Source organism: Rhinatrema bivittatum, chromosome 8, assembly GCF_901001135.1.
Source record: "Rhinatrema bivittatum chromosome 8, aRhiBiv1.1, whole genome shotgun sequence".
NCBI classification, from domain to species: domain Eukaryota; kingdom Metazoa; phylum Chordata; class Amphibia; order Gymnophiona; family Rhinatrematidae; genus Rhinatrema; species Rhinatrema bivittatum.
In genome coordinates, this window is record NC_042622.1 from 206,263,702 (window position 1) to 206,538,889 (window position 275,188).

A 275,188-nucleotide genomic window follows, 5' to 3' on the forward strand; every position below is an offset into this window, starting at 1 on the left:
CATGCACAGTAAACTTAGCACACGAATCCCTATTTTTGGCTCTTGTGCTAAGCCTAAAAGCCTAGCCACAAGGCCCTTATAGAAAGGGAAGTATTTATCGCTGTATAGGAGGGCCATCTGAGGGGGTGGTTTAGAGGCCAGTTTCGCATAGAGAGTAAGATATACAAACAGCACAGTACACCTTGGTGAAGATTTGACGTCATTTGGAGTGAGTAAAAATGTCATGGCTGTGAGACTTTCCTCACTCGCAAGTGACATCAGATTTTCACCAGGGTGTACTGTGCTGTTTGTTCATCCCACTCTACATGCAAAACTGGTCCCTAAACCATCACCTCACCTCGACCTAGTAGAGGGCCCTCCTATAGCAATATAAATAGGTGCACACAGGGAGGCCCTCCCCAGAAGCTCCCTCACTCCACTCCACTCCTTCTCTCCCTCTGGCTGCCCAAGCCCAGAAATGGCCAAAATGCAATTCCAAAAATTTATCATAACTTGCATTATGGCCATTTCAGGCATAGGACACAGGCTAATGCTAGGGAAAAAAAAGTGTAGTTATTTCTGGCGTTAAAACCATGCAATAGCATCCCTCATTTAACTAAATCCCACCCCTCCAACATTTTTTTATTCACACCATATGTTATGAACAACACGTGCATTAACACCATAACACATTTTGATGAATGACCAGGTATGTGAAAGTAAGGCCAAAGCATGAGGTGTTTTTTGGGTTTTTTTGTTTTTAGAATAGGCAAGTAGCAGAGGATATGGAATATATTAAAAACAGTAACTCAATCATGAATTACTAATCAAAACATTTTTTTATGGGTGTAAACAAATATGTGGACAAAGGTGAGCTGTTTGATATGGTGTATTGTCAGAAGGCACAACTTTGTTGTCATGGGATCAGAGGCAGTGTCCTATTGATTAGTGGAAATAGATAGGACTAAATGATGGATTTTCCAAATGGAGAAAGGCATTAGTGAAATGCATAGGAGTCTGTATTGGGACCCAAGTTTTTTTTAGCATATTATAAATAATTTGGAGAAAGGAACTACTTAGGTGACCAAATTTGCACAGGACACAAAATTAGTTTAGGTTGTTAAAAGCAGCAGATTGTGAAGAACTACTGAAGGACCTTGTGAGACTAGAAGACTGGCAAATACAATTTAATGTGGACAAGGGCTGCCCATAGGGAAACATAATCCCAACTACAGGTACATGCTTCTGGGTTCCATGGTAGCAGTCACCACCCTGGAAAAGGACCTTGGACTTTTTATGGACAACACTTTGAAATCATCAGCTCAGTATGTGACGGAGCTCCTAAAGGCAAATAGAACTTATTTATTTTAAATCATTTATCGTCTAACACATTAAAAAATCTTCCTAAGCAATTTACAACACAACTAAACAATTAGTTACACAATTTCTTCCTGAATAACAAATAAACATCCTTTAACACACAGATCCATTAACCTTGCTGAATATCATCATTCATTGAGCAAGTTTTTACAGCCATCCAGAATTTTAGTAAATCCACCTCCTCTCTCATACAGGATGGCAACCTGTTCCAAAGTTGTGGGATCATCCCTGAAAAAGATCTAGCTTTCAGACAGGAATGACTGTACATTTTAAATACTTGATGAAAGGGCATTTTTTGATCTCAGACTTGTACTTAAACGATTTCCCAACTGCTTTGAGCCTATTCCTTTCAATAATTTAAAAGCCAAAGAGATTCTTAAATTTACATCTGGCACTCAATTGGAGCCAATGCAGATCTAATAGCAATGGCTCCACTGGGGTTCTCCTGATACTTCTGGTCACAATAGAAGCTGCCGTATTTTGTATTACCTGCAATTTTCGTGTAGATTTTGCGGTAAGTCCCAGAAAAAGCATTGCAGTAGTTGATATATGAAAGAACAAGAGCATAAACCACCGATCTTAAGATAGAGAAATCCAAATATGGTCTGATTTGCATATACAATTTAATCCTCAGATAACTATTTCTCCCCAGAGCATAACATTTATTATTTATTTTTATATAAAAATATTTGATCTGAGCTATTACATTGGTTTACATTCAGGTACTGTAGGTATTTCCCTATCCCCAGAGGGCTTACAATCTAAGTTTGTACCTGAAGCAATGGAAGGTAAGACAGCAGGACTTGAACCCTGGTCTCCTGGTTCATAGTCCACGGATCTAACCACTAGGCTACTCCTCCTCTAACCTGAAAGAGGAATCTAATTGGGTCCCTAGTGATCTAACCTCTTCTTTAGCCAAGACCTCCACCCCCATCAATTTCAGAGGAACTTCAATTTTACTATATCCGAAATACAAAATCTGTTTTCTTAGACTTTAGAACCAGCTTATTCCTATTCAACCAACTCTTCATGAATCCAAGAAAATTCCTAACTGCAGAAAACATTCCTCCCTATTCGTTCTCAAAGGGACCAACATTTGCTTCTGAGACGACATGAAGCTTTAGCTATAAGAGGGGAGGCTTTGAAATGGTTAGTGTGTTTGACTGGGAGAAAACAGATGGTGTTTTTCCAAGGTAATTGTTGTGCTGCTGTTGAGGTGGGTTGCAGGGTGCCGCAGGGGTTGTCTATTTCTCTGATCCTGTTCAATATTTTTATGAGCAGAGTTGGTGAAATTATTCGGAAGGCTGGTATCTAGAGATGTGAATCGTGTCCTTGATCGTCTTAACGATCGATTTCGGCTGGAAGGGGGAGGGAATCGTATTGTTGCCGTTTGGGTGTGTAAACTATCGTGAAAAATCGTTAAAATCATGAGCCGGCACACTAAACCCCCCTAAAACCCACCCCGACCCTTTAAATTAAATCCCCCACCCTCCCGAACCCCCCCCCATGCTTTAAATTACCTGGGGATCCGGCGGTGGTCCAGAACGGCCCCCTCAATAGAATCGTGTTGTCTTCAGCCGGTGCCGGCAGCAGATTTAAATTTTTAGCTATAGTGTCCAGAAACATCGTTCTTTCACATATGGAGCTAGACTTTTTAGCCTAAGGGCAGACTCAACTACTACTAAGCCATGATGTATCTGTGGTTTGGAGTAACATGGACCTTGCTGAATGCTAAATTAATTCAGCAGATCCTGTTGTAGGCTGAATCTAGTGAAGATTGTGCCAGTTTTACATTTAAAGATCTTGAAATTTAGTGAATGGGTATGGGTGAATATATTGTTATAGGCCAGTTAGATGTTCATGGATTAAATCACTCGAGCTCAAAGGGTACTCCTTCAGACATTTTTCTAAGAAATATCAGGATGTGTTCTTGGTACTTCTGGTGATTTTTATTTTATTTAGATTGTTTATAAATCATTGCTGGAATCATGTAATGCTTTACAAAATATTTCCCTAGGGTTTTTTTTTTCTTTTTTAATATAAGATTCTGGCAGGGGTGGGTAACAGGAGATGGAGGGGTATCCCTTTGTTACGCTAGTTAGTTCTGGGCTTAGATGTGGAAGTGATGGATTTGAACATTGTGGATCCTTGCTTAAACATGGTCAAGGTGAATGCTGCTCCTCATCAGGAGGACATATGGCTGCTGCTTTAATCAAGTAAGCCTGCGATACGTAATGTGGGTAATTGGGGCATTTGTCTTATTGCCCTCGATTTTTTTTACTGTCCAATTGTTACACCTTTTTCGAATGTTTGCTGCAGCAAATTTAGATTAAAAAAATGTAATTACCTTAAGGGACTTCAATGTTCATGCTGATGCCACCCACCTCCTCAGAGTATGATTGTTTTCTTTCATTGATGCAATCTTTAGGCTGGTCACACTTAATTCACATATGAATGTACAGTAGGACAAACGTTAGACCTTTTTACTCAGGAAGGCCACAATACAAGCAGCCCTTACAAATCTCATCCAGCCATGTGACCCAATTCCTTGGTCAGATCCCTATTTGATTTTTTTGTGGTTTTTGTTCCAAGCCAGGACTTGCACACATGAGCCTGAACTTTAAGCATTTAATATGCCACCATTCCAAAAGAAGATCACAACTGTTTACAAAAGTGACATTCATATAAGTGTTACTTTCCATCAACATATTGAAGCTGACCATTTACGTAAACGGTGGATTCCACTGCTTGATGTATGAGCCGATGCACAGAGATTAGTAGATAATTGGTAATCCTCTTTGCACTCAGTTCGTGACATACTTGCTCCAAAGAAACTGTATAATTTTTCTGGTAGGAACCAAGCTCCTTGATATTCTCTTGAGTTGACGTTTAAAAAGAGAGGTAGGGCATGCAGAACATATCTGGAGGAAAAACCCCACCCCTAACTTTGGACCTTTACCAGTCTAAACTGGCTGCCTCTAGAACTACCATTGATTATGCTATTTCATGTAAAATCCTGGCTTCTGTTCCTCACCCTCATGAATTGTTCCAAGTGGTTCACTCTTAAGTGCAACCACCAAAAGGGGGACGGGGGGGACGACGACACACGACTTGTTCTAAGCTCTCAAGTTTGAGGACCTTCCACTTTTTTTTTTACATCAAAAAATACAGCTGATAGGAAGCTTTTCTAGTAATTCCACTATACCTGTATCACTATCTCCACTGGATTTCTGGTTGGACTGAGTTTTCCCTTCCTCCCACAGCAGAAATCTGTTCTATTCTGGCCTCACTGAAGGATAACCTATGCCTCTTTAATACATGTTCAACTGCTCTAATTAAGGTATTGAGACCAACTCTAGGGGACTATATTAATTCTATAGTACATGCTTCTTTTTGTGAAGACTTCTTACCAGCAGAATTAGTCTGCAGTTGTACATCAAGAAATCAGGCACTGATCCTTCAGACTTTAATCATCCCAGCTCTTTACTTCCAATGTTAACAAAGGTCATTGATAAGGTAGTCCACACCCAACTAAGGAATTCTTAGATGACAACATTCTGAGGCTCAATATGGTTTTTGCCCCCACCATACAATAGAAGGATTGTGTGGACAGGATTTGATTCCAGAACCACTAAAAGGGGAATATGACCTACTACATTTTAGAAAGAAGTTAAAAACTTCTTTTCTGCAAAGCTTTTCCCACTTAGTTATCTCAAGGGATTATAGTATGCCTTACTATGGTTGATAAACACAACAGCAAAAATTTCTAGTTAAGATTTTAATGTTCAATTCTAGTCCCGGCATTGTATTCATTTTTGTACCGTTTGTAACTTACTGTGTTTTTATTAGTCCTGGGGGAATTCTGCACTACTGTGGAGCACATAATTTACGGAGAATTGACATTTTCTGCACAGAAATGCCAAATTCTGCACAGAAAATGGCAGAGACCCCGGCATGCCGCAAACAGAGCACGCAAAGATGAAGGCCCCAGCGTGCCATTTGCGGCAAGGATGAAGGCCCCCCCATGGACCATGAATGGAGTGTGCTCTGCTCAAGGCGAAGATGAAGGCCCTGGTGAGAGTGAAAGTGTGTGTGAGAGGGGAGGGATGCTTGAGTGTGGGTGCCAGAGAGAGGGAGCCTATATGAGGAGATTGTGAAGGAGTGTGTATGTGAGAAATTGGTAGTGTGTATGAAAAAGGGATCATGTGTATGCGAGAGTGCTGGCCCGTGTGAAGGGATTGTGTATGTGTGAGATAGAGCCTGTGTGATGGGATGCATGAGAGAGAGACATAGGTAGCCTGTGTGAGGATGTATGAGAAAGGGAGCTTGTGTGGGGGTGTGTATATGTATTAGAGAGAGGGAGCATGTGTGAGAGAGGAAGGGTCAGAGGGAGACTGTGTGAGGGGCAGTACTGAGAACAAGGTCAAACTTTGGGACTGGCAATAGAGTGATAGGGGTTGAGTCTAGAGGTGGAGGGGAGAGATACTGGTAGGTGGAGGAGTTGGGGGCCTGAGAGGACAAAGTAGTCAGGGGAGTAGGGAGAGCGAGTGGAAGGGACACTGTTACAGTGAATTTCTAGGGAAATTCTGCTCAAAATATTTAAAATTCTGCATCTAACTTTTTTGTATTAATTTAAAATGTAATTACTTAAGACTGTCATGTAAATTGTGTTATTTTGACCAGTATAAAAGTTTGCTGAATTTTAAGTTTTTTTTGCACAGAATTCCCCCAGGAGTATTTTATGTAGGTAATTCTGGTTACCCATTAAAAACTGTGGATTAGCTATACATTTGTAAAATAAATAAATAGGTTGTGGCGTTTGCACTAATCAGTGCTGGTAAGAACTTGCTTTGGAACTGCTAGGATTGTTTTCTTTCTAGCCATGACAGTGGCTTTGTTTTGTATTGATATGGAAGGCTTTGGCACAGAGGGGGATGCTTTCGGCACCAATCTATTAGCCTTCAACACCAAGGACTTTTTTTTTTTTTTTCTTTTTTGCACTGCAAGATTGCTTTTATTTGGCACCAAGGCCCCATGTTTTCGTGGGGACCATAGTTTTGCTCTGTGCCAATGCTTCAGAATAAGCTTTATGAGAGGCAGCTTGGTCTTTTGGTGCCAGAATTTTAATCATTTTATCCTGCCTGTTTAATTTTGGCAGTTTCACAGCTTCCTGAAAATGTGAATGTCACCGCTTGCAGTCTTTTTCCACTTTGTTGGAGAAGTGATTGCTACTAAAAGATAGAGAGTTTTAATTTCATTTTCTGCAAGGTCCTTTTGAACAGATACATTACAATTCAGCAGATCATCCTTATCCACATACTAATTTACACCTTCAAATAATTATTTTTTGTTTTAATCTTTATTAAAGCATAAAGTCTGTTACAAAAACAAATGTCAGCTTATCGTATCCATTACACTGTCAACAAATAGTGAGACATATAGCAAAGAATAGAACAGAAACAATGCTTCAGTTATCATGTATAACATGCATTATATAATGATCCTCATGTAAACATTGTACAAGCAACATAAAACATTATATAAACATTAGCCCTTCCCCCACCCACCCCTTTTTGGCAAGGAAGCAAGCAACAGTAATCCTGTGAGGTTGAAGATCTAGCTATATCATTGAGCGAGGAGTACTACAAAGACAGAAACCATATCCCATGTGAATCACCCATGGCCCATGTATGTTCATAATTAGCTGGTGTCCAATTAACCTGCTGAGAAGAAGTAAGGAAATTGGAAGGTGAGAGTTAACCCTCGCCGCTTTGTGCTTTTAGCCAGGTGACCTATGGGCCCCATATCCAAAGAAAAGACGTCTCTGTCTTTATGTACTGCTATGAGACGTGCAAGCTGATTTGTATTATGAAGTCTATTTTGTACTTTGGCAAGACTGGGTCTAATATGGTAATACTCCCAGTGTCTCTCCAACACACTTCAGGGATTGAATGAGCGAATTTATGGACAATGGCAGGTGCATAATGCCAGCGATATAGCTTTTTGTAACAATTTTCTTGTAAGCTGGCTGAGATAGAGCATTTGTGATGCAGCGAATACAAGATCCTACTCCTCTATTTCCAGCTGATGATTAAAATTGGTATGCCATGCTTTTTGCTGTTGGAAAAGACCTTGAGGCCTATTTAATAAAGTGTAAATTTTTGAAATGAGACCTCGCATGATGTGTGCATTAAGGCAGTAGTTTTCAAAGATCGGGAAGTGCGTATTATGCCATTGCATTTTGCTTTAGCGATGGCGAAATAAAGTTTAGCGTATAGCAAAAAATGGTACATCTTCCAAGTGATAATAATTACGCAGTTCCTCCTTAGTCATAATTTTGCCCTGCACCAGCATGTGGTCTAAGCGAGTTATGCCAGCCTCCACCCATTTAGCCGAGCCCTCTATCAGGGTACTCAAGATAAATGTATTGCTGAAGAGGCGAGTCTGCAGTGTATACGGTTCCACTCCAACCAGAGTAGGTCTCCACTGGGCCCAAACTCTGAACATAGTCAACAGTGCGTATGGCGTGTACGTGAGGCCCTGCTAAGTAGACTTATGTTGCCACGGTAGCGCAGATAATGGGATAGTTTCAGAGAATGAATGTTCTAGCAAAACCCATTGAGGGACCGCAGTGGACTTGTGGAGGGCTACCAAGGCATGCAGCTGGACTTCACAGTAGTACCAAGTGAGGTTTGGGATGCTTAAACCTCCTCTGTTTTTAGGTAAGTATAAGGTAGCTCTGTTAACCCTGGGTGGTCTCTTACACCAAATGAATTTACATAAAATTTGTTGCCACTTCTTCAGCAGAATAGTGTCAATAAAAATCGGTATCGTCATAAAAAAGTATAGGAGCTGGGGTAGAATGTTCATCTTAATGATGGCGATGTGGCCAAACCACGAGTGAGGGACCCTTGGCCACCTATCTAAATCTTTGTATTGACGTTATGAGGGGGGTATAATTAAGAGAGAACAATTGACTGGTATGACTTCCAATACGGACCCCTAAGTACTTTAAGGCCTGCTTAGCCCATTTGAAAGGGAGGTTCTGTATAAGGCGGTGAGATTTAAGATTTCAGACTTGTCAAAATTGACTAAGTCCAGAAACATTGCTGAAGGCCTTAAGTTTTTTGTTCTTTTTTTAAGTTCTTTGTAAGACATTTACTTGTCAATGTTATTGTTCTGTTAAAATGTAAACCGAATTGATCAGTAATTCTGTTATTGGAAAGTCGGTATATAAAAATGCTAAATAAATAAATAAATAAGTTGTGTCAGGACACCTGTTAGAGAAAGAAAGGGATCTGTCAGGGTGAACATATCATCTGCATGGGATCTTCTAGGTGTTTGGGTAATTGCCAGGTTCTTATGGCCTGGATTGACCACTGTTGGAAACAGGATGCTGGGCTTGATGGACCCTTGGTCTGACCCAGCATGCCAATTTCTTATGTTATAATGAAATCTTAAAGTGATGAGTACCCCACTTTATACCCAATATATGGGGTGAAGATTGAACCCTGGTCGTAAATGGCTCCAGAAACAGAGCAAATAATACAGGAGAAAGGGGACAACCTTGCCTCTTTTCCCTGCCTATTTTAAACACTTCCCCGTACCTTCCATTGAATGCGACTCTAGCCTGGGGATTATCATAGAGCTTCATGACCCAATTAATAAAAAGTGCCGAATCCCATATGTTTTAAGGTTGTGAATAAAAAGGGCCAGTGCACTAAATCAAATGCTTTCTCAGCATCTAGCGATAGTAAAACTGCCGGTATGTGGTCATGTTGTACCAGGTCTATAATATCTACTATTCGACGAACATTATCAGCAGCTAGGCAACCGGGGACAAAGCCCACCTGATCAGGGTGGACTAAGCCAGGGAGCACCCTGTTTAGTCGCTCAGCTAAGACCAGAGCCAAGAGTTTCAGATCGATATTAATCAATGAGATAGGTCGATATGATCCGCAAACTTCAGGGTCTCTACCAGGTTTGGCGATAACAGATGCCCGCCGTGTTAGCCCCAACCGCTAAACCATCATTACCCCTTAATGCATTGAACATTTCCACAAGTGGGCTAACTATGGTAGGGGCAATTTTTTTTAATAAAACGCTCCAGTAAAGCCATAGAGGCCAGGCACTTTTCCCCATTTTTAAATTGTTAACTGCCTCTAGTACTTCTGACGTGGCGATTGGACTGTCTAGAGACATAAGTTGTTCTGGTAACAATGTAGGTAAGGAGACTGAATCGAGATACTCCTGAATAGAAGGGAGGGGGATGACTGAGTCTGGTTGATACAGAGTGGCATAAAAATCTGTAAAAGACTGCTGAATTCCCTCTGATCTAGTCTCAGTATCCCCTTGCTGGTTAACAATTTTAGCAATCACTGTCTGTGCTATGGAGGCTTTTAGTCTCTGTGCTAAGTATCGCCCTGCTTTGTTACCACCCTCGTAAAACTGCTGTTTAAGCATATTGAGTTTATGACTGATAGCAGCATCATCTATCGCCCGCAGGGAGTCCCTCACTCTTAGCAGCTTCTGATATAGATGCGGTGATGGATTTTCTATGTGTTGCTTTGCCAATTTATCCACTTCCATCAAAACCTTACAGGAAGCCTCCCGTTCCTTATTGCAAAAAGCTGCTCGGGCTATGACTAATCCTCGCACCACTGCCTTAAGAGCATTCCCAAACAATTGTAGGGGATAAACCTTCTGTACTGTTTTCTTGGAAATAGGCTTGTATGACAGTCTAACTGGTTAGTAAAACTAGAGTCTTTTAGTAAGCTATCATTGAGGCGCCAGGTGCGCAAACCTGTATCTGAGGCCTGTAGGTGAATTTCCAGCCAGATAGTGGCATGGTCCAACCAAAGGATATTGTCAATGTCCACCTTGCGAACTGTGGATTGGAGGGTGCCCATAACAAAAAAATAATCAATGAGAGTACGTTTGGTGGGGGGCAGAGTAAGGAGTATAGGAGCGGGAATGTGGGTGTCTTTCGCCATATATCTACTAGACCCCATCTCTCTAGGAAGTCATACCAGTCATAGCTCACCTTTTTAGAAGAGCTTTTGTGAGGAGCTGTCAACTTTAGAATCCTTGGTTGCATTGAAGTCACCTCCAATAATCAGCTCTCCCTCATTATGTTGCACTAGTACTTGGTCAAGAGATTTGAAAAATGAGGATTGGTTAGTGTTGGGGAAATAAACATTAAGTAGCATATAGATATACCCACTAATTTTAAGCAAAATAAATCTGCCCATAGGGTCAAGAACTCTGTGCAAAACTTCATGTACCAGTGAGTCTGCGATTCAAATGCCCACGCCTGCATATCTAGAATTTTTGTGCTAGCTGCCCATTGAGAGCTAGTATAGTGGGTTATAGCGAAGTAGACACTCATAGCGTTTTCTGACGCGAGTTTCCTGCACAAAAGCTACTGTGGCTTTTTGGGTTTGTAATTCTTTCTTTAATAAAAGCCTCTTACGTGGAGTGTTCAATCCATTTACGTTAAGGGAGATAAATCATGTGGTAGTCATCTATTTAGTCAAGTATAGAGAGCCACATTTGGGCACCTGATGGTCTATGCACTGCAACTTGCTTTCCCCTGATGACTTGTTCACCATTTTCACAATATGTCGCCTGCGCTGTAACCATATTCCTTCCCTTCCCAGGTTATATGAAAAGATAATTCAGTGTTGCCAACCCCAAATTCCTGATATATTCCGCCTAGTACCTACGGAATAAAATATGCCGGGGGGGTGGATCGGCTGGCCCAAGAATCCAAACGTCCCGTCCCCCAGCCCCCTCCCCCACAGACCCTATTTGATAATAAACTTAAAAATGTGTACATTTTACCCCCATTTATAAGTAAGAATGAATCTGAATAAGTCCATTTTAATAGCCCTTTGAAAACAATCTGAAAGTATTGAAATAGAGGACATTAAAAGTTGTTTTCAGTGATTACTATCACAGATTCTGTAAAATACCTGATTTCCTGTGCAATTTTTCAACCTTGATATGCGTTTGAAGCGTGCAGGGTGCTCGATTGTCGGCATAGTCTTTTGCCTCCCTTCCCTGCTGTCAGTGCGGGAACGTGTCCATCTTGTTAGTAGCTGGCGCCATCTTAGGTGTCTGAAAGTTAGCATGAAGCCCCGCTTGTTGAAAAGCTTGTCTCGCTTTGATGCGGTAAATGGTGCCTTACGCTTGAAATTGTAGACCAAAGGGATATGTCCACTGGTACTTAACTGAGCAACTTCTCAGGCTCGCGGTGACCTCCCGAAGTTCATATCGGCACCGCAGAGTAAGAGGCGCCAGATCTTGGAAAATTTCTAGTTTATTATTCTGCCAGTGCAGTTCTTTAATTGTGCGCCACTTCATAGACCTGGGTTTTAATGGTAAAGTCACTGAAATAAATGATAATAGTGCGGGGTCGCATCTCATTGTTACACCCCAGCGCTCTGTCTAGCTTAATATCCACGAGGGAAAGATTTGGTTCCCCTTGTCCCTTCACACCAGTAGTTAAAATATGGAGGCATATTTTTTAAGTGGTTTCACGCACGTTTAGAAAGTCCGCGTTTTCCGGCACTCCCCGGATGTGCAAATTGCTCCTTCGGCTTTAATTTTCGAGGTCTTCAATCTTGTCAGTGAGGGTTGCTATCTCGGAGCTGTGAGTTGCGGTTTGAGTTTGTAAGTTAAGTCCTCACCCTGGGCATCTGCCCTATTATCCAGCTCATCTACTCTGTTGCCAAAGGCCGCAAGGTCCTCCTGGCTATTCGTTATAGAGGTCATGAGTTCAGATCTGTGCTGGCACAAGTCTGTTCTCAATTCTATAAACCAACCTCAAATTTTGTCCCTTGTTAATTCAGGGGACGTGGTGAATTCGGTGGTGGTGGTGGTTTCACAGAGCCCTACCTGTATCGCTCACGTGAGGTATTTCCTCTGGCTGCTCTTCATCAGGCCCAGAGCTCATGGCTAGATTCTCATATGAAAATTGTTTAAGGTCAGCTGGCTTGCGTTTTGTTGCCATATTTAAGTGCCAATGCGGCACATGTATTGAGTGCTTTTATCAGTATTAATTCAGGTTTTCAGAAAGTTATAAGGGTATTTAAGTCTGCAAGGGACGGAGTTCATGCCTCAGAAGTCTGTCTCCATCGGCAGCCGAACAGTGCCCCCTACACCTTCAAAGAATTCTAATAGATGAGTAATGCAACTTCCTTTTGCTAAATCCATGTTGGCTCACTCATTAAACTATGTCTAGCCATTAGGCCAGTAATTTTTATTTTTAGTAATAGCTTCCATCATTTTATCCTACCCCAAATACCAGGCTCAATAGTGGCTATCCTCCAATAGTCAGGGACAGTGGCAGATTTTAACGGTAAGTTACAAATATCTTGGAGCCATTGCTCTTTGGGAACTTAAAATGGTAGACCTGGGATATATCATTGCATTTTGTTTTGATAGTTTTGTTTCTGATTTTCATTTTTCTAATGGAATTAGTGTAGGATTTGATTTTTAAATTTAAACACAAAATTCACATAGGTAAAGATCATTTTTAACATCACTTTTTTAGTCCTCTGTCTCATGGGTTACAGCTTGCATGCAAACATGTACATTATAATTAAAGTAAAATCAGTGTGCTAATTTTTCTGAAACAATTTCACTACCTAGATTGCAAAACTTAATAGTGAGCATGGAAATGAAGCTGGCTTTCCTCAGGCATGTTCTTTTTATTCTGGCCCTTGATAAAGCATCTATCACCACACTTTCTTTCCAAGAGAATATGAAGATACAAGTTTTCCCAGAAGTTAATTTCCAGACTCAAGGTTACATCTATTATCCACTTAATTTTTCCTTTTGGTTCCAATAGGAAACAGTATTGGATGAAATAAACTAGAGCACGTGTGTTCTGGAAAATTAACAGTTGATAGTGCTCCTTAATTGCAATATGTTTATACTTATAAACATCTGTTCTCCAAAACCACTTTTTATTCCTACTGTCGCAGCACAAGCTGGTATTCACACGTCCTCCCCACTACTGTAGGTAGTTACCGTATATATAGCTCAATTACAGGGTTAACTGAATCACTCGAGCTATTTTTAATGCACCCTGCTAAAGCACCAAGACAATCAGTACATTTAGATTGTGATAAATTTGCTGATTTTTGTGAAAATAAAATAAAAAAAATTTACAGGCTGGTCTGGGTTCACATGCACCAGACAATGATGCTGTAATAGCCAACCGTGAGGTGAAACAGGCCTTGTGGGATAAGTTTGAGTATGTGACATCCACTGAAGTAGATAGGTTGCTGTCAACTTTTAAAATGGAAAATTGGTTCTTACCTGCAAATTTTTGTTCAGAGTCTCACAGATTAGTCCAGACAAATGGCTTTTTCTCCCCTAACAGATAGAGAAGTACAGCTTTACTGCAAGATAGGGTCTTCTCTGCCTCCAGATATAACCCTTTTTTTTTTTTTTTTTTAGCTCTGCAAGAGCCTAAAAAGAAAAAAGTTATATAGGGCATCTCCTCTATAATAAAATGGACCACTTTAGGGACTTATCCCTTTGCCATAGGGCTCTCTCCCTCCTCCAGAGGCTCTCCTTCCTCATCAATGGATCCTCTGGCATCTCCTCCTATGGCAAAGGGATAAGTCCCTAAAGTGGTCCATTTTATTATAGAGATGCCCTATATAACTTTTTTCTTTTTAGGCTCTTGCAGAGCTAAAAAAAAAAAAAAAAAAGGCTTATATCTGGAGGCAGAGAAGACCCTATCTTGCAGAGTCTTACATGTCCTGTTAAAGTTTTCCCTTTTGTGTTGGATGGTTACAGCCCTGGTGCAAGCGGAGTGAGAATTTTGAGAGTCTGCTAGGGAAGTTGGTGGGACCATGGCTAACATATCTTCTTCTGGAGGATGCCTTGGGATAGCTGGAAAATCAGCTTTGAGGCTTGGAGGTGTCTGCCTTAGCCCTCAAGGCAGTGGGTCTAGTTAACATGCCAAGGTGTGTGTATAGTGCCAGTCTGTGGCTCTGGGTAATAAAGCAGCCCCCCCCCCCCAACTAAGCAGACCCTGGTTCAAAGCTAGCAGCAACACATCTACTGGGCTCAGCAGGTTCTAGTGGGATGCTCTGAAAAGGTTGTCAGAGAAGGCGGTGGAAGGATGAGTTCATGAATGCTTCTAAGTTTTCATTTGGACGTCTGCAGCAGAACTGCAGGTAGACTCTGTTGTGACTTCATATGTAGCCAGTGGATATCTAATCAAAGCCTCAGCTGGATAACTTACCATTTCATGGCAGGCTCCTCTTTGGAGATTTGGACTCAAACTCACAAGTTGCTAAAGAATAAGCCTTTGAGTCATAGAAGTTGACTGGTTGGCCAAGGTTTTGAGAGGTAAAATGCTTTTGGCCTGGAAAAAGGGTCTTCAGACAAGTGGTTTCATAGCAGCTCAGTCTTTTTTGGATGGAATGTCAGTTACTATTGCCAAGGAGAACTATTGAGCAGCGACTTGGTCTTCGATACACACTCAAGCATTACAGACTGGACTCAGCTTGGTTTGGGGAGAGTGTGTTGTGAGTGTGTCTTCCAGCTTCTTGCCCAGTTTAGGGAAGTTCTAATCTGGGGGGTGAACAGGGAAGAATTTTTTTTTCTTCTGCTAATTTTCATTCCTTAAGTCCCACAAATTAGTCCAGAGATCCATCCTGAAGTTCAGAAAACCGCTCTTTTCTGTGTGTGTTATTTCCTCATTTGGCATTCAGAGGTCTCAATCTGGTTGGTGTTTTCCAGTTTGGCATTACCTTTCCCCTGCTTGATCGGGAGTGGGTGGTGGTTTGAATTGGTTTCTTTTTATCTTGGGTAAGTGCATACTGAGTGACTACAGATGGCACACTATGTACCAGCAGTACAGTAAAGCTGTACTTCTCTATCTGTTAGGGGAGAAAAAGCCATTTGTCTGGACTAATCTGTGAGACTCTGAACAAAAATTTGCAGGTAAGTGGGTTATAAGAAATTTTAAATTAAATGCAATGGCCATTTGCTCTCAGTGCCCATTATATCAATTTATATTAAAATAAAGCAGCAGCATTACAATGAACCAGCTTATTTTAATCTTGACTGGGGGTGAAGAGGTGTCTTCCCATATCCACACTTTAGAACTTCTAGAAATTGCTTACTTTGTAATAGGTGTTATCCCAGGACAGCAGGATGTAGTCCTCACATATGGGTGACATCAGTAATGGAGCCCTAAATGGAAAAACTTCTGTCAAAGTTTCTAGAAACATTTGACTGGCACTGTGAGGCCACTGAGCATGCTCAGCATGCCATGATATTCCTGGCCACAGGGGTCTCCCTTCAGTCTCGTTTGTAGCAATGAGCATTAGCCAAAAATAAAACAAAATGTATCTGACCCAACTCCGCGGGGTGGCAGGTGGGTTTTGTGAGGACTACATCCTGCTGTCCTGGGATAACACCTATTACAAGGTAAGCAATTTTGCTTTATCCAGGACAAGCAGGATGCTAGTCCTCACATATGGGTGATTAGCAAGCTACAGGCTGAGTCATCTTTGATTTGGACCAACAGTGTACAACTTGTGCAACAGGCAGAACAACTGGTGTACTGTTGGGAAAATGAGGCAGGCTGAAATCACGAAAGGTTGGATGTGGTAGGAGTTGGATTATGCTGGAAACAAGTTCTTTAAGACAGATTGGCCCATAGGCTGAATCTTGTCGTCCTTCCTTGTCGAGACAGTAGTGGGCCACAAAGGTGTGAAGAGAACTCCATGTTGCGGCACAAATGTCAGCTATCGGTACTGAACAATAGCGTGCTACTGAGGTTGACATTGCCCTTACTGAATGAGCCTTTACTCGACCTTGGAGAGGAAGGCCTGCTTTTTCATAGCAAAACTGTATGCAATCTGCTATTAAAGTTTGTTTACCCACTGCTTTACCTGGTTTGTTTGGATTGTAAGATACAAAAAGTTGAGTGGATTTCCTGTGGACTGCAGTGCGGTTTATATAAAATGCTAGTGCACGTTTACAGTCCAAGGTATGTAAGGCTGTTTCTCCTGGATGGGAATGAGGCCTTGGAAAGAATGTGGGTAAAACTATGGATTGGTTTAAGTGGAATTCCATAACTACCTTAGGAAGGAATTTTGGATGTGTACGGAAAACCACTCTGTTATGTAGGAATTTCGTGTAGGGTGAGTACGTGCCAAGTGCTTGCAACTCACTAACCCTTCTAGCCGATGTAATGGCTATGAGAAAGATAGTTTTCCATGTGAGAAATTTGAGATCACAGGAATCTATGGGTTCAAAAGGAGAACGCATGAGTCTTGTTAAAACCAGGTTTAGGTCCCATTCTGTGACTGGTGGCCGAATTGGTGGTTTTATGTGCGTTAAACCTCTCATAAATCTGATGAGAGTTTGCGTGGAAATTGGTGCATCTCCCATCTTATTATGGTAAGCTGAGATTGCACTTAAGTGAATTCTTATGGATGAAGTCTGTAGGCCAGAGTCTGAAAGATGGTATAAGTATTCTAGTAGAGAAGTTATGGAGCAGGAGAAAGGATCAATACTTTTTTGCCTGCACCAGAAGGTAAACCTTTTCCATTTGGAAGAATAGTTCTTACGTGTTGAAGGTTTACGTGAAGCTAAAAGCACTTGAGATATTTGGTGGAAAGATTGAGTGGTTGTAAAATCAAGCTTTCAACATCCATGCTGTCAGGGATAGGGATTGAAGGTTGGGGTGGTGCAACCGACCCTGATCCTGAGTTATGAGAGTGGGAGCTACTCCCAGGCGAATGGGATCCCTGATCAAGAGGTCTAGAAGTGTGGGAAACCATACTTATTGAGGCCAATATGGGGCTATGAGGATCATGGACCCCTTGTCCTGTTGTAGCTTCACTAGAGTTTTGGTTATGAGCGGTATCTGAGGATTCGCATATAGTAGGCCTGAGTTCCAAGGGCAAGCGAAGACGTCCTTGGCTGGTTGATTTCTCTGTTTGTGTAGAGTGCAGAATTTGTCCACTTTGTGATTCAGGTGTGACGCAAAGAGGTCTATTGTTGGTTGTCCCCAACGTTGAAATATCCTGGTCGCTACTGAGGGATCCAGGGACCATTCATATGGTTGGAATTGACGGCTGAGTGGATCTGCTATCACATTTTGAATGCCTGCCAGATAAGTGGCCTGGAGTGTGTTAAGGCCCAGTCCCAAATCTGTGCCGCTTCCTGACATAGGAGATACAAGCCCATACCTCCTTGTCTGTTGATGTACCACATGGCAACTGTGTTGTCTGTTTGTATGAGGACAGTCTTGTGTGAAAGGCAGTCTGAACGCATGTAGCGCATAACGTATAGCTCGAAGCTCTAGGAAGTTTATCTGAAAAGTTGCTTCGAGTTTTGTCCAAGTACCTCGAGTCTGCAGATGGCCAATGTGTGCTCCCCTAGCCTGAGGTGGATGCATCTGTAGTCAATGTTACTTGCACGATTGATTGTTGAAAAGGTAGGCCCTTGAGCAAGTTGTCCATATTTTTCCACCAGAGAAGTGAGGAGTGTAGTTCTTGAGTTACTTGGATAGGAAAAGACATTGGCTGAATGGCTTGTATCCATTGACGTTTGAGCATCCATTGAGTGAGTCTCATAGCTAATTTGGCCATAGGAGTGATGTGGACTGTGGAGGCCATGTGACCCAAGAGGGTGAGACATTGTTGCGCTGTTATTTGTGTGCATGCTCGAAGAGAGCCGGATAACGAGGCTAGTGTCTGTGCATGGTCCCTTGGTAGGAAGGCTTTTGCTGTTATGGTGTTTAACTCTGCTCCGATGAACTGTAACCTGTGAGATGGTGTGAGGTGGGATTTTTGGTAGTTGATGAGGAATCCCAAGGAATGGAGAAGATTTATTGTGAGCTGGAGAGAATTGAGAGCTCCTTGCTGTGTTTGACTCCTGATGAGCCAATCGTCTAGATAGGGAAACACGTGCACACCTTGCTTGTGTAGATGAGCCGCTGCCACTGCTAGACACTTTGTGAATACTCAAGGTGCTGAGGCAAGGCCGAATGGTAGTACCCTGTATTGGTAATGTTGAGTACCCACGAGGAATCGTAGATACTTGCGATGAGGCGGGAATATGGGAATGTGAGCGTAAGCATCTTGAAGATGCAGAGAACAGAGCCAATCTCCCTTTTGAAGCAGTGGTAGCATGGTGCCTAGAGAAACCCATCCTGAATTTTTCTTCTCAGTAATTTGTTGAGATTTCTGAGGTCTAGGATTGGACGTAGGCCTCTGGTTTTCTTTGGAATAAGGAAATAGCGGGAGTAGAATCCTCTGCCCTGCTGAGGTCGGGGAACTGGTTCCACGGCCCTGGCTCTCAGAAGGGTGGATAATTCTGTTTGTAGAATTGTGGATTGGTCTTTTATTGTCCAAAACGAAGTGGGAGGAGTGTCGTTTGGTATGGTAAGAAAATCCAAGTGGTATCCCTGAGATGTGATGGAAAGTACTCACTGGTCTGTGGTTATGAATTCCCAATTGTGATGGAAGAATGTGATCTGACCACCCACTGGTATGTGTTGTGCCGGATTGGGAGAGTGGCTGCTGTTCCCTGGAAACACTTCAAAACCCTGACGTGGACGCTGTCTGTGGAGGGGGTTGAGGTCTGGTTGACCTGGATTGTCTAGGTTGTGAGCATGTAGGAGGAGGATATCATCTTCGCAGCCTGTAATAAGGACGCTTAGATTCCTTCCGTGGAAGTCTCTCTGATGATTGAGCCTCTTGAGGTATAGCTGACAATTGTTTTAGAGTTTCGGAATGTTCCTTCAGAGAAACTGCTTCCTTAACTTTACCACCAAATAAGTTCTCCCCTACACAAGGGAGATCTGCTAGTTTGTCTTGTATTTTGGGCCTTACGTCAGACGCCTTAAGCCAGGCCCATCGTCTAGCATTGATCCCAGTTGTCGACATCCTGGATGCAGTTTCAAATGAGTCGTACGCTGCACGAACCTCATGTTTGCCTGCTTCAAGGCCTTTATGAATAATAGTTGAGAAGGATTCCTGAAGTTGCTGTGGGAGATCCTCAGAGTTCCTGGATCTTTCCATAAGTTACGCTGGTATTGAGTCATAATTTGTAGGCAGCAATCCTGGATACCAACATAGAATCTTGAAACATTTTCCTACCAAGGTTGTCTAGGAGCCTATTATCTTTGCCTGGTGGGGTTGAAGAATGAGTTTTTACTCTTTTCGACTTTTTCTGTGCTGACTCAACTACCACTGAATGGTGAGGTAATTGAGTTTTTTGAAACCCTGGGATGTGTTGGACCAAGTATGTTGCGTCCACACTCTTGTTGACCGGGGGTATGGAGCAGGGATGATCCCATAATCTGTGCAATAACTTTACCAGGACTTCATGGACTGGAACTGCCAAAACCTCCTCGGGTGGGTCCACAAATTGTAGTACTTCTAGTGTCTTGTGTCTGGAATCATCCTCAGTGTGTGATTGGAAAGGGATGGTGTCTGCCATCTCTGACAAAGTTGGAGAATGAAAGGTCCTCCGGAGGAGAACGTCTTCTCTCTTCTGGAGGTGATGGTTCAGAGAGGACTTCTCCTCTGAGGATGTGTCTGTATCTGTATCTTGCCAAGTGTCTGGTGTATGAGGATGAAGTGGAGTAGAAGGTGTGTACTCCTTTGGCCTGGATGGGTGTTCCAGCAGCTTAGATGGAAGCAATGGTGATATTGGTGGATGAGGGCATGGAACCCCTGATGGACCGGGAATTGGCTCTGAAGGTGGAAGGTCCTTCGGGATATTCTCTTCAGTGGGTGGTGGCATTGTTGGTTCTGGAGATATTATTGGAATGGCACCGATAGTGTCTAGTTTGGCCAAAATCGGTGCAAAGAGACAAATCTGGTATTGGCATAGATGGCGATGACGCTATTGGATTAGACCGTGGTATGGGCAAGGTTATGGGTTCTGGCATTGATGGAATCTATGGTAATCGGCAAAGATATAGGTACCGGCATCGGTGATGGCGGTATCAGCAGGTTCATGGGAACCTGAGTCGACTGCATCGGTGGTGTCGATGGTTTTGGCAGTGGCCTTGATGGCTGAGGTGGCACTGCAGCTAGGAGTGCATCCTTTACTGCCTGGTGAATATATTCGTCCAGTTCCGCCCGCATAGCTAGTGAGACCAGAGCAGCTATGGGGGGAGGCAGTGAGGGCGATTCCGGTACTTCCCCAGGGCCCTGAGGAAGTACGGTTCCCAGCACAGATGGCGGTGGGGATCGCCGTGGTTTAGAAGGCATCGGTGATGTTTCGGTCCTGCGAGGTTTCTTAGATTGGGACCCAGGAACCCTCGATGGATCACCGGGTATCGGGTTGATGTCCGGGTCGTGCGGCCTCCGATGCAGATGTTTCTGCTTACTTTCGGCGGTCTTTTCAATGATCGATACAGACCTGAACGACGATGTAGATGGGGTTGGCGATGCCCTATCCCCTGCCTCATCGGGTGTTCACTTTAACATGACCTTGCGGATCACTCCAGCTGGAGACGATTGGGTGGATGTTGACGAAGGCATCAATTGTAATTGGAACAAGTGTTCCATTTTCTCCATCCGGAGTTTTCTCCCTTTCGGCGTCATTTCAGCACATTTTACACAAGTTAACACGTCGTGCTTTTCTCCCAGCCACAACACACATTCTAAGTGCGGGTCTGTGATGGACATATTCCGGCAACAGATCAGGCATTTTTTGAAACCTGAGGCCATAATTAAGTCGGACAGTCGTCGACGACTTGAAGGCAAAAAACAGTACAGAACCGGCAAAAAGGTGATAGAAAAACTTACCGCGATGTTAACACGGGAGATTCCCTGCGGTTTTAATGTTTTTCCTAAGTTTTTTTCAAACTTTTTTATGAGGTAAATTTTACCTCAGAGGACTCCTAATACCCGCGAGGCTAATGGCTCCGTGGAAAAAAGAAGACTGAAGGGAGACCCCTGTGGCCAGGAATATCATGGCATGCTGAGCATGCTCAGTGGGCACACAGTGCCAGTCAAAAGTTTCTAGAAACTGATTACTGATGTCACCCATATGTGAGGACTAGCATCCTGCTTGTCCTGGGATAATGCAGTTTATCCCATACTTTAATGAATCATAAATTTGCCATTACATAGTGTGTAAACCCAAAGGGCATTTCACAATCAAAACATTTTTTGTCAGGGCAAAAAGGCAAGTCTGAATAGAAACAATCTGCAACAAGGTGACCTGTTGAGCTTCTACACAAGCAGCAGTGCTGCTCCTGTTATCACCGCAATGCTTTGGAAGAGGTATGGGTGTAGTGGCAGGTACTTGAAAGGTAGTGACATGAGAGGTACACAGTGGTGGATAGCTGGGGAGAAGGGAGGCACTGTCATCTAAGGTGGAAAAATTATTTGCACCAGCCCTGACTGAAGAGGATAAGAAGGGGATAACATTTACTGTAACAAATACATTAATCAAACCAATATATGTAGAGTTTCTCCTTACCCTTGTGGAAGGCGAATGTTCATGATGAAAGGGGTGTTCAACAAGCTGGATCCAAGGTTCATTTTCAATTTAGAGCATACAAGTTGAACTATAAGCTACTGATCATGTACTGGGTGTTTGTGGTATAAATTGGATAGTTGTAGTACTGCCTAGGAGTGATCTAAAAGCTTGGGGTGGTCAAGAGTTTGATATGAAAATTTAATGAAACAAGTACACAGTCAGGCATTCGAGCCACAAATCTAAGTGTTATTAATTATATGATATAGAGTGAGAAATGAGGGGCATGCCAGAGAACTGGGATCCATTATTGTACCAGGAATGAAAATGGGTTGACTAGGTAGGCCTAATAGTTCTTATCCATCACTAAATTCTAGGTTTATATTGATATTATATAGTGAAAACAGAAGCTCAAGCTTTTTTCCCACTAAACACTGTATTCCTTTTAGGATATTTTATTGCATTCCCTTCAAGATAAGGGTCATACCAAAGAGTCAGGAGAATGCACATTTTTCCAATGTTTGCCCAAAGTTTTGACATTGTTTCCCTCAGTGCCAGCCTCTGGCTCAGAGGCATTTAACTCTGCCTTTTTTCATAACAGTTACTTATATAACCAAAGTTAAAAGCTGACTTTATGGGACTAATCATTGGTATGGTATCCTAGAATCAAATCAAGCAAAGTATACTTATACACTGACTGAATTACTAGAAGATGGGATTTGTGATCATTTTGACTGAGCAAATTTGCTGAATTTGAATGTCTACCACACATCTGACAAAGTGGACTCTGAGATGTGAGCTTTCGAAGACCAAACTGGTTAGTCTATAAGATGCCATTCACCTCAGTATATTTTGTTACACCAGATTAATACAGCTACCTCTCTAAAGACTGTCTACTATACAAATCCACGAGAGAGCATAGTCAAAAAGCAGAGTGAGACAGACATGTTTTCACAAATAAAAACAATCAGGCTTTATTGTTCTATTAGAAAACATTTGTAGAATTTGGCGGTACTTGTAGTTCCAGTTCTGTTGCTTTTTATAGCCTTTTGAGCGGAGGAAATGTTAGAAATTAAAATGAAATTATGTAACTTTTGAAGAGAAATAAAAACAAACAATCCACCCCCTCAATGTTTCCACCCTCCCACCAGAAAACAAAAAAAATCCTCACATAATTCCACTACCCAAGAGGAGACCACAAGTAAAAGCAGCAGGTGAAACTTGCAATTTCATGGATCAAAATGCATCAAAAATGTCGATGTTCCCAGTGGTCTTCAATATGGTCTATTGCGCTGATCACTTCTGAAGTCACTCCTACAAGAAACAGGTTTTTGTTTTTTTTTTTAAATTACAAAGAAAACCATAATTCATATTCAGCTTTATGCAACTCTTGGAAAACGTCACCTCCCTCATATCTATTTCCTGATATTTGTAATCTGGATTCTCCACTATAAGAGCTTCTTCCCAGAATACCTAGGCCACGTGGCTCTGGCAAGAGGAATGCAGGATCAAGAACTTTTCTACTGATCCTTCTAGCAGACTACCTGGATCTGATCTTTATAGGTTCTCCTGCATCATTTTAACTGCCTTTGAACTGGGCCTTCTTGCTTCTGTGCCAGAATATTTCAGATGGGCCTGTCTTCCACCTCCATCTGTGAAATGTGGTGCACCAGATTGTAAACCTTTGTTACAAAATGCCCTACATTTCACTGCCCCGGCAAGCTGTATTCCCCCTTGCACTCCTCTGCCGCCTATCGCTTCCCTCATCCCCTCCTCCTCCACCTCCCCTTGCGCTTCACCCCCCACCCCCTATCCCTCGCACTATCTCCCCCTTGTACATAATTAATTTTGTCTAATATGGTTTATTATATGTAATCTCGTTTTAACTGTGACGCACGTTGACTCCACAGTAAAGTTAACTTACCTTTTAACTATCTTTCCTCCACCTATCATTGTAATTTCCTCTCAGTTAAATGTAAACCGACATGATGTTTTTTACGAATGCCGGTATATAAAAGTTATAAATAAATAAATAAATAAATATTCCACGCCTCTGAAAGAGTTTTTACTTTGTGATATAGGCCTTCAGTATTTGTCACATGAATCACCTGAGGGCACAAACAGCTCAGCAATGAAGACTTAACAGATCTGTTCAGAAATGATCCTTACCTTCCTCCCATTTTGCCCCCATATCCACCACCTCTGTCTCCACCTCTACCACCACGGCCTCTAAAACCTCTGTCGCCGCCATATCCTCCTCTGCCACGGTCTGCAATGCATAAAAGAAAGTTAGAAATACCAGATTAAGCTCAAGATCCTGAACTGTTTGTCATACAGGAACAGTCACACAACCATTATTTTCCCACCTGACTGTGCATCTTCTGGTCTGGGCTCATTACACTGATTGCAGGAATTTCTTCGTGCAAAATTCATATTTCCACATGATCTATAAGGGAAAATTGTATTCAGTAAGTTTTCAGTCATATAAAAGGTACCAGCAATCCTGCATTCAGAGATATATGTCTGCAATAGTTTTAAAATGAGAATTATAAAAACCAAATGTGAGACCATATTAAGGTTTCACAGCATGTGATAAATTATGTAATTTATAGATTTCTCCAAAAGTTAAAATTTACAGGATTTTAAAAAAATAGTCAGATTTTCGGCAAGCAAAAGAGAAACCCTGACAACTTGTTTGACTAGTAAAAATCATCAACAGTAATGCAAACAATCTTGCCACAGGAAGAGCACATTGCACCCATTATAAAAGACTTACAGAAGCCATTGTGGCATAATTTTAAAATTTAAAAAGTCTCTTTGCTATGCATCAGGTGTTCACAAAATTTATTGTCTTAGGCCTATGCATTAATGCTCCAAAAATAAACATGAGCAGAGCAGTTATAGCATGCCTACCTACTCTGATACACTTTAGGAATTTACAGCCAAAATAAATGGAAACTGCCTTAAAACCAAAATATCATGGGAGGAATGCTAGAGAAAGTTACTAATATTAAATTACTAATATTTAATTAGAAATGAATTAAACACTTGCATCTGGGCTAAGCGCTAGGAATTCACAGAATCCAGATTCTGAAGTTTCTACGGTCCAGGCTTAAAACTCCTGTATAGTTTGCAATTATAGAATATCTAAAGCATAAACTACCAATTTAAGAAAATATAAATATGTAAGCACACAGGATCAATCTGAAGATACTATGCAGGACCATTTTGAATGTGCTGCCATATCTAATCATCTTTATTTTGTCAGCCAGTTAGAAATTATACTGCATAAAACCTAGGAAATGGACATCATCCTAAGTCTTTATATGAAGGAATTAAATTTGGGAATCTTGAGCTATTTAGGTTTGTTATCACTTGTTCAAAATCCACCATTAATATAAAATTTAGCTATTTTAGATTTGTCTACAAATACCTCTATTAGGTCTTTTTTGAAAACAACAATGAGACGACAACCATTAAGATTCATAAACAATGCTACACGAATCTATGTAAAGCATATCTGATGTGTACAAAACAAAGCAATAAATGTGCTACTTACTGGAAAAATGTCAATAAAACTTAAATTGACAACAATGTTGTTGCCAGCTAACACTAAACTCTCATCTTTTTTTTCTATTATTTTTCTGCCAGGATGGAATGAGTGTTTAAGTCAGAGCTACATGACTTCATATCTACAACAAGCAGCACAGTCCCAAAGGCCACAAATACCCACTTTTTAAATATGTTAAGCTGCATTTTCTCCTGTGCCACATTAAAGAGCCTCAATTATTTTTCCATCTGCAGTCAGAAGTACAGAACACATTTCATGGTGAAAAATAAAGATTTTGGCTTACGGGTTAGGGCAAACCCAGTCCCCATTCTTTGGTGCTCCACCACCTTGATATCCCCCTCGACCACCATAGCCACCACCACCTCCCCTGTAACCTGTAGGAACAATTACAAGAGATCAGCATAGTCAGAACAAGGAATGCAGTCATTACTTTAGGGACATGTCTTAGATCAGTACACGTTACATACATTGTTTGTTTTTTTTTTACTTATAATTTTTATTAATTTGTCCAACAGGGAACAAGATAAACAATGCAACATTTAGCATCAGTACTACATGTGTGACAAAATTCCCGTATCACAAGTACCCCCCCTCCCCATATCCATGTGCTCAGCAGCCAAAAAAAAAAAAAAATAAAAAAAAATCAGGGGCCTAACAATAGTGTTAAAATAAGAATTTTCGACCAACCTAACAGGCCTATCCAGTACCGAGCGGTAGGAAGAGCTGCGTTAGTGCCTGCGGCACCCGCGGTTACCGCCCGCACAGTGCAGCTCACCTACCGCTCGATCCTGAACTCTAATTGCATGCAAATGCATGCCGCGGCTAATAAATGCCCGTGAAGCGTTAGGCCCGCGCAACCCATTTTACTGGATAGAGCGCCTATACAGTATCCTGGGTGCGCGGGCCTAAGGCTTCACGCCACGCTGGTATCTGTCATTTCAAATGTCATTTGAAATGACAGATACCAGGAAGCGAAAAAACCAAAAGCAAAAAGTAAGTCGCTTCGCCGCTTCACTCTTCCCTCCTCCCAGAGCAGGGCACGAAAAGCAGCCTTGCTCCGGGAGGAGGGAAGCGGCGAAGAGACTTACTTCTTTGCTTTTGGTTTTTTTTGCTTCCCCGCTGTCAGTGTCCCCCCTCCTCTCGGAGTAGGGTGCAAAAAGCAGCCTTGCTCCAGGAGGAGGGGGAGACACTGACAGCGGCGAAGCGACTTTTCGGTTTTTTTTTTGCTTCGCCGCTGTCAGTGTCCCCCCTCCTCTCGGAGCAGGGCGCGAAAGGCAGCCTTGCTCCGGGAGGAGGGGGAGACACTGACAGCGGCGAAGCAAAAAAAACCCGAAAAGTCGCTTTGCCGTTGCAGTCTCCGTGGCAGCCCCAGTCCGGACATCGGAGGGGGGCTGCAACGTTTTTTTCGCTTTTTTTTTTTTTGGCTTCGGGAGCAGGGGAGAGGACTGGGGCTGCCACAGAGACCGGCACCCATGATCGCGGCCGGGGCAGGTGAGCGGGGGCTGGGGGAAAGCTTTCCACCTACCATTACCCATGCCTCTACCGCCTGGGTCAGGGTAGGCGGTAAGTTTGCAGGTTAATCGCGCGACAAAACGGCAGGGAAAGATAGCGATAGTCGGGGTGCGGGTTACGGGATGCTAGGGAATAGCTAATTGGCTTGTTTGCATGCAATATCGAGCTAATTCGCTCGTTTGCATGCAATATACATGCCGCGGGCGGAAGGGGTTGCCCGGGGAATTTAGGACGCGGTAGGAGTAGGTTAAAGGGGATTCGGGATCGCAGGAAGGGCTAACGCGGCCGGAACGCGAGTTAAAAGCGGCTTAGGAGCAGGGTAAACGCGGCCGCACTTTACAGGATAGGCCTGTAAGTGAGGAAACAAACCTGCATGTCCGGGCAGGCAAAGGTACCTAAACATTGTGTACAAGGTATATAACTCTAAGCATTAGTCAACGTGGCTTGATGTTTTTCCCATTCCAAGTAAGGTAACCAGACTGCTTGAAATTTGGTGGTGTCCGCATGAAGTTCCGCTGTTATCGCAGCCATCTTACACGCAAGGTGTACTTTGTGCTGGACCATTTTCAACGAGGGCACTCCAGATTGTTTCCATAAGCTGGCTATTGTCAGACGGGTTGCAATAAAGATTTGATGACAGAAGTATCTGTGTCTTTCCTAGAGTGAGGGGTGGGTGATGAAGAAGCATAAAGCTGGCCTTCAAAACACCTGAAGCACCTATTAAATTCTCCAGCCAGTGCGCTACCTCAGACCATAATTGCTGAACTTTTGGACAAACCCAAACATGATAGAATGTCCCCAATTGTCCACACCCTCTCCAACAGTGGGCATCCAGGTGCGGGTAGCTGCGCTGTAAGGTTTGAGGTGTAAGATACCAACGGGTTATCATTTTATAACAATTTTCCTGGTAGGCTGCTGACACAGAGCACTGGCGTGCCTGCCGGTAGATATGTAACCAGTCTTTTCGAGTGAGGGGCAATTCCAAATCTTTCTCCCAGTTGTCCATATGTGGAAAAGGCCCTTCATCAGTGGTAGCCAAGAGATTGTAAATTTTAGATATCATCCCCCGGGTTTTATCTGCCGCCACACAAAGATTTTCAAAAGAGGACTTTCCACGTTTTAGGGAGTCCAAGACGCAAGGCGAATGGAGAAAGTGCAGGATTTGACTCCCCGCTAAGAAGTCTGTGGAAGGCAATTTATAAAGTCTGTAACTCCCTCCAAGACATTAAGGTCTCACCCTTGAGTAGATGTTCAATGCGGCTGATCCCCTTTAACCTCCATGTCCGGAATATGCCATGTTGACGGCCCGCTGGAAAGTGCGAGTGGTGATAAAGGCCAGTTGAGTGATAATAACTACGGTCGCCAACTAGTTTCACCTTCCAGTTATCCCAAATACGCAGCATAGTATCCAGGGCCATCGTCTGCGACCCCGTCGTTATCCAAGTATGTCGCGGTTGCCAGATTAATTCTGTCAGTGGCATGCCACCCAAAATCCGTTCCTCAAAAATGGCCCATTGTTTTAGAGATTTACGCCCGTGGGCGTCAGGGATGGCTTTCAATTGAGCGGCCACATACAGCCAGGTTAAATTCGGAACACCCAGTCCTCCATGGTCGCGCGGTTGAAACAGTAGACGCTGGGACACCCTCGGCGGACGCCTGCGCCAGATGAAGTCGAAAAGAATCTTCTGCCAGGAGCGAAGTATCGCCGTAGAGATGAAAATGGGAATGGTATGAAAGAAATATAAAAAACGAGGGATGACATTCATTTTGACAATGGCTACCCTGCCCAGCCATGAATATTGTCCTCTATCCCAGACATGGAGATCATGTTTAATATTTTTCAACAGTGGTAAATAATTGAGGCGAAATAACTCGCTAAGATCAGCCCCAATGTGCACTCCCAAATATTTCAACACCTTAGCGGCAATTTTGAAGGAGTAATGTGTGGCCAATTCTCCCATGACCTCAGCTGAGGCAGTGACATTTAGAATCTCTGTCTTATCCATATTTACCTTGAAGCCTGACACCGCACTAAACTCCAGCAATTCCTCCGTGACCCCCCGGATAGAGGTCAGGGGACGAGTGAGTGTTAAGAGGATATCGTCGGCAAAGAGCGATATCTTCATGGGGAAGGGCTCCATAGGTACACCAAATATAAAATCGGACCCACGTATCCGGGTTGCCAAAGGTTCCAAAAACAGGGCAAGCAACAATGGCGACAAGGGGCATCCCTGCCGCGTCCCTCGTCTAACTGAGAAAAGGTCCCCATATCGCCCATTGACCTTGATTCGTGCACTGGGATCCTGATATAAGCACTGGATCCACCGCAGGAAATGTGGGCCGAAGGACATTTTCTCCAATGTGGCAAACAGAAAGTCCCAGTGCACTAAATCAAAGGCCTTCTCCACATCAATGGCCATTAGTACCAGGGGGACCTTAGTCGTGTTGGCCCACCATAACGCATCCGTGACCTTACGGACATTGTCAGCTGCCATCCTGTGTGGGATGAAGCCGACCTGGCCACTGTGAACTAAGAGAGGGAGGAAGGAATTAAGTCTAGCCGCCAACACTTTAGCCAGGATTTTTAAATCAACGTTTATCAGGGATATGGGACGGTACGACCCGCATTGGGTGGGGTCCTTCCCTGGTTTCGGCAAGACAGTTATGCCCGCCACATTAGAATGTAAAGGTAGAGATGCACCATCCCGCAGGCCATTAAAAAACTCAGTCAGGGGATCGACTAAATGGGTGCTAAACGTTTTATAGTAACCTCTGGAGAAGCCATCCAGTCCCGGCGATTTGCCAGCTTTAAGGTCCTTGATAGCCTCCTGTACCTCATAGCATGTATGGGCGCATCTAAATAACTTTGTTGCGACTTAGTGAGTGAGGAGAGCGGCACAGAGTCTAAATAACAATCCACCTGCGCTGCGGTGATGGACTGATCCGCGGCATATAACTGTGTATAAAATTTAGTGAAGCATTGTCGGATATCCCGAGTCGCAGTTAAAATCGTACCCTGTCTGTCCCGCACCTTAGCTATAGTTGTCAAATAGGTACGCTGCTTTAATAAGCACGCTAAATGTCTCCCTGCCTTATTATGTCCTTCAAAATAACGTTGTTTAACCCTTAGCATGGCATGAGCAACCTGTTCTGCGTCCAGCATATGTAGTGCAGTGCGCTTGGCCTGGAGCTGTGCGAGAGTGTCACGGGCGGGATGTCTGGAGTGTGCTTGTGTTAACAAGGTTATGTCACGTAATAGCGCAGTCTGTTGAGAGTCTCTCTGCTTACGACATACATTGTTTTTAAACCTTAAAATGGTAGCAATAGCTAGATTTATCAAAATATCAATTCAGGTGGCTCGATTGAATATTTTGGTCTTATTCCAATTCATTTTTGTCAGTATTAATTTTATACTTTTGTAATAAAATGTGGCCATACCCAACTCTAACATTACTCTTCAGCTGTGCATGCTGTATTCCTGCCTTTAACGTGTAGGGGTGATACCTGCTTCCCGTTCTCAGAAGCCTCGGCCATACTCCAATTTAAAATTCATAAAAGTGGGAATGACAAAATAGGATAACTTCCTAGAGGAGTGTTGGAGTTTTTTTTTTAGCAAGGGGGAAAAAAAAAAAGGGAGGAAACTTTTTTGTGACCTGGCAGTTTCCCCTGTTCCTTTATTTATTTTTAATTTTTCTATACCGATGTTCCTGTATACAATACATATTGCACCTTCTGCTTCCAGCTCAACTGGGTTGGGATCTGGTGTCATAAGCCTTCATTCACAACTATACTGGGATTTTTTTTGCCTAGTTATATCCCCTGCCAACTTATTTAGCCCAGTCACTACACCAATAGTCCTCAGCAAAGGGCCACAAACTGGAACTCATTCTGAACTCTTTAATAGGCAAAAAAATATCTGGCCACTAGGAACCGCAGTTGTAGGATGACAGATCCCATTTCCTGCCTCCCTCCCCCAAAGCTGTAAGTGTTGCCACCACATCATTCTCAGCCTATGTCAGGAATGAGAAACCTGACCTAAGAATTTATTTATTTATTATTATTATATACCAACATTCGATCTCAATCGGGATATCACATCGGTTTACATTCAGGTACTGTAGGTATTTCTCTATCCCCAGAGGGCTTACAGTCTAAATTTTTTGTACCTGAGGCAATTGAGGGTAAAGTGACTTGCCCAAGGTCACAAGGAGCAACAGCAGGACTCGAACCCTGGTCTCCTGGTTCATAGGCCACTGCTCTGATTGAATCCAGGTCATCTGTATGGCAGTATGCAGCATAGTTATGCTTTTTTTTTCTCTCTAATAGGGAATGGAAAGGCCATATCCTAACACCCCCTTTTGAACTTACATTTTCAGTTTGTGTCATATTGCCAGTGTTCCTAGGCTGGCCTCAAAATTGGCTATGAACACAAGCTCTGCTTAAGTCACAGTATTTCAGAAATCCAACGAACTATGGATTTTACATACAAATCAGTTAAGATCAAGTTTAATTTTTAAATCTGGAGAACCCATATCACATGTTTAAATGTTTGTCAGCAATTCTATACTAAGTATTCCTTCCATCAGCTAACTGCTGCTGCATTTTTATCATCTTCTAGAATTTACATTAAGTGTTGCACGTTCACTTTAGGACAGCGGGGACTAGGTAAGAGTATCTCTATTTGAGGACAGTATCACATAAAAATAGTTGCCATGGAGTGCATGCCCCCCTTCATTACTAAAAACACTTTACCAATAATTATTCAAAATACAGAAGTTTGCAGGTAGTGCAGCAAATTAGGGTTAAACTGGCAGAAATACTTAAAGATCAACTTTTATATGTAAAAGAAATGTTAATTCATGGGAGTTAGCAATTTGTTTTCAGCATCCTTTCCAATAAATGGAAATGTTACTGTAGTTAGTCAAAATCCAGGAAAACCAGGATTCAAATCTCACTTCCCACAGACACTTTAACCTTGGGTGAATCACTATTTCCCCCAATTGCCTTGGGTACCCACTTGGGAAAGGGATTTGTGGTACCCCAATGTGGAAAAAATGCTGTAAGCTACCTTGAACATTTATAAGAGGCATGCTACAAATCCACATTTAAAAAGCCAAAATTAAACTGCAAAAAGATTGAAATGCACATAAGAAAACAGCTTGGGCTGTAGACTTGACATGAATTATGTATAGAAAATACTATGCAGGAGCAGCAGCTTCAATGCTTCTTGGACTCGGCAATCTTCTAAACTGCTAATAGAAGGATAAAGCACTTGTAGCATATAAAAAAGTTTTATAAAAACTTCTGCTCTCCCTTTCCCAAGTTTAACCACACCAATCATGGTAATCATCTTTTATAGCCCAACTACACTTAAGTTGTTCCATATATCCCTTGCTCCAGTCAAGATAAGGAAAAGGATGGACACACCTAGATCAGTTCTGAGAGAGAGTGTCAACCTATTCCCTCTTCTCTGAAAGATCTACCAGCTCAGAATATGTTTAAGGGCTCTGTTTGCTAATATTACAAATGTATTAAACAAAACTGTACCCTTTGAATTTTCTTGTGCACAGTATGAATATTGAAAGGGAAAATCCATTTAGAAGTTGAGCTTTTTCATAAATAGGCAAAAATTCAATTTTTGGAAAAAATCTGTACCTCCACCCCGTCGTCCCCCGCCGCCGCCACCACCACTTCCTCCTCCTCGCATGAACTCGGGTCTCCTTGTTGCAAATGAAACTTTAATTACATTACCAAGGAATTCCTTTCCTGAAAAATTAAAATTAAGCTCCAGTACAATTAAAGGACAAGTCAACAGTGACAGAAAGGAAGATTCATTTCACATTTTTGACAAGGTACTTTCCTGTCATAAGTACAGGGGAAACAGAACAAATTAAAAGTAACCCATATTTTGAAGAGGAAAGGTCAGGCCTTAGAAGTGTCTGTACATTTACATTAGGGGTCTATTTACCATTAGTCTGTCTCAGATCAACATGGGTGTAGACTGCAATTAAACTAAAATGAGGATGCCCTTAAATGACCATGTACTATGGCAAATTTCAAAAGTGATGTGTAATCTTGATCACTTAAATTAAATCCAAGTTAAGCATCTATTTATTCCCAATACACCTGAGCTGTCATACACAGAACCATGTCAGGTGACATCATTGATCATACCAGATTACTGGGTCATACTGGCTATGTCCCATTCAGATCCAGTTGGGCGTGTGTTCCAAAAAGATCAGTGCACAGCATTTTTTGGAACTGCACCTTATTGTACTTCAGCATATATTTTCTATTCTCTCTACCAAAAGTGGAAAAGAAAAGCTGAATCATGGTATAGAACAAATGGGTTATGTTTTAATAAAGGAAATGAAATATTTAAAAAAGTTATCAGCTTTTGACACTTGTTCTTTTGTAATTTTTTTATTTACTACTTTCAAAATTAAAGTTGTATGATGTATAAGTAAACATTGCTGAAAAATACACACAATAGCTCCATTATATCTCCAGACCACCAAGTCAAACATTCACTGTGTTGAAATATACTGCAGGACTGCTCAGATTAACTGTACCATTGTGAAAGTACATCCAGAAGTTGCTCTCAAAACATATCTCTTACCATCAAACCAGTCAATAGCTGCTTTTGCTGATGGAGGATCATCAAAAGATACTGTTGCTTCTCCCTTTGGCTTGCCAGTCTCTTTGTCTGTGTAGAGATTTATCATGAGCTTACCAGTTTTTTTGTTAGTCTGAAACATGAGAAGAAAACACAGTGTTCCTCTTCATTTGACAACTTCAATGACCAGATTTAAAGAGTACAAAAGATTTGATTTCTGAGCCTAGCTCATACTCCGGCTGGCTAAGGATGCTGTGAAAGCAGTTCTCACAGCCTCTGGAAGGGTCTCCATCATACAACCAGCACTTACAGGTCAGGCATGGGGCACACATTTCCCAGCCAATTGAGGGCACCACAGCCTGACTCTTACCCAAGGCCTGTGGCAGCAATGGCTGGGCAGGAAAGGAGGTTAAAAACCCCACTTGGCTATTGAAGGACCAGAGCCCCAAGGGTGGCTCCAAATCAACTAAAAGCTACAAGAATAAAGTATTCCATATGGAATCTTAAGCTCAGGAAATTTCAAAGTAAAATGCTGCAAGTTCTTTTCACCTAAAATTAATTTCAGGAATGGAGCGAGTGATAACAGTCCCCCGCCTTAAGCAGCATCAGAGTAGAGCTTTACTGACAATCTTCCTAGAAAAATATATATTTACCGTATTTCTTCAATTCTAAGAGGCACCTTTTTTCCGCCCACATAAACATCTCTAAAAACAGGGTGCATCTTAGAATCACAAGTTTTTCTGAATTTTCCCACACTTTGCAAACGGCATCACACATTTGTTTTTACGCAGAAATTTCACCTCCAAGCTTTACTATTACTCCACTTTGCTCTATTGTTGAATAAAGTGGCACGCTTTCCAAGTGTGGAGCTACCATTATTTCATTATAGTGAAGCTCGCTCAACAACAACTACCGGTAGGACATTTCGGTTGTTTGAAACCACTTACATAAAAAGTTGAGTACCGGTAATTGAATTTCTTTCATTTTGATCCCTCATTTCACATCAAATGTTGGCAAAACGATTGCACAACGAAGCCGTATTGAAACGAAAAGTTATTGTGTATGCAGAAGAACATGGAAACTGAGCTGAGAGTAGACATTTTGACATTAGTGAAGCAAATGTTCGTAATTCCGTATTCTCGTGCAAAGCAACCAAATGCTTTACAGGGCCTAAGAAAGGAAGATTTCCAGAAGCTGATGAAGCTGCGTTTTATGACGCAGACATGCGCAAAAGGATTACCCATCACTCAACAAGTTATGCAATTGAAAGCCATAGAAATTGCCAAGAGCACCGTGGAGCAAGATGGACGCATGAATCAGAGCTCCTGAAATCCCCGAGCCATCAGCAGGGAAATCGCAAGTTAATAAGCAACTTTGGGCTTGATTAACAATCTCCACACAGTAGCTGTACGATTGAAGATGACCCAGAAGAAAAAAGGCCCTGACTAAGCATTCTAAAAATACTGTAAGTATTCTAAAAATGTGAACACTGACGATGGACCTGGTGGGGAAAGAGAAGCAGCGAGCCTAATCTCTACAAAAGAGGAGGAAGATCCCCACTTCAGTGCTGCTGAGGCGAGCCCAACGGAACTTCCCATCAGGGATGAATGTCTGCAATGGTTCAGTGAGCTCAGGAAAGACATGAAAGCTAATAAAAAAAAGAGCTGATTACCATGATGGCGGATATGTGCGAGGAAATGCTGGAGATCGGGAGATGAGTTGACGATTGAGACATGAGAATAGATGCTCAAGCAGCTGAAGTAGATACATTGCAAATGCAATGTACTTAACTGACTCTTGAGAATGCAAGACACAGGAAAGGGGTGAAGAAAAACCTGTTGCTTTCTGAGGAGTCCTTTCTCTTATGGCATGTGAGAATCTCACGCTGAGTTCATGGGCAAGTTCCAGTAGTTACATATATATTGTATAATTTATATTTTGGTTGATTTCTGCACAGATAAGTAAATTTATTGGCCTATTCGGCAATTCCGGTTCGGGGAGAGTGGGAGCATGCGCCTTCATCTGCGACTGCAGATCTGCTATGGATGAATGGCAGCGATGTTTGGGTACGGGGGGAGGAGGGAATTACATTGTATAATCGTTATTTCTAACAGGCTAGTCTGCGATTATACTTTAATATACACAAACACTTCCTTAGAAGCAATAATATTTGGGGGTAAAAAATGGAACATGAGTAGTTTACAAGGCATGGGTGGTAATGGGATTAGATGATAGGGGCCTAAATAGCCCATGCAAATGGCAATTGTTTTGGGCAGAGGCTCAGGGCAAGAAACACATTTAAAGCGTCATTATGAGCGCCTATTGAAGTGGCCATTATTTCCTCAACAATGTTTTGCAGCGGCCTCAAAATCAGTTAAGTATGCTGGGGTGTGAATTTTGTTGCATAAAGATTTCTGGTGTCATGTCCGAAAGATCCAAGAGGATCCTGGAGGGCATTTTTTATTATTGCAAATGGAAGTGAGAAAGGAGATTTATTCCTTATTGAATATTTATGCCCCAAATGTTGAGCACCCCGCCTTTGTAGATGTCCTAGATAACATTTTGAGTGCAGAAGGTGAGAGCCATTTTGTGATCGTCAGATTTTAATCTAATGGTACAACCCCACTTGGATAACTCCATGGGTGGTGGTCTGGGAGCAAAATCAGGGAGGAACACCTTAAGCCCTTTATCCAGAAATGGGAATTATTGGACATATGGAGGCATAGACATCCATATGATAGAAATTATACCTTTTATTCCAACCCTCATAGAGCCTATTCGCGGATAGATTTCTTCCTAGTGGATAAAGTTCTTAGAAGATTACTAGGATGGATATAGGCCAGATAACATGGACAAGTCACACCCTTGTGTGGATAGAATTACAGATGACAGACTCCAGGAAGAGATTTTGGAAATTAAACTATACCCTATTGGAGGATGAGGCCTTTTGTACTACAATACAAGATGCTATTGCTGAATACAAGAAATTTAATGGGGCCACTATGCAAAACCCTCCATTATATTGGGAATGTCTAAAAGCTGTGCTTAGAGGTAGATTCATATCTCAGGCAACTTTCCTAAAAGAGAAATTAGCTCAAAAAACAAAATTGATAGAGATAGCCTTGCTGGAAAGCAATGTATAAGCACAATCCTTCCCATTCTATTTACCTAAAGCTGCAACAAGCTTGAAATTCCTTTTGCTCCTTAAATTTGGACACTATTTCCCTTCAGTTGAATTTTTTAAAACAGGAACACTTTGAATGGAGGAATAAGGTCAGTAGGCTCCTAGCTAAATGGTTGAAGCAGGTAGCCCAAAATCAAATTTCTAGGATTCATGATGTAAATAGGTCTTTGACATCCCCCAAGGAAATTCAACAATGCTTCCAGCAGTTTTACAGTGACTTGTTATAAGAGGGACGCAGGCATCCAGGAGGAAAGGATAGACTCATACTTACAGTAGGTTAATATCCCTAGTATATCAGAAGAGGAAAACATTTTTTAGAAAAAGAAATAAGATTGAAGTACTACAAGCGATCAAGGACCTTAAATCTAATAAAGCCCCAGGTTTGGATAGTTTCACTGCTCAATTTTATAAAAACTTTACACACGAAGTGACCTCCCCTCTTAGCTCTGTTTAATTCCTTATGCTCAGGAACATCATTGTTTTTGGGATCCAATGTAGCCAGGATTACTATCCTGGCTAAAACTGGCCGTGACACTTTGGAATGTGGGTCTTATCAACCCATCTCCTTAATATTGATTTGAAGATATTAGCCAAAATATTGACCAATCATTTAAATAGTCATGGCAAAATTAGTACATCCTGATCAGGCAGATTTTATTCCGGGTAGGATGGTGGCTGACAATATCCTGAAGATTATTGACCTTATCTGGTGGGTACAACAGGGACATACCCCCGCAGTTCTACTCTCCGCAGATGTGGAAAAAGTGTTTGATATGGTCCACTGGCCATATTTGTTTTATACTCTGGAGAGGATGAATTTCAGACCCTTCTTCCTGAGGTGGATGCGGAATCCATCTGTCTACACTAAGGAAAATGAAATCAGGCAAGTAATTTCTCCATTTCCTAGCGTGTAGCAGATGGACTCAGGACAAATGGGATGTATAAAAGCTACTCCCGAACCGGGTGGGAGACTGCCCGTGACCCACTTAGTACTGCCCTTGCAAATGCTGTGTCCTCCCAAGCCTGAACATCCAGGCAGTAAAACCAGGAGGTGGTGTGGATGGAGGACCAGGTCGCCGCCCTGCAGATCTCGGCGGGTGACAGCATCTTGGTTTCCACCCAGGACACTGCCTGGGCTCTAGTAGAATGGGCCTTGACTTGTAAAGGCAGTGGCTTGCCTGCTTCTACATAGGCTGCCTTGATGACTTCTTTGATCCAGCGGGCTATGGTTGCTCACGAGGCCGCTTCCCCTTGCTTCTTCCCGCTGTGAAGGACGAATAGATGGTCCGTCTTTCGTATGGATTCCGACCTTGCCAGGTATCGGACTAGGAGCCTGCAGACGTTGAGATGGCGTAGACTTCGAGCCTCTTCCAAATTCTTATGCTCATCTGGTGATGGTTTGGTTGAGATGGAAGTGAGACACCACTTTGGGGAGGAACGACAGAACTGTGTATAACTGGATGGTTCCCGGGTGAGTCTGAGGAACGGGCTCTCGGCAGGACAGTGCTTGTAGCTCGGATATATGACGAACTGAACAGACTGCCAGCAGGAAGGCTGTCTTCAGTGTTAATAGTCGGAGAGACAGGCCACGGAGAGGTCTGAAGGAGGTTCCTGCTAGGAAATCTAGGACCAGGTTGAAACTCCAAAGAGGCACAGGCCATTTCAGGGGTGGTTGGATCTGCTTGACTCCTTTTAGAAAGCGGGAGACATCCGGGTGAGACTATGCTGCCGCTCTCGATTCCGTAGCATGACAATGCGGCCACCTGTACCTTGATGGAGTTGAGAGACAATCCCTTCTGTAGGCCGTTCTGCAGGAATTCCAAAATCGCAGGAATTTTTATCGAGTGTGATATGATGTCGTGGCCCTCGCACCAGGCTTCGAATACTCTCCAAATCCTTATGTTAGAGATGTGGAGAACTTGCGTGCTCGGAGTAGGGTGTCAATTACTGCCCCCGAGTATCCGCTCTTCCTTAGGCAAGTCCTCTCAATGGCCAGACCGTAAGAGAGAATAGAGCTGGATCCTCGTGGAGGATCGGTCCCTGTTTGAGCAGGTCTGTGTGGAGGTAGCGGCAGGGGGCTTCCTGTCACCAGTCTTCGCACCACGGTCTTCTTGGCCAGTTCGGGGCCATTAGAAGTACTGGCCCCCTGTGGTGTTCTATCTAGTGGATGACTGCGCCCAATAGGGGCCACGGCGGGAAGGCGTATAACAGTCTCCTGTGGCCAGGTCTGTACCAGGGTATCGATTCCCTGGGACTGGGGTTCCCGCCTGCGGCTGAAGAAACTGGGTACTTGGGCGTTGGACTGGTTTGCCAGGAGGTCCATGGTTGGTGTTCCAACTGTTTACTATCAGTTGAAATGCTGTGGTCGACAGCCTCCATTCTCCTGGATCTAGACTTTCTCTGCTGAGGTAGTCCGCAGCGACGTTGTCTTTCCCGGCAATGTGGACGGCCGAGATCTCTTGAAGATTCACTTCCGAAGACTTTAGGAGGTCTATTTCCAGAGACACCTGTTGGCTTCTGGTTCCTCCCTGACGGTTGATGTAGGCCACTGTTGTGGCGTTGTCCAACATTACTCTGACCGCTTTGTGTCTGAGGCTAGTCTGACTGCCTGGGCTTCTAGGCAATTGATGTTCCACCCTGACTTTTTCGATCCATTGCCCATGGGCAGTTAGCTCCTGGCAGTGTGCTCCCCATCCTTGTAGGCTGGCATCCGTGGTGAGTAGGATCCAGGTTGGTGAGGATAGTCTCATTCCCTGGCTCAGATGGGCTTCTTGTTAGCCACCATCGTAGTTGGGCCTGAACTCTGTCCGGGAGCTGAAGCCGTACGGTGTAGTTCTGGGACAGTGGATTCCATCGTGATAGTAGAGAGCGTTGTAGGCGGTCTCATGTGAGCTCGTGCCCATGGCACTACTTCCAGTGTGGATGCCATGAGGCCGAGAACTTGTAGGTAATCCCATGCTGTGGGGCGAAGTTCGCTCAACAGGATTTGTAACTGGGTCATCAGTTTTGATCTCCTTGTCTGTGTCTAACTGGACTCCCAAGTATTCTAGAGATTGGGAAGGCTGCAGGCAGCTGTTTGTGTTGACCACCCACCCGAGGCTCTCCAGTAGAGTTTTGACTGTTGGTTGCCTGGTGGCTTTCCTCTGGGGATTTCGCTCTGATCAGCCAATCATCTAGATAAGGGTGCACACGGATTCCTTCCTTCCTCAGCGTTGCTGCCATTACCACTATGATCTTGGTGAACATCTGGGGTGCAGTGGCTAACCCGAAAGGTAATGCCGGAACTGGTAGTGACTGTCCAGGATTGAGAAGCGTAGAAAATGCTGATGCTCTTGATGGATCGGAATGTGTAGGTAGGCTTCAGACAGATACAGGGATGTAAGGAACTCTCCCCCGGTTGTATCGCCCTTATTACCGAGCATAGGGTTTCCATGCGAAGCGAGGAATCTTCAGGTGACAGTTGACCGCCTTGAGGTCCAGGATGGGTCTGAACGTTCCTTCTTTCTTGGGGACGATAAAATAGATGGAATAATGTCCAGTATTTATTTGTTGTGGAGGCACCGGTGTTATAGCCTCTAAGTCTAGCAATCTGGTCAGTGTAGCTTCCACTGCCATCCTCTTGGAAGGGTCGTGGCAGGGAGATTCCACCAACTTGTCCGGAGGGAGGTGGTGGAAATCCAGGTAATATCCCTCTCTAATGATGGATAGGACCCACTTGTCCGAAGTTATCTCGACCCATCTTTGGTAAAATAGGGCAAGTCTGCCCCCTATGGCTTCTTCCTTTGGATGGGTCGGCTGATTTTCATTGCAGAATGCAGCTGGGGCCGGAGCCCGAGCTGGCTCCCCTTTTGTTGTGCTTGTTCCAAAAGGACTGGCTCCGGCCTGCAGGGCGGGCCGCTTGATATGTTCTTCTATATGGGTTGAAGCACTGTGATCCTCTGCCCCTGGAGGTTCGGGGGAAGGATCGCTGGTTTCTCTTATTCCTGTCCTCCAGTAGCCGCGGCAGTGGGGACTCGCCCCATTTGTTGGCTAGTTTCTCTAGTTCGCTTCCGAACAGGAGTGTTCTCTTGAAAGGCATCCTTGTGAGTTTCGTTTTGGAGGATGCGCTGGCTGACCAGTTTCGGAGCCAGATTTGTCTTCTGGCTGCCACGGCAGATGACACTCCTCTAGCTGCTGTGCGTACCAGATCAGAAGCAGCGTCCACGAGGAATGATACAGCTGTTTCCAGGGCCTCCCCAGGAGTGTTGTTCCTGGTCTGTGCTAAGCAGGTGCGTGTCACCACGGCACAGCAGGCCGCGATCTGTAAAGACATAGCGGAGACGTCAAAGGACTGTTTGAGGATAGATTCCAGACGTCTGTCTTGAGCATCCTTGAGTGCTGCTCCTCCCTCCACCGGAATAGTAGTGCGCTCCAAGACCGCGCAGACCATGGCATCCACTTTCGGACAAGCCAGGAGACCTTTGGCGGCTGGGTCCAGAGGGTACATGGCTGTCAGAGCCCGACCCCCTTTGAATGTAGTTTCTGGGGCATTCCATTCCAGGTCAATTAGTTACTGGACAGCTTGTAATAGTGGAAAATGGTGGGAGGTCTGACGGAGTCCCTCTAATAGTGGGTTCGTCTTAGGTTTTCCTGAGGCACTTCTGCCTGAGATAGCAATCTCTTTTAAGCTGTGTGTAACCAGGTCTGCAAGCTCATCCTTGGTGAAGAAGCGTCTCATGGTTCGGTGGGGCTCTGTCCCCGGGAGTTCTCCTTCCTCCAGGGGTTCTAAATCCTCATCTGAGGTGTCTGTGTCCCCGAAGGTGGGGCCCAGCATGTTGAGGTTCTCTGGTGGAGCCCCCGGTTGCATGTGGACGAAGGTATGCAGACCTTTGAAGAATTCCATCCAGGAAATAGATGGTGGGAATAGACTAAGGGGTGCCATGTCCCTGGGGAACCCCGTTTGAGGGGGGCTCCCGCTGTGCAATGCTAGGTCCGGTGTACTGCTCGAGAGGCTGGAGCCTGGTACCGGCTGAGGAGGGCCATGAGTTGGATCCCCTAGGGCCTCTTCGCACTGTATACACAGGGCCGTGGCCTCCTCATGCTGTGCAGCTCTAATGTGGCATGCTGGGCAAAGGCCCTGAGCTTTGAGTTTATTTTCCGGTGGTGTCATGGCTTGTGCGTGTAAAATAGAGTTGTGCGCTCCTGTGTGCGAAGTTGTGCGCATAGGTTTGGTGTGCGCTCAGGGAGATGTGCGCACAGGTCGAAGTTATGCGCCCGGCACAGTAAGCGCGTGGCTTGTGCGCCCGGTACTTGGGCATGTGACATTATGTGCACAAGGTATTTGTGCGCACGGCTCGCCTCTGTGCGCACAGATCGAAACGGAGGACAGGGCGGCGAACAGAGCAAAATGGTAACTGCGACCATGCGGACAATATGGCGACCACCTCAGAGGGTCTCCACGTGGGAGGACCCTTGGATCTGACCGGGGTCTAGCCCTGCTAGGGCAGATCAACCCGGTGGCACTGGTCCCGGCTGGTGACCTGTGTTGCTCCTCGAGCTTCGGAGACTGGAGACTTTTAAATAGATTTCTACCTTACCTTGTCTCGGCGCTTCCCAGTCTCGTTCCGGGTGGTCTCCGGCTGCGGGGGGGGGGGGGGGGGGGGGGGGGGGGGGGAGAGATGGAAAATACCACGTTCAAGATTGCACCCACTGCCTCTCAGCCTCATCCGATGTCGGGGGCTAGGTCCTCGCCGAGGGTCGGCCGCCGGGCCGAGGCTTACCTCCGAGGGATCGCGGAAATCCCGGAAAATCTCAACTGGGGGAGGGACCCAATGGGTGTCACCGTAGGAAAGCAGGTCTCGTCTGTAGAGGTAAGATTTCTTATTTTGGTTTTCTTTGTTAAAATTACTCTAACGCTGTGTGAGCGTGCATAGAGTCCCTAACTGCTATGGAGACGGAAAATACGGAAGAGCTGCACTTCCTGCAGGGGTATATGTACTAGGGCTGACGTCAGATTGAAATCTGATCCGTCTCCAACTGCTGTCAGGAGTACACTATACACATTGGTCCTGAGTCCATCTGCTACACGCTAGGAAATATTTGCTTTATTCTTAGAACCACTAGCTATAAAGGTTAGGTCGTTGACATCAATATCAGGGATCGATGTAGGTGGCAGACTATAAGATGTCTCTCTTTGCTGATGACATTCTGTTTACCTTGTCCAGGCCACTAAACTCCCTGAAGCAGGTTGTAGAAGCGGTATTTGAGTTTAGCTCTGTTTCAGGCTTTAGATTAAATTTTGACACGTCAAGAGGATCTAAATATTTATGGCCCATTGGAACAAATTCCGACCCATTTGTTTTCTTTTAAATGGGTTAACCAGAAAATAAAATATTTAGGTATCTTAATTAGCAATAAGGTTGTGGACTTATTTAGATTGAATTATACACCTATGGTCTCCAAGGTCTTTAAGGATTTAGATAATTGGTCCAGAGTTCCACTAACATGGATGGGTAGAATAGCATCAATAAAAATTAATGTTCTCCCAAAGTTTATCTATCTTTTTCAAACATTACAGATACAATTCTGCCAGCATTTGAGAGCAGCAGTAGAAATGTGTGTATGCCTTTATATGGAAAAGGAAACTGGCCAGGGTGGCCAGTAGTGTAATGTATAGACATAAATTGAGAGGTGGGCTGGGTGTACCCCACTTGAGGTGGTATTTTGTAGCTGCCCAAACAAGAGTATTCATAGATTGGCAGCACAAATTGGTGGGAAGGAGGAAGTATTTTTTTTAGCTCCTCGCTGTTCCATAATAGCCTATTTACTCCAGGATAGAACTCACCCTTTTTATTTTAAGAGATTGGAAAAGCAAAATTGCTTACCTTGTAATAGGTGTTATCCCAGGACAGCAGGATGTAGTCCTCACATATGGGTGACATCACTCACGGAGCCCTAATGCGGGAAAACTTCTGGCAAAGTTTCTAGAAGCTTTTAACTGGCAACCTGGGGCTACTGAGCATGCCCGGCATGCCATGATATTCTCTGCCACAGGGGTCTCACTTCAGTCTCGTATGTAGCAATAAGCGTTAGCAAAAATAAAATAATAAAAATCTAAAGGCCCAACTCCGCGGGGTAGCGGGTGGGTTCTGTGAGGACTACATCCTGCTGTCCTGGGATAACACCTATTACAAGGTAAGCAATTTTGCTTTATCCCAGGACAAGCAGGATGCTAGTCCTCACATATGGGTGATTAGCAAGCTAGAGGCTGAGTCATTGTCCATGTAGTTAGCAGTAATGTGTTGTTGAGGAAATGAGGCGGCCGAAGATCCCAGCAGGCTGGTTGTGGAAGGAGTTGGGATCAAATTGGAAACAAGTTCTTTAAGACAGATTGTCCATAGGCTGAATCTTGTCGTCCTTGTTTAGCCAGACAGTAATGAGCTGCAAAGGTGTGAAGAGAACTCCATGTTGCTGCTTTACATATGTCAATGATTGGCACTGAACGAAAGTGTGCTACTGAGGTTGACATTGCTCGAAAGTGTGCTACTGAGGTTGACATTGCTCGTACTGAATGTGCTTTTACTCGCCCTTGAAGAAGAAGGCCTGCTTTTTCATAGCAAAACTGTATGCAATCTGCTAACCAGTTTGATAGAGTATGTTTGCCCACTGCTTTACCTGGCTTATTTGGATCATAAGAGACAAAAAGCTGATTGGATTTTCTGAGGCCCGTAGTGCGGTTTAAATAAAAAGACAATGCACGTTTACAGTCCAAAGTGTGTAAAGCTCTTTCCCCTTGGTGAGAGTGAGGCCTTGGAAAGAATGTGGGTAGAACTATGGTTTGATTTAAGTGGAATTCCGTAACTACCTTAGGTAGGAATTTTGGGTGTGTACAGAGAACTACTCTCATGTAGAAACTTTGTATAAGGGTCATATGTGACAAATGCTTGTAATTCACTAACTCTTCTCGCCGATGTAATGGCTATGAGGAAGATAGTCTTCCAGGTGAGAAATTTGAGATCACAAGAATGTATGGGTTCGAAAGGAGAATGCATGAGAGCTTGTAAAACCAGATTCAGATCCCATTCGGTGACTGGAGGCCGAATTGGTGGTTTAAGGTGAGTTAAACCTCTCATAAATCTACTGACAAGAGGTTGTGTGGATATAGGTGCATCTCCCAGTTTGTTATGATAAGCTGAGATAGCACTTAAATGTACTCTGATAGATGAAGTTTGAAGACCAGAGTTTGAAAGATGGTACAAATAGTCTAAAAGAGAAGTAGTGGGGCACATGAACGGATCAATATTGTTCTGGGTGCACCACAGAGTGAACCTTTTCCATTTGAACGAATAATTTTTCCTGGTGGAAGGTTTACGTGAGGCTATAAGCACCTGAGAGACATTAGTTGAAAGATTGAGTGGTTGTAAGATTAAGCTTTCAACATCCATGCCGTCAAGCGATAGGGATTGAAGGTTGGGATGTCGCAATCTGCCCTGATCCTGAGTGATGAGATTGGGAGCTACTCCCAGGCGTATTGGATCCCTGACTGAGAGGTCAAGCAGTGTGGGAAACCATACTTGCCGAGGCCAATATGGGCTATGAGTATCATGGACCCCTTTGTCCTGCTGTAGCTTCACCAGCGTTTTGGTGATAAGCGGTATTGGAGGATATGCATATAGTAGGCCAGAGTTCCAAGGGCGAGCAAAAGCGTCCTTGGCTGGCTGTTTTCTGTTTGTGTAGAGAACAGAAGTTGTCTACTTTGTGATTCAGATGAGACGCAAAGAGGTCTGTTGTTGGTTGTCCCCAACATTGGAATATCTTGGTCGCTACTGAGGGATTCAGGGACCATTCATGTGGTTGGAACTGACAACTGAGTCGATCTGCTAGGACATTCTGAATCCCTGCTAGATAAGTGGCCTGTAAGAACATTTGGGGCTGGTTCAAGGCCCAGCCCCAAATTTGTGCAGCTTCTTGACAAAGGAGATACGAGCCCGTACCCCCCTGTTTGTTGATGTACCACATAGCTACTGTGTTGTCTGTTTGGATCAGAACAGTCTTGTGTGAAAGGCAGTCCTTGAACACATGAAGCGCATAACGTATAGCTCGAAGTTCCAGAAAATTGATTTGATATGTGGCTTCGAGTTTTGTCCAAGTTCCTTGAGTTTGAAGAGAATTTATATGAGCTCCCCACCCCAAGGTGGATGCATCTGTAGTTAATGTTATCAGAGGGGCTGGTTTTTGGAAGGGTAGGCCCTTGCGTAAATTTCTCTTGGTTGTCCACTAACAGTGATGAGCGTAGTTGGTGGGTTACTTGGATTGGATAGTGTAAGGGTTGAATGGCTTGTATCCATTGGGTTACTCTCATGGCGAGTCGAGCCATAGGAGTGACTTGGACTGTGGAGGCCATGTGGCCTAGTAAGGTGAGGAACTGATGGGCTTTCGCTTGTTGTTGTAAGGAAATTGAGTGTGCCAACAGGGACAGTGTGTCTGCACGATCTTCTGGTAGAAAAGCATGTGCAATGTCTGTGTTTAATTCTGCTCCTATGAATTGGAGAAGATGAGAAGGATTCATGTGAGATTTCTGATAATTGATGAGGAATCCCAGTCTGTGAAGTTATTGCTCCTTGCTGAGATTGACTTTTGATGAGCCAATCGTTGAGATAAGGAAAGACATGAACACCTTGTTTGTGCAAGTGTGCTGCTATCACTGCCAGGCATTTGGTGAATACCCTGGGACCTGAAGCCAGGCCGAATGGCAACACTCGGTATTGGAAATGCTGATGTCCTACTGTGAATCGCAGATACTTGCGATGAGGCGGGAATATAGGAATGTGCGTATAAGCATCTTGAAGATCCAGAGAACAAAGCCAATCTCCCTTTTGTAGAAGTGGAAGCATGGTGCCTAGAGAAACCATCCTGAACTTTTTTTAAGAATTTGTTGAGATTTCTGAGATCTAGAATGGGACGTAGGCCTCCGGTTTTCTTTGGAATGAGGAAATACCGGGAATAGAATCCTCTGCCCTTCTGACTGTGTGGTACTGGTTCCACAGCTCTTGATTGCAGAAGAGTGGATAATTCTGTTTGTAATTGAAGGATGCGAGTGTGATCGAGATGGGAATTTTGTGGTGGAAACTCCTGAGGGAGCGATGTGAAGTCGAGGCGGTAGCCTTGATGGATTATCGAAAGGACCCAATGATCGGATGTTATTGCTGTCCACTCCTTGTAGAAATGGGATATTCTTCCTCCAACTGGCAAGGTGGTTTGGGGATTGGAATATAGGCCTTGTTCTCTGAAGTTTGTTTCAAAAGCCCAAGGCAGGCCCAGTTTGAGGAGCTGGTTGGGGCCTCGCAGACCGCTGCTGTATTTGTTGAGGTCTTTGTTGAGACCTTGGAGGTCTTGGCCTAGAAGCAGGAGGATAGTACCTCTTTGGACGGTAGAAGGGACATTTTGGTTCCCTACGCGGTGGTCTGCAACTTGTGTGGGTTTGCAGGGTCATGAGGCAGCATGGAGAGTTGTTTTAGTGTCTCTGAGTGCTTTCGAAGTTGAGCGACCACATCTTGCACTTTAGTGCCAAACAAATTATCTCCCTGACAGGGAAGGTCTACTAGTTTGTCCTGGAATTCTGGGCGTAAATCAGAAGCCTTTAGCCAGGCCCATCTTCTGGCACTAATGCCCGATGCTGCTGTTCGAGGATGTTCCAAAAGCATCATAGGCTGCTCTGACCTTGTGCTTCCCTGCATCCAAGCCCTTTTGGATTATGATTTGTGCTGCCTCCTGGTGTTGTTGAGGCAGAGAGGGTAGAAATTCCTCAATCTGTTTCCAGATATTTCTCTGGTGTTGGGTCATGTAAAGTTGGCATGCTGCAATTTTGGAGTTGAGCATGGCTCCCTGGCAGATTTTTCTTCTCATCTGATCTAAAAACCTATTGTCCTTCCCTGGAGGGATTGAAGCATGAGTTCTGGTTCTGCGAGATTTTTTCTGAGCAGATTCAACCACAAGGGAATTGTGAGGAAGTTGAGGTTTCTCAAATCCTGGGGCAGCTTGAACTAGATAGGTAGAATCTACCCTTTTATTAACAGCAAGAGTTGTACATGGGTGTTCCCAAATCCTCTGCTGAAGCTGCAGTAGCACTTCGTGGACAGGGATGGCCAGATTGTGCTTAGGAGGATCCACAAACTGTAATATCTCTAGTGTCTGTTGCCTCTCATCCTATTCAGCCTGTAGTTGGAAGGGTATGGACTCGGACATTTCCTGAATAAAAGATGAAAATGAGAGGTCCTCTGGAGGCGACTTTCTTGGATTGAGGTGGAGAGGGATCAGACATGAAATCTTCTGAAGAGGGCTCAGATTCTGTATCTGACCAGGTATCAGAAGTTGGTGTTGGATATTGAGGAGGCTCAGGCCTCTGAGGTGGAGGTATCCCAGAAGGGCCCTGCAAAGGATCTTGTGGATCAGGTGAAGTTTGTTGCTCCTCCTCTTCTTGCCCAGGCATAATGGGCAATGAAGCTAGAAGATCCTGATATCTTAGTGAGAAGGCTGTGTAATTGTGCTTCAGAATTGGAAGTGTCTGGAACTGTGAGAGAAGGATTTGGCAAAGAATGCTTGAATTTCCCCGATGACTTTTGCTTAGAAAATGTTTTTCTTTGCAAAGGGGGTTTGGATGGTGCCATGTTGTAGAGAGACATTGATTGTGTAACCGATGGCATCGATGATGTGGTAAAGGAAAACATCGAGATAGGAATCATCGATGGTATAGGTCGGGCTGGCATCGAAGGCATCGAGAATGGTAAAGGCACCGATGGTATGAACGCCTGAACCAGGTCCCGTCATTGATGTAGCCCTCAGCAAAATCGAGGAAGACACTGCTGGCATCGGTATCTGAGTTGCCGGCATCGGCTGTGAAGCCGGTATCGAAAGGACTGCTGACATCGGCGATCCCGCTGGCATAGACATGGTTGTCGGCATCGGTGATGACACCGGAATTTGATGCTGTAAGGCATCAGTGACTATTTGATTAACACAGTCAAGTCAGGAATCAAAGTTGATACTTGCTGTGATGTCGATGGTATCGATACTGGAACCGATGGAACCGTAGTCATCGAGGTTGAGGAAGACTTTTGCTTTTTAGCTATCGGTTCGTCCGGCGGTGGAAGCGGCAGGATAGATCGATGCCGGTGCTTGTGCTTCGATCTTGGTTCCGATACCGACCTTGTCGATGAAGTGGAGGGTGTTGGAGAAGAGGCATCGCCCGAACCCTCCAGAAGCCTTTTCTTGATGAGAATCTTTTTAGTGAGGCCTACCGGTGATGATTTTGTAGAAGTTGTCAGTGAAGGCCCCGATTGGATTTGAAAAATCTGTGCCATTTTTTCTTGGCGGAGTTTTCTGCCCTTTGCAGTCATCTCCTGGCATTCTGGACAGGCAGCGATGTCGTGCTGTCCTCCAAGGCACCGAATGCATTCAGTATCCGGGTCCGTTATGGACATTGTTCGGTTGCAGGCTGGGCACTTTTTGAAGCCTGACTACATGTTGACTCGACGTCCGATGGAAAACAGCTGAATTTATTAGCGAAAGCTAATTTGTTTGTCACCGTCCGGTGACAAACAGTATGAGACCCGAAATGGGGCAAATTATTTAAACAAATTATTGACTTTTCTGTCAAGTTGTGAGGAAAACCTCACAGGGCTCCTGTGACCGCGATGTAGATGGCAGTGTGGAAAAAAAAAAGACTGAAGTGAGACCCCTGTGGCAGGGAATATCCTGGCATGCTGGGCATGCTCAGTAGCCCCAGGCTGCCAGTTAAAAGCTTCTAGAAACTTTGCCAGAAGTTTTCCCGCATTAGGGCTCCTTGAGTGACATCACCCATATGTGAGGACTAGCATCCTGCTTGTCCTGGGATAATAAAGATTGTATTGGGAAACATTTAGGGTTCAGCAGGGTTGTTAACATATCTTAAAGAAAAATATCAACTCCTGGATAAGGATATATTTTCCATATGTCCAATTGTGTCACTTCCTCCACTTGGGAAAATAGAAGATTTATCTATGGGGAAAACCAATTTGAACACTGGGGTGAACAGGCAGATAAGATCAAAGGAGGAAATCACTAAGATATACAGCCTTCTTAATGATCCAAGCCAGAAGCCAACCTATATAAAAGGTGTGGGAAACTGATCTAGGGAAAGAACTCTAGGATGAATCATGGGATATGATCTTTCTTAATACTAAAAGGAGTTCTATATCTGTACTGCTTTCTGGAAACAGTTACAAAGTTTTATTGAGGTGGCATTTTACACCTGTCAGGTTATTTAAAGCCAATATATCAAAAGGAGACCTATGCTGGAGGGGATGTGGTCAAAAAGGTTCCTTTTTCAACATGTGGTGGAAGTGTCCTAAAATAGTAAAATTCTGGGGGACAGTTTCTCTTATAATTCAGCAAATTTTAAAAATTAACATCCACCTATCCCCCGATAATGCTTTATTAAATGCAGTCATAGAAAGCTCCAGGAAGGATTGGTTAATGGCACATCAAATAATAAAGCTGCCAGATGTGTTATAGCAGCGGCCTGGAAACTAGCCAATCCTCCATATTCAAATTTGATTATCCTAAAGATAGACAAGATGTGTGAGCTTTATAAGTTGACAGCCCATAAGCATCATACGTTACCTAGGTTTTCCTTGATGTGGTCCCCATATCTAAAATGGCGAACTGGACATCCATAAGTATTAGAATATAGGTGGCAGGATATGCCTATCTGTACCTCCCATAATAGCAAATAATATTTGGTGTTATAATTCAGATGCTAGCCTAAATCTGTAATCGAATAAGATGTAATTTGATACAAACATGATATCATGAAACAGTATATAATGTATTATGTATTACTAGATGTTTGTACAAGTTCAAATGTTTCAATAAAATATCATTAAAAAGAAAAGTCACCAAGTCCCTCAGAATAGAGGAAACAATTTTTAAAGGCAGTCGGGGCTGGTGTGAGACTCATGCATTGTAGTGGGTTATTAAGACGCTGAACATCTGTCAAAACATTCCTGCAGACTTTGAACAGAATCTGATTAACTTTCAGCGAACATGATCAAACTAAGGGGAAAAAAAATGAGTTCAGTCAAAATGGAAATGCTGATGAAACACCAGTCTTCTTTGATATGCCTCAAAATTATACTGTCAACGCTAAAGGTGCTAAAGAAGTCAAGATTATAAGTACTGGCTACGAAAAACAGCATCTCTGTGATATTATGCATCACCGCTGATGGTCATAAGTTGCCACCATACTTAATTTAAATCGAAAAAGCATGCCAAAAAAAATGGATGGATGACGGCAGAGCTCATGGAAGACTAAGTGTTGTGTGGAATGGACGTCCTGGACGTCTTTTTAACCCACCTAACATGATGCATTTAGGGGTCATTTGTCTGACCAGGTGAAAAATAAAATTGTGCAAAAACGTGGTGACTTGGTTGGCATGACTAACTATAGCCACTCGACGTTTCAGTCAAACCATTTAAGAAAGGAATATGAATCCTGGCTGTTAACTGACAATCTTCTGCTGACACCTTCCGGAAAAATTAAGAAAGCACCGGCATCAAAATTGGCAGAATGCTTTCAACAGCTTGGAAGCTAATCCCAGAAAGAATAGTGCAGCACTCATTTTTTAAATATTGCATCACCAACGCTCTTGATGATTCTGAAGACTATATATTATGGGATAATGAAGATAAAGAGGTCTCCGAAGAATCCGACTCTGATGAATCTGTCTCATATGGATTTGGAAGGATGAAATTACTACAGTAATACCGTAAAATACCTGTGGTAGAATTTTGTACCATTGCTTATGGTAGTGTTTCACTATTTAACAGTTTTATATACCGACCTTCATAGTAAATAACCATATCGTTTGCAACCTTGAGTGCTGCACTATTCTTTCTGGGATTAGCTTCCAAGCTGTTGAAAGCATTCTGCCAATTTTGATGCCGGTGCTTTCTTAATTTTTCCGGAAGGTGTCAGCAGAAGATTGTCAGTTATTGTTTTTGTATTGAATTCTATTACTGTATATTAAAAATATTCGATATACTGTTATTTGTGAGTTTCATTTTACTCTTAGAATCATTCATAGAAATATCACTCAAAATTCTACAAAATTCCTAAAAATATTTTTTAAAGATATTCTGTGAAATGTATTTTTTCTTTAAGCAAAGCTTTTTACATTTCTGGTGGTACTGAAACTAGTGTGTGTCTTACAATTGTGACGTCTCAGAATCGAAGAAATACGGTAACTATGCCCTGAACATGAAGAAAAGGTAAGTTAACGTAAAAGGGAAGAGGAGGGCCAATTATACCAGCATCTTTTAATCTACTTTACTACCAGATCATTTTTACCCTCTCGCTATTATTATGGAAACATTTTATGAAAATAACATTTTCTCTGACACCACTGAAAACAGATTACAAATAATTTACATAGATTAAACTGTTTTCTACTACTTTGTTTTATGGACTTCCTACAGCAAAAACTGTTTAAACATGCACGGTTCAGCTGCATACAGGAGAAATTAGATATTTAAAAAGGATAAGACCAGCCCAGAAGTACAGTATCTGCTTAAAAGTAGTGGTGCGGAGGAGCACCACCAAGGTTGCAAAACTCTGTTGCTTTTCTATATGCTCCTGGATCTCCCTGGAAGGGTGAGATAGTAGGACAAAGACTTTAAACACATATGACAGAAGTCAGACAAGGTATGTGTAATCTGAAGTTGGCAATTTAAATTTAGAATTGAGTGGTGGTGGGAAGAGGGGAGGGTTTTAAAAGCTCCCTTTTCCCCAGCTATAAAAGCATTTTAGGTTTGGTAAAAAAAAAAAACCCCCAAAAAAACCCGACTTACAGTATTTAAGAGTTTAAGAAACAAAAAAATAAAAACCCGCAGCACATATATTCTCAGTTATACTAATGTTTCATGTAGGAATAAAAAGGTCTTGTTATATCATTGAATATCTTAATTACAGCTAACCACACACCTTTATGATGCCAATCTGCTTGAAATAATCTGCTACTTGGTCAGCTGAAACATCATCACCCAAACCTTGGACAAATATTGTGTTATTATCAGAGTTGTCTTGGTCAGAGTCTAGGAGAAGCAAAAATTTCACACCATCAATGTAAAGCTTAACAAACATAGTGGATTCTGAGAAGACATGCCTTCTATTGGTCAAAATTCAGATTATATAATCGGACACAGTAAGTCTAAAGCACTAACCACAAGTACCTGTATTAAATATTCTCTCAAACTAGCAATCTCTTAAAAGTACTGCAGACTTGATATTTTCTAAGACTTTCTAACCCAAATGGAAGCTAACCTTGCTCCACAATCATTGCCTCCCTTCCCAGGCACCCATGTTAGCAATACTGATTATGTCAAGACATGTATAAATCACATTAGTGCTCTAAGAGAACAGTCCTATAGAAATGATAAACCATAAACTCTACTAGAAAAAAAAATGGCTGACCTGGTAAAGATATAATAAAACTAAACATTTATCGAAATATGACAGCCTTTATAGTTGGCATAACCCATAAAATACTTGAATACTGTGTATAATTCTGGTCGCCGCATCTCAAAAAAAGATAATTGATGGAGAAGGTACAGAGAAGGGCAACCAAAATGATAAAGGAGATGGAACAGCTCCCCTATAAGGGAAGGCTGAAGAAGTTAGGGCTGTTCAGCTTGGAGAAGGGATATGATAGAGGTCTTTAAAATCAAGAGAGGTCTTGAACTAGTAGATGTGAATCAGTTATTTACACTTTCGGATAATAGAAGGACTAGCGGGCATTCCATGAAGTTAGCAAGTAGCACATTTAAGACTAAATCAGAGAAAATTCTTTCACTCAACGCACAATTAAGCTCTGGAATTTGTTGCCGGAGGATGTGGTTAGTGCAGTTAGTGTAGCTGGGTTTAAAAAAAGGTTTGGATAAGTTCTTGGATGAGAAGTCCATTAACTGCTATTAATCAAGTTGACTTAGAGAATGGTCTCTGCTATTAATGGCATCAGTAACATGGGATGATGTTAGTGTTTGGGTACTTGCCAGGTTCTTGTGACCTGGTTTGCCCTCTGTTGGAAACAGGATGCTGGGCTTGATGGACCCTTGGTCTGACCCAGCATGGGAATTTCTTATGTTCTTATCAGTAAAATAACAAAAGGAGAGAGTGTTGAAAGATTAGGAAATTAAAGATTGATATGAGAAAGAGGTGCGGGAGATGAAAGAAAGGAGACAAGCACAGAAGAGACAATGGATAAGAGAACTAGGAAATGAAGTTGAGACAAGACTGAGTCCAGAAAGAATCACCGAGGGGGGGGGGAAAAAAAGAAGAGTATTTGCTGTAAATGTTTGTAAACCTGGGTGTAGTTAAGATCTCCAACTCTTGAAAAGAGTACATTAGTCATGAGAGATTGAGAATCACTGACTTAGTAGATACAAACGTTTGCGTAACTTCAGGATCTAAAGCTGGACTTGTCATGAGGCCCAAGAAGTTCATGAAAGGTAACTAGATTCTGTGAAATTTCTAATGCAACAAGTGTGTAAACAGTCTTGAAAACAGGAATTCGAGCATGGAGGGGAAAAGATTACAAGGGCTAGCTGATTTTACTTGCAGGACCCACTGCTTTTGATAACTGTTGAAAGAGACACCTAATAGCAGAAGGATGGCTGGGGAACACTAATCACCACTGTTACTACTACTGAAACTGTCCAGATAGATACCCTGATCCACCGTGAAGAACCTGCATGTTGACTCTCAGGGAACAGAGGAAGTTGGAAGGCTAAGAAGCATCTGGAAGAATGAAAACTATAGCTGATGAAATGCTTGAGAAAAAAATGGAAAATAAGCAGTGGGACCGGGTGAGGAGGTGAAACTAGACTACAAGGTGACAGCTAGACCAAGACTACTGAAGCCACTAGATCCTACACCTACAACTCCAATTTACTTTGAACTGAAGAACTGATATGCAGCTCTGCAAGAGGAACTGAAATTGAAGCTCCAAAGCTGAAATTGGATCTTCCACTGTACCTTGGAAGCAGAGAGTAGTGATAGTTGGTGACTTGCTTCTGAGTGACATGGAAGCATTAATCTGTTGACCAGACACTGTCTTGGGAGGCCAAGCTATAGCAATAAAGATAAGATGTGACTAGTCCTTTCAGTACCTTCTGCACTGTTCTCACCAACGGAATTGAAGGAAAGACATACAGTAGATCTATATCCCACATCCTGTTTTCTAAAGGAAACAAAGTTTAAGGTTCTTTGGTTCCTTAGCCACAGACTGCCCCAAATAAAAACAAGAGACAGCAGAACAAGGAACACAGGCAACTATCTGGAAAAGCAAAGAGAAGCTGAGAAAATCAGAAGCATGAAGACAAAATGAAAAGGCATGAGCTAAATTGAAAGAAAAAAATAGCTAATATAGTAAGAGGGCGATGAGACTAGATATTAGTGACAAAGGAGGTACAAAAGTAGGGTTTTAGATTCAAAGGCAAGTAGGAGGGAATATGAAGAGGCTAACAGAAAAACTGCTTGCTATTTCTGGTCAGTATTCACTGAGGGAGGGATTCGGGCAGGACTAGATAACAAAACCTGCCGCACAAAGATCTGTAAGTGAGGTAGAGAGTTTTCAGAAGACTGTTCATAAGATAGCAAAACTAGATAAAACAATGGGAATGGACAGGATACATCTTTGGGTCATAAGGCAATGTAGGAAGTTCTGGAAATATTGAAAAAGTCAGACTGGGACACATGGTTCCTCTTGACAAAAGTAGTAAGGAGTCTGAGAACTACAGACTGGACAGTATGACCTTCATGGTTAGTAGAATAGAATCACTAGTAAAATAAAAGAGAGTGCAGTTCCTGAAACCCAATGGATTACATGATTTGAGGCAGCACAGCTCTATCAGAGATAAGTTTTGACAAATTAATCAATTTCTTTGATTGGGTGACCACAGTAAGATCAGAAAGAGCACACTAGATGTAGTGTACTTTGATTTCAGAAAGGCTTTTGACAGTTATGCACAAATGACTTATCTGGTGTATTTGTATGGGCCCTAAAAGTGATTGAGTTAAACTGGATGAATGTAAGGCAAAGGATAGTACTAGGAGTTCACTTGTGGAAAAGGAGGCTACTAGCAGCATGCCACAGGATCGGTCCTTGGTCCAGTTCTGTTTAACATTTGTTAGTGATTCTGTAGAAGGGCTATTGGGAAAGGTTTGCCTTTTTATGGATGATACCAAAATTTGCAACAGGGAAGACACCCTGGAATGAGTGGAAAGATGAGGAATCTAGTGAAGATTGAGAAATGGTCTACAGCAGTGGTATTCACTTTATTCACTTCCAGACCGAGAGCCACAAACTTTGGATTTTCAGAATATCCTTAATATATGTGAGAAATTGTACACAACTGAGGCAGTGTGAATCCAAATCTCTCATATGCATATTCATTAGGCATATCCCAAAAACCTCACTTATTTGCAGCCCTCAAGGACTGGAAATAAATACCACTGATCTAGACTAACAGCTAAAATTTAATGCTAAAAATGCAGTCACGAATTTAGGTTGCAAAAACTTGAGAAAAGTACAGTACACAGGGCAAAGTTGTTCTGTGCACAAAAGCAAAATCTGGGGGTGATATCTGATTATCTTAAGGTGGCCAGAGATCTCAGTCTATCTCTCACAAGTCAGAGATAGAGCGATTTCCCTAACCGGCCCAAACATTTGGAATACATTACTTGAAAAGTTACGACTCCAGCAGAATTTTATATCATTCAAGAAGGATGTAAAAACTTGGCTATTTTGCAAGGCCTTTGATGGAGAAACTCCATGATTAGATTGAATACAGATGCAGGACAGATTAGGCAAAATCAAGTTTTAAAATTACTTGATTTTATTGTTTTGTTATGATTGACATTTTGATTTTATTGATTATTGTATTTTGTTTTATTTTGTTTTGATATTATTGATTAAGATTGTATTTTGTTTTTATTTCATTTAACTGTTTTATTTTAAATTATTTATGTAAACTGTTATGATGGTATATTCCGAATAACGGTCTATAAAACTTATAAATAAATAGTAGACAAGGCAACAGCAAAAGCCAGAAGGATGCGAGGATGCACAGGAATAACCATTAGGAAAAAGGATACAATATTGCCTCTATACAAGTCTGAGCTATGTATGATTCTGGAGACCACACTTTCAAAAGGATAGAAATTGAATAGAATCCAGAAGGCAGTTACTAAAATGGTCAAATGTCTTTATCATAAAGTATACCCTGGAGGAAAGGGAAGATGATAGAGACATTTAAATACTTCTAAGGAATAAATGCACAGGAGGCAGATCTCTTTCAACAGAAAGGAAGCTCTGGAATGAGAGAGCATGGTATGAATTACAGTGTTGACTTGGGAGTAATCCAAGGAAATATTTCTTTACAGAAAGGGTAGTGAATGCATGAACAGCCTACCTGTGTCAAGGGCAGCATTAGAATTTAAGAAAACATGGGGCAAGCACAAAGGATCTCTGAGGGAGAGAAACTATAAAGCTTAGAAGGAGATGTAGATGAATAAACTAGATGGGCCATAGTGTCTTTATCTGCCATCATGTTTTGTTGATAGGTCTTTGCAATGGAGAAACTGACCTCTTAGAGCCCAGTAAACCTAACACCCTATCAAGCCAACTGCTTTTGCCTGGGACAGTGTTTTCTAACTAGCAGCTACAAAATATCTTGCTATGGTTAGTAACTAATCAGTTTTGTTTTTAAAGTGAATATGCTCAACTGCAAGCTTATTATCCAATTATAAAATCTTATCAGATAAACTTGGAAGTATAAATTCTTCTAATTTGACTGCACAGCAAGTTACTGGATATGACAATATATGGACATGAGTGATCTGACAAACGAGACCTGCAGCAGTAAAACTACTATGACCAACTCTTAAATGGTTCTTTGTATACCTACATGCACATTCTTTCACACCAATATGCATTTTTTAGAATGTTTCCATGGGAATTCTCTTCATATAATTTAAATCTAGTTGCATTTCAGTGAAAAGATTTTTAAAGTGTCACCTAAACAGAGTTCCTTACTTGTGACAGGTGCTCTGAGGACAGCAGGATGTTAGTCCTTGCACATGGACAAACACATATGGAGCCTGGCACAGAAATTTGATTTCAAAGTTCCTAGAAAATTTCAGTATAACCTATTGAGTCAGTTTACACTTGAAATGTAGGGTTAGTCTGCTGGTTAAAGCAGCAAGCTATGACACTCCTTGTTACCAGGGCCGGTGCAAGGGGATTAGGCACCCTAGGCGAACCTTCTGCCTTGTGCCTCCACACCCCCTCCCGGTCACGCCACCACCCCACAGTCTCTGCCCTGACTCCTACCTAATTCTCGATTGTTCCTGCCAAGTGTGTGGTTTTCTGGGCCACGAGTAGGTTGGGTGCTGCTCATAGCCCGCCAAATCACTCCTCTTTGCCACTGCTTGTGGCCCCATATGGCTCACGACCAGTGGCGCACCAAGGGTCTCTGGTGCCCAGGGGCCAATGAATTTGTGTGCCTCTCCAGCACCCCCCCCCCCCCCAATCCTTCTTGTACTATTGCTTAAGGCCACAGAAAATCAATGGCGTCTAGACAGAAGAATTTTGGGGGGGGGAGCCAAAATGACATTTCCTCATCACACCCACCGCCATAGCATAGCCCCCTGCTTTAAAATTGGCAATAAAAAAAAAGTCTTAATAAGAAAGACCAAAGGGTCTTCTGCGTAATTCTAAAAAGCTGGCCAGTTTCACACCTCTAGTAAAACTATTATTACAATTATTTTATAACTTTATTCAACTAATTCTATATGGCTATGAAAGTGAAGTCTGGAAAGTATACAGGAAGGAAAAGAATGTCAATATAAATCTTGCACCTCCATTTCTGTAACATACTGTGCATCCATGGAAATTCACCCAACAATGGAACTTGGTGTTTCCCTTACAACTCAAACAAAAAAATATTTTTAAATTCTGGTATCACCTCACAGTAATAGCAAACACCTTCCACTGCCAGACACATTGTGAACAGAAAACCCCGCCAAAAAGACACTCAAAATCTATACAGCAAGCCTATCATAACATAACAGTAATAACACCAAGGACTCAAACAACAATAACCCTACCTGTGAAAAAGCAGCACCGTAAATATTACACTGGGTCCCAGAATACCAATGCACCACCAACAGAGGAAACAAAACAACCCTGATTGCTATAGATCTACACAGACACGCTAGCAGAATCTCTCATTTTATTTTATTTATTTTTAGTTTTTATATACGATCTTCTTGCATTAGATACAAATCAAACTGGTTTACATGCACAGAGCAGAGACCGACCCTCACCAAATACAGAATAAAGGATCACAAATTAGACAAACTGAAATGGAAATCCCAAAAAGCCAGATTCTGAGTGTAACAATGGAAAACCAGAACCACCATTCCTCATAAAGCAAATAAAATCAAGAAACAAAGTATCAATTATAATAGTAAAACCATTCTAATAAAATATTTTAAAATTACTGATAAATAGAATAATTATTAAAATCAAATACATTTTTAAAACATTTCTCAAGCACCAATAATATATTTCAAAACAGCATACATAACAAACACCCAGTAATTAAAACTAATAAGGATTTTAAAAAGCCCTGCTGTCCAAACCTGGGAACTCTTGATTTCCAATCACTCTGAAATTGTTGAGGATTAGGTTAGGGGAGCGCACAAACTTTATCTCCTCTCTCACACACACTCATCACATGTTCATTCTTTCTCACACATACACACACACATACATGCTCTTATACCGACCATAAACTCCCTCTCTCTCACAGACAGACACACTTCAGGCTCTAAGGCCCTCTCTTCCCCTACACCACCCACACACAAGTTCTCACTTCCCTGGATTCTCACACATACTCTCACTCTCACTGGCTCCTTCACATACACACACACCCAGGCAAGCTCCCAGTCAGTCATTCTCACACCATTCCCTCCCCACCCCCCAGGCATGCACACATTCATTCTCACACACACAACAAACCCCCAAGCAGGCACCAATTCATTCTCACACATACACCACACACAGGCAGACCCCAGGAAGACTCCCATTTTTTCTCATACACAGATACAGCCTCAGGCAGGCACCCATACACTCCCAGGTAGACACCTATTCATTCTTACACCGCTCCCCTCCCCACCCCCCCAAGCATGCACACATTCATTCTCACACACACAGACCCCCAAGCAGGCACCAATTCATTCTCACACACATACACCACACACAGGCCGGCACCTATTCTCACACAGACAGACCCCAGGAAGACACCCATTTTTTCTCATATACAGATATAGCCTCAGGCAGGCACCCATACATTCACACATATATACCCCCAGGCAGACTCCCATTCATACACATGCACACACTAAAGGCAGACCCCCTCTCTTTCTTTTGCCAGCAATCTCGGAGCCTCTCATTTCTCTGCTGCCACTGTCACTGCTGCCGCGTGGCTATTGGGGAGGCGCCGATTGCTGCTCCTGACACTGAAGCCCATTCTGCTGCCTCCTCTGTGCAGGCCCTGCAGATTAGAAAACTAAGATCTGAAATATATATATATATATATATATATATATATATATAGGCTTCCACTTCCTCCATGCCAATCTCGTACATTGTGAGATCGGCATAAATTGCTACTCTTGCTCATTCCCAAAGATAAACGTGCCAATCACTAAAAATAATTTTTTGATTTTTTACCTTTGCTGTCTGATCTTAGTTTTCTAAGTCACAGGCTTTTTTTTTTCCCCACCTCCCTTTCTTGTTTTTTTGCTAATTCCTTTTACAAGGTCTTTTTTTTCTATTTCTTTTCTCTCCATCTGTCTTCTTCCCTCACTCCCCCAGTCTCTCAACTCACTCCCCCCCCCACCCCACACACACACACTCTAGAGGCCCTCAGCCTCTCTCTCATCTCTAGGCCTCCTCTGCGTGGGTTGCCGCAAGATGGGCTCTGCGGTGGCCCTGATCTTCTCTGGCCGCCTGCGACGTGGGATCTGCAGCGGCCTGGCTACCAGACCTCTTTTCGAGCCGCTGCGATGTGGAATCTGTGGTGGTCCTGCTACCGGGTTTCCTCCTCTTCTCGAGCCACCGCGACACGGGATACGCAGCAGCCCATTAATGCTGCTGCTCTTCTGTACGCGGCCGATGCTCCTCCTTCCTGACCACGCGGTTCTGGCAATGTTTTTCTTTCGGGGCCGTGCAGGAAGGAGGAGGAGCACATGCATGTTTGAACGGGACCTTTTTCTTCGGGCCGTGGTGAGATCAGCTCCACCATGGCCCCGCCGATCTTCCTGCTGTGTGCATCCAGCACACAGCACAGCAGTAGTTCCCCACTCACCCGCCAGTGAGATGAGGTCCACTGGCTGCGGCATGGGCCTCCAAGTCAGCCATCATCGCCCCCCTATGGCCCTGCACCTGGGGGCACTGACCCCCCTTGTTACACCACTGCTCACGTCCCAGGCCTAGTGCTTCTGCTGGTCCTGCTTGTGACCTTGAGCAAGTCACTTCACTCTCCATGCCCTCAGGTACAAACATAGGGACTGAGACTCAGAATAGGAGAAAAGCCTTTGTGAATCAGGCCCTCAGATTGTAAACCTGACAAGGAAATACCTACCTTACCTGAATGTAACCTAAGTGTCATGAAAGGTGGAATATTAAACTCCAAGGGAAATAGGGCACTGTGTTCAGTGCTAAGGGGGCTTGATGCCCTCCTGATGGCCGATACAGCTCCCAGGTCCTTCAATGTTCATGCCTCAGATGTCAATGGGTTGGACTTGTGTATCCTGAAGTGCTTTTCCTCCAATGATGCCCCCAGTGAAACCGGAAAAGGCCATGCCTCGAACTAATGGTGCAGGGAGGTCACAGACCCTGAAAATCCCCACAACAGACTGCAAAGAAGGTATAACTTACCGCACCGCCTCAATGACTAGGGGGGGAACCGAGGAAAGGGGACCCCATGCAAAAGCGGCTAAAAAAAAATCGTAAGAAAACAATGAAGAGAGCAGAACTCCAACACCGCGAAGCAACAGCACTGCGGAAAGACAGACTGAAGGGGGAGACCCCACGTGGCTGTGCGGATAGTGGCATGCTGGAAATGCTCCATGTGCCAGTCAAAGTTCTAGAAACTGAGATGTTTTCCATGCCGGGCTCCATCTGATGTCACCCCCATGTCTGCCATCCTGTTTGTCCTGGGAGAATTCCACAATTAGCTTATTTCTTTTACAGCACTTGAAATGTAAACTTTTGCCATGTCACTTTGGAGGAAAATTATTAGTCTCGCACTTAGCACTCTGGAACTTATTAACATGGAAGACAACCTGCTCTTTTCAGAAAGACTCAGGCACAAGCTTTAAAATTAGGAACGTCTCTTACCGGCATGGGATTTTTCTCCATAATCTCTCTGACCTGTAAAGATGGGAAGGATGAGGGAGTGAGGTAGATGGTCAACAGAAAAAAACCAAAACATAAGTCTTGTCAAGGAATATCGAGTTTAAAATAAAATGCTTAGTTTATGCTCATTTACCCCCAAAGTTACAGAAGCATGTCTGAACCTGGGACACTGGAAATTTTCAAAAACAAGTCTAAAAAATTCAAACACGTTTCTACTTTATGAAAAACCTGAAGAATCAATAGGCAAAATTTATTCAAGACCAAGCCATGTTTACTGTTAAATTCTCCATGTACAGGCTGTTTATAAGGCAGCTTATGGCCACCTTCTTTAGAGAGGAGATTCATTCATTTACCCCAAACTTCCATAGATACCAAAAAGACATCAAGAAAAAAAATTGAAATATGTTTGCATTTAACTAAATCTGCACACAATGAAAGTGGACATCAGCTTCTGGTTATACAGTGAACAGATTCTTGAAAGAGTTTCCTTTAATTGCCCTAGCCTTAATGGGGAAAATGAGGAACTAAGGAACAGAGTATCAGTTATAAAGTCCCAAGCTGATTTACAATCTGCCAATAAACCTACACAACCTCAAAGGATTAAGGGATGATTTTCAATAATTAAAGTTACCCTAATACAATGGGATAGATGACCCCATTACACTGTAAACAAATGGGCCAACATAGGGCACAGGAAAGCTTCTTAGAAAGCACCACTTCAGTTATTTTTAGGAAAATAGATCCAGTTAAGACAAAGAAAAATTTTGCTCCAAGTCTAGAATAGATTAAATTCAGTTTTCACATTTCTATTTTCTCTGTATCCCCATTTCTCTTTTGATGCATACCATACTTTCTCCCATCCAATCTTCCTCTTGTTCCCACTGCCTGCTCATGCCAGATGACCTAAACTTCTCAAACTATTCACTTAGGGCTTTTCCTCAGGGAAACAATGGGGCACACTTTACATTTAAGTCTGATTCAAAATGCCAAACTAGAGCAAGAAGTCAAAGTCGGGGGAGGGAGAACAGGGGTCCAAGTTAAAACAGCACAATTAGCCTTCAATTTTCCAGTGTCCCTGTTTATGGAATATTAAGCTAAGCCAGACATTTAATTCTACATGTGTTAAGTTTAAGAACTAGTCACAGTTATGGCAGGTTTACACTGGGAGAACATTCAGACTTGTTCAACAGCCTTTGCCAAACTGGTTTTTTGCTGGTGTTCCTTTTAAAGTGCTGATTCAAAACTCTCCAAGCAGAATTCCACAAGTTCTTAGTTTTTTTAAAAATAAAAAAGCCAATAAAATACCCAGTTAATATAGCTTACCAGTGTCTCTCATGCAATCCCATGGAAAAATTCACTTTGTTAAAACACCCCTTTGAGCACATGAACACACCAGCGTTAGATCTGCAATATTGCTTCTACTGGATTGAAACCAGGAATGGGTGGCTTATTTATACAGAATTTCCACTGAAAGTTTGGATACTCAGCACTTACCACCAAAATTTTTGAAGCCACCACGGTCACCACCACTGCAGAGGAAAAATTGAAGAAATGATTTCTTCCTTATCTCTTATGCGTTGAGCTCAAGGCTCAGCATTACGCTTTAACTGATCGCCAGCTTAAGGGTGGGAAGGGTGAGGAAGCGGCAGGGAGAGGAGTTATCTAGTTTGCAAAAACTATCGCCAGATGCCCTATTTCTAGCTTACAAGGGTGTCTGGCACAGCATTGGTTATTTCTAATCAAATTAGTTTACAATAATTAAAAAAAAAAAAAAAAAGTCTTGTCAAAGTACTGTTTCCTTAAACAAAAAAGGTATAGAAAACCAGAATGGGCATCTGGTTTATTTAGATAGCATGTTAACTGCAGGCATGGCTAATGAGATGAACTACCACTATAAGTTCTGTAGTAATTTATATGGTGCATTAACTACAAAGATGCTCAGGTGATTTGTTTGGAAAACACTACAAGCACTAATGAGGAACTGTGCGTGCGCTTTTACATGACAGCAAGCTTCAATAGCAGAGGTTGTGAAGTTACAATTCATTCTGAAACCTGTAGCACAAAATGTAGACCAAGTTAAGTTAAACAATCTAATAGGACACTAGCCAGATCGCCTGTGCTTTTAGACAACTTAAAAAAAAAATTGATCAACATTAATAAATGCAATCTTCGTACTACCCTTTTCTCAATTATGCTCCCAGCAATAGACTGATTTCTCCTCCCCTGTAGTTTTGCTAACATTCAATCCCTTTCCCTAGCAGATACCCTGTAAACACCTAATCATGAGCAAAGAGCATGTGCAGTACAGAAAAAACTACTAGCTCCTTCCCTTCAGATTTGACAAGAATGTTTAACTGCAAAGTTGTGAACAAAGTTAGCATTTGACAGCGTGTAACTTTTGTTGGAGGTTTCTTCCATTTTTAAATATGGGCAGAACTGCTCTGAAGAGAGGGAGAGTGGGGACTGCTATGCTAATGTGAGAATGGTGGGGGCATGGAGGGACACAATGTGGTGAAAGAGCAAAATGTCAGTTTTGGAAATGTGCATTTCTTCTATCTTTGTACTTTGCTTAGTATAGATGTATAGATAAATACATTTCTCTAGTTTTGCACTGCGTACACAGTGGCTTTTAGGAGTTTCCACTCTAGTTTTGTCTCCACGTTTGTAATTTGTGGCCTTTTATTGAGAAAGTCCTACATACCTGATAAATCCAGAACAAGTGGATTATGCAACGCTACCAGCAGATGGAGCAAATTGTTATCACAGTACATATACCCCTGCAGTGACAGCCTGCCAGTATTCTCTTCAAAAGCAACTGTGGACAGACTAGCAAAAAACACTTTATTAAAAACAGATAATCATGTTCATACTCAGCCAAGAATGTAATAACAGTAGTCTAGGGACTGGAGTAACACCAGTAATCCCTACCATAGTTACACAGGACCACCACACTACAATCATTCAGCAGTCAAGGGAGGGAAGCTAGATTCATCTGACTCTCCTAAAGAAAAGGAAATTATCAGGTATGTAATAATTTCTCATTTCTTAGCATCCAGATTAATCCAGAACAAGTGGGATGTACCCAAGCTTCTCCTGAATAGGGCAGGAGGCCGCCCATAGGCCTGTCAAAACTGCTCATGCAAAGGCTGTGTCCTCCTGGGCCTGCAGATCCTGATGATAATGCCTGGAAGAGGTGTATAAAGGAGGACCATGTCACAGCTCGGCAAATGTTGGGAGACAGCAACCTAACTTCTGCCCGAGTCCTAACTTGACTAGGTAACAGTTTCTCAGCAACCATGTATGCAGCCATGAGTACCTCCTTAATCCAGTGAGCTATTTTAGCCTGCGAAGCTGGCTCTCCCTTTCTAGTACTGCCGTGAAGGACAAACAGGCGATTCAACTTCCACATAGTCTCAGTAACCTCCAAATACATAATATATCTCATGACATCAAAGCATCGCAACAGACAATACTCCTCTACATCTCTCTGTCCAGAGATGGCAGGGAGATAGACTGATTCAAGTGAAACTCAGTGACTACCTTTGGTAAAAGAGGAAAGAACAGTTCGCAGTTGTACCGCCCTTGGCGTCACCTGGAGGAATGGCTCCTGGCAAGACAAGGCCTGCAGTTCGGAAACCGTATGCGCAGAATAAATTGCCACAAGAAACACTGTAAGCACAAGGACAGTGTACGCAGCAGTCTAAATGTAGGGTCTGCCAAGAAATCCAATACCATATTAAGACTCCATAGGGGCACTGGAAAATGCAAAAGAGGACAAAGATGTTTCAATCCTTTCAGGAAATGGGCCACATCAGGATGGGCCGACAGGGAACCACCATTCACCTAACCCCTGAAACAGGCGAGAGCCGCTACTTGTACCTTTAAGAACGGAGGGCAAAGTCTTTATTCAAGCCATCCTGCAGAAATTCCAAAATGAATGGGATCTTAACTGAAGGAAGAGTACCTCTATGCTCACACCAGGCCTCAAAACACTCAAACCCACTCATAGGCCAAGGAACTGGAGAACTTTCTAGCTCTTAGCAAGGTGGAAATCACTGCCACAGAGTGTCCTCGTTTCAGCAAGCGAGCCCTTTTAGGGGCCATACTGCACGACAAAACAGAGTTGGATCTTCATAAAGAACAAGTCTTTGCCGCAGCAGGTCCCTGTGTGCTGGAAGACGAAGAGGCGAGTCCACCAGGAGCCTCTGCAGATCCACACCCCATGGTCTCCTGAGCCAAATCTGGAGCAATCAAGAGCACCATCCCTCTATGCTGCTCGATCCTTCAAACCAATCTGTCCAACGTGGGCCATGGAGGAAAGGCATACAGCAACTTATATTCCGGCCACTCCTGCACTATGGCATCGATTCCCAATGACTTCAGATCTCTCCTGTGGCTGAAGAACCATGGAGCTTTTGCATTGCGTGAAGTCACCAGCAGGTCTAAGAACGGGAGACCCCAGCAATCCAGAATTAGCTGAAACACCATGTCTGACAATGCAGACTCTCCTGGGTCCAGACTCTCCCTGCTGAGAGTCTGTTCTTATATTGTCTGTTCCTTCTATATGTGAGGCTGAGATCATCTGAGATGCACTTCCACCCATTCCATCAGGTGATCTACTTCCTGCGACACTTGTTAGCTCTTATTACCTCCCTGCCGATTGATGTACATCACAGTCGTTGCATTGTCTGACATAACCTGGACAGACTGACCTTGCAGCCTGTTGCCAAACTGTAAACATACCAACCAAACCGCCCTGGCTTCCAAGCAATTAATGTTCCAGAGAGACTTCTGCATTCCAGCATCCTTGCGCTGTCGGCTCCTGACAGTGAGCTCCCCAACCAAGGAGGCTTGCATCTGTTGTCAGAACTAGCCAGTCCGGTGGTGTTAGGGAAAACTCCCTTCCTTAGCTGGTCTGCCTGCAGCCACCACTGCAGTTGGGAGGAGACCTCCATCAGCAGGTGGAGCTGAATTGAATAGTCCTGAAACTGAGTAACTGAGTTCCACAGAGACAGCAGGGTGCACCGAAGAGAATGGATATGCACCCTCACCCACGGTACCACTTCCAGGGTCGCCACCATTAATTCAAACACTTGCAGATAGGACCATACAGTCGGGTGCAGCGTGTTAATCATCAGTAAGCTGTGCTAGCAACTTCTGAATTTGAGCTTCCAGCAGGAAAACCTCACCCTGCTTTGTGTTGAACCGGACCCAGAAGTATTCCAATGACTGAGCAGGCTGAAGTACCTGCTCTTAGCCAGGTTCACCACCCAGCTAAGCTCCTGCAATTGGGCAATCATTTTGCGAGTCACTAGGCGGCTCCCTTCCAGCAACTTGGCTTGAATCAGCCAGTTATCCAAATATGGGTGTACTAGGATCCTATCCTCTCTCAACTCTGCTGCATCGACCATTATCTTGGGAAAAGGTCCTGGGAATGGTGGCCAGACCAAAGGGCAATGCCCAAAACAAAGTGGCTTCCCAGAACTGTGAACCACAGAAAGCAATGTTCTAGTCTGATGTGAAGAGACACCTTGGACAGATCCAGAGAGGTTAGAAAGTCCCCCGACTGCACGGCCATTATCAATGAGCGTAAGGTTTCCATGCGAAAATGTTTCACTCACAGACGGTTGACATAGTTGAGATCCAGAACGGGACAAAAAGAGCCTCCTTCTTGGGCACCACAAAACAAATGAAATATCACCCTGTATTTTCTTGAGACATAGGGACTGGAACCACAGCCCTCAGTCTGAGGAGCCTTGCTAATGTACCCTCCCTTGCCTGCTTCTTCTGCGGGGAGTGACAGGGAGACTCCATGAACATGGCCCTAGGAACACTGTGAAACTCCATCCCATATCCTTCTCGTACCACCTCCAGGACCCTTTGATCTGATGCGATTTCAACCCACTGCTGATAAGAGGTGTCCCCCTATCTCCTACTCCCAGGGGTGGGTTTGCAAACCTTCATTAGGAGGCTCAGGAGGTCCCACCACCCTAGCCTGTGCCCCTTCTGGGTTGTCTAGGATAAAATGACTGAGGCCTATCGAAGGGTGGAGTCCCCTGAAAGGTCACTTCTCTATAGGGTCAAAAACACTTGGATCCTCTAGCACAACCTCATGTTAAAGGAGCGCAGCATCTGGTTCTTTTCCTCTGGCAAACAAGGAACTGGTGAGTCACCCCACTTACTAGCCAGTTTCTCCAACTCACTCCCAAATAAGAGTGAGCCTTTAAAGGGCAATTTGGAGAGGTTAACTTTGGAGGTCACATCGGCTAATTTCTCAGCCATCACTGACACCTGGCTGTTACTATCAAAGCCACCCCTCTGGCTGACGTGCATACCAAATAACAGCCTGCATATGCCAAGGCGGCAATGGCTTTTTCCAAAACTGCCCTGGAGTTTACCCCAGTCATCGACCTCCTGGGAGAGAAGCAAACAAGAATGAGCCACCAAGGAACAACAAGAAGCGATCTGCAAGGTCACTGCCACTGCTTCAAATGCTTGCTTAAAGATAGTCTCAATCGTTCTATCATGGCCATCCTTCAAGGCCACTCCTTCCAAAAGAATAGTGGTCTGCTTGGAGACTGCACAAACAAATGCATCTAACTTCAGAAAACGTGATTGCTCTCTTACCACTGGATCCAGAGGGCACAGGTCTTCCAAAATTTGACCCCGTTTGAAGTTAGCCTCTGGGGCACACAACTCAAAATCAAGCAATTCTTGAATGGCCTCCATCACGGGGGAAAAAAAAACCAAGAGACTTTACGTAAGGAAACCAAAATGGGATTTCTCTTCGGCTCAGCACGGAATCTGCCTCAGGAACCCTGAGCATTTTCAAGGTCTGGGAAACCAGAGCTGGCAGTTCATCTCCAATTCTGACCCTGGAGGAATTTCACCATCCTCAAGAGTCAGGATCAGCATTGTCATCCTTGCCATCCGGATCTCTATCGGGCAGTCCTGCTGCCGCTCTAGAAGTACTCCGGTGCTTAACAGTAGGTCCATGCAAGTTTCCTACCTTGTCTCTGCTCTGGGAGCAGTGACAGGGTTGAGGACTGTGCCTGAAGAAAGGATTGCAATCCATGGAAAAATTCTGCCCAGGAAAAAGTAGAAGTATCCATACCAGGAGGTCCTGGAGACATACTGAGCTACCTTCCCCTGCTGAAGAACCAGTTAGGGGAGTTTCAAATTCAGGTGCCCCACCTGACACGTCTTTATTCAGGCCTACATCCAGCTGGGAAGAACCAGGCTTAGCGAAATCAGAGGAAGATAATTCTCTGAGCCTCCAAACAGCACTGGCACAAGTTAAAAGGCACTCCTGGATGAGATGCCCGAATATGACAGGCAGCGCAAAGAGAAGGGCGCTTAGGTTTCTTAGGTATAGGCGCCATTATGGTCAACAGTGTGCTAAGCAGCAATCGAGGTATGTGTCTGTGGGGGGTTTTTTTTTTATGTTTAAACGTTTTTTATTGTTTTGAATAAACAGATCATAACACTGAGTCGGGCTGTTTTCTGAACCCTCCTCAGGATAATGCTTACTTTTTTTTAAAAGACGTCCAAAGATTCTAGGTGTTCAAGACCTAGGCATCCCTAGGATAAGTGCTGCAAAACTTAAGCGCACAGGTAAGCATGTGGCCACTAAAGATGCCGCTTAACTTGGATGCACAGACTACAAGGCCCAACTAAGCGTCCAAAAACTGGACGCACAACCTGGATGCCCAGCTAGACACACCAAATTGACAATCCTATAGAGAGCAGCCCTTAGAAAGCACATGAAACGCCATTGAGGCCTACCACGCGGTGTGCAGCAAAAAAGCCTCAAAGTGGGGCTTAGTCTACAGAGACTGCTCAACACACAGGCTGCCCACTTCCCTCAACCTCCCACAGAGCGGGACTAATGTCGGAACAGTGTGCCGAGCACAGGTACCTGGGGGGGAGGGAGGAAGCCCTACACTAAAAAAAATCATCCTCCCATTCTGTAATTTTTTTAATTTTAACTTAAAGACTTACCTGAGCTCAGCCTTACCTGGCTTTCTCCACTTGTGGGGGGGAGAATTCTCAACTGGGGGAGGGACCATTTGGTATTACCGCAGGGGCGAATTTTCCTTATTTCACCTTTTTCAAAATGAAGCAATCCCCAGTAGGGAGATGTACATACTCCATCTGCTGGAGACTGAGAATACTGGCAGGCTGATGTCACTGCAGGGGTATATATACACTATGACATCAGTTTGCTACATCTCTATCTGCTGGTAGAGGTGCATAACCCACTTGTTCTGGCTTCATCTGATTGGACACTAAGAAATCTGTATTTGGTGAAGGTTGGTTCTGTGTATGACAGACAAGAGGTATTTTACAAGCATGCAGGCATTTGTATCAGGCTTTGTTGTATTTTCTCAATAGGACATGCATGGGTGGTGCACTGCTGTCTTTTCAAAGTTAGGGCTACTGCTGTGGGTCCACAGTTTCTGCTATTACGATAAGGCAGGTTTGCTACATGTGCTTTTTTTCATGCTTTGCATTTTGCAATGTACCTGGTGAAGGGAGTTTGTGTTGCTATTACTCAGATAACACCAGAATCAAAATAGCTGTATGCAAGCTGTACAGGAAATATCCTAATTCTGCTCTGTATCCATTGTTGGGGGTCAGGGGGGTTCCTGTGGATGCTAAGTGTTCACTATGTCACATATGAGCATTATCTGTGTAGGTGTTCCCCCAACAGAAAAGTTGAGAACCACTGGTTTACAAAATACCATACACTTTACTGACGTTTGTTTTTTCACAAATAAAAAAAGAGAAGCCACCTACTGTACACTTTGTGAACTATCACCCCCTATCTATGCACAATAGGAATAATTTGGATGTCCACTATTGACCTTGTCCCATGGACTCAAGGGTTATCATGGGAAAGTTGAAGAGATGGAACCAACCATGAGAGCAGTTGGGCCTCATAATCCAGCTACATTTAGAAAAAGTGCACAAAGACTTTCAAAAAGGTGTAGAAACACAAAGCCCTAGTATATCAGGTTCTTATTTTAAGCAAAAGCTGCAACACATCTTTTATAACTCTCCAGTACCAAATCATCTATACTTAAGTAAAATGTACTAAATTCTTTTGAAATCAGAATAAATAAAAGTTTTCCTTTCCTTTAGTTTTCATTCCCAAGACATCTTTATTTGCAGCTATTCCATCTCTCCCATCATTGGCACAAGCACAGTTACCCAGCTCTCTCAACATTGTTACCAGGGACGCTTTATGCCTGTTCTCGTTTCTAAACACCCTTCTGGTAGTGTCCTAGAACTTTTTATCCTGTTTTGTCCACAGAAAATTTGGGAGGGTAATTATATGTATGCTTGAATTGGCACAAAGCTTTTCTGATGGATTGCGTTAGGGGTGGAATAATTTTTTTTTTAAACTGATTTCTATACATGTAACAGACACGTATAGAATAATTAAAATAACTTCCTGGGAGAATAAAAAGTTGTACATCTATTCCAAAATGTTAAATATAAAAAGATCATTAACAGAGCCAGTAGTAAGTAGAAGCATAAGAAAACAAGTTCTGTTGCAGTGAGACTCAATTAAACAATTGCTGATCATCTCTTACCCGTGCTTCTAGAGCAACTCAAATTAAAAAGAAAAAAAAAAGTGGATGTAAGGAAAATCGTAGCTGGCTAGCATTCTATATTTGCTTTTGACAAAGTCCAAAGAATACCTGCAACAGAAGCAGCAGCAGGGTAAGATCTGAAGAGTTAACTGTGCACAGCACAAACACCATCTTAAAAAAGGTCTGTTACATGACCAATATTATGAACCTCTTCTGCACTAAACATTTCTAAGCTGAGTTAGCATAAAAAAAAAAAAAAGAAAGCCAAGCATCTCCAAAGGGAGTATAGGAAAACTGGTTCTTACCTGTTAATTTTCGTTCCTGTAGTGCCACAGATCAGTCCAGACTCCTGGGTTTTGCCTCCCCTCCAGCAGATGGAGACAGAGAAAGTTTTACTGACACTGCCACATAACACGAGGTGCCACCTGCAGTCCCTCAGTATTGATATGTACCAAGCCAAAATAGAAACAAATACCAATACAATGAAATAACATCCTCTGAATGAGCAGTAGGAAATGGAAACCTGGAACAGATAACCTTGCCTACACCAACACATGTAAGACTAATAAAACTTGTCCCATTCTTCCACGTAATCACAATGACAGATCGAGCAATCTCTTCAATTCTCCCTTTCCTCCAATGGGCAGGACTCTGGACTGATCTGTGGTACAAAGGAATGAAAATTAGCAGTTAAGAACCAATTTTCCACTCCCTGACGTACCAAGATCAGTCCAGACTGCTGGGATGTACCAAAGTTTCCCTAAATGGGGTGGGACTGCAAGAGTCACGCTCAAAGTACACTCACCAAAACCCATGGCCTCTGGGGCCTGGACATCAAAACAGTAGTGTCTGGCGAAAGTGTGCAAATATTTCCAAGTAGCTGCCCTGTAGACCTCTTGCCGTGAAAATTCCTGACACTCTGCCCAGGAGGCCTCCTGAACAGGTAGAAAGAGCCCTTGACCCCTCTGGGACAGGGCGACCCTGTCAGACATATAGAGCCAATACCTTGATTCAACCACCCTGCAATTGTGGCTTTTGATATCTTATGACCCTTTTTTGCACCACTAAGTAGCACAAAAAGATGATCGGACAATCGGAAGCTGTTAGTGACCTTAAGGTACTGCAACAATGCACGCTTTACATCCAAAAATCGCAACTCTTTGGCCTGAGGCACCCTAGGATCCAAACTCGGGAAGGATGGGAACTCCACTGACTGATTTAAGTGGAATGACGACAACACATCTTTGGCAGAAAAGACGGTACCATTCTCAAGGAGACCCCCGAATCTGAAAACCTCAAAAAAGGCACCCTACATGACAAGGCCTGAAGCTCCAAAAACCGCCAAGCCGAACAAATTGCCACCAAGAAAACCACCTTCAAAATGAGATCTTTCATAGTAGCCCATTTCAGAGGTTCAAATGGAATTGCGCACATACGCTTAAGACCTACGTTAATGCTAGAGGAGGGACAAGGTTTCCGAACCGGAGGACGCAAATGCTTTGCTCCCTGGAGAAAGCGCACCACATCCAGATGTGCATAGCTAGAGACGCTCCTCAAACCTTACCTCGAAGACAGCCCAAAGCCGTCACCTGAACCTTGAGGGAATTAAACCATTTTGCAGAAAAGCCAGAATGTGTGCCATAGAGGCACACAGAACAACCCTTTGCTCCATACACCAGGCCTCAAACTCTCCATATTATCCTCACATGCGCCAAGGAGGTGGAAGTCTTCCTAGACTGCAAAAGAGTAGCAATGACCCCTTCAGAATAACCCTTATTCCTCAATCATTCCCTCTTAAAAGCCAAGCCGCTAGACAAAAGCGAGCCACTTGATCTGAAAATATGGGGCCTTGATGCAGAAGATTTGGCAGATGAGCTAGCTAGCCTCGATGGACTGTCAACTGCTGGGTTGATCAAGTCTGCAAACCAAGGACACCTCGGCCACTCCGGCACTACTAGAATCATGTTGCCTGGATGGACCTCTGAGCCATGAGTCTTTGCTTACTAGTAGCCAAGGTGGAAACACATACAGAAGGATATCCTTCGGCCAAGGGAAACTAGGGCATCTACTCCCTGTGCTCCTCGTTCCCTTCTTCGACTGAAGAACCACGGGACCTTGGCATTGCAGTAAGTCGCCATTAGATCCATGTTCAGCCTGCCCCATTTGCGAATGATGAGGGTCCAGTTGTCTGCTTCGGAAATCTGCTTGCACATTGGCCGTGCCTGCTATGTGAGGCCGCCAACAGTGCCAGATACTGCTCTGCCCAGCTGATTCATTCCTGGACTTCCTGAGCTACTGCCTGACTCCTGGTGCCACCCTGTCGGTTGATGTAAGCCATCGATGCATTGAAAGGCTTCCCCCTCAACAGGGGCAGAAACGCCTACAGTGCCAAACACACCACCCTCGTCTCTAAGCAATTGATGGACAACAATGCTTCCTCTGCTGACTACTGCCATTGTATGGATTGGTCCAGACACAACGTTCCCCATCCAGAGAGACTGGCAACAATCGTCCAGACTGGGGCTTCCAGGTCCACTTGTCCAGAATGAGCTGTCATGAGAGACTGGACCTGACAAATGCTATAAGAGGAAGCGGCAACTGAAACTGCTTCGACAATGGGTCCCAGTTGGATAGTAAAGCTGACTGAAGAGGCTGCATATGAGCAAGTGTCCATGGAACCAACTCAAAGATGAAAGCCATAGACCCGAGAACCTGCAAGAAATCCCCAACCTTGGGCACCTGCTTCTCCCAACAATCCGGACTTGAACTTGCAATTTGTAAATCCGTTCTTCGGTGAACAAAACCTTCCCCCACCTTGGTATCGAAACGCACCCCCAGAAATTCCAAAACCTGAGAAGGGGAAAGACGACTCTTGGACTGATTGACTATCCATCCCAATGATCTCAGGCACCAGAGAACTATGTCCATTGCCTCCTGGCAAAGGACCTCTGACTTTGCTTGAATCAGTCAGTCATCCAGATATGGGTGAACCAAGACCCTCATCCCTCCGGAGAGCCGCTACTCCGACTATCACTTTGTTGAAAGTCCTAGGCACCGTTGCCAGACTGAAGGGCAGGGCGCAAAACAAAAAATGCTCTCTCAGAACCATGAATATTACCTCTTTGATGATCAGGCCGGATTCCTATTTGCAGGTATGTTTCGGTCAAATCTAGACACACAAAGTACTTCCCTCACTTGTGCACCGCCACAAATCACCAAATGCAGTTTTTCCATCCAAAAGAGAGGAACCTTGAGAGCCACAGTTACAGTTTTTAAATCCAAGATTGGGTAAAATGTGCTCTCCCTTCTTGGGAATTATGAAATAAATGATAGTGGCCTGTCCCCTTTTCCTCCAGGGGAACAGGAACAATGGCTCCCAGCATGCAAATGTGAGATTGTTTCCTGCGCTGGTAACTTCTTTTCCTCGTAAATAAACGGGGAGACCATGAACAAGTCTCTTAGGGGCCGTGCAAATTCTAAAGGGTAACTTTGTCTTATCACAAGACCCACTGGTCTGACATGATCTTGACCCACTTCTCGTAAAAGAGAGCTAACCAACCCCCTATAACTGGAACCAATAACTGGACCGACCTGGCTCCACTGCTACCCTGGGAGGAGCCATCTCTACCCAGCTTTCATCCTCGAAAGGACTGGTTCCAGGACTGCTGCCTTACCAAGGACTGTCTCTGGGCACCACCTGAAGCCCTGATAGGCCAAACCACTTATTACCTCTGAAACATGAGCACGAAGGAAAAAACCCTTTCACTTTCTGCTTTTCAGTCAATTTATGACCCATATTCTCCCTGAGAAGTTTGATCTCTCTTCCAAGTCCTGACCAAAGAGCACCTTTTAAAGGAAAGTTAACACTCCCAACTGAGACTGTCCTGGATGAATTCCTGATGAGATCATATAAATGTATCAGCTCCATAGGTCACCACAGCTTCCAGCTGCTCCACCTCAGAGTCAGACAAGGGCTTATTTATTTATTTAAGGTTTTTTTATACCGGCATTCATGAACTCGTTCACATCATGTCGGTTTACAGAAAACAGGGGTGCGGATAATACAACCAAAAAAAACCATAAATAACGTGATGAAGAGAAGCAGTTACAATTAACAAGGGCTAATGAACTGGGAATGTGAGAAATAGAAAGAGATAGAGGAGAATAAATTATATACAATTATATACAAAAGTTCAATATAAATATGGTGTCTCATATGTACAGTCTCTGAGTAGAGAGTTTGTTTATGGTGCATATTAGGTAGAGTTCGAGAAGGCTTGCCTGAAAAGCCATGTCTTGAGTCTTTTCCTAAAGGTTAGGAGACATGGTTCGTTTCTGAGTTCTGGAGGGATGGAGTTCCATAACTGTGGGCCTGCGGTGGAAAGGGCTCGGTCTCTTAAGGTGCTGTGATTAGTGGTTTTCGTGGGTGGAACAATGAGGCATCCTCTGTAGGCTTCCCTGGTCGGTCTTGTGGATTTGTGGAAGCGGGGAGGAATTTGTAGATCGATTGTGGTATGTTGGTGAATGATTTTGTATATCAAGGTGATGGATTTATAAATGACTCTGAAATGAATTGGTAACCAGTGGAGGTCTTGTAGCACTGGGGAGATATGGTCTCTTTTCTTAGTGTTTGTCAGTAGACGGGCTGCTGCGTTTTGGACCATTTGGAGCGGTTTTGTGTATGAGGAGGGGAGGCCAAGTAAAGTGGAGCAGCAGTAGTCCAATTTTGAGAAAATGAGGGCTTGGAGGATGGTTCTGAAGTCTTTGGCATGGAAGAGTGGTCTTATCCTTTTTAAAACTTGCAGTTTATAGAAACAGTCTTTGGTGGTTTTATTGATGTGGGCTTTGAAGTTTAGTTTATTGTCGATTAGCACACCTAGATCTCTTACATGAGTGGTTTGTAGGTTGTTTGGCAGAGAGGTTGTGAGATTGTTATCAGGAGTTATGAGTAATACTTCAGTTTTGGCGGAGTTTAGTACCAGATTGAGGCTGTTGAGGAGGTTTTTGATTTCTAGGTGACAGGATTCCCAGTATTCAAGGGTTTTTGAGTATGATTCTTTGATGGGGGATCAGGATCTGGATGTCATCTGCATAGAGAAAGTGTATTAACTTGAGGTTGATGAGGAGTTGACATAGTGGTAGGAGGTAAATATTAAAGAGTGTAGGGGATAAAGAGGAACCTTGTGGGACTCCGATGGTCGAGTCGTGGCGTGATGATTCTTTATTCTGGATTTTTACCTTGTAGCCTCTGTTGGTTAGGAACGATTTGAACCAGGAGAGCGCTAAACCAGAGATTCCTATCGCAGCTAGCAGTTTGATGAGGATAGTGTGATTTACGGTATCGAAAGCTGCTGAGAGGTCCAAAAGGATCAATAGAAAGGATTGACCTTTGTCTGTACCTAAGATGAGTAGGTCTGTTAGGGAGGTAAGTAGGGATTCTGTGCCCCTATTTTTGCGGAATCCATGCTGTGAGGCGGATAGAATTTTGTTGTCTTCGATGAAGTCCGATAGTTGGGCGTTCACAAGCCTTTCCATAATCTTAGCTATGATAGGGAGATTAGCTATTGGACGGTAGTTGTTGGGGTCTTTTAGGTCCAGGTTGGGTTTTTTTAAAAGAGGTTTGAGTGAGGCTTGTTTGAGGTCTTCTGGGAAGGAAGCTTGCATGTGCTTGCATGTGCTCCACCCAGCACAGGCCCACCCTCAACATAAAACTGCTGCACACCGCTGCTCGAATGCCAAGAGCAGACATCTCAAAAATCCTCTTGAGATGAAGAACTTCCAGCTTATCATCTTGAAGGTCCTTCAGAGCTGTAGAATCAGCCACCAGAACTGTCTTTTTTTTTTTTTTTTTTTTAGTAACAGCAGAGACCGTTGCATCCACTTTTGGGACCTTCAGGAGCTCAAGCATATCCTCTGGCAAAGGATACAACTTATTCATGGCTCTGCTAACCTTCAAGTCTGTCTCGGAGTATCCCACTCCCTAAATATCAACTTTCTGATCAACCTGTGGAAGGAAAAAGGCCTGGTCTGATCTCAGAGGCCATCCATGACCCGGTCCACTTCTTCCTAATCTGATTCCTCTCATGGGATCTTTTATACCCAATTTTTCCAGAACAGCGGGTTATCAGGGGACCCAGCTCCTCCTTGTGGAAGAGCTGTACCACACCTTGAGATCATCCCCTTCCACAGCTAGGTTCTTCGCCTGCACCTGATCCAGATCTACCAAAGCTGAACCTGTCTCCGGTGGGTCCTGCGACTGCAGATCCTTGCCTTCTAAATGTTCAGAGGAGCTCTCCGCAGCAGTCGTCTGTGCTAGGGCCCCTGGGACTTGCCAAACCCTCGTAGCCCCCACAGCCTGATAAGGTGAAGCCCTCTCTGCCAGCCTTGGTTGTATCGAAGCACCCTGCTCAGCTCTAAGCCACCCCATGGTTTTCCTGGCCTTGTAAGCTCTGTGTAGTAACAGGACAGAATCGGAATAAAAAGTAGAAGAGTATTCTGACTCCTCCAGGAGATACTGACTGAGGCCCCTCCACATCATGACCTCCCCCGGAGGTCTTAACCACTAGGGATAAAGGAGGAAAATCCCCCTCCCCCTCCACAGTCCTTGAAGTAGCCGCGAATGTGGACAAAATGTCTGCCGTTCCCATGCTTATCGGGAAGGAGGTTGAACACAGGCTGCATCGCTGGAGAGAACCTCCCAGGCTCTTGGCGCCTGGCCGAAGTTGTTGCGACTATCAACGAGATGCCCTCTCCCCGGAAAGACCCTGGGAGCATTGACCTTCACACATCCCCACAAACTGCACAGCTCAATCCATGTGGCCTTAAAACAAGGCACCAAGCAGTGACAATTGAACAGCCGCTGGAGGAACTGGGGAATAAAGGCAGAGCAGACTGATCGCCTATAAGGAATCGTCCGACTAAGCGTTTGCCAACCCACAGCAATACCCCGACTCTTTATCCTTTTTTTTTTGCAAACTTTAATCAGGCAGAAGCTGGCCAGAGAAAAGGCAACAAAAGCACTTCCCTGTAAAAACAGAAGACTGGCATCAGGCTCTGTCCGTCTTCCAGGGCGAGGGAACTGGGACCACCAATTTTCTGCCCTTTCTAGCTATGAAGGTCCCAGCAATAAAGGGTCCCTAACCACCTGCTCATCTGCCTCAGACTGGGGGATGGACCCACCAGGACCTAGCAACCCTGAGAGGCAGATTTGGGTTTTTTGTTTTTTTATTAATATCAGACTGCAGGCTTTGCTAGAGACAGAAATACAATACGGAGGGTAGCACTTGTTATATGGCAGTGTCAGTAAAACTGTCTCCATCTGCTGGAGGGGAGGCAAACCCAGGCATCTGGACTGATCTGGGTACATACAGGGAACACCATTTTCAGAAATGGGATATGGGTGAGCAGACTATATTCCCCATTTACAGAGAATAGAGTTACTAAGATGTTCCGAAAGCAATAACTATCACCCTGTATCATAAGATTGTCAAAAGTTATTTCAGAACTGTCTCATGTATAGGATTGATCACAACATTTCTGGAGGACACTTCAATAGTGAGGGGGGGAGGGGGAACAAGTAATGTGTCAGTTATGAAAAGTAATCTTACATGAAGATTTTATGCTACAGAGTAAAAAATAGATTTGCCATACCAACAGCTTAGCAGAGAATGAGGCAACAATTCTTGGAGAAGTGCTTAAGGAGCACGTCTTAAAGGGGAACTGTACATTTAAGACTTACTAAACACAAACCTAATGCTCACCACAGGAGTTTGTGATTTTTCAAGTCAGTCCTCAACATAACTAATGGATTCCAGGATTCCAACAGTAATATAATAGTGGAATCTGACATTCGACGTCACTGCAGTAACAAAAACCAGGTTTACACTATTCCAGTACTGTACTTATGTATAAAGGAGGGTGGATTAAAAAACAAACTGCACAAAATCCCGGATTTAAACACTTCTGAAGACAGAGCCTCATGTAGTAAGTCATTATACAGTATTCATCTATAGTTGTATTCTTTACAAGTCTACAGTGGAAGTCCTTATCTATTCAAGGGCAGAACTAGTCAACCGATCTTATCTAGGAAATATAATCCCTTTAACAGATCCTATTCACAGACAAACAACAAATTTCTCCCATTAGCACAGTGTGGGAAGTATTTTACAAAGCCACTCTACTGAACAGGTTCAATAAAGCTCTGGTGAACTACTGCACTGCATAATAAGAAAAAGCTGTCTAAACAGGGATACAAACTAAATGCAATCTCAGTTAAAAATATATTCATCCCGGAACTGCAAAAAATAGTAAAGTGTTACAGAATCATGTAAGGGAGGTATTATCAGAACAATTTTTTTTTTTTTTTTAGAATTGAATGTGCACATTGTTTTGTATTACATAAGCTTATGATGCATTATACATACTTCTCTTTCTGGGATAAAAATTGACATTCCACCCTATTTTGTATACTGTTTTCCTATACTGGAGAAATTACTTTCCTGATAATTTTGTTTTCCTTAGCGTAGACAGATGGACTCTGGACCAGTGGGTTATGTGCTCTTCTGCTAGCAGATGGGAGACAGATTTCAAAGCTGATGTCACTCTAGATATACCCCTGCAGTAACCTCAGCTCTTCAGTATTCTCTTTGAAAAGCCATTGTGGATATATCTTTGCTTAATTAACTTGATTAAACTTGAACTGATTCAACTGATTTCAAGACTGGAGACCTCCAGTGCACTCAACCAATTAACGCCGACACCGGACAAACTGTGGGTGTCTTGAACTAAGGGTAGGCAGCGGCTTACCCGTATTTGCTTAGTCTCTAGGTTCGCTTTCAGAGGTTCTCCTTCTCTGGGGCAGCCGTGGGCGGGATGCTGAGTCCATCTGTCTACACTAAGGAAAACGAAATCATCAGGTAAGTAATTTCTCCATTTCCTAGCGGGTAGCCAGATGGATTCAGGACCAGTGGGATGTACAAAAGCTACTCCTGGACAGGGCGTGAGGCTGCCCGTGGCCCACTTAGTACTGCCCTTGCGAAGGCTGCGTCCTCTCGGGCCTGAACATCCAGGTGGTAAAACCTGCAGAAGGTGTGCATGGAGGACCATGTTGCTGCCAGACAGATCTCGGCGGGCGACAGCAGCTTGGCTTCTGCCCAAGAGTCTGCCTGGGTCCTGTAGTGGGAAGGGCTTTCCTGCCTCTATGTAGGCTGCCTAGATTACGTCTTTGATCCAGCGGGCTATGGTCACCCTTGAGGCCACTTCTCCTTGCTTCTTCCCGCTGTGAAGACGAACAAGTGATCCGTTTTGCTTACCGGTTCCGATCTTTCCAGGTATTGCACCAGGAACCTGCCGACATTTAGGTGGCAAAGAAGGCGTGAGTCTTCAGAGTCCTTAAGTTCATCCAGAGATGGCAGGGAGATGGCCTAGGTCAAGTGAAACTTGGAGACAATTTTCGGTAGGAAGGAGGGAACTGTGTGCAGCTGTATGGTTCCAGGAGTGAACCTAAGGAATGGTTCCCGACAGGATAGTGCCTGTAGTTCAGAGATGTGACAAGCTGAACATATTGCCACCAGGAACACAGTCTTCAATGTTAAGAGGCATAGTGACAGACCGCACATTGGTCTGAAGGAAGGAAGTCCCTTATAGGAAGTCTAATACTAGACAGATTCCATAGGGGCACCGGCCACTTTAGGGGTGGCCGGAGCTGTTTAACTCCTTTCAGGAAGCGAGATGAGTTGATAGTCTGATACCTTCCACTTCGGCTCTGAAGCAGGACAGTGCGGCTACTTGGACCTTGAGGGAGATGAGTGACAACCCCTTCTTCACACCGTCCTGTAGGATGTCCAGAATCATGGGAATCTTGGCCGTCCGTGGGAGCATCCCACGGTCCTCGCACCAGGCTTCGAATATTCTCCAGATCTGTATGTATGACAGGTATGTGGAGAACAGACACCCTGCTCCGAGCACGCAAAGCATGACCTTTGAGTAACCTCGTTTCTTCAGGCGAGTCCTCAAGGGCCAGACCGTAAGAGAGAAGAGAGATAGATCTTCGTGAAGAATCGGGCCCTGCCGGAGCAGGAACCTGTGTGGAGGTAGGCACAGAGGGTTCTCTGCTAGGAGTTTTTGCATGTCTGCGTACCATGGTCGCCTTGGCCATTCCGAGGCCACTGTGATGCTCTATCTTGCGGATGTTTTTGCCCAGTAGCGACCATAGGGGGAAGGCATACACTAAGTCTTCCTCTGGTCAAGTCTGGACGAGAACGTCGATCCCTTGGGAGTGTGGCTCTCATCTGCGGCTGAAGAACATGGGTATTTGGGCACTGAGATAGGTGGCCAGTAGATCCATGGCTGGGAGGCCCCGGTGATTTACTATCAGCTGGAAAACTGGTCGACAGCGTCCATTCCCCTGGGTCCAGGCTCTCTGCTGAGGAAGTCTGCTGAGACATTGTCTTTTCCTGCGATGTGGGAGGCTGAGATCTCTTGTAGGTTTATCTTTGCCCATGCCATGAGAGGGTCTATCTCCAGCGACACCGGCTGGCTTCTGGTTCCTCCCTGGCGGTTGATGTAAGCTACCACTGTAGTGTTGTTCAACATTACTCGAATCGCTTTGCCTCCGAGTCTGTGGCTGAATCGCAGGCACACTAGTCTGCTTGAGCTGCCAGGCAGTTTGTTCCATTCTGCCTCTTCCTTGATCCATTGCCCCTGGGCCGTCAGCTGCCGACAGTGGGCTCCCCACCCTTGCAGGCTAGCATCCATAGTGAGCAAGATTCAGTTCGGTGGGGATAGGCTTACTCCTCTGCTTAGGTGGTCTTCCTGTAGTCATCACTGAAGCTGAGAACGTACCTCTGCTGGTATAGTTGGAGGTGAATTGAGTAGTCCAGGGACAGTGGGTTCCATAGTGTCAGTAAGGAGCGTTGGAGCGGTCGCATATGGGACTTGCCCATGGGACGACCTCCAGGGTTGATGCCATGAGGCCGAGGCCTTGAAGATAGTCCCATACCTTGGGGTGTGCATTGGTCATCAATTGTTGTAATTGTTCCATCAGTTTCTTTCTCCGAGGAAGAGAGAAAGACTTTGTTCTGTTTGGTATTGAAATGGGCCCCCAGGTACTCTAGGGATTAAGAGGGCTGCAGACTGCTCTTGCCCGTGTTCACGACCAGAGTTCCTGCAGTAGGCTCTTGACTCTGCTGGTCACATGCCGGCTCTCTTCCGAAGACTTTGCCCTGATCAGCCAGTCGTCCAGGTAAGGGTGTACCAAGATTCCTTCCTTCCTCAGTGTTACTGCCACAACCACCATAAATTTTGGAGAATGTTCTGGGGGCGGTTGCTAGGCCGAAAGGTAGCACTCTGAACTGGTAATGGTGACCCAGTATCGCAAAGCGTAGAAAACGCTGGTGATCTTGATGGACTGGAATTTGAAGGTAGGCTTCGGAGAGGACCAGGGAGGTTAGAAACTCTCCTGGTCATATTGCCATTATGACAGAAAGAAGGGTCTCCATGCGGAAGTGTAGTATCCACAGATAACAGTTGACGTTCTTGAGATCCAAGATGGGTCGGAATGATCCTTCCTTCTTGGCAACGAAAAAATAGATGGAATAGCGCCCCGTATTTTGTTGGGGCGTGGGAACCGGAGTTATTGCCTTCAGACTGAGTAGTCTTGTCAGGGTGGTTTCTACTGCCAATCTCTTGGTGTGGGAGTGGCAGGGTGACATGATAAAATTTGTCTTGAGGGATGCTGTGGAATTCCAGAGAGTAGCCTTCTCGAATGATGTTCAGTACCCATGTCTTGGATGTGATCTCGACCCATCTTTGGTAGAAGAGGGCAAGTCGACCCCCTATTTCCTCTTCCTGTGGATTGGTCGGCCCATTTTCTTTGTGGAGCATGGCTGGATCCTGCCCCTGGGGCCTGCTCCTCTCTTGGTCTGTTGGCTCCGAAGGGGCTGTGACCTTCCGGAGGGACGTGATGCCTGGAACAGCGAGTTCCTGTAGGGTCTAAAGAATTGTGAGCCTCTGCCCTTGGTTCTTCTGGGTGAGGGATGCTGAGATCTTTTATTCCTATCTTCCAGTAACCAAGGTACTGGGGATTCGCCCCATTTGCTGGTTAACTTCTCCAATTCGCTTCTGAACAAGAGACATCCTTTAAAGGGCATTCTTGTGAGAATTGCTTTAGATGTCACGTCAGCATACCAATTCCATAGACCGTTCTCTTCTGGCTGCTACTACCGAGGCTATGCCTCTGGCTGAGGTACGCACCAGGTCTGAGCTTGCATCCGTTAGGAAGGCTGCTGCAGGTTCCATCGTTTCACCGGTATACGTTCTGGAGTTAGGAACATGCCACCAGTGTGCAGCAGGAGGCAATCTGCAGTGTCTTTGCTGTTGTATCGAAGGCCTGCTTAAGGATGGATTCCAATCATCCATCCTGAGTATCCTTCAACGCAGCCCCTCCCTCCATGGGAATGGTTGTTCGCTTTGAGACTGCACAGACCATGGCGTCCACTTTCAGGAAATGCAGGTGTTGCTTGGTCACTGGTTCTAGGGGGTATAGGGCTTCCAAGGCCCGACCCCCTTTGAAGCTGGCCTTCAGGGCATCCCACTCCAGGTCTATCAGTTCCTGGATGGCTTCCATCATTGGGAAGTAGCATGAGGCTTTACGAAGGGACACCAGGATGGGGTTCTTTTTTGGTTCTGCCATCAGATCCGTGCCTGGAATACCCAGAGTCTTTAGAGTCTGGGAAACCAGGGCAAGTAGTTCATCCTTGAGGAAGAAGCGAAGCATGGTTCGGTATGGTTCCAGGCCTGGAGGGATTTCTCCTTCTTCCTGGGATTCGCCACCATCGGAGGTGTCTGGGTCCCCTGTCAGGGAAATTCTTGGTTAGGCGAGGCATGTCTCGAGGCATCCGAGCAGGGCCGGGAGTATTTTGTGCTTCTGGCAGGGGTTGAGCCCGGGGTGCAGCCAGGGCTGATTGTGCCTGAACGAAGGCTTGTAGCCCTTGGAAAAATTCTAACCAGGAGAAGGTCCCTGGGTCCATGTTAATCCCAGGGTGAGTCGGCGTAGGAGCCCCTGGGGTGCTCTCTTGTGGAGAAGTCATCTCAGAGATGCATAGATCCGGGGAACTATATAGTCTGTAGTAGTTCCGGACCCATCCCCGGACAGTGAGGGGCCAAGCTTTGGTTCCCCCTGGGCTTCCTCGCAATGCTGACAAGCAAGACTCCAGTTCAGGCTGCGCGGCTCTTATGGGGCAGGCTGTGCAGAGTGCGCCTTCTGGCCTTCTTGGGTGCCGGTGCCATTGCCTCTAGCTTCAATGCAGCTGTGCATGTAGTTGTGTGCGCGGGGTGCGCTCAGTTGTGCACGCGGTTATGCACACAGTTATGTGCGCTGCTGTACGCACCACTGCATGCAGGTCTGAATTGGATCGGCGCAAGTTAGGCGCATCAGCTGCCTGGCCTGCCCCGTGAGCACCGCTGGTCAAGAAGGGAAGATGGTGCCCCCGAGGGTCTCTACGTGGACCCCTGCACTGGATCGGGGCCTAGCCCAACCAGGGCTGCTCAACCTGATCGGCGCTCCCTTTTACCTCGCCGGAAGTAATTCAAATCGGTACAGCAATCCGAGCCTCAGAGACCTGATTTAAAGTTTTCTGCTTACCTGGTCTCTATGCTTACCGATCGAATGCCGGGACAGTCTCCAGCTGCGGGGAGAGAGGGCTTTACCTTCACCGCTGTGCTCTGTTTTGCACCTGCTGCTTTTCAGCCATTTTGAGGGCTAAGTCCACGCCAGGAACCGGCTACCGGACCAAGGCACACCTCTGAGGAATATCGGAAATCACCTCAGGAATTCTCAACTGGGGGAGGGATCCTTAGGTTTCACCACAGGAGAGCAGGGCTCGATCTTCTTTAAGGTAAATTTTTTTTTTCTTTCTTCTTTGCTGTATTTGCTAACACTATTCCTGTGTGTGGGATAGTGTCTGCATCTACTAGGAGACAGATACTGGAGAGCTGAGGTTACTGCAGGGGTATATCTAGAGTGATGTCAGCTTTGAAATCTGACTCAGTCTCCCATCTGCTAGCAGAAGAGCACATAACCCACTGGTCCTGAGTCCATCTGGCTACACGCTAGGAAATACCAGGTTTTCTACAGCCAATTTTAAACTGCCATACATCCTCCACTTGCTCAAGTTTTACTGACTGAAGAACTACAATTGGCACAATTTTACTAAAGTGGTCCTACATCAGGCAAGAGACACCCACTCAAAGATACCTGATTTCAATTGAATTGGGTACCAAGAAACCAGTGATGAGTAGTCCAACATTCTAAAAGCTCTCGAAGGAGAGGATGTGTCATATGTACTATGGGGTTGATTTTAAGACCTGCAGGCACAGTTCCTGGCGCACATACATGGACGTGGCTATTTTACGGCATGCGCATGTTATAAAATACAATATCCATGTGCACAGCGGATTTTAACATCCGTACGTGCGGGTGAATAGCCTCCTCCGCATGTGGGTGGGGGAAATTTTAAAAGGCCTTGCTTGGCGACAGAAATAGGGCTTCCCCAGTTCCCTCCCAGTCAGTTCCAATTAAGGAGCGGACTGGGAGGGAACTTCCCTATACCCATACCTAACCTTCCTACCCTTTCCCTTCTCCTCCCCATCCCATAACCCCCTTCCTAGCTACTTACATTTTTTTTGGGTTCAATTATTTACTGCTCCTTGGGAGCAGAAGTAATCTTCGTGCACCAGCTGGCTGCCAGCGCGGGCTTCCCTGGGACAGCACTGTCGTGGTTTACACACGTGGCTGGGCCCTTCAGAAAATGCGCACTCAAGGCCCAGCCACGCACATAATCCCCCGTTTTTAGGCGTGTGGCCTTTTAAAATGGGGCCATATGTTTCAATGCATGGACACACAGAATGGACTGATTTGCATTTCTCATTTATCCATGTAGAGAGTGTATGAAACAAAAAACCAAAAACATCTTGACAGAGCAAAAGTGACCTTACAGTGCTATAAAGCAGCAAAGTAAAGCTGCAAGGGTCTTTGAGGGCACAAAAACTTAAGTGACAATATAACTAGCCAATTCACTACCTATGGGCACACAATATATTACTCCTGGGTGAATTCTGCGCAAAAAAATTTAAAATTCTGTGCACAAAAACTTTAAAATTCTGCAAGGTCAAAATAATACAATTCTGTTGGTCAAAATAATACAATTTACATAACAATCTAAGTAATTACATTTTAAATTAATACAGAAAAATGTTATTAAAGATGCAGGATTTTAAATATTTTGAGCAGAATTTCCCTAGAAATTCACTGTAAGATTGTCCCTTCCACTTGCTCTACCTACTCCCTTAGCCACTTTGCCCTCTCAGGCCCCAACTCCTCCACCTGCCAGTATCTCTCCCCTCCACCTCTAGGCTCACCCCCTTCCACTATCACCAGTCCCAGAATTTGACCCCGTTCTCAGTACTGCCCCTCACACAGGCTCCCTCTCTGTCCTTCCTTCTCTCACACACATGCTCCCTCTCCCTAGTACACATACACACCCCCTCATACAGACTCCCCCTGACTCGCACACACACAACCCCTCATACAGGGCCCTCTCTCTTGCAATACACACATCCCCAGGATTAATAAATCTAATATTTAATGCACACTACCTTCTTTAAGAAGTATTCACCTGGCCCATACCTCCAGTACAATTTAGTTTTGTTACTAGACCAATATACAAGTATGTAAGGTGTATCACCTTATAAAAAGGGAACATCTCAGTTGCCGTTTTGTTTGGAGAACTAAGCAACACAAATTGTTATTCACCTAAACATTTTGCTGGGCAGACTAGATGGACCATTTGGGTCTTTACCTGCTGTCATTTACTGTGTTACTATGTGAGCAACAGACTTCCAAGGTGATATTGTAAATGCAAATTTAATCATGGCGGTTTGAATTATACCAAGCAAAAAAATATGAACTAGGAAATCTTAAAACGCATTTGAGATACACAAAAGCACCATTACTGAAGCTATACTTTGGAACTTGCTAACTTTGGCGCAGTTAATTATCTAATGACAATGTATTTAGGAAACAGGTGAAAATTTTTTTTTTCATTTGCAGATATTCTATCCTAAATTTATGTGCCTATGTTTTAGGCCAAATTTTTTTTCTGTATTGGGATCTGCTGGATTCTTATTGTAGGATTATATTTATATATTGTAATATGATTTTAATTTACTGTATGATTGTTTTAATTTGTTTTGATCCCCTTGGAACAATTTTATTGAATGATAGAATATAAGAACTTTTTTTAAGCAAACAAATATGCTCCAAGGACAGCCCTTACTAATATAAACAGGAAGTAGTGCCCAGGATTTTCTTTAAAAACATCTTTTCTGAAAGCAGGAAAATTAAAGAATTAAGAGGACTGATAAACCCAATCTCCCTCACACCCAGCATCATCAATGATCTTATGGCTCCAAAACAGGATTGGTGAGAAGGATTTGGCAACAGAGCTCAACTTGGGATCCAAGCTGCCTGCCGAGGCAACTTTCTTTTGCTGCCAGTAGCTTGGGCAGAGTCTATGGAAGCTTGGAGACCCTGTCTGATTCGGAACACTGCCAAATAATGCCAGATTTTTATAGACATTGCCAGACAGCAGTCTGAAGCACAATACATTTCCTTGGCTCTCAGTAAGGTGGGGCAAGGAGTAATTCTTTTCAACAGAGAAAATGACTGCAGATAAAAACCACACTACCCATTCTAGTATACCTCTTCCTGATGCAATATCATGAGGCTTGTCCAGTCTCTCTGGCTTTACTTTCATATCCTTGTATCTAAAGATCCTTTGCACTCATCCCATTCTTTTTTGAATTCTATTACAATTTAGCCTCCTCCATATCTCTTGAGAGTTCTAAACAAGCACAGTCTCCATGAAAAAACATTTTCTGATGTTATTCCTTGGTCTGCGCCCTGAGCCTCCTATCCTGATTGCTTGTACTATAATTACTTTTCTTCCAAAAAATGTCTATTTTATAGTCAGGGGAAAGTGTGGGTCATACTATAGTGAGGGCTATTCTTACTCCTGGGGGAATTCTGCACACAAACTTAAAATTCTGCAAACTTTATATTGGTCAAAATAATACAATTTACGACCGAAGACCTGCGCGACCGGCGCCGGAGCCCCACCGGGGGAAGGTCAGGTCAGTGCTCGGCCTCCCCACCCGGGGGACCCCGACGCCAGCCGCGCTCGCCGAGGCCCAAATCCGGCGACAGCAACGAAAACAGCAAAAAAACCAGCGAATCGCGCCAAGGCCCGCCCAAAACTCAGAAGGCAGCCAACCAGAGAGAGCCCGGCAGGGCTTTAAACCCCGACTGCAGGCGCCATTTCCTCCCTCTTCACGCGGCGACCGAAGACCTGCGCGACCGGCGGAAGGTCAGGTCAGTGCTCGGCCTCCCCACCCGGGGGACCCCGACGCCAGCCGCGCTCACCGAGGCCCAAATCCGGCGACAGCAACGAAAACAGCAAAAAAAACCAGCGAATCGCGCCAAGGCCCGCCCAAAACTCAGAAGGCAGCCAACCAGAGAGAGCCCGGCAGGGCTTTAAACCCCACCCTGCTAGGCGCCGCGCGCCGAAGGAGCGCGACAAAGGGGCCTGCCCCTTTGTGTCGCCCCTTCGGTTCGCCCCTCGCATCCCCGAGCAGCATCACACCAATACCGAGCTCAGCCAGCGTCCATATTGATTCACGTTCTTCCAGCTCTCACCCAGCAAGCACCATACTGCACCCAGCCAGTACCATCTCAGCAAGCTTTCAATAAGCATCCATCCTACATGCTTACCACAAGTGCTCAGCAAACAACCATCCTGCAAGCATACAACAAGTGCTCAGCAAACAACCATCCTGCAAGCATACAACAAGTGCTCAGCAAACAACCATCCTGCAAGCATACAACAAGTGCTCAGCAAACAACCATCCTGCAAACATCCTCCCTGCAAACATTCAGCAAGTTTACAGCAAACAACCATACGCTCATCCAGAGCCCTAACCAACTAATTATTTCTCCTAATTATTTCTCCTAATCTCAGCCTTTCCTCCCATTAGTCATCCGCCTACCCACTGCACCAGCCAGCTAACCATCCACAATGTCTCTAGTACTCCCAATACCAACATTACAACACCGCCTCCCACCTAAAAGAATATCTGCCAGACGAGCCCTTCACAAGAACTTAAAAACCCTCACCCCCACCTTGATTACACCAATCACCCAGCTTCTAGGCTTCTCCCTCTTCTCAATCTCACTCCTCAATGCACAATCCCTAACAAAAAAATCCCTAATTTTCAATGATTATCTCACAGACGCCAAGCCAGATATTTGTGCAGTAACCGAAACATGGCTTAAGCCCTCAGACACAGCTTTAATAAACCAACTACCTACACATACCTATGACGTCTTCTCACTCCCGAGACTGAAAAAAAGAGGAGGTGGAATCCTTCTGGCTACGAAAAAAAGCCTGAACTTCTCCCAACATCCATTCAGCTCTAACTCAAAATTGGAAGTCGGCTTCTTTACCTCACAACATCTTCAAATCCTTCTTGTCTACGCCCCCCCAGGGTTCCTAGAATCTAATGTCTCCCCTATCCTTGAAATCACCACCATGCTCATCAACCTGGATTCTCCAGCAATCATCTTAGGAGACTTCAATCTTCACATAGACAATCCCTCTCCATCTAACAGCTGCGTAACCCTCCTTACAGCCCTATCTGCTATGGGATTCCAACAAATAGTCAATGAACCCACACACAAAGCGGGTCACACCCTGGACTTGATTTTCGTCAACAAAGGCATTACGAATATTTCCAACTTGAAGAACAAAAAGATCCCTTGGTCAGACCACACTCATTTCCACCTCTTTCGCACTGAAAGAAACCAACACTCCCAACATCCCTTCACCTTCATTCCACTACAAAAAGCGATGCTCTCCAGAAGACCTTAACACCCAATTAGTCTCCCAGCTCCCCCTATTAGACCTCACCGACCCGAACACTGCCATTCGTTCATGGAACAATATAACAGAAAATATAGCCAACAAGCTCTGTCCGTCTATTACAAAAAAATCTCACACCAATGCAGCCAACAGACAACCTTGGTTCACCAACGAACTCAGAAAACTTAAACAAAGTTTAAGAAAAAAAGAAGCGACCTGGCGTAAAACCCCTTGCGACACCACCATCTCTTCATACAAATCTACACTATACCAGTACAATTCTCTCACCTCAAAATCAAAAAAAGACTTTTATGCATCTAAGATTCACAACCTGGTCTTTGACGCCAAAGCCCTCTTCGCCTATGTCTCCAGCCTCACTCAAACCATACCGCGAGAGATCCCCGGCAACATGGCTCAATCCAAAGCTGATGAACTCGCTCAGTTTTTCCAAAATAAAATTTCCAATCTCTTAATACAACTGCCTCCCGACACCGCCGCTCTCCAGACATATCAACAACCTGCTCACAAAAACGTCAGCTTAAACACCTTCGAACCTGTAGCTTCTACTGAGATACTAGCCATCTTGAGAAAAATGAAACCTTCATCTCATACTGCAGACCACATCCCTTCCAAACTACTTCTATCTATTCCAGACACAATAGCAACATCTTTGACAAACATCATCAACTGCTCTCTAGCCCAAGGAACCTTCCCTGATGACCTCAAAATGGCCTCAATCTCACCGCTCCTAAAGAAACCCAACCTTGACCCGAAGGACCCCAACAACTTCCGTCCCATAGCTAACCTCCCATTCATCGCCAAGATCATGGAAAAACTAGTGAACTCTCAACTCTCAGATTTCATCGAAGACAACAATCTTCTCTTCACCCCACAACACGGCTTCCGAAAAAATCGAGGCACAGAATCCCTCCTCTCCTCGTTGACAGATTATATCTTAATGGGCCTGGACAAAGGAAACTCTTTCCTAATGATCTTGTTAGACCTTTCAGCAGCGTTTGACACTGTCAACCACGCCATCCTCCTAAACCAGCTTTCGTCTATAGGAATCAGCGGTACCGCCCTATCCTGGTTCAAAACGTTTCTCAATAACAGAGGTTACAAAGTTAAAATCCAAAACAAGGAATCCTCAAGATTTGACTCTGTCATAGGAGTCCCTCAAGGTTCTTCATTATCTCCAACCCTATTTAATATCTATCTTCTTCCTCTCTGCCAACTTCTTACCGACCTCAATCTAAAGTACTTCCTTTACGCAGACGATATCCAAATCATCATCCCCATCAAAGACACATACTCTAAAACTATTGACTACTGGGAATCATGCCACCTGAAAATCAAACTACTAAACAACTTACACCTCATATTAAACTCTTCCAAGACAGAAATCCTACTCATCTCTCCCGAAAACAATATCTCCAACACTACTCTTCCCACCAACCTACCTACCACACAAGTTAGAGACTTAGGAGTGTTAATAGACAATCGGCTAAACTTCAAGGCACATATCAACAAAACAACCAAAGACTGCTTCTATAAACTCCAGGTTCTGAAGAGGATAAGACCTCTCTTCCATGCTCAAGACTTCAGAACGATCATCCAAGCAGTCATTTTTGCAAAATTAGACTACTGCAATTCCCTATTGCTAGGTCTGCCCTCATCCTATTCCAAACCACTACAGATGGTTCAAAATTCAGCAGCCCGATTACTAACAGGCGCAAGAAAAAGAGACCACATATCACCCATTCTGAAAGAGTTACATTGGCTACCCGTCCACTTCCGTATCATGTATAAAGCCATATGTGTCATCTTCAAAACTATTCATCAACGCATCTCCCTCGATCTACAAATCCCCCTCCAAGTACACAACTCGACAAGACCTACCAGAAATGTTTACCGAGGCGCCCTCAAAGTTCCTCCTGCGAAAATGACCAGACACATCACTCTAAGAGATCGTGCCACCTCCACAGCTGGCCCTTCCCTGTGGAATTCCATTCCTACAGATCTCAGACTGGAACCCTGCCTCTTAACTTTTAGGAAAAGACTTCAGACTTGGTTATTCAAGCAAGCTTTCCCAGACACAATCTAATGTCACAAGTCACGGACTCAAACCAAGGACTTCAAAATATTCAACCATTAATCATGCCATCTATACATAGCATTTAATTTATTTATATACCGTTTAACCGTTTATTCTTTCCTATCTCTTCCTTCTTATCCAAGTTCTGCTACCCCTGTTATTTGTAACTGCTCCTTCGATCACCACAGTTCTAGTTGATTTATCTAATGCACTCCCGTTTCATGTAAACCAGCAAGATATGTGCTCATGATTGCCGGTATATAAAAACCTTAAATAAATAAATAAATTACATTTTAAATTAATACAGATAAACATTATTAAATATGTAGAATTTTAAATATTTTGAGCAGAATTTCCCTAGAAATTCACTGTAAGTGTCGCTTCCACTTGCTCTACCTACTCCCTTGGCCACTTTGCTCTCTCAGGCCCCAACTCCTACTCCTGCCAGTATCTCTCCCCTCCACCTCTAGACTCAACCCTTTCCACTCTATTGCCAGTCCCAGAGTTTGACCTGATTGTCAGTACTGCCCCTCACACAGGCTCCCTCTGTCCCTCCCTCTCTCACACACATGCTCCCTCTCTCTAGTACACATACATACACCCTCATACAGGCTCCCTCACTCTCACACATCCCCTCATACAGGGCCCTCTCTGTTGCATACACACCCACACAAATTCCCTCTCTCACACAGGCTACCTAGGTCTCTCTCTCACATACACAATCCCTTCACACAGGCTAGCACCATCACATACAAACAATCCCTTTTTCATACACGAGCTCCCAATCTCTCTCTCACACACTCCTTCTCAATCTCCTCATATAGGCTCCCTTTCTCTGGCATCCATACTCAAGCATTCCCCCCCCACCTCACCAACACCCTCCTGCTCTCTCCCCCTCCCTCCTCTCTCACACATATGTTCGCAGCACACAGGGGCCTTCATCTTCGCCGCGAGCGGAGCACTGGCGCCTTCATCTTCACACGCTACGTTTGCGGCATGCCAGGGTCTCCTCTGCCATTTTATTCACAGAATTTGGAAACTCTGCACAGGGGGGAAATTCTGCACAAGTTCTGCGCTCCGCAGTAGTGCAGAATTCCCCCAGGACTAGCTATTCTCCAACATATGGAGAAATCTAATCATGGCTGTAGCTGTATAATGAATCTTTCTTTAAAGGACAGACTGAATAAGTTATATACAACACTGAAGTCTACCGGATCTATTTAGTTATATAAAATGTAAGCTTATAAATTATGTACAGGTAATTAATTTTCAATAAAAGTAATAAAAGTAATAAAAGTCCAGAGGTGGAACCAGGTATTGAGTTGTTGCTTTGTTCAATCTAATATCCCCAACAGTAAAAGGCTCCTGAAGCATACTACCACAAGATACAAAGGCAACCACACAATCCACCCCTGCTTTAACTAATAGAACAAGAATAATGCAGCCCAGGAACTATCAAGGGATAGTAACTAGCTGCTTTGGAGCAGTGACAGAAGACTATAGATCTGTGTTGTCCTCCCAATCAAGCTTGAAGAGATATCCACCCAGGAAGAGGAAGTCAAACAAAGGCTTCCCATATTCTTACTAGTTTTCCTAGGAGGTAGGATAAAGGCAAAAATGGACAGGAGCTATGTAGGATCCTCCATCTACTCTGAATTTAGATTTCTGTGTACTGTGTTAAGTGTAAAAATCAACTAGTCAATGCATCTAATTTATGACAAAAAGCGGAATATCCCTCAGCTTTATCTCTTACCTCATTCCTCCTATAGGACCTCTTCTATTGTCGTCAAATCCCCCATGCCCTCTATTGCCTCCCTGTCCAAATGAGTCACCATATTTTCTATCATCTTCTCCATACCTGTTGATATTACAATCTTCAGCTGGGAAAAAAAAAAAAAGGTTGCATATGGTATGTATCAACTTTTAAATTAAGCATATGAATGTTTTAATGAACTAAAAAACCCATTAAAAAAATCCATCTCTCTTTGTATCTGAAAAAACTGCAGCACGACAGTAACAAGCAGATTTATAAAATTTGAAAAATGATTAATTTAATTCTGAACTTTGGTTGCCACAAAGCAGGCACCATTTAGGAGAAGCTTTAGGTACTCATTTAAAAGATAAGTTTTCAAATGTGGATACATGCGTGGCTGAATAACTTGTATAACTTGGTTAACTTGATTAACTTGAACTGATTAAATTGGCTATAGCTGGAGACCGCCAGTGCCCTCAACCAGGAAACGTCGACACCCAGTAGGATGGGTGTCCTAATTGGAGGGAAAGCTTGGCTTACCCTTGAATAACTTGCTCTCGGGAATGTCGCCCGAGGATTCCATGAATGACTGCAGCTGTGGGTGGGATGCTGAGTCCATCTGTCTACACTAAGGAAAATGAAATTCAGGTAAGTAATTTCTCCATTTCCTAGCGTGTAGCAGATGGACTCAGGACCAATGGGATGTATAAAAGCTACTCCTGAACCGGGTGGGAGGCTGCCCGAGGTGCACTCTGTACTGCCCTTGCAAATGCTGTGTCCTCTCTCACCTGAACATCCAGGTGGCAGAACCTGGAGAAGGCGTGGATGGATGACCATATCGCCGCCCGACATATCTCGGCGGGTGACAGCATCAGCATCTTGGTTTCCACCCAGGACACTGCCTGGGCTCTAGTGGAATGGGCCTTGACTTGCAAAGGCAGCAGTTTGCCTGCTTCTACATAGGCCGCCTTGATAACTTCTTTGATCCAGCGGGCTATGGTTGCTCGTGAGGCCGCTTCCCTTTGCTTCTTCCCATTGTGAAGTACGAATAGATGGTCCGTCTTTCGTACGGATTCTGACCTTTCCAGGTATCGGACTAGGAGTCTGCCTATGTTGAGGTGGTGCAGGCAGCGAGGTTCTTCCGAATCCTTATGCTCATTTGGCGATGGTAGCAAGATGGAAGTGAGAGACTACTTTGGGGAGGAAGGATGGGACCGTGCGTAACTGGATGGTTCCCGGAGTGAGTCTGAGGAACCGTTCCTGGCAGGACAGTGCTTGTAGCTTGGAGATACGACGGGCCGAACAGACTGCCACCAGGAAGGCTGTTTTCAATGTTAATAGTCAGAAGGACAGGCAGCGGAGAGGTCTGAAGGAGGCTCCTTCTAAGAAGTCTAGGACCAGGTTGAGGTTCCATACAGGCACTGGCCACTTTAGGGGTGGTCGGATCTGCTTGACTCCCTTCAGGAAGCGGGAGACATCCGGGGTGAGAGGCTAGACTACCGTCCTCACTCTTGGTTCCGTCGCATGACAATGCGGCCACCTGTACCTTGGAGTTGAGAGACAATTCCTTCTGTAGACCGTTTTGTAGGAATTCCAAAATCGTGGGAATTTTGACTAAGCCTGGGATGATGTCGCAGTCCTCACACTAGGCTTCGAATACTCTCCAAATCCTTATGTATGTTAGGGATGTGGTGTGGAGAACTTGCGTGCTCTGAGCAGGGTGTCAATTACTGCCTCCGAGTATCTGCTCTTCCTCAGGCGAGTCCTCTCAATGGCCAGGCCATAAGAGAATCGAGATGGGTCCTCGTGGAGGATCGGCCCTTGCTGGAGCAGATCCCTGTGTGGCGGTAGCGGAAGAGGGCGCCCTGTTAGTAGCCTTCGCATGTCTGTGTACCACGGCCTTCTTGGCCAGTCCGGGGCCACCAGAAGTACTGGTCCCTTGTGGTGTTCTATTTTGTGGATGATTGCACCCAATAGGGGCCATGGTGGGAAGACAAGAGTTTCCTGTGGTCAGGTCTGTACCAGGGCATCGATTCCCTGGGACTGAGGTTCCCGTCTGCGGCTGAAGAAGCTGGGCACTTGGGCGTTGGACCGGTTTGCCAAGGGATCCATGTTCCCAACAGCTTACTATCAACTGGACTGCTGTGGTCGACCGTCTCCATTCTCCTGGGTCTAGACTTTCTCTGCTGAGGTAATCCGCAGCGACGTTGTCTTTCCCTATCGTCCAGATAGGGGTGTACGAGGATTCCTTCCTTCCTCAGTGTTGCTTCCACTACCACCATGATTTTGGTGAACGTCTGGGGTGCTGTGGCTAACCCGAATGGTAGTGCCCGGAACTGGTAGTGATGATCCAGGATCGTGAAGTGTAGAAAACGCTGATGCTCTTGATGGACCGGAATGTGCAGGTAGGCTTCCGACAGATCCAGGGATGTAAGGAATTCTCTTGGTTGTATCGCCCTTAAGACAGAGCGTAGGGTTTCCATGTGGAAGCGAGGAATCTTCAGGTGGCAGTTGACAGACTTGAGGTCCAGGATGGGTCGGAATGTCCCTTCTTTCTTGGGAATGATAAAATAGATGGAATAGTGTCCAGTACTTATTTGTTGTGAGGGCACCAGTGTTATAGCTTCTAAGGCCAGTAATCTGGTCAGTGTAGCTTCCACTGCTGTCCTCTTGGAGGGGTCGTGGCAGGGGGATTCCACAAATTTGTCTGGAGGGATTTGCTGGAAATCCAGATAATATCCTGCTCGAATGATGGCTAGGACCCACTTGCCTGAGGTTCTCTCGACCCATCTTTGGTAGAATAGGGCACATCTGCCCCCTATGGCTTCTTCCCTTGGACGGGTTGGCTGATTTTCATTGTGGGGTGTGGCTGGGACCTGGCCCTGAGCCAGCCCCCCTTTTATTGTGCTTGTTCCGAAAGGAGTGGCTTCTGCCTGCAGGGCGAGTCGCCCGATATGTGCTTCTCTATGGGTTAAAGCGCTGTAATCCTCTGCCCCTAGAGGTTCGGGGGAAGGGTCGCTGGTTTCTCTTATTCCTGACCTCTGGTAGCCATGGCAGTGGGGATTCACCCCATTTGTTGGCTAGCTTTTCTAGTTTGCTTCCGAACAGGAGGGCTCCCTTGAATGGCATCCTTGTGAGTCTCATTTTGGAGAATGCGTCGGCCGACCAGCTTCAGAGCCAGAGTTGTCTTCTGGCCGCCACGGCAGATGATACGTCTCTAGCTGTGGTGCACACTAGATCAGAAGCAGCATCCGTGAACAATGATACTGCTGGTTCCAGGGCTTCCCCGGGAGTAGTGTTCCTTGTCTGTAATAAGTAGGTGCATGTCCCACAGCACAGCAGGCCGCGATCTGCAGAGACACAGCGGATACATCAAGACTGCTTGGATTCCAGACGTCTGTCTTGGGCATTCTTGAGTGCTGCTCCTCCCTCGACTGGGATAGTAGTGCGCTTCGAGACCGCGCAGACCATGGCATCCACTTTCGGACATGCCAGAAGATCTTTGGCAGCGGGATCCAGAGGGTACATGGCTGCCAGGGTACGTCCCCCTTTGAACGTGGTCTACGGGGATTCCCATTCCAAGTCAATTAGCTGCTGGACAGCTTGTAATAGTGGGAAATGACGGGAGGTCTGACAGAGTCCCTTCTAGGAGGGGGTTCATCTTAGGTTCCCCCAAGGTACTTGTGTCCGGGATAGCGAGCTCTTTCAGGCTGTGTGTGACTAGGTCTGGAAGCTCGTCTTTGGTGAAGAAACGCCTCATGGTTCGGTCCCGGGGAGGAGGAGGAGGGGGGGGGGGGGGGGGGGGGAGTTCCCCTTCCTCCATGGGATCTGAATCACCGTCTGAGTCCCCGAGGGTGGGGCTTCTGGGCGGTGGAGGCACATCTCTGGGCATAGAGGGTCCCGAGATGTTGAGGTCCTCTGGCGGAGGCTGTGGTCGTGTTATAGGAGGCCCCTGCTGCATGTGGACGAAGGTATGCAGACTTTTGAAGAATTCCACCCAGGAGATAGTTGCTGGGTCTAAATTAAGAGGCGCTGTGTCCATGGGGAGCCCCGTTTGAGGGAGGCTCCCACTGAGGAAGGGGGGGAGGGTGCGAGGTCCGGCGCATTGTTCGAGGAGCTGGATCCCGGCACCAGCTGGGAAGGGCCATGGGCTGAATCCCCCAGGGCCTCCTCGCACTGTATATACAGGACTGTGGCTTCCTCATGCTGCGCAGCTCTGATGTGGCATGCTGGGCAAAGGCCTTGAGCTTCTTCTCCGTGGTGCCATGACTTGTGAGTGTAAAAAATACAGGGACCGGGCGGCCTAGTTATGCGCTCCGGTGTGTCGAGGTTGTGCGTAAGTTGGATGTGCGCTCAATAAGATGCGCGCCGCTGTGCGCACGGGACAAACTTATGCACCTGGCACAATATGCATGTGGTTGTGCACGTCGCTATGCACACTGCAATTATGCGCGTGCTGATGTGCGCACAAGAGATTTGTGCATGGCTCGCCTCTGTGTGCACTGGTCAGGACAGCGGACAGGGCGGCGAATAGGTCAAAATGGCGATGGCGAGACCGGAGACTAAAGAAGTTTTCTACCTCAACTTGTCTCGGCGTTTCCCGGTCTCGTTCCGGGCTGTCTCCTGCTGCGGGGGAGAGGGAAAATACCTTCACCACCGCGCTCGAAGTTGCACCCACTGCTTTTCAGCCTCATCCGTTGCCAGGGGTTAAGTCTACGCCGAGGATCGGCTGCTGGACCGAGGCCAACCTCCGAGGGATCGCGGAAATCACCTCGGGAATTCTCAACTGGGGGAGGGACCCAAGGGGTGTCACCGCAGGAGAGCGGGGCTCGTCTGTAGAGGTAAGATTTCTTCTTGTTTTGGGTTTCTTTGGTAAAATTACTCTAACACTGTGCAAGCATGCATAGAGCCCCTAACTGCTATGGAGATGGAAAATACTGAAGAGCTACTCTTCCTGCAGGGTATATGTACTAGGGCTGACGTCAGATTGAAATCTGATCCATCTCCAACTGCTATCAGGAGTACACTATACCCACTGGTCCTGAGTCCATCTGCTACACGCTAGGAAATCAGCATTTAGCTGGATAAGTCTGAACTTGCCAGGCTTGGGGTTTTTACATATGTGAACATTTGTGTGATCATGTACTTATTTTGTAACCTACACATATTGTTTCCATGCAGGTTATAAGATACAGTACCAAGTTTGTATGTGGCCATATATATATGTATATATATATGTAAATGGACACATACGAACCATTTTGAAAGTTATCCTCCCTAACTGTTGCATCTTGTGTTTCACTTATGGGCTTGCCTGAAGATTCTGAGTTTTGGGCAGAATGTAATACATGCTTTAGCAGTGGCGACAAATAAAATACCATATTTTGCTGAATTTTGTTTTTCTGGTTAGATAAGAATACATTTATACATCAATACCATAAAGTGGAATTGCTTACCTGCAACAAGTGATCTCAGAGGACAGCAAGATGCAAGTCCTCATACACGGGTGACATCAATGGATGCAGCCCAACACGGAAAACTTAAGTCAAAGTTTCTAGAACTTTGACTGAGCCTCACTGAGCATGTAATATACCATGCATCCATGCAGGGTCCCCTCAGTCTTATATCATAGAATTCACAACAACAAAATAATGAAAAAAATCCACATTGGAAACCTAACTACAGGGTGGCAGGCAGGTTTTGTGAGGACCAACATCCTGCTGTTCTCTAAGATCTGTTACAGGTAAGCAACTCTTTCTTCGAAGATAGGCAGGATGGTAGTCCTCACCCATGGGTTTTATCCCTAGCTATAGGCTGCCCCCTCCCCCCCCACTATAAAAGGGGGCCAACAACACAAACAAGTGCTAACAGATAATAACCCATATTGTTGGTACTGGTGAGGGGGGGTAGCTTGAACAAAAGCAACAGGCCCTAGGCAGGAACATAATTGGGTTCTAAACTTCAAACAGGTTCCAAAGGACAGATTGGCCAAACCTGTTGAGTCAGCCATCCCTATCCAAACAATGCGATGTGAATGTTTGGAGAGAACTCCAGGTCTCAGCTCTGCAGATCTCCATGGGAACTGCTGCAAATGGGCCACAGTCGTTATGACTTGAAAAAAGCAAGTATTGACATGTCCCGTCCCCCCCCCAAAATGCGGTCCTGCCTGGGAATAAAAAAAAGAGGGAAATGCAGTCTGCTACCCAATTAGAAAGCATCTGCTTGGCAACTGTGATACCCAACATTCCTATCAAAAGAAATAAAGTTGGGTGGACTGTCAGTGGGCTTCTGTCCATTCCAGATAGAAGGCTGAGACTTTTGCAGTCCAAACTGTGCAGGGCTTGTTCACTCTGGTGTGAATGGGGCCTGGGAAAGAATGTTGGAAGTCAGACACCACCTTAGGATGCATACGTAACACCACTGTCATAAAAAACAAACAAAAAAAAAAGACAAAAAAAACTGTGTAAGGTGGATAGGTCACTAAGGCCTGGCGCTTGCTGACCCTGCACACTTGACGTGACTTCCAGGTCAAGTACTTCAGATCACAGTTGTACAGTGGCTCAAAGGGAGCTTTCATCAGTTGAGCTAACATGCTGAGATCCCAAGACACAGCAGGAGGTCTTAGGGGAGGCTCCAACTGAAGCAGGCCCTGCATGAAACATACAAGTAGATGCTTTATAGAGATACAAAATTATTCAGAGTAGTTAAATCACAAGCAGATTGTGATAAATTGCAGGAAGACCTTGTGAGGCTGGAAAATTGGGCATCTAAATGGCAGATGAAATTTAATGTGGACAAGTGCAAGGTGATGCATATAGGGAAAAATAACCCATGCTTTAGTTACACAATGTTAGGTTCCATATTAGGTGCTACAACCCAAGAAAGATCTAGGCATCATAGTGGATAACACATTGAAATCGTCGGTGCAGTGTGCTGCGGCAGTCAAAAAAGCAAACAGAATGTTGGGAATTCTTAGAAAGGGAATGGTGAATAAAACAGAAAATGTCATAATGCCTCTGAATCGCTCCATGGTGAGACTGCACCTTGAATATTGTGTACAATTCTGGTCGCCGCATCTCAAAAAAGATATAATTGCGATGGAGAAGGTACAGAGAAGGGCTACCAAAATGATAAAGGGAATGGAACAGCTCCTCTATGAGGAAAGACTAAAGAGGTTAGGACTTTTCAGCTTGGAGAAGAGATGGCTGAAGGGGATATGATAGAGGTGTTTAAAATCATGAGAGGTCTAGAACGGGTAGATGTGAATCGTTTTTTTACTCTTTCGGGTAATAGAAGGACTAGGGGGCACTCCATGAAGTTAGCATATGGCACATTTAAAACTAATCTGAGAAAGTTCTTTTTCACTCAACGCAAAATTAAACTCTGGAATTTGTTGCCAGAAGATGTGGTTAGTGCAGTTAGTATAGCTGTGTTTAAAAAAGGATTGGATAAGTTCTTGGAGAAGTCCATTACCTGCTATTAATTAAGTTGACTTAGATAATAACCACCGCTATTACTAGCGACAGTAACATGGAATAGATTTAGTTTTTGGGTACTTGCCAGGTTCTTATGGCCTGGATTGGCCACTGTTGGAAACAGGATGCTGTGCTTGATGGACCCTTGGTCTGACCCAGTATGGCATGTTCTTATGGAATACCATCGACACCACAGTAATGTGAGTCACTCGCACTCAGATGAACCCTAATGAATTGGTCTTCAAACCAGCTTCTGATAGATGTAGAAGGTAGTCAAGCAGTTTTTATGGGGAGCAGGAGAAAGGATCTAAGGCCTTCTGTTTACATCATGCAGTAAACTTTTCCACTTTCAGTCTATAGGACTTTCTAGTGGAAGGCTTTTGGAGGCACCAAGGAATAGGATTGAGTGCACTTGGCCTTTCTAAGAGCAGATTCAACTACCACAGATTGGTGCAGTAGCTGACACTTGTCAAATCCAAGAGCTTTCTGGACAAGATACAATGCATCTGCCATCCTGACAGGAGGAACAGAGGGAGTGTGTGTTCCCCATCCTCATCCGCTGGTCCACAAGATCTTGTGTAATGGGACTGCCATGATCTCCTTGGGAGGCTCCACATACTGGAGAATATCCAGCATCTTGTGTCTGGTATTTTCCTCAGTCTGTAACTGAAATAGCTTCTGCCATCCCCTGACAGATTCTGTGAAAGAGGACTTCCAGAGGAGACTTCCTTCTGTCAGAAGGGAGACCATTCAACATGTCCTCAGAAAACAGAGTCATCATTGCCACAGGGGTCACAGGGATTCTCATCCTCACTGAAGGCAGGGACAGGGCCCTAGCCACTAGGCCACCAGTAGGAGTACTGAGCCAACTGGCTGTAGGAGCATAGTCCCCAGTGTTGTTCCAGTCCCCTGAGGAGCTTCCTCCTCTGAGGAACCGTGAACCTGCACTGGCTCAGCTGGTGGTGCCACCGATGCATCAATGCCTTGGCTGTATCTAACACTGATGCGAAACGTGCTGATTCCAAGTTCCTCCTCAATGATTTATATAGGCTACTGCCATAGCATTGTCTGACACCACCCTCACAGCTTTCCACAAACTGCTGTAATGCTAGCTGAATCAATCACTCGAGCCACCAATCAGTTGATGGACCAACCCATATCTTCTGGAGTCCTCTGCCCTACCAGCAATGAGCTCCCCATCTATGCAGTCTTCCATCTGTGGTGACCACTATACAAATTGGGGAGCTCCAGATCAGTTCCTGTGGTGAGATCATCCCTCTGCAGCTACCAGAGGGACTCCTGCTTCACCGCAAACAGGAGGGCTAGCCTTTTTGCACATTCATGTGATTGATGGCTCTATCATAACAGCAACATTCTGTGAGGTGATCGCACGTGGGCTTGTCCTACAGAACTAAACTTCAAGGTTACTGCCATAGAACCCTCAATGTCTGCAAGTTTGCCTCCAAAGCTTTTGGATACACTGTTGCAGTAGAAACTCTTTGTCCTGGGCTATATCAAACCAGGTGCCCAGGTAATCTAGAGTTTGCGAGGGCTGTAAGCTGCTCTTGGCCAGATTGACTACCCATCCAAGCTCCTGCAGCAACTGAACCACCCTGCAAGACACAGTCTGACTCTACTCTGCCGACTTGGCTCTGATCACTCAGTCTAGATACAGATGGACCAAACTGCCTTCCTTGCAGAGTTCAGTTGCTGCCACCATTATTGTCGAGAAAGGTCCTGAGTGTTGTGGCCAATCCAAACAGCAATGCCTGAAACTGGTAATGATCGCCAAGCACCATGAAGTACAAAACCTGCTGATGCTCCTTTCGGACATGAGAAAAACTCCCTTTTGCACTGCCATGATCATTGACTGCACAGTTTCCATCCTGAAGTGGAAGATGCATAAAAGCTGACCCTTTTTATATCAAGAATGAAAAAAAAAAAAAAGACCCCTCCTTTTTAGGAACCAAGAAATAGATGAATAATGACCGCTCCTTCCTGGTCTTTTGGAACAAGAACCATAGCTCTTAACATAATCAGCCGCCATAAACGTGTAACGGGTTGGCTAAATTCTAGAGCGTAGCTGTTCTTATTCACATCTAGAACCCACTGATTGGAAGTGGTATGGGTCCATCTCTAATAAAAATGCAAAAGGCATGTGCCCATCTCTGATACCAGAGGATGGACCCACAAAACTTCACTGGGAGGAACCAGAGGCTCCATCCTAGAATCTAGGCTTCTTTGGCCGAAAGGAGCAAGAGCTGCCGAAGGGAACAAGACCTCAGACTCAATGACCTCCCTGCTCAACCAAAACCGCCGGGATTCATGAAAGTACTCTCTAGAGAAGGATGACCTTGAAGCTGGTTTCTTATTTTCTAGCAACCAAGGGAACTTGGAATCACCCCACCTATTTGCCATCTTCTTCAACTCCTCCCCGAACAAAAAGGACAACTTAAGTTAGACTTAAGAGATAGGATCAGCTGATCAACTGTGCAGCCAGAGAAAACCTCCAGCCAACACCAAGGCCACCCCCTGAGCAGCCATGCACATCAGATCATAGCCCACATCCACTAAGGCAGCAACTCCCAGAAGGCATACTGTCGTCCAAGCCCTCCGGATCATCCTGAGTCAATCACAACCCCACATGTGCCACAATGCAACACGCAGCAACCTGTAAATTCATGACATTGCTTTGTAGGCCTGTTTCAGGATAACCTCTATGCATAGGTCCCTAAGCATCCTTTAATGCTGTTACGCCTTCCACTAGAACAATGGTTCTCAGTCACGAAGCACACCAGTGCATCCACAGTAGGAAAACAGAACTGTTTGTGCACCTGAGAGTCTAAAGGGTAGATCCCCACCTAAGGACCATCCCCTCTTTAAAATTTGCCTCTGGTAATCCCCATTCCAGATCAATCAGTTTCTGTACCTCCTTCATAGAAGGGGAAAAAAAAGCATGTTGCCTTCTGACAAACTTACCATAATCTGATCCTTCTTCTCAAGCTGAGGGGCTTATCTTACTTATCCAGCTCAATGTCCTCAGTGTACTGAGCTACTAACCCACACAACTCATCCTGATGGAAAAGTCTCAGCATTGTCCAGTGAGCCTCCACAGCTGATGGAATCTCCCCTTCCTCCAAGGAGGGCTCTCCTGAGCCTGCAGGATCGGGCTGGAAATCATCCAGTTAGTCCTATGGCACATGAAGCTCCTCCTCAGCTACCTCTCAGTCCTCCCTTCCGTACACTGTGCTGCAGCAGGGGGGGGAGTGGAGCTGAATGCTTGTGGCTCTGAGGACTGTTCTGGTTGGAGGTGGGTTTCTTGGGAGGGCACCCCCCCCCCCCCCCCAGTATCTCCTGGGTTCTACAAAAAGTCTGTAAAACATTTTTAAAAATTCCACCCAAGAAAGGGCAGCTAAGTCCTTGCAGGGGGGTAGGTAAGGCCAGTTCTGAACCAGATTTTGATGCTTCCCTATGTCCAGATAAAGGAGGCGGGCTGAGATCTTCTCTCCCAGAGACATCAGGTGACTGAGTCTCCCTATGGGGGTCTCTCTCTGTGGCCTCCAATTGAGTCCCCACTACTGGAGCAAAGTCTGTCAGGGCCAACTCCTCCCTTGCCAAGGAGGATTTGGCACAAGCTGAGGGAAAGATTATGCTGCACAGTTCACATGTGGCAGGCCGTGCAAAGTGGGAACCTCTTCCCACAGAGTCCTCCCAGCACCATGTGGTTGCAGCTGCATGCGGTTCTCTCTTTAGCAGCCTAGCTTCCACCTCGCACATACTGCAAAAGGAAGATTAACTCCCCCAATATCAGTGGAACAAGCACCACTCTCCAGGACGAGAACCTGCACTCCTGTGTCTGCTCAGCCACACAAGCGCAACCAGCCACACTTAAATTTTTTTATTTTTTAAAAAGTGAAAGTCCCTGTTTGAGCCCAAGGGACTCCTGCTTACATAAGTTTGCTGATGTCCTTGGCCTGTCAGAAGCCAATGGAGCCCAGCCACAAAGGTAACTCAGATAACATCTTCAGAAGGGACAAGCAGGCAAAAGAAGGTAAGAGAGGGAGAAAACCACACTGAGCCCAAGGCTTCCTTACCTACCCTAGAAGCAAAGCTACTACCAACCTGAGGGAGGGAGCAGACTACCTTCACCTATGGGCTCCCCTTAAGACAATGAATTGTCTTCACTGGGGCATTCTATTGAGGGAGACCAGCTATTACCTCAGGATTCCGCCTCCAGCCAGTCTGACTTACTTCTAACAGGTCTATATCCACAAACAAGTATGCATGTCCACCATCTACTGGAGATGGAGAATGGAGAATACTGGCAGGCTGTCAGTGCAGTGCTATATGAGTATGACAGTGAGGCAGGTGATCTCAGCCTCCATTTGTTGGTTGGTATGCATAATCCACTTGTGTGGACTGCTCTGCCTAATTGCAGAGGAAGCATGGTTTGAACACATTGTTGCACTGGCCCTGGCTGTCGGAATACCCATGCATGCTATGAAAGACCACCTCTGTGCCGTCAGATGTCACCCACTTGTCCAAAACAGAATCAATTCATGATGTAACTGCACCTCAAGTACTGTGTGTAGTTCTGGTCGCTCCATCTCAAAAGAGTGAAACTAGAAAGGTACAGAAGACAAAAATGATAAAGGAAATTGAACTGCTCATTAAAGTCAGGCTAAACAGGTCAGGGCTCTTCAGTTTGAAGAAGAGATGACAGAGGGAATATGACAGATTTATAAAATCATGAGAGGAAAGGAACAGGTAAATAGGGAATGGTTATTTACCATCTTCAAGTATGAAGACTAAAGGACACTATGAAAGTGGCAGATTTAGAAATCGGGAAAGTATTTTCACAATGTACAACCAAGCTGCAGAATTTGTTGCTGGAGGATGTGGTTAAGGCATCCAGTATAGCTGGATTAAAAGAGGTTTTGACAAGTTAAGGACATAAGAAATTGCCATTCTGGGTCAGACCAAGGGTCCATCAAGCCCAGCATCCTGTTTCCAACAGAGGCCAAAACCAGGCCACAAGAACCTGGCAATTACCCAAACACTAAGAAGATCCCATGCTACTGATGCAATTAATAGCAGTGGCTATTCCCTAAGTAAAATTGATTAATAGCCATTAATGGACTTCTCCTCCAAGAACTTATCCAAACCTTTTTTGAACCCAGCTACACTAACCACATCCTCTGGCAACAAATTCCAGAGCTTTATTGTGCGTTGAGTGAAAAAGAATTTTCTCCGATTAGTCTTAAATGTGCTACATGCTAACTTCATGGAATGCCCCCTAGTCCTCCTATTATTCGAAAGTGAAAATAACCGAGTCACATCTACTCGTTCAAGACCTCTCATGATCTTAAAGACCTCTATCATATCCCCCCTCAGCCGTCTCTTCTCCAAGCTGAACAGCCCTAATCTCTTCAGCCTTTCCTCATAGGGAAGCTGTTCCATCCCCTTTATCATTTTGGTTGCCCTTCTCATTACCTTCTCCATTGCAACTATATCTTTTTTGAGATGCGGCGACCAGAATTGTACACAGTATTCAAGGTGTGGTCTCACCATGGAGCGATAGAGGCATTATGACATTTTCCGTTCTATTAACCATTCCCTTCCTAATAATTCCTAACATTCTATTTGCTTTTTTGACTGCTGCAGCACACTGAGCTATTTTAAAGTATTATCCACTATGATATTCCTAACACCATTAAAGTATTATCCACTATGATATTCCTAACACCATTGCTAAACCTCTGGCTGACATCATAAATTGCTCCCTAAATCAAGGATCTGTACCTGACTCGTTAAAAATGGCTTCCCTAAAACCCTTACTAAAAAAAAAAAAAAACCCAATTCGGACCCAGCCAATCCTGTAAACTTCCGCCCCATTGCAAACTTACCTTTTATAGCCAAACTAATGGAAAGGCTCGTCAACATCCGACTTACAGACTTCCTCGACTCTCACAACATTCTCTACCCATCTCAATTCGGATTCAGGAAACGCCTAAACACAGAATCCCTCCTTTCTTTAACAGACAACATCCTGTTGGGCCTTGACAAGGGACAATCCTACCTTCTAGCCCTTCTCGATATTTCAGCGGCGTTAGACACGGTAAACCATACTATCCTCATCAAACGTCTAATGGAAATAGGCATCTCCGGCTCTGCACTGCTATGGTTCAAATCCTTTCTGAACAACAGGCACTACAAAGTTAAAATAAATGACAAAGAATCCCAACCCATTCCTGCTAAACAAGGAGTACCACAGGGTTCTTCTCTATCCCCTACCCTGTTTAATATCTATCTACTCCCTTTATGCCAGCTACTCAACAGCCTCAACCTCACCCATTTTGTATATGCGGATGATGTGCAGATCCTAATCCCCATCTCGGACCACATCTCCACCACTCTAAATTTTTGGAACAGCTGCTTACACTCCATCAACATCCTTCTCTCGAGTCTCAACCTGGTCCTCAATACATCCAAAACTGAACTCATGGTTATCTCCCCCAGCGATAACAACCTCTTCGCCAACAATGCAACTACTCCACTAGCAAGCCAGGTTAGAGACCTTGGGGCCACCCTTGACTCTAGATTAAACTTCAAAAACTTCATTAACACCACAACTAAAGAATACTTCTTTAAGCTACAGGTCCTGAAGCAGCCAAGACCACTTCTACACTTTCAGGATTTCCGTTCAGTACTTCAAGCCATCCTGTTTTCAAAGATCGACTATTGCAACGCACTACTACTCGTTCTCCCCGCCTCTTCTACTAAACCCCTACAGATGCTGCAAAACGCAGCAGCCAGGATCCTTACAAACACACGTTGTAAGGACCATATCACTCCTATTCTAAAAATCTTACACTGGCTACCTATCCAATATAGAATTCTCTTCAAGACACTCACCATCATCCACAAATCTGTCTTCCAGCAAACCACACTCCAACTAGCCATCCCTCTGGAATTACATACTTCAGCAAGGCAGATTAGATCTGCCTACAAAGGCTCTCTCAAGGCCCCACCCAACAAATCCTCGGTCCACAACTCCATCCATAAGCGAGCATTTTCGACAGCGGGCCCGCTACATTGGAATTCGCTTCCACCAGATATACGCCAGGAACAATCCCATCTCACCTTCAGAAAGAAACTGAAAACCTGGCTGTTCACACAAGCTTACCGCTGAATGAACCTCGATCGACTAACATTGACTCTCTCGTTCCTACCCTCTACCCTCCCTCCCCCCTCCCAGTCCCTACCATCCCTTCTCCCCCCCCCTTGCTTACCTCCCCGTGATCCCTGCTTCCTCAGGAATTATGTTAATTGCCTACGATTTATCTACAGCCGATCTCAGCTACCTTTATATGACTCGCAATTATTTTGTTTTATCTAACTGTTTTTAATACTCTAGTTGTATTCGTTTATATATCTTTCCTGTCTTCCAACTCCCATGTTCTTGCTCCCTGTTTAATGTAACTTTACCTTCTGTACATTTGTTAATTGATTTCCCCCAGTTACACTGTAAACCGGTACGATAAGACCTGGTCTTGAGCATCGGTATATTAAAAGAATTTAAATAAAATAAATAAATATGATGCCTAGATCTTTTTCCTGGGTAGTAGCTCCTAATATGGAACCTAACATCGTGTAACTACAGCAACGGTTATTTTTCCCTATATACAACACCTTGCACTTGTCCACATTAAATTTCATCTGCCATTTGGATGCCCAATCTTCAAGTCTTGCAAGGTCCTCCTGCAATGTATCACAGTCTGCTTGTGATTTAACTACTCTGAATAATTTTGTATCATCTGCAAATTTGATAACCTCACTCCTCGTATTCCTTTCCAGATCATTTATATATATATATTGAAAAGCACCGGTCCAAGTACAGATCCCTGAGGCACTCCACTGTTTACCCTTTTCCACTGAGAAAATTGACCATTTAATCCTACTCTGTTTCCTGTCTTTTAACCAGCTTGTAATCCACGAAAGGACATCGCCTCCTATCCCATGACTTTTTAGTTTTCGTAGAAGCCTCTCATGAGGGACTTTGTCAAACGCCTTCTGAAAATCCAAATACACTACATCTACCGGTTCACCTTTATCCACATGTTTATTAACCCCTTCAAAAAAATGAAGCAGATTTGTTAGGCAAGACTTCCCTTGGGTAAATCCATGTTGACTATGTTCCATTAAATCATGTCTTTCTATATGCTTTACAATTTTGTTCTTGAGAATAGTTTCCACTATTTTTCCTGGCACTGACGTCAGGCTCACTGGTCTATAGTTACCTGGATCACCCCTGGAGCCTTTTTTAAATATTGGGGTTACATTGGCCACCCTCCAGTCTTCAGGTACAATGGATGATTTTAATGATAGGTTACAAATTTTAACTAATAGATCAGAAATTTCATTTTTGAGTTTCTTCAGGACCCTAGGATGCATACCATCCTGTCCTGACTTTTTCCTGAGAAAAAGTCTATAAAAAATTTTCCAGGTGGACTTGGGGAAAACCACTGCTTCTCTTTCGATATGAGCAACATGTCCCAGTGACATGGAATGGCTGCTGTCTGAGACAAGATGACGGGCACAATGGACATTCATTCTGACAAAGTTTGGTACATCTTATATTCTCAATCCTTTTTAAAATGTATTCCTTAGTCCTATTTCATATTACAGCAAATTGAGAAAAGCATGCACTACTTCCCATACCATTCCTAAGCCTGGCAAAAGGAGAACTGTCTCAAAGCAAATTTTGGTCTTGGTGAAGACCAATGTACAATTATCTTAACCTTTAAATATCTATCTAGTATATAGCCCACCTCAACTGCTATAAATTTTGAGGCAGTATTTAAAAAAGTAATCTCTGGTACCTAGTTCCCTCCCCTATCTTTTGCTCTTTTTATATAGAATGGGTAAATAAGTTCAATATGTGCCCAAACAAAAAAACAAACACCTCACACAAGTAATTTGATCCCTGTCTTCATTTAAATTCCAATCTATTAGCCTTGCTTTGAGACAAAATCTTATAGCTGCTGCTTCCAAATGCTTATTTGTCTTGGGCCAGGTCCTTACTAGAATCTAAACTTCACAAAATGAAGTATGTATTCTGTTATCTGTACAATTCTGCTTATGGTTTTTAGTGCTACACATGTTTATTAGCAGTAAATACGCCAACTTGCCTGCTACACAGAACTTGTCAGTTGCTTGTAAATTAGCAGCCTTGACAATTCCAGGAGCAGGCCTTAAGCCAAGCAGAAAAAAATAAAGCCAGCTGTCTTTGCTGACTAGCTCCGTATTGCAAGTTAACCAGACCCAGACTTACCTTGTGAGGTGTGGCTATAACTATCTTTCTGTGACTGATATGAGGATGACTGCTGATTGTACGATCCTTGTTGCTGACCATAGCTTGATTGTTGGCCACCATGACCAGACTGTTGATCATAAGATGGAACTCTTCCACTATAGCTGAAACAAAAAACTCATGGAAATTACTACAAGTTAAAAACAAGTTTCTGCATGGGACTCGATGGTGTCCAATAACTAATTATTTCTAAACATCTCAAAGGTTTTTTGCCTATAAGTTTCAATGGCAGCATTTTTTTTTTAATTGCTAACATTTCAGAAATTCAGGAAAGTCAGATGCAAACTGATCACAAAAAATATTATGCCTATCATATTGTGGGACTTCAGAGGGGTGGGGGTAAAGTATTTTCAGAAAACACTTTGACCAAACAATTAGTGAATTACAGACTTAAGATCGCTTCAGAAACAAGCTATTTATAGAAAACACCCACCATATGCTTTTTACCCTTTTAATGTGTCTCAGATCAAGAGTCAGGAGAGCATGAATACAGTTTGTTTTACTCACTTCAAAATGGTTCTCTTAGTACTCAATTCCAAGTCTTTCAGACACTAATATCAAAATATAAAGCAGAGTTGCTTACTTGTAACAGGTGTTCTAGGACAGCAGGATGCTGGTCCTCATACACGGATGACATCGGATGGAGCCTGGCACGGAAAACTTATGTCAAAGTTCCTAGAAACTTTGGCTTGCACATTAAGCATGTCACTATCCACGAGTCCACAGGGGGTCCCTCTTCAGTCTTGTAACAGAATTACAAAAAAATAAACACAAGAGAAACCCAACTCTGTGGAGTGGTGGGCAGGTTTCATGAGTACTAACATCTTGCTGTCCTAGGAGAACACTTGTTACAGGTAAGCAATTCTGCTTTCTCCTAGAACAAGCAGCATGGGTGAATCCCTAGCTACAGGCTGTTCATGAACAAGCAGCAAACCCAAAAGGCACCCAACCAGGTGCCAACAGGCACAACACCACTGGTGCCGTTGGTAACAGAGGGAGACAGCCCGAACCCGAAAAATGGGCCCCAGGCAGAAAGAGTTGGGTTCTACATCTGAAAGATTCCGGAGGACAGACTGGATGAAGCTGCTATTGCTTCAGCCATCCCTGTCCAGACAGTAGTGAGAGGCAAAGTATGGAGGGAATTCCATATCACAGCCTTGCAGATCTCATCCAAGGGGACTGCTATCAAGTGGGCCACTGAAGCCGCCATGGCTGACAGAATGCACATTGTCATGGCTCCCAAGCTGCAGTCCCACCTGAGTATAGCAGAAGGAAATACAATCTGCCAGCCAGTTGGACAGAGTCTGCTTAGCAACCACAACTCCTAATCTATTTATGTCAAAAGAGATGGAATAGTTGCGCAGACTGCCTTAGGCCTGCTGTTCGTTCCAAGAAGGCGGCTAAGGCTTTCTTGCGAATGAGGCTTGGGGAAAAAAAGGTGAGCAGGACGATTGACTGGTTAAGATGGAAATCTATCACCATCTTCGGCAGAAACTTAGGGTGCATGCGCAGAACCACCCTATCATGGAAGAACTTTGTGTAAGGTGGATCTGTCACTAGGACCTGAAGCTCGCTGACACTGTGCGCTGAAGTGACCACGACCAAAAGGTTGACCCTTCCAGGTTAGGTACTTCAGGTCACAGGTGTGCAGCAGCTTGAAAAGGGCTTTCATGAGCTGAGCCAACACCACATTGAGGCCCCAGGACACAGCAGGAGGCTTCATCTGCAGTCATTCCTGCATAAAAGTGACCCATTATGGATTGCACAGAGATGGGGCGAACCATCCACACCCTGGGTGGTAGGCACCAATAGCACTCAGGTGCACTCTAACGAAGCTGGTCTTTAAGCCAGCGTTCAAAGGGTGCAGGAGATAGTCAAGCAGTTTCAATGTGGAGGAGAACCGGTCCAAGTTGTGGTGCTCACACTACACAGAAAACCTCCTCTACTTCAGGCCATAAGACTTCCTAGTGGAAGGCTTCCTGGAAGCCACCAGGACCAGAGACATCATCCGACATGTCAAGGTGCTGAAGAATTAACCTTTCAATATCCAGGCCATCAGGGACATGGACCTGAGGTTGGGATAGCGCAGCCTGCCCTGATCCTGCATGATGAGGTCTGAAGTCGTCCCCAGACTGATCGGCTCCTGGAAGGAAAGATCCTGCAGAAGTGGGAACCAGATCTGCCTTGGCCAATGAGGGGCTTTGAGGTTCATGGTCCCCTCGTCCTGTTGAAGCTTCAGGAGAGTCTGTTACCAGAGGAAGCAGAGGATATGCGTATAAAAGGCTCTTGCCCCAATGGCAGGCAAAGGCATCCAAGGCTGGCTTGCCATCCCTCCTGTACAGGGAGCAGAATCTGTCCACTTTGTTGTAGGAGGATGCGAAGAGATCCACGTCCAGGGTACCCCAGAGATGGAAGATCCGATCTGCCACCATTTGTGGGGTCAGAAGGTCCGATTCAGCCCATCCACCACCACATTCTCTGTCCTGCCTAGATACATGGCTCGGAGCACCATACCCTGGGGCAGAGCCGAGTGATGCAAGTGCCAACAAGAAACATACAGTACTCCACATCATAACCAGGGTTTCGGATCAGTAAACCCCGACAGTAGGTCTAGAACCTCCTGGATACAGGAAAAGTCTAGAGATGTAAACAAGAGAAGAACTCTGGGATGAAGACTGCATAGTTTCCTTCAGTGTTACAAGAAAACTGAAACAACAACTAGGGCCCAAGAGCTTTCCAGAAAAACTGTGGTCCACTGGCAACTGCAGAAGTGTGCCCCATGTTTGGCTGATAGGGACAATGGGCAGAAAAACCCAAGCAATGCGTGGAAGAATAATCAGCAATGGCAGGGCCTGTGACAGAACCTATGTGCCAAAGCACCAGACAAAGCTGACCAGGACAGCATCAAGATTTTCAGGGGTAAAAGGCAATCTCTGAATGGGATCACTAGCCTAAACCCCAGAGCAGGGAGATTAGTTAGGCCTGAAGCTCACCCACACTGCACCCTGTCAAGGGCAGTGTTTTCCATCCTGTCTATAGGATAGTTCAGGTGAGCAACACGACACTTGACAACCCAGTGAAGTGAGAAAAGCTAAAGGCAGTATTGGCCAGAAATTGGCAAAAGTATAGGGAAAAAGTGGTGTATTTTTCCCTGCAGGTATACACCAAGATACCACGATTGCCCTAGCTTTTCTTCCCTTTTCCTCAACATTCCAACTGGAAGTCTGAAGGAGCGAAGAGCACAAGGAGGCAGACCGTTGGACTGTAGGAGTAAGAACAAGTCGCTAGGCTGTATAACAACCCCAAGCGAACTACTGACTGCAGTCTCCAGTAGGGAGTTACCCACTGTTTCAGCCTACTTGAAATAGCTGAAACAGAGTGAATCCTCCAGGGAAAAAAACCCAAAACACTAGAAACACTGCATAAAAAGACAGGAAGCCAAGGTGCCACAAAAGCACAAACCCCTGTAGTATAGGATTTCTTCACCAGCCAAGAAACCCCAAGGTTTTGGAACAGACTGTCCACAAATCTGGCTTAGGTATCAATACTCAGCCATGATTACATATACTTCCCCTAAGAAAGCACACAGTCCAGTAAATGAAACAGCCATTGCATGAACCAGGACTCTCTTGTCCTCAGAGAAGCTGTCTATCCAGCCAAGCATTTTCATTTTGTTTTCCTAAGTCTTTGCCAGTTTAACCAATTGATAGTTAAAGCTCCTATAAAAAAAAATATTTAAGTATAAACCAAAGGCCTTAGTGCTTAATGTCAGGCATTACGAGGCATCTCTGTGCATTGAAAAGTAAGGTTAATGCTGAAGCTGGGACTATGAATATCTATAGCCAGTCTTGACTTGACTAACTTTGTTCATCAGGCAAGCCGCTTGTGTTCTTTTCCTTTTTTTTTTTTTTTATTTTGATTTTTACAATTATACAAAGTAAAAAAAAAAACCCCAAAACTTTGCTCAGTAATGAGAGAATAAACAACAAATGAAAAAGAAAAACCAAAATATCAAGATACGATTAATCATTTCTCAAGTTTGAAACAAAAAAGGGAGGAATGAAAAACAGGAGAAAATTAAATATGCATAATTCATGCTAGACTAACTATTGCAGTATAGTATCAACCCCTTTAAAATATATCGGATAAACCTTAGGAAGTCTGAATTAGATGCCCGATTAAGTGCTTTGGCATTTAGGTAGTCCCGCAATTGGTCTGGACAGAAAAAAAATAAATGTATTAGCATTCAACTTGATTATATACAGTGGGCCCTTGACTTACGAACTCAATTGGTTCCAGAGGGCTGGTTGTAACTCAAGACTGTTTTCCATAGGAAATAATGGAAAAACCCATAATACGTTCCAGACCTCTGAAAAGCACCCCTTACCTAACCATTTCTATAATAAAAAATGGTTGTATGAAGTCTGTAATTACCAGAAACACCTATACTTCCCTAGTGTACTCACCAAAAAGTTATAAAATGTGTTTAGCCTACCAGAAAAAAAGTTTATTTTTCATTTATTTATTTAAAAGTTGACATCTTTGGTTTGCAGGAAGGGGGGAGGGGGGAGGGGGAAGCAAACAGCATCGGGGGACGAAATGGAAGGTGGTTATTATTCAGAAGGAGAGTCCCATTCCATAAGAACACCTGGAATCTGGCTCTCTGGTGTCCTCTCTCTCCTTGGGGGAGTCTATAGCTCACTAGGACCTGCTTCTGGCTCACTTGGTTTCAACCTTTTCGCAACTAATAACTGGTCGAAGGTTGCCTGTTTCTGTCTTTTCAACACTGTTTTGTAGTATGACAATTTCATTAAGCAAGTGAATGCAATGATTGGCTTTTCCTCTGTCTGGGTGGGTCTTCTCTACAAATGTTTGTAGCTCTGTCCATTTTTTCAGGATTTCCTCAATTCCAGAAGAGGAAGTTTGCTGCACTGATTGTTGATCCTCCTCTTCAGTAAGCTCCTCGGCTGCCATTCTCTGTTGCTCAGCCAGAAGTTGCTGAAGTTCCTCTGTAGACAATTCCTCTGAGTGTTCCTCTACCAGTTCCTCAACATCAGCATTGTCTACCTGCAAGCCTATGGACTCTGCTATAGTGACAATGTCATAAACCACATGGTCAGTTGCAGGGTCCGGCTCCTCTTCTATAATTTTAGGCCACACTTTCTTCCAGGCAGATCTTAATGTCCTTTGAGAGACATTGGCCCAGGATTTCTCTATTAACCCCACACATGAAAGGATGCTGTAATGTTCTTTCCAGAATTATTTAAGGGTTAAATCCGTATCTGAAACTTTTTCTGTGTCATTGTTTTGAAGTGGGGTATGTAATTTTCAGCAGCCTATCACAACTGGCAGCTTCACCATGCCTAGCTACGCTATGAACCCCAGTTCTTGCTTTAAAATTGTGAAACCACCCCTTACTGGCACGAAATATTTCACCATTTTCACTTGTTGATGGCTTATCCTTTACGATATCTGCATTTATAGCCCTAGCTTTTTCGCAAATTAGACACTCAGATAGGCAGTCACCTACCATCTGCCTTTCATTTATCCACACTAGCATTAGGCTTTCTACCTCTATCACTGTTTATCGTGACTTACAAATTTGAGTGACACCTCTAGCCACACTAACTTCCTTGTACAAATCTTTTCTTTGTAAGATTGTCAAAATGGTGGATTTTGACATGCTGTATATGAGAACGAGATCGGTCACTCGAACGCCACTCAAATTTCTGCACAATTTCCTTCTAGATTGTGATTGCTTTCTTTATCTCTGGGGCCATTTTGAACACCACTTTGATAAAAGTGCTGTTCTGCAGGGAGAAAAAAAAAAAAAGAAATCTAACAGAAAAAACACCAACCCCAGACACTCTTTTCTTCCTACCAACCACTTCTGAGCACATCCCTTGTCCTCCAGAAACTATTTTCCCCCTCCCAAACACTTCTGAGCACATTACTGTACCTTGCCAGCTGAGTAATATCCCTCGATGTCCCCAGATGCTGTTTGCTGCAATTGCGTGCCAGGTCTGCCCACGTGCGCCTGGGATGGACTGGTCCCATTAATAGATGCAACAGTAGCCAGCCAATCTCTGTAGAAGTCCCGCCCTCCAAGACCAAAAAAATGCAATACACAACCAATCCGCAAAATCCCCCAAAAAAACAAAAAACCAAATGCACGCACACGGCAGGGGTTGTAACTCGAAACCGAAAATTATGGTCATAATTCTAATTTTATTCATAAGTCAAACCCTGACATGTTGGCTCATGTGAAGATGTGTATTGGACACTGCATGGATCGAAGCCGCCATTTGTCCGAGGACTGTAAACACCTGCTGAGCGGATGGAGATTGAGTGAGCTGGAGATGGCGAAACAATTGACGCATGGTGGATAGTCTGTCCTGTGGCAGAAAAACTGTGTTTGACCGTGTCTAGGCAGGCTCCTATGAATTGAAGCCATTGGGACGGCTGTAGGTGGGATTTTTGGTAATTGACCACTAGACCCAATTGGTTGAGGCAAGTGATCATGTCGTGAAGGTGTTGGCGCCACAATCAGCCAATCGTCGAGATAAGGGAATATCATGATATATTTCTGTCTGAGATGCGCCACCACCACTGCCATGCACTTGGTGAACATCCGAGGTGCAGTCGAGAGACCAAAGGGGAGTACCTTGTATTGGAAGTGTTGGCTGTTAACTTGAAAAGACAGGTATTGCCAGGAGGAAGGGTACATTGGAATACGAGTATAAGCATCCTTGAGGTCTATAGAGCACATCCAAGCATTGGGTTGGATCAGAGGTAAGATGGCCTTGAGTGATATCATCTTGAACTTTTCTGTGACTATATATTTGTTGAGGTCCAGGATGGGACGTAGAGCCCCCAACTTCTTGTGTATGAGGAAGTAAGGGGATTAGAACCCCGTATGTTGTTGGAAAGGTGGAAGTCTGAATCGCCTTTTGTTGTAATAGGAAGGAGACTTCTCTTTCCAAAAGAGAGAGGTTGGATTTGGTCCCTCTGGACGTTAAGTGTGGGAGCGGAGGTAGGGATGGAAAAGGAATCCGGTAGCCGAGGCGGACTATGTCCAGTACCCACTGATCCGTGGTGATGGCTTGCCAGTGTTGAATGTGTGCCTGGATGCCTCCTGCGAATACCTTTGATGGTGGCGTGGTTAAGACTGTGCCGGCTTGTTGGAGGTGGCCGGCTGTTGAGGTTGGGGCCGCTGTGCTCTAGGACGACCTCTTCTATTTTATTTATTTATTATTTATTTATTTTATTTTTTGGCTTTTATATACCGGAAGTTCCTGTATAAAATACATATCACTCTGGTTTACAAGGAAATGATTAACTATCGCCAGGGTGGCGGTTTACATGGAACATATAGATCAATTAAAACCATTAGAGAACAACTTAAAACAAAATAAAACAATTAGTAATTACATTATTGCTGTAAACAGAACAGCATGAAGGCGCAAAGGGGGCGTTCGTGCAACTCCAGTGAACAGAATATATATGATAAGTTAAATTTCAGTAAATGATTTCTTCAGGAACTTGTATGCAGGGGTGGGGGGCAGTGGGGACAGTGACTGATTTGAGATTGTCGTTCTTCCTGCTCTTAGCTCTCTGGGAATGCTTGTATGAAAAGCCAAGTCTTAAGTTTGTTTTTAAAAGTAGTGTGGCAAGGTTCAAGGCGCTGGTCTGGTGGTAGCAAGTTCCAGAGTGACGGGCCCGCTGTGGATAGTGCGCGTTTCCTCAGGGAGGATTTTGCAGGTTGGGTGATCAGTCTGTTCTGGTAAGCCCTTCTAGTCTGTTTTTTGGAAGTGTGTAGCTGGAGATGGAAGGTTAAGGTGAGAGGAGAGATGCTATGTAGGGAGTTATGTATCATCATGCTGGTTTTGAACTGAATCCTGTATTTAATAGGAAGCCAATGGAGATGCTGGAGGATAGGGGTGATATGATCCTTTTTTTTGGCGTTTGTGAGAATTCTTGCCGTGGCATTCAGGACCATCTGGAGAGGTTTGGTGGTGCAGGCGGGAAGGCCCAGAAGGAGTGAATTACAGTAGTGCAGTTTCGGGAGTATGATGGCTTGGAGTACCGTGCGGAAGTCTCTGTAGAGTAGAAGTGGCTTTAGTTTCTTTAAAACTTGTAATTTAAAGAAACATTCTTTTGTGGTGTTATTTACGAATTTGTTGAGGCTGAGTCGGTTGTCTAGAAGGATTGATTGTTGCCTCTTAAGTTTTGATATGGAACCGGCCGGTATGCTACATATGGGCGATATGCTTGTCCCTGTAACAGCTGTCTCCTGGGAGGGGCGTAGCATCTGCGTGCCGAAGGGTACGGTTGCAGTGTGGTAAGTGACTGAACTGCCAACTGTTCCTTAAGTTGGGCTACGGTCTCCTGGAACCAAACAAGTTGTCCCCTTTACATGGTAAGTTAGCTAACTTGTCGTGGACGTTCCCCTGATGGAACTTGCTCTAAGCCAGGCTAGGTGACGTGCTGCAATTGCTGCTGCTGATGTGACGAGGGTTCAAATCCTTCATAAACTGTTCGACAGATGACGGGTGGCTTCCTCTAGATCTCTGGTGAGGTCAGAGGTATTGGAAGCGGGTTCTGTAGGCTGGGAGGTGTCTTTCACCCGCTGAATCAACTCATAGATGTATTGTACAATATAAAATTGATGATGGTTGATCCTGGTCGCTAGCATGGAAGATTTGGAAGGCCCTTCTTGCAAACTCATCTAATGCGTGCAGGTCTCTTCCTGGGGGGGGGGGGGGGGGGGGGGAAGACGACTGCAGAATGGAGTTTGGATTTTTTGGCTTTAGCCATCGCCGATTCTACCACAATGGATGCATGAGGTAATTGTGGTGAAGCATAGTAAGGGGACTGTTGCATTTTGTATTTGAGATCAGTTTTTCTAGACACTGCAGGTAGCGTGAAGGGTGTCTCCCAAGACTTGTCCAGAACTGTATTTAGTACGTCATGTGCTGGAAGGGCGGTGGGCTCCACTGGGAGGTCAAAGATTAAGAGGCCTAGAGTGTCTGCTCTCTGATCTGGCACCTTCTGGAGTTGTATGTTTACCGTTTTTCCCACCTTATCCAAAAACTTGGGATAAGGGGAGTAGGGTTCCGCTGGCCCTTCTCCCGGGTCGGACGGGTATCCTGTGGAGGAATCAGGCGATGTAGTTGGGTCCACCAGAAAGACTGGCCGTGCAATGTGGTCCAGCGTGGGTGGTAACCTAGGCAGTGTCAGCGATTTGGCCCTTGGAGATGGTGATCTGGACCGTGTGGGTGACTTGTGAGCCGAGGACAGTGGGGATCGTTCACCGCTGTCCAGGGAAGAAGCTGGCATAGTAAAGGAAGCCTGCATGACTTCATAAAACTCCACGAGGGCCAAGGATAGACTCAAAGGCCTCCTTTGTTTGAGGAGGCATCGTAGGGCGAGGTGAGGCTGAGGACCGCCGTGGTGGTAAAGCCGCTGCGAGGATATCTGAGTCCGGCGGCAGTGTATGGTGACGGGGCACTTGAGATTCCATAGCCAATCTTGGTTTCTTCGATAGGGTTCATCTGGTGGATCTGTGTGACACCGAGGAGAGGTCCGAGAATACCTGTAGGGATGGCGAAGAGGATCCCGAGGATATGGGTGTGATAGGTGGGGGGACCATCGCCCTTGGATGGTGAAGAGGAACCCGAGAAGCCCTGTTCACTGGTGGATGTCCCTTGTGATTTGGTTGCCGCATCCATTGATCTGTAGGCAACTTTCAGCCCCGATGTTGAAGGCTGCGAAGGCGCCGCGATGAGACGTACCGGGGACGGTCTGTGTGGCCTCTCCCATGATTGCATCGATGTGCGCTGCAGGTGCGTGGATAGCTGCTTCCCGTGCGATGGTGGTTGGGTCTGACTGGTCTTCGGCTCCCAAGTAGGCACTGTCTTGGAGCTGTGCTTCTGCGCAGTGAGCGTTACAGGAGGTGCGCCGTGCGCCTGTGTCAAGGATGTGCCACGCGATGGCGATGAGGTTGCGCCCTTCGCCGCCGTCGCACCGTGCGTCCTGACCGAAGCCTCAGTCTCCAGTGCCGGCTTCCGAATCTTTCGTCCTTCTGATGCCGATGGAGCGTCTCGACCATGCCGGTCGGCGCGTTTCGGGTCTCTGCCTCGAGGCACGTTGTGCTTGGGCTTCAGCCTTTGTCTTCACCCCGTTTGGAGGTCGCTGGTTCTAGCGACGATGCTCGACGCATCTGCGGGGGTGGTCGGCCCCGGTGACGATCGGGCCTCCGAGGGTGGGGCATAGGAGCCCTGTGTCTCTGTCCGACAAGCGCCATCTTTTTTTGTGCCGTTGTCGGCGCGCTCTGGGGGACATCTTGCCACAACTTTGGCAGGCCTGCATCGGGTGGGTCTGGACCCAGACACCGATAGCAGCGGTCATGTCCATTCATGATAGATATGACCTTGCCGCAGGGGCACGGCTTGAATCCCGAAGGTCATCCCCCTTCCTTCTTACCATGTTCTTTCATTCTAATTTTTACTTTTTTTTTTTGAAGTTTTTTCCCCTCAGGGAGAAGTGATGCTGAGGAGATCTGAAGCTCCGCATGTGATCCCACGCGCGGAAAAACAGACTGAGGCGAGTCGATTCCAGCACGGGAACTCACACGCAGCCTCAGAGAAAAGCTGACATCACTTAGAAGCTCCGCCTCCCGGGCCTGATTGACAGTTCCCATGACAGTATGGCTAATTCAGTCCTGCTATCGACGGGAAAGTATCAGATTAGGATTTTGCTTATCAGGAACAAACATAGAAATGACGGCAGAAGACCGAACGGCCCATCCAGTCTGTCCAGCAAGCTTTCACACTTATCTGTTACTCTGACCGCTGAGGTTAGGGCCCTTATTGGTAACTTTCTGGTTCTAATTTCCTCCCCCCGCCTGCCATTGATTTAGCAAATGTTGCTTACCTGTAAACAGGTGTTCTCACAGGACAGCAGGATGTTAGTCCTCACATATGGGTGACATCATCAGGATGGAGCCCAATCACGGAAAACTTCTGTCAAAGTTTCCAGAACTTTGACTGGCCCCTACTGGGCATGCCCAGCATGGCACTAACCCTGCAGCCAGCAGGGGTCCCCCTTCAGTCTTATTTGAAAACTACAGGCAGTGCCAAAAATAAAACAAAACGTTACGAACCCAACACCACGGGGCGGCAGGCGGGTTTTGTGAGGACTAACAACCTGCTGTCCCTGTGAGAACACCTGTTACAGGTAAGCAACATTTGCTTTCTCACAGGACAAGCAGGATGGTAGTCCTCACATATGGGTGAGTACCGAGCTGAGGATGTCCGAACATCCACCAAATGTACCCAACGCGTGCAACAGGCACAACAACTGGGGTAGAATTTTGTAGAGGGCATCCTGAACCCCACTGGGCAGGCGGAAGGGTGTAGGTACGTCACATTGGAAATAAGTTACGCAGGACAGACTGGCTGAAGATGGAATCTTGTCTTCCGGCTTTGTCCAAGCAATAGTGGGCTGCGAAAGTGTGGAGAGAACTCCAGATGGCAGCCCTGCAAATGTCAGGAAGCGGCACCGATCTTAAGTGTGCTACTGAAGTCGCCATGGCCCTCACAGAGTGTGCTTTGACACGGTCTTGAAAAGGAATGCCTGCTTGCTGATAGCAAAGATATGCAGTCCGCCAACCAGGAGGAGAGAGTCTGCTTACCCACAGGTTGCCCTAATTTATTGGGATGGAAATAGACGAATAACTGAGTACTCTTCCTGTGGGCAACTGTATGGTCTAGGTAGAACGCTAGAGCCCGTTTACAGTCAAGGGTATGCAGAGCCTGTTCCCCTGGATTGGAATGGGGCCTGGGAAAGAAGGTAGGTAGTATGATGGATTGATTAATGTGAAACTCCGAAACTACCTTAGGTAAAAATTTAGGGTGAGTGCGGAGTACCACCCGGTCCTGCAGGAGTTTAGTGTAAGGCGGATAGGTAACTAGGCCTGTAACTCACTAACCCTGCAAGCTGAAGTGAAAGCCAAAAGGAAAATCACTTTCCACGTGAGATATTTTAGGTCACAGGAGGGAAGAGGCTCGAATGGTAGTTTCATGAGCTGACAAAGAACCAGGTTAATGTCTCAAGAAGGGGCCGGAGGACGTAAGGGTGGCTTAATATGGAGCAAGCCCTTTAAAAATTGTGTTAAGAGGGGTTGTACTGATGTAGGAACATCCGACATCTTTATGGAAGGCGGCTACCACACTGACATGCATTCTGATTGAAGAGGTATTTAAACCTGACTGACAAATACCAGAGATAGTCCAAAAACCTTGGGATTGGACAGGAAAAGGGATCAAGGGACTGCGAAGTGCACCATGATGTGTACCTTTTCCATTTATAGGAATAAGATTTCCTTGTGGAAGGCTTTCGCGAAGCAATCAGGACACGAGAAACCAAATATGAAAGGTTAAGTGGTTGAAGGATTAACCTTTCAACATCCATGCTGTCAGGGACAAGGCCCGAAGGTTTGGATGGCATAGGCATTTTGAGTGATCAGATGCGGGTCCCCTCGACGGTCCGAGACGTACGATGCCGATGTTTCTCCCTACGATCCCCTCGATCTTGAAGGGGAGTAACGGGAGTCGATGGCCATGAAGACATTGATGGCGGATGGTCACCGGACGGAGGTCGATGCTGGTGCGACTTCGACAGTGCCGGTTCCGATGACGTCGATGCGATGGACGGCGTCATGGTGTGAACACATCTTCTCCATTCTGGCTTTGCGACCTTTTGGTGGCATGAGGGCACATTTGGTGCAAGTCAGGACATCATGCTCACGGCCTAAACACATTACATAGACTCCATGAGGGTCTGTGATAGACATGGTACGAGTACAGTCTGGGCACCGAAACCCCGAAGCCATGGCCATAGAAAAAAATTGAGCTGCGGTACGGTCGACGGCCAGTAGGCCGTGAGGGCCAAACTAGACAGTAATCGACGAAAGACGGTCAAAAACTTACCGGAGTACCGCGGCCTGAGAAAAGTTAGAGGAGGGACCCCTGTGGGGCAATTTAAGTTTAATTAATTAACTGTGAGGAAAATTCCTGTCAGGAATCTCTTCAGAGCTCCTAAACCGCGAGGCTACTGCTGTGCGGAAAAAAGACTGAAGGGGGACCCCTGCTGGCTGCAGGGTTAGTGCCATGCTGGGCATGCCCAGTAGGGGCCAGTCAAAGTTCTGGAAACTTTGACAGATGTTTTCCGTGATTGGGCTCCATCCTGATATCACCCATATGTGAGGACTACCATCCTGCTTGTCCTGTGAGAAATTTATTTATTAAGTGCTGGAATTTTGTCAGATGGAATTTAAGATTTCAAGGAAATCTCTTAAAGGGTAACAAAATGGCAATTTACCCAAAATTTTCAAATTTAAATGCCTCGAGTCATTTTCCAAGGAGTCCAACCTTCTAAAAGAAGAAAGATGCTCACGAACCATAGAAGTATTCACAGTCTAATCTTTTAATATCATTCCCCATGGCTTGAATAGATGTTGAATGCTCCTGGAGAATTTGCTGGTGATCATGAGTGACCAAATCCAATTTCAAGAAAACATACTCCAATCGCTGGGACTGATCTTGAAATGTCTGAGATAATCTGGCAATCAAATCCTACAGAGAATCCAAGGTGACTACTTCTGGCTTAGAAATCACAAAAGAGGGCAGAAGAGCAAAACACTTACCTTGTACGATGGATCCAGACTCAGGTGTATTCCCGCCCCCCGCGCGCGGACGTTCTGAGGGTTAAATACCAGATAGCACCTTCCTCCACGAGTTGTCAGTCACTCAGAGTTTCAAGGAAAAATGGCCCCCTACCCAGCAGGATGCAGGCATCTCCCCATGTGGGGCTGTACGATAGAATCCTCATCAAGTGCACTTATGGTGGCAATGCCACACTAGGAAGAAGCAAGCAGCAGAGTTTTGAAATCCAGTGAGCTAATAGAAATCTCCCCAGGCGAAAAAACAGCTCTTCTGTTTCCTGCAGATCAGGGGTGGAGATAGTAAACTTAGTTATTGAATGCTGATCTGACGAGAGTGAGGATTCAGAAGGAAAAATCCTCACTTTCCCTTTCCTCTTATGCTGTATATTTGAAGAAAATAAATCAAAATCCTTCTGCTCCAACACTTGGAGCAGAAGGAAAAGCTTGCCTGCTTAAGTGCTATCTTGAATTCCCCTAAAAGACTTCTGGCATGTGTGTTCTTTTCCAATACAGAATCAAGATTCTGCGCTTTTTACTTTGCTGCATCAAATGTCTACGATAACATTTCTGAATGTGTGCCATACTCCTCAGATTCAAATCATTCTTAACTCACCTCAGAGGCTGCTTTTATAATTTAAAACCTTTTTTCTTCCACTCATGCCCTTTGACTTTTAACCATTTTCTAGGAATATCTCCTAGTCTTATGTGTTGACTAGATTATAAAATCTGTGGAGCAAGGACTTTTGAGTCTGTACAACGTTACACATGCCTTGTAGCACTACACAGATGAAAATATTTTATCTTCAAAAGATGTTACCAGATCTATGCTTCTTGTGACCTTTATTTGGGAGCCAAATGAATGCTGCATTTGTTTTTTTCATAATAAAATCAATTTTATCTAAAGACCACTTATCCTGATTCTGGCTACCTGACCAAATGTTTATGGGGTGGATTTCTTTTTTTTTTTTAATTTCTTGTCAAATGTTTTGGAAGTATTATGGGTTGTAATGTGTTTATTCACTCTCAACTGAAGTATTATCAAATATTCTGTAGACTCCAAAGTCATTGCAAGTAGCTAAGAATGCATTTAAAATACATATTGATATAAAATGCTTATATATCCAACAGACTTCTGCATACAATATTTTTCCTTTATTTAAATTTATGAATCATCTATCATGTGGGACTACAGTAGTGAGTGAATATATTTCTATTTGTTCCTATTTGATTGTGATGCTCTTAATTTCTATATAAAGTGAAAACTCACCGGCTCCCTACTTTTTTTTTTTTTAATTAAAAACTATAGCAATTAGGATTTCCATATATAAGGCTCATCCAAAACTTAGTCCAATAAGATCTCCAATTATATTTCAGAAGCATGCAAATGTATGGCATAAAAGGAATAAAATTGTATTCATCCAAAAGGAATAAAATTAAACATTCAAATATAGTTACATAAACATGTCATATAACTATGCTTTTGTAAGAGTTTTACCTGCTAGATGATTCTAGACCCTGTTGTCCATAGCTGCTGTAAGACTGTTGGCCTTGTGTGCTCTGATTTTCAAAGTTTGAACCACTTTGTCCTTGAGGGGTTTGCCCATAATCTAAAGGGAAAAGAAAAAAAAACCTGATGAAAATGGAAAGTGATGAGGACAGTTAATTTAAATTCTCATTTATACATCACTATAATCTCAAGCAATATTGATACAGAACTAGGATAAGCATTAACAAGAATTATCATGCACATCCCTATCAGAACCAAAAAAGGAAGATATCAAAAATAGAATTCCCCTGGAGGTAGGGTATACAGGTAAACAATGAAAGGAACCAATTACACAGGCTTAACGCCTGCTCATTTACAACTGGAAATATGCAGACTGCCAGTAATGGAGAGCTCCTGAGAAATATTAGCTGCAAACTTTCCTTAGAGACTATCTTTGAACTTCAGAACTTTTAAAACATACTGCTCTTGAATTTTGAGCTCTGTAGTTTCTGGCATGTCAACAAAATCTACTCAATCCCTAACAGTCAGAGGATGCAATGGAGATTGAAATGGAATGGGTACTTGCAGTCCTAAGACGACCTAATGGAGGAAATAAAGTGTTTTGGCAACCTTAGGAGATCGCTTATCCAAATTGCAGGTGGTTAAAGACGAAATTAAGAAAGACATGGCGAAACATATAGAAAAATTATTGGACCTGAACACCGGGTGGCAGGACAAGATTTCCTCGGGCCAATTCACAATGCAATTGGCTGTGCTTAGGAAAGAAAAGAAGCATTTGATGGGATGAGGAAAATAGGGCCAGACAGAGCAACTTACAAATAGGCCTCCCAGAAGGAGTTAAGGATAGCAAATTCATGCAGTTCTCACAGGACTGGCTTCCCCAAAGCTCTGGGTTTGGTCCCTGGAAATCAAGCTAGTGATTGTTGAATACATTCACTGCACCTAAGCAGAGACCAGTAATTGTCACGCTGATTAATTTTGATATTAAATGTTAAAATAAAGTTTACAGGAAACAAACCATTCTGTATAATGAAGGACAAATTACTTAATGATTTTTTTTTCCAAAAGGTTCTGCAGCACACAGGAATCTCTCTCCAATGTGCTCCGAACTACAGTCGTAGTGTGAAGCTCTCTGTGTTGTCTGCCACCATTAAGGTAGTCACCTCCCCTTATCACTCATCCCAACTCACTGCTTAACACACCCCGTCATACCCTCCCATGAATCATGTCCCATATCTTTTTACTTCTTTCCAGGCAGATACATAACCCAAGAGTTTCAGCTCTGTTTTTTCAATGTGGTATTATATCAAACACTGTCAAGTCTTCATATACTCCTTAGATACCCTGTGTGTAACATACATCATATCTTTCCATTTGCACAATTGCCTTCATTTGTTGCTGCAAAGTATCTATAGAAGGAGATACCTCCCCTATCCATTCCTGTAAAATACAGTGCCTTGCCACCAGCAGGGCTATGATAAGAAACCAATATTGCCTCTTAGACAAGTGAGGAAATAAATCCTTTACTTGAACATCTCCCAGTACTAACATTTCAACCTGTACTGGCATCACCACCTGCCATGTATATAAAGAAGAGAGAATAGCACACCAAAATTTAAGAATGTTGGGAATTTTAAAAAGATGCAAAAAAGAACACATCTAGCTTACATTTGTGACATGTTATCGTATCTACAAATCCTATTCTATGTAACCAAAAACAGTCTGCCTGGAAATATAGAATTTTATATTGCATTTCTCAATAATTCACTGCTACTGGGATCTTATGAATCACTCCAAACAATGCAGTAATCTTGAGAGTGATGGGTGAAACATTTTACCTTTGCCAGTATTCTGCCACTTCTCCTAATTTAGAAGAATCTAATTTAGTTTTACAAATCCATACCAGTTTGATTCAGAGTTTTTGCCTAGTGCTATTTGTTCCATCGCAGGGATTAACAGTTGATCAGATTTAATAATCGTGATAGGGATAAGAAAATTATTCCTTACCTGCTAATTTTTGTTCCTGTTCTACCACAGATGAGTCCAGACAGTGAGTTATGTCCCCTTCCAGCAGGTGGAGTCAGAGCAAAACTCAAAAGCTGTCCTCATAAGCTGGAGCGCCCTCTCTGTCCCTTCAATATTAAGAATATCAAAGCAAGAGAAAACGTTTGGATGGATCAAGGAATCGATATAAAAGACTCAACTTATGAACCGCAACAAAATTTGGAAGAAACATTCCAACAGGCAAAAAACTTGCAACGAACCAACTGGTAAGAACAGTAACAGCAGAGGGCATATAGGAAAACAGGTGCTGGTAAGGAGAGCTGCTATCCCAAACACATGAATCTGAGGATGGGAGTCTGAACTGATCTGTGATACTACAGGAACGAAAATTAGCAGATAAGGAATAATTTTCTTTTCCCTGTACGTACCCGGATCAGTCCAGACAGTGGGATGTACCAAAGCTTCCCTAGGGTGGGCCCCTGGATAGCTTGGCTCTAAGGACCTGGTCTCCAAAGGAGCCAAACCCAGGAGGTTGCGGATTCAAGCGATAGTGTCGTGCAAAGGTATGCAACGATTTCCATGTAGCAGCTCTACATATCTCCTGCAGCGAGACAGATAAGACTCTCAGCCCAGGAGGTTGCTTGAGCACGGAGCGAATGAGCCTTGATGCCTTCCGGAGGGCGACAGCAGACACCAATGTACGCTGAGGCAATGGCATCTTTCAACCAGCACGTGACCATGGTTTTGGACACCTGATGGCCGCGCCTGGGACCGCTCCAGAGAACAAACAGGTGGTCCGATAAGCAAAACTCATTGGTGACCTCCAGATAATGAACAAGAACCCGTTTGACATCCAGTCTCCGAAGGTCCAGCCGATCCTCGGTGGCGAAGGAAGGAAGGTCCACTGTGATTCAGATGAAAAGGCGAAACCACCTTAGACAAGGACGACACAGTGGACAGGGACACCCCGGAGTCCATAAAATGGAGAAAAGGTTCTCTGCAGAATAGAGCCTGTAACTTCGAGATCCGGCGTGCACAAGGACACATGGAGGGCTGCTTTGAGGGTGAGATCCTTGAGAGATGTGCTCAGCAAAGGCTCAAATGGCTGGCCGTGAAGTCTCAACTTGGTACTTCGGGTGCTCACCGAAGGACAAAGGAGGTGAATCTGTGGCTTGACATGCTTTACTCCTTAAAAAAACAAACAAAAAAAACAAAAAAAACCCGGACAATATCTGGATGTGCAGAAAGAGGCGCTGTCTCCTGATGACGAACCAGTCGTGAACCCGGCTCTCCACAGGCGCAGCGAGACGGGTGCGGCATGGCTGCTCGGCAGAGCCGCCGACTGCAGGCTGGCTGGAGCGGGAAGCAGGCATCCGCTAGCAGAGCAACGACAAGGCTTAGAAGCCTGAAAAAAACCAGAGGAATAACGCTTCCCTGGAAACATTGCCCCAAGGCAATGACCTCTCAGGGCAGAGCACTAAGTCATTGGGTGGGGAAGGGGGGGAAGGGGAAGAGGCTGGCCTACCAGCGTGCACCCCTGAGCCCTTGAACTTACTCCAGAAGAAAAAGCTGGACCTGAAAGTAATTTAAAAAAAAACAACAAAATGCAACAGCACTTACCCCCAGAAAGAAAAGAAAAGAACCACTGGCTCCGCTTGCAAGGTGGAGCCTAGAACTGAGGGAGTGAATCCTTGAAAATTTGCTGAGAGTAAAATTTGTTATAAAGTTCGCTCTCTCTTTTTTTTTTTTTTTAATTAAAGCAATTCATCCAAGAAAAATACTTAGAGAAATAAGAAGGAAAAAGAAAAGTTCTCCTTTGTAAGCTAAATGGAGGACCTAAGGGACTGCTACCTTTCACCTGCTGGAGTCTGAGAAATACTGAAAGGACAGAGAGGTCGCTCCAGCTTATAAGAGGTCAGCCTTTGAGTTTTACTCTGACTCCACCTGCTGGAAGAGGGACATAACCCACTGTCTGGACTGAACCGGACAGGGAAATCTAAAATAAGAAAATAGTGTCTCACCTGCAAAAAAGCATGAAAGTGCTGATTGGGAATAGGAAAGATAAACTGGATTTGCTGAAACTCAAAACAGCTCCCTTCATCTATCAGTTGATATTATACTATGTAACCCCAAAGTTTCCAATCCTTAAAAAACACGATTCTCTTTGCCAAGGGAGAAAATAATTTTGAATAGGTAGTAGGAGTGAGGCTCCTGGCTTCCCACCCACTTTTACACGCAGATATTTCCATGCTGTCAGAAGTGGTTTCAGCAACACATTGCCTTTCAGGTGATAAATGCACAAGCCCTACCAGGGAATAAGGAAGTGAGCTCCTCCACCAATCGAAATGCATCATATTTATAATTTTGCCTGTAATGTATTCACCAAGAAATCTTCCTTGACATGTCCAATTGTAATAATGGAAATAAGGAGCACCTATAACCACCCCCGGTTCTTTGCTTTTTATTAATTTGTCATATCCAATTTTTCCACGGCACAAGAAGCGAATAAACAGATGTTAAAAAGGCCAAGTCAGCTGGTAACAGCAAGTATGGTAGCATTTGAAGGCAATACAACTGCTTTGGTAGTAGGATCATTTTATATACTCTTCTACCGTGATTATAGAACCATTCTTCAATCTTTAGTATTTTCCGGACTAGACTATTGCAATGTACTCTATTTAGGTCTGCCAGATTCCTCACTACATCCCCTTCAACTGATTCAAAATAGTGCTGCCCGAATATTAACCAGGACCCCTCTACACAACCATATCACCCCAATCCTTCAATCATTACATTGGCTCCCAGTAAAGTTTAGGATACAATTTAAAATTTTGTCTATTATTCATGGCTTAATTCATAACCCAACCTCCACCTGGCTCTGGTTCTTTACTGCGGATTTACAAACCTACCCGCCATCTACGTTCACTTACCCAAAATTTCCTAGATATCCCATCTCCTAAACAAGCGAGGCTAGATGTCACCCGAAAACGAGCTCTCTCGGTAGCGGGACCCATTCTGTGGAACTCCCTCCCCAAACCTCTTCGCTCAATTTCAAATTCTTCTCATTTCAAAAAAATCACTCAAAACTCATCTGTTTCAATTAGCATTTAAAACATCTACACAAGACCAAACAAACTCTTTTCCACCATCTCATTTACAGTCCCCATCACATCTCCTCCCTCCTTCCCTATTTTTTCTCCCCTTTTCCCCATTTTTTTATATAACCATTTTTTCTTCCATTCACCTTATTTTTACTATTGTACTTTTCCTCTTTTTCCTCTCCGTCCCATAACAATAGCATGTCCCACGGCAACAATTTTTATTCTATTATTTACTTTAGTAGATATTTTATTTATTTCTAGCTGGAATTTGTTCCAGCTATTAATTAATTTTATGTATTTTTAATTTTAATTTTTATCGTTTCTTTATAATTTATATTTCTATTTTTATTTTTATCTTTTCCAATGTAAACCACTTTGACAAAACCGATTTTATAAAGTGGTAAATAAATACTTTTAAATAAATAAAATAAATATAAGCACTCCTACCGAAGAAGGAAACAGGCAAGTCCCTCTACATTTGTAGTGTGCAAACCCCTCCAATAAGTCTAGGAAATTGATCTCAAAGAGATGTGATATCAGTAATCACAACATCCAAGTATTTGATTTTCTGCGTTGCCCATTTAAAAGAGAAAGGACCTTGTCATCTTTGGATTTATAAAAGTTTATAGTAATTCCCGCAAAAGATTTAAAAGCAGCAAAAAGATTAATGATGGGTCCCAGTGCCTGCATGGCATTTTCCAAACACAATGGCATCTGTAAACAGGCATCTTAAGTTCTTGTCTACCAAAGACCATACCTTTAATACTTGCCATCTATCATATCCCTATTGCCAACAGCTTTAAAGTCAGAACAAAAAGCAACGGAGACAGAGGGCACCTTACCTTGTTCCCCCTTCCAAGTTAAAGTCTCTAGAAAATAACCCATTGGCCACTTTGTTGAAGTTTCTCTCTACATCAAGACTCAGGGCACACTCAGAGATAGCGCAGACCATGGCGTCCACTTTTGGGAACCCTAGGAGTTATTTGGCTGTGGGTTCCAGGGGGTATAGTGCTTCCAGGGCCCGTCCTTTTAAGCTGGCCTCCGGGGCATTCCATTCCAGTTCAATCAGTTGTTGTACGGCTTATAGCATTGGGAAATAGCATGAGGCCTAACAGAGACCGATGAAAACTGGGTTTGTCTTTGGCTCTGCTGTGGTTCTTGTGCCAGGAATGGCCAGAGTCTTCAGGCTCAGACACGAGATGTGGTAACTCGTCTTTGGAGAAGAATCACATCATGGTTCAGTATAGTTCCATCCCTGGAGGGATTTCCCCTTCCTCCAGGGAGTCGGACTCTTCCCCTGAGGTGTCTGTGTCCCCTAGGGGGAGGCTTTTGCCGGCTGGGGCACATCTCGGGGGTCCGAGAAGGGCTTGGAAGGTCCTGCGCTTCTGGTGGAGATTGTGGCTGTGTCTCAGGCGGTATCAATTGCGCCTGGACAAAGGTTTGCAGCCCTATGAAGAATTCCACCCAGGAAAAAGGTCCCTGGGTCCATATTGAATCCAGTGGAGTTCCCAGAGGTGCCCATCTGAAGGGCAGAATTGGAGATAGAGGTCCGGGGTACTATCATTGGTGGAGCCAGATTCCTCTACTGGCTGAGGGGGGCCTTGCTTCGGTCCCCCCCCCCCCCAGAGTCTCTTCGCACTGTAGGCATAGGGCAGAGGTCACTTCGGGTTGCACAGCTCTCATGTGGCAGGCTGGGCAGAGGGCTTGTCCCTTGGCTTTCTTGGCCGCGGTGCCATGATGTGTGTGTGTGGAGTGGCTCAAAACTCGTCTGTGTGCGTAGGTGCGCGCGCCGGTAGATTTGGTTGTGCGCTCCAAGTGCGCCGATGTGCGTGCAGGCTGCTATTTGTGCGCTTAGCGGGGGATGCACACGCCGCATAGATGTGCGCGCCGCGGCGCACATTTGTGCTGGGCGCACCGCGGCACGCATATACCCGCTAAGCGCACAAATAGCGGCCTGCACACACGTCTTCCGCATCCTGCATGCACATAGTTGGTACACCCGGAGCGCACAACCAAGTCTCCTGGTGCGTGCACCTACGCGCACAGACTAGTTTTGAGCCACTCCACGTGCACAAATCATGGCACCGCCAGCCAAGAGACAAGCAAGATGGCAACCCCCCTGGAGGGTCTCCACGTGTGAGGACCCTTGCACTGGATCGGGGTCTAGCTTGGATGGGGCTGCTCAACCTGATTAAACAGACGCCGGAAGGACGATCCGTGAGGCTAACTGAGCCTCTGAGACCAGAGGCTTTAAGAAAGTTTTCTACCTTACCTTGTCTCGTGCCAGGTGGTCTCCAGTTTGGGGGGGGGGGGGGGGGGGGGGGGGGGGGGAGAGGGAAAATACCTTCACTGGGAACCGGCTAGTGGACCGCAGCTTGCCTCTGTGGGATCTCTGAAATCACCTCAGGAATTCGCCTGGGGGGGATGGACCCTTAGGTATCATTGAAGGAAAGCGGGGCTCATCTTGTAGAAGTAAGATTTCTCTTCTTTGGTTTGGATTTTCTAACACTGTGCAAGTGTGTATAGTGTCCCTAACTGCTTAGGTGACTGAGAAATACTGAAGAGCTAAGCTTCCTGCTGCATGGGCATATGTGCTGACGTCAGCTTGAAATCTGACTCAGTCTCCCAACTGCTATCAGGAGTACACTACACCCATTGGTCCTGAGTCCATCTACTACACGCTAGGAAAACCTGGATTTGCTCCTTCTCCGTTAAGCTCAGCATTTTACCAGCATGTTGAATTCTCAGCTAATAGGATACTGCACTGTGAAACATATCCCCCATTTTTGCTGTTCAGTGCACACAAGCGATAATTCCCTCCTCTGAGCTGCGACACGTGCTGAATAATTAAAGAGTATGATCCGGGTGCCCTCATATTCCAATGTTCCTTTGGCTCGGTAGGCTGTAAAAATGTGCACTTTAATCTGTCCAGTTTAGTAAGTGCGCCACAACCAGTCTGGGACGATTTTTGTCTGACTCCCTCAGCTGGCCCACTTACACATAATAGGTCTCACTCCTATATCTAGACCCAGCGTCTCCGGTAGCCACTTTTCAAAGAAGGAGATCAGTTCTTTATCTTTCATAGTCTCAGGAATCCCAATAATTCTTAGGCTATTACGCCTGTTCCCGTTTTCTTGATAGAGAAATTGCAGCTTTAATACAAAAAGTTGACTAACACTGCAATTTGCATATCAACCCAAAGTGTATGTGTTCTTGTTTAGCGACTGTTCCACCTCTGTCAGACATAGTGTGTGTGTCTCCAAGTCCTCTTTAATCTCAATCGTCGACTGAATTTTAGATAAGTCTGTCCTCCAAAGTTGCAGAAACGTTCTTAAGAGAGCAAATGCACCTTTTCATCCGACATAACTGTGATGACTTTTTCTGTCTCGGCTTTAAGTGTGTCAGGTGCCATTTTGGAGTCTGCCTTCCTTTCTCCTGTGTGGAATGGACTGCTTTTATGCTCATCACTTTTTAATGACAAATTGTCCCTCCAATCAAAATGGAAGCACTAGAGGAGCAAACCCAATAAATATTTCTAAGTAAGCCAAGGTAAGTGCAATTCAGATGGGGACCAACAGAAATCACCCTCCACACGTTCTTTCAGTCAGCAACCATAACCGGAAGTCCCCAAAACCACTTTAACAACCAGGGAGCGGACGCAAGTGTCAAACGGCAGGTAACTTGTTTTCTGTTAATGGACTCCCAACATGATTCAATATCTTACAGCTATGTATATTCGATTTTAATTTCTTTTTTTTTTTTTTTTTAACTTTCTATAATTGTGTTAGGCGATGCATTTATTTTATTTAAAATGGTACCAATCTGACTGTTTAAGAAACCAATTAACACAAGACAGTGATGTGTTTGAGTTGGCAGGGACTCTTGCCTTGGGAAAGGGTGCTAAAATTTACTTTGCTGAAAGGCATCAATATGGAACTCATCCGTACAAGACTGTTTTTGAATACAAGTATAGATGTTTCTATTAACTGAAATTTTGGAGACTTCTCTTCCAAGTTTCCTTCCCCCTCCCCCTTTCTTTTTTGATCCTTAATTCTGTGGACTAATGCTGGGAGATTACCAGTGTTTTTGATTAGAAAATGGAATTCAGCTGTTCTTGTTATTTTTGGATTTTCTGTATTAGCCTTTTTTGGATTTTCTGTATTAGTTAGCCTCACAGGTGGAGGCCCGCCTGCAGCCTGGCCAGATTCAGCTCCAGCGGTGTGTTGGGGCCTCCTACCCAATTCACTCCTCCTCCACCAGCCCGTGCATGTTTCCTTTGTGTATCAATGACATTCCAGGCAGGATGAGAAGGAGCGGTCTCGCCTGGATGACTATCACGAACCTGTTAAAGACTACGATCTGGGCACAGTCAACCGCTGTTTCTGGACAGCCTACCCACTCCCCACCCTAATTACCGGAATGTAGGGAGAACGTTTCATTATTAATATGGAATGTCCAGTGCATTGTGTGGGATGAGCATTTTTTTGCATATCTTAGGTACCTGCCAATGTTAGTTAGCGATGCTGTTGTCTGTGGATGTAACTTATGAGTAGTGCAATTAGCAACACATTAGACAATGAATGTACCTAAGTTAATTTTATGTAGCAGAAAGGGGAGGGAGGTGGGTACCCGAGCCTGTGCAGGGCATTTTGGACGTGGTGCAGGTGTGCTATGGTCTAGGTCAGCAGTGGACTGGAACCTTAAGCAGCTTGGTGAGGCATCCATTCATGTCAGGTTGCCCTCTTGCTGGGTATTACGGTGGGCAGCAGAACTGGGGGTGTAGCCTGTTTTGGCAATTGTCATATTGGCTTGGGTACAGGTTAAGGGGTATATATATTGTTGAATAAAGCTACAGCCTTTATATCCAATTGTTATGCTTTTGTCATTTTGTTGTAAAGAGTACACTACCAATGTACTTCAGGTTATTAGATATATGGGTTGGAGTAATGGATTTCAGAGAGGGAGGGACATAGCAGGGCCAACACTTATCGCAGCTGTTAGAATTAAAGATAAACCACAGGATAATCTTTTCTCTCTAGGGGAATAGTCACTCTGTTACTTGCATTCATCTTTACCACTCTAGAAGCACCAAAGAGCTTCAACAAGCAGAGGACCTGACCTCTAAGTCCTCTATCTCCTTCCTGGCTCTTTTCTGCCCAGATCCTAGAGTCCCACTCCCCTGAAAAAAATCTGTGAAGAGGAAGAAAACACCTGGGGTTTCTGCCTACCCCATAGAAAAAGCTTGATACAAGCTATTTAAAAATTCAAAGACCAGGTAGAAGCAGGCATTGACTCCTGCCTCAAAAAAGACCTCCTGACCTCCCCACAGAAGGCCCCGGGAGTCCTAAAACAGTTTCCAAAGACATAGGAATCAAAGGAGGTGGCTCCCTCTAACTCTTGCCTTCCTGCAGCTCCAAAATGGCTACCAACCCAAACAGCAGAAAAACCACTGTAAGGAACAGGCTGGCCCGGTGACCGTGCAGCAGTAAAGCTACCAGCCCTCCCCCGAAGATAGCCACGCACAGCTCTTTCCTTTTCCTCCTGGCAAATTTTGCAGAACAATATTCGCCCCAGGCAGACATGTGCCACACACTTCTTCCCACACCCCTGACATTTCATGAAGCTGCCCTTACCTCCCTGCCCCAGATCTACTGCACACAGTGGAATCTTGCTCAGGACTAGCCCAGCCCCTGCAGCCATTCCAGGCAAAGAGTCACTGGCTAAGAAACAGAAGGCAAAACTAGACAGAAACCCTGAAAGGGAGAGAAAAAAAAAAATAACCTACACGACTGGGGGGGGGGGGGGGGGCTGTATTCATAGTCCAACTGGCCACGATCCATTTCCCAAAGGAAGCTCCCTGGTTACAAGACTATCACTCCAGGAGCAGCTCAACCAGGGGAGGGAGTCCAGAGACTAATCATCCCAGGAGCAAGTCCAGTCCAAATTTCTTCACCTGGCCTATACACCAGGATTCAGACAGCATGGTATGCTTGCCTCCCATCAGCTGTAGACAGAAAATACTGGCAGGCTGAGTGCAGCATGGGATCCTATAAGAGGTGATGTCAGTGAGCCTCTTGTTCTAACTGCTAGCTGAAAAGCATCACCCATACACCCTAACTGGTCTGGCTGGGTGAAAGGAAAATTGGTTCTAACCTGCTAATTTTCATTCCTGTAGTATCAAGGATCAGTCCAGACAGTGGATTGAGCCTCCTTTCCAGCAGATGGAGACAGAGAAAAACTCAAAAGGTATCCTATATATCTGGACAGTGCTCCCCCATGTATCCCTTTAGTATAATAGTTATCAAAGCAGAAAAAAATTGTAAACTATAATCTTAACTAGAGAAAGATCAAGTAAAACCTGTAACCTCCAAATTGGAACTGGAAATTTGAAGCAATGCAAAAAAGCACTCATATAATGGTCAGATACTTCCGGTACCTTATAGATCAGATATGCGTTGCTCTGATAAGCTTATGAGATACTCCCAAAATCTGTAAATGAAAGAAACGAGCAGTCGTTTCCAAGAAAAGTCAGAATGCAAGAAGGGCGGGCGTCTGGATTGATCCGTGGTACTACAGGAACGAAAATTAGCAGGTAAGAACCAATTTTCCTTTCCCTCTATGTACCCGGATCAGTCCAGACAGTGGGATATACCAAAGCTTCCCTAAGAAGGATGGGACCAAGATAGTCCCGCTCGAAGCACCTGTCTGCCGAACACTGGCGCCTGTACATCGAGGCGATAATGACAAGACCTGCCAGGACAGGGTCCATGTTACTGGAAACTGGGGTACTAGCGGTATCCTCCAGAGGGGCATCTATGCCCAACTCAGCTAGAACAAAAGGGATAAGCGGGTCCAGCTCCTCCCATTGGAACAAGAGTAAGACCTACGGGTCATCCCCTTTGACCGGTGGATTCTGAATTAAAGATCCGCATCCGGATCAGGATCCAGGAGCTGAGGTAGGAGGATCCGGAGGGTTTTGCGCCCCTGGTATGGTCCGAACCCCATTAGTCCCCTGGGAATCTGGGAGCTTGGGTCCCTGGTCTGTAGATACCCTAGGTACCTTTGCACGTGGAGGGTCTATAGGAACCTTCACAGGTGGGGGGTCTTTGGGGGGGGATCCTCCTGCTGCAGCAAGCTAGCGACATAAGCTCTGTGTAATAAAAGTACAAAATCAGTAGTAAAATGAGAAGGGGCTTTCCCTGGAATTGGAGGAAGGGGGATATTGTCCTGATAGTCCAGGATCAAATCCTGAGAGTCCACGGGGCTTAAATCCAGAGGAGATTGAGGAGCTTCAGAATCCCTTCCCCCCCGTCCAGCAAAGAAACAGGCTCGATATGTGCAGCAGGAGGCCGGCTCTCCACATGCGATACAAAATGGCCATCGAGGCATTGGTTGGGGTGGGGGTGTATGTGAGGAGTTGCCACAGGAATGGCAAAGTCCTTCTGTGCTTAGCTGCTGCGAGCGAGAGAGATAACTGCTCTCCACTCCTTCCCCCGTAAGCTGCTGGTCCTCCTGCAAGGTACTGATTAATAAAAAGTTAAAAAAAAAACCAAAAACACAAAAAAAACCCTCTTTCCCCCCCAGACAGCTTAAAGTGACAGGCATTTTACTTCTCCGACAGACCCGAGGCATGAAATTTCTCAGGGGGTCTCAATAGGGGAGGACTGGACCACCAGCATCATCCCAGAGCCAGGCAAGAGGCCACCGGGAAAAGGGTACTAGGCTGAATAAATCAAGGGGACAGGACCCCCCCTAGGCCCAAGTCAGAACAAAACTTTTTTTTTTTTTACTTCTTAAACACTGGGTATTAAACCAATACTTGCTTGATCCTTTATAACTAGAGAAGGAGGAAGAAGAATTTCCGCAAACCAAAAACTGCTACAAAGAAAGGGAACCACAGGTTCTGCTATCTGCATCAGCTGGAGACAGATGAATACTGAACAGTCACAGGGGGCACACTGTCCTGATATAGGATACCTTTTGAATTTTTCCTCTGTCTCCATCTGCTGGAAAGGAGGCTCAACCCACTGTCTGGACTGATCCGGATACGTACAAGGAAAGAGGAAAGCAATATGACTGCATCCAGCTTCTAATGTGGCACTGGAGTAAAAAGTGTACTGAGCAGCAGTGGTATGGCTACATAAAGCTTTTAAGGAAGCGTGATAACCTGTATGGTGTGATTGTTAAAGCCCATGGAGGGGGACCTGAGTGTTGGATTAAGCTAAGAAAACTAAACAGTTCCATTTTTCTGTTAAGGAAATAAAAACAATGTTGAAACCTTTAGCTGATATCTTGTCTGTCAAATATATGATGATGTTTGCCTGTGGATGAGGCAAGGAGATAGAAATTAGAAGCACAAAGCTAGTCTATTTCATCCATGGCAAGTAAGTGCTAGAGAAGAATCTCTGGCTATATCTGCAACTTCACTAAGCCAATCAATTGGGGGACAGATTTCCAAAAGCATGCAATTGTAAACCTGGCAACATTAAGTAAAATATTTCCTGGAATTGGTCATTGCCTGCCAACATTTGTGGTGTTAGAGAGAGGGAAATACCAATATGAGAAATGTCATCCTTTTACCAAGGACCAGAACTATAGCTACATGATCACCACATGCGTAGATGGAAAAACCCCATGACAAAAGGTTAGCAAGAACTTGCAGTCCTGCACACCTGGGAGAAAAAACAAACAAGTCTGTGTATATTGGGTATGTGAAGCAGATAAACCCAAACATTTACATGCATAAAATCAATTTTTGTGCACATGTGAATGCATGCAAAAGGAAAATTAGTTCTTACCTGTTAATTTTTGTTCCTGTAGTACCACAGATCAGTCCAGACAGTGGGTTGAGCCTCCTTTCCAGCTGGTGGAAACAGACTAAAACTTGCAGGATGCCCTATATCAGGACAGAGCCTATCCTCTCACCCTTCAGTATAACGTATGTCAAAGCATAAAACAATAAACCCAAGAATAGGATCAAGCAAGTAACCGAAAAGCTCAACGGAGCAACCATAGATTAATGTAGAAGCATGGTATACCTATACGCTCTTGCATAAACTTGGTATAAAATAACCAAGGCTTCCAGTGTAAATGCTCAGTAATCTTGCACCAAGGAAAATATGAAAATCTGCAGACCTGCAAGAAAACAAGCTTCGAGAGGACAGAAGACAGACAGGGAAGGGTGTCTGGACTATCAGTGGTACTACAGGAACGAAAATTAACAGGTAAGAACTAATTTTCCTTTCCTGTACGTACCCAGATCAGTCCAGACAGTGGGATGTACCAAAGCTTCCCTAAACTGGGTGGGACCGAGACAGTCTCGCTCGAAGCACTTGCCGCCCAAAGGAACCGAACACTGGGGCATGGATATCCAGACGGTAGTGCCGAGCAAAAGTTTGCAAAGACATCCAAGTGGCAGCCCTGCAAATCTCCTGCAGGGAGACTGACTCTCCGCCCACGAAGTAGCCTGAGAATGGAGAGAATGGGCTTTCAGACCCTCAGGAAGCGGACGACCTTGACAAAGATATGCCGAGGAAATGGCTTCGTTCAACCACTGCGCAATGGTGGTCTTAGAAGCCTGCTTACCCCGGTTGGGACCACTCCAAAGGACGAAGAGATGGTGCGATACGCGGAAGTCATTGGTGACTTGAACGAAGCAAGACTCGCTTGACATCCAGTTGGAGTTCGCCCCCAGCCGTACCCGCAATCTCCTACGGAGAGAACGCGGGGAGTTCTACCGACTGGTTGACGTGAAAGACGGAGACAACCTTAGGCAAGAAGGAAGGAACCGTCCTGAGAGAGACCCCGGAATCAGAAAAACGCAAGGGCTCCCGACAGGACAGCACCTGAAGCTTGGAAATACAACGAGCAGAGGAAATAGAGACTAGAAAGACAGTCTTGAGTAAGATCCTTGAGCGTAGCGTGGCGAAGAGGCTCAAAGGAAGCCGCACAGAGAGCACGAAGGACCGGGTTAAGACTCCAAGATGGACACGTGGCCCGGGAGGGGGGGGGGGGGGGGGGGCGGAGGTGTCTAACACCCCTCAGGAAACGAATCACGTCAGGGTGAGCAGCTAAGGCATGACCATCCACCCGACCCAGGAGAGAGCCGAGTGCAGAGACTTGAACGCGTAAGGAAATGAAGGAGACACCCTTAGAGAGACCCTTCTGAAGAAAAGAAAGAACCAAAGGGATCGAGGCGGAGCGCGCCGGGACACCCGCCTCCGTACATGCGGTCTCAAAGACCTTCCAGATGCGCACATAGGCCAGAGAAGTCTACTGCTGCCGGGCTCGCAGCAGGGTGGAGACGACCTCCTCCCTATAACCTTTGCGCCTCTGTCAAAAAATACAGGCCCCTGCCGGAGAAGACGAGGGAGATGATTGAGGCGCAGGGGCCCGTCCACCGCTAGATTGATGAGATCCGCGAACCACGGCCTTCACAGCCACTCGGGAGTGACGAGAATCACCGGACCCCGGTGGAGTTAGATTCTCCTGAGAATTTTTCCTACCAGAGGCCACGGGGGAAACACGTGCCAGAGCATCCACGCCCTCTGCACCGTGCTCCCTCCGGCGGCTGAAGAACCGATTGGCCTTTGCATTGCGCAGTCACCATGAGGTCGAGGTGAGGAGGACCCCCACCTGTCCACTATCAGAGCCATGGCCGCGTCTGAGAGCTCCCACTCTCCCGGATCGAGCGACTGCCGGCTGAGGAAGTCTGCTTGAACATTGTCTTTTCCGGCGATGTGAGAGGCCGCAAGGCACTGTAGGTGATGCTCCGCCCAGGCGAAGAGGCGGCTGGTTTCTAAGGCTACCAGGGGACTGCGAGTGCCCCCTTGGTGATTGATGTAGGCGACTGTGGTGGCGTTGGACAGGATTCGTACCGCCTTGCCGCGGATCAGGGGAAGGAACTCCTGAAGGGCCAGGCGGACCGCCAAAGTTTCCAGTCGATTGATGTGCTAGCGCGACTGAGTCTGGGACCATGTCCCCTGGGTGGACTGAGAAAGGCAGACCGCACCCCAGCCCAACAAGGCTGGCGTCCGTGGTTACTATCGTCCAATGTGGAGCTTGAAGAGGTATCCCTTGCAGGAGATGAGGAAGAGACAGCCACCACTGTAATTCGTCTGTAGTAGACCCCAAGAATGGAAGGACTACGTGGAACTGCTCAGACACTGGTTGCCAACGAGACAGCAAAGCTTTCTGTAACGGGCGCATATGAGCAAAGGCCCAGGGGACCAGATCGATGGTAGAAGCCATGGAGCCCAGGACTTGGAGATAATCCCAGGCTGTTGAGGAAGATAGCGCAATCAGATTCTGGACCTGATCGATCAACTTGAGTGCTCGTGCCCGAGGTAAGAATACCTTGCCTACTCGGGTGTCGAAGTGTGCTTCCAGAAATTCCAACTCCTGGGAGGGCTGAAGCTTGCTCTTGGAAAAGTTCACTATCCACCCGAGAGAGGCAAGGAGCTCTAAGACGCGATCCACCGCCCGCTGGCAAGAGGTCTCAGACTTGGCCCTGATGAGCCAATTGTCCAGATAGGGATGGACGAGAATCCCCTCCCGGCGCAAGGCTGCTGCCACTACTACCATGACCTTCGTGAAGGTGCGAGGAGCGGTCGCGAGGCCGAAGGGGAGAGCTCGAAACTGGAAGTCCTGGTTGAGAATGTGGAATTGGAGATACTTCTGGTAGTTGCGGTGGATGGGAATATGAAAATATGCTTCTGCGAGATCGAGGGAAGCAAGGAACTCTCCGGGACAGACCACCGCAATGACCGCCCGCAGGGTTTCCATGCAGAAGTGGGGGATCTTGAGGGCCCGATTGACCCTCTTGAGGTCCAGGATTGGGTGGAAGGACCCATCCTTTTTGGGCACGGTGAAGTAAATAGAATACTGGCCGGCGACAATTTCCCCTTTTGGGACTGGGACCACCGCCCCCAGATCCAGAAGCTTGGAGAGAGTCTGGAACACTGCATCCCTCTTGGCCCGGCCGCAAGGTGAGAAAGATCTGGAAGTTCCCTGATGAGGTCGAAAGCGTACCCATCTCTGATAATGTCGAGGACCCACTGATCTGACGTGATTTTGACCCATTCCTCTAAAAACAGGGAGAGGCGTCCGCCGAGGTAAGGAACAGAGGAATGGGTCGGCTGAACTTCATTGCGTGGCAGGTTTAGCGGTGGTACGCACGAGCTGGCCCTCACGAAAGGGCCGCCTGCCACGAAAGGTCTGCGACCAGGACTGCGCACAAGACGACCCCCTCGCAGCACCGCCCCGCCCACGAGAGGCGGAGCGACACTGACCCCTGAAGCGAAAGCGAGAGGTCGTGAAGGACCGAGACGACTTAGGGCGGTCTTCTGGAAGCTTATGGACCTTGTTGTCAGCCAAGGAGTCCATAAGCTTGTCGAGGTCCTCGCCAAAGAGCATCTTACCTTTGAAGGGAAGCGTGCCCAGCCGGGTCTTCGAGGACTGATCAGCCGACCAGAGGTGTAGCCAAAGGAGCCTCCGGGCAGCCACTGCCGAAACCATCGCCTTCGCCTGCACACGGACCAAATCGTAAAGGGAGTCTGACACGTAAGCGATTACCGCCTCCAGACTTTCGGCTTGTTCTGCCTCACCTGGCGGAAGCTCCCGGGTGCAGAGTAACTGTTGGACCCACTGGAGGCCCGCCCGCATCATGAGACTGCTACAGCAAGACGCCCGAACCCAGAGGGCTAGGACGAAGATGCGCTTCAGGTGAGCCTCCAGCTTACGATCTTGTGAATCCTTCAAGGCCGTGGAACCTTCCACCAGAATCGTGGTGTGCTTGGCCACTGCAGAAACATAAGAATCCACCAATGGCTACTGCAACAGCTCCAAGTCCTCTTCCAGGAGGGGATAGAGCTTATCCATCGCACGCCCCACCCGGAGCGCACTCTCAGGAGCCTCCCATTCCCGCAGGATAAGGAGCTTAAGCATGGGGTGGAAGGGAAAGGCTGGAGCCCTCCCAAAACCGGGTTCATATCCTTAGGGAGTGAGGCCATGAGATTATCCATGGAGGGACTTTCCAAACCCAGCTCCTCCAAAACAAAAGGGAGGAGGGGCTCTAACTCCTCCTTACGAAAAAGACGAAGGGCTCTGGGGTCATCCCCCTCTAGAGGGGGGCATCCGCCGAATCCGAGGAAGCAGAAGGGTCAGATAACCCGGGAGACACCGGGGGGGGGGGCACCCCCGGGACCACCCGCACTGGTCCCTGAGGCTCCGCGGCCGGTCCAGTGGTCAATGGCGCTGAACGAGCGATTTTTGGTGGGGGGGGGGCTTTCATCCAGCTCATATAGGCTAGCTAGATAAGATTTGTGCATGAGGACGACGAAATCCGCGGAAAAAAGGAACCCTGGATTTGCCGGGGGGGGGGGGGGGGGGAAGGAAGGTCAGGACCCCCCGGGGGCCAAATCGGGGGTTAAATCAAAAAAAAAAATCTGGCCCCCCCAGCCCCAGGGAGCACTGAAATCGGCCCCGATGAAAAATCCAAGATGGCGGCCGTTCCCGGGCTCTGCCGACCTGGGAAAGGCCTAGCCATGCCGGGAGGAGTGGAGCCCCGGGCTAAATTTGCTTGTCCTGAGGAGGAGGGACCTTCCCCATCCGGCAGGCAAGCAGTGCAGAGGCCCTGCCGCGAAAAACGCGAAGAGGACAGCCCACAAGAAAGACAGGCTGTCAGCCGGGCCATAGCTAAACCTCGGCTGAAGAAAAAAAAGTTGAAAAAAAGCTTGACAGCCTGCACAGCAGGAGAGAGCAGGCAGGAAACCTGCTGCCTTCTGCTTCTGACTGCCGGTTCTAGCCCTACTCTGACCAGAAAAAAATAAAAAAGCTGGTCAACTGCTGCAAATAAGTTAGAGGTAGGTGAGTACCTGCAACTTATTGAAAGTTTAACACCTTTTAACTCCCCTTTTTTTTTTTTTTTTTTTACTGAGCACAGCAGCGGGTTCAAAACCCTCTCGGCAGCCAGAGGGGGAACAAGGCCCAGAGCGTCGGTCCCCACACCTGGAAGCGTCCACGGACTCAGGACTATGCAGGGAACCCCCCTTCTGCAAAAATGGGACAAGCCCCCCTGAACCGGGCAAGAGCTGGGAGACTGACGTCTCCCACACAAAAAACAGAAAAGCACTAAAGAAGGCAGAAATTTCCTTCAGAGATCCTTTTTTTTTTTTTTTTTTTTTTAAACAAGAACCAAAAGAAGTACTTGCTTGAGCCTAAAGAGAAAGAAGAGGCTAACTAGCCTACAGCAGAGAACCGAAGGGGAGATGCTGCACCTGCTGGAGACAGATGAATACTGAAGGGTTAGAGGATAGGCTCTGTCCTGATATAGGGCATCCTGCAAGTTTTAGTCTGTCTCCACCTGCTGGAAAGGAGGCTCAACCCACTGTCTGGACTGATCCGGGTACGTACAAGGAAATGCCTTTTACGTGCAAAAAAATGAAATATAAATTTCTTGTGCATATTACTAATCTATATTTAAAGGGTGGTGAGAAAAACATGAGTTGTCACCTGTTTGAGTTTGCCCAAAGTTTGCATTATAACTTCCATAGTTTTGTCCATATGAGGTCTCTGTAGCCTGTCCAAAACCAGAGTAACCCTGCAACAAAAAGGAAATGAAGTTCAGTCCTGGACTGCCTTAATGGAAGGACTGTCATCTTAACCTAGAATCAGTGAACAATTTTCAATAAGGTAGAAATACAAATATGAAGGAAATGCTACATACCCTATGAGGCAATTTTTTTTTTTAATTGCAAATGATTTTATGCTTCATACTTTAATAAGTTGGTAGACCTGAATACGTATTCCAAAGTTTCTATGGCAACATAAAAAAGGGCCAGATTACAGTTAAGGTTCCTATAGGAACTTCAAAGATTAATATCAGATACCCTGATCATTTGCAGCAAAAACTGGCACTGTTGGAACTCAAATGAAAACAGGAGTGTCTTCCATACCAGCAGTATTGTCCTTTAGGTTCAATTTAAAAAGTCATTCACTAGTGGATTTTACTTTCTGCACACATCTGTGGCTCTCTCTAGATAACCATGTTGCCCTCATTATATGCAGACACTAAAATCCCCAAAAGGCCACATAGGTTTGCATCATGGACTCTGCCTATCCACTATGTCAAATTATTGATAAACAGTGTAGATATATAGATTTATAAAGTTAGGCCATCATATATAAAGCTTGTGTAGCAATAAGATACCTTTGTAACAGCATCACGGAGTATAATCAGACGTAATATCCACTTTTTAAAAATAATTTTAATAGGTAAAGTTATTGCAATTCAAAACTAAGAAAAACACACCAACATCCAACACCCCAATAAGGTAGAATTGTCAGGTACTTATCTAAGAATACTGGCTTATGCAGAAATAAAATCAAAATAGAGTATCCTCTTGATTTTCAGATAAATTTCTACATAAGCCAGTATTCTGAGATAAATACCTGCAGTATTTTAATAGTCCTCTTTCTGCCTCGGTGGTTGACGTGAACTGCTTTCAATCAAGTGGATCTGCACAAGACAAATCTTTTAAACAATGCTCCTCATCCCCATTGGTCCAATAACTACTCCAACCCTTATAGGATCCTATTTGATGCGGTAAATGATCACATGGTTATGCAAAACATAACATTTGATCTTTACCCTGGATAAAGCTGAACCTATTGGACTCAATGAGGAAACTGCTTGGCATAGTGTACATTGAAGTGATGGTCCTGTAGTTTGCCAGCAATGCACAAGGATGTTCCAACATGACCAGTACATTATCTAATGATTGTATATAACAGAGAATATCTTAAGAGATGGTGATGGGAATGTAATGGTGTTTTACATGACCATGTAATCATTTACTGCATTAAAAGGATCCTATCAGAGTTGGACATTTAGCAAGTAGTAACTGGACCAATAGGGGATGAATTGGCTCATTTAAGATTCTTCCTCTTGTGCATACCTTCACCAGTGATCGAAAGCAGTTCACGACCCCTGAAGCAGAAGACTATCAAAACATGGCAGCTGTGTTGGATTAGAAGATCTCCATTTTGAAAAAAATTTCAGCATAAACCAGTATTCTGAGAACTACCTGATGATTATACCTCAATGGAGTGCTGGACATTGGTGTTGTCATAGTTTGTTTGTTTTTTTTTTTGACTTGCAATAATATTTTCCTATCAAAAATATGAAAATTGGGCATTAAAAGGCTTATATGTATCAGCATCACTGAGTATCTTACTACCATACATCAGATCTATACAGGGGCCTGGCATTTTATGGCCAGCCAATCAAATTTAAACTTTCTGCCTATAAAGATGCAAAATTAGCTATCCAAGTTAAATAATTTGAGTAAAATTGCAAAGCCTGAAGTTTATCAATATGTATAACTGACTTGCACATAGCATCTTACTGGGTAAATAATGGTCATTAAATACAGTGGTGTTGCTTCTAACAGCCTTAAAATCTATCAAATATGCTGTGAAGGGAAGAGATCCAAGCTTTCCTTAGACAAAAAACCTAGAAGCATTAAAGCAAGTATGGTTTTAAAAATATATGAAAATACCCACAGAGGTATAGAATGCAGCACGGCATATCACTCACAAATTACTACCATGTAAGGTGTGCAATACAGGCTACTCTAATCTGCAGGCAACCGATTTTACCCTGAACAGTTTAGATCATTCAGACAATCCAATGCTCTAAAGAGGGGGAGGCATTGGACCAGAACTAGAGGGTATGCATTTTGGTTTGCCTATTCAGATAAGATCTGGTTTCATGTAAAACCTTCAGATTAAATATGGTGTACAAACCCTAGACCAGTTTACACTTTATGGTTCTTTCTGGTGAGTATTTAGGTAGTACATTAGCCAAAAAAACCAGGCCATGCTGCACTGCTGGCTCTTTGCAGGTCCATCTTAACTAGAAGGACCTAGACCAGTGGTATAACAAGGGGGAAGTGGTGGGGGTGAAAGCCCCCAGGTGCTGGGCTGAAGGGGGTTGCCTGGGGGCTTCTTTTTGTATTTTTTTTTTTTTAGCTGCACACAGGCAGAAGACAAGAGGGTTATTTGAAATGTGTTTCTGTGACCATAAGCAATTCTACAAAGAGGATGAGGGTGGGGGAGACGGGGGTACACAAAGGAGACAACACAAAGTTATTTGTTCCCCAGGTACCAGAGATCCTTGCTACATGGCGTAGCAAGACATATCCAGAACCAGTTCATTTAAGAATGTAGAGGCCACGAGGAATCCACAGCATTCTGCTCTGTATTTGCATTAACATTTAAAATCTTTGTGTTGCTTCTGGAGAATGGATTTTAAGTTTTTTGTTTTTTTTTTTTAATTGATGTCAGTTATTTGTACTTAATTTCTAGTATACATCTGCAGGTATATGTACAGATATGTTTTCCATACAATATTTTAAGAATACTCATTGTCTACTTATCACATATTTGGTTCAGGTTATCATCAGTTTATTACAGAGTCCAAATAGTGTTCTAGCAGTGCAGGACAATATATGCATTTACACTCTTTTTCTAATGTTTAGGAAAGGACTCCATCTTTTAAAATAGGTAGTCATGGAGAAAGCAAAGTTATTTATTTTTGACATTTGATATTCTGCTTTTTACCACAGTCAGGCTCAGAGGATTACAATAAAATTTGTACAGGTTACAAAGGTATCAAACCAACAGAAAATAGCACCTGAGCACTGTACAGTCAAAGAGATTCATAGTTGTGTTCTTCATTGCTGCTCTAGAAATAGGAATACGTATGGTAACTATGTTGTTGGACAGGAAGTTTCTATTGGGAATGCTTGGCTGAAAAGCCATGTTAGCTTTTTTTCTGAAGTGAGGTAGCTGGGCTCCAAGCATAGGGATAATAGAAGCATGTTCCAGATCTTTGGTGCATAACAGCTGAAGACTAGAAGTCTGGTACAAGATGGCTGCTCATCTTTAACAGGTGCTCTCCACAGACAGCAAAATAAAAATCAACTACACAAGTGAGTGAGATCATCCAGAAAGCCCTGGGACAGAAAAGCTCAGAAAAACGAAAAGATTCTCTTAGCATGCCCAGTCCTTCCTGCATAGCCAGCCACTTCATGAGTGTCCTCGGTCTTTATAGCACACTATTCTTCAGCTCTAAAGGAAAGTGGGAGGACTCTGTGGAAGATTTATTCTGTCTACAGAGAATGCACATAGGTGAGCAACTTGCTTTCTCCATGGACAAGCAGGAATAAAGTCAGGAACATGAGTGAGTGAGGAATTCCCACCCGGAGGATGGCAAATAATTATTTTGTTATCCAAGCACTGTAGATGTGTCACTGCAATGTTATTGCTCAAGTCTGGAGGGGAGAGTGGAAGAGATTAAATAAGATCTGTGTCCCCAAAATTGCTGTCCTGATGGGAAGCATTCTTCAAGTACCTTCTATAGAAATAGAATAAAGATATATAAAGGAAACTACATTAGCCCTAATTTAATGGGTTCTCACCTTACTTTGAAAATGTAATCCAGATGTAGCAATACAATGATAAAGATATCCAAGTCAGAGCTCTTTCTGAGCAATACCCATGGTTTAACTGAGCTGAAAGAAACCAAGAGCTGTGACTTTCTGCAAGTTTTTAATTCAGACTAAACAAAATAAGACTCTTGCAGTCCAACGCATGGACAGTTGGTTTGCCCTTGTGAACATGTGGACTGGGAAAGAATGTTGGCAGCACAATGGATTGATTTAAATGAAACACAGACCACTTCTGGTAACTTAGGATGAGTCTTCAAAATTACTGCTGTGGAAGATCAGAGTATAGGGAGTATAAGACTTGGGCTTGCAATACATTCACTCCACACAGAAATGAGCACTAGTGAAAAAACAGAACTTTCCAGGAGAAAACATTTTTAGATCTGCTGATGCTAACAGTTCAAACTGAGGCTTCAAAAGCTATGCAAGGTCAATATTCAAATCCCAAGAACATGGGAATGCTTTATTACAGATTTTACATTCATGAGGCCCTTCTTAAATCTGGCAGCTTTAGATTGATTAGATATAAGTGCACCTTCAAGGTCCAAGAGATGCTACTATAACATTGAGATGAACTGAAGTGATAACTGTTTTCAGTCATGAGTCAGTTAGATTTAGCAGATGTTGAAGAAAAAAAAAAAAGGCAGCCCTACTAGGACATTTAAAAGGATCCTAATTGAAAAACCCACAGCAGAGATAGTAAGTCTTTATTTAAAACTAATATCTTCTAGTAGATTACTTCCTTGAAGCAAGAACTACTTCTGTAGTTATCGGTATAGATACTAGCCGATTTTCAACATCCAAGCTGTTAAGAGTCAAGAGAGACAGCTAGGATGCAGGAGATTCTGCTGCACTGAGTGATAAGAGATGGAAATATGTTTAATCTTATTGACTGATTAACAGCTAGGCACTACAGCCATGGAAAACAGATCTGACAAGTCCAGAAAGGGACTATTAAAATCGTTTGCACTTCCCGGATTATCCTAGATACCTGTGGAATTGGGGGAAAAGGCATAAAGAGTCCTTGATGCCATAGAATGAGAAAAACAACCACCGTCAACCTGTTTCTTATTGGTCTCTTGAAAAAGAATGTTAAAATTTTCCTGTTAAGGAATGCTGAGAAAAAAATCTATTTGCAGAGTATCCAAAGCTGAAAAATCTGTTGCATTATTTGAGTGTATAAGAACCATCTGTGCAGTTGAAGCTAGGAACTTAACTGTCTGCTATTCAATTTTTGCCATTTCCAGGAAAAACCTGAAAGAATCTATTCTCCCCCTCCCCACTTACTGATGTAAGACATTACTCCCTGGTTATCTATCTGGCTCAACACGACATTCTATAGCCACAGAGTGAGAATATGTTTAGAGCATTGAAAGTCACTCAATTCTAAATGATTTATATAAAAGCATCTTCCTTGAATAACCAGGTTCCCTGGGAACAGAGGCCTCAGGCAAGCTCCCCAACTATAACTGAAAGCATCCATGGAAAGAATTTCTTGAAATTGAGGTTAGTGAAAAAAAATCTACAGGTTTGAATATTTCAACTATCAACTCAGAGACTGGATAAAAAAAGTGATGGATATTTTCACTTTGACATTGAAGATGTTTGTTCCATTGGGACTTCAGCTGCCATTGAGCCTCTCTCATGTGAAAAGGATATGACGAACTCTTGCCACATAGCCTAACACCTTCATGAAGAGCTGGTCAGGACTTGATTATGTTCAGGATTTTGGACAATTCATCTATCCTCTGCCGAGGCAGAGGAGATGGTGTCCTGTTAGATTTTGGGAAACTGATAAGAAAATATAGGGACCGCTCATAGTAGAGGGTGGAAGAATGAACCTCTTTAAAGGAATAACCTGATATGAACTAACTGTTCAGACTGGGGGGTGGGGGGGAAGAGACATTGCTCAGTTTTAGCTGAGCTGCTAAAACTGTTAAGCACTTTATAAAAACTCTAGGTGCTGCTGAGAGACTGAACAGAACAGGTATTGGTAGTGATGGTCTGCTATGGCGAACCAGAGAAATCTCCTGTGGGCATTATGAATCAAGAGGTATGTAAGCATCTTTGAGATCCAATAAAGCCAACCAACCGTTTTCAACTGGGGAAAGATGGTGCCCAGAAAGTTCATCCTGAACTCTACATTCTAAGATAAGTGGTTTCTGACCTCTCTGTTTAAAATTAGGAAATATATGGAGTAAAAACCCAAGTTTCTTCTTGTGGAAAAACTGTTTCCACTGCACTGGTTATTAGAAGGGACGCCAGCTCTCATCCTGCACAAATGACAACATTTTATGCTTTTCTGCAAAGATATTTGTGGCAGTATGGTGCCCATATTCTATGTCAAAGGCATGACTTACTTCCCTCTTTATTAGAGGGAGAATGGTTTCTGTATTAAAGTACATCGACTCATGGCACCAAGTCTAAAACAACTTCAGTTTAGGAAAAAGATCCTTCAGCTTTTGAAAGTTTGTTTCCTTGAAGTCAGTGGAAAAGGTGATTTTATGAAATTCTTCAGGACGAGATCTATATTTTCTGGTCCTTGGGGGACATATGAGTGCAGGTAGCAGTTTGTTATATCATGAGAAGAGCCTGAATAACCTTTCACCATATAGTCATGACTATCTGAGACACCTTTGCATCACAGAAGGGACTTTTGAAACCCAGCATGGTAAAATAAGCAGCTAAATTAAGCAGAAATGACAGAAGAAAAAGGACCAAATGGCTCATCCAGTCTACCCAGCAAGATTCTTAAAAGGTAGAAACTGCCATTCTGTGCAGGTTACTCCCACGTGTCTCTTAAGGGTAGTAAGTGCCGCTCCGAGCAATTATCCCCAAGCCTTATAACAGCCCTTAAAAATTGCTGCTAGCAACATTTACTGGGTGAACTTTCTTGAAAATCAGACAGTGTTGATTGATGTGCTTTATTTATGGACATGGCCATAGAAGCAGTCTTATGCTTTTTCCCTTATGTCTGCATATCAGTACTCCAGACCATAGAAGTCAGGGTCCTTGGTTTTCTGAAACCAATTCCCCTTTTCCCCCTGCCGAAGTGGGAAGCCATGTCACAGCTGTATTAAATGCTAGAGACCTATGACCTATTGTATATCCTCTAGTGAATATTTATATGCTCGTGTTTGCTATATAATGGTCTCAAATTCATTTATGTGATTTGTGATTCATTTTAGATGAAATTTGTGGGCTTTTTTTTCTTAGCATTTGGCAGTTGCATTAAAAGTATCTAGGCTTATTAGTTAAGGGTAGTAATTTCCATGCCATCTGCTAAGGGTAGTAACCACTGCACCAACAAGTTATCATCCCCCCCCCTCCCCTTTCTCATTTCTGTCTTCTAGCCTTTAGAAATCCACAGTGTTTATCCCATACTCCTTTGAATTTTTTCACTTTTAGTTTTCACCTCCTCCTCCGGAAGGGCATTCCAGGCATCCACCACCCTCTCCATGAAGAAATATTTCCCGATGTTGGTTCTGAGTTGTCCCCCCTGGAGTTTCATTTCATAACTCCTAGTTCGAAATATTTTCTTTCCAACAGAAAAGATTTGAAGTTTGTGCTTCATTAAAAACTTTTAGGTCTATATCATATCTCCCCTGCACCTCCTCTCTTCCAAGGTATACATATTCAGATCCTTCAGCCTCTCCTCATAAGTCTTCAGATACAGAACAGACACCATTTTGGTTGCCCTCTTCTGAACCGCCTCCATCCTTTGAGATACGGGCTCCAAAACTGAACAGTGTACTCCAGGCGAGACCTCACCAAGGACCTATATAAGATTAAACCTCTCTCTCTGGCTTTAGCTATCACCTTGTCACATTACTTTGCCATCTTCAGATCACCAGAAACTATTACTCCAAAAGATCCCTCTCTCGGTCTGCACACAACCTTTCACCACCATCACAATGAACTCAATTTTTGTAAAGGACATGGAAAGAAGCAGAAAAACATTTGAGGTTTAAAAAGAAAAAAGGAGACTTGAGAAAAAGGAAAATAGAAAAACCAACAAGCAGCTTTGAGAACAGACAGCAAAAACCTTTGTACGATCACTAGAGTGATGAAAGATTAAAGATACTTGCAGAGGGTAGCTGCATGGGAAGGCTCATATATGCTCAAAAGCCTTCTGTTTCTCTCCCTGAGCTGTCAGGAGGACATCATCCTCTTGTGGCTGCTTTTATCCTGCTTGCCCACAAAAAAATACTAATTATTTTCACCATCACATTTACCACCCAGCTTCATCATCAAATCAAAGACACCTGGAAGTTTGTGTTTTTCTATAGTGCTGTAACTGAACATCCTGCTGCTACTAACTGTGCTGTCAGGAAAAAATCTGCCTTCTATTGGCTACCTAACACTCAAGGTTCCCAAGACAACTCTTTGTATCATAATAAAAATTGCTTGACTTCCAGAACAGTTCCAATTTTGGAGATTCCACCACATATAGTGCATAATGTCCACCATTTCACACAGACTAGCTGATACCAGTGTGTATTTTGTTCAATCTACAAGGTGTTATATACCATCTGAATAAGATCTTGAATCCATTTTCTAAATTGTTGAGGAAATGGATAATTGAACTTCATTTAAAACTCTGCTTCCCAACACAAAATTTTGAAATTAACCTTTTAGTTGAGTTAATGTTCTAAATCTTCTCCATTTCTGTGATGTTAAACATTTCATAAAAACAAAAGGATGTTAACTGCAAAAGGCATCAAAATCAGTATGTTTAATGTATATTCATTTTTAAGCTCTTCACACAGATTTTCCTGGTGCCAAAACTGTCTTTTCAGTCTTTTTTATCCCATTCTTTGAAAAAACCTGATGTGTTAGTCCTAAAACAAAAAGCTGGTTTAGGTTCAATCAGTTCATACCATCATGGTAGATACTAGGGTGTGCACAGACTTCACCTTTTTTCCATTAAAAAGCAAAAGCAAAAAAACAAAACACATCAGGCATGGGAGGAGGCTCCTCCCTCCCTTCCCTGCCACTCCTGTCCTGCAGGAGGGTTGCTTAGAAATGGTGCTGGTAAACTGAGGCTCATGCCACTTAAATGTCTTCCATACAACTGGACCAGTCATGTGGCACCCATTTATACTGAACAAACAATGGCGCGGGCTTCTTATCTGCCAGTATCATACTAACAGCAGGGCAGGAGCAACCAGGGACTGTTCCTGTCCCATGAATTTAGAAAATGGTAAGTGCTTGGAAATTGGAGGTGGGGGGGGGGGGGGGGGGAGGAGGGAATGAGGGGAGAGACCCAGTAGGGTTTTTGGATTGTGTCAGCAGCAGCCAAAATTTTAAAATGAAACAATTCTGTTTCATTTAAAAAATGAATTTTATTTTTTTCTGTTTTGTTTCCAGTACACATCCCTAAGTGGATTCTGGTTTCTCAATGCTATACTTTCCGCTCCTCCTGTAGTTTCAAGACATATGAGCTTGCTCTATTTAAAAACTGTTCAAGTTTTATTTTTTTTTTTTAAACTGTTATAAACTTAGATGACATGTATTTAGAAAAACATGGGCACCCTGCATAATTTGAGTCATGGCAAAAATGTACTTTACTTTGTAACATTTTGGGGGCATTTTTGCTCACTCTACTTTTCAATGTTTGCTCCCCCCACCCAACCATGTCTGTCTTGTTTTGCCTAAATTTCTGATTTTTTTTTCCATGTTTTGCTCAAATTTCACTCTTCGGTTTTGGCCATTTTAGAAATTGTGCACTATGTTTTGTCTGCTTTGGGGGTATTTTTGCACTTTATTTTGATCTCTACTACCCTACCTCCAGTCTCTTCTTAACAGGCAGGGTACAGCTCCAGGCTACAATGGCTTCTCCCAGGCCTGGCACAGTAGCAGCAGCTCTTCCTATACTGAATGGTGGCTACTCTTCTAGCCCAGCCTTACTGTGAGGATGTGCTCTTTTGGTCTGGCCCAGCAGCAAGAGCCAAATTTTAGGCACCTGGGAATTTTTCAGCCCTGTACAACTTAAATTGTGAAAGTTCACCATTACTAAAGCTCTACAGGATGCCACAGCTTATTTTCCAACTGGTAACCTCAGAACTGTAACCTGCAATCTTTAAATTAACAGTAGTGTCTAGCGTGGTGGTGCCAAAAGAAAGAGCCACCCTTAAAAAGAACCTTATCTAATTTTGCATGGGTTATTCATATCATTTTACCCCGTTGCACTGCTTGAGATGAAATTGTAAGTTACAAATAAGAGACCAGTTTGTATTCCCATATTTTATACCAAGATATATAAATGACCCCTTTTCCTGAGCTTTTTCGCATCCATAACCATAGAAGAGAGACCCTCTTGACAAGACCAGCATTTCACTCAATGAAAACAAATGCTTTTGTCTGGCTGTATGCATTTGTCAATCTACTTGAATGAACAGGTTTGTTGTAGAAGATGCCCAACATGTCCATGTGTTAAACTCATTTAAAAAAAGTACCAAAAACCTACTTGTTGTGCTTGCCCATAGCTCTGGCTTGCTTGATTACCATATGCAGCATAGCTGTAAAATGAAAAATTTGATAAAAATTACAATGCCAATTAGATACTTGCATATTCCACAATCTAATTTCATGAAAGAAGCAAATACTTTATCAATAATGAAGTACACGGCCAACTCTGTGGCAGTGCTGCATGCAGTTGCAGAAGAGACTGGCATTCTCGGATACATCTTCTGCTCCCCAGGCCATTTAATGGCAAATGAGGACAGAAGCCTCAGCAATTGCATAATGGCAATACCCACTGACCAGCTTCAAGATACATACATACTGGCTTCCAGAAGGAGCCATGGTTGGTGGCTCTTGGACAAGACCATAATTGCAATAGCTTTTTTTGGGATGGGAGGGGTTTAATTAAAAAGGGAAATACTCTGAGTAATTGTGAATGAAGGCTTATAGTGCCATCTCTGATTAAACTGGAAACAAAGAGCAAGAGGAATCTGCCAGGCCAGCAAAAAAGATTTAGAGAGCAGAAAGTATTAATTATGATGCCTAAACTCTGGATTTATCAAGAATGCATTGTGGTGGTAGCTTCATTAATTTGCTTCTAAGAATATTTAAACGTTTGTCAATAGTAGGTCTCAATCCAAAAATTAGTCTTAGCCTGTATGGTAGAAAAAACCCCAAAACTGAAGGTAAATACCACTAGCCACTACAATAAATCAAATACACAAGAGTGGTAATCTAAAACTAACAAAAATAATTCTAATACATACATCTATCTTCCAATGATCCTTTACTATAGAGTTTAAGTTAAAAAATTTATATAAAAACTGCTTTTTTTTATTTTAAGATTTATCACTAAAGATCTTTAAATGAACTGTGTATTGCACATTGCAAAATCTGTCACTAATGATCTTAAAGTGATCTTTAGCTAATGTTCTCAAACTCACTCACCCTTTATATATAACATTAAAATGTACACACCTTTGAAATTTGTGTTAAATCTCAACTGACTAAAAAAAATATTGTAACAAAATCACTCTATAAAATCCAACTATTCCATCTGATCATCACTAAAAGTTATCTAGTTTTTTGGGGGGGGTTTTGTTGTTTGTTTTTTTTTAACTCCACAAATAATATTCCAGCAAAGATTTCAGTAAAAGATATAAATAGCCACAAATTATAAACTCCCATCAAGGGAGCCCTCATTTTGCCACAATAGTGGCTTCCTCAGGGGAAAGAAATCCAAATTTGTGTAATCATAAAAACTTGTCAAATTGATTAAAAAGCCCAAACCTATCCGGGCTTTTTAATGGGAATCACCAAAGAAAACTACTTGCACATATGTCCAAACTATACAGTTTTTTCTATTACTCAAACGTTAATATATAAATCAAAAAATTCTATTAGCCACATACTTATTCATAGATTGTAAACTTACTCTATTTTCAGAAAGCCTGGCATGTACTTGAATCAGAAGGCTTAGCTATTGTTATGAATAAATATTTCTAAATTACTCTTCCACCTATATATAAATCCCACAAATTTAGAAAGTTACTTATAGCTCCTCACTTGGCTCTCATTCATATCAATGGCTTAAAAAAAAAAACCCCAAACAAAACACTCCACACTCCTGGCTACACACAAGTGGCATTTACAAGTCCCATTTAAAAAGGGGCTCAACCAATCTTATGATATTCCTTAGCCAAGAACTTTACTGCCATGAAAAAAAACCCAAAAAACCACATGCATTGAAATCACATCAAGTGATGATAAAATCAAAGCAAGAAGTTTGAAATATCCTTTTCTATTCCTGACTATAATAATCCAAAATTATAAAAATGCATTCTACTCCATATCCAAATTCCCATAGAATTTAATTTTCACCTAAAAATATCACTTCATGATGTACTAAAACCCTAGATATCAAATGTTGCTTACCTGTAACAGGTGTTCTCACAGGATGTTAGTCTTCACATATGGGTGACATCAGGATGGAGCCCAATCACGGAAAACCTCTGCCAAAGTTTCCAGAACTTTGACTGGCCCCTACTGGGCATGCCCAGCATGGCACTAACCTTGCATCCAGCAGGGGTCCCCCTTCAGTCTTATTTGAAAGCTACAGGCACTGCCGAAAATAAAACAAAACGTTACGAACCCAAAACCGCGGGCGATTTCATGAGGACTAACATCCTGCTGTCCTGTGAGAACACCTGTTACAGGTAAGCAACATTTGCTTTCTCACAGGACAAGCAAGATGGTAGTCCTCACATATGGGTGAGTACCGAGCTGAAGATGTCCGAACATGCACCAAATACACCCAACGGCGTGCAACAGGCACAACAACTGGGGTAGAATTTTGTAGAGGGCATCCTGAACCCCACCGGGCAAGCGGAAGGGTGTAGGTACGTCACATTGGAAATAAGTTACGCAGGATAGACTGGCTGAAGATGGAATCTTGTCTTCCGGCTTTGTCCAAGCAATAGTGGGCTGCGAAAGTGTGGAGAGAACTCCAGGTGGCAGCCCTGCAAATGTCAGGAAGCGGCACCGATCTTAGGTGTGCTACTGAAGTCGCCATGGCCCTCACAGAGTGTGATTTGACACGGTCTTGAAAAGGAATGCCTGCTTGCTGATAGCAAAATGATATGCAGTCTGCCAACCAATGGGAGAGAGTCTGCTTACCCACAGGCTTCCCAAACTTGTTAGGGTGGAAAGAGACGAACAATTGAGTGCTTTCCCTGTGGGCAGTTGTACAGTCTAGGTAAAACGCTAAAGACTGTTTATCGTCTAGGGGATGCAGAGCCTGTTCTCCTGGGTTGGCATGGGGCCTGGGAAAAAAAGGTAGGTAGTATGATGGATTGATTAAGATGAAAATCCGAAACTACCTTAGGTAAGAATTTAGGGTGAGTGTGGATTACCGCCCGGTCCTGCAGAAGTTTAATGTAAGGTGGATAGGTAACTAGAGCCTGCAATTCACTAACTCTGCGAGCTGAAGTGATAGCCAGAAGGAAAATCACTTTCCATGTGAGATATCGAAGGTCACAGGAGTGAAGAGGCTCGAATGGTGGTTTCATGAGCAGACCCAAAACCAGATTAAAGTCCCAAGAAGGGGCCGGAGGACGTAGTAGAGGCTTGATATGGAGCAAGCCTTTCAAAAAGTGTGTTACAAGGGGTTGTACTGATATAGGGACATCCCTGACACCTTTATGGAAGGCGGCTGCCGCACTGACATGCATTCTGATGGAGGAAGTCTTTAGACCTGACTCAGATAGATGCCAGACATAGTCCAGAAACTTTGGGATTGGACAGGAAAGGGGGTCAAGGGACTGAGAAGAGCACCATGAAGTGAACCTTTTCCATTTCTAAGAGTTAAGATTTTCTCGTGGAAGGCTTCCATGAAGCAATCAAGACACGGGAAACTGGTTCAGAAAGGTTAAGAGGTTGAAGGATTAACCTTTCAACATCCATGCTGTCAGGGATAAGGTGTGAAGATTGGGATGGCATAGGCTCCCATCGTTCTGAGTGATCAGAAGTGGGTCCTTTCCCAAGGGAATGTGCCTGCGGATGGAGAGATCTTGAAGTACTGGAAGCCACACTTGGCGTGGCCAGTGAGGTGCTATCAGGATCATGGTTCCCTTGTCCTGACGTAACATCACGAGAGTCTGAGAGAAGAGGAAGTGGAGGAATGCATAGAACAGACTGGTTGCCCACGAGAGGGAGAATGTGTCTCTGGGTCGAGAGTTTGTTGCGAATGAGAGAGCAGTAGTTTTCCACTTTGCAGTTTTGTGGGGATGCAAAGAGGTCTATTCGAGGATATCCCCATTGTTGAAAAATGGAGTTTGCTACTGAGGGGTTAAGAGACTACTCGTGCGGTTGAAAGACGCGACTCAGCTTGTCTGCCAGCACATTGTCCACTCCCGGTAAGTAGGTGGCCCTGAGGTACATCGAATGGGAGAGAGCTTCCGCCCACATCTGTGCAGCTTCCTGACACAGAAGGAAGGAGCCCATACCTCCCTGCTTGTTGATGTACCACATGGCCACCTGGTTGTCCGTCTGACTCAGAATGACTGGATTTGAGAGGCGATCCTGAAAAGCCCCGAGAGCATATCTGATTGCTCGAAGTTCCAGGAAATTTATTTGGTGTTTGGCTTCCTCTGGAGACCAAGAGCCTTGTGTCTGCAGATCAGCTATGTGGGCTCCCCACCTGAGGTTGGAAGCGTCTGTGGTGAGAATGATTTGAGGATTTGGAACCTGGAAGGGCAATCGCTGGAGGAGATTGGCGTGCAGTCGCAGAGTGCTGAAACTGCAGCTGGTGAACAAGAGATACGAGAGTCAGTGCTCGTTGTTGAGGCAGGAAAGCCTTTGCCTTTAAGGTATCCAAGTCTGCCCCAATGAAAGACAAGGTTTGAGATGGGACCAAGTAGGATTTGTCGTAATTGACAAGAAATCCTAACGAAATTAGAGGGTGTAAGGTTAGTTTGAGGGACAACAGAGCAGCTTGCTGAGTGGGAGCCCTGATTAACCAGTCGTCCAGATAGGGGTAGACATCAACACCTTGTGTCCTGAGGAAGGCTGAGACTACTACAAGGCATTTTGTAAAGACTCGTGGTGCAGATGCTAGGTCGAATGGAAGCACTCGGTATCGATAGTGCTTGGGGCCTACTAAGAACCCTCAGGTACTTGCGATGAGCTGGACTTATCGCAATATGGGTGTATGCGTCCTGGAGGTCCAGACAGCAGAGCCAGTCTCCTCTTTGTAGAAGCGATCCCAAGGTGACCATCTTGAACTTCTCGCTGGAGGTACTTGAGGGCCCGTAGGTCCAGAATAGGACGGATGCCTCCTGAATTTTTGGGGGATTAGGAAGTACCGGGTATAGAACCCTAGGCCTTGCTGAGAGTATGGAACAGGTTCTATTGCTCTTGACAGGAGGAGGGAAACCTCTTGATCCAGAAGAATGGAGTGTTCAGATGTTCTCCACGTCTGTAGAGGTGGGGAGTCCGGTAGCAGGGCGAGAAAGTCCATATGGTAACCCCGAGCAATGATTGCCAATACCCATTGGTCAGATGTGATTGAATGCCACATGTTGTGGAAGTGGCACAATCGACCTCCCACTGGTATGTGCAACAGAGGAATCTGGCTGCTGCTCTCTAAGTGAAAGTCAAAAACCTGAAGCAGGTCCTGGTTGAGGAGCTGTTTGTGATTTTTGTTTACGGGCTTGACGAGACTGTGGTTTTTTTTATAAGGTCTCGTGGCCTGGGATCTGGTTGGTGGTGGGTAAGACTTCTTTGGGCGGAAGAATGACTTCTTAGAGTCCTTTCTTGAAGGGCTGTTTTGAGGAGAAGTCGGAAGGCATCAAAGAGAGCAGTCTTAGGGTCTCATGATAGTCCTTTAATTCTGCCACTGTCCGTTGAATCTGTTTGCCAAACAAACAGATTATCTCCGACACAAGACAGGTCGGATAACTGGTCATACTTCTGGGTGAAGGTCAGAAGACTTGAGCCAGGCCCACAGTCTTGCCGAAATAGCAGCTGCAGACACTCTGGTAGAAGTGTCAAAAATGTCATAAGATGTTCTAATCTCATGCTTGCCTGCCTCAAAACCCTTGTTTACTAGGGTTTGTAATTGTTCTTGAAATTGCTGGAGGCAAGGAGTCTGAGAAGTCCTGTATCTGCTTAAAAATGACCCTGTTATACTGGGTCATATAAAGCTGATAGGCGGCAATTCGGGAGATGAGCATGGCCCCTTGGAATACTCGGCAACCAATGTTATTTAGGAACTTCTGTTCCTTTCCAGGAGGAACAGACGAGTGACCTATTTGCCCTCTTGTGTAGACGCTACCATAACAGAGTGATCATCAAGCTGTGATTTTTGAAAACCTGGGGCTAACTGCACAAATAGGTGTCAGCTTTCCTGTGTACTGAAGCAATTGATCCAGGATGTTCCCAGTTCTTCTTGAGGAGATAGAGAAGGACCTGATGGATGGGAATAGAGGTGATTACCTTGGGGGCATCCAGGAACTGGAGCACTCCATCATCTGGTGCCTATCATCCTGTTCTGTCTGTAATTGAAAGGGAACCAATTCAGGCATTTCCTTCACAAAGTTTATAAAGGAGAGGTCCTCTGGAGAACGCTTCCTACTCTCAGTGGGTGACGGTGGGGGAAGGTAAATCGGTGTGTTGCGGTATCATACGGATCAGCACCCATCCCTCTAGGAACTAGAGGGGGACAGGGTGGTTGGATACCTGAAGGTCCCAGTCTAGGCTCTGAAGGAATCTGAGGAATTATCGGAGGCACCGAAGGCACCGGTGCAGGCAGAGGGCATCAATGGATGACTCAGTGGCGCGGGACATATTTGCATTGATGGCCGAGGCAGAGCTCCCGATGGAGGGATGCGGAACAGTGTTTCTCCTCCCGATGATGCTGTCAGTGGGCTGGGCATCGGAGCCAGAGACCCGGGATCCATCGGTGGAAAATTGGCCATAAGCACTTCCATCCTGGATAGCAGCGGTGCCAGAATTGGGGTGATGATCGATTCCACAGGTGGTGCCAGTGGAACCTGAAGACGTTGCATTGCCTTGTCGATGGCCTCCTGAGCCATCCAGTCCAGTTCTTCTCTGAGACCTGGGGCAAGCAGCCCCGGCTCCGGAACAGAAGGAGGCAGAGGCATAGCCAGAGGGGACCACCGTTAAAAGCGGAGTTGCGGTTCCCGATCGGGTGAGGGTTGCCTCAGTGACCCGGTCGCAGGAATGGTCGGTGCCTTTCCTGGACGGGGTTTCTTCGACAGCGGCTCAGACAATGGATAGGTCGATTTCGCTCCCTCTTAGGATCAGAGTCTTACGGTATCGATGGCGACGTTTCTCCCTGTGATCCCCTCGATCCTGAGGGGGAGTAGAGGGTGTCGATGGCCGAGAAGTCGTCTATGCCGGTCGGTCACCGGTCGCTGGTTGATGCTGGTGCCGGTTCTGATGATGTCGATGCAATGGACGGAGTCGGGGTTTGAGCATGAAAGAAGTTCCATCTTCTCCGTTCTGGCCTTGCGACCCTTCGGTGTCATTAGGGCACATTTGGTGCAGGTCAAGACATCGTGCTCGCGTCCTAGACACATTACATAGACTTTATGGAGGTCTGTGATAGACATGGTGTGGGTACAGTCCAGGCACAGACGAAACAGATGCCATGGCAAAAAAAAATCGAGCTGCGGTACAGTCAACGGCCAGTAGGCCGCGAGGGCAAACTCGGCGGTAATAGATGGGAAATGGGTAAAAACTTACAGGAGTACCGCGGACCGAGAAAAGTTAGAGGGACGACCCCTGTGGGGCAATTTAACTTTTAGTAATTCCGTGAGGAAAATTCCTGTCAGGAATCTCTTCAGAGCTCCTTCACCGTGAGGCTACTGCTGCGTGGAAAAAAGAAGGCTGAAGGGGGCCCCTGCTGGCTGTAGGGTTAGTGCCATGCTGGGCATGCCCAGTAGGGGCCAGTCAAAGTTCTGGAAACTTTGACAGAAGTTTACCGTGATTGGGCTCCATCCTGATGTCACCCATATGTGAGGACTACCATCCTGCTTGTCCTGTGAGAAATCTCCACCCCATTAAAGATTAACTTGACAAATAAAAACCTTAATATCCTCCACTATATGACTGTCAACCAATGCCATACTAGTGGAGTAGTGTCTGTGTGCACAAACAACTCACGTTCCATAATCAGATATTTAATTGGATGTTTTGTTTGCCCAATGTATTAACATTTTACATGGACAAACTATGCCATGAGATGTATTACAATCAAAATGTCCAGGATGACAGAAGGTTAAAGTTTTAACACGTAGACACAATGCATTGGGTACAGGTGAGTTGTTCCTTATCCCAAGATTATCAATGGCCATTAGCAAGGAATGAACTAATCTATCCCACGGTTATTTTAAGACAAAAATTGGTGGTTCAGAGAATGCTTCATAATCTTTCAAGATAGTCCAATATTTCAAAATCATCCTTTCAATATCCATGGACCGAATGGAATATGGACTGGCACTTATTAAACAGGATAGTGGACTTTTCTACATTGGTCTCAATGTTTGTGATTAGAATATAATGCACATTTATAAGCACATTTTATTATAGATGGTGAATAGCCATGGCTTAGAAATGTATCTTATTCTGTGAGCATAACACAGTAAATTCCATATCAGTTATACAAAGCCTAAACAGTTGTAAAAACTGTCTTACAGGTATATTCTCAGAGCTAGATGTCAATTCTCTGCTACACTATACTAGTTTCCATCTGTTTTTATATCCTATTGCACAACCCTGAATTATCTTATAAATCATGTCACAGAATGGATTATGTTGATTCTGTATTGTAAATGTTAAGTTCCCATTCAATGTGTTGAGCCATACCATGAATTTGTTCAAAAGATCTAAAATACCAGTCCATATCCAAAAAAGATTTATAAACTTCTTCCAAAATGTTAAAGGGCCAGTATGTGGATGAATATATATACACTGTACTTCCGTTCCAACTCATCCACAAAAACAAGCAATGGATGGGGCCCATTGACAAACCCATTGCTATTCCCTTTGTTGGAAAAATTGACCAAAACCTGAAAATTTCTTCAAATGCTACTTCTGATAATTGGCCAATAAATTCTCTACACTGTTCTGGATAACCATGCTGTGCCAGTTGTCTTAACAATGGATAAAGCCAACTTTAAATAGGATATTTGTATCTACCGGCCATGTTCCAGCCATTTCCTACCTCTAAGCTGCAGCAGTACACAAGCAGTAAGTCTGTTTGCATATTCAGTTTGTTCGAGTCATTTTGCCGCCTATTAAGTGTCATGTGGTTTTACTTTTGTCCTTTCATCTTCTGTTGGTCCTAATTGTTTGCAAGTAAGTGATCTCAATGCAATTTTATGTCTGTGTCACAGATGTGTACAGCATTTTCACCCCCCATTGTTTGTTTTTTTTTAAAGTAACTTATTTCTTCTCTTATAGCAAATATGGGATTTTGCTGAAGTTTACAACAATTCATCTCTCCCGAAACGTTACAATGTCGGGAATTTCACATCCATACATTGGAAAACAAATTTTGAAGACAACTTTAATGATAAGTGTTGTCTAACATTATATAAATGATCTTTAAGTACATAAAACATTTAAAAAAAAACAAAAACGGAGATTAAAGTGTTTGGGGCACACTGAGAGGAGGTCCCTCACTTATTTAAGAATGAATGATGATTAAAAATATAAGTACTTGATATGGGCAAAATTGCAACATAGCATGATAATCCTATCAGTCTTGGTATGATGGTCATTAAGAACATAACATGCCATACTGGGTCAGACCAAGGGTCCATCAAGCCCAGCATCCTGTTTCCAACAGTGGACAATCCAGGCCATAAGAACCTGGCAAGTGCCCAAAAACTAAGTCTATTCCATGTTACCGTTGCTAGTAATAGCAGTGGCTATTTTCTAAGTCAACTCGATTAATAGCAGGTGGCATTCTATATTCCAAAAATCGGTCTATAAAGATTAAAATAATCATTTTGAAATCTTTGACAATCTTGTGAGTTCATGAAGCATTCTCTGAACCATCAAATTTTGCCTTAAAAAAAAAGTGTGTGTGTGTGTGTGTGTGTGAAACCTTGGGGATAGATTAGTTACTTCTATGCTCTTGACCACTGATGATGATCTTGGGATAAAGGATAATTCACCTGCAGACACAAGTATTAATGTCCACATATGTGGAAACAAGAATTTGTTGTTAACATTCTTTAAAAAGCATTAGGTCATTCCAGGACATTTTGATTATAATACATCCCAGGTCAAAACGTCCAGTTAAATATTGGATTATGGAACGAACATAAGAGTTGTGTTTGTACACAGACAACAGGTTCTTTTACTACAGCATTGGATAACAGTTATTCAGTGGAAGATATTACGGTTTTTTAAAATGTGTCAATTTAATCTTATAAAGGGTGGAGATATCACTAGGGTTTTAGAGAGTGAACAGCGATATATTTTTAGGTGGAAAACAAGTCCTATGGGACTTAAATTTGGATTATGGAGTGGAATTCATTTTATAATTGTTGAGTATTACAGTGGGGAAAAGAAGTTACTACTTACCTGATAATTTCCTTTTCTTTAGTACAGACAGGTAACTCCAAAACCAGTGTGTGTTATGCACCTCTGCCAGCAGATGAAGCAAAGCTGACATCACGGTATATATATACCCCTGCAATGATATCAGCCCACCAGTATTCTCTGAAAAAGCTGTGGACAAACTTGATAATTAACAGATATCCATTCCAGCACTCAGCCAATGGGAAAACACTGAGCTTTGAAAGAATATTAATACTAATCTAGGAACTGGAGTAACACCAGCAAACCTGGAACATACAGCCATGCAGGACAATAGCACAACCATCTGGCAGCCAAGGGCGGGAAGATGGATTCACCTATCTGTACTAAAGAAAAGGAAATTCAGGGTAAATAGTAAATTTCTCCTCTCTTAAAGCATTCAGACAGGTGAATCCAAAAACCAGTGGGATGTACCAAAGCTACTCCCCGAACAGGACGGGAGGCTGCCCGCAGTCCATTTAAAGTGCACGCACAAAGGCTGCATCCTCCTAGGCCTGCACATTTAGGCCTCAATATCCAAGGGCCGTAACAGGTGATATTCCTTTGCATCCCTTTCCCTAGAGATGGCAAGGAAATGGACTGATTCAAGTGAAAATCTGAGACCAATTTTGGCAAAAATAAGGAACAGTATGCAGCTGTATCGTCCCCATAGTCACTTGTAGAAATTGCTCCCAAGACAAGGCCTGTAGTTCGGATATCCTATACACCAAACAAACTGCCACAAGAAACATTGTTTTCAAAGTCAGTAACTTCAAGGAAAGGTTACGCATTGGTCACAAAGTAGGGCCTGCTAAAACATCCAAAGCTAGATTAAGACTTTCTAGGGCACCGGTAACTGCAAGGGAGAACAAAGATGTTTCATGCCTTTCAAGAAACGGGACACATCTGGATGAGCTGACACTGTTCCACTATTCACTTAACTTCTGAAACAGGCAAGAGCCGCCACATGTACCTTTAAGGAATTAAAGGACCAGCCCTTTCTTCAGTCCATCCTGCAAAAATTCCAAAATGAGCGGGATCTTAACCGAACAAGGAAGAACTCTGATCTTCACACCAAGTCTCCAACACTCAAACCCACACATAGGCTAAGGATGTTGAGAACTTTGCCACCTTGCTGAGAGTGAAAATCACTGCAGTAGAATATCCACACTTTAGCAACAGAGCCCTTTCAAGGGCCATACCCATAAGACAAAATAGAGTCTGATCTTCGTGAAGAACAGGCCCCTACCATAGCAGATCTCTGTGCACCAGAAACCAAAGGGGAGCCTTTGAAGATCTGCATACTATGGTCTGGTTCTGAAAGCCAAATTTAGGCTCTTAGGTAGAAAGCTTAAATCCAGAACCTCCAGGGTAGCATTCTCTGAAATACTTCCTGTTCCACGCACAGGTCCCCAGAAGCAGGCAGAGCTCCAGAGTCTCAATGCGTTAATGAGACGACTGTGCAAAGAAGAGGGATTCAGTTTTGTAAGGAACTGGGGAAACTTTTGGGGAAGGGGGGAGTCTTTGCTGAAGGGATAGGCTCCACCTTAACCAGGGTGGAACCAGACTGCTGGCACTAAACTTAAAAAAGGAGATAGAGCAGCTTTTAAACTAGAACAAAGGGGAAAGCTGACAGTCGCTCAGCAGCACATGGTTCGGAGAGAGGAATCTTCAAAGGATTCTAATGATGCATTAGAATTAGGGCATCCCAACAGTGAGGTCCCAATAATAAGAAAAGTAGTCCAAGTGCCTGTAACTCAAAACTCACCTGAGCTAAAAAATTCTAATTTATCCCTATCAACTAAAAAGCAGAATGAAAATACAAAACAACACACTTTGAAATGTTTGAATGCTAATGCCAGAAGTCTAAGAAGTAAAATGGGAAAATTAGAATGTATAGCAGTGAATGACCGACTTAATTGGCATCTCAGAGACATGGTGGAAGGAGGATAACCAATGGGACAGTGCTATACCGTGGTACAAATTATATCGCAATGACAGAGAGAAGCATCCTAGAGACTGTGTGGTGCTTTATGTCCGGGATGGCATAGAGTCCAACAGGATAAACATCCTGCATGAGACGCACAATCATATCTTTATGGGTAGAAATCCCTTGTGTGTTGGGGAAGAGTATAGTGATAGGAGTATACTACTGTCCACCTGGCTAAGATGGTGAGACACACAGTGAAATGCTAAGAGAAATTAGGGAAGCTAACCAAATTGGTAGTGCAGTAATAATGGGAGATTTCAATTACCCCAATATGAGAGATAAAGTTCTGGATGGAATAAATGACAGTTTTATGGAGTAATTGATTCAGGAACAGACAAGAGGAGTAGCAATTTTAGATCTAATTCTCAGTGGAGCACAGGATTTGGTGAGAGGTAACTGTGGTGGGGCCGCTTGGCAATAGTGATCATAATATGATCAAATTTGAATTATGACTGGAAGGGGGACAGTAAGCAAATCCACAGGTCTAGTGCTAAACTTTCAAAAGGGAAACTGATAAAATGAGAGATAGAAAAAACCTGAAAGGATAGGCTAAGAGAATTTGAAAAGAAGTTGGCCGTAGAGGCAAAAACTCAGTGAAAACTTTTTAAAATATATTTGAAGCAGAAAACCTGCGAGGGAGTCATTTGGACTGTTAAATGTTCAAGGGGTTAAAGGGGCACTTAGAGAAGTTAAGGCCATCGCGGAAAGATTCAACAATTTCTTTGCTTTGGTGTTTACTGAAGAGGATGTTGGGGAGATATCAGTTCCAGAGAAGGTTTTCATAGGTAGTGATTCAGATAGCCTAAACCAAATCACAGTGAACCTAAGAAAATGTGGTAGGCCTGATAGACAAACTGAAGAGTAGTAAATCACCTGAACCGGTTGGTATACACCCCACGGTTCTGAAGGAACTAAAAAATGAAATTTCAGACCTATTAGTAAAAATTTGTAACCTATCATTAAAATCATCCATTGTACCTGAAGACTGGAGGGTGGCTAATGTAACCCCAATATTTAAAAAAGGGCTCCAGGGGTTATCCGGGAAGCTACAGACCAGTTAAGCCTGACTTCAGTGCCAGGAAAAATAGTGGAAAGTGGTCTAAATATCAAAATCACAGAACATAGAAAGACATGGTTTAATGGAACAAAGTCAGCATGGCTTTACTCAAGGCAAGTATTACCTCAAAAATCCATTTCACTTTTTTGAAGGGGTTAATAAACATGTAGATAAAGGTGAACCGGTAGATGTAGTGTATTTGTCAAATGCCTTCTGAGAATACAAAGTTCCCCATGAGAGGCTTCTAGGAAAAGTAAAAAGTCATGGGATAGGGATAGGTGGCGATGTCCTTTTGTGGATTACAAACTGAACAAAAGACAGTAAACAGAGTAGGACAGTTTTCTCAGTGGAAGGGAGTGGGCAGGGGAGTGCCTCAGGGATCTGTACCGGGACCCTTCCTTTTCAATATATTTATAAATGATCTGGAAAGGAATACGAGTGAGGTAATCAAACTTGCAGATGATACAAAATTGTTCAGAGTAGTTAAATCACAAGCAGATTGTGATAAATTGCAGGAAGACCTTGTGAGAATGGAAAATTGGGAATCAAAATGGCAGATGAAATTTAATGTGGATAAGTGCAAGGTGATGCCTATAGGGAAAAATAATCCATGCTATAGTTACACAATGTTAGGTTCCATATTAGGAGCTACCACCCAAGAAAGATCTAGGCATCATAGTGGATAACACATTGAAATAGTCTGTTCAATGTGCTGCAGCAGTCAAAAAAGCAAACAATGTTGAGAATTATTAGACAGGGAATGGTGAATAAAACAGAAAATGTCTTAATGCCTCTGTATCGCTCCATGACAAGATCGCACCTTGAATACTGTGCACAATTCTGGTCGCCGCATCACAAAAAAAAGATATAGTTGCAATGGAGAAGGTACAGAGAAGGGTGACCAAAGTGATAAAGGGGATGGAACAGCTCCCCTATGAGGAAAGACTAAAGAGGTTAAGACTGTTCATCTTAGAGAAGAAACAGCTGAGGGGGGAGGGGGGGGGAATATGATAGAGGTGTTTAAAATAATGAGAGGTCTAGAACGGGTAAATTTGAATCTGTTATTTACTCTTTCCGATAATAGGACTAGGGGACACTCCATAAAGTTAGCATGCAGCACATTTAAAACTAATCGGAGAAAGTTCTTTTTCACTCAATGCACAATTAAAACTCTGGAATTTGTTGCAAGGGGATGTAGTTAGTGTAGCTGGGTTTAAAAAAAGGACTGGATAAGTTCTTAGAGGAAACATCTATTACCTATGAATCAAGTTGACTTAGAAAATAGCTACTACTATTACTAGCACCAGTAGGATGGGATAGACAGTTTTTGGGTACTTGCCAGGTTCTTATGGCCTGGATTGGCCACTGTTGGAAACAGGATGCTGGGCTTGATGGACCCTTGGTCTGACCCAGTATGGCATGTTCTTATGTTATGTCTCCTGGTCCAATCTGGTGCCACCAGAAGCACTATCCCCCTGGGACTCTTGATCTTACGAACCATTCTGTCCAACATGGGCCACAGGGAACAAGCATACAGCAGCTTGTCCTCCAGCCACTCATGCATGAGGGCATCAATGCCCAAGGACTTTTGATCTCTCTTGCGACTAAAGAATCTAGGAACCTCTCATTGCGAGAAGTTGCCAGCAAATCCAGAAACAGAAGGCACCAGCAATCCACTATTAGCTGAAATTCCTCATTTGACAACTCTCATTCTCTTGGATTCAGACTGTCTGCTTTTACATTGTCTTTTCTTGCAATGCCCTAGGCTGAGATCTCCTTAAGATGCACTTCCACCCATTCCATAAGTTGGGTTATCTGCAACACCTACTGGCTTCTTGGTTCCTGCCTATTGATGTAAGCCACTATCATTGCATTGTCTGACATTATCCAGACTGCTCGACCCTGCAATTGGTCGCTGAACCACAAGCATGCCAACTGGATGGATTGGGCTTCCAGCCAATTGATGCTCAGTGCCCTTGCGCTGTCAGCTCCGCAACCCAGGAGACTCACCTCTGTCATGAGTACTAGCCAGTCTGGTGATATTAGGGAAACCCTCTCTTATATCTGCTTGTAACCACCACTGCAGGTGAGTGAATACCTCGACTGAGGGGGGATATGATAGAGGTGTTTAAAATCATGAGAGGTCTAGAACGGGTAGATGTAAATCGGTTATTTACTCTTTCGGATAGTAGAAAGACTAGGGGGCACTCCATGAAGTTAGCATGGGGCACATTTAAAACTAATCGGAGAAAGTTCTTTTTTACTCAACGCACAATTAAACTCTGGAATTTGTTGCCAGTGGATGTGGTTAGTGCAGTTAGTATAGCGGTGTTTAAAAAAAGGATTGGATAAGTTCTTGGAGGAGAAGTCCATTACCTGCTATTAAGTTCACTTAGAGAATAGCCACTGCCATTAGCAATGGTTACATGGAATGGACTTAGTTTTTGGGTACTTGCCAGGTTCTTATGGCCTGGATTGGCCACTGTTGGAAACAGGATGCTGGGCTTGATGGACCCTTGGTCTGACCCAGTATGGCATTTTCTTATGTTCTTATTAGTGGGTGAAGCCGAATCAAACAGTCTTGAGATTGTGGAATCCAATGAGAGAGCGCTGAAACGGACGTATATGCTCCCTCGCCCATGGCACCACCTCCAGGGTCACCGCCAATCTGACCACCTGTAGATAATAAACATAGGACCACACTGTTGGGTGTATCAAAAAACACACCTGCACCATCAGCTTCTGAATGCTGTTCTCCATCAGGAACACACTGCCTTGCTTCATGCTGAACCAAAACAGATACTCTAGTGAATGAAATGGCTGAAGATTGCTCATGGTCAGGTTCACCACCCACCCTAGCTCCTGCATCAAGGAGATCACCTGGAGGCTCTCTTCCAGACTCTTGGCATAAATTTGCCAGTTATCCAAATACGGGTGTACTAGGATCCCATCCTCTCTCAAGTCCACCGCCACCACCATAATCTTAGAAAAAGTTCTGGGCGCGGTGGCCAATCCAAAAAGTAGCACTCGAAAATCGCAAAACACAAACTGTTGATGCTCTAGCTGCATGGGAATATGCAGGTACGCCTTGGACAAATCCAGAGATGTCAAACTCCCAACTATACAGTCATTATCACTGAGCACAAGGTTTCCATGTGAAAATGACGGTTACGGTTGACCCCCCTTGAGATCCAGAATGAGGTGAAAAGAGCCTTCCTTCTTGGGCACAATGAAATAAATGGAATATTGACCTGTATTTTGAGACATAGGCACTGGAACCACAGTCACAGACAGTTGTCTTAAAGTACACACTGCCTATCTTCTGCAGAGAGTTGCAGGGAGACACCATGAATACAACTCGAGGAACACAAACTCCAGTGCATAGCCATCTCATATCACCTCCAGAACCCATTGGTCTGAGGTAATTTCGACCCACCTCCGATAAAAGATAGGTGACCCTCTATCTCCTGTTCCCGGGAGTAGGTCAGCATACTATTGCGAGGCTCTGGGAACTCCACTACCCAAGCCTGTGCCCAGTCTGGGCTGCCTGGGACGAAAGGACTGGAACCTACCCAAAGGTCAAGCCTTCTAAAAAAAAGTCACTCCTCTGTAGGGTCGAAAACGCTTAGTATGACCTCTCATGCTAAAGGAGTATAACGTCTGCAAACCGAGGAACCTGTAACTCACCCCACTTATTAACCATTTTCTCCAACTTGCTCCCAAACAAGAGCGAGCCTTTAAAATGACAGCTTCATAAGGTAAGACTTGAAGGTTGCATTAGCCAAGCAATTTCTTGGCCATAACAGACACCTGGTCGCTATTACCAAAGCCACCCCCTCTGGCTGAAATGCAGACCAAATCACAGCCCATATCTGCCAATAAAGCAGCTGCTGGTTCATCACTGTCCTGACATTCACACCAGATTTACTGACAACCTGAGAGAGAGGCAAACAAAAGTGAGCCACTAGGGAACAAGAAGCTATCTGTAAATTTATTGCCATTGCTTCAAAGGCTTGCTTCAGGATGGCCTCAATCCTCCTTTCCTAAGCATCCTTCAAGGCAGCTTCCCCCTTCTATGGGAATAGTCATCCGCTTAGTAACAGCACACACCAGCGCATCCAGTTTTGGAAAGCACAATTGCTCTCGCACAGCTGGGACCAGAGGGTACAGGCCTTCCAAGACTCGTCCCCCCCTTTGAAATTAGCTTCCAGGGCGCCCCACTTGAAATCATTTCATTTTGAATGGCCTCCATATTAGGAAAGAAACATGAGGCTTTATGCAAAGAAATCAAAATGGGATCTTTCTTTGGCTCAGACATGGATTCAGCCCCAGGTACTCCCAGCATCTTCAATGTCTGAGAAATCAGAGCTGGTAACATCTCTATGAAGGAACAGCAACATAGTTCTATACGGCTCCAATCCCGGAGGAAATTTCACATCCTACATGGAGTAAGAATTGGCTTCATCATCAGTGCCATCTAGGTCCCTATTGGGAAGAGTAGCAGCCGATCTAGGTGTAACCGCGACGTTTACCCGCAGCACCAGGCAGGCGGGGTTTCACCACCTGAGACACTGACTTGTAAAGATTGGCCGGGGCAGAGGACTGTACCTGAAGAAAAACCTGTAGTCCTTGAAAAAGATTCTACCCAAGCAAAGGTAGAGGGACCACCAAAACCAGGGGACAGCTGTCCTGAGCCCACTAAACTACCTACCCCTGCTGATGAACCAGTTAGGGGAGCTCAAAGTCAAGAGACCTTTCTGGCAGCTCTTTTCCCAGTCCCGCATCTGTCTGGGAAGAATCGGGCTTAGTAAAATCAGAGGAAGGAAATTCCCCCTGAGCCTCCAAGTAATGCTGACAAAAGTTAGAGGAAATGCCAGGCTGAGATGCCCGAATGTGCAAGCAGCATAGAGAGTAAAGTGCTTAGGTTTCTTTGTTATAGGCACCAGTATCAGTATGCTGTAATAAATGTGAGTAGTGTGCGTCCAGCTGTAAATTGCACTGAAAAAAAAAAACCCCACCACAAACTAGGCGCCCAAAATTTAGGTACACAACACTGTGCTTAGATGGGCACCCAAAAACTGGGCTCCCACAAGGCTGCAGATACTTGCACACAGAGAAGTATACGAATGAGTGCTCAGATAGATATACCTAACCAGGCACCCAAATTGGATGCACGCCCGGACGCAAACCAATGGAACCGAAGAGGGCATCCTAATGTACAGGAAAAAGTGGGCGAAACACTGCCACAGGCTACCACACAGCGAACAAGAAAAGCCTGTGAGCAGGACCTAGACAAAGGGCTGCTCAACCTGCCAGGCTGCCCACATCCTCCAAACTACCCCGAAGGTGGGAATGAACGGAGGATTGGCACACCGAGCAGAGACCCTGCCCCAGCTAAGTACAGAATTGGTCTCTGGCTGCAGGGGGAGAGGGCATATACCTTCACTGCTATGCTTGGCTTCCTGTACCTGTTGCCTTTCAGCCATTTTTTTTTTAAACAGCTAAGTCTACAACAGCTGAAAACCAGCTACGGGACCAAGGTGTTCATTTGAGGGAGGGATCCAAGGATATCACCTCAGGAATGCTCAAATGAGGGAGGGACCATATATTACCACAGGAGAGCAGGGTGAATTAAAATTTCCTTTGTTTTCTCCTAAAAAAAACAAAGCAATCCCCAGTAGGGAGATGCACATCTACCATCTGCTGGAGACAGAATTCTGGCAGGCTGATGTCACTGCAGGATATTCACCCTGTCTGAAGGCTAAGATAGATATAAAAATTTTCAAAATGTGTTGGATCATATGATTTGAAGCTATATGTTTTTCACAGTAGTAAAGCTGAAATTGGCTGAGAAGTATCATGTAATTAGACAAGCCCTTTTAAAATCAGACTTGGAATGCCATGCATGTAATCAGGAGAGCATTTTGTTGGGAGTGTTATAGCAGAGAAATGAGAAGAATATTTCAAACTTCCAGTTATTTGCATTGGATCTTATGAATTCTTGAATTCATGTATTTTTGCAATAGTAAAGTTATTAGCTAAGGAGTGTGTGAATGGACAAGCCCCTTTAAATGGGATTTGTAAATGCCACAAACTTACAGGAGGGTTTTTTTTTTTAATTATTATTTTTTTTATAAGCCATGGACACAAACTAGAGCCAAGTGAGTAACTTTAGGTAAATGTTTCTAAATTTGGGTGTATATAGGTGGAAGAGCAATTTAGAAATATTTATTCATAACAGCTGAGCAGTCTTGCAATTCAAGGATATTCATACCAAACTTCTTAAAAGTAAGTTTACAACAACATTTGAATAGAAATAATGGCTGACATTTATTATTTATTTATTTTTATATACCGACATTCGATCTCAATTGAGATATCACACCGGTTTACATTCAGGTACTGTAGGTATTTCTCTATCCCCAAAGGGTTTACAATCTAAGTTTTTGTACCTGAGGCAATGGAGGGTAAAGTGACTTGCCCAAGGTCACAAGGAGCGACAGCAGGACTCGAACCCTGGTCCCCTGGTTCATAGTCCACTGCTCAAACCACTAGGCTATTCCTCCAATTTGTATTTTAGAATAGTTGTATTTTGGACATGTATGCAAGTTATATGTGATGCAATATTCAACAGTTCTCTGTTTTAACTACATAAATTGTCTCTGTCCCCCAAGAATATTAACTCTTTCCCCTGAGGAAGCCACTATTGTGGTGAAACAAGGTCTCCCTTGTTGGCAGCTCACAATTTGTTGTAGTTTTGTATCTTTTACTGAAATTAATGGAGAAATTACTTACCTGATAATTTAGTTTTCCTTAGTGTAAACGGATGGACTCAGGACCAATGGGTATAGTGTACTCCTGCTAGCAGTTGGAGACTGATCAGATTTCAATCTGATGTCAGCCCCTAGTACATATACCCCTGCAGGAAGTGCAGCTCTTCAGTATTCTCCTCGAAAAGCATTGTGGATATATGTGTGACTGACTGATTGATTAACTTAATTTGATTAACTTGAATAACTTCATAAGTTAAACGTTAAAACTTGATTAACTTGAACTGGTTGACTATAGCTGGAGACCGCCAGTGTACTCAACCGGGAAGCACTGACACCCGGCAAGGTGGATGCCCTAGGTAAATGAAAACGTGGCTTACCCTTGAATCATTTGAAAGACCATTTGTAACGGCAGCCAAGGGTGGGATGCTGAGTCCATCTGTCTACACTAAGGAAAACGAAATTATCAGGTAAGTAATTTCTCCATTTCCTAGCGTGTAGCGTATGGACTCAAGACCAATGGGATGTATAAACGCTACTCCCGAACCGGGTGGGAGGCTGCCTGTGACCCGCTTAGAATTGTCCTTGCAAATGTCGTGTCCTACTGAGCCTGAACATCCAGATGGTAGAATCTGGAGAAGGTATGGATGGAGGACCATGTCGCTGCCCTGCAGATCGATAGGTGACAGCATTCTAGCTTCTGCCCGGGCTCTGGTAAAATGGGCCTTGACTGTAGAGGTGGTGGCTTGCCAGCTTCTACGTAGGCTGCCTTGATGACTTCCTTGATCCAGCAGGCAATAGTTGCCCACAAGGCCACTTCCCCTTGTCTCTTCCCGCTGTGAAGGACGAAAAGGTGGTCCGTTTTTCATACGGGTTCTGACATTTCCAGGTATCTTGATAGGAGTCTGCCGATATTGAGGTGGTGTAGACTACGGGCTTCTTCCGAATTCAAGCCATCTGTAGTTGGTAGTGAGATGGTCTGGTTAAGGTGGAAGTGTGAGACCACTTTGGGGAGGAAGGAGGGAACCGTGCGTAGTTGGATGGCTCCTGGGGTGAACCTGAGGAATGGCTCATGGCAGGACAGTGCTTGTAGTTCCGAGATGCGGCGGGCTGAACAAACTGCCAGCAAGAACACAGTCTTTAAGGTTAACAGGTGGAGGGGTCTGAAGGCAGTTCCCGCTAGGAAATCCAAAACGATATTGAGATTCTACAGAGGTACTGGCCACTTTAGTGGTGGACGAATGTGTTTGACTCCTTTTAGGAAGCGTGACACGTCCGGGTGAGAGAGTCTATGCTGTCGCCCTCGCTCTTGGAGCCGTAGCATGACAATGCAGCCACCTGTACCTTGATGGAGTTGAGGGACAGTCTCTTCTGTAGTCAGTTCTGTAAGAATTCCAGGATCACGGGAACTTTGAATGAGTGTGGCTTGATGTTGTGGTCTTCGCACAAGGCATCAAATACTCTCCAAATCCTTATGTACGTTAACGATGTGGAGAACTTGCGTGCTCAGAGGAGGGTGTTGATTACAGCCCCCGAGCATCCGCTCTCTCTCAGGTGGGCCCTCTCAATGGCCAGACCGTAAGAGAATTGAGCTGGGTCCTCGTGGAGGATCAGACCTTGTTGTAGCAGGTCCCTGTGTGGAGGCAGGCGTAGGGGGTTCCCTGCCAGCAGTCTTCTCATGTCTGCGTACCAGGGTCTTCTTGGCCAATCCGGAGCCACCAGAAGAACTAGTCCCCTGTGTAGTTGTATCTTGTGAATGATTGCGCCCAATAGGGGCCACAGCGGGAAGGCGTATAGCAGGGTCCCCGGTGGCCAGGTCTGTACCAGGGCATCGATCCCTTGGGACTGTGGTTCCCATCTGCGGCTGAAGTATCTGGACACTTGGGCGTTGGATCTGTTTGCCAGAAGGTCCATGTCTGGTGTCCCCCACCGATTCACTATCATTTGGAAGGATGCGGACGACAGCCTCCATTCTCCTGGGTCTAGACTTTCCCTGCTGAGGAAGTCCGCCGTGATGTCTTTCCCGGCAATGTGGATGGCGGAGATCTCCTGGAGATTTACTTCCGCCCATGCCATCAGGGGGACTATTTCTAGGGACACTAGCTGGCTTCTGGTTCCCCCCTGTCAGTTGATGTAGGCCACTGTTGTGGCGTTGTCTGACATTACTCTGACCGCTTTGTCTCGAAGTCTGTGAGCGAACCGCAGACAGGCTAGTCTGACTGCCCACGCTTCTAGGCGATTGATGTTCCATCCCGCCTCTTCTGCATTCCACTGCCCTTGGGCGGTTAACTCTACACAGTGTGCTCCCCATCCTCAGACTGGCATCTGTGGTGAGTAGGGTCCAGGTTGGAGAGGATAGTCTTGATCCTTGGCTCATGTGGTTGGCCTGCAGCCTCCACCGTAGCTGGTTCCGGACTCTGCCTGGGAGAGATAGATGTACAGTGTAGTTCTGGGACCGTGGGCTCCACCGTGATGGAAGTGAGCGCTGTAGGGGCCTCATGTGGGCTCACAAACATGGCACAACTTCCAGTGTGGATACCATCAGCCCGAGGATTTTCAGGTAATCCCATGCTGTGGGATGAGGATCGTTCGGCAAAGTATGCAGCTGGTTCCACAGTTTTAATCTCCTTTTGGAGGGGTCAGGCTGACCTTGTCTTCTTTGGTGTCGAATCGGACTTCTAGGTATTCCAGCGACTGTGAGGGTTGTAGGAAATTTGTTTGTGTTGACCACCCATCCTAGGCTCTCCAGTAGTTATGACTCTGCTGGTTGCTTGGTGGCTTTCCTCCGGTGACTTTGCCCTGACCAGCCAGTCGTCTAGGTAAGGGTGGACGAGGATTCCTTCCTTCCTCGATGTTGCCACCACCACTACTATTACCTTGGTGAACGTCCGGGGTGCTGTGGCTAACCCGAAAGGTAGTGCCCAGAACTGGTAGTGACGATTCAGGACCTTGAAGCGTAGGTAGCGCTGGTGTTCCTGATGGTTTGGGATGTGTAGGTAGGCCTCCGAAAGATCCAGGGATGTGAGAAACTCTCCTGGTTGTATCACCCTTATTACAGATCGCAGGATTTCCATGCGGAAGCGGGGAATCCTCAGGTGGCGGTTGACCGACGAGGTCCAAGATGGGCCTGAATGTTCCCTCTTTCTTGGGGACGATAAAATAGATGGAATAATGTCCAGTATTTATTTCTTGTGGAGGCACTGGGGTTATGCCTTGAGGGCCAGTAGTCTGGACAGTGCAGCTTCCACTGCCGCCCTCTTTAACAGGTCGTGGCAGGGGGACTCCATGAACCTGTCCGGAGGGGTACGTAGAAAATCCAGGTAGTACCCCTCCCGAGTGATGGCTAGGACCCACTTGTCCGAAGTTATCTCCACCCATCTGCGGTAGAATAGGGCTAGTCTACCCCCTATGGCTTCTTCCCTTGGACGGGTCGGCTGAATCTCATTGTGGGGGGCAGCTGGGGCCTGTACCCGAGCTGGTACCCCTCTTATTGTGCTTGTTCCGAAAGGACTGGTTCCTGCTTGTAGGGCAGGGCGCTTGATAGTTGTTCCTGTAAGGATTGAAGCGCTGTGAACTTCTACCCGTGGAGGGCCTGGGAAAGAGTCACTGGTTTCTCTGTTTTATCCTCCGGCAGGTGTGGCACTGGGGTCTCGCCCCATTTATCGGCTAATTTCTCTAGTTCGCTGCCAAACAGGCAGTTCGCTGTTCGCCACCGCAGATGACACTCCTCTGGCCGCTGTATTTATTTATTTAATAACTTTTATATACCGGCATTAGTAGGAGACATCATGCCAGTTCACATGACAACAAAAGAGTGGAAAATACATTATAACAGGGCGGTGGGGGAGGAATAACAGCAACAGAGGAAGGCAAGAAGATATAGGTCAGAAAACTGATTAACAGTAGCTAAATAAAAAATTCAACAAGTAATAAAGTAGAAATGTACTGAACGGGTGACAGCACCAGCAGAAGATTTACTAAGTATCTGGGACGATCTGAGAAGGGAAGCATCTGGGGCAGAGGTTGGGAGGAGAATGAAGATTAGTCTGGGTAGGCTTGCTGGAACCCAGACTAATCTTCATTCTCCTCCCAACCTCTGCCTCTATATGCACTAGGTCGGAGGCAGCATCCGCGAGGAATGATACTGCTGGTTCCATGTCTTCTCCTGGGGTGTTGTTCCTGGTTTGGGATAAGCAGGCACATGTCACCACTGTGCAGCAGGTCGCAATTTGTAGAGACATAGCAGCTATGTCAAATGACTAAGGATGGATTCCAGATGCCGGTCGTGTGCATCCTTGAGCGCTGCTCCTCCATCTACTGGGATAGTGGTGCACCTTAGAGACCATGCAGACCATGGCATCAACTCTTGGACATGCAAGAAGATCTTTGGTCGCCGGGTCCAGGGGGTACATGGCTGCCAAAGTTCGTCCCCCTTTGAATGTGGACTCCGGGGCATTCCATTCCAGGTCAATCAGCTGTTTTGCCGCTTGCAACAGAGGGAAATGGTGAGAGATCTGACAGACCTTCTAGCAGGGGGTTCGGTTTAGGTTCCCCCGAAGTACCTGGGCCCGGGATAGCGAGCTCAGTCAGACATTGGGTGACCAGGTCCAGTGAGGCTCTGTCCCCAGGGGGAGCTCCCCCTCTTCTAGGGGCTCAGCTTCCTCTTCAGAGGTGTCTGAGTTCCCATAGGTGGGGCTTCTGGGTAGTGGAAGCCTGTGCCTGGGCCTTGAAGGGCCTGGGGCCTGAGGGTCCTCCGGTGGAGCATGTGGCTGACCAGCTGGAGGTTCAGTTTGCATTTGAACAAAGGTGTGAATCCCCTTGAAGAACTCCACCCATGAGATAGACACTGGATCCAAGCTGAGGGGTGCTGGTTCCCTGGGGGTCCCCATCTGTGGGGAGGTCCCACTGGGATCTGCTAGGTCTGGGGTACTCCCTGAGGAGCTAGTACTCTGCCCTGGGTGAGACTGGCCCTGAACTGGATCTCCCAGGGCCTCCTCACACTGCATGCCCAGGGCGGCCTCCTCGCTTTGTGTGGCTCTGATGTGGCATGCTGGGCAGAGGCCTTGAGCCTTTATTCCTGTTTCTGGTGGTGCCATGGCTGTCGGCGCGTAAACTCTTATGCGCTCTGGTGCGCTTAAGATGAGCGTGAGAGTTGTGCGCGCAACTGTGCGTCCAGACGTGTATGTGCACCCAGCTCTGTGCGTGCAACTTATGCGCACAATGTTTTGTGTGTGTAAGTCTATGCGCACAAGTGCTTTGTGCGCCTAGCTCAGTTTTATGCGCTCGGCCGAACGGCGAACAGTGCGGCGAACAAGGCCAAGATGGCGACGGCGAGCATGCGGGCAATATGGAGACCCCCCTCGGAGGGTCTCCATGTGGGTAGACCCTTGGAAATAGCCGGGGCCTGGCCCTGCTAGGGCGGATCAACCCGGTGGCACTGGTGCCGGCCGGTGACCTGTGCTCTTCCTCTATCCTCTGAGATCAGATTCAAGCAGAAGATTTCTACCTTACCTTATCTTCAGCGCTTCCCGGTTTCGTCCCGGGCAGTCTCCGGCTGCGGGGGGGAGAAGGCAGATACCTTCACCGCCGTGCTCAAGGGTGCACCCACTGCCTCTCAGCCGCACCCGAAGATGGGGGCTAGGTCCTCGCTATGATTCGGCCAGCGGACCAAGGCTTACCTCCGAGGGACCACGGAAATCACCTCGGGAATCTCAAATGGGGAGGGACCCGCGGGTATCACCGCAGGAGAGCGGGGCTCGTCTTCAGGTAGGTTTCTTCTTTAAAATTTGGTTCTCACGCTGTGAGAGCGTGCAGATAGTCCCTAACTGCTATGGAGACGGAAAATACTGGAGAGCTGCACTTCTTGCAGGGGTATATGTACTAGGGGCTGACGTCAGATTGAAATCTGATCTGTCTCCAACTGCTAGCAGGAGTACACTATACCCATTGGTCCTGAGTCCATCTGCTACACGCTAGGAAAGTGATATTTGATGCTGGAATATTTGAAGATTTAAAAAAATATGTAGTAGTTTATTATGATTGAATACCATTTCAAAAGGAGTGTTATAAGTGTGTGTATATTTAATGCTTTATAAAAAAAGGGCTAAGTTTTTAATGGAACATTATAATTAGCTAAAGGTCACTTAAAGATCATTAGTAAGATTTTACAACATGCAATGCGCAGTTCTTAAAGATCATTAGCGTTACCTTTCTGCAAAAAGCAGTGTGTTAAACGAATGTTCCATTTTTCACTTAAATCCTTGGTATAGATCGTTAGGAGATAGAAGGATAATATGCATTAGAACTGCCTTGTTAAAGTTATATTACCACTTCTGTAGTATTGATTACCTTAGGGAGACTTGGACGAAATTGGTCCAGATCTTGGAGCCATCTCAAAATTGAGGCAACATTAAAGACAAGAAGTTGTGGTCAAATATGTATCTAAATATTGTACTTATTTAAGATGTACATACAACCAAGTTGTGTGTCTTATAGCAAGTTTTGGAGAAGCAGTGAATGCAAGTTGAAGCAAATTTAAAGGGATTAATGTTTTACAAAACTCGTGGTTGCAGCACGCTCTCATCACATGGATATTTCGCAAGGGTGTATGCTGAAGAATTCTGCTATCAACTCATAGCCCCCAGCAGCTGTGAGTCTGAGCAATGAACAGTCAGGGAAAGCAGTGGGGAGAGTAATTTGAGAGAAAGAGGAAGAAAGTCAGAATAGCAGACCTGATATGCAGACAGCACTTTCAATTTTTGATCCAGACTGGAAAGAAAGTCAGTATAGGCAGGCCCACCCAGCCATAATATTAATTAGGTAGAACATGAAGGTAAAAAAAGGTAGAGCGGTTTCCCCTCTACCCCTATACTAATGAGATGAAAATTTCAAATACTCTGTTTTTTATATACAGACATTCAACTAAAGTCATCACATCGGTTTGCATATAACAAAAATTAGAGAGGTTACATTGTAATAGAAAGTAAAACAGAAAATAATAAAACAGAGAAGGAGAAATAAAGAGAGATAAGAATTAACACCTAATTCTAACTTATGTTATAAATGCTTTTTGAAAAAGCCATGTTTTTAGATTCTTTTTAAAAAAAAGTTTGTACTACTTTAACATCTGGCCTCTTGCCTTAAATACCGTAGTAGCAGTTAAAAAGGTTGAGTGTAACTATGATAGCCCCACCTAAGCAGGATACAGATGGAAAAATCCTGGTCAAAAAAATGGAACTTATGGCCTATTCAAAATTCAAGCTACTGAAAATGAGAGAAGACCAACCGAGTACTGGCATTTAGAGTTTTTAAAAAAACCCCAGAAAAACAAGGCACAGAAGGCATGGGGATGGATGATATGCTAGTTGCCACTACTTCTACCACCACCCAGTCTGGCCAGCTATTGAAGGAGATGCAGAAAAACACTGAAGCAATATAAAAGCAAGCAGTGGGATATTGGAGAATTAAAAAAAACAACAAAACGTGAAGTTGTATGAAAATATTTTCCATTGGTACAAATATATCTTAGAAACAATTTCGTCAGCCAATCTATTTAGATTTTAGCTCACACCTTTTTATTGGTGGCTCAAAGTATTAGATTCTAATATAATCCAATATGAAGAGAAAAATTGATATACATACAACTGAATTTTTAATATACAAATTTTTATTACTCATATATAACTATATTATACAAACATGTATAATCACTGAACACTATAATACAATACCTTAAATTTCCCTTTATACTGTACAAAAACCCCAAAACATTAAAATCCACATGACAAATCAGAACCAAACACTCACGCATCATTTAAAAATCCTATGATATATCATTTCACATCTGTTACATTGGTTAAAAGATCTAATCCAAAACTCAAATGCTATATGTCATGTATCTCTATAAAATGTGTGATCATAAACCACTCAATTTAATTAGAAGTAACCTCCAATATGATCTAGACTACCCCCCCTCCATTTCATATCTTTCTTAGTTTTGTGTTCCAATAATTCTTGTAAAATTTGTCCAGCATAAACAGAGCTACCCCGTAAAAGGATCCTGGTTTTCACTATGATATATAATCCCCTTGAAGAAGCCCAACCATCAGATGTGGTCAATAGAAAATTCATGATGGGTAATGTTCTATTTATCTGTACAATTATAAAGTATGAAAAATTAATATGAAAAAAAATCACTCATGAAATGAATCATACTCAAGCATATTAGCATGATCACTGACAGACAAATTTTGTCAGTAACATTTAAAGCTGTTCTTCCTACATAGAACTCAAATCTTTAATAGGCCAAATTTTTCAAACTGGTTATATCTCAATCCACTGATCACCCAAACATCTCTAACACAAAAAAAATATATAACTTATATAAACTTCAAAATATATTTCAAACCAATTCAGAATACCAAAATCATTGGTCAACATCATCCTTACTGGTTCCTTTCGGCTGATGATCACTGCAGTGAAGAACGAAAATAGCTTGAGAACTCGTCTACTAAACATATGTGAGTTATGCCACCTGATGGGTCAGAATGTGGACAGTTTATATGTGCAGGCTGCTCCATCTTAAAAACAAGAGCCATATAGCAGATCTGCCAGAATTCTGCATGGGCTCTAAACCCCAGCTATAAGAGCTCACCTTCCCTCAATTCCAGAGGCTGTGAATGCTGCCTCTAGAGCACTCCCAATGAATCCAGAGTACTGAAGGCTCGATCTGGGAACTGAACAGAGGACAACCCTTGCATGGCAGTATACAGCATTACTACTAAATCACTAGGCAATCCACCAGTGAGAACTTTGAATCAAACATCAGCCCTACTATTAGCTAAAAGCAGGGTAGCAAAAATACCAGGTGTCTAAAAGCCAATGCCTACACAGAATCAAGATGCTAACAGCAGAAAGGATCAAGCTGAGGGCTGCTGTCTGTGCCACCTGGGGAGAGAGAAGCAGTGTTCAAATGAAGGGACCAAGAAACTATATTGGGCTGCGACAAAGAGGCTGGAGGGAGCCTAGAGAGCAAGGGAAGAGAAAATGAATTTGCTTCCCTGTGAACAACAAAAAAACCTCACAGATGGGTTACATAATCTAAGAAAAGATGTGGAACAATGAGGAAACACATTTGCCCCTAGATTTATCAAAATGCTAACGCCCGCAATAAGGATAAAGGGCATGTTTACATTGCGCTTTGCATAGGTAGTATCGCATGGTGCGGAAAACTTTTCGCATCTCACAATACCTCCTATTTCGCATCTCGCGCTGAGAGAGCAAGCCTGACTATAAGGCCTTTATAGTAGTCAAGTATTTATCTCTATAAGAGGGCCAGCTAATAGCTCGAGGTGAGGTGTTAGTGGTGGTTTAGGAGCCAGTATTTCATGCAGAGTGAGACATACGAACAGCACAGTACACCTCGGTGAAGATAGGCTGTCATTTGGAGTAAGGAAAGTCTCACAAAGATGACATTTTGTACTATGTTATCATCTCACCCTAGCTTGATGGTACCCTGTTATAGAGTCCATCAAGCTAGGGCAAGAGAACAGACATGTTGAGAGACTTTCCTCACACCAAATGACATCAAATCTTCAAAGGTGTATACTGTGCTGTTCGTACATCTCACTATGGATGAAAAACTGGCCCTCAAGCCCAGAAATGACCAAAATGCAATTCGAACAATTTAACGTGAATTGCGTTACAGCCATTTCTGTCATATCACATAGCTTAACGCCAGGAAAAAAGGTGTAGTTATTTCCAGCGTTAAAACTGTGTGATAGCATAATACATGCTATTGCGCAATATGAAATTGTCCCTCATTTTCATAAATCTCACCCAAACTCCTCCTTAATTCCACCCCTTCCCAAAATTTGTATTCATGCCGTACAATAGTGCTATTATTGCATGCATTAACACCATAACATATTTTGATGAATGACCATCTAAAAGTCAGATAGTGAGAAAACAGGTGTGCTGCAATAACATTCACAAATGGTTCAACAGTCTCAGACTAGATGTTTAAAATAAGTGATAAGTGCCTTCAAGGTATGTACACAGCATGTGTTTCACAGACTGCATCAGGAAGGAAAACTTACATGAGAATAGAACGTGAATTAAAATACACAATTCTTGAATGTGAGTTGTGAAAAAAAAATATACTGAACAGATATACAATGGACCAAAAACGTGGCAAATGACAGAGGATAATAAATACATACCCAGATTAGAGAAGCTGTTAAAATTGTGCCATGAACATCATATCAATCCAATAGGAAACTGTAAACAGACTGAGTAGTCAATTAGTATAGCACAGACAGGAACTTTTGAAATTATGATTTGGATGGTGTGAAACAAAAAAGCATACATACATTTATGCATATTGAAGAGTGTAAAACTAAGAGGTAAGTTATGATTTGGATGGTGTGAAACAAAAAAGCATACATACATTTATGCATATTGAAGAGTGTAAAACTAAGAGGTAAGCAATCCAAAACCATCCTAAATATAAGAAGCAAAATGTGAGGTCTAGTGTGAGACAGGAGATTCCTTTAGTAAAAAGGTTTATAAACACAGCTGAAATACTTACATACTGTATCGTTACTGTATCGACCTGTATATAGTGATTGAAGGGGTAGGAGATCAGGGTTAATATAAAGATGAGGCTGTGAATAACTGAAAAGAAAAGGAAATGAACGGAGGAGAGAATTCGCCCTTAAATTGGAATACAAAGAAAAAATAAATGATGGGAAGGTAAATTTGGGGAGGGTAGTGAAATTGTGCTTTAGTGGGACAGAGCCGGATACTGCCACGAGCCCGATACGAACTCGCTTGTGAGGAGACACTGACCAAGAGACTGAAATTCATGAAGCAAGAATGAAATTGCAAAATTTTAGACTTAAAGGAACAAAGACCAATGCTATTAATAAACACGCAACAAGAGGACTTACTTGAAGAATTCACAGGAGAAAAACAATTCAAGAGTGTGGGTGTAGCGATTCAGAAAAGTGTAGAGACAGAAACAAAGGAGCCTCTTTAGAATTGAATAAAGTAATTGTGTCCAATAGGTGGTAAAATGAAGCAGACAAACCTTTACAAATTGTTGATCTTGCTTCAAACAAAAACAAAAAAAACCAGCTGGAGCAGCGGGAGCAATTGAGCTGCAGGATGGCTTATGAAAGGGTTAGAAAAGGCATGAAACACAGGAGCCCGGCAAGAGGGGCCATGACTGCGCTGATGTCAGATCAAGAGTGAACAGCAAAAAAACCTGAGGACCTATCGAATGGGTAACTACTGTGACAATATCTGAATTTGGAGTGTAAAAGCAGGAAGAGGTCGATAACATAGGGGTAACTGAAGAGTGGAAAAATTAAGACAGTTTAGATAAGGTGATGAAATGAAAACAGCAAAAACAAATTGGAAAAAGGGCCAAATTATAAAAGCAGTAAGGGAGCAAGACCATGTGATTTAGAGATTTTTGGTAACAAGTAATTGAAGGGGATAAAGGTAGCATGGTAAACTGAATATGTAGACTGGAGGAGGTATAGGGAAACATTCTAATGCAAAAAATAAATAAATAAATAAAAATAGATAAATCTGAAATGGTGTGGTTTTTAATCAAGCCAGTGATTTACAAGCGGAGCGCCTGTCTTAGATGTACAAACAAGAGCAAAGCTCAAAAATTCTAGTCTAATTTATGAATAGATTTGCCGAAATAAGGTTGCAAGAATCACAGACAGTGCCTACTGAGTCACAGTTGGAGGTGTGATGAAGAGGATAGTTCTTACTTGTGATTGGATGTATGAAAATAGAAAGGTTGCAAGACATGGGACAGGTTGAACAGTGTCCACATGGAGAATGACCAAGGGGTTGTTGATTGGTTGTACCCATGGTGTTTAAGAATGAGGAGACAAGTCTGAGATTTTTGCTCCTTTGGAAGGCAAACCTGGGGTGTTCAGAAAAATGGGAATGGAGGAAAGAACTTGCTAATATTTATTGATGATAGTGTATACTTCTTGAATCCGACTGGATAAAGGAAGAACACAAGTTATGCGACCATCTGATTGTTTTGAAGGCAACAACCTTTCACAATGGGTGTACACGGCCCGCTTGAAAGCTCTTAAGATGACAGGGTAACCATGAGCAAGAAACTGGGAAAACAGTATGTGTGCTTGCGATACAAAATTAGGAGTGGATGAACAAAGGCAACGTAATCTTAAAAATTGTCCAGTGGGTTTATTGTTTCTTTAAAAAAAAAAAATCACTAGAGAAGTGCAGTAGAGTATTGCGATCAGTGGGTTTGCAAAGAATTGACTTGAGAAAGCTTTGATTTTATATGGTGAACATATCCAGGAAAGATATATTATGGCAGGAAGCAGAGTAAGTGAAGTGTAAATTGGGGTTGTGTGTATTAAGCCAATCAAAAAAGCTGTAAAACTGAATAGAGCTAGTCCAAAATAAGAAAAAAAAAAAGTCTATGAAATGAAGCCATAAAGGAATGAATGAAAAACTAGCTGAGGGGTAGACAAATGATTCGAATTGGGAAACAAAGACAGGCAATGTCAGAGGCCATAGTGGCCCCCATCGCAGTGCCTTTTATCTTTTGATAAAATGTGTCCTGAAAGAAAAAAGTTTTTGGTGAGGGCAAAGGTGGCCAAACGTAGGATAAAGGTAGTAGGAATAAGATGGTTGAGGGCAGGTCTCTAATAGAGATTCAATGATGGAAAGAGCTTCTTGTGGAATGTTAGTGTAAAGCAGTGGTTCTCAACCCTGTCCTGGGGACTCCCCCAGCCAGTCGGGTTTTCATGATATCCACAATGAATATGCATGAGAGAAAATTTGCATGCACTGCCTCCATAACATGCAAATTTTCTCATGCATATTCATTGTGGATATCATGAAAACCAGACTGGCTGGGGGGGGGTCCACAGGAAAGGGTTGAGAACCACTGGTGTAAAGGGATTCAATATCAAGAGTGATTAGGTACAGAGAGTGATAAAATTGTCATCTAGTGTAGTCCTGTGAAGTGGGTGGAATCTCAGATGTAATAAGGAACCACGGTGACAGAGGATTGTAGAAGTTTATCAACAAAAATAGAGAGGTTCTAACAGTGAGCCAATGACAAACTATGGGGCATCCTGGTGGTTGTGTTAAACTTTTATGGATTTTTGGGAGGATATAAAAAGTTGGGGTGACCGGATGTTCCTGTACTAAAAAAACAGGCTAACATCCAAGGAAGCCCAAGTCTGTCCTTTCTTGGACTGCAGATGCAATCTGATTTCATAGTTCATTGGTAGGATCGAGTGAGAGGGGTAGGTAGAAATTGGTATCAGATTACATCACTGAAGTACTCAGGTGGTTATCAGTGCGATTATTACTGTACCTCAGCCTTCATTGGCAGATTTGATCACAATTGAAGGGTCAGTAGCCAGTGATCTAACAGCAGCCCATTGTGGAGAAAGATTATTAAATTTGCGTCATTGAAGAAATACATTTGATACCAATTTTTCAGACTGAGATGAAGGGATCGGGGGGGGGGAAGGGGGCAGAAGGAAGCCAGGTGCATTTGGAGGACACAATAGATAGGCCAGGGGAGGAAGGGTGAAGGTGAAAAAAATGTTTGATTTTCAAAGAGCAAAAAAAACATTTGAGATGGATTTCTTCAATATTAACTTCTAAGTTAACTGATGGTACAAAAGATATGCCGTATCGCAAAGTGTGGATTTCTGTATCTGATAGTTGTCTAGAAGAAAGACTGAAAACCAATGAAGTTTGAGGAGGTGGTAGGTGGCTTATGATCTATAGATGCTAGCTGCAGAGTTCATTGTACCGCTAGGCTTGTGAGCAAGTTGTGCATTGAGAAAGAGTAACAGAGTATCCCTCATGGCTTTGCTGGATCTTGGCATATAAAGCCACAACATGAATCTAAAAAACTATGGTGAGGAAGAAAAGGACAATGCTGAAGATACATGAGAACTTGGACATGAAAGTGTTTCTTCTGTGTATTGTTCGTCATCTGATAAGTCACTAGAGGATGAGGAATTAAAGGAAATCTTCTTCCGAGAAGGACGGAAAGTGTTCATCCATGGATAGATGTAGCCTTTGGAGTAGTCAAGCTGAACACATTGGAACTTTATATTTAAATGATTTCAGATCCGTGCGAAATTTGTTGGAATTCAGCTAGTTGTGAGAATAAAATTGGGGAGACATGCAATTTGAGGGAATCTTTTTGGGTAGATACTTGTTCCTGAAGAGAAAGGGCAGTTTTGCTTAGTGGTTTGGACTATCAAAATCATAAGATCAAAAGAGCATTTATTAAAGATTAGATTCCAGCAGGTAATAAATTCAGCATTGTCTGTATGGGTTTTTTGAGGATAAGTAGACCACATGATATTCTCACATGTCAATGTTAGACTTACATTGCTGCAAGTAGTTCAGCACAAGTTGCTCTTTTCTACAGAGTAATAGCTTTGGTCCAGGAGATGCTGTCAGTGAGGCGGCTTGAGTCTCAATTCATTTCTTTTTCCTTTTAGTTATTCACAGCCTCATCTTTATATTAATCCTGATCTCCTACCCCTTCAATCATTATGTAAGTATTTCAGCTGTGTTTATAAACCTCTTATTAAAGGAATCTGTGTCACACTATACCTCACATTTGCTTCTTATATTTAGGATGATTTCAGATTGCTTACTTCTATTAGTTTTACACTTTCTTCAATATGCATAAGTGGTATGTATGCTTTTTTTTTTTGTTTCACACCGACCAAATCATAATTTCAAAAGTTCCGGTCTGTGCTATACTATACTAATTGACTACTCAATCTGTTGACAGTTTCTTATTGGATTGATATGATGTACATGGCACAATTTTAACAACTTCCCTAATCTGGGTATGTATTTATCTTCTGCCATTTGCCACTTTTTTAGTCTATTGTATATCTATGTTCAATATTTGTGTGTTTCTTTTTTCACAACTCACATTCAAGAATAGTTCTATTCTCATGTAAAATTGTCCCTCCCGATGCAGCCCATGCGAAACATGGTTCGTGTCAGGGCACAGATTCTCTAATAAATGCTGCTGTGTACATTCCTTGAAGGCACTTATCATTTGTTTTAAACATCTAATCTGAGACTGTTGGACCATTTGTGAATGTTATTGCAATGTACCTGTTCTCTTGCTTACATAATCCAACAGCACTGTGTCAGTCATTTTCTCTCTCATAGCCCAGAAAGTTCTTTACTTTGATCATATGCAGGCCTTCCATACCCATCTGTGGATTCTCCTCAGTCTTTTTCCAAGCTTCAAAAACTTCCCAGGAACAAGGGCAGGATTGTGTGGCTATTTGTTTACCTTCTACCTATAACCCATTATAGGTAAGCAACTTTGCTTTCTCAGTGGACAAGCACAACAAAATTGCCTTACAGATGGGAGTCCTCAGCTATGGGTTGCTTTGAACTAGGTTTGACTGAATGGTTTGTTAGTAATTCGTTTTACGTATTGTGGGAATTTGCATAGATTACTTTAAAGTGTTCTATAATACTGCTTGTCCAAAAGATCTGCCATTGCATGATTTTTGTCCATGCAGAAATGCTTAGCAAATGTATGGATGATTGACCATGTGGCAGCTTTACAAATATCTTGTGAGTTGTGCCGAATTATGATGGGCCATGGATGTGCCCCATTGCTTGTATTTGATGTGCTTTTATTGGCTGTGATATTTCTTGGTATATGGAGGCATAATATGAAATGCATTATCCATCTTGATAAAATCTGATTACTGAACTTATTTTTTAGGTGTATCATGAATAAACAATTGGAAGGAATTTTGAGTGATTTTGTTCCAAGTAGAACAAAGGGCTCTTCTACAATTGTAAGATAGACAATCAAATGTAAATAAATAGATTCTGCAATCCAGGGTATGTAATGCTTGTTTAGCCTCATTTGTATGCTGTTGAGGAAAAACATTGGTAAAATTATTTCTTCATTTAAGTGGAATAAAGACACTTTTGGAAGAAACTTGGGGTGTGTTCTGAGCAGTACTTTTTTTTAATATTGAGAATAGATTATCAATGTCTGTGGTTCATTTACTCTATAAGCCGATGTAATTCCTATTAAGAGGAAGGTCTTCCATGCAAGAAATTTCATATGTCGAACCAGACATTGGTTCGAATGGTGGTTTCATAACTTGTGATAATATTCAAGTCCCATTGTGGTACAGGTTGTTTTAGTGGCAGTTTAAGTTTGAACAGTCCTTTTATTGAAACTAATGGTTGTTGAGAAATCAGTTTTCCATCAACCGTTGTGATATGCTGCAATTGTGTTTAAATATACCGTAATGGAATTGGGTTTTTTTTTTAAGACCAGAGTCCATAAGGTGAAGTTAGTAGAGCAGTTTTGGAGTTTAACATGGGAAAAGATGTTCTCCTGTATTAATGCACCAATTTGAGAATCATTTCCATTCAAAATTATAGGATTTTCATTGCAGGATTTCTGGATGCTAACAAAATTTGACTGGGGTAGATGTAGATTCTTGATTAATTTGCTTTCAGCATCCATTCTGTCAATGCTAGAGGCTGAAGAATGAGGTGTAGGACTGGTCCCTTGTACTGTGTCAAGAGGTCTGGAATTAACAACCTTAAAGGTGTTTGTCACCAATCTGATAAAGAGATCATGCTTGACGAGGTCAATAGGGGACTATCAAGATCACTGTGCCCTTGTCTTAATTTCAGCATTGTTTTTGGTATTAATGAAATAGGTGGAAAAGCATACAGTATTGCTTCATTCCATGGGAATAGAAAGGCATCTCGACACCTGGTATTGCATCCTGCAATGGTCTTTTGGAACAGCAGTTCTGCAGTTTGTGACTGAATGGAGAAACATATAGATGTGTGTGCAGAATGATTTTGCTGAGTGACCATTTGTACAGCTTCAAATGGATGACACTCTCTCAGCTATTATGTTATTTTCTGGTAGATAGATCTCTGAAATGTGCATTTTCTTTTGTTGCCCAGTTCCATGTAGTCTTGGACTTCTTGATGAGCAAGTAGGATCCTGTTCCTCCTTGCTTGTTTATATAGAACATGGTTAATTGGTCATCCATTTTAGTTTGTATGGTTTTCAGCCAAGGTTTGAATATTCTCAATGCATTGAAAACTGCTCTGAGGTTCCAGTAAATTGATAAGGGATTCTTCTTGACCATTCTTCCCTATAATGGGATGCATCTGTCATCACAACTGTCTGTACTAGTGGAAGTTTTGACCACATTATGACATTCTCCATCAGCTTCTTAATGCCTAGGATTGTTTGCTTTGACTGCCACCATACACCAAGCTGAAGATTTCAATGTAATTTCTGTGAGGCCTAATCATTTTCCTGGTTGGTGACTATTAGTGTGTAAGGGATAGTCATGAGGAAGTCATCTCAATGGATCACACGAAGGGTTAATTCAGTCCCTTATGAGACAAATACTGTTATACAATTATTTGTTAGCATGTAGCTTTGTACTTTTGAGTTTTCAGAGAAACAGTTACAGTTCTCGCTTCACAGCCCATGGCCCCCTTCACAGGAAGCCCATAGACACCCGCCTTCATAGCTCACAGCCCATGCCCCCCCCCCCCCCTTTCCTAACTTGAAGTCTACAAGCTTCAATGTCACAAAAAAAAAATGGAGAAAAGACTTAAAGTGTAAGAACATCACTTAAAGCAGCTAGCAGATTAAGAGTTAAATCTTGACCTTGACTGCTGCATCAGTCAAGTGCAGCACAAGCAGTTTTGCAAAAGCTGAAATCACCTGGCATATACCCAGATTAGTTTTGGTAAAAATCCATTAAGAAATAGATTACAGACATGAATTGCACACTATTTTTTTTTACTTTATTTATTAATTTCATCTGAAGAAGGAATACACCTTGCTTACAGAAAAAAAAAAAGGTTATACAAATTCAAAACAGAAAATACAAAAATCAGATAAATACTTCCAATACCAAATCAAAGAAAACAATGACAATGGGAGGGGGGGGGGGGGGGCAGAAAAAAAATAGGAGATAAAGGAACTAAAAATATATTAGAAGCTAGCTTTGCATTTACTTCAAGCAGGGATATACCTGTAGCATCAAAATACATACCAGTTAATTACTAGGAGATAAAGATAAAGCACTCCTGGAATAAAAGACAAGTTGCTCCAGATTGTACACAGTATTCATAGGTCCTTTTTATAGTGATTTAACAGTAATGTTTTGCTTGCTTTCAGGATTATTTTACATGTCACCAATGAGATAATGTGCAAGGCTAATAGTTACAAAAGTGAAAATGTGACAAAATTGTGAAAAAGGGAATATGGATAAGAAAGTCACCATTTTAGAATGATCTTGAAACATATGCAGTAAGTTTATTTGGCAATATATCTAGAAGGGCTACACAACGATCCCCACAGGCATGTGTCATTCCAAAAGGCATACAATCCTGTCACACAAGGATGGATGGATTTCTGCTGAAAAGCTATATCAAGAGATATTAGTAAGACCAATCTAGGCGATGACAAAAAGGTCCCCTGTGCAGTCTAGCCTTCTCCAAAGAGAACCTGTTTAGCTGACACTGAGGAGTTTTGGAAAGCGGTCTTTCAGGAAAGTGCAGCTTTGCGCTAGGTTTTGTATATTCCCTGTTAGTTGTTTATTGTGCTGATATACTGTATCTATACTGTTTTGTTTGTCTCAGGCGTTTTCATAAGCACTTGTTTTATTCATATCTTATTTACAGAATATTACTTTTCATAGTTTCACATAAGACATTCAGTTACCATTCTGTGTGTGTGAGATCCAGACCACAAGGAAAACACTGCCATCATTCCACCCACTACAGATTCCTAATATGTAACTTAATATCGTTTAACTACAGTTTGGATTTTTTCTTCCTATGAGCATCATTGGGCACTTGTCCTCATTAAATTTCATCTGTCATTTGGATGCCTAATCTCTCAAGGTCCTCCTGCAATTTCTCACAATCAACTTGTAATTTAACTTGGAATAACTGTCAGGCCGATACAGTACAATGCGCTCCGGTGGAGTGCACTGTTAACCCACGTTTGGAAATGCATTTGACGTGCTAGCTTTACCCCTTATTCAGTAAGGGGTAATAGCGCATCAAAAACGCACATCCAACTCCCCCTAAAGGTAGGCGTTAATTTCTGCCAGCACCGGGAAAGTGCACTCTCCAACTTAATATCATGGCAATATTAAGTCTGAGGTCCCAAAAGTTAAAAATAAAAAAAAATAAAATAAAAAAAAGTAAAAAAATCAGCTCGCGGCTTGAAAACCGGACTCAAATTTTGCCGGCATCCGGTTTCCGAACCCATGGCTATCAGCGGATTTGAGAACGGACGCCGGCAAAATTGAGCGTCGGCTGTCAAACCCTCTGACAGTCGCCGCTAGGGACACACTAGTGTCCCTAATTTGAATTTTTTTTTTTTTTACTGAATCGCATGCACAGGAAAGCGGGCGCTCACCCGCAGCTTTTACTGTATCGGCCTGTGTGTCATCTGATCACCTAATTTGTTGTTCCCTTTCCCAGATAATTTTTAAATGTTAAAAAGCACCAGTCCCAGTACAGATCCCTTGGGTATTCCACTATTTATCTTCCTCTGTTGTGAAAATGGAAGAGTTAGTCCTTCTGTTTCCTATCTTTCAACCGATTCAAAATAGGACAGCCTCCTATCCCATGATTTTTTTTTCCTGAGTCTCATGGGGGACTTTAACACCTTCTGGAAATACAGATACACTTTATCCACGTGTTTATTAAATCTTTTGTTAAAGAAAAAAAAAAGGCATCAGTATGCTAGACCTCCCTTGGTAAGTCCATGTCAGCTGTTCCATTAAACCATGCCTAATATATGCTCTGTAATTGTTTTTTTCAAATAGTTTCTACCATTTTTAACCCGGCAGAGACATCAGGCTCACCCATCTATAGTTTCCTGGGTCACACCTAAAAACCTTTTTAAAGGCTAGCATTACGTTGGCAACCCTCTAATCTTCAGGTACAGAGACATTTTAATGATAGATTACAAATTACTAGTAATAGGTCTGCAATTTTGTTTTTTAGTTTTCAGAACTTTTGGGTATATATCTGGTCCAAGTGATCTGCTACAGGTAACCTACACGGAGCATCAGTTACTATTAAAAAAAAAAAAAAAGACAAAACTTGCTGGGCAGGAAAAAGATCAAGTGGTCCATTCAGTTGACATTTCCATATTAGTTTGTCATTTTGCCCTATTACATCATTAAGGATCTTTATTTTCAATTTATTTTGCCTAGCAATTTCAATGTCAAAATCTGTGGGAAAATGACTTCTGATTATTCTCCATGTTATATCAGCCAGTCATTTTCCCCACTGTCTTTGTTATGACATTGAAGTTGCCAGGCAAAAAAAATAAAAATAAAAAAAAGAAGTTGAAGCCAAGGTCTTTATATATCCCTTCCAGGTTCACCAAGATTTGTTTTAGTTCCTCTGAATCACCATTAAATACCATTTCTAGAATGGGTTCCTCCCTAACATGCTCCTCAGTAAACACCAATGAAAATAATTTGTTTTGGCCCTATCTACTCCTAAGTGTCTTTTAAACCTTGATCATCTAATGGTCCAAACAACTCCCTCACAGGCTTCCTGCTTCAGATATATTTGAAAATAAAGATTTTATGAGTTTTTGCCTCTAGGCATGCTTCTTTTGAAAATTTTGCCTGCTTTAATGTTTTTGCACATAACTTGCCAGTGCTTATCTTTCTATTTTATTCATTTGTCTTTCCCCCAATACTATCTGGCTAATTGTTTATGGACTTTTACTAAACTGTTCAAATCCTGTTACTCTAGATGCCACAACCACATCCTCTGGCAGCAAATTCCACAACCTGATTGTCTATTGAGTGAGTCAGTGAGTGAGTGAGTGTGTGTGTTTGGGGGGGGGGGGGGCCGGGAAGACACACTTTCTCCAATTTACTCTAAATATACTTCTTGTTTCTTGTAATGTCCCCTAATACTTGAAATATTTGGAAAGGGTAAATAACTGTCCCACCCCAATCATGATTTTATAAGTCTCTATCATATCCCATCTCAGTCTCTTCTCCAAGTGAAAAAATCCCCTACCTATTGAGCCTTCCTTCATAAGGGAGCCATTCCATCCCATCCCCTTTATCAATTGTTGCCCTTCTCTAGTTCCACTATATTTTTATTGAGATTTGGGTGACAAGAACTGAACACAATATGCAAGGTATGGTCACACCACTGTGTTACAGGAGACGTTTTCAGTTTTGTTCTCCATTCCTTTCTTAATTCCTAATATTCTATTTGCTTTCACTGTCACTACACATGTGTAGAGCAGTGGTTTCTCAACCTTTTTTCTATCAGGACACACGTGAGAGATGATGCTCGCATGTGTGACACACGACCATCATGGGACTAAATATAAACATAAGCTCTGTATCCACAGGAATCTCACATTTCCTAACAAAATGAGTGCAGAGCAGAATTAAGACATTTCCCTGTACAACTCACCATATAAAAAAGATATTCTGATGTCATGTCATTAACAGCATCACAAACTCCCTCTACCACCAGGTGCATTGTAAAATACAAACCCCACTCTGTACTTGTTTATCAAACCTGCTATACCTCAGCAGCACTAACTCCAAGAAATGAAACAATAAGCCTACCTAAAAAGGCAGTTCACCACCACTGCAATATCATATTGAGAAAATAACAAATAAGACTGATACAAATCCCTGCATGCTATATCTCCTCAGTCTCATACATACAGAATATAGACAAACCTACCTTCACCTAATATAGAATAAAATTACAAATGCGAAAACAAAAACTGGAATGGAGACACCAAGACCTGCATGCAGTGCAAAACTGGAGAACTAGAAAAATATATTTCCTCCTACACTAAGCAAAGCTCAAAGATAGAATACATAGTCTCAAAATTGACATCATATAGTTCTTGTACCCTCTCACTCCCCTCCATGTCTCCATCAACCCTCACTTCTCCCAACTACTCAATAGACCCTTCACATGCTCATATCCTGTCCAAATATTTCCGACACTCTCCACCCCTGCATCCTCTTCCCTGTGCCGCCCATCTCCCCTGCCAACTCTCCTTGCCCTTCCTTCTCCCCTTTCCTACCCAGCTTACCCCTGACCACCTTTTTCCCACCCCTTCCTACTCAGCATCTGCTGACCTCCCTTCTCCCCCAACCCAGCAGGCCCAACATCTCCATCTCTTCTCCCTGCCCAGCAGCCCCAAGCCCCTCTGTCCTCCACCTCTCGCTACCCAGCAACCCCAACTTCCTTTTCCCTACCCAGATTCCTGACTCTCTCCCACGGCCTTCCTGCCCAGCACATTTCCCCCTCCTCCTGGCTCCCAGCAAGCATAAGCCTTCAGTCCAATCCTGAGTCTCCCTCCCACTTTACCAGCAGCAGATAAGAACAGGCAGCATTAAGGAGAGGAAGATGAGTCAGCAGAAGTCCGCAGTGGATCTATAGAGCATGCACCTCTCTCCCTCATGCTTTCATGTCCAGGCCCCATGGGATGAAGAGAGCATCAGCAGCCTCACTGCCAGGCCAGGCAAAGGAAGATGAAGATAAAGTTGGTATCCTGCTAGGCCCATATGAACAGGAGTTAGTGATATGTCGCTCTGATCTGGGTGAAAGAAGGGAATAACCTCCCAGTAGGCCAGGAGGAGGAGAAGGAAGCAAGAGCAGCTTCCTCTCATACCCAATAAAAGAGAAATCAGCCAACTCCTGTGCAGACTGATGAGAAAAGAGCAGCCTTCTGCTGGGTCTGCGACACTTTGTGACCTTGCGACACACTAATGTCGCCAGACACCTGTTGAGAACCACTGGTGTAGAGGATTAACATTGCCCACGACGACTCAAGATTCTTTTCTTATTGGGTGACTCCTAATACAGAACTGCAATAATCAGTACTTGAACTGGGGCTGGCAGAACCCAGTACAGTGTACCAATAATTAGGAGTCCTCACTCTCCCCCCACCATGTGCAATTTGCAGTTGTCCACACTAAATTTAATCTACCATTTAGATGGCCATGTCTTTCTGCAGTTCTTCAATCTTCTGGTGTTTTAATTACTTTGAATATTTGCATCATCTGCAAATCTGATCAATTCACTCTGATCCCTTTTCCAGATCTTTAAATGAATATTAAAAAGCTCCAGTCCCAGTACAGATCCCACCACAGCTTATTTCTTTCCACTTAGTCTTATACTGTCCTTTTAACCAGTCACCAATCCAGTTTGACAATGCCTCCGATGCCATGTTGCTTTAAAATTTGAATCTCATGAGGGACTTTAAATGCCTTCTAAACATTTGAATACACTGTCAATTTGCTCACATTTATCCATGTGTATTCACACCTTCAAAGAACTCAAGAAGAATAGTAAGGTATGACCTCCCTTTGCTAAATCCATACTGGCTTTCCCATTAAACCATGGGAATAGGTATGACTAGTAATTTTTTGTTCTTAACTTTTGATACCATAAAAATGGTATTAGTCACTCACCTGTCTATAGTTACTTGGGTCACTCCTGGAACCCTTTCTGAAAAAAAGGTGTACACTGACTACCCTCCAGTCCTCACAAAGAAATTTAAATTATCTTTTATGGATTATCAGTAGCAGGTTTGCAATATCATGGCACTTAAACTTCAAGACCTTTTACTTCTTGGAAACAGGCTCCAACAGCTGCATGGAATGATGTTCTTCACTGCAGGGCAGCTTGTATTACTCAACCTCATGGTTTCAGCCCGAGTTGCTTTTCTCTTTTCCTGCTGAGACAAATGCTGCTGCACTGTGCGAAGAGGATCTACTGAGACTCCTAAAATTTATGCAGCTCCTCAATTCTGTTTACCCTAGAGCACAGAAAATGCAGGACATCCATGTACAGGCACAGCATCAATAGCACAGTTCATATTAGTCTGTGAGGGACATAACCAAACATGGTAGTTTTCTTTTTTCAGACATGTTGAGACTGCAAAATTCTCAAAAAAAAAAATTTAATTTTTTCTCTCGAATTTTAAATTATATAATTTTTTTTAAAATCGCTGAAAGGTGCTGTGGCATTTATCAAGAACAAACACTGAAGTATTAAAAAAAATCCAAAAAGTTTAAAAATGCGAGAGAAAAAATTAAAGACACAGAGTGCATACCTATGCTCGTGCTTGGACAAGACTAAAGAGGCTCACAAGGCAAAGCCTGTGTGGGAACTCCTTCACACACAGAGCTCAAAGCTCTACTAGCTAGGAAGACAAGTCCCCTCAGTGCTGCTGGATGAGGTCATCCACACGAAAAGCAGAGTTGCTAATCTGGTGTTCTCCTAGGAGAGCAGGATGTTAGTCCTCACACATGGGTGACAATTTGATTGAGCCCAGCACAGAAAATCTGTGTCAAAGTTTCTAGAAACGTCGTCTGGCACACAGAGCATGACCAGCATGCCATTATCCATGCATCCACGTGGGGTCCTTCTTCAGTCTTTTAACACAGAATTATGAAAAAATAAAAAAACATAACAAAACCCAACTCTGCAGGGTGATGGGTGGGTTTTGCGAGGACTAACATCCTGCTGTCCTAGGAGAACACCCGTTACACATAAGCAACTCTGCTTTCTCCCAGGACAAGCAGGATGGTAGTCCTCACACATAGGTGAATCCCTAGCTACAGGCTGTCCCTGAAGACAAAAAGACCAGATATCTAACCACGTGCCAAATGGCACAACAGTGGTGCTGTTGGTAACAGAGGGAGACAGGCTGATCATGAAAAAAAAAAGAGTCGTAGATAGGAAGAACTGGGTTTTATAGCTGAAAGATTCCAGAGGACAGACTAGCCAAAGCTGCTATTGCGTCACCCATCCCTGTCCAGACAGTAGTGAGAGGTGAAAGTGTGGAGGAACTCCACATCACAGCCTTGCAGATCTCCTCCAAAGGGACTGATCTCAAGTGGGCCACTGAATTTGCCATGACTAACAGAATGAGCCTTGACATGGCACCCAAGCCGCAGTCCCGCCTGAGTATAGCAGACGAAGTGTTGTGAAGACTGCCTATGGTTTGCCGTTTGCTCCAAGTAGAAGGCTAAGGCTCTCTTGCAATCTAGACTGTGCAGAGCCTGTTCGCCCTGGTGTGAATGAGACCTGGGAAAAGAGGTGGGTAAGACGACTGACTGGTTAAGATGGAAATCAGTCACCACCTTAGGCATGAACTTAGGGTGCATGCGCAGAATCACTTTATCATGGAAGAGCTTCATGAGGGTGGCTACATCACCAAGGCTTGAAACTCAGTCTCTGCACACTGATGTGACCACAACTAAAAGTATGACCTTCCAGGTCAGGTATTTGAGGTCACAAGAACACAGCGGTTCAAAAAGGAGCTTTCATGAGCTAAGCCAAAATCTCATTAAGATCCCAGGATACTGCAGGGGAAGCTTCAACTGAAAAAGACCATGCATAAAGACTTATAATGTGTTACACAGAGAGGAGCGAACCATCCACACCCTAGTGGTAGGCACCAATCGCACTCAGGTGTACCCTTTTGGAGCTGGTCTTTAACACAGCACCCGAAAGGTGCAGGAGATAAGCAGCTTCGGTATACAGCAGGAGAACAAATTCAGGCCGCAGTACTGACAGACAGAAAACCTCTTCCACTTCAGGCCATAAGACTAGTGGAAGGCTTCCTGGAAGCCACCAGGACTCGAAACACAGAGAGGTCTAGGGGCTGCAGAATCAACCTCTCAACATCCAGGCCATCAAGGACAAGGCACGAAGGTTGGGATGCACAGCCTACCCCGATCCTGTGTGATGAGGTCTAGGGAAGTCCCCATACTGATTAGTTCCTGGAGAGATCCCACAAGATAGGGAACAAGATCTGCCTTGGTCAATGAGGGGCTATGAGGATCATAGTTCCCGTCCTGTCGGAGTTTCAGGACAGAGAGTTTATCACCAGGGGAAGTGGAGGATATGCATAGAGAAGGCTCTTGCCCCAATGGCAGGCAAAGGCATCCGAGGCTGGTTTGCCACCCCCCCCCCCGGACAAGGAACAGAACTGATCCACCTTCCTGTTGCAGGGGGACACAAAGATACACATCCAGGGTCCCCCAGAGGCGGAATATCCAGTCTGCCACTTCTCGTTTCAGGGACCACTTGTGGGGTCAGAAGGCTCGATTCAACCTGTCACCACGGTCTCCATCCCAGTCAGGTACATGGCTCAAAAGTACCATACCCTGCGACAGAGCCCAAGACCAGATCTGAACAGCTTCTTGGCACAGAAGGAACTGTTATCACACTGCCACCTGGTTGCTGGTCTGGATCAGAGCCACCTTGTTGATAAGCCAAACCCTGAACGCCCAGAGCATGTACCGGATCGGGCGGAGCTCGAGGAAGTTGATATGACACTGCTTCCTGGGCGGACCACAAGTCCTGGGTGCTGAGCCCTCAACATGGGTATCCCACCCCAGGTTGCATGCATCCATAGTGAGCACAATCTGGGTAGGGGGACATTGAAAAGGCACTCCCTGTTCCAAGATGGCCAGACTCTCCCACCAAGTTAAGACGTCCCGGAGAGGTGGAGTAACCAGAATGCAGACAGAGGTCCTATGGGGCCTGCTGCCACTGGGCTCGCACAGTCCACTGAGCTCTGCACATATGCAATCAAGCTAAGGGAGTAACATGGGCGGTCGCAGCATGCAGCATGACAAAACCTGTCAGCTGTGGTGGACCACTCCCACAATGGACACCAACATGAGTGCCCAATCGTGGGAAGACACGCTCTGCACTGTGCCATGTCCACCAATGAAGTCCAACTAAGATGACAGGTCAAGATGGGACTTTGGGGTGTTAATAAACCCCAGGGACTCTAAACATCTAAACAGTTAAGCGCAGAGACCGTACCACTCCCTCCTGGGTGGGGCTCTTAACAAGCCAATTGTTCAGGTGGGGAACATGTGCACACCCAACCTGCGGAGGTACGCACTCACTATGGTCAGGCACTTGGTGAAGACACGTGGGGCTGAAGCCAGGCCAAACAGCAACACCCTGTACTGAAAATGCTGCTTGCAAACACAAAATGCAGATACTTCCTGTGAGCATGGAAGATCTCGGTGTAGGTATAGGTGTCTTAGATCGAGGGAGCAAAGCTAATCTCCTCTTTGTAGGAGGGGAATCAGGGTACCCAGAGAAACCATCTTGAACTTTTCTCGTTTTAGAAACTTGTTCAAGGTTCTCAAGTCTAGAATAGGACAGAGTCCCCCAGTTCTCTTTGGAATCAGGAAATATCAGGAGTAGAATCCCTGCCCCCACTGATTCAGCGGAACAGGCTCGACAGCCCCGGCCATAAGGGTGGCGAGCTCCGCCAACAGTATTTCCTGATGTGAGGACTGACCAAGAGGGGCACGGGAGTCCAGAAGGACACCCAGAAAGTTTAGCTAGTACCCTCAAGGCACAGAGGACAGAACCCACTGGTCCAATATAGTGCTAGGCAACAGTCCAGGAAGAACTGTAATTTGCCCCAGACCAGAGGGTCCTGCGTTGGAGGCTACAGGCTTACGCTTCCTCGCAGCCAGTCAAAACCCCTAGCAGGACTGGTCTGTGGCGCTGGCTGTGGTCTGGGGGGGTCTGTTGTCTAGAGTGGCCCCTAGAATCTACCTGCTGGGTGTGAAAAGCGGGAGGATAGTATTTCCTCTGGCAGTAGAAGGACCTCCTTGGTCCCTGATGTGAAAACTTTCTGGCCGAAGACAGCAGGTCCTATGTACTGGCAGAGAGATGCTGCAGGTCTCATGATGATCCCACAACTGAGCCACAGCACCCTTCACCTTGTCACCAAAAAAAGTTGTCGCCAGTATAGGGCAGGTCTGCGAGCCTCTCCTGCACCTCCAGGCAGACATCTGAGTTCCTAAGCCAAGCCATTCGGTGGGCACAAATTCCTGCAGCCACCACCCTCACTGCCATCTCAAACACATAGGTGGAACGCACCTCATGCTTGTCACACTGCAGACCCTGCTGGACGACTGCTGAAAAGGTGTCCTGCTGCTGCTGAGGTAGATGATTGGTCAGCTCCTGGATCTGCTTCCAGAGGTTCTGAGAGTACTGCATTATACAAAGCTGATAGGAGGTGATCAACATGGCACCCAGAAACACCTTTCTACTTACACATCCAGCACCCTGTACTCCTGTCCTGGAGGGGGCGGAGGTGTGGGTACAAGAGGGCTTGGCCTTCTTAAGGGCAGACTCCACTACAACCAACTGATGAGGGAGCTGATGCCTCTCAAACCCTGTAGCCTGTTGGACCAAATACACGGCATCAGCCTTCCTGTTCACTGGAGGCACATATAACAGGTGCTCCCAAATCATAACAAGCAACTTCTTGAAAATCTCATGGATGGGAACTGCCACTAACTCCTTTGGGGTACCCACATACTGGAGAACCTCCAGCATCTTGTGCCTGGCATCCTCCTCCGTAAGAAGTTGGAACGGAATGGCCTCAGCCATGGCCCGCACAAAACCAGAGAAGGTTAAGTCCTCAGATGGGGACTGGCTTTGATCCTCTGGAGGAGATGGGTCTGAGGGAAGGTCACCTGAGTCATTGGAAGAAGACTCTGAGGCATCATCCCCCCACGGGTCATAAGGGGCTTCATCATCATCGCTAAGATCGCTTGGAGACACCCATGGAGGAGGCCTTCCCAGGCCCAATGGCTTGGGCACTGAGGGTTCCAAAGGACCCAGAGCCAGACCGGGTAACGCTAGCCGCAGAACCAAGGGCCTTGAAGGCCCCTCCTCCTCAGAGAACCCCACAATGGGGATGGCATTGGGAGGAGGTACTGGTGGCTGCTGGGGCATTGATAGCACCCTGGGCACCAGCATTGGCTGCCTGGGGGGGGTATGCTGAGCAGAACATCGAGACACTCCAGCAGCTGTGCCAACATTTAAGGGGCAGGCGGCTCGAAGCCCTGCAGGGCTCAAACTGCAAACTGCACCCTGCACTCCAGCTCCTCCTCGAAGGCCGCAGAGGACAGGACAGCCTGAGGTGGCAGCATAGGCAGATTCCCTTCGGGGCTCAGAGGGGAATCAGCAATGGAATCTGTGGGGGAATGCCTCGAACCCCCAGCCTCAATGGAGGGAGATACCTCCTCGCTGTGGGGACATCATAGCAGGTGCTTTCTTTGGAAAGTGTTTTTCCTGCATCAGGTCCCTCATGTTCATCAGCTAACACACTTGAGACATCAACCTCTGGATGTGAACTTCCAATAGGAAAACTCTGTCCTATCAAATGTTGAACTAGACTCCCAAATATTCCAATGCAGTGATGGTTTAAGAATGATCTCTGTCAGGTTCAGCATCCAACTGAGCTCCTACAATAAGGAGATCACCTTTTGCGTAACCAGGAGGCTCTCTTCCTAAGACTTGTCTCGAATCAACCAGTCGTCCAAATACAGGTGCACCATTATTCCTTCTTTTCACAAGGCTGTCACTACCACCACCATAATCTTGGAAAATGTTCTGGGAGTGGTGGCTAGACCAAAAAGGTAGCACCCGAAACTGATCATGGCGCCCCAACATCACAAAATGTAGAAAACTGTATTCAAATCATATGGGACTATGAAGGTAAGCCTCTAACAGATCCAAGGTGGTCAGAAATTCCCCTGACTGCACTGCCATTAGTACAGAGTACAAGGTTTCCATTCAAAAAATGAGTCACATTCAAGTGACGGTTGACCTCTTGAAATCCAAGATGGGAAGAAGAGAGCCCTGCTTCTTGGACACAACAAAATAAATGTAATATCGCCCCAGACTTTGGAGACATGGGCACAGAAACCATAGCCCTCAGTCTGAGGAGCCTTTGAAGTATAAACTCCACTGCCTGCTTCTTCTGTGGGAAGTGGCAAGGGGACACCATGAACACATCCCAAGGAATACTACAAAGTTCCAGTTTATACCCTTCACGTATCACCCACTGGTCCAAAATGATTTTGACCCAACTCTGATAAAAGAAAGAGATCCCCCTATTTCCTATTCCGGAAGGTGGGCCGGCAAACCATTGGGAAGGTCCACCACCCAAGCCCACTCTTCTCTTGGGCTGCCAGGGATGAAAGGACAGAGACCTACCGAAAGGCCAAGTCTGCTGAAAGGTTATCCCTCTGTTGGGACGAAAATGCCTGGAACCCTGGAAACGACCCCTCATACCAAAGTGGCGCTGTAACTGTTTCTTATCCTCTGGCAACCAAGGCACAGGAGACTCGCCCCACTTATTGGCCAGTTTCTCCAACTAGCTCTCAAACAAGAGCGAGCCTTTAAAGGGCATCCTGGTAAGACTGGCTTTGGAAGCTGTGTCAGCTGATCAATTTCACAATCAGAACTGACACCTGGCCACTATCACCGAAGCCACTCCTCTGGCCGAGGTCTAGACCAAACCACAACCTGCATCTGCTAAAGAGTTGGCAGCAGGATCCATAACTGCTCTGGAATTCCCTCCAGTCTCAACCTCCTGAGAGAGAAGTAGACAAGATCTCACCACTAGGGCACAACAGGAGAATCTTAATTCATTGCCACTGCCTCAAAGGCTTAAGAATACCCTCAATCCTATCATGTACATCCTTCAAAGTCGCCCCTCCCTCTACAAGGATAGTCTTCCGCTTAGACATGGCACATACCAGAGAATCCACTTTGGGAAAACGCAAACGCTCTCACAGCCAGATCCAGGGAGTGCAGGCCTTCCAATGTCCAATCCCCTTTAAAATTAGCCACTGGGGTATCCCATTCTAGATCAATCAATTCCAGGATGGCATCCATCACCAGGAAAACAACAAGAGGCTTTACGTAAGGAAAGTCAAATGTGATTCTTCCTCAGGTCCGACAGCATCCAAACCAGGAACACCAGCTGTTTCAAGGTCTGGAAAATCAGGGCCTGCAATGCATCTCTATGAAAGAACCACAACATGGTTCAATACGGTTCCAGCCCTGGAGGAATTTCCCTATCTTCCAGGGAATCAGGATCATAACCTCATCAGTGCCATTCGGGTTCCTGACAGGAACATTTGCAGGGAGACAAGGAGAGCCCCAGCGCTTAAGCATAGGTCTGGAAAAGGGAGGAGCCACCAGCTGAGAGGCCAAGGAAACAGAAATGGGGAAGAGGAGGACTGCACCTGAAGAAAGGCTTGTAAGCCTTGCAAAAATTCCACCCAAGAAAAAGCAGACAAGTGCAGACCAAGCTCAGAAGGAACTGGAGCTGGTCCCACAGAACTGCCCTCGTCAGCAGAAGCGTCAAGGGAAAACCAAGATCTGGCAAATCCCAATCAAGGCCCTGACCAACCCTTCATCAGAATGGGAAGAGCCAGGCTTAGCAAAATCTGAGTAAGACAACTCACCCTGAGCATCTGAGCAGCACTAACAGGTTAGAAGCCAGGTTAGGCTGAGAAGCCCTAATGTGACAGGCAACACAAATAGGAAGATGCTTAGGCTTCTTGCTTACCAACGCCATTGCTGCAGTAAACGTGCGTCTGAATGGCTCGCACTCAAAAATGAAATACACCCAAAAAAATAAGCGCCTAGAAGGAGCACAAGCTGTGCGTGCGCCTTCCTGCACTAAGTTAAGCACGTTAAAGTTTGTGCACATAAAAAGCGCTCCCAAAAACCAAGACAATCTGGCATGCACAGAGCCGACACTGCGCACACTGATGGCCTATAGAAGGCAGAAGACACAAAAGCACACGAAAACGGCCACCATGGCCTACCACACCGTGTGCAAGAAAAAAGTTTAAGTGCGGGGCCTAGCCCACCGGGGGCTGTTCAACCCGCCAGGCTGCCCAGTTCCCCAACGGGAACGAATGTCAGCATGGCACAGAAGTCCTGAAACCCCTGTCTCTGATTCAGGTAAAACTTTTTTTTTTTTTAAAACCTTGAGCTCAACATTTACCGGCTGAATACAGAGACTGTCTCCGGTTGCGGGGGGGGGGGGGGGGGAAGAGGGCATCTGTCATCACCGCCGTGCTTGGCCTCCTGCACTCGCCACCTTTCAGCTGAACTAGCAGCTAAGTCCATGCCGGGAAACTCAGCTACCAAAGTTACTCATCTGAGGGACCACAGAAATCGCCTTAGGAATTCTCAACTGGGGGAGGGACCTTTAGGCATCACTGCAGGGCAGCGGGGCTCTCTTTTCCCAAATTTAGAATTTCAAACTTCTCTTTTCAAAAAGCTCAAAGTAATCCCCATAGGGAATTGCACGTCCACCATCTGCTGGAGATGGAGAATACTGACAGGCTGGGGTCACTGCAGGGTTATATTTACTATGATGTCAGCTTACTCAGTCTCCAACTGCTGGCAGGGGAGCATAAACCCATTAGTCCTGAATCCATCTGTCTATATGCTTTTTGGGGGGGGGGGGGGGGGGGAGAGAAAGACTGGACAAGATTCTGATGAAAAAGTTCATAAACAGTTAATGGCCAGACTTGGGAAGCCAGAACTTATCCCTGGCAGTGAGATACAAGAAACAGATTAAATATTAGGGATCTGTTGGGTACTTATGACCCAGAGTGGCTACTGTTGATACTGGGCTTGATAGACCTTGGTCCGACACTTATGCTCTCCTTTAGTTAAAAGGAAAATAAAATTTCCTCACTTTATCATAGTCTCCCTTTGATAAAATGAAAAAACTAGAAGGAAACTTTCAGCTAGTTATACTCCCCCCCCCCCCCCCCCCCTATTCACCTCATCACACTTGTTACCTTGAGATCAGATTTTCTCGCTTGGGTCAGTGTGAAACAACTTCTCACCCCACATTGTGTACTACTTCTTCAGATTTCTGCATCCCAAATGCTTAACTGCCAAGTATTCCTCAGTGTCTGTCCCCAACACATTCATACCCACCACCTTATCGCTGTGCCTGGGCCATTGCACAGTATTTTTTGCTATTTTCCAAAATGAAGAATATCCCAAATTTAGTCATAATGTCTTACTAGGAGATAATTGGAAAAAACATTCCCAGATTTTCACATCAGTATCTGATATCACTCAAGCTGAACAACACACATCCTATCTTTCCACTTGCATTATCATAGACATTTGCTCTTTCCACGTTGATACTTTGCATTTGCTTTATTTAATAAAAATGATTTTGAAAAAAAAAAAAAACACTGCAAAGTATTAATGCTCTCTGGTTTCATCTCATACCGCCCAATCAGGGATAGTCACACTGTTGCAGATCTTAGAGTCAGCTCCAAAAAAAGGTAGACCTTCTTGATACATGGTATAGCTCAAATATGTTGAGCATAGCCAATTCCTGGACTGTACCAGAGCGTCAATTCCTTCGGAACAGACCTCCCTCCGGTGGCTGAAGAACCTGTCCACCTTGGCATTTCCTTGAGTCCCCATATGATCAAACTAGGGCCTGCCCCATCTGTTCCAAATGAGGGCAAAGGCTTTCATCGACAACTCCCATTCCCTGGGATGCAGCTGCTGTCAGATAATCTGCCTGTGAGAAGCTATCACTGACAGCTGTTTCTCCGCCCAAAGACCTCCTGAGCCACTAGATGACACTTCATGCTGCCCAGTCAATTGATGTACGCACCTGTTGTCACACTGACAGAGAATACTCTAACTGCGTGCCCTCGAATCCACAGAAGAAAGGCCATTAACACCCTTCCAACTCGTTGATCAACCAGGACACTTATAATGACTACCACCAACCTTGAGCCATGTGTCCCTTACACACTGCTCCCCAACTGTTGAGGATGGCATCTGTAATGACTACCACCCAGTCTAGGACCTCCAGTTCCACTCCTTTCTCCAGACTGGGCCATGATAGCCAGCACAAGAGACTGGATCTGGATTCCCTTGGAAGCGGCAAAGGAAGTTGAAACTCCAAGGGGACAAAAAGTCTGCTGGAGAGGCCACCTATGAGCAAACGTCCACGGGCCAACTCCAGCATAGATGCCATAGATCTCAGAACCTGGGAACAGACAGTTGCAGTCGAAGCACTTTAGCCTGCAACTTGACCACCCTCTCTGAGGTAAGGAACATCTTGCCTAAACTGGTACTGAACCACACCCCCAGATATTCCAATGACTGGGCAGGCTCCAAATGGCTCTTTGCTAGGTTTATCACCCAACTCAGGGGCCTCAAGGGCTCCATGAGGTCTTGAACCAAACAGCAACAGTCAGACTTCACCCGAATGAGCCAATCGTCCAAGTATGGATGTGCCAGAATCCCTTCCCTTTATGAGGGCCGCTGCTACCACCACCAGCACTTTCATGAAAGTCCTTGATGCTGTTTGTCAACCCAAAAGGGTAGCACCCAAAACGGAAAATGCTCTCAGAGCTCTGTAAATCGCAGAAATCTGATGGCCTTGTCTTATGGAAATATGCAGGTATGCCTCCATTAGATCCAATGAAGCAAGAAACTTTCCCTTGTGCATTGCTGCTATCACTGTCTGTAGCATCTCCATACGGAAATGCGGCATACACAGTGCTGCATTGACCTTCTGCAGATCGAGGATGGACCTAAAGATGCCCTCCTTGGGAACTACGAAGTAAACGTCCTCCGGCTCCCTGGCCAGTATCTCTAGAAGGTTTTAGAGCCCTGAAAGGACTGCTGCCTTCTAGCCCCTGGAAGGCAGCAGTCCTGTTGGAACAAAACTTCATTTCTTGAAGTGAGACTGCAGCGGAAAGCTATTCTTGATGGGCTTCATCTTCAGGTAACTTTTTCCTTTTGACTCCCAACTGCTTCAGATCTTCTCTGAACAAGTTTCCCTTTAAAGGGGAGATTACACAGTTGCACTTTCGCCCACACATCCATCGCCCTATTGTACAGCCACAGGAATCTGAGCAGCTACCACGGACATCATATTCCTGGCCGACATGCGGTTCACATCGTACAAGGCATCTGCCACATATGCCACTCCCACCTCAAACCAAGCTGACTGGTTGGGATTAGCAGGAGCCTCCTACATCTATTCCTGCGTCTTCTGGACCCAGTACAAACAAGCCCTCTGCATCAGACCAGCACAGAAGGCGGCCCAACGGCTCAATGCAGAGACCTCATACAAATCTCTTCAGCAGGATTTCCAGCTTCCGATCCTGGACATCCTTCAGCACCACCGAATCTACCATTAGAATGGTTGTCTTCTCAGTTACAGCAGAGACCACTGCATCCACCTTTGGCAGTTTCCCTAGCTCCAGGGTCTCTTCTGACAGGGAATACAATTTAGCCATAGCCCTGGTCACCCTCAGCCCTGCCTCAGAAGACTCCCACTTCTGGTCCACCAACTTCTTCACCTTTTTTTTTTTTTTTTTTAGCAAAGACCTTTAGTGGTCCACAAGGCAGTCTAATACTGGGTGAACCCCTTCATCTGAATCCTCTTCAGTCATTCTTGATCCCCAGTTCCTCCAAAATGTGGAGAATGAGGGGACGAAATTTCTCCTTGCGGAATAAATCTCACGACCCTCGGGTCATCTCCTTCCACAATTGTAACCTCCCCCACATCTGGATCACTACCTACCGGAGCATTTCCAAGATCAACCCTGGATCATCTCGCAGGTCCCCCTGAAGATCCTGCGAGTCCTCAGAGGTCTCTCCATCTTCCCCCAACATGTCCGAGACCCAGGAGGTGAAGAATCCCCTGGACTTCGGCTGTGTCCTTGTCCTAGGTTTCTTAGACAAACACTGGGACTTCTGGGAGGCTGGACGTTTAATTGCTGCCTCCCTTTTTGCCAGATAGACTTTATGGAGCATCAACACAAAATCCGTGGAAAGTTCTTCAGACCCACAGGATCCCCTTTTCACCGCATCCTCTGGCTCTCCTGCATCTCCTAACTGCCTGAATCCACTGGAGAGAGCAGGGGAGGGGAGTCCCTAAACTCCCTAGTAACATGCTTCCTGTCACATGGGGGCAAGATGGTCACCATCTCCAACATGCCCACGGCCCCCCCCCCCCCCCAACAGGTCTCCAAAACTGGGGCTGCAGACCGCATGAGACAACAGCTGCCTGAAGCCTCTGTGGAGGTTCCCGCTTTCGCAGAGGCACAGACTGTGCACTAACAAGCACCATTGGGTCGTGATTATCTCATCCCACAGGCCAGACAATGTTTTCCGCACTCCGCAGGAGCCGTGCCTCTGCTGTGGGCTGCGGCAAAAATAGCCACCGGAATACAGCAAACGCTGCAATGCTGCTGCCAACGTCATCCCGAAGCCCGGGTGTTGAAGGCAGATCGCGCACGTCCCCTCTCACCCTCAATAATGGCCTGTCTATTCCCAGCCGTCAATGGCCTCCCCATTGAGAAACAGCCGATCGCACAGCCCCAAGCACTTTAGTTTGTTTTTATTTCTTTGAAAAAAGAAAGAAAGAAAGTAAAAGGAACAGCAACTAAGCAGTCCCCAGAAAAAGAGAAAATTATACTTTCCTGCTTCTGGCTGCTCTGAGCTGACAGATGAGGGAGCGAAAGAACCAGGACCCCTAGCTTTTGCTCCCTTTAGAAGATGAGGGCCAAGCCGAACTGGGACTACCAACGCACCTGCTCGCCCTGCTCAATGCGAGGAATAACTTAACACCTCAGGGCACAAGGCTTCACCCACTTCTTGAAACTTTTTTTTTTCTTTTTAACAATCTCCAGACTGCAGGTTTGCACATCTACCATCTGCTGAAGACAGAGAAATATTGAGGGACTGAAATTGGCTCTCTCAGTTAAGTAGCAATGCCTTAACAGTTTTTATTCTCTGCCTGCAACTGCTGGTAGGGTTGCAAAACCCACAGGTTTGGACTGATTTGGGTTATGAACAGGAACCTGTGGATTCTCCCTCCCACCAGCAGATGGGGGCAGACTGTGAAAGCTTCCTCTTCACATCACTACCATAAAGGCTGGCCCAGCAGAGAGGAAGTCAGCAATCTTTTGTCAAAGCGTGGCTTGTTGCTTTTTTTTTTTTTTTTTAACTTAAGGAGACTTATCAGCTCATTGTCTACTCCTTTGTCTTGTCCTCCCCAAGGTGGCATTTTCTCTGGTATTATAGGATACTGGTTCCCTACTTTCTGCAGTAAGGGATCCAGGACACATCACAAAACAAAAGAAAGTGTTAAGTGGAGAACAGCTTGTCTTTGCATTCAGCTGTGCTCCCTTGTTCATTGTTTTAACTGATTTCTCAAACTCTGTTCCTTTATTCACATGCTCATTTATCCTTTTCTAAAGGGCAGGATCTAGACTGGTCTGTTAGGACTTGAGGAAAGCCAATTAACAGGTAAGACCTAATTGAACCTTCCTCTTCGTCCTGCCAGCCCAGTAACCTGTGGAATGTACCTAAGCTGTACTGCCCCAGGAGGGATCCCTAGTGCTGCTTCTAAGACCCCAGTACCAAAACTTGTTTCTTCCCTTTCTTGAAGGTGTAATCTATAGTGTTCTGGAAAAAAAAAGTGTGGATAGATTGCCACATGGTTGCCTTGCAAATGTCCCTAGGCGTAACTGCTCTGTATTCTGCCCAAGACACTGCTTGTGCTCTCATGGAATGTGCCCTTAGCCCCTCCAGTACTGATTTGTTCTTCATTGGTATTATCTCCTTAATCCATCTGGCAATTGAGGCTTTGGATGCTGTCTGCCCTTTTCTGGCTCCTGAGAACAAGATAAATAGTCTGACTTCTTAAAGTGACTTCCAGGTGCTTTAAGAGACAACTGCAAACATCTAGAAACCTCAAACCTGCGTTTCCCTATGCATTTCACCTTCCTAAATCCAGGAAGAGAGATGGGCTGATTGAGATGAAATTCTAATACCGCCATGGGTATAGAGGTGAGTACTGGTCTGATTGTCACTTTTTCTGAAAAGGATAAGTACAGACCCCTGCAAGGACAGCGCTAGCAACTCCAAGATCCTTCTAGCTGTACCCAGGGCCACTAACATCGCTGTCTTTAGTGTTGATTCTTTCAAGAAAGCCTCCCAGGTGGGCTCAAAAGTGCTCTGACTGTCAAGTTCAGGTCCAATGGTGGTACTACAACCTTCCAAGGAAGTCTCACCTATTTCGCTCCCCTGAGAAGGTGGAATGCATCTGTGTTAGCAGCCACCGAGATTGAAGCAATCTCTGCTTTCATCGGGGCCAACCCTCTACTTTTACACCAGGCTTCGAAAACTGTCCAAATGTGACTTGTGTGAAGGAGGTGGACTTTTCTGGCCGACTGAGGATATCCGCCTGCAAAATGTCTACTCCCTCCTTAAGGCGGCCACCACTACCACCATCAACTTTGTAAAGGTCCTTGGTCCATCTGTACAAAGAGGAGTGCTCCAACTTCCCCTCTGCTGGGTCAGCTTTTATGGTAGTGACATCAGAGATGAAGCTTTCGCACTCTGGACCCATCTGCTGGTGGGAGGGAGAAACCCACAGGTTACTGGTCTCGCAGGACCAAGAGGAACGGTTATTTTCAAGGACTAGGGGGCACTCCATGAAGTTTGCAAGTAGCACATCTAAAACAAAATCGGAGAATTCTTTCACTCAGTGCACAATTAAGGTCTGGAATTCATTGCCAGAGAATATGATTAAGACTGTGTAACTGGGTTTAAAAAAAGGTTTGGATAAGTTCCTGGAGAAGTCCATAAACTGTTATCATTAGGGCAATGGTTCTCAACCTTTTTCCCATTGTGACATATTACAATTCACGGTGGAAATAAAAAAAAAGGCCCAGTATTATTTTTATTGTTAAGAATGACACAAGGGAAAGATAAGTACTCTAAACAGAAATTATAAATAAATAGTACACATCCCATACCAAAACAGCACCAATTTCCAACACTCAAAAAGTAACCACCTTACAAGTCAAAACTAAAAGTATTACACCAGGCCTTAAAACTCCAATATTCCTCCTGTTAAGAAAACTGACCAAGCCAGGCTGCTCTAAAGTCCTACACAGAAATGCCAGCAGAATACCTCATCTCAGTCAAATGTGAATTCTCTCACCTAACAAAGAATAAAGAGACCATTACGTATAAATAGAAACTGAACTGGAAACCACAAGCCGGAGAGACTATATGCAGTGTAACAAAGGAAAAAGATAATCCCCAGTCCCCAAAACAAATCAAGAAATGTAAAATCAATAGCAGTAAAACCATAATAAAGAACAGATTTCAAAACAGCTGATGAATGGAATATCCAATAATTAACATATCAAAAATTTCTAGATACCAATAAAATATTTCAAATAGCAGGCACAAAGACCCAATAATGAAAAATAAGGATAAAAAAGCCATTTGATATCCAGGTAACCTGAGATAGCAGGAGGAGAGATGATTTGCTTGCAACTTTCTCCTCTCTTTCAGTCACACAAGCTCTCTCTCTCACACATATACATATGCTTTTTCTCTCTCATATATAGGCTCTTAATGGAGAAATTACTTACCGATAATTAAGTTTTCCTTAGTGTAGACAGATGGACTCAGGACCAATGGGTATAGTGTACTCCTGATAGCAGTTGGAGACTGATCAGATTTCAATCTGATGCAGTTCTAGTACATATACTCCAGCAGAAAGTGCTGCTCTTCAGTATTCTCCTCGAAAAGCAATTGTGGATATATGTGTGACTGAGTAACTTGTATAACTTGTATAACTTGATTAACTTGAACTGGTTCTAGCTGGAGAACGCCAGTGCCCTCAACCAAGAAACGACGACACCCGGTAGGATGGGTGTCCTAATTGGAGGGGTGAATAACTCGCTCTCGGGGATGTCGCCCGAGAACTCCATGAATGACGGCAGCCATGGGTGGGATGCCGAGTCCATCTGTCTACACTAAGGAAAACGAAATCAGGTAAGTAATTTCTCCATTTCCTAGCGTGTAGCAGATGGACTGAGGACCAATGGGATGTATAAAAGCTACTCCCGAACCGGGTGGCAGGCTGCCCGAGGCCCACTTAGTACTGCCCTTGAAAATGCTGTGTCCTCTCAAGCCTGAACATCCAGGCGGTAGAACAGATCTCGGCAGGTGACAGCATCTTGGTTTCCACCCAGGACACTGTCTGGGCTCTAGTGGAATGGGCCTTAACTTGCAAAGGCAGCGGCTTGCCTGCTTCTATGTAGGCCGCCTTGATAACTTCTTTGATCCAGCGGGCTATGGTTACTCGCGAGGCCGCTTCCCCTTGCTTTTTCCCCCGCTGTGAAGGACGAATAGATGGCCTGTCTTTCGTACGGATTCCAACCTTTCCAGGTATCGTACTAGAAAGTCTGCTGATGTTGAGGTGGTGCAGGCGGCAAGATTCTTCCGAATCCTTATGCTCATCTGGCGATTGTAGCGAGATGGTTGGTTGAGATGGAAATGAGAAACCACTTTGGGGAGGAAGGACGAATCTGTGCGTAACTGGATGGTTCCCCGGAGTGAGTCTGAGGAACGGCTCCTGGCAGGACAGTGCTTTTAGCTTGGAGATACGACGGGCCGAACAAACAGGAAGGCTGTTTTCAATGTTAATAGTCAGAAGGACAGGCCACGGAGAGGTCTGAAGGAGGCTCCTAAGAAGTCTAGGACCAGGTTGAGGTTTTATAGAGGCACCGGCCACTTTAGGGGTGGTCGGACCTGCTTGACTCCCTTCAGGATGCGGGAGACATCCAGGTGAGAGGCTAGGCTACCGTCCTCACTTTTGGTTTCGTAGCATGACAATGCGGCCACCTGTACCTTGATGGAGTTGAGAGACAATGCCTTCTGTAGGAATTCCAAAATTGTGGGAATTTTGACTAAGCGTGGGATGTTGTCGCGGTCCTCACACCAGGCTTCAAATACTCTCCAAAACCTTATGTATGTTAGGGATGTGGAGAACTTGCATGCTCGGAGCAGGGTGTCAATTACTGCCCCCGAGTATCCGCTCTTCCTCAGTCGAGTCCTCTCAATGGCCAGGCCGTAAGAGAGATCGAGCTGGGTCCTCGTGGAGGATCGGCCCTTGTTGGAGCAGATCCCTGTGTGGCAGAAGCGGGAGAGGGCTCCCTGTCAGTAGCCTTTGCATGTCTGCGTACCAGGGCTACTAGAAGCACTGGTCCCTTGTGGTGTTCTATCTTGTGGATGATTGCGGTCACGGTGGGAAGGCATATAAAAGAGTTTCCTGTGGCCAGGTCTGTACCAATTTAAAATTTGAGAGTCATTTGCAAGTTACACTTTTCTAATAATTTTTTTTTAAAAGATATACATAGGTCTGCCAGGTTCTTTTAGAACAATACATTTAGCTTTTTCACAATTTTCTTAAGTCTATTTTTTCAACTTTTTTAGTTTGCTATTAAAGATATGTTTTTTTAAATTTAAGAAGTACACATTTATTGATTTTAGTTTCGGTTTTAGATTGATGTTGCCTATATGCTTTTACTTCAGTATGTTTTACATATGATATATCTGTTTTGCTTTTCTGTGTTACATTTTTTTGTGAGGTTTCTTATTTTGCTTTTATGTATATTACCCATTGTATATATTATTGTTTTGATTCCTCATTTTTTATATATATGTTGTTATTTATGATTTCGTATTATTCATTAAGAACATAAGAAAATGCCATACTGGGTCAGTCCAAGGGTCCATCAAGCCCAGCATCCTGTTTCCAACAGTGGCCAATCCAGGCCATAAGAACCTGGCAGGTACCCAAAAACTAAGTCTATTCCATGTTACCATTGCTAATGGCAGTGGCTATTCTCTAAGTGAACTTAATAGCAGGTAATGGACTTCTCCAAGAACTTATCCAATCCTTTTTTTAAACACAGCTATACTAACTGCACTAACCACATCCTCTGGCAACAAATTCCAGAGTTTAATTGTGCGTTGAGTAAAAAAGAACTTTCTCCGATTAGTTTTAAATGTGCCACATGCTAACTTCATGGAGTGCCCCCTAGTCTTTCTACTATCCGAAAGAGTAAATAACCGATTCACATCTACCCGTTCTAGACCTCTCATGATTTTAAACACCTCTATCATATCCCCCCCCTCAGTCGTCTCTTCTCCAAGCTGAAAAGTCCTAACCCCTTTAGTCTTTCCTCATAGGGGAGTTGTTCCATTCCCCTTATTGTGGTAGCCCTTCTCTGTACCTTCTCCATCGCAATTATATCTTTTTTGAGATGCGGCAACCAGAATTGTACACAGTATTCAAGGTGCGGTCTCACCATGGAGCGATACAGAGGCATTATGACATTTTCCGTTTTATTCACCATTCCTTTTCTAATAATTCCCAACATTGTTTGCTTTTTTGACTGCCGCAGCACACTGAACCGACAATTTCAATGTGTTATCCACTATGACGCCTAGATCTCTTTCTTGGGTTGTAGCACCTAATATGGAACCCAACATTGTGTAATTATAGCATGGGTTATTTTTCCCTATATGCATCACCTTGCACTTATCCACATTAAATTTCATCTGCCATTTGGATGCCCAATTTTCCAGTCTCACAAGGTCTTCCTGCAATTTATCACAATCTGCTTGTGATTTAACTACTCTGAACAATTTTGTGTCATCTGCAAATTTGATTATCTCACTCGTCGTATTTCTTTCCAGATCATTTATAAATATATTGAAAAGTAAGGGTCCCAATACAGATCCCTGAGGCACTCCACTGTCTACTCCCTTCCACTGAGAAAATTGTCCATTTAATCCTACTCTGTTTCCTGTCTTTTAGCCAGTTTGCAATCCACGAAAGGACATCGCCACCTATCCCATGACTTTCTACTTTTCCTAGAAGCCTCTCATGAGGAACTTTGTCAAAAGCCTTCTGAAAATCCAAGTATACTATATCTACCGGTTCACCTTTATCCACATGTTTATTAACTTCTTCAAAAAAGTGAAGCAGATTTGTGAGGCAATACTTGCCCTGGGTAAAGCCATGCTGACTTTGTTCCATTAAACCATGTCTTTCTATATGTTCTGTGATTTTGATGTTTAGAACACTTTCCAAACATACATTATTTATGTATGTTTGTCTCATAGCCCCTGAGGCAGCCACATGGATGTGGCGAAACTCGGCCTGAGTTGGGCAGTTTTTGTTTTATATGTCTCCAGCCAATAAAGATTGAAAAAGACATTCTTCGGCATCTACCTTCTTATTTTTGCTCACAGCTTTTCTAGATCGCCTACCTTGCTGCTTTTTGTGTCCAGGTCTGTACCAGGGCATTGATTCCTTGGTACTGAGGTACCTGTCTGCGGCTGAAGAAGCTGGGCACTTGGGCGTTGGACCGGTTTGCCAAAAGGTCCATGGTTGGTATTCCCCAACAGCTTACTATCAACTGGAATGCTGTGGTCGACAGTCTCCATTCTCCTGGGTCTAGGCTTTCTCTGCTGATGTAATACGTAGCGACGCTGTCTTTCACAGCGATGTGGACGGCCGAGATCTCTCGAAGGTTTGCTTCCGCCAACGTCATTAGGGGGTCTATTTCTAGAGACAACTGTTGGCTTCTGGTTCCTCCCTGACGGTTGATGTAGGCCACTGTTGTGGCGTTGTCTGACATGACTGACTGATTTGTCTGAGTGTGACCGAACCGTAGGCAGGCTAGTCTGACTGCCCGTGCTTCTAGGCGATTGATGTTCCATCCAGACTCTTCTTTGTTCCATTGCCCCTGGGCGGTTAGCTCCTGGCAGTGTGCTCTCCATCCCCATAGGCTGGCATCCGTGGTGAGTAGGATCCAGGTTGGTGAGGACAGCCTCACTCCCTGGCTCAGATGGCCTTCTTGTAGCCACCATCATAGTTGGGTCCGAACTTTGTCCGGGAGCTGGAGACGAACGGTGTAGTTCTGGGACAGCGGGCTCCATCGTGACAGAGCGCTGTAGGGGTTTCATGTGAGCTCTTGCCCATGGCACTACTTCCAGTGTGGATGCCACGAGGCAGAGGACTCTGAGTTAGTCCCATGCTGAGGGACTAAGCTCGCTCAACAGGGTTCACAACTGGGTCATCAGTTTTGATCTCCTTGTTGGTGTCAAGATGACTGTCTTGTTTGGTGTCAAACCGAACTCCCAGGTATTCTAGGGATTGGGAGGGCTGCAAACAGCTTGTTCCCCTTCCTCCAGGGGTTCTGAATCATCGTCTGAGTTTTCCATGTCCCTGAAGGTGGGGCTTATGGGCAGTGGAGGCACTTCTCTGGGCATAGAGGGTCCCGGGATGTTGAGGTCCTCTGGCAGCGGCTGTTACCGTGTTATCGGAGGCCCCGGCTGCATGTGGACGAAGGTATGCAGGCCTTTGAAGAATTCCACCCAGGAGATAGATACTGGGTCTAAATTAAGAGGCACTATGTCCCTGGGGAGCCCTGTTTGAAGCAGGCTCCCGCCGGAGGGCGCAAGGTCTGGCATACTGTTCGAGAAGCTGGATGCTGGCACCGGCTGGGGAGGGCCATGGGCTGAATCCCCCAGGGCCTCCTCGCACTGTATACACAGGGCCGTGGCCTCCTCATGCTGTGAGGCTCTGATGTGGCATGCTGGGCAAAGGCCCTGAGCTTCTTCTCCGGTGGTGCCATGGCTTGTGCGCATAAAAATACAGGTACTGGGCGGCCTAGTTTTGTGCTTCAGTGCGTCGAGGTTATGCGCGGGCCGCTGTGCGCATGGGCGAAACTTATGCGCCCAACCCTTCCCCCAAACTTCTAGGGGCAGAGGATCACAGCGCTTCAACCCATACAGAAGCACATATCAAGCGGCTTGCCCTGCAGCCAGGAGCCAGTCCTTTCGGAACAAGCACAACAAAAGGGGAGCTGGCTCTGGGCCAGGTCCCAGCCGCACCCCACAATGAAAAATCAGCCGACCCGTCCAAGGGAAGAAGCCATATGGGGCAGACTTTCCCTATTCTACCAAAGATGGGTCGAGATAACTTCGGACAAGTGGGTCCTAGCCATCATTCAAGAGGGATATTATCTGGATTTCCACCACATCCCTCCAGACAAGTTTGTGGAATCCCCCTGCCACGACCCCTCCAAGAGGATGGCAGTGGAAGCTACACTGACCAGATTACACCGGAACTCACGTCCCCCAGCGGGAGCCTACCTCAGGACGGCGGACAGGGCTGTGAACAGGTCAAGATGGCGACCACCTCTGAGTTTCTCCACCTGGGAGGACCCCTGAATCTGACTGGGGCCTAGCCCTGCTAGGACTGATCAACCTGATGGCACTGGCGCCAGCTGACGACCTGTGCGACTCTTCGAACTTTGGAGACCTTAGACTTTAAAGAAGTTTTCTACCTTACCTTGTCTCGGCATTTCCCGGTCTCGTTCCGGGCGGTCTCTAGCTGCGGGGGGAGAGGTAAGTACCTTCACCGCCGCGCTTGAAGTCGCACCCGCTGCCTCTCAGCCTCACCTGTTGACAGGGGCTAAGTCCATGCCGAGGGTCGGCTGCCAGACAGAGGCCAACCTCTGAGGGATCGCAGAAATCACCTCAGGAATTCTCAGCTGGGGGAGGGACCCAAGGGGTGTCACCGCAGGAGAGCGGGGCTCGTCTGTAGATGTAAGATTTGTTTTGGGTTTCTTTGGTAAATTACTCTAACACTGTGCGAGCGTGCATAGAGTCCCGAACTGCTATGGAGATGGAAAATACTGAAGAGCAGCACTTCCTGCTGGGGTATATGTACTAGTACTGACGTCAGATTGAAATCTGATCCTTCTCCAACTGCTATCAGTACACTATACCCATTGGTCCTAAGTCCATCTGCTACATGCTAGGAAATCACATTTACACACATGCTGTGTTTCTCACACACTCTCTCACCTACACCAGCTCTCAATCACATACAGTGACACATGCTCTCTTACTTATACATACAAGATCTTAATCATACATACACATGATCTCACTTACACATACAGGTTCTCAGTCACACTTACATTCATGTTCCCTCACACACAAATGATCTCAATCACAATCACACACTTACAGATACATGCTGTCACATACACAGAATCTCAAACACATGCTTGCTCACTCTCCCCCCCCCCCCCCCCTTTCCATAGAACTAGCAGCAGCAGCCTCCTCCAATGCCAGCCTTAGCAGCAGCCGCCTCAAGAAAGGACTCCCTTCCACAGTGGGGATAGATGTTGCTCCTCTTGTCCTGCGTGCCGTGGTGCTCATTCTTCAGACCGTGCGCCTCTTCTCCGGGCTGATGCTGCCTGCACTAGCATAGTTTCTTCCCGCACGTGAGGCTGCTGCATACTACTTCCTCTTCTGGGTCATAGGAAGAAGAGACCATGCTGGTACCGCCGACTCCAGCTCTCCTGCTGCGTTCCGCCCGGGCATTTTAAGCCCAGGCGGAAGATAAGTTTCTATTTTGCTGGGGTAGGGGGAGCAGCTGGGCTAGCAGGGGACCGGCAAGTGTGGTAACACACTGGTTGAGAACTGCTGCATTAGGGAATAGCCACCACTTGTCGCATGGGATCTATTTAGCATTTGGATACTTGACAGGTACTTGTGACTTGGATTGGCCATGGTTAGAAACAGGATACTGGGCTTTATGGACCCTTGGTCTGACCCAGTATGGCATATCTTATGTTAAACATGGAAATGGATGGGACATCAATGAAAGGACTGAATGCAGATCAGCAGAAAGAAATTTTGCTGCTGCATCCTAAATAAACTGTAAAGGTTTAAGGCAGACAAGGTTAGAGAATCAGTTTATTACACTATTTAGCTCACAGCTTTTCATTGTTAGATCAAGGCAAGCTACATTCAGGTACTGTAGATATTTGCCTATCCCTAAAGGGCTTACAATCTAAGATGGTAGCTGAGGCAATGGAGGGTGAAGAAACTTGCCGTAGACACAAGGTATGCCAGCAGGGTTTGAACTCTGACTTGCCGCCCACTGTGCTAACCACTAAGCTGTTACTCCAATACAGTTTAATGTGAGTGGTTGTCAGGTGTCTGGAGCGAGTTTTACATTTAAAAATTGCTTCAGTGCTGCAATACAAAACCACTGGGGTGGCATTTCATTACAAAATACCTGGTAAATTAAGTGAACAAAAAAAGTAAATCAGTAAAAACTGATCTACTTCAATAAAATTAGGTAAATTTATTGGTGAGTCTATAAAAACCTGAAAACTAGTTAAGACCATTTTACATGTGCTACATCACAAGGCTGATTAAATTTAATCTTTGTTGTACTTAAAAGTCAAACTTTCAGAAAGCAGCACACTTTCTACATTTTTTTTTTACTTTAGTTACTAAAAACAGAAATAGTTAAAGAAGTGAAAGTAGGCCCCACTCATATAGCCTGGACAACTGCTGGGCTAGTAAATTTGAGCCAGACTAGGACATGCCTTTCCAAAGTGGCAAAGTTTGAGTGTGATGAGATGTATGATGGCTTGACAGACAGGAGCTGCAAGACAGGTAAGGCTGTCCTTCCCACACCCAGCTCAGGCCATTAATACCGATAACCTTTTTCCAAACCTAAAGGGGTCATTTTAAGAGTTATGCTAGATATAAAATTAGGATAGCTACATTTAGAAAAAGATATTAGATATGGATAGGTTTGTTGCTGCTGCATTTTATACTGTCAGAACTGTATCTGCAATATACCATATTTTTCGCTCCATAAGACACACCTAGGATTCAGAGCAGGACAATTAAAAAAAATAAAATAAAAACAATAGTGTGCTAAACCGGCTCTCTGTTCCTGGGCGTCTGTGCGTCTTATGGAGCAAATTAGGGGAGGGCATAAAATGTTTTTGGGTCCCCATTTTCAGGTTTGAGGACCATTTCTGTCCACTCCCCTGTGGGCCGTCCATTGCTACCATGTGACAGGGGCCGACCAATGGCACTGGTAGCCCCTGTGACATAGTAAGGGCAAAGGCTATCGGCTCCATTTTGAATACTGGTAGCCGACAGCCCAAGTGCAGGAGATCACTCCCACACCCCCGCTGGACCACCAGGGACTTTTAGCAAGTCTTGGGGGGGGGGGGGTTTGTAGTTAATTAACTTTAAAGGGTTGGGGTGGGTTTTTTTATATTCACTCCATAAGATGCACAGATATTTCCCCCCCACTTTTGGGGGAAAAAAAAGTGCGTCTTATGGAGCGAAAAATACGGTAAATAAAACTGACCCTTCCCCCTTAAAAATCTTGCTCTCCCTTTTGTATAGGGTCCCACTTAAGTGTTAGAAAATAAAATAAAAAACACAACATACCTTTGCTGCTGCTGGCCCCCAGGATGCCTATAACTCCCAGAATCTATTAAAAAAAAAAAAAAGAAAGCTTTTTAAACAAGAATTAGAGCATGTCAGCAAAACAGCACAAATCTTGTAAAATTCTTGAGTAACTAAAGATAGCTTAAGATAAATGACAAGCAATAAAAGTGTTCTAAATTTGCTCATTGAAGATAGGAATAGTAAAGTTGAATCCCCCCCCCAAAAAAAAAAAAAAAAAAATCATGAATAAACCAGTCCATGCAACTATTCTTTCAAGGACAATAACCAAATCTAGCCAATACGCTCGTTGAGAAACATTCTAATGCAGTTGTGGCCTATTCCAGTCCTGGACTTTCAGACCACACTGCAGCCTGTGGATGTGTAGGCGTGTGCAAGACAACACAGATGGCCACCGCCATGTGGCCTAGTAATGTCAAGAGCTGGCGGGTCGACGTGCAGGTCGAGTTCATCTGTAGGGCTAGGGTGCAGAGCACATTGGCCCTGTCCATTGGTAGGAACACCTGGCCTTGAGCTGTGTTGATACAGGCACCAACGAACTGAAGATTCCACATGGGTTGAAGGCTGGATTTTTTGTAGTTTATCACCAATTCCAGACCTTCCAGGCATTGGATCATGGTGATCAGGTTGCTCTGCAGGGCGGCGGGCTGTGGGGCTACCAGCAGCCAGTCATCTAGGTACGGAAACAGTCAAATTCCTTGTCTCCTGAGCTAGGCTACTGCTACTGTTAGGCACTTGGTAAATACCCTTAGGGTAGATTAGTCCAAAAGGGTAGAACCTTATACTGATAGTGCTGGTTCTCGACCTAAGCACACAGGTAGTGCCAGGAGGAGGGGTTCATGGGGATGTGCAAGTAGGCATCCTTGAGGTCTAGTGAGCACATCCAATTGTTGGGTTGGAGGAACAGAAGGATGGACTTGAGCGAAGTCATCTTGAATTTTTCCTTGACCAGGAACTTGTTTAGGGCTCAGAGATGCAAGATGAGGTGCAAGCCCCCCCCCCCCCAACTTCTTGGGTATGAGGAAGTACTGGGAGTAGAACCCTTGACCCAGTGGGGCTTGGGAATCTGCTGGATGGAACACTGGTGTAGAAGCAAGGATATTTCCTCCCACAACAAGGTGCAATCCCCTTCAGTGGAGTGATGTGGAAGAGCTGGCTTCCAAGCCATCCTTGACGATGGAGAGAACCTAACAATCTGAAGTGATGGTTTCCCAGGAGTTGTAGAAATGGGAAATACTCCCTGTACATAGCAGTGGAAGTGGTCCCCGTTTCTCTAAAAACCCTGTTGGGATTTGGGGTTAGCAGGAATGGTTGTGGAAGTAATTGCTGTCGTGGGCCCTGTTGACAATTCCATGGCTGTTGCTGTGCCAGTCGCACCGGAGGGTAGAAAGGTGCCAGGTAAACCAGGTACTGGCGGAATAGTCGTCGAGGAAAACATGGCTTCCTATAGGTTGGATAATATTTCTTCGAGCCAGACTGGTCCGATGGGGATGCTAGGGACATCACAGCAATGTTCTGATCTTTTAGCTGCACCACAGTCTCACAACTTTTCCCCAAAGAGGATGTCTGGATGGCAGGGGATGTCTTCCAGCTTTTTGTGGTCATCCTCACGAATGACGCTGGCCCAGAGCCATGCTATCCTCCTGGCTGCAATGCCCCCTGCTGTAGTATGGGCTGATGTTTTGAAGACTTCATAGATAGCTCATAACAGATGCTGCAGGCCTTCCTCCATGTCATGGAAGGGTTGAGGCATCGCAGCTGTGTGGCGACGAAGGGCTTGAGAAACTGTAGGCACTTTTAGAAGTATTGAGTTATATAGAATTGATGTTGCTGAATCTTAGCGTTCAGCATCCCGGATAGGTATGCCTGAAGTCATCCAGGTACCTGGAGTCCTGGCCTGGAGGAATGTGGGAGTGGAGGCAGGACTTTTTGGCCCTCTTCATTGCTGATTCCACCACAACGGATGCGTGGGGAAGCTGTAAAGCACCAAAGAAGGGAGGACTGTCGCATACGGAATTTTAGGTCCGTTTTTCTGAAGGTGGCCAGGCCCAAGAAATGGCACTTCCAGGCTTTGGTCATGACCGCATCTAGTACAGTTTGTAATGGGAGGGCGGTGGGCTCGGCCATGTCAAGCTCCGGGCCCAGGCACAAGTAACAGTAACTGTGCCCGTCTGTCTCAGACATTACCTTGCCACACTGGCAGAATTTGAATCCCGGCAGCCTGGGAGGCATGCCGGGTGCAGAAGATTGAAGAAAAACGGTCGGAGAAGAACTGGATCGAGGGAGTTGAGGCGCTCCGCATGCAACTCGCACTAGGACAAGACTGAGGGGAAGATGGCGCCGCACAGGAAAGTAGGCGCAGGCTCACAGAGCAAAGTTGTCAGCTAGAGGAAGCTCTGCCTCGGCCGTCCTGGAAGACATCTCCCCAGACAGCATGGCTAATTCAGCCTGTTTATTTGTGGGAAAACCATTATTAATCAGGTAGACTGGGAAAAGCCACTATTTATCCCTGAGGGTGAGCAAAAAAGGAATGGATCTACTCTTTCAGATTTGCCAGGTACTTATGACTAGGGCTGGATACCAAGAGTGAGGATAAATATAAAAGTAATGTCATACTGTGTCCATCAAGTCCAGCAGCCTGTCTCCAATAGTGGCTAATCCAGCTCACAAGAACCCAGCAGGATCCTAAAAAAAATAGACCCAATCTTTCTCTTATAATTAGGGATAAGCAGTGAATTTCCTATATCTACATGGCTAACAGTTTATGGACTTTTCCTCCAGTAATTTGTCTAAACCCTGCTATGCTAACTACTTTCACCACAACCTCTGGCAACGAATTCTACAGTTGTGCAGAGTAAAAAAATAGTCTAAATGTGCTACTTACTAGCATCAAAGTTGTCCCCTAGTCCTAGACTCTTTGAAAGATAAATACCATTCCCTATTTACCCATTCCACTCAAGATTTTATAGACATCTCCTCTTGGCTACCTCTTCTCTAAGCTGAAGACCTCTAACTTCTTATGCTTTCCTTAGGTGAGCTGTTCCATCCCCTTTTATCATGTTGGCCACCCTTCTTTATACTTTTTTTTTTTTTTTTTTTTTTTAAATATGAACCAGAATTGCACACAGTGATGGACTGATACAGAAGTATTAAGATACACTAATTTTCCATTCCATTCTTATCTAACATTGTCTTTGCTTTTTTGACCACTGCCACAGATGAGGGTTTTATAGTACTGCCCACAATGATTCCAAAATCATTTTTCTGGGTGATAACACAACATTAAGGAGACAGATTATTCTTCCCTATATACATCACTTTGCACTTATCCACAATCTAATATTTCTTTAAAAACCCTGTTTATATCCAAATGTAGTCATTAACTAAACTGCTGGAAATCAAAAGAACGTAATGTACATTGTCATGATAGTTTGTCATCTACTGAATTATAATTTCTCTTCACCATATATACCTTGAAATTGTCTAGCTGGATAAAGATTTTGGCACCCGACTTGTGTACATTAAGTTTGATTATTTCCAGTAGTCTTGTTAATGACATTTTGGATATGAAAAAGCTTTCCTTAGAACTTTTGATGAATATTGACATTTTGGTGAATGATTTTACTCTTGTGCTCTACCACTGTTCTAAGTCTACAGCACAAATCTTTGCATGTTTATATAATATCTTTTTTAGTTGCATTAATATAAGGTTGTTATTCATGTCCCACTTTGAATTAAATAACCACATGACTAAACAAACAGCTGAGTATCATTTTTGCTTATTTGTGAGCAACAGACAAAAACTATTATAGGAAATGTCAAGTTAACGGGGCGGTGTAGGTATTAACATATGAATGTTCATAGAGATGTTATATGATCAGATGTTCAAAATAAATTAAGTGATAAAGATCCTTACCTTCAAGCCACTGCTGTTATTTTTGCAAAGTTTAAGCCCTAATAATGGTTAAACGCACAAACTGAACCTGTAATACTAACCTCTTACCCAGGCCTCTAGCTATACATATGGTATTTTTGACAAATTGCTATTTGTGTTTTGTATACTGTTTTGGAATGATTTCTAAAGAAGACTGTACAGAAATTATAACAAAAAAAAAAAATCACTATAGCTATACTTATGTAATCTTTGAATTAACCAAAATGAAGGTAAATGGAGGGTGTATTAAATGCACGGAACAGAAAAAGTCCCTAATCAGATTTATTTCAAAATCTTATAACCCAAATCAGATCCTATATTAGAATGCCTTGTAATGTATCAATTACAGAGATTACCTACAAAAGAGCCCTGAAAACGTATATCCTTAAACATGTCAGCCTTATAAAGAGGTATTTTCTGTCCAACTATTCTGGTTTTCTTCTATGGATGGGTTAACAATACTAATCCCTCAAATACAGACATTTTCATTTGACACTAAACTGATCTGTCCCTCTATGCAATCAGTTTAAGGTTAACTATTTATTCAAGAAATCCTGCCAGGCCAAGAACCAACAGTACTTAAACCCCATTCTACTAAGCCTGGGAACTATATATTCACGGTCCCCAGTTTCCTGCAGCAGTTGCTGTGTAATTTACCCTTGAAAAGTTAGACTATTCTACAGTACATTTGCATTTTATTTTATAGAATACAAGTTTATTTACTATTGCTGATGTTAATTGCCATTTGCTAGATAATAAGCTTAGTATGAGAAATTCTTGGCCCACCCTAATTTTATGACTGCACATAATATATGCATTTGTGAAATAGTCTTATGATTGTGTTGCCATATAATTTGTTAGCATTGTGTTACGAATATACTATACTTTTTTGAGGGGGGGGACCTTAGTGATTGGTATTGAGAAAGGAGGCAGAAGACAGAACAGGAGAGAAGAGAGGGATAGGGATCATAGGGAAGAAGGGCTGAAGAATAGCAGAGGATCCTGGATCAGGCAGATCCACTCACACCTTCCAATTCCCTCACTTACTATATATAACCACTCTCTCTCTTCTCTCATACATATCCCATACCTCCTGTAACCCCCTCACTCACATATTAAACCCCTCTCACCACAGATCCAAGCTTATCAGAGAACAGCAGAGGTAATTCAACATCTTGAGCTGCTGATTTTGCTTGTATTGTCCACTTTAAAAGATTAGGCTTGGAAAAGAAATAGCCAAGAGGAGATATGATAGAGGTCTATAAATCTTGAATGGAGTAGAATAGGTAAACAAGGAACCTATTTATCCTGTCCTACATTTCTAGAACTAGGAAACACTCCATGGAGCTAACAGGTAGCATTTTTAAAACAAATCAGAAAAATACTTTTTCAAGCACACAAACTGTGGAATTTGTCAGAGGATATGGTGAAAGCAATTAGGAGTAGCTAAGTTTAAAATGGGATTTAGACAAGTCCCTAAAGGAAAAGTCCATAAACCACTATTAGGCCTAGAGAGAAAGGCATAGTTTATCCCTGGTTATGAGCAACGAGGACAGGAGCTGTTCTTTGGAATTTTACGCGATACTTCTGACCTGGATTAGTGGACAAAATGCTGGGCTTAATGGGCTTATTTCTTATGTAAAAAGAATATTTTCAACGCCCGCTCACACAACCCTAGTTTACAAGAGACTAACTAAATCACGGAGAGTTATAAATTAAGGACATTACCCCTCTCAGTTTTTAGCGTGCTCCAGTACCTATTCTACGTGCCCGTGCAAAACTCACAGCAAGTTTCAATGATAAAGGTTTATAAAAAGTGTCAGCCAACCAAGTTAGACTTTCAGGTGGTGTTAATGCTAGAAGAACCCAGCGAAAAGCAGAGCTCATCTGAAAAAATGAAAAAAAAAAAAAAAAAAAAAAAAGGAGCCGAGAACTACAAAGCATAACGCCCCTTTAATCATCCTCTCCCGCGGCCTACAAACTTCCCGCCTCCCCATGTCTAACATGGCTGCCGAATCCCATTTGCCTCTGCGTCACAGGCCACCAGCCCCAGGGTGGGGGTAAGAAACCGTCAGTCAGAAAAGCCGCGTCCTCGAGAAGGCTGGCGCGCGAGTATTAGAGTGGCCCAAGGCCTTCCTTATCCACGAGGAGTGACTTGCGCGCGCTGGCTCACACACAGCCATGCACGTCCTACCAACATGGTCGCGCGTGGACGAGCACTACCTACCGGAGGACATAATGGCTGCAATAGCGACCCCAGCGACTACTTAGACAACTGGAGATGTCCCAGCTCTCCGGCTTAAATGCGATTAGCTCACCCTACAGAGACCCAAAGCAGACACTGACAGGAAAACGGAAGTGAACGACAATTGAGGCGCCGACGACGAGGTTGATGAAGCCAATCAGGGCCCGCCGCACCAACGAGGCGTCAGACGGGGTACGCACGTTCTTTATTAGGCGCATCTAACGCTGGAACGTAGGAAAGAACCATGGCGCCACGAAGATGGCTTTTATTCGTTTTCTTTATTTGTTAGATGACTTGTACTTTTGTACTTGCTATGTAGGAAAAGGGGCTAATGGGAGGCAGGCTGAGACGCTCGTCCCTCAGGTGGCCCCTGAATGGTTTGTCCCGGACCCTCCTTGTTGAACTGCGTCGGAGCCCAGTGCGATAAATATTAGGTCACGTGATCTCGTAACCCGGACGTAGCCTGCGGCATTTAATATATATGGGTTAGCAGAGAAGCGGGCGTTTTTGATTCAGTAAAGTCTTGCATAGAACCTAGTTCGTAACGTAGACGTCCTGCATCAAAGTCACAGAATTGGAGAATGAATTGATGAACCAGGTTGTTAAATAGCTATCAATTAAATCAGTGTAACGTTTAAATGACTGCGTGAAACGGTAATTATTTCACACTTCTTTGTGATAGATTGGGTAGTTGAATATATATATATATATATATATTTCTTTTTTTTTTTTTGTTGCAACAGCAGTCTCAATCAAATTAGTACAGCGCAATTTGTTTGTTATTAACTGCAAGTAAACCTTTAATTTGGGCACCACTTTCAGCATCTGCAGTGGTTCTTGCACCATGGGTCCACAGAGTGAAGTTTCTTAATGGAATTTTCCTCACGCAGGAGTACAGAGAACTACCAGAGGCACTCTTAGCACTCAGGGCCTTGGAAGATAATTTCCCCCCATCCAACAAAGGACTCGCACTTGCAGGCCGATACAGTAAAGTTCGCGGGAGAGTGGGCGATTCAATAAAACAAAATATTCAAATTAGGGCCCGCAGTAAAAAGAGGCGCTAAGGACACTAGCACGTCTCTATCGCCTCTTTTTTGACAGGAGCGACGGCTGTCAGCGAGTTTGACAGCTGACGCTCTATTTTGCCGGCGTCGGTTCTCAAACCCGCTGACAGCCACGGGTTCGGAAACCAGATGCCAGCAAAATTGAGCGTCTAGTTTTCAAGCCACAGGTCGATTTTAAATTTTTTAAAATGTATTTTAAATTATTTTTAACTTTTGGGACCTCAGACTTAATATCGCCATGATATTAAGTCGGAGGGTGCACAGAAAAGCAGTTTTTACTGCTTTTCTGTGCACTTTCCCAGTGCCGGCAGTAATTAACGCCAGCCTTTGGGGAGGCGCTAATTTCTGAAAGTAAAATGTGCTGCTTGGCATTTGCATGTTGCGGGCGCTATTAATTTCAGGGGGGGGGGTTGGACGCGCGTTTCCGACGCACTATTACCCCTTACTGAATAAGGGGTAAAGCTAGTGCGTCCAAACTCGGGTTAATAGTGCGCTCCACCGGAGCACTGTACTGTATTGGCCTGTTGGGGAGTAAAGAGACGGTGTCTACCGCTAGCCAGAGTCCCTTCCCCAAAAAGACTACCAATATGTTTATGTCCCCACCCATGCAGAACAGGCATGGGTGGGGTATCGCTCCATGGTGAGACCGCACCTTGAATATTGTGTACAATTCTGGTCGCCGCATCTCAAAAAAGATATAATTGCGATGGAGAAGGTACAGAGAAGGGCTACCAAAATGATAAGGGGAATGGAACAACTCCCCTATGAGGAAAGACTAAAGAGGTTAGGACTTTTCAGCTTGGAGAAGAGACGACTGAGGGGGGATATGATAGAGGTGTTTAAAATCATGAGAGGTCTAGACCGGGTAGATGTGAATCGGTTATTTACTCTTTCGGATAGTAGAAAGACTAGAGGACACTCCATGAAGTTAGCATGGGGCACATTTAAAACTAATCGGAGAAAATTCTTTTTTACTCAACGCACAATTAAACTCTGGAATTTGTTGCCAGAGAATGTGGTTCGTGCAGTTAGTATAGCTGTGTTTAAAAAAGGATTGGATAAGTTCTTGGAGGAGAAGTCCATTACCTGCTATTAAGTTCACTTAGAGAATAGCCACTGCCATTAGCAATGGTTACATGGAATAGACTTAGTTTTTGGGTACTTGCCAGGTTCTTATGGCTTGGATTGGCCACTGTTGGAAACAGGATGCTGGGCTTGATGGACCCTTGGTCTGACCCAGTATGGCATTTTCTTATGTTAGTGTTTTTCTGTTAGATTCCTTATCAGTGTATATCCTTCCTGAAAGGGTCTGCCTCATTTTTGAAAGAGAGACCTTATTAAGATTTTTGGAGAGTTGGTGACTGGATTGAAACCTTGAACCCTTATGATGAAGGTTAGTCCCCGGATCCTGAGGACAAGGGCTGGGGATCTGTGAGCCACACTTCTAGGTCAGAGAAGGAGCAATATCAGTGCAGCAACACCCCAGTCAGAGAAAGATTTTGGGAAGTGCAGAAGGTTCCCCTTTTTGCTGTGAGGAGGATTTTGATCCATCCCTCCTCCCAGTTCGCTGGGCTTGTATAGTTGGCGCATGTGTGCCTCAGAACTTTCCTTCAGAGAAGCCACATCTATTGGCTATTTGAGAAGAAGGTCGAAGATCTGGAGACCCTCAACAGGATCTTCACCCTGGGATGCAGGATACAGGCTGTGGGCAAGAGACTGAATTTTTGGACGGGTAGGATTTTTTTCGGGCTTTGGGATTCCCCAGAAGGATTCCCCTCACACTGGGACAATTTTACACTGAGGAGAAAACTGATAAGCTTTACCCTAGAGATTTGAGAAAAGGACACAAATCCATCAACAGAGAGACATTCTAAATATTTCCACTGGACAGTTTCAGTGTGGAATAGCTATTGGACCATGATGGAAGTTTTGGAAATAAATTCAGTAAATTTTATTTGAACACTCAGTCTGTGTCCAGCCTGTTTGTCCCTGTCACAAGAACACTACCAGAGATACACACATTTCAGGAGAAGCAAACCATCATCTGGGCCACAAAGAACTACCTTTACCCCCACAGAAAATATTCATCCCTTGGGACCTGCATTGTGAAATATGTGAGAAGACAGCTCCAGACAAATTCGGAAATAGGATTACACCACTATCTGCAAAGACAGAACTGGGGTCACCAGTGAAGGCTGAGGGACAGCTGAGAGCTTTCTTGATACTTAGAAACTGAATCCATTTTGCATAAATTGTTTTTAGTTTTCCAGTTTCTCCTGACATGCATTAAGCACAAACAGGGGAGAAAGATGAAATCTGTTTAAATGCATGCATTTTCTTTTAAACTGAACTAGGAATTTACTCAGATATGTTTCACATCATAGTATGAGAGCTTTAGACATACTTCTCAAGTATTATTATTCAATTTCAGCTTTCAAAATAGCTCAATAAAAAAATGTAATTGCAGAAAAAGTGCCAGCAGGAAAGGGTAAATCAGGCAGCAGATATCAGGGACAGCTGCAGTGACATCATCAATGGTGTGGGTGGGGTCACTGCCTGAGTGGGAGGTGCTAGGATTGTGACATCAGCCTGGTGTCAGAAGGCTTGAGGAGCAGTGAGCTGGTCTTAGTGAACAGTTTCTGGGAGGTTGCACCTTGCTTTTTAAGCTGAGGGTTTTGCTATTGAGAGATGGCTAATTGTTATACCAAAGCGAAAAAGGAGGGGAAGATCTTCATTCCATGGAGGACTGGAAGGGTTGCTCCAGGAAACAGACGCGAGAAAGTGGATCGGAGGCACTTCAGGTGCTGGGTTTCATGGAGGCCAATAAAGTTTCTCCTGTTAAAGAGTTAGGGCAGGCAGGGTAGGATCCTGTGGCCGACTCTGACCTTCTCCTCGCAGGGGTGGTGGAGAGCAACAGGGACTTAGAAGGCAATTCGAAGTTGCCAATTCCACTGGCCTCAGTGGATTCTGTAAGTGAAGGCAGCAGCTTTGGTAACACAGAGAGCCAAGACGAGACTGGCAGCAGGCACAGCGATGCCACCTCCACCTGGGCACTAGCGGCTGCTGGAGCAGGAACACCAGACAAGGATGGTACAGCAGACATTGTGGACTTTGCTGAGGAGTGGCAGGACAGGATCCAGGCCTTTGAGCCTTCAGAAGGTGAAAGGTCATGAATTTAAACTATAGGAATCAAAGAGCATGAGAGCTGAGGTGATTGATGCAGGCAGCTCTTAAATAATCAGCATCACATCGTTGCAGCAAAATTAATATCTTTGGTGCGTACAGAGAAACGCTAGTGGTAGACGAGGAGAAATGTGAGAAATGCAAATAAACCCTCACTACTGAGAGTGGTGCAAAAGCAAGACATAAGAGCTACTTTAAGGAAAAGGCATAACAGGTTGAGGAGGTCTTACAAAAGTAAAAAGCATGGAAAAATGTGTATGAAAGTAATGAGACAAGCGGCAATTAAACCTGAGAGAAACATTGTTCTACTTAGAAAAACATCCCAAAAGATACTTTAGGTTAGGTACATGAAAGCTTCCTATAATTTTCAGAGGGGAGCAAGCGACACGGGGCACAAGCCATTGACATATGTTTTTTGTTTGGGTTTTTTTTTCATTTTACACATCTCTACTAACCATTGATATTCAAAGATGTTCCGTTAAGTATCTATATATGTAGCCATATATCTTTAGGGTAGTATATTCAGTAGGACATTTATCCCATTGAATATATTGCACATGTTTTACAGCTAATTTTAGCCGGATAACCTGTCCACTAAATAGCCTTCTGAATATTGGTCTCTCTCTATGTCTATGATTACTGAGTGTAATATTTTGTTGGCTTGTATTTGGGCCTTATTATTGCATTGTGATGAGAATTTTAAATAAAATAATAAAAAAAAAAACCTGACCCATATCTCGCTAAATCTGTGGTACAGTCCGGGCTGTGTGCAGAGGCTCTGTTTGAGTTTTGGATGTCATTCCGTCTCACTATGTGTGGAACCAAGCTGCTGGCACTAACTTTCAAAAAGGAGATAGAGCAGCTTTTAAACTAGAACAAGGGGGAAAGCCGACAGTCACTCAGCAGTGCATGGTTCGGAGAAATGTATCCTTGAAGGATACTAATGAAACAGAAGAGTTAGGGCATCCCAACAGAGAGGTTCCAATAAAAGCAAACGTAGTCTATGTGTCTATATATAAAAAATCACCTGAGCTAAAGATTTCCAAATTATCCATAAGAACTGGAAAGCCGGTTGTTAATACAAACAAAAAACACACTTTGATATGTCTGTATGCCAGTGCCAGAAGTCTAAGAAGTAAGATGGGAGAGTTAGAGTGTACAGCAGTAAATGATGAGTGACATAATTGGCATCACAGAGACCTGGTGGAAGGAGGATAACCATTGGGATAGTGCTATATCAGGGTACAAATTATATCGCAATGATAGTGAGGATCAACTTGGTGAGGGTGTGGCACTTTATGTCCGGGAGGGTATAGAGTCCAACAGACTAGAGTCCAAGAGACTAAATGCTCAGTAGAATCTATATGAGTAGAAATCCCATGTGTGTTGGGTAAGAGTATAGTGATAGGAGAATACTACCATCCACCTGGACAAAATGGTCAGACAGATGAAATGCTAAGAGAAATCAGGGAAGCTAACCAATTTGGAAGTGTAATAATAATGGGAGATTTCAATTACCTAATATAAATGAAGTCAAGACGGTTACCCAAAAGAGTAATAATCCCAAATAAAAGGGGGGGAAACAAAAAAACTCACTATGCTCAATAGTGGTAAAGCCTAATTGAAGGTGTCAGCAAGCCAGACGTTTTGTCTACAAAGAAACCAACCGGTCTTTTCTATCATTCACCTTCATTAATCTAATTTTTTAGAAAAACAAAAACTTTTTATTATTTTTTAATCTTCTTAATATCTAAAAAAAAATTTTTGGGTCCTTATTTTTAACTTGATTTTATAATCCCACAGTCCAAAGAAAGGCATAGCTAATAACTACAGCCGTGGAAAAGAATTGAAAAACCAGCCCAACACGGCCGATGTTTCACAATCACTTTGCTTTTTCAGGGGAACATTAAACTTCTTTATATATGAAAGGCTGTTGCCTAAAAACAAATGATAGAACGATTCAGAACATTCAAAAATCAAAAAAGAGAAAATTTCCTAGCGAGTAGCCAGATGGAGCCAGGACCAACGGGTATAGTGTACTCCTGATAGCAGATGGGAGAAGGAGTCCGATTTCAAAACTGACGTCAGCTCTTCAGTATTTCTTAGTCTCCTAAAGCAGATAGAGACTCTTCCTCAGTAGAAGAGTGTTAACAATTTTAAAACAAAGAAGAAAGAAAACTTACCTCAAGAAGATGAGCCCCGCTCTCCTGCGATGATACCTAAGGGTCCCTCCCACAGTCGAGAATTCCTGAGGTGATTTCCGAGATCCCTCAGAGGGGAGCCTCTGTCCGGTAGCCGGCTCCCAGCATGGACTTAGCCCCCAGGGTGGCTGAGAGGCAGCGGGTGCAGAATCGAGCACGGTGGTGAAGGTATTTCCCTCTCCCTCTCCCTCTGCAGCCGGAGACCACCCGGCATGAGACCGGGAAATGCCGAGACCAGGTAAGGTAGAAACCTCTTATGTCTCCGGTCTCCGAGGCTTGGATAGCCGCACAGATCGTCCCTTCCGGCGTCTGTTAAATCTGGTTGAGGAGCCCCGTCTGGGCTGGACCCCGATCCGGTGCGAGGGTCCACACACGTGGAAACCCGGGGGGGGGGGGGGGGTCGGTGTCATTTCCCCTCCTTGACTGCCGTATTGTCCGCATATCCGAGCCGTGCGCATAGCTGTGCGCACAACTGTGCTGTGCGCACAGTGACGCGCACAGTGACGCGCATAGCGGCCCGCACAAACATCCTGACAAATATTTCTGTGTGCACAGCGGCGCGCACATCTTAGCCAGGTGCACAAAATAGCCTGAACACACAGCGAAGCCTCCGGCGCGCATACCTACGCGCACAGACAAGGTTTGAAGCACTCCACGTGCACAAACCATGGCACCGCCGGCCATGAAAGCCAAGGGACAAGCCCTCTGCCCAGCCTGCCACCTGAGAGCTGTGCAACCTGAAGTGGCCTCCTCCCTATGCCAGCAGTGCGAAGAGGCTCAGGAGGAACCAAAGCAAGGTCCCCCACAGCCAGTAGAGGGATCCGGATCCACTAATGATAGTACTCCGGGACCTCTTTATCTCCAACTCGGCGCCTACACAGGAAGGCACCTCGGGGGGCCTCCACTATAACTCCGCCTGGAATCAACATGGACCCAGGGACCTTTTCCTGGGTGGAATTCTTCAAAGGGCTGCAAACCTTTGTCCAAGCGCACTCGGTCCCGGCTGCGACCCAGTCCCAGTCTCCACCATAAGCGCAAGGCCTTCCAAGCACCTCTCGGGCCCATCGAGAAGGTCCGTTTCTAAGCAAGAGCCTCCCTACCGGGGACACAGACACCTCAGAGGGAGAGACTGACTCCCTAGAGGAAGGAGAAATCCCTCCTGGGATGGAACCATACCGAGCCATGCTGCGATTCTTCTCCAAAGACGAGCTACCAGCTCTCATGTCCCAGACCGTGAAGACGCTGGGCATTCCAGGCACGGACACCACAGCGGAACCAAAGATAAACCCCCATCTTGGTGTCCCTCCGTCAGGCCTCATGCTATTTCCCAATGTTGCAGGTCGTAAGGCAACTGATTGACCTGGAATGGAATGCCCCAGAGGCCAGCTTCAAAGGAGGACGGGCCCTAGAAGCCCTATACCCCCTGGAACCCATGGCTAAGGAACTCCTGCGGTTCCCAAAGGTGGATGCCATGGTCTGCACAATCTCCAAGTGCACGACTATTCCCGTCAAGGGAGGAGCGGCACTAAAGGATGCCCAGGACAGACAACTGGAATCCATCCTTAAACAGTCCTACAACGCAACAGAATGACTGAACAGATCACTTCTTGCTGCGCCCTCGTGGCACGTGCTTGCTTGCTCCTCTCCAGAAACGCAACCAAGCCCAGTGAGACTATGGAACCTGCGGTATCCTTCTTCACGGATGTGACCTCAGACTTGGTGCGCACCTTAGCCAGGGGCGTCGCCTCAGCAGTGGCAGCCAAAAGACAACTATGGCTCCGAAATTGGTCAGCAGACGTAACCTCCAAAGTGAACCTCACAAGAGTGCCTTTTAAAGGATCACTCCTGTTCGGAAGCGAATTGGAGAAGCAGTACCTCGTCTACCGGAGGACAGGAACAAAATAAATCAGTGCTCCTCCCCCCGAAGAACCAAGGGTAGAGGAGCTCAGCGCTTTAGACCGTACAAGAACCCACACTACCAAGCACCTCGCCCCACAGGCAGGGCTCAGTCCTTTAGGAACAGACACAACAAGAGGGGAGCAGGCCCAGGTACAGGCCCTGGCTGCACCCCACAATGAGAATCAGCAGACCCATCCACAGGGAGAAACCATAGCGGGCAGACTTACCCTCTTCTACCAAAGATGGGTCGAGATAACGTCAGACAAGTGGGTCCTAACCATCATTTGAGAGTGGTACTTTCTGGACTTCCACAGCACCCCTCCAGACAAATTTGTGAGATCACCGTGCCACTCCCTCTCCAAGAGGATGGCAGTGGAAACCACACAGACAAAACTACTCAGCCTAAAGGCGATAACCTCGGTGCCCACATACCAATAAAATACTGGTCACTATTCCATCTATTTTATCGTTCCCAAGAAGGAAGGAACATTCCGGCCCATCCTGGACCTCAAGACCATCAATCGTTACCTGAGGGTACCACACTTCCGCATGGAAACCCTACGCTCAGTCATAAGGGCAGTACAGCCGGAAGAATTCCTGACCTCTCTGGACCTATCCAAAGCCTATCTCCACATCCTGGTCCATCGTGACCATCAGTGCTTCCTACGCTTTGCGATACTGGACCATCATTACCAGTTCCGGGTGCTGCCCTTCGGACTAGCTACCACTCCCCGAATCTTTACCAAAATCATGGTGGTAGTGGCAGCAACACTGAGGAAAGAAGGAATTCTCGTACATCCCTACCTGGACGATTGGCTGATCAGGGCAAAATCCCCAGAGGAAAGCCACCAGGCGACCACCAGAGTCAAGACTCTGCTGCAGAAACTCGGGTGGGTCATCAACCCAGCCAAGAGCTGCATGCAGCCCTCCCAATCAGTAGAGTAGCTGGGAGTCCGCTTTTACACCAAGCAGGACAAGGTTGTCCTTCCCCCTCCGAGGAGAAGGAAGCTGATGAGTCAGCTGCGGAAACTGTTGAACTATGCCCGCCCCAAGGTATGGGACTACCTCCAAGTCCTTGGCCTCATGACATCAACCCTGGAAGTCGTTCCAAGGGTAAGGGCCCACATGTGCCCGCTACAACGTTCCCTACTGTCACGATGGAACCCAATGTCCCAGAACTACTCGATTCACCTCCAGCTACTAGCGGAGGTCCGGACCCAGCTCCAATGGTGGCTACAGGAAGACCACCTGAGCAAAGGAGTAAACCTATCCCTACCAAACTGGATTTTGCTCACCACGGATGTGAGCCTGTGAGGGTGGGGAGCCCACTGTCAGGAACTGATGGCCCAGGGACAATGGGACAAGGAAGAGGCGGGATGGAACATAAACCGTCTGGAAGCCCGAGCAGTCAGACTAGCCTGCCTACGCTTCAGCTACAGACTTCAGGGCAAGTCTGTCAGAGTCATGTCGGACAACGCCACAACCATTGCCTACATCAACTGCCAGGGAGGAACCAGAAGCCAACAGGTGTCCCTGGAGATAGGCCCCCTTATGGCGTGGGGGGAAATAAACATGCAAGGGATATCAGCCTCCCACATCACGGGAAAAGACAACATCTCTGCGGACTACCTCAGCAGAGAGAGCTTAGACCCAGGGGATTGGATGCTGTCGACCACAGCCTTCCAGTTAATAGTAAAACGATGGGGAGCCCCAGCCATGGATCTATTGGCAACCAGTCCAACGCCCAAGTTCCCCAGTTCTTCAGCCGCAGACGAGAACTGCAATCCCGGGGAATCGATGCCCTCTCCAGACCTGGCCAAAGGAAGACCTGCTGTACGCCTTTCCCCCATGGCCACTATGGGCAGGATCGTCCGCAAGATAGAACACCACAGGGGACTAGTACTTCTAGTGGCCCCAGATTGGCCAAGATGGCCATGGTATGCAGACATGCGAAGACTTCTTGCGGGGAACCCCCTGTGCCTACCTCCACACAGGGACCTACTCCGGCAAGGAACGATCCTCCACAAAGACCCGACTCAATTCTCTCTTACGGTCTGGCCCTTGAGAGGACTCGCCTCAAGAAGAGTGGATACTCTAAGGCAGTATTGACACATTGCTTTGATCACGCAAGTTCTCCATATCACTAACTTACATACGAATATGGAGAGTCTTCGAAGCCTGGAGTGAGGACCGCAAGATTCTCCCGCGGACAGTCAAAATTCCCATGATCCTAGAATTCCTGCAGGACGGCTTGAAGAAGGGGTTGTCCCTCAACTCCCTTAAAGTTCAGATGGCCACGCAGGTCTGCTTCAGAGCCAAACTGGATGGCATCAGTTTATCAACCCATCCAGATGTTTCCCACTTCCTGAGAGGGGTTAAACAAATCCAACCACCCTTAAAGTGGCCGGTGCCCCTATGGAATCTCAATCTAGTACTAGACTTCCTAGCGGGAACTTCCTTCAGATCAACACGCGGTCTGTCACTACGACTCCTGACTTTGAAGACTGCATTCCTAGTGGCAATATGTTCAGCCCGTCGCATCTCTGAACTTCAAGCACTATCCTGTCGGGAACAGTTGCTCAGGTTCACACTGAGAGCCATACAGCTACGCACTGTACTCATGCCTTCTTCGCCATCTAAATGTTGGGCAGAAACCAAGATGCTGTCGCCCACTGAGATCTGTCAAGCGGCGACGTGGTCCTCCATGCACACCTTCTCCAGGTTCTACCGCCTGGATGTCCAGGCCCAGGAGGACACAACCTTTCCAAGGGCAGTATTAAGTGGGCCACGGGCAGCCTCCCGCCCTGTTCGGGAGTCGCTTTTGTACATTCCAATGGTCCTGAGTCCATCTGGCTACACACTAGGAAATGGAGAAATTACTTACCTGATAATTTAGTTTTCCTTAGTGTAGACAGATGAACTCAGTACCCCGCCCACGGCTGCCCCAGAATCCGGGAACCTCGGGTATCAAACCCCAAGAACAAGACAAGCACGTGTAAGCCATGTATTACCCCTAGTTCAAGACACCCATAGTTACCGGGTGTTGGCGTTATCTGATTGAGTGCACTGGTGGTCTCCAATTGGAAATCAGTTGAACCAGTCCTAGTTAATCAAGTTAGTCAAGTTAGCAAGTTATTAAAGCACACATATATCCACAACAGCTTTTCAAGGAGAATACTGAAGAGCTGAGCTTCCTGCTTGGGTATATATAGGCTGACGTCAGCTTTGAAATCTGACTCCGTCTCCCATCTGCTTTCAGGAGTACACTATACCCATTGGTCCTGAGTCCATCTGTCTACACTAAGGAAAACGAAATTATCAGGTAAGGAATTTCTCCATTACTTACCTTATAGATGGCTACCGTTTCACACAGGACTCAGCGTCTCAGCAAACGTCTCACAGAAAGTGGAGCCTGAAGCAGCCGTTTCTTTAAAAACTTTTGAGTTTTTCTGATGCCGATTTACAAGCACTTTTGAATAGACTGACATCCTTTTCATCTTCTTTCGAATCTGCCTCTTCTGAGACACAATGGTTTTCATTGCACAAGTTGTTACGACGTTCTGTTCGCACAGTATTGCATGCAGATACATTACTTGAATACTGCCGTGTCCAACGTATTCCCCGAGGACTAAGAATATTAAAAGAACCCCATTTGTACAAGGAAGACTCTAAATTCATGTCGGATTGGAATGCTATTCTAAACAAATGTAGTTTAGACTTTAATGATTTTGATAATTAAGAAAACAAAGGCATCCAATTCAGTTATTTGTGAAGAGATTGAAGTAATAAAGACTTCTTTGGTTTCATCCATGGATTCTGTTCGATATGCTGCCCAAATGAAATCTACAGAAGATATGATTGAAAAATTTTGTCAAGACTTAAAGAAGTTTAAACTAGATAAATTTTGTTGTGATGAACAGGATCATTCTAAAGGATTTGTATATCCTTGGATGACAAAATCTGCTGCTACATCATCATCTAAACGTATCACCTTTGATTCTAGTGGAGACGACTCCTCATGGGATGATGAACTTCATCTCTAACATAAAAGATCTGATAATTCCACCACTCAGAAATCAGCTTCTTTTTTAGGATAAAATGTACTTGGCAATTGTCACCCTTACAACTGTCGGTACAATCATTACCCACCACAGAATCAGGATCGATTCGAATCAACACGCATAACCCGTTTGCAACATCAGATGACTCTTTAGTTTTGAAACTGTCTTCGACAATTCTTACGTCAGAGCAAGTTAAAGTTCTACAGCGGGGCCTGTCATTTGTTCCCACTCCTCGGGTTGATCTGCTTAAACTTCAAATTTCTCTTTTTCGGTTTACACGTATTTTGAAGTTGAAACATTTTTTTGCATCTCATCCTACAGCTTATGACACATCAGTATTATCTGACCTGACCCATCCACGTGGACACCCCCTGGTCCTGAAGAAGCAGAAATGAAAGTGTTCTATCAACTAGTGTCTCAGGTTATTTCATCCTTTTCTAACAATAGCTTGTCTAAGCATTTTCAAAATTTGACTCGAGTAGAAAAAGTGGCTCTTCAAAACCTATGTTCGGCCACACAATTAGTTATTAAACCAGCTGACAAGGGAGGTAAAATTGTTGTACAAGATCGCGCTTCTTATGAAAATGAAATACTTCAGCAATTAACTGATACTGGTTACTATTTACCATTATCTTAAGATCCTACAACAGTTGTTGAAAATTATTTCAAAATTGGTGAATGCTGGTTTTGTACTGGCTAAGAATTTTGACGAGGTTCATGAAGGCTCTCATCAACCTTGTAAGACTCTGTTTCCATGAGTATTTTTGGATTTTTTCAAGTTAAGTCTGGACAGAATATCTGACTTAAATATACTACCACATGTATATCAACAATGGTTGTTTACTTGATCAAATGTCCCTGTGATTTGTTATACATTGGGAAAACTAAACTGATGCTGAAAACTCGTATGATAGAACACCGATTTAATATCAAGCACTCGCATGGAGATGAACCCTTGCTATCTCATTGCATTCAGTTTGGCCATTGTTTTGAAGATCTGCTCTTTTGTGCCATTGACTGTGTCAAAGAACATTGGCATGGAGGGAATCGGGAATTACAATTGCTGAGACTTGAACAGCGTTGGATCTACATACTGAATACTGTAGTTCCCAATGGCCTTAATGCTGATCTTAATCTGCATGTTTTTTTGGGCTAATAACTTCTGCATTTACTGCTATTCTGGATTTAATTTTCATTCTATTGATTTTTATTAAGATATATTTTTTTCCTTTTTGCTTTCTTTTTTGGTCTAGAATTGATGTGAATAGGAACTTGAAACAATATAGAACAAACAGTTCTGTCGATATTTGCCATCAATGTCAGTTCTTGTTATTTTAAATTTGACAGCTTCATTTATATTTGAAGGATTCTTGATGACCTCATTACGTTGACGCCTGTCATGGTTTAAAAGGACGGCTATTATACGTGCTAGTGTCAGCATCCAGCTCTGATAACTAAGCCCTGCTTTCTTCTTGCTGACGCAGGACTGATTGAGATATTGTTCTCTTATGGATTTGTTCTGTGCTCGAAATCTGATGTAAAAGTGACTCCCTGTTTTTCTCTTCTCTTTCTTTTATTGAAAGCTCTAGAAATTAACTTCCCTTGAATCTCTGCTTTCAAGCAATCCCAGACCACTAACAGACACTAACAGCACTACTAACAATCCCTTCAGTAAAGTCAGCAAAATTAACCCAAGTGAGAGAAAGGGATTTATCATTGGCTGGGCCCATACTATGGAACACGATGCCCCCTGAACTCAGATTACAGAATAATCTCAAAACTTTTAAGAAAAATTTAAAAACATGGCTCTTTAAAAAAGCCTTCACTAAAGAGTGTGGAGGGTAGAGAATGAAAATACAGAGTAATGCAGATGAGAATTAATTTACTCAATCCTACATTTAAGAAGTAATATCTCAAAGAGATAGTAACTCAATAATATACCTGGACTTGACCAACATTACTCAAATAATGATTTTATTTATGAAATTGTAACCGAACTTTATTGGCACCTGTTAGAATGTACGATATCCTAGATTTACTAACCTTAGTCTATGTGCCTGTTTGTAAACCGTTGCGATGGTATATAACTTAGCGACGGTATAGAAAAGTTTTTAAATAAATAAACATAACTGTGTGTTCATTCAGGCCTAGATGATGACAATCCTGACCTTTGTGCTATTACTGAATCATGGCTCAAAGAATCAGACCATGTCTACCTCAACCAGCTCCCAGAAAACTTATACGACATTTTTTCCATCCCAAGACCTAAAAAGAGAGGTGGCGGGTTACTCCTGGCCGCAAAAAAGCACCTGAATCTCAAACTCCAACCCTCCTGCCCCCCCCCCAAGGCTAGAAATCGGGCTTTTCAAATTACCCGCCCTTCAGATATGCCTCATCTACGCCCCACCTAACCTTATCGAACACGATTCTTCCCCCCTCATTGAATTTATTGTAGATAACCTCAAAACAGACACCCCCGCAGTCATCCTCGGAGACTTTAACCTTCATGTGGACTCCATCCCCCGTACCCCTGCCTGCGAAACCCTTCTAACCACTTTCGAAGCCCTAGGCTTCAAACAGCTCATTGCCTCCCCCACCCATAAGGCAGGTCATACCCTCGACCTCCTCTTTGTCAACTCCCATCTATCAGTACCTAACACTCCTATAACCACCCCCATACCCTGGTCCGACCACTATCTCATCAATGCCCAAATCTGTCTCAATTCCCCCACCATGATATCACGAACCCAAAAAAAAACTATCTCCTTCCGTAAACCCTGCTCATCAGAAAGTATGACTACAGCACTCGACAAAGCAGTAAAGAACCTTGACTTGTCAAATCCAGATGCAGCCCTTCACTCCTGGAATCACATTACCAAATCAATTGCCAATGAACTCTGCCCCATGATCCACAAAGAAATCCCCCTCCTACCAAACAAAAAAAAAAACCCTGGTACACTAACGAACTACAAAATCTGAAGCAGGACCTTAGGTCAAAAGAACACCTGTGGCGCCGCCATCCCTCCCCCCAACACAAAGCAGTGTATAAACAATCACTGCACTGCTACCGGCAAGCCACCATCAACGCCAAAAGGGACTTCCATGCATCAAAAATTCACAACCTACAATTCAACGCCAATGCCCTCTTCTCTTACGTCGCTAACCTCACAAAGACCCCCCCACCCCACCACCTTCGAAGAAAACTCCAAGGAAAGATGCGAGGAGCTGGCTAAATACTTCCAACATAAAATATCCAGTATCCTCCTGCACTTCCCCCACAACCCCACGACCACCTCCCCCCTCCCAAATCGCAGGAGCACCTGCATCAGATCCTTCGACCTCACATCTACCCTTGAAACTGAGAACATCCTCACAAAGATGAAACCAGCCACACATTTCTCAGACGCAATCCCCTCCAAAACCCTCCTCTCCATACCCACCACCATCGCCAAACCCTTAGCTAATATCATTAACTGCTCTCTCACCTTCGGCAAAGTCCCAGATCCCCTCAAACTTGCCGTTGTGAAACCACTCCTAAAAAAACCCTCCCTTGATCCCTCCGATCCTGCAAGTTATCGGCCCATTTCCAACCTCCCCTTCCTTGCAAAAGTCCTCGAGAAAGTAGTCAATACTCAGCTCACTGACTACCTCGAGGACCACAACCTCCTGCACCCATCGCAATTTGGATTCCGGAAAGGCCGAAACACCGAGAATCTCCTCTTAGCCATCACTGACACCATACTTATTGGACTAGACCAAGGAAAATCGTTCCTACTGGCCTTACTGGATATATCGGCAGCCTTTGACACTGTCAATCATCAAATCCTGATCGCACGCTTGGCAGAGATAGGCATTGCCGACACAGCACTAGACTGGTTCACCTCTTACCTTACAAATAGAGAATACCTTATAAAACTTGATAACTGTGAATCGGCTCACGTTCCCCTCAGGCAAGGCGTCCCCCAGGGATCTTCCCTATCCTCCACCCTTTTCAATATCTACCTCCTCCCCCTCTGCAACTTACTCTCAGACCTAGGCCTGGACATTTTCTTATATGCTGACGATGTGCAAATTCTCATCCCCATTCAGAAAACACTCAATGAAACCATCCTCTTCTGGGAATCCTGCCTAGTCGCCATCAACTCCCTACTAACCAACCTTCACCTTGCACTTAATGCAACCAAAACCGAATTACTCTTCATATCCAAGCAACCTGAACACGACTCCTCCTCTACATCACCCCTCCCCACCCTCACCCACGCCCTACCCCCCTCCGTAAGAGACCTGGGAGTCACACTTGACCAACACCTGAACTTCAAGCCACACATCAAGTCCCTACTTAAAGCAGGTTTCTACAAACTCCAGATCCTTAAAACGCTCAGGCCACTACTCCATACACAAGACTTCCATCTAGTCCTGCAGTCTACCATATTTTCCAAAGTGGACTACTGCAACGCCCTGTTACTAGGCCTCCCATACTCCTCCATCAAACCACTTCAAACTTTACAGAACGCCATGGCAAGAATCTTAACTAACACACGCAAAAGAGAGCATATTACACCCATCCTTGCAGATCTGCACTGGCTGCCCATCCATTCCCTCCTCTCCAACCTTGGGATCACACACTTCATCTATGCGGATGATGTGCAAATCCTCATCCCCTTCAAAAACTCTGTTCTCACTGCACTCCAAAACTGGAATACCATTCTCGCCTCCATAAACCAGCTCCTCACTGACATGCACCTAGCCCTCAATCCGCAAAAAACTGAACTCCTCCTAGTCTCCTCTAGACATGCAGCCACACCCACTCTCTCCACTCTCCATTCCCCCAACTTTCTCTCCGACACAAGAAACCTGGGTGTTATACTTGATAACCAACTAACCTTCAAACCATACATCAAATCTATCCTTAGCAGCTGCTATTTCAAACTTCAAACCCTCAAAAAACTCAAACCCCTTCTCTACTTTTCCGATTTCCGCACGGTACTCCAATCCATAATTTTTTCGAAAATTGACTACTGTAATGCTCTCCTACTTGGACTCCCACCCACATCAAACCTCTACAACTCCTCCAAAACGCTACTGCACGCATCCTCACCAATGTCAATAAGAAAGACCACATCACTCCCACCCTCATTGATCTCCACTGGCTTCCCATTCACTCACGAATTATTTACAAGACCCTCACCCTCATCCACAAAAGTATTACTAACGAACACTGCAACTGGCTAAACCCACCCTTCCTCCCTCGTACCTCCACAAGACCCACCCGTGCTTCCCTCCGTGGAACCCTTATCCCTCCCTCCATAAATCCACTAGACTCATCTCCACCACCAATAGAGCCCTTTCCCTTGCAGGCCCCTCCCTCTGGAACTCTATGCCTCTTGACCTACGTACCGAAACCTCCACACCTACTTTCAAAAAGAAACTCAAAACCTGGCTTTTCCTCCAAGCATACCCCCATTCTTCATCATCTTCACCAACTAACACGCTAGCCCTACCATCATCCCTCTCCAACACCCCCCTTTCAGGACCTACACTCAGCTCCCACCCCCCCTCTAAAGTTTCCTACAACTCCTGTATATAACCAGTGTACAACTTCTGTATATAACCAATGTACATATTTCTACCTCGAATCCCTATTCACATTTTATCCCCTTGTATCTGTTTGCACCCTCCCCCTGCCCCCCCTTGTATCTACCCCCCCCCCCATCCCTCCCCAGTTACTTAGTTAATTGTTCTGTTACTGTGTTTTACGTTATATACCGTTCTCTGTAAAGGCTATGCCTATATATCTTCTGTTGTAAGTTACTTGTAAACCGGCACGATGTGCAAACGGTTGCCGGTATATAAAATTAAATAAATAAATAAAATAAATAAATATAAAACCCTAACCATTCTTCACAACATTCTCCACAAAAACAACTCCTCCTGGCTCAAGGAAATGCCCCGCTTTCACTTCTCACATCGCCCCACAAGATCCACACTTGCAGGCACCCTACACACACCCCCCCTCAAGACAGCTCGCCTCTCCACCACCAGAGAAAGAGCCTTCACCATCGCAGGCCCTGCCCTCTGGAACTCCCTCCCCACACATCTCCGTCTTGAAACGTCCCTGCCCAATTTCAAAAAAGGCATTAAGACCTGGCTCTTCAGACAGGCCTACCCCGAAACCAACCCCCCTTAGACAATCCCCCCTCTGAAACCCACCCCTAGACACCCCTACCCACCCCAAATTAGCTTGCCACAAGTTAATTTGTACCTCACTCTGCTGTAACTAATTTAAAATGTACAACCTGCTTTAAATGCTGTAAATAAGTTATTATATATATAACCTGCTTTAATTGCTGTAAATAAGCTACTATATATAACCTACTTTATTTGCTGTAAATAAGCAATAATGTTTAACCTGCTTTAAATAAGTCACAATGCATTACCTACCTTTAACTGTCACACCTCTTCAATCCTTCTGCTGTAATTATCTCCTCCTGTAAATACCTCCTCTTCAATTATGGTTACGCCCCTATACTTTCTCAGCTGCTATCCTTTCCTCCTATATCTTTCTCCCTCACTCCCGCCCCTCTCTCACCTGCTCCATCACCCGCTCCCTGTTTTTTGTAACTTTCTTCCTTTCTCAAGTTTTATTGTAAACCGGCGTGATGTGCCCGCACGAACACCGGTATATTAAAAGCTGTTAAATAAATAAATAAATAAATAAAATAAATAGATACTCTTGAATTTCAGCATGTAATTGTGTAGCAAATTCCTCAACCTCAATAAAGTATTATTCAACCTCCAACAATGTTGTCCTTTATCATAAATCTGAAATACTAATGTCAACCACACGGAAGCATGATCTGACCATGTTATCGACTCAATGTCTGTCTGTCATTCTATTAATGAGCTCCTGGTCCACTAAAATCAAATCGATTCTTGAATATGATTTATGAGGACAAGAGAAAAAAGTAAAATTCCTTGATCTGAGATTGTGAGACTTCCATACATCAATAACTTTCCCCTTAGTCATAAAAGCCTTGAGCGAGCCACGGGCCTACTTAAAATCCAAACTACATCCAAAAGAATTATCTAAAGCAGGATTCTGAGTAACATTAAAAGTCTCCCCCTATAATTAAATGGCCTGTGGCCTTCTCCACTAAAATCTCCCCCAAGGCGTCAAAAAATTCTCCTTGATTTTTGTTTGGAGCGTAAATATTAACTAGTGTATATGTTTCTCCCCCCACAAATGAGATATCTACCCACAGGGTCCCTATAACAAGATTTATATTCGAAAATAAAATCTTCCTAATTAGATTTCTCCCCCCATCCCCCCGCAATGATCTACCTTCTCCCCCTAGCAGATCCACCACGATTTCCAGAGGAAAAGTCATCAAGGCAGATGGACTCCAAACCAAGCAGAGAGTTAAAATATTGAACACAATGTCAGCAATTGAAAAATAAAATAAGCAAGATACGAGCAAAAATTAATGCTCGTTATATCTCCAGTTCTTGGGCATCATTCTGAAGAATTTGTCTGACAAAAAAAGAACAACCAATGCAAAGTTCAATGGTTCTTAAGAATCCTCACACAGGGAATGGACCAAGGCAAAACCACTCAATATTTAGAAATAGAGCATCCAACTCATCATAGAATATCTCATCTGTTAGGTAGTCTACTATTGCTCACGTGGCATCTTTTGAGGAGGCTGATCCCCCTGAATGCCTTTGGAGATGCCTGCTGCCCTTCCTGACATGCTGCTAGCATGGATATTCTTCCTTCTGTGATGTGGTGGTGATAGGCCTTGGTCTCCTTTCAATTTCCACAAACCCAGCTTCCTTCAAAGCTGCTACGGCTGAATTCCTTTGGCCTAGGCTTCACCATTAATGGTGCATTGTCTTCAACCTAGATGATGTGCCATTAATGGTGAACCCTAGGCCAAAGGAATATATTTTCCTTTTGCAAGAAACCAGTGATATCTCTAAAATCCTGAAGCTTGTGAAATTTGATTTGAGAAATGTCAGCAAAATCACTATGTCCTGACCTTCTCACTTCCAGGTCAATGTTGTAAAATTTATCTTTCACTATATAACTATGGAAACAGGCTATTATATCCCTGGGCCTGTTAGCCATTTTCTGCCCAAGGGCATGATGAGCCTTATCCAGCTTAATTAGTTTGGACAGTCCCTACAATCTTGTTTCAGAGATTGCAGTAAGCTTCTGCAAATCTTGATGACCACAGTCTCGCAGTCCCCGAATTTGTGTCTCTGGTACTCCCCTAAAGCGGAAGTTGTACCACCGCGATCTGTTAAGAGGCCGCCCTTACCGCGCCGAACCCTGATCGACCACGCGGCTTCCCGGCCCGACTCAGGCCGCGCCCCTTCCACTTCAACCGGCCTATCAAAGGCCAGCTCCGGGGCCAGGCCAGACGGTCCTTTAAATCGGGGCACTCGCAGGCGCCGCACCCTTTCTCTCGCCGGGACCATTGCCACATCGGAGGACTCACCTCACCTCGCAGCAGCAACGGGGTAAGAGGCCGCCTTTACCCGCGCCGAACCCCAATCGACCATGCAGCTTCCCGGACCGACTCAGGCTGTGCCCCTTCCACTTCAACCGGCCTATCAAAGGTCAGCTCCGGGGCCAGACCAGACGGCCCTTTAAATCAGGGCACTTGTAGGCGCCATACCCTTTCTCTCGCCGGGACCATCGCCACATCGGAGGACTCACCTCACCTCGCAGCAGCAACGGGGTAAGAGGCCGCCCTTACCGTGCCGAACCCCGATCGACCACGCAGCTTCCCGGCCCGACTCAGGCCGCGCCCCTTCCACTTCAACCGCCCTATCAAAGGCCAGCTCCGGGGCCAGACCAGACGGCCCTTTAAATCGGGGCAGTCGCAGGCGCCGCGCCCTTTCTCTCGCCGGGACCATCGCCACATCGGAGAACTCACCTCACCTTGCAGCAGCAACGGGGTAAGAGGCCGCCCTTACCGCGCTGAACCCCGATCGACCACGCAGCTTCCCGGCCCGACTCAGGCCACGCCCCTTCCACTTCAACCGGCCTGTCAAAGGCCAGCACCGGGGCCAGACCAGACGGCCCTTTAAATTGGGGCACTCGCAGGCGCCGCGCGCCATGCGTCGCACGCCAAAGGAGCGCAACTAAGGGACCTGCCCCTTAGAGCGCCCCTTTGAGCCGCACCTTTGGGTCTACTCCTACCCAATCGACATCGACTGGTCAACAAGAACCCTCCCAGGTCAGAACGAATTGCCTCCAAATGACCAGCACAAAGAATTGATCCTGGCCTGCCAACCACTACCCTACACAACATCTCCTAAGACCCTGGAGGACTTCTAAAGTAACACTCAACAATCATACTCATCACTCAGCAGATGGACACTCACTCAACACTCAACATTCATCCTTTACCCAGCGCTCCAGGACTCTCGCTCGAACTCCAGCCACCCCCATCTCCCCAACATACGGACGATCACCCAAAACTTGCCCGTCCCCTCACCACAAGAGAAACATGACTCAAGGCTACCCAATCCCTATCCTACACCACAGCGCTCTTACCAAGGAAAAATCACCCACGCAACTCCAGACCCGCACTACTAGAACTCTCATCCCAGTCATGATCTTCCCCTTTACTCAATTTCTGAGTCTCACACTATTCTCATTGACTTTATTCAGTGCACAATCTCTCACAAAGAAATCACATATTCTAAATGACTATCTCCTCGACTCAAAACCAGACATCTGCGCTATAACCGAAACCTGGTTTATACCAACAGACATAGCACTGATAAACCAACTACCTACACATCTTTACGACTTCTTTCTTCCCAGACAAAAAAAAAGAGGCGGTGGCCTGCTCCTAGCGGTCAAAAAAGAACTTAGGCTAGCTCTACAACCAGCCAAGTCTGCATCTAAATTAGAATTAGGCCTGTTTAAATCTGACCAGCTTCAAATCCTCCTCATTTACACTCTACCAGGCCTCCTAGACACCGATGCCTCCCCCATTGTAAAAACCATAGCCGAATATATTAACCTAGACTCTCCTGCTATGATCATAGGGGATTTCAACCTCCACGTTGATTCAATCCCTCTCTCTCTCTACCAACTGCGAAGCATTCCTCACCTCCGTCAAGGCTATGGGCTTCAAACAAATTGTCAACAAGCCCACACATAAAGCAGGTCATACTTTAGACCTTATCTTCATAAACTCCGGTTTCTCACATTCCACCCCCCCTGAATGCATCCCAGTCCCCTGGTCGGACCATTCATTAATTTCCACCACCCTCACGAGAAAGGAAAATCGCACCTCTCACCCCACTCAATCTACATTTCACTACAGGAGATCGTGCTCCCCGGAAGTCCTCAGTGAACACCTAGCAAAAGAACTTCTCAACCTAGATGTTTCAAATCCCAACTCGGCTCTTCTCTCATGGCACAGTATCACAGAATCAGTAGCGAACAAAGTATGCCCTCTTCAGCCAAAAAAATCAGACTTCTAACAGGAAACAACCATGGTTCACCGATGAACTCAGAAAACGCAAACAAAACCTCAGACAGAAAGAGAACAAATGGCGTAAAACCCCATGCCTGAGCAAGCTAGCCACCTACAGATCAACCCTCCACTTCTACAGGAACGCCACCCTTCGAACAAAAAAAGATTTCTATGCTCACAGAATCCATGACCTCGTTTTTGACGCCAAGGCCCTATTCTCCTATGTATTGGATCTCACAAAAACCACCACCCCGTCCATCCCAGATGATCAGGAACAATCAAAGGCAAACGAACTGGCTATCTTCTTCCAGAGCAAAATATCCAACCTATTAACACTCCTACCCCCCCTACTCTACCTCTACTCCCATCTCTATCTCTCCCTCCTCAAACACCGGAACTTCACTGGAATCTTTTGAACCTACATCTGCTCTAGAGATAGAATCCTTAATAAAGAAAATGAAACCCTCATTCCATCCCCTTGACCAAATCCCAACTAAACTACTCTTGTCGGTGCCAGACACCATTTTCAAGTATCTAGCAGATATCATAAACTGCTCACTATCACAAGGAATCTTCCCTGATGTCCTAAAACTAGCCACTCTCAAACCCCTTCTCAAGAAATCAAACCTAAACCCTAAAGAACCCAACAACTTCCGCCCCATCTCCAATCTGCCTTTTGTTGCTAAAATTATGGAAAAACTAGTCAATACCCAACTATCAGACTACCTGGAAGTCCACAACATTCTCCTCCCAACGCAGTATGGATTCCGCAAATTGCTTAGCACTGAAACCCTCCTCATCTCCCTCACAGATCACCTCCTAATGGGACTGGACACTGGACACTCCTTCCTCCTAGTACTCCTTGACATGTCGGCTGCATTTGACACGGTGAATCACTCCATTCTCCTTAAACGACTTGCAGACATCGGGATAACAGGAACGGCCTTCAGATGGTTTGACTCCTTTCTCAGTAATAGAGGCTACAAAGTAAGAATCAGTAACAAAGAGTCTCCACGCATCAACTCCACAAGAGGAGTACCTCAGGGCTCCTTCCTGTCCCCCACACTCTTCAATATATATCTTCTTCTCCTCTGCCAGTTGCTTACGAATCTAAAACTTAAACACTATCTCTACGCAGACGACATACAAATCCTGATCCCGATAACCGAATCTCTCTCAAAAACACTTAAGTTCTGGGACAACTGCCTCCAAGATATCAACCACCTCCTCACTCGCCTAAACCTGGTTCTGAACACGTCTAAGATGGAACTGCTCCTTATATCCCCCAACCACAGCGATAACCTCCAATTGACCCACACCAACACCCTTGTCAGCCAAGCAAGAGATCTCGGAGTTATAAGTGATAACCAGTTAAACCTAAAGAAGTTCATCAACAACACTATAAAGGACTGCTTCTTCAAACTTCAGGTGCTAAAAAGACTCAAACCGCTTCTACACTTTCAGGACTTCAGATCAGTAATCCAGGCCATTATATTTTTGAAATTAGACTATTGCAATTCTATTCTACTAGGTCTCTCCACCTCTTCCACCAGACCTCTTCATATGCTTCAAAACTCAGCCGCTAGAATCTTAACAAATTCCAACAGAAGAGACCACATCACACCCATCCTCAAAAATTTACACTGGCTCCCTGTAAGTTTCAGAATCTTACACAAGTGTCTCACTACCATTCACAAAACCGTTTATAACCGGACCCCTATCGATATCCAATACCCACTCATACTCCACACCTCTTCAAGACCCATTAGAGAAGCTTACAGGGTATCAATAAATCCCCCCCCCCCCCCAGCCAAATCTACAATCCATTCAGCCACCAAAGTTCGAGCCTTCTCAACAGCGGCGCCAAACATCTAGAACGCTATGCCCCCTGACCTCAAACAAGAACCCTGTCTACAGACATTCAGAAAGAAACTCAAGACTTGGCTCTTTCAACAAGCCTTCCCTTAATCTGGGACCTCTTCAACCACAGTCACACCCCAAGGCCCCCTAGTCAAGGCACTCCACTACCGTTATTATAATTGATCTTTTGTTTAGTTCCGAGTTACCTCTGCCACTCCTCCTCCCAGTTTGAGTACCCCTGTTTTATTGTAACTTTCGCTATCCCTGTGTTTATGTTTATGTTAACGTTATTTCCCCTTTGTTCTTTGTAAACCGATACGATATGATCTGTATCATGAATGTCGGTATAAAAAAAGCACTAAATAAATAAATCTTCTATGTTTTCTGATAATAAATCACACTCCAATGTCAATGATTTATGCTGGCCCTGCAAGTGATGTAACTCTTCAGCTTGGGACTCGGTTTTATTATCTGTTTCCTCCAAACGATCCAATTCAGATATTCCCTCCTTCATTTCCGCCATTAAATCCATCATTTCTTTTCTTTATAATTTTTGATATCTTGCCTTAAATCACAAAACCATCTGTGGAATTCCACGTGTGAAGGCATTTTATTCTCAGGGAGAAGCGCTGCACCATCAATGCCTACTTCTGGTTCGGCGCTGCCACTTGCCACCATCATTTCAGATCCAGCCTTCTGATCTTCATCTAGTGTAGCGTAAAAGAACTTATGAAAGTCGATAGTGTTCTTCTTCACCAACTTCGCCCACCTTTGGGAAGCAGTTCCAATATTCTAAGACATGAATCACTCTTAGATGCCCAAGATAAATGCTCGGTTCGCCCACTTGTTGGAAGAGCTGTGCCCCAATGACATCATTTCCTCCTCATGGGTTGGGATTTTAACATGACTTGACTCCCTGTTCTAGATAACTCTTCTGTGATATTAGGTAGGCTGAAAAGAGCATGAAACACCTTGTCCCAAATGATGGAAAACTGATTACTAGTTGATATTTCCTTCTTTCAGAAATTACACCTTTTTCTCCAAACCACATGGGTCTTGCTCATGAATTTGTTTCTTCTGGATAAAGGGGTGATGAATAACATATTACATGTTGGCATCTGCAATATTAAATGGGCGGACCACGCTCCTGTATGGTTCAACCTTCGGTTTTGGAGGCGCTATTGGCATTTGAATTAATCAATATTAAAAGATGAAGTTCTAGGCTTAAAAGTTCTGTTCATTTTTTTGTGGGTTTTTTTTTTTTTTACAAGAAAATCACATGACTGCCAAGGTTCATCTTATATTGAAAAAGAAAGGCTTTAACCAACTTTTTGTGGCACTTGGCTCCTCTCATAGTTGGGGCGTGGCCATCTTGGTTCAAAAGTCCATTTCTTTTCAATGGCAAAAGTCTTTAGTAGATCCCAGGGGATATTATGTTATTGTCACAGGTCTTTTATTTGGCAAATTAATGACATTGATCTCAGTTTATGGGCCAACTCAATATGCAATAAAACAAACAACCTGTGTGCACATTTTTTCTATGAAAATGTATTTGAACAGATTGTGGACTCTGGCTCCTCCAGGTTAAAGCACCTTCAAGCTTTAACCCGCTCTCACTATCGTATTCATTTATTATTATTACTTACCTTCATCTTCCTTCCAGCTTATTATAAGCTTCCAAGTTCTCGATTCCAGTTGATTGTAACTTTGACTTATTCATATCTATTGTTATCTATTGTTTACCTGAATTGTTTCCTTCAGTTATACCCCCTGTTAAATGTAAACCAATCCGATATGGTTATTTACTATGAAGGTCGGTATAAAAAACTGTTAAATAAATAATTAAATAATTAAATAAATTGTATTTAAAAATTATTTAAAATTATATAATACATACAAAAATAGTATATATTATTCATATAAACTCATACAGTCTCCACATTCATACCAATACAAATTTATCACATATAAATATAACATCACCAATATTCAAAAAAACATTTTTTAAACACAGGTTGTTTGTTGTATTGCTTATGACTGTAATTTCCTGTGGTGAAAACCCTATATGTTTGTTGTATATTGACCAACTCAATATGTTCATGTTTTTTTCTCAGACCTTATTGCCCAGGTTATTTCCTTGGGTAGGGCTCCAGTTGTGCTGGGAAGAGATCCTATTCTAGATCGTCAGTCTCACTCCCAGGGCAGGCCCTTCAGCAGTACTAAATAAAAAAATATAATTTCAGAAAAACTACCAGCAGGAAAGGGTAAATCAGGCAGCAGATATCAGGGACAGCTGCAGTGACATCATCAATGGTGTGGGTGGGGTCACTGCCTGAGTGGGAGGTGCTAGGATTGTGACATCAGCCTGGTGTCAGAAGGTTTGAGGAGCAGTGAGAGAGCCTGCTCTTAGTCAGTGAACAGTTTCTGGGGGGTGGCACCTTGCATTTTAAGCTTAGGGTTTTGCATTTGGAAAGATGGATAATTGTACCAAAGCAAAAGAGGAGAGAAGGAGCTTCATTCCATGGAGGACTGGAAGGGTTGCTCTAGGAAATGGAAATAAGAAAGTGGAGTGGAATACGTCAATTGCTTGTTTTCATGAAGATCCAATAAAGTTTCTCCTGTTAAAGAGTTAGGGCAGGCAGAGTAGGATCCTGTGGCTGACCCTGATCTTCTCTCCGCAGGGGTGGTGGAGAGCAACAGGGACTTAGAAGGCAGTTCGAAGTTGCCAACTCCACTGGCCTCAGTGGATTCTGTAAGTGAAGGCAGCAGATTTGGTAACACTGAGAGCCAAGACGAGACTGGCAGCAGGCACAGCAATGCCACCTCCACCTGGGCACTAGCGGCCACTGGAGCAAGAACATCAGACAAGGATGGTACAGCAGACAGTGTGGACTTTGCTGAGGAGTGGCAGGACAGGATCCAGGCCTTTGAGCCTTCAGAAGGTGAGAGGTCATGAATTTAAACTATAGGAATCAAAGAGCATGAGAGCTGAGGTGATTGATGCAGGCAGCTCTTAAATAATCAGCATCGCATCGCTGCAGCAAAAAGAATATCTGTGGTGAGTGCAGAGAAACGATAGTGGGAGAGGAGGAAAAATGTGACAAATGCAAATAAACCCTCACTACTGGAGAGGGAAACAAAAGCAAGTCATAGGAGCTACTTTACAAGAAGAAAAAGCAAAACAGGTAAAGCAAGTTTTACAAAAGTACAAAGCATGGAAAAATGTGTGAGTAATGAGACATGCGGCAATTAACCATGAGAGAAACATTGTCCTGGGAAGAAAAACATCCAAAAGATACTTCAGAGGGCTTTGTGGGGTGGGAGATGCAAGGCCAACAGGGCCTCATCTATAATTTTCAGAGGGGAGCAAGAGACACGTGCCGCAAGCCATTGACATATGCTTTCGTTGTTTTTTTTTCCATTTTACGCATCTCCACTTAATGGAATATCTTTGAATATCTCCGGTTAAGTAGGCTAGTATATTTAGTGGGACATTTATCCCAATGAATAGACAGGACAAGTGAACTTGTTCACTATATGGCCTACTCAATATTGGGCTCTCTCTATGTCTATGTTTACTGAGCGTAATATTTTGTTAGCTTGTATATGGGCCTTATTATTGCATTGTTGTGAGGACCGGAAGGCTCATCTGCATACTGCTCCCAGCATCCCCCGGGAGAGGTCACCGCAAGCGATCCAGGGATTGACTTCCACAGCCCAGCTTCCAGAGGCCCCGCAAGGTTTGCAGTAGAGGAGGACCGGAAGCGCACGCCTAACAGCACACGAATCTCGAATCCTTCCATTAACTGAGTGAAGATTAATTTAACCGTGGTTTAAGAGGATTGGTAAGTATAGTTTTCAGAAATGTTTGGGCTTATAAAAATTTGGTGAAAGGTGAAATTAAGGGATATATTATTTAGGGTTTGTGTGTGTCTGAGGTAAAAGCAAGCCAGAGATAGTTAATTCTAGTGTCTGTCTTTCCCACCCATTCAACCCTTGATTTTTAGGCACAAGACACTTTCCCACCCTTGATTTTTAGGCACAAGACACTTTCCCACCCACTCAACCCTTGATTTTTAGGCACAAGACACTTTCTCATTAAAAATCAATCAGGATCTTATCTAAAATATAATATTGTACCAGCCCTTATTGAAAGTTTAATCATCCCCTTGTAGGACACTAGCTGATTAATTACTAAATTCACCTGTAAATTTAAAGTACTCTCATTCCAATTCCCTTAGTATCCTAAACTTAACTAGGAACTCAAAACTAAGATGAAGGCAGCAGTCCAGCAGCAAGAGGGGGGCTTTCCAGTCTTTTGCATTGAGTATCACATGTATGATTTTTTACCTGCCGGTGAGAGATTGTATGTGTGCACTCGGTGCAAAGAGCTCCTGGCTCTCAGGGAACAAGTCCGATCTCTGGAGGCTAGAGTAGCAGACTTGGAGGAGCTGAGGGAGACAGAGAGGTACATTGACGAGACCTTCAGGGACATAGTAGCCAAGTCCCAAATCCATTCTGGCAGCCCCAGTGCTGCCTTGGATCAAAAAGGTCTCCCAGTTGGAGAACATCACCCTGGTGTAGCAGGAAGTGATCCTATAGCAAGGACCTGCTCTCCAGGTGATATATTGTCCTTTCGCACTGAGGACAAATCTCCCAGGGCTACTGCCCAGGAGGGAAGGGTTAGGCCGGCCATCATAGTTGGTGATTCGATTATTAGAAAAGTAGATAGCAAGGTGGCTGGTGGACGTGAAGACCGCCTGGTAACTTGCCTGCCTGGTGCGAAGGTAGCAGACCTCACGCGTCACCTAGATAGGATTATAGACAGTGCTGGGGAGGAGCCGGTTGTCGTGGTACATGTGGGCACCAACGACATAGAAAAATGTGGGAGAGAGGTTCTGGAAGCAAAATTTAGGATTTTAGTTAGGAAGCTGAAATCCAGAACCTCCAGGGTGGCATTCTCTGAAATGCTTCCTGTTCCACGTGCAGGTCCCCAGAGGCAGGCAGAGCTCCAGAGTTTCAATGCGTGGATGAGACGATGGTGCAGGGAAGAGGGATTTAGCTTTGTAAGGAACTGGGGAAACTTTTGGGGAAAGGGGAGACTTTTCCGAAAGGATGGGCTCCACCTTAACCAGAGTGGAACCAAGCTGCTGGCACTAACTTTCAAAAAGGAGATAGAGCAGCTTTTAAACTAGAACAAGGGGGAAAGCTGACAGTCACTCAGCAGTGCATGGTTCGGAGAAATGTATCCTTGAAGGATACTAATGAAACAGGAGAGTTAGGGCATCCCAGCAGAGAGGTTCCATTAACTGCAAACATAGTTCATATACCTATATGTAAAAAATCACCAAAGCTAATGATTTCCGAATTATCCCAAACAACTGAAAAGCAGGTTGTTAAAACAAGCAAAAAACACACTTTGAAATGTCTGTATGCCAATGCCAGAAGTCTAAGTGGTAAGATGGGAGAGTTAGAGTGTATAGCAGCAAATGATGAGATTGACATAATTGGCATCACAGAGACTTGGTGGAAGGAGGATAACCAATGGGACAATGCTATATCAGGGTACAAATTATATCGCAATGATAGGGAGGATCAACTTGGTGGGGGTGTGGCACTTTATGTCCGGGAGGGTATAGAGTCCAACAGGACTCTATACCCTCTAAATGTTAAGTAGACTAAATGCCCTCTAAATGCTAAGTAGACTAAATGCTCAGTAGAATCTATATGGGTAGAATCCCATGTGTTGGGTAAGAGTACAGTGATAGGAGTATACTACCTTCCACCTGGACAAAATGGTCAGACAGATGATGAAATGCTAAGAAAAATCAGGGAAGTTAACCAATTTGGCAGTGCAATAATAATGGGAAATTTCAATTACCCCAATATTGACTGGGTAAATGTAACATCAGGACTTGCTAGAGACATAAAGTTCCTGGATGTAATAAATGATTGCTTCATGTAGCAATTGGTTCAGGAACCAACAAGAGAGGGAGCTATTTTAGATTTAATTCTTAGTGGAACATAAGATTTGGTGAGAGAAGTAACGGTGGTGGGGCCACTTGGCAACAGTGATCATAACATGATCAAATTTAAACAAATAACTGGAAGGGGGACAATAAGTAAATCTGCAGCTCTAACACTAAATTTTAAAAAGGGAAACTTTGATAAAATGAGAAAAAGTTAGAAAAAAACTGAAAGGTGCAGCTGCAAAGGTTAAAAGTGTTCAACAGGCATGGACATTGTTTAAAAATACAATCCTAGAGGTGCAGTCCATATGTATTCCGCACATTAAGAAAGGTGGAAGGAAGGCAAAACGATTACCGTCATGGTTAAAAGGTGAGGTGAAAGAGGCTATTTTAGCCAAAAAAACATCCTTCAAAAATTGGAAGCAGGATCCATCTGAAGAAAATAGGATAAAACATAAGCATTGTCAAGCTAAGTGTAAAACATTGATAAGACAGGCGAAGAGAGAATTTGAAATGAAATTGGCCATAGAGGCAAAAACTCATAATAAAAACTTTTTTAAATATATCAAAAGCAAGAAACCTGTGAGGGAGTCGGTTGGACCATTAGATGACAGAGGGGATAAAGGGGCTCTTAGGGAAGATAAGGCCATTACAGAAAGACTAAATGAATTCTTTGCCTCCGTGTTTACTAATGAGGATGTTGGGGAGATACCAGTTCCGGAGATGGTTTTCAGGGGTGATGAGTCAGACGAACTGAACCAAATCACTGTGAACCTAGAAGATGTAGTAGGCCAGTTTGACAAACTAAAGAGTAGCAAATCACCTGGACCGGATGGTATGCATCCTAGGGTTCTGAAGGAACTAAAAAATGAAATTTCTGATCTATTAGTTAAAATTTGTAACCTATCATTAAAATCATCCATTGTACCTGAAGACCGGAGGGTGGCCAATGTAACCCCTATATTTAAAAAAGGCTCCAGGGGTGATCCGAGTAACTATAGACCAGTGAGCCTGACTTCAGTGCCGGGAAAAATAGTGGAAACTATTCTCAAGAACAAAATTGTAAAGCATATAGAAAGACATGATTTAATGGAACATAGTCAACATGGATTTACCCAAGGGAAGACTTGCCTAACAAATCTGCTTCATTTTTTTGAAGGGGTTAATAAACATGTGGATAAAGGTGAACCGGTAGATGTAGTGTATTTGGATTTTCAGAAGGCGTTTGACAAAGTCCCTCATGAGAGGCTTCTACGAAAACTAAAAAGTCATGGGATAGGAGGCGATGTCCTTTCGTGGATTACAAGCTGGTTAAAAGACAGGAAACAGAGAGTAGGATTAAATGGTCAATTTTCTCAGTGGAAAAGGGTAAACAGTGGAGTGCCTCAGGGATCTGTACTTGGACCGGTGCTTTTCAATATATATATAAATGATCTGGAAAGGAATACGACGAGTGAGGTTATCAAATTTGCAGATGATACAAAATTATTCAGAGTTGTTAAATCACAAGCAGACTGTGATACATTGCAGGAGGACCTTGCAAGACTTGAAGATTGGGCATCCAAATGGCAGATGAAATTTAATGTGGACAAGTGCAAGGTGTTGCATATAGGGAAAAATAACCGTTGCTGTAGTTACATGATGTTAGGTTCCATATTAGGAGCTAGCACCCAGGAAAAAGATCTAGGCATCATAGTGGATAACACATTGAAATCATCAGCTCAGTGTGCTGCAGCAGTCAAAAAAGCAAACAGAATGTTAGGAATTATTAGGAAGGGAATGGTTAATAGAACGGAAAATGTCATAATGTCTCTATATCACTCCATAGTGAGACCACACCTTGAATACTGTGTACAATTCTGGTCGCTGCATCTCAAAAAAGATTTAGTTGCGATGGAGAAGGTACAGAGAAGGGCAACCAAAATGATAAAGGGGATGGAACAGCTTCCCTGTGAGGAAAGGCTGAAGAGGTTAGGGCTGTTCAGCTTGGAGAAGAGACGGCTGAGGGGGGATATGATAGAGGTCTTTAAGATCATGAGAGGTCTTGAACGAGTAGATGTGACTCGGTTATTTACACTTTCGAATAATAGAAGGACTAGGGGGCATTCCATGAAGTTAGCAAGTAGCACATTTAAGACTAATCGGAGAAAATTATTTTTCACTCAATGCACAATAAAGCTCTGGAATTTGTTGCCAGAGGAGGTGGGTAGTGCAGTTAGTGTAGCTGGGTTCAAAAAAGGTTTGGATAAGTTCTTGGAGGAGAAGTCCATTAATGGTTATTAATCAATTATAGTTAGGGAATAGCCACTGCTATTAATTGCATCAATAGCATGTGTTCTTCTTAGTGTTTGGGTAATTGCCAGGTTCTTGTGGCCTGGTTTTGGCCTCTGTTGGAAACAGGATGCTGGGCTTGATGGACCCTTAGTCTGACCCAGCATGGCAATTTCTTATGTTCTTATGTTCTTATTAAAAAAACAAACCAATATCTGTCCCATATCTCGTTAAGCCTGTGGTACAGTTCTGGCTCTGCAGAGGCTCTGTTGAGTTTCGGATGTCATTTAGATATTTTTTTTAACCTCTCTTTGGCTTTGGTGTTTGTGGTCCTGTAAAGCTTTCATTCCCTTCCCATAATATTCTTTTTATTTCTTTCATCTCTATAATGCAGATCAGATGTTGGAAGCCCTACAGCTAATGGAATCACCCATCCTGCCACCTCCTTGCTGAAGCTCAGCACGCCTTCCAGCCATTTCAGAAGAGGACGAGGATGAGGAAGAGACAGAGGTGATGGAAGCAGAGGTATGAAGGAAGCACCTTGGCTGTTTTGGTTCTGCTTCCTTGGCTTTCCACTGGCACTGTCCTCACCAGTGGTGCCTGCACCATCCCTGTTGACATCTCTTTTCTTCATCTTCTCTTAATACCAACACGATACTCCTATTTGTCTTAGGGGCTGAAGAGCAAGTCCACATAGGAGGGAGCCCAATCATCGGTTTATCCTCCCATTCCCTAGGCATGTAATCGCTGGGGATGGAAGAACATCTCTTCCGCGGACATCTCTGTCTGCCTAATCCTCCTGCCTACCATCGCAGGACTGAAGAGGTAAGAAAATAGGAACGATGTGCATCCATTTGAAATGAAATAAGAAATTCACGACAATTCCTGTCTTATTTCTGTTGTGTTCCGTGCCCTACCTCGCCTTCCCGCCACGGCGGGGCCGACCGCCCCGTGCCAGGCCCGGCACCTCCGCGCGGCAGCGTGAGTCCCCGGGCTGACCGCCGGGATCGGAGCCGCTCCTCCAAGATGGCCGCCGCCATCCTTAGACGCGAGGCCGCGCCTCTTCATTTGACTTATAGGGACCTCGTCCCTTTAAGTGGATGCAGCTGAGTCCTATCTCCAGAGTCAGAGGAAGTATAAAGGGAGACTTCCTCTGATCATTCCCTGACTTGGCAACGTCTCCTGTGAGCTTTGTCCAGTCTGCTTGCTTCGGTGAGTTCCTCGAGCTTGGCTTCTGGTTCCTGCTTCGTCTTCCTGGTTCCTGACTTCGGATTGGCTTACGGTGATTCTCTGGTTCCTGACTTCGGATTGGCTTACGGTGATTCTCTGGTTCCTGACTTCGGATTGGCAAGTGGTGATTCTCTGGCGTACGACTTCGGACTGGTGAGCGACGACCCTCTAGCACCCGACCTAGGACTCCTTCAAGACTACCGTCTCCAAGGGCCCGCCTAAGTCCCAGCGACCTGGGTCCCTACGGGCTCCTCCTGGGGGGACTGCGGGCTTCCAGGGCGAAGCTCCAGTTGGCCCTTGCACTGTTACCCTGACCTCCCTAGGTCCACCTAAGTCCCAGCGGTCGGGTCCCTACGGGCTCCTCCCGGGGGGACCGCAGACCACCAGTGGTGAAGACACAGCGCCTCATCTCGTCTCTTCAATGCCTCTGTGTTCGCCTCAGCCTCCAGTGCCAAGGGTCAGCTGGTCCTGCCTCCTGTTCTGCCTCGGCACCCGACGAGAGAGCCTACGGTCCCTCCGAAAGGTATTCCATCCTCTCTTCGGCCAAGGGTCCAAATGATTTTTAAAACATAAGAAACGAAAAACAAATAACATTTTGTTCATTTCATTCTCAAATTTCACCTTCACCAATAAAGAAAAAATCCCTCCCAGGCCTCTCCCTCCCCCAAACCCTCTTGCCATATTTTTCTTCTTCATAGGGCAGAAATGATCGCTGGTCGGTCATGTCCTGCAAGTGCTTATAGATTATTTATAGATTAATGATACTGGAGAGGTCTCTGCAGTCACACTCTGCGAGGGTCTCAAGGCTGTGGTTAGGGATCATTTGATATCCTGATCCAACTACAAGGAGAAACAACATTTAAAAAAACAATTAGATTTGGAGAAAGACATTGATAGATTACGGAAATTGCACAAGCTCTGTTCCAGTTACAAACATCTTATGGCTCTAAAAAAGCTGGGGAAGCTTAAATTACTTAAGTCTAAGGAAGTTACCTCTCAGTTGGATATGACCGAGCAGACTTATTTTGAATTTGGCAATAAAGCATGCAAACTTCTAGCTCGTAAGCTTAAGACTCAAACAACTCTTAATCATATCCCCAAAATTAAAGATAAGGGTGACACTATGTTTTATACTTCCCCTCTGATTCCAGATGGATTCACACAGTTCTATGGGGACCTATATCAAATAGATGAGGTCATAGAGTTGATTTAGATTGATAGATATTTGGATTCTGTGATGTTGCCTTGTCTGGAAAACGATCATTGGAAGCTTCTGAATAAAGAGATTATGATATCAAAATATCTCAGGCTATTCGGAGTTTAAAAAATGGAAAGGTCCCGGGACTCGACAGGTACACGGCCAGATTTTATAAAACATGCGAACCCATTCTCTTACGGCCTTTGAGAGATATGTTAAATTCATTATTAGGAGATGGCCAGTTTGTACCAGGTACTAATGTGGCAAGGATTACTATATTGGCAAACCAGGAAAAGATACAATTCTTTGTGGTTCATAATAGACCTATCTCCCTCTTGAATCTAGGTCTTAAGTTGTTGGCAGAATTTTTGGCTAACAGATTGAGAGCATTTTGCTCCCTCTGCTGGTTTACAAAGATCAGTCTGGATTTATTCCTGGCAAAATGGCTGCTGACAACTTTAGAAGAGTCTTAAATTTAATCTGGTAAACTAGATCTCAATGAATCGCTTCAGTTTTATTAGCTGTAGACGCTGAACTGCATGAGGCAAGCAGATCTCACAAGCCTACAGAGCTCTGTGCTGTTCCCTTTGCTGCTCTCTGCAATGGAGAAGCAGGGGCAGCTGTCGATAAGCACTGCTATCTGACACCCCCCCTGCTGATGGGAGGACATCGTGCAGGCCCAGAGGGAAAGGCAAATGCAGCCATGACACACCTGATCTTTAGCCACGGCACAGTAAGTGTGCTGCAGCACACTGTTTGGGAAATGCTGCCGTACAATAAGTGCAAACAGTGGAGAAAGATGAAATGTATTTAAATGTACACATTTCCTGTTAAATTGAACTAGGATTTGTTACATGTAAATATGTTACATGTCATAGTATGAGAGCTTTAGTCATACATTTCTAGTATAATTATTCAAATTCGGCTTTCAAAAAGGTACATAAAAAAAGTAATTGCAATTTGCAGAAAAAGTGCCAGCAGGAAAGGGTAAATCAGGCAGCAGATATCAGGGACAGCTGCAGTGACATCATCGATGGTGTGGGTGGGGTCACTGCCTGAGTGGGAGGTGCTAGGATTGTGACATCAGCCTGGTGTCAGAAGGCTTGAGGAGCAGTGAGCTGGTCTTAGTGAACAGTTTCTGGGAGGTTGCACCTTGCTTTTTAAGCTGAGGGTTTTGCTATTGAGAGATGGCTAATTGTTATACCAAAGCGAAAAAGGAGGAGAAGATCTTCATTCCATGGAGGACTGGAAGGGTTGCTCCAGGAAACAGACGCAAGAAAGTGGATCGGAGGCACTTCAGGTGCTGGGTTTCATGGAGGCCAATAAAGTTTCTCCTGTTAAAGAGTTAGGGCAGGCAGGGTAGGATCCTGTGGCCGACCCCGACCTTCTCCTCACAGGGGTGGTGCAGAGCAACAGGGACTTAGAAGGCAGTTTGGAGCTACCAACTCCACTGGCCTCAGTGGATTCTGTAAGTGAAGGCAGCAGATTTGGTAACACAGAGAGCCAAGACGAGACTGGCAGCAGGCACAGCGATGCCACCTCCACCTGGGCACTAGCGGCCACTGGAGCAAGAACACCAGACAAGGATGGTACAGCAGACATTGTGGACTTTGCTGAGGAGTGGCAGGACAGGATCCAGGCCTTTGAGCCTTCAGAAGGTGAAAGGTCATCAATTTAAACTATAGGAATCAAAGAGCATGAGAGCTGAGGTGATTGATGCAGGCAGCTCTTAAATAATCAGCATCGCATCGTTGCAGCGAAATTAATATCTTTGGTGCGTACAGAGAAACGCTAGTGGTAGACGAGGAGAAATGTGAGAAATGCAAATAAACCCTCACTACTGAGAGTGGTGCAAAAGCAAGACATAAGAGCTACTTTAAGGAAAAGGCATAACAGGTTCAGGAGGTCTTACAAAAGTAAAAAGCATGGAAAAATGTGTATGAAAGTAATGAGACAAGCGGCAATTAAACCTGAGAGAAACATTGTTCTACTTAGAAAAACATCCCAAAAGATACTTTAGGTTAGGTACATGAAAGCTTCCTATAATTTTCAGAGGGGAGCAAGCGACACGGGGCACAAGCCATTGACATATGTTTTTTGTTTGGGTTTTTTTTCACCTTACACATCTCTACTTAACCATTGATATTCAAAGATGTTCCGTTAAGTATCTATATATGTAGCCATATATCTTTAGGGTAGTATATTCAGTAGGACATTTATCCCATTGAATATATTGCACATGTTTTACAGCTAATTTTAGCCGGATAACCTGTCCACTAAATAGCCTTCTGAATATTGGTCTCTCTCTATGTCTATGATTACTGAGTGTAATATTTTGTTGGCTTGTATTTGGGCCTTATTATTGCATTGTGATGAGAATTTTAAATAAAATAGCTAAAAAAACCCGAAAACTGACCCATATCTCGCTAAACTGTGGTACAGTCCGGGCTGTGTGCAGAGGCTTTGTTTGAGTTTTGGATGTCATTCAGTCTCACTATGTGTGAGATTTGATTTTTCTTTTTTTTAACCTCTCTTTGGCTTTGGTGTTTGAGGTCCTGTAAGGCTTTCATTCCCTTCCCTTAATATTGTTTTTATTTCTTTCATCTCTGTAATGCAGATTAGATGCCTGAAGCCCTGTGGATAATGGAAACACCCATCCTGCCACCTCCTTGCTGAAGCCCAGCGCATCTCCCAGGCATTCCAGAAGCAGGGGTGTGAAGGAAGCACCTTGACCCTTTGGTTCTGCTTCCTTGGCTTCCCACTATCCCTGCTGACATCTGCTCTTGGGGCTTTGCCATCGTCTTCTTATCTGACCACCGCGATCCTCCTCCTCTTTGTCCCAGGAACTGAGCAGCAAGTCCACACAGGAGGGAGATGACCATTGGCTTACTCTCCTATCCCCCAGCCATGCCATCGCTGGGGGCAGAAGAACATTTCTGCCGTGGTCATCTCTGCCTGCCTAATCTTCCTGCCTACCACCGCAGCAGTGAACAGGTAAGAAAACAGGAATGATGTGCATCCATATGAAATGAAACAGGAAATTAACGACATTTTTTGTTTTATTTCAAATGGTTTTTAAAACACAATGAAAAAAAATCAATTGAAATTTTGTTATTTCATTTTCAAATTTCACCATCACCAACAATGAAAAAATCCCTCCCAGTCCTCCTCCTTCCCCAAAACCTTCTTACCATATTTTTCTTTCTTCACAGGGCAAGAGTGATCCTAGGTCGCTCCTGGCCTACAGATGCTTAGCTTAGAAATGATTTTGGAAGACCGAGGCCGGCATCATTTTTAATTTCTTTTGTACAAAATATCCCGGATCCAGATCGGGGCTGTTTTCTGTGGAACAAATCCACAATGGTGCCAGACACGGTTTCCCAGTGTTACGATCCTGCTTGCGGAGCCCATCCTGCGAGCAGGCCCTCAGTCACCCTGCACGCTGCCGGTCCCCTGTTGACGCGGCCTATGCCGCCCCGGACCAGTTGCGGCAGGAAGGGAAACCACTCTTCTCCGTTGTGGTGGAGTGCCACCACCATCTTGCATCTTCGCGGCCCTGGAGCCGCCGTCGGGATCCTCTTCGCAGCTGGGAAGCCGCTGCCATTCCTCTACCTTCGCGGCCCTGGTGCCACTGTCAGAATGCCTCCTCATGCGGCCCTGGCATTGCCGCCGTTGCTTCCCCAGTGTCAGGAACGCCACCTGCCTCCTGGGCTCCTCTAGGCGTAGGTGCGCACCTCTCCACGAATTTTAAAGGGTCAGTCTGTTCCTTAGTCCTGCCCTATAAAAGGACTCTCTTCCACTTCCTCGGGGCTTTCAAATCCGGACTTCACAGTTGCCTGTGCTCTTCTTCCGGTCAAGGTCCTCCATGGTCTTCTCGTGTCTTGATGACTTCTTGTTTGTTGTTCCTGGTCCTCTTCCTCATTGGAGCTCCTTCGTTGTGTCCTCGGGGTCCTGATGTTCCTTGTCCTGAAGGTCTGATGTTCCATGTCCAGATGTTCGTATTCCAGTCCTGGTCCTGATGTCCTCGTCTCCGGTGCTTCGTCCTGCTTCCAGGTTTCCTGCTTTTCCACCCTTCCTGGCATGCCACTGTCGTGGTCCGTGACCAGCCCATGGGGGGCTGTGTAGGGCTCTTCGTGGCACAAGGCCTGTCTTCACGTCTGCAGCGCAAGTCTCCGGAAGGACCTGTTTTTAAAGCCGAGGTCTGTTCCTGAATCCGAGTTCTGAGTCTTGCATCCTGTTCTCGGTCTTCGAAGTACCTTGTGCCTGCTTCCGTCCATGCCCAAGACTCAAGCCAGAACCTGCTCCGCTCCAGCATGTGTGCGACTAGCCATGGGTGGCTGTGTAGGGCGTGCCTTGGTGCAGGCCTTTCTTGAAACTTCGACATGTTCCCAGTTCCAAGTCTTCACCTTCTCGCCTGGAGTCTGCTTCGCTTTCGGCGTGGTCTGTGACCAGCCATGGGCGGCTGTGTAGGGCTGTGTACTGCACTGTGCTGCGGTTCACACCCTGTACTAGTGCCTGAACCCTGAATCCTCGCCTGAATCTTCCAAGAAACCTGGTCTGAGTCTTCCAAGTTCCTTGAGTCCTTGCCCGAGTCTTCCAAGTACCCCGAAACCTCGTCTGAGCCTTCCAAGTGTCCTGAAACCATATCTGAGTCTTTCCAGTATCCTGTTTTTGTCCGAGTCTTCCAAGTATCCTGAGTCCTTGTCTGAGTCTTCCAAGTATTCTGAAACCTCGTCTGAGTCTTCCAAGTTCCACGTATCCTCATCTGAGTCTTCCAAGTTCCTCGAGTCTTTGTCTGAGTTTCCTAGTTCCTGAGTTCCATGTCTCGTCTTGTTCCTGGCCTCAGCCTCAGTCTGGCCTCATGCACTCGTCGTTCCCATGCAGCAGGTCTGGAAGGGCTACCAAGTGGCCGGAGGGCTACTCTTGAGACCAGCATTGCGTTGCTGGGTCTCACCGGTGTGTGCAGATCCAGTGGTGGGCTGAGTTTGCCTTGTTCCAGTTCCTGATGTTCCTAGTTTGATCCTGGTCCAGCCTTGCTCTACCCCATGCCTGAACACCCTCACCTCCCACGGTGTGTGTCTTGGGGCTCCTCCCTGAGCCACGCCGTGGTCCAAGGGCTCAAACTCTCTGAGCAAGCGACTGCGCCTCCACGCTCGCAATACCCAGTGCCATTTCTAAACTTCCTACCAGCGGTTCTGTAGTGACCGGGAAATGCTCCTGCCCCAGGAAGAAGAAGAAAAAGAAAAATATGGTAACATGGGGAGAAAGTGACGTCACCAGGCAGAATGGCTGCCTGCTCCTGAGGTCCCTTCTCCCGTGAAAATAATCTGTCTTTAAAAAAGATCATAGGTCTCTGTTGCCTCGATTTCTTTTTCAATACTGAGTGGTCTAAACCCAATGATGATGTCTAAACAAAAAACGGCCGACCTCAATTTTCTTTTAGCAACAAATAAAATATTAATTAAAAAAAAATCTTTGAAAACTTTAATAATATCCTTAGGTGCATTTCAATGTACCCCCCTCAAATTCTGAATGGAAGTTATAAACTTAGTCGCATACTGGCTTTTCACAGCATTTATTACCAAAAATATAAAATTTATGTTTTATGGATTGTAATCATGCCAGCTCTCTGATATATTCAGTATGTATTATCTGTTGAAGTTGCTTAAACTTCTTTAGTACCATTGTAGAAATAGAAGTTATTTTTTTGTACTGTTTCAATTAAGCTTCCAAATATAAAATACTACTGTTCAATTTCTTCCATTTAGATATCACATAACTCATTTTGATACCCCCTTAAACTGCTTTAGCAATTTCCCAGAACAGAATGGGGTTGTCCTTATGCTGTCCATTAGTGCTCTCATATAGTTTCCTTTTATCTACCAAGTATTCTTGAAAATTTTTGTCATTAATTTAATCTGGTGGCATTCTTTGCAGAGCTGGTTTCTCTTTCCCTGTACCATTTTCCAAAACCCAAGGTACTGGACCATGGCCAGAGATCACACAGTTCTCAATGTCTATTTGGATTAAATTAATAAACAGCACCTCTGAGATCAGTGTATAATCTAAGCAAGTTTGCATGATGAGTGAAATCTTTGACAAACAGATTGAGAGCTCGATAAGCATCTAACAGATTGAGATGTTTATACAATGGTCATTCATTGTAGTGACATTACCACTAGGTTATCTATCCAATTTTGGATCCACTGAACAATTTAAATCTCATCCAAAAAGAATTAGATGACTGTCCAATGATAAAATTTGTGTCATTAATGTAGAGAAAAAAAACATGATCGTAATTGTTGGGAGCATAAGATGAATCCAGGATAGTTAATTTACCCTGTAATTTCCCAGAAGAGTAATATACTGTATCTCTCCTTTGGAAGTATTTCTTGCATGAAGATTGCCACTCCTCAACTTCTAGTCATGCCTGTAGCAAAGAATACCTGAGCAGCTCATTTTCTCTTTAGTTTACAATGTACAGGGTCAAATAAATATGTTTCCTGTAAGAAAGCTCTATCACATTGAAGATTCTGAAGATGACTAAGTACCTTTTCTTGTTTGATCGACATGCCTAATCCCATCACATTCCATGATATACAATTAGTTTTCTTCATCTCATAAGAAAGGGTATAAAATTATTCAACTTGAAATCTTGAAGAAGAGGAGCTGCTCTGTCCCAAGTAGCAGCTCCCCCAAAAAGAAACATTAACCTCATCTAATATAATGAAAAATTGAAAAGACACCAAATCCTTGTATTCCTGCAAGACACACATTCCCTCATCTCCCTCACCCTTCCCTCAAACCTAACCCAAATAAACTCAGATATCCTCAAATAGTGGTCTCCTTGGACTCTGTAAAATGTTGAGAGGTCATAGTCAATGTGCTTGGGTGCCATCCTCAATGTCAAAGATAAGAGAAAGAAAAGAAAAAGTGAAGGAACTGTCCATAGTTGTCAACTAAAATCATGGTGAAGCCTCACCAGCTATCACCTACAAAACGATGGTCTTACATAAGCATATTAGCAACTCAATTAATGCAGTCTCTTCAAAATAACGTCTCAGCAGTAGCAGAACTTTACATATCAGAAAGTGAGAAATCTGACAAATTATTTTGCATCACAAAAAGATCACTGGGAAAGCAAAAAGTAAGTCTTGCCAGTGGTTCCAAAGTTGGCTACTGGCAAAGGCCTGGATTTATAAAAATGTGATAAATATTGCATGCGATAGCAAAAGGGGGTCACTTTGACATTCAAAGTGAGACGTACGAACAGAACAGTAGTCTCTTGTGAAGATTTGATGACCTCTGGAGTGAGGAAACTCACCCAAAGATGAGATTTGGGCAATGTTCTCTCCACCTAGCTTGATGGATTCTCTACCTGGGTAACATCAAGCTAGGTGGAGAGAACATTGCCCAAATCTCATCTTTGGGTGAGTTTCCTCACTCTGAAAGTCATCAAATCTTCACAAGAGACCACTGTTCTGTTCGTACGTCTCACTTTGAATGTCAAAGTGGCCCCTAACCCTAACCCCCTACACTTCACCTTGAGTTACTAGGTGGGCCTCCCATAGGGATACAAATACCTATCTAGGGAGAGGACATTACAGCTGGGCACTCTCTCTCTACTACAACAGGCCTTTCATGCAATAAACCATAACACAAGCTATCACACAGCTTAACACTAATGAAAAAGGTGTAGTTAAAATCAATGTTAAGTCTGTGCAATAGAACTTCACAGACTGGCAAACCCAGCCCACTGCTAACTCCTCCTGTTTTTCAAATTTGCATCGCACCATAAGATATGGTGCTATTGCATGCATTAAAGATGTTTTCGAATTAGCGTTGGCCACTTTTTCCAAGCGCTACATCTTACCGCTATGCCAGACTTTAAATCTTGCCAGATATTGCAGGGAAAATTAGATGTTTCTCAGGACCAGCTCAAAACAGACTTGGGGTGAACTCTTTGCATTTGGACAACACACTGTTGGAGAAGTCTTGAAATATTAAAACTTGATTTCCCTGGTGTGTAATTCCTTTGCGTTTCAGATAGGCTTGTAAGATTTGCATCTTGTGAGCATAATTGAGAAACTCTGTAATAAAAACTGTAGGGACCCTTAGGATCCCTCATTATCTAAAAATGCCTTAGCTTAGGCTTAGGTAGGTTTCTGCACTTTCTGATTCCTTGTCCAGGTCAATCTGGATTGGTCAGCATTGCCATATAAAACCAGGTTGCGCATGTTAGAGGTGTGGTTGTTGCTTTATTTTTGGAGTGAGAGGATGAGAATAAGAGTGGTCCTCAAATTCAGGCCTCAAAGCCTGTTCCACCAAGGGGAAAGGACTCTGCCCTCGTCAGCCTCCTCATAGAGCTGGGAGGGATTATTCTGGGAGGAGAAGATGAGATTTTGGAAGAGTTTGTCTTTTTGCTGAAGATTTATATTTGAGACCTGCACTTGCCCAGGAGGGAAGTCACCCTTGACTGTGGGAGAGTAGGAGAAGGGGGTGCCTGTCCTTGCTGCAGAGATACAGAGGGTAGCAGTGTCCTGGGAAGGAAGAATAATTTTTTGAGAAGAGGCGTTATCCCAGTTTTTATGAGAGAAATTTTTAACCCACCATTCCTGCCCACTATTTTTTTTTTTGGACCGTGATTACTTTGTAGTAGTTGGGCTTCCTGTCACCGAAGCTCAGTTTGTGGAGTTTAACATCAGAAAAGATATACTG

The 275,188-nt window shown here is 44.5% G+C and overlaps 1 protein-coding gene and 1 long non-coding RNA gene across 5 annotated transcripts; one reads left to right on the forward strand and one right to left on the reverse strand.

Annotated features, from left to right (window-relative positions):
- Nucleotides 1–22,786: 22,786 nt before the first annotated feature.
- Nucleotides 22,787–231,174, reverse strand: TAF15 (TATA-box binding protein associated factor 15). Of its 4 annotated transcripts, XM_029612769.1 has the most exons (16): nt 231,018–231,174; nt 224,839–224,881; nt 156,808–156,859; nt 146,341–146,428; nt 126,713–126,824; nt 111,453–111,595; nt 94,644–94,770; nt 63,717–63,751; nt 62,205–62,237; nt 52,721–52,830; nt 33,543–33,672; nt 32,579–32,689; nt 25,695–25,785; nt 24,207–24,286; nt 24,010–24,109; nt 22,787–23,154 (listed from the first exon to the last, which is right to left on the reverse strand). In XM_029612769.1, exons 1-16 carry the CDS (start codon nt 231,025–231,027, stop codon nt 23,115–23,117), a joined length of 1,305 nt encoding a protein of 434 aa, XP_029468629.1. In that variant the 5' UTR covers nt 231,028–231,174; the 3' UTR covers nt 22,787–23,114. The 4 variants fall into 4 exon arrangements, with proteins under 4 accessions (XP_029468629.1, XP_029468631.1, XP_029468630.1 ...); XM_029612771.1 differs by lacking the exons at nt 63,717–63,751; nt 94,644–94,770; XM_029612770.1 differs by lacking the exons at nt 156,808–156,859; nt 224,839–224,881; nt 231,018–231,174 and adding an exon at nt 154,427–154,468.
- A 33,255-nt stretch (nt 231,175–264,429) lies between these two features.
- LOC115098132 lies at nt 264,430–269,456 on the forward strand. Its single transcript, XR_003858430.1, has 3 exons — nt 264,430–264,567; nt 264,716–264,867; nt 269,088–269,456. It is a non-coding gene; the product is annotated as an uncharacterized LOC115098132 (long non-coding RNA).
- The last annotated feature ends 5,732 nt before the right edge of the window (nt 269,457–275,188 follow it).

Excerpts from the sequence above, each read along its gene's own strand:
- TAF15 (XM_029612769.1), bottom strand. Across the intron at positions 24,287-25,694 it reads GACTGGGTTTGCCCTAACCC|ATCATGTGGAAATATGAATT; the intron begins GTAAGCCAAAAT and ends TTTCCCTTATAG. Across the intron at positions 24,110-24,206 it reads ACCAGAAGATGCACAGTCAG|ACCGTGGCAGAGGAGGATAT; the intron begins GTGGGAAAATAA and ends TATGCATTGCAG.